The sequence below is a fragment of the Meles meles genome, chromosome 8, assembly GCF_922984935.1.
Source record: "Meles meles chromosome 8, mMelMel3.1 paternal haplotype, whole genome shotgun sequence".
Classification (NCBI taxonomy): Eukaryota; Metazoa; Chordata; class Mammalia; order Carnivora; family Mustelidae; genus Meles; species Meles meles.
Window position 1 is genome coordinate 21649042 of NC_060073.1, and position 287676 is coordinate 21936717.

The following is a 287676-nucleotide window of genomic DNA, read 5'->3' on the forward strand; positions in this document are numbered from 1 at the left end:
AGGCGCTCTTCCAAGCGGCTTCAACCTCCAGCACGCCGATCCAAAGCTTGAAAACCCCAACACTGTGGAAACTCCTTGTGACTAGCAAAAAAAGACTCTTGCAGCCCTTGGAGGATGGAAATGGATCTAGTCAGTTTGGAGGCAGGAGGTGAGAGGCCTTGGCGAGAATGGGGAACACCCTTGGGAGGTGACCAAAGGCTAGTGTCCATTGCAGGAAGACCGCTGTGCCCAGAGAGAAGGGCTCCTTCCAGAGTGCGTCAGGGCAGCTCAGGACTCCAGCTCCGACCTCCAGTCGAGGAAACAGACTCGCTGTTCAAACTGACAGTAATAACGTGGGGCCAGCTCCCATCTGGCTTCGAGAAGGGCTTATTGAATGAGCACGCAGGCCAAGCAGTCTGCTAAGTTGGGAAGAACATGATTAATGAGGCATAGCCCTGTCTTTGTAGAGCTCACGAGGACTAATATATTCTGACCTCCTCTGTGAGTTTCTGCAAATATTATCCTCTTTAATCTCAAAACCGCCTTAAGAAGAGGCATGAGGAAAGGAGTTCAGAGAAGTGGAAGAGCTGCCCCGAGTCACCCAGCGGGCCGGGGGCAGACGTGGGCCTCTGAGCAGACACAGGGCTCCTCGCTCACACCACAGTATCTAGAGGCATCCCACTCCCAGCCTGGCTCTCACATTGTACTTTCCCCCCAATCGTCTCTCCTGTGTCCCCAAAAATCACATCTAGGCATGTTCTGTGATAAGAGGTCTGAAGGGAAAGCTAATTCTCTGTCTCCACTTTCCCAGAACGGGTGCTACCGCCACTAGCCTCGAGGACTTGAACCAGCCCCTCCCAGAGGACACACCGAGTGTCTCTCACTCAGACCCCACAGGGGCCCTGCTTAGGCCTAGCTCAGAGCCCCCCGGGCCACCGCTGCCATCAAGCACGCAAATCAAACCCAACCCTGACCCAAAACCACAGTGATTTTCTGAACCTTGAAATGAACACAAACCTTCCCAGTTTCCAGAAACTCAAACCCACTTGAAGGTTCACACCTTCTAAAGGCAAAGCCAGCCAACAAACAAAAAACATCCAGACAGATTCAAGCCTAAACATTAGCTCCCAGAAGAGTGTCAGGCCAAACCCCATGCCCGCAAACTTCCGGTCATGGTTTTGAGTCTTTGAACGTCAGAAGGAGGGTCCTGAGGAGTCAGACTAAACAGGGACTGAGGGGCAGGGCCAGAGAGAAGGGAGCCCCGGTGGGGCAAGGCGCAAAAACAAGGCCTCTCTCAGCCTTGAGGGTCTGTGGTAGAGACTTCCCTTATCTGTGGAAAAAAATGAGGTGGGTCCTTCCCCCAGGGAAGGGAGGGAGGGAGCAGAGAAGTCAGCAAAGAGGGCTGTCGGTGAGGAGGCGTCTTTCTGGCCGGGCATGGGCTCACCTCACCAAGAAGCCACCATCTTGCAACCCCCACTCCCTGTCATCCCAAGCAACAAAGGGAAGAGAGGCGAGGGTTTTGGTAGCAGGAAGCTTCGAGGGCCCCACCTTGAGGACTCTTGTCGCAACTGGTCTGCCATCCATGACTGGGGAAATAGCCCTTGGGCAGGCAGGTGAGGGCATGGACTTAAGAAATGGAGGAGGCTGGCCAGTCAGTACTATGGACCGGACTCCCGGGAGGCTTTTCCAGCCATGGAGGCTTTCCCAGCCATGTCCTGCCCTGTGGGGACAGGCACAGAGCAGTGGAAGGGAGACAGAAGGGTCTTTGCATTGCAGAAGCTCAGAGGCAGGGAGAGGAGGCCTGGGGCACACAGAAGTCACCAGGTGCAGAAATCACCAAGACTTTTCCCAAAAATGCGGTGCCTACACCTGGCCAGCAGCTTGAGTCCATGCTTGACAGCTGTGTGTCCCTCCCTGTGCCCCGAGCAGGGGGCTTTCTCAGGGCTATCCCCTTGCATGGGGAACCAGGCTGCTTCCTCAGTCTGGGACTGAGTGGGGAGGCTGGAGCTGAGCAGGAGGGAGGCCCAGGGGGCTCAGAGGCCACTGAAGGATGAGCTCCAGGGCAGTGAGGGGAGGCGAACGACACCCACTTCCACAGTGGCTAGCGGGTAAAGGAAAGGGGGAATTAAACCCACAAAGGTCCAGACAGGGGGTGGAACTGGCGGTCTTGACATCCGAACACTCTGCCAACTTAGGTCCCCTCGGTCCAGGCTCAGCCGTGGCCCAAGGGTAAAGAGCCATTCTGCTGGGGAGATGACCTTCTGGAAAGTTCCTGGCAGAAAGTAGGCGGTATAGGGCAAGCCACTGGGAGTCAGAACGGGCCAAGTTCGAGCCTTCACTTTCCTCCTGTGTGGTTTGTGCAAGTCCCTCAACCTCTCGGTGACTCAGAGGCACCCGTCTGTAAAATGGGGTAATTATCCATGGTAATCCTGGACGAAATGAGCTCACGCTTAGAAGGTGGCAACACCTAGTAGGTGCTCTAAGGCTTGGAGTTCACTCCTGGAGGCGTTGGCTGCCCCCGCTGCCACAGAGACTCTGCTTCCCGAAGCGCCTGCCCCCCCCACAAGAGCCCAGCGGTCCCCTGGGGCACAGGCTCGGAGCCCGGACCAGTCAGCCTCAGCCAGTGCCCGAGTCGGGTCTAAGGAGGGCACTCACCCAGCCACCAGTGGAGGCGTGTTGAGCCCCTCCACGGAAAAACTTGGATGGGCTGGAAAATCCCAACTACAGTTACATTTTCAAACCTTCTCACAATCCAAATGTCAACACCAATCGAAACAATATGTTTATTTGCAACCTTCCTGCCAGGCCGGATTAATTTCTACAGGCTCAAAGCCCATTTTGGAACTGTAATGTCTCAATTTTACAGATGAGAGGAGGGAGGAAAATACAGCCAAATCCATCTTTGCCTTCTCGATTGGGGAAGTGCTAGGGAAGGAGAGCATCAGGGCGGGGTTTGCGGGGTTGGCCCTGTCCGCTCCCCCCCCCCTCCGCCCCCCCCTCCCCCCCGGGGGGCCGGAAGATCCTGTCGCAGCACCTGGGGCGCGGCCCTTCTGGTCTCAACCTTGCAGCTTCCTTCTCCCAGGCCCGGCCAGGTCACCAATTTCTCTGCTTGATGGGGGTCTGGCAGGGTGGCAGGTGGGTGGGGACAGTTGGCTGGGGTCAGGAAGACGAAAGCAAAATCGAAGGATGAAATATCGCTGAGCCCCAGGGTTCACGTGGGCCCCAGATGATCTGGGTCCTGGTGTGTGGCTTTGTAATAAGGAGAAGAATGTCTTGAGCCCAGACATCGGGCCCCACTGGCAGAGGACCCGGCCCTGCCTCAGACATCCTGGCATGTGCTAGGCATTATGTGGGGACATCGCACCGTCTGGAATGCTCACAGCAGCTTGGCAAAGTGGGCACTGCTGTTGTGCCCATTTTTCTGATGAGAACACTGAGGCTTGTCCAAGATCTCTAGCAGGCATGTGGCAGAGTCAGAGTTGGAGGCTGGTCTGTCCAGAGATCATGCCCTTTCCAGCCCTGGAGGCGAAAGACTAGAAGGGAGTTCCCCCCGGGGAACGCTGGCTGTTGGGTGGCTTTTGAGCTCTCCTGCCTCGCAGCTCCACGAACAAGCAGCTCCCCCCAGGACGAGAGCCAAGCAGGCAGGACAGATGGGACGCTGAGTGTTGTTCACTATTGTCCAGGACACTAGTCTCTCCTTAACATCCAACTCCACCAGGCTGAAAGGTAAGTTTGGTCTAACATCCCCTCCACAAAACTCAGATTCTAAGGCCATTGTGAGAAATACGTGAAGTCCCATCTGGGGAAGGGCTGGGACCGCCTCCGACTGCAAGGGCTACCCTGTCAGAGTTCCTGTCCACCCTTCCAGAAACCTCCCTTGCTTTCCCATCTCTTGTTTGAGCTGGTGTCCTAGGCAGCGATTCGTATGTCTGGAGCCCTCACCGGGTCAGGTAAGGGACTTGGCCCCCAGGAGGCCCTCAGAAAAATCGACCCAAAGGCGTGAGTTGAGAATGAAAGTCCGCTACCACCGTGAAGAAGGTGCCATTACTGCCCCCATTTTAGAGATGAGGAACCTGAGGCTCGGGAAGACACACTGACCCACCCCAGGTCCCAAGACCGGTAAACAACGGTACCTGGTTCATGGCCCGGGTCTGCCTGATTCCGGAACTGGATTCAGAGGCGGGAACGGTCAGGACCCAGCCCCTGGACATCTGCTCCCCTTGTTCCTGCAGGAACCAGACCGGGCTTCACATGAAACCCAGCCAGAAAGCTGGAGAGCCGAGCGGGCCCACCGCCTCACATCCCATAGGCGCATGCAGAGGGGCCCCCTGACAGGTCCTAAGGACCCCAGGCCATGGGACTCAGGCTCTCGGATTCACTTCACATGGGTCTTACCCTCATTCCCCGATGGAATGAGGCCCCCCTCAGGCTCGGCCGGCAGAGGGAAGAGGTTTCCTTCCCCATGACGGTGGAGGGCTGTGGAGGGAGCAAGAGAAACAATAGGGAAGGCTGGAAAGCTCATGTAGTGCAGCCCCAGAAACCGTACCCTGGTTGGATTACCTGTCCAGGGGCCCGCAAGGAGTCCTGGAGCCCCCCGGCAGAGTCAAATGCCTCAGCAACAGAGTAGTGGATCCCAGCAAACGCGGGGTGGGGGGGTGCTCCGTGGAGCCCCCATGATGAGAGTCCCGGGCCCCCCTGCCAGGACATCAGCCCTCTTAGGACACATTTACACGAGAGGACCAGGGTCCACACATTCCTTCCCTCACTGACTTGGGCACACTCCCCTTTCCTTCGTTTCTAGAATTATAAACAGCGTGAGCTAAAGGAGACGAAAAGAAAAAGAAAATCCACTCAGGATCCCTCCTTTTAGAGAGGACCGCTGTCACTACGTTGCTAGACATGATTCCAGATTACTTTCAGTGCGCGTTTGTCTGTTTGTCTTAAAACGGGGATCATACTGCTCGAAGCTTGGTTTCTCACCTCTCTCTCCCCTTTAGAGCGTGTAAAATGCTCGTGTGTGCCCACACGCTTCCCCAGCACATTTCTGGAAGAAGAATATGCAAGAAAGCAGAAAGGGGGACCACAGATCTAGAACGGGAGAGAAAGCGACTTCGAATCTCACATATTGTGATTTAATGAGCACCTCCGAAGTGTCTATGACGTGCCTGACCCTGTTCTTCTGAGCGCTGCACAAATACTAAGCCATTTCACAGACTTTAAAAATACTTCTGTAGAGTTTCGCTTCTTACCAGGTGTGTTACTTTCATCATTAAAAATGAGTTTAAATTCTGAAACTTAGTGAACTAGTGAGTGCCTCTCCACGTCAAATAATATCCATCAAATCAGACCTGTTTATGTACAATTTCGACTTGCCAGTGACAGTTTTCTAACGGGCGGTGTCCTGGACCAAGGCCCTTTCAATGACCAGCCCCGAGATGGAGAAGACCAGACTTTCCAGCATCCTTGAAAAGGAACAAAAGCAGAGAGGAAGGCTATCCCCACCCACGGGAGGCCACGTCTGTGCATGCTTTATAAACAGAAACCCTTCTCTGTCCTTGCGCCAAACCAGGTAGCAGACACAAAGCCAGACCAGCCACATTACAGAGCTTCAAACCAAAGTGACTCAAATTCTAATTTTTTTTTTTTAAAACCAAATGTCAATGGAACCAAAGCTATTTCCCTGAAAGCACAAAGAGCTGCTCAAAGTGGGACCAGGCCTCTGTATTTTTCTTAGTATTTCAATTAAACTGTTCCTTAAATCTTGGAGAAGATCTATTTCAAGGCCGTGTGCTTTTTCAGCTTTAAGGACACTGCGGGGTTTCACTCACACAGGTTGGGCTCAAAGTTCAGACGTGGAAAGGCCTGGGTTCTGGGTGCCCTTAAATGGGTTCGTAACCATTCTGAGCACCAGAGTCCAGCTCCTTAGGGCTGTTGTAGGACTGAACAGCCCTCGGAAGAGGGTCCCCAGGAAGTGGTGACCTCAGAGGGGGCTTCGCCCCTTTGGTGAAGTCCCAGGTCATTCTGAGACTAAGCCACAGACCTGGCCAGCGTAGCTGGGGGCATCCCAAAGTCCTGTCCCCGAGGCCTCTTCAAAGCCCTTCAGAAGCCTGGGCTCAGACCCTAGGCACTGCTGCCCCATTCTAGGCCCTAAAGGTCACAGGAGTGGGAGGAAAAACAGCACCTGCCATCCCCAGCTGTCCCTCCGTCTGAGATCACACCCACCAGCCTCAGGCTGCCCATTGCCAATCACAGACCTGAGTTGACATCAGCCCCGGAGACACCTCCCCCGGTGGGAAAGGGGGCCCCGCGTGACAAAATGGAGCCTGGGGCTTGGCCTGGAGACCACAGATAGATGCCCAACTCCCATGCACATTCTCACACACTCCCCCGTGCACAGGCAGAGGGACCATCTCTGTCCATGGATTACTGCGCTGTCCCAATTTTGCACACACACACCCCCATCCCTCACCAGGAGAAGGAAGGAAAGGGGGTTGAAAGTCGGTGCTCTGATACCCCTGAACTCCCCTACAGGGAAGTGGTCCAGACCTTCCAGGTGGGAACAGACGCTTCTAAGCTGGACACAGTTCCCAAAACACGCCCAGGAGGCCCCATGAGAGAATCCAACACCGGGGCATGGAGCCCACTAAGAAGTTCAAGACTGTCAGCCTCTCCTGGAGCCTCCCCAGCCAAGGGCTTGGGCAAAAGGTGCTTATTTTTAACAGGCTCACTAATATCACGGGCCTCTGCCCAGCCCAGGAAGGCCTCTCAGCAGAGACTTTCCCTGGGGGCAAGTCTATGTCCTATGCCCCTAGAAGGGACAACCAAGTCAAAATCTAGGCCTGGCTGTCTGCTTGGAGGGGAAAAAAAATAGTGCCACAAAGTAAGGCAGCCCCACGGCCCCCTGCACCCCACCTCTCTCGCTCCTAGAAACCAAGCTCTCTGTGTGTTCCTGATCCGTGCCCGGACTTGCTGGCAATTAGACGTCAACACATGAGCTGACCTCAAGTCAGATCTGTCTCCGCAGTCTAGCAGGGAGAGAAGGGGTCAGGGCCGGGGTCCAGTCTCAGGCACCAGGTTCCATCTCCTGGAACTATTGTGACAGCTCAGGAAAGGGTTTTTACCTGAAACACGGTCCCCGTCCTCAGGAAAGACTTTGATCACTGGAAACTCCCAGTGAAAACCCTCCTCATGTACCCAGGAGTCTCCATGTCCCCATCAAGCCATAGGAGACAGGCCCTCCAAGGAAGTTTCCGGAACTCAGAGTGCTCCCACAGAGCCCTGACTGTGACTGAGTCCCAGGGAAGCCCGGTCTGCAATTGCTGAAGGCCGCAGTCCGGGTCCCGCGGTAACACCATCCCCAGTCCCCAGTCCCCACCCCCACCCAGCCGAGCTCAGCCTGCAAATACTTTGAATTCTTCCAAATTAGAAGGGCCAGTCCCCATTTTGACCAAAATGCAATTTAAGACTAAAATCCCCCCAGTCTCAGGGAGGCACCCACCCCCCACCCCGGGCCCCTTGGAAGCTCTGCGACAGCTCTGTCTGGCTGCTCTCTTAGCGGCTTCAGTGTGCTGGGGGTGATTAGAGTGGCCCATGAGGGATAATAACAATAATCTGGAAAAACGAATGCTACCTGGATGTAGCTTACCGACCTGTAATTTAGGGTTGTGGATTTCTGGGCGAGGCAAACACAAAGAGTGTCGCTTGGGCCTTGCCATTAATCTTCACAGCAGATGTGAGTTTTGTTGCTGAACATGAATGAGAAAAAAAAAGGGGGGGGGGACTTCCCTATCGGGCCGGGTCTGCTCTAAAATGCATACACAATTCATAATGATGCATTTGATTAATGGTAAATGAGCATGGAATTCTGAGGGCCAACCCATGTGACGGTCACATTAGCACCAGATGAAGCTGTCGTGTGGGTGATGTGACAAAAATCCAAGAGCGGGCCACTCTGCGACCGAGAGACCAGGGCCGCGTGGCGGATGGAGACCAAATTTTCTGAGATTTCTTTCTTTCTTTCTTTTTTTCTTTGTCAAGGGGGGAAGGCAGAAGATGAATGAAGGAAGAAAGAAACACGATTCCAATTTGCATTCCGAAGTTGCTGGTTAGAATGGAAAGGGGAGAGTCCAGTGTACAAGTTTGGATTTCTTTACATCTCCGAGCTCCAGGGGTGAGCTCAGAAAGCCAAAGGGGACCAGAGTGGGAAGGGGGTGTCTAGTGATTCTCTGATAAGCTCGGTTATTACTGATGGTCTGGAAAGCCATTTAAAAAAAAAAAAAAAAAAGAAGGACGGAGCTCTTAAAAGCAGTCAGGCATTGCCAGCGGTGCTGAGAACCAGGGTCTGGGGGCCGCAGAGCAGCAGGCAGGCCCAGCACAGCGCCTGCGGTCAGTCGGACGGATGGTCGGTCTGTCGGTGGGTCAGTCGGCATTTCAAACGCCCGTGCTTTGCTGGGTGTGGAATGTCTCCAGCTCCAGCCCCGGCAAGTCTTATTGAAAACATTATCTTTTCCATCAATAATACCTCGAAGTTCTTTATTAGCAAACTCCCTGGCAAAAGCTGACATATTTACAGCACGCAGTAAACTTTACGTATCTACAACAATATTAGAGGAGAGAGAGAGAAAGGCCCCACTCAGTGACCACAACAAATCATTCAGACTTAAAATGATCAAGTGGGAGGCTAATTGTCCCAAAGAGAAGGACTCCTGACGACTCCCATCCCGTCCGGCGGCGAGGCGAGCGTTCACAAAGATGAAAAAAGCATGTTTGAGGATTGGAAACATAAGAATACATATTTAAAAAAAAAAAAAAAGGAAAGAAAAGAAAATCCAACTGATATCACCATCTAGGCTGAGAGAGAAACCTGATCTTGAATGGAATGGTTAACATTTGGGGCTGTTTGGAAAGAATTGCTCCAAGCTGTTTTTGCTCAAAATGTATAGATTTAAGGTAAGACGCTCTGTGTAGGTCCTAACCACTCTGGAAACAAGTCCCCCATTACTTTGCATCTGACAAAGGTAGGGACGAATTTTGCTTTCCCTTTCTTTAAACTGGGTAGCTTCGCTGGTTTTAACTTGGAAGCACGCTAGAAAAATATTTACTTGTCTTCCTCTTTTTATCACTCTGCCAACGTGTTCTCCTGTAAGGATGGTGTTTTTCTCTCAGCTCTCTTCACTCCTTTTCCTCTTGCATTCTGGCCAGTGAAGCGTCGGCCCAGGGCCCTGACTCTCTCTCAGCCCATGCTCCCCTAGAGAAAGTATGCCGCCTTTATGGGAATTCATGGAAAGGAAAATTATAGACATTTATACATATACACATATATATGTATACGTGTGTGTGTGTGTATAATGAAATCTCAAGGTTCCCAATGGAGGGCACTAGAGGGATAGAGACCCCCAGTCTCCAAAACAGTGCCTAGCCACAGAGAAAATGATTTGTTTTGATGAAAATCGGAATAGATGCATATTTATTTGGGAGGAATCCCATCAATGGTCTTCTGGGAAGTGTTTGATTTTTAGCTATTATTTGGCAAATCCAGAAAGGGAATTGGGTTTTCATCTGAAGCTTCTGCTTCTAGCCTTGTTGTTAAATGAGCCTCTCTTCCCCTTTGAATGTTGCATTAAACCATTTCAAGGAAGAAAGAAAAGGAAAGAAAAAAAAAGGAGAAGAGAAAATTTCCAACTCGGAAAAAGCATAAATATTTCTTCCGAAGAAAATAACAAAGATATCTCAGGGAAGAAGTGAAAATAATTGTGTTAGAGAAGGGCAATTTTTTAAAAGGTCTTGGGACTCTGCATTTGAACAGAAAGACTTTGGAAACTTACATTAATGACTGGCTTCCCTGGGGCCGTTCCTTTGCGGGGACTCTGTTTCTCCTGCCAGTGTTTGCAAACTCCTCTTCAAAACAAATACCTAATTTTCTAACTTCACAAAAGGGTCTTCACACCCCTTCACCATTTACAAAAACTCAACTAAAAGAAAATAGAAGAGCGGGCATACTGAAACCAGCAAACATATCTTCAGGTGAAAACATCTGATAAAGAAATGTATATTAAGAGTCCTATTTTAAAGGCAGTGGTCGGTGCAGATGAAAATGCAAATGGGTGACAATAAAATGTCACCAGATTCTTATACTTTCGCTGTACAGAATGTCATCAAAGTCACCCTGCATGTTAACATGGTTTTTATATATCTTTTGTATGCGGCATCCATTTAATTTTTATCAACAATGACAGTCCCAATCTCCAAATATTTGTGTCAGGGGCAGGAAAGGGAGACGCACCCAAAAATATCCTCAAAATTATATACTGATGTCAACACCACTCTTTTAAAGCTGTTATGTTTTTGTGGTTTTTCTTTTGTAAAAACATCTCTTCCCCCGGGGCTTTTGGTCCATACCGTATCTATAGATGAGATTTTTTTTTTTTCTTCCTTGCAGTCATGGGGACCATAGCCTCTGGCTGCTCCGACAGTCATATCTTTTAATTTGTTCTTTCAACCTCGAAGAAGCCATACTATTCCTTTTTCGCTTGGTCTGTGCTGGAAATGAATTCCGCAATTTGCAGAGTCTTCGGCATCCCTTATCCCGTAACAATACAAGATGTGGAAAATGTGCTTAAGATTGAAAATCGCATTTTCAAAATCCAAGCGTTTCTTTTTCTAGACTTTTGCTAAAGCGGCTTATTGTACAAATCCAGGTACTGCTTAAATATCTCTAGGGGTTAAAAAAAAAAAAGAGCGTGATGTAGTATTTATTATATTTCATTAGATAAACCTCAAAAGAGTAAACATTTTCTCCCCTCGATTCACCCACTGCCTGTTTCAGATTTTAATGCAATGATATGTTTTTTCAGGATCTTGAATATTTATATTTCAGAACTTAAATATCTTTATTTAAACCATACAGTCTCAATCTCCAAAACCCTGGATTTTTAATATTTTGGCGACTGAAATTTGGCATGTTCGAAGGTTTGCTTCTCTGCAGAAGTCTCTTGTTATCCAAAGTAGAAAAACAAACGAGGGGCAGATTATAAACTGCCCAACTGCTGGCTGCTTGCATGGCTAAAAGCACCCAGCCAACCCCGTTTACGTTCTGCCCTGGGGACAACGACTTTCTTAATAATAAATAGGGAAAATGTAAAATGTTTTCTTTAAATTAAAAATCGAAACGAATTGTTTTAATGAATATCTCTGGTTATGAGGGAAAAGCATGCCTTCGTGTGTACACTTTCTGAAGAAAAATTTCCTGTGTGGTTTTCCCTGCGAGATCAAAAGGAACTAATTAACTTTTCTATAAGGTAAACAAAACTTTAACTTGAAATATCCCCATGAAGTATGTGGGAAGTGAGCTTTTGTGTGAGTGAAAGCAAGAGGGAGGGAGGGAGGGAAGGAGGGAGGAGGGAGTTGGATTTAATTTTATATTTGAAATTGTCTCATGCTCAGAAGGTATTGGAAACCCAGCGTTGTCCAAGAGTCAGCCTTCCTTTTATTCCCCCATTACCAAAATGATATTTAAATCAAAGGCTGAAATGTTGCCAAGTTCAAATTCCCTGAAAGATTAATAGGGCATTGTTCTGTTCATAGAAAATTGGTTCTTCTTAGAGCCCCTTTAAGAGGAACTGGGTGTGTGAAGGAACATGGGGAAAGAGTGTGGGAAAAGAAGGATCTGGAAAACGGGCCGTGGCCTGAGTGGGAGGGTGGCATGGGGAGAGTATCTTTAAGAGCACAGACAACCCCCCCCCCCCCCCCCCCGCCGCTCCATCCCCAACCAGAAGTCACCGGGGTCAAGGGGAGCCGCCCCAGCTGGAGCCCCCTTTCCCCAAGACTGGGCTCACTTTCTCATGTTTCGGGGACAAACAAGAGCAGGAAGCAGCTCCGAGGGGACCAGGAGGGTCTTCAGGGCTGTGCCCCCTCTGGGTGCTGACCCCTGCGCTGACAGACGAGAGGGGCCCCTCTGGCCCCTCCCAGGAAGAGCAGCTGCAACCAGGGACTGAGCCCCTCCCAGGACAAAGAGTCCTTGGCCAGCTTCGGGCGAGCGGCCCAGGGCCTGGGCCCCCTGGCCTGGCCTCCTCTTTGCCCTTGCCAGCATTGAGACAGGCGGCCCGCCCAAAGGACAGAGAATGCAGGAGGCAGCCTGTGCAGGAAGAAAGGGCTCCTTGCTGGAGGGCTCAGCAAGGACCCTGGGCACCTCCATTGTCTGTTCTCGGCCTCAGAATCCACAAAGCAGAGCCGTAGGGGACTCACATCACATCTCCCCACACACACACCCCTCTGCTCATCAGCCCCTCCATCGCCCTTTATGGTTGCTTTGTGGATGATGAGACCAACTGTAACAGCTAACATTCATTCAGAGCTTACCCGGTGCCAGGCTCAGAGCAGAGTGCTTTACTGGAAAGTTCACAGCAAATATAGGAGGTGGGCAAGACTACGCCTGTGGAGCAGATGAGGAAACAGAGGAACAGAGAGCTAAAGTGACTTGCCTTGGGGCACCCAGCAACTCACACACAAAGTCACTGAGCCACAAAGCTTAGCGGGATTTGGTTGTGACCGAGCCCCATGCCCCCCACCCCCACACCATAACCCCAGCTTAGTGGCCAGGATTTAGGCAAACAGCTGGGTTCTGTTATGATAGGAAGGGTCCTTGACCAGGCTCTTTGCTTGGACTCTTGGTCATGAAGCTGAGATTGGAAGAAGCAGGTGTGAACTCCAGGGACCACCCGCCAGGGACATTCGTGCCCCACCCCGGTGGCAGAAGCTCCATCCGTCTGGCTCAGTCCATAAGCGTGTATCGATTGTGTCATTGGTGACGAGGGACCCATCTGAAGTCCTTTATTCATTTATCCAGCACTTAAATCTGCAAACCATTTCCTTTCGTGCCAACTGGTGGGGACTCGAGACCACCCCTACAAACCATCCAGGGAGCTCTCTTGAGACGACAAAGAATGGGGGACTTCTTGGGGAGGGGGCACATCACCAGAAGCCTGTGTGGCCTCTGATGTAGCACTTGGAAGAGGCCAGAACCAGCATCCTTCCTAATGGCATACCAGAGGGGGGAAAAAAAAAACCCAAGTTTGAATACCCCAAGTGTATCCTTTTTCCCTCTGGAAAATAACTAAATTCTCATGGAAGAAAAAAAAGGGTCTCCTCTGCCTGGATTCAGTAGCAACACCAGCAGCGATTTTCCCTGAGAGCCAGTACAGAAGTCGAGTCAGCCCACCACGGCCACATCCTAGCTGTGTGACCTCGAGCAAGTTGCTTTCCATCTCTGAACTTCCGTCTCCTCATCTGTTAAATAAAACTCACTCCAGCTACCTAGAATGAGTTAAAGTATGTTTGGTCCCTAGGGGTCAGTCTTTGCGGGGGCGGGGGGGGGGGGCTTAAAGAAACAATTCCCTTTCCTATCCCCCACCTCACCTGGAAATAATCTCTATCCCCACACTGGCCTCCTGGACCTAAAATGGGGGAGCTGCTGCATCCCTAAAGCAGGGGTCTGCTCCGAGGAGGGTGTGTACACACAAGCCTCAATCCACCGTCCATCTGCCCGCCCCCCTGCCCGACAAGCTCCTTCTCTTCTCTAAACTCCCTGTGTTCCCAGCATTTCTTTCAGGGCCTCGCAGGGTACAGGACCCCATCCTGGCACCCATGCGACCCAACAGCCCCCTTTGGAGTCTAGCAGAGACAGTGCAGGATGGATGAATCCTTCCGCTATGAGAGGGAGGACTAGAGCACAGACCTCCCCGCTACCCCCCCACCTCCCCCTACTCCCCACCCTCCTCCCGTGAGCTCTGACTCTGACATGTCAACATGTCGACATGACACGTCATCTGCGTCGTAGTGCGAGGAGGAGGTGGGGGCTTGTGGAGCACGTAGGAGGCCTCAGAAGTGGAGGCTGGTGATGGGGAGCACTCGGGCCCCCACTGTCCAGGAGCTGACACTCAGGGTGGGAGGCAGAGGCAGGTGGCTGTACACCCCAGAGACTTCTCAGGTGTTTCCTTCCGTGTCCCCAGTGAAACAGAGACAGCCCAGGTATGAGTGACCTGAAGGTCAAGCCTGACTCTGCTGTCCACAGAGGGAACCAAAGACCTCCCTACCTTACCCTCCCTCTGCCCAGCGCTGCCTTCTCTCCAGCTGGGGTGCCCGTGTCCACGTCCAAATGTGGCATGTTCCCCAGACAGGGAATTTGGAGTGTACTGTTCTTTCGCGAAAGCGCTCCCACTCCCTGCACCTGGAGTTTGGTTGGCTTCTGGTATAATCAGCTATGTGCATATATGACTTATGGACAAATGCATATTCCTCTCTATCTGCACACACACACACACACACACACACACACACACACTGCATCGAGTGAACACTGAATAAATATTTGCTGCATGGGCTTGCCGAAGACATATATGTGTACGCATCCGTTGTGAGTAATATATGCATCCAATACGCATAAAGAGATAGACACATATGGTTTTATACACAAGGTTAGAGATCAGTTTATAGGACTGTATATACATCCATAACTCTATTTCCAGTTGGCATCAGGCAGTTGGCTGGCATCGGGTATAAACGAGCTGTTCATTCATTTGGGACAAGCATGTAATCTGTGTGTGCACAGAGTGAAAAATGCGACTGGTTGCAGGGGTTTTTTTTCCCCCTTTTTTCTTCCAAATGTTGAATATACAACTTGTGATATTTTCAATAGAGCTTACAGAAGTATCACGTTTTAGCCTAATTGTTAACTTGGAATTTCCAAAATTAACCATAAAAAATAACATGGGGCCGTCAGTCCCTCCCGAAGCCACTGGAGAGCCCAGCTCTGAAGAATTGCTCCATTTAACCACACTGGAGTCAGATTCCACGGCTGTTTACTGAGCCGCTCTGGGCTTGTATACAGTGTTCCATTTAATCCTCACGACACCCTCTGAACGAGGGTTTATCCGCACTGGAAGGGCGCTTACCGAGGCCTGGAGAGGCTGGTGACCTACACACGGTGACCCCGCTCGTGAGTGATGGGGCTCGGTTACCCCTTCCCCCGGGCTGCTGTACACCTTCCCCCAGCCTGACCTCACCTTTGCCAGTCACATCGGCAAGGCCCCCTTTCCAAACCAGGCTGCGTTCGCAAATTCTGAGTGGACGTGAAATTGAAGGAGACACCGTTTAACCGGTTTGGCTTGAATTCAAACCAGGTCTTTCCAGAACTAGGCCCAAGTCTTCCACCTGCCAGGTAGAGGGGAGCAGCGGCACCCTCTGGCCAATGCTCCCGTTTCCCTCCGAGTCAAGGTTAGACACAAGCAAGAGGATGACAAGGAGATAGCCTTTCTTGAAAGTGTGGCCCAGTCGCCATGGGGGACATTTACGTGGGTCCAAGCTCTGGGGGGCGGGAGGTCAGTGAGGGAGTGGGCGTGAGGGTAGGCGGAGGACTTCCTGCCTCTACCACAGGCTCCAGTAGACTGACAGCCACTGGCCACTGGAGGGGCCCATTCAACTGTTGCTCTAACTATCCGTGGTGGTTTCACATGGGTTAATAGTAGCCATACTAGTGATGGGGAGTGGGTGTTCTGGAGGCTGACCGCTGGAGTCTGACTCCCGGACCTGACCCTCACTAGATAGGTGACTTTCAACTTGTTAGCTAACCTCTCTTTGCCTCAGTTCCTTTTCCTGTAGAATGGGCATAACAGTAGTATCTACCCCGTACTGTGGAGAAAACTCAACCACTGCCTCCGCGTGGAACGCCCTGCTGTGGGAGTAGGTGCCATAACGCCCTCATGGCCGCCGCCAGCATCGCGATGGCCATCACTGTCACGTAATGGTCGTGAGTGCTGGAGACTGACCGCAGCATGACCCGCGAATGGGATAGATATTCCGGTTCACGGAGTCACCATGGTTTCCAGAGGCGGAACTACTTTTGCAGGATGGGATTTTGTATGGCACCAATGTAACACACTCAGTCCCGACACCAGGGGTCCCTGCCCTGCCCCCATGAGCTATGGGACTGGGACGAGTTCGCTGACCTCTGGGGGCCTCGGTTTCCCCATCTGTTGAGTGGTCTCCTCCCTTCCCAGGCCGCGGTGTGGAAGGAAGGCGAGTGTCTGCCCCTGTCGGCCCCGGAGCCTCTTCCCCTCACGTCCCTTGCCTGCATGTTCGATTCCTCCTGTGGGAAACGGGGTGATAATTCATCCCCCACAGGGTGGCCAGAAAGAGTCAAGAGACAGTGAGCGTCGGAGGGCCCGGCTCATAGTGAAGATGACAAGTGACGTGGGTGTGGTTACTCAGGACCACCTCACCTTCTGAGGTAAACGTGTGGAACTAAAGGTCACAGCCTCTAGGGCCGGGAATGTCAGAGTGATGGAGGCACTGCCACACAGGCTGCCTTCACCTCGGCCCCTAGTGCCCTCCAGTCTGCCATGCTTGTCCCAGGGGGGTCGGGGCAGAGCACCATATGGGGAGTTTCAGGCCCCGGACCAGGCACTATGGACAAGCCTGGGGCTTGGTCTCTGGAAGGCCCAGAGGGGAAGTCGGGGGGAGGATGAGGAAGCAGGCCTCTAAGGGGGGAGTGCTCATAAATTCATTGGCGAGTAATTTATGGCAACCAAGTGTAACACCTAATACCTGCCAGTGTGAGAGGTTAATGGGGAAGGTTAAGGGGCACAGGCCGGATGATTTATGGGCCTGGCCAGGGGCTTTCATCCTGACCAAGGCTCCAGGGGCCCCGCCCAGAGGAGAGGCCAGGGGAGGGAGCAGGCCAGCTCCAGCCAGTGGGGTGGGGAGGGCACTGGGGCAGAAGGAGGGTCTGAGGAGAAGTGGGATAGAAGAGGGGGAGCGTCTAGAAAAAGGGCAGGGAGGAGGACGGCGCGAGGTGCCCGTCACACACACCCCTGCAAGGCAGTGGTGATGGAAGCTGTTGCTCGGAGACCCCAGAGGCTTGTCTTGCCTGTGACCTTCACGTGGTGGGTTCCAGAAAAGTCTGCGTGCACCAGTGTGGCCAGGAAAACAGAGTGGAACCAGCGCGTTCCATGATGTAAACTGGGGAATGATTTATGTGTGCGGAGAATAAGGCAGTTGACAATTAACTTCATCAACATAGAGCCACAGTCTGGAGCCAAGACAGGCCCGATGGCTCCGCCACTTTACGGAGAACTGGAGCTCTTGGTTCTGCCCCCCCCCCCCCCCCCCGGCTGTAAGTGGCAGTCGTGATGCCTACTGCCAAGGACATTTCTACACATTCCACAGCTAACCCGGCACCGTAGCTGACCTGGAGCAGGCAAGGGGCAAGAGTCCAGGCTCAGGGGACACACAGAGTGATGGCAGCTGCCTGAGCCATCAGTCACACACACCCCCCCTCCCCCCGCCCGGGAGAGCCATCACAGGGCCGCTGGGCAAGCTCCCGGGCTGGACCCTACCTGCATATGAACACACACATATACAAACGTGTGCACACACAGAACACACCTGCCTAGACCCCTTAACTCTCGAAAGCCAAGCCAGCTCCTAGCCCCTCTAGACACAGAACCGCAATCAAAGAACATCGGCCAGCATCCCAAACTAACTTGAAATTCCATTAAAATGTTTACTACAGACTCACAAGAACGGGGAGACCCTGTTCATAAGGCGTAGCACCAGAGCCATCTGAAAGTCTCTCGCTCTCCCCTCACCTCCCAGGGCTCCTGGACCTGGCAGCTTCCCGCCCCACCTCCCTTCTCTCCTGCCTGCGGAGTCTCAAAACCTCATTCTCCCACTCCTAGCCTGTCTGTGCTCTTCCCACTTCCCACGTCTTTGCAGCCTTTCCCAGGGAAATGCGGCCACTTTTTCTGGCTCCTCTGCCCCTCCTTCTTGCTCCACAATTCTTCGGATCCATGGTTGGGGGGGGGGTCAAGAAGCTGGGAATACTCAGGCCTTAGTATTTTATGCACACGCACGCATACACGCACACAGTCTTATGCGTCTCCTTGATAGAGGGTCCATCACCCTCTGCCAATACCTGGCCTTAAGGGCGTCCATACCATGTCTTTGGTTAGAGCCCTCATGCCTTCCTTTTGCCCACCTGGCATCTAGGCTGCAGTACAAATTTGGGGGAGAAGAACCAAGTGCGGCATCCCAAACCCTGACCCGGGTTCTACTTTGCTCTTTCCTGTCTCTGTGCGCCCCGAGAGGGCACTCAGTTTCCCTCGGAGGCCATGTGCCTCCAAGGCAAGATGTGCACGGCCTTCCTGGATTCAAGATCCAGACTTGAACGCCAGCTCCGCCACTCCCTCGCTGTGCGTCTTTTGGCAAGTGGTCAACCTCTCTGAGCTGTGATTTCTTCACTATAGAATAGTGTATCATGATGACAACCTGAACTGTGCTGTGAAAACTAAAGACAACAAGATATTGTAGGATTGTGAATATTAATATTTGGGAAATGTTTCTTCAAACACAAGGGAAATAAGTTTTCATTTTGGACAAGGCCTCCTGTTTCCAACAGAATTTTCACCTTAAGGGAAGACAGGTGGGCAAGTTAAGGCAATGTAAGGTACAGATTTCAGTCTAATATTCCAGAGTTGGAATCTCTGTTCTGTCCTTCCTGAGTATATGCCCTTTGTCAAGGCTCCAGGCCAACCCTCTGCCTCATTTGTCTGATCTGTAAAATGAAGAGAGCCATAGGACTTTCTATAAGATCACTCTGCAGAGTATCCACTCAGACAAAAAGTAAAATATTGAAATATTTACTGAGCACCTGTTCAGTGCCAAGCACTTCTCCAGGCCCCGGAGTATGAAAAATTTATAAGGTTCCTGGCATCATCATGGGGGAGACAGACGGTAGACAGGTAAACAAATAAATGAGCCAGATAATGACGGTCAGTGGTACTTGCTGGGAAGAATTCAAGCAAGGTAAGTGATGGAGAGTCCTGGGGGACGTGAACTTGCATCACGGGCCCCAGAAGACAAAATCTCTGGAACAAGCTGTGAATTGGGTCTGACTCCTCATAGGTGCTCAATAAATGATACTAACCACTGATGATTGTTACTGTAGGTCTGAATCACAGCTTGAGCAGGAAGGGCGTCTGGGAGCTGACAGAAACTCACCGGAAAGAGCAGGTCTTGCTGCCCCCATTTGGCAAGGGAGAGATGTGTGAGCGATGGCCCAGCTGGGGCCACGGCCTGACTTGCTCCAGCTGCCACTGTGCTTCCGGAAGTTTCTGCACCATCTCCTCCTCCAGCCCCCATCAGGCTTTCATTTCCTCAGGCAAAGGCTGAGCGCCAGCACCGTGCTGCCAACCTGGACGGCGCACCAGAGGCCGGGACCATTTGCCGCAGGTTTCACAGGGTGTAAAGTGCTCGGCACCCATTAAAGCTAGAGCGGTTACAGGCTGGGGGCTAAGATCCTGCCTAAAAGGCTCAGAAACACTTCAGAAAGAGCCAAAGATTTCCAACGCTTTGGGAAAAGCCCTGATCTCAGGCTTTGCCCTGGAACTGTTTATCTCAGCTTTTAAAAGTCGTGGGCCAGGCTGAGAGTTTTGTCAAAAGGAAAACTGGGGTTGGGGGGCACCTGGGTGGCTCAGTTGGTGAAGGGTCCGACTGTTGATGTGAGCTCCAGTTATGATCTCGGGGTCCTGGGATCGAGCATCACAGCCAGCCTCTGCACTCAGCCACTCAGCGAGCAATCTGCTTCTCTCTCTGTCCCTCCACATGCATGTTCTCTTTCTCTCGAAATAAAGAAAGAAAGAAAATCTTTAAAAAAAAAAAAAAAGAGGAACAACGGAGCCAGGATGAGTGGGGCATCTCCCTGAGAGCTCCCCAGTGTGGGCAATGCAGCTCCCGCTAGTCTGTCCACCCATGGCAGCTAACGGAGGCGCCCCTAGCAGCAGGTACAAGGTATCCACTAATCACCTACTTAGGGAAAGGGAGGAAAGAAAAAACACTTAGAAAGTGCCCATGACCCGTTATGGACCACACCTTCCCATCATCTCCTTTCGTCCTCAGAGCAATGCATCAAGGCCAACTTTATCATCCTCCTTTATCAGATAGGAAAACAAAGACCCAGGTGTGCCTGGGTAGCTCAGTCGGTTAAGTGTCTGCCTTCAGCTTATGGTCATGATCCCAGAGTCCTGGAATAGAGCCCCGCATCGGGTTCCCTGGTCAGAGGGACGTCTTCTTTTCCCTCTCCCTCTGCTCCTGCCCCTTGTTTGTGCTCTCTCGCACTCTCACACTCTCTCTCAAATAAATAAATAAATAAATACTTTAAAAAAAAAAAAGGAAAACAGAGGCCCAGAGAGGTTAAGTAACTCACCAGAGGTTGACCAGTGAACATATGGCAGAGGCAGGATTGAAACCCTTGAAGAAAGAACTGTTTTCCTCTGCAGAGAAAGTGAAGTAAAGCAGCTTGGAAGAGACTATGCCTCCCTTCTGGGGAGGGGGGGTGGGGTAGAGGAAGGGGAGGAGGAAGAGGACCCCTGCCCAACCAGCCAGCTGTGCCCAGACACCCAGGAGTGGCAGGTAGACAGCCAGCTCCTCTTCAGTCCCAAACAATGAGGACAGAACCCTTACCATTGCCAAACACTTCCCAGAACTTTCTCGAACCATCTTCTCTCCTCCTCCCCAGGACCCAATTACAGAAGTTATTGCCAGTTGATCGATGAGAAAACTGAGGGCTGATGTGACACCGCCCCAGTCATCCGGGCTCCAGTGTCTGACCCGCTCTCTCCACATGTGACTCACCCCCTGAACCGTGCGCTGTGTTAAGTGTCAGCCTCCGAGCGCGCGGCCCTCTGCCATTCACAAACAGGTTTTCCATTCATTATCTCCACTGACAATTTGAGCACGCCTCGGGGATGGGGCATATGCCCCAAACCCAGGCTTTGCCCAGTGGCCCCGTGGGAAGACAAGCAGCGGGGGCCGTGAGGTGCTGAGAAGGAGAGGCTTGTGGCAGGAGAGCCCGGGGAAGGCCCCACAGCCAAGGCGTGATGCGGCTCAGCCTTCATCAGCCATCAGGTGTCCTGGGGCCCCTGAGCCTTAACCTCCAGGAAGCAGTCACCACAGCTTTGACAGTTTGGAATGGCACCTCCCCCTCCCTTTCCACCTGGAGGCCAAGGAAGGGACTAGAAGGCCTAACTGACCTCTCTTCTGACCTGTGTCCCGGGCACAAGACAGTTGGAAGACAGCAATTTGGAACAAAAAGGGGGCCATGAGCTGGTTTCCATATGATGCTGAACTGTCCAGATCCCTTTTTAAAGTAGAAAGTAATTAACCACTCCCCAGACAGCTGCTCTCGTCGAGGTGGCTCAGATGTAATGAAAGAGAATTCTCCAGTCAGCACCGCTAAGTTCATGTGTTCATTCATTCCTTCAGCATTTTTGCCTGACCCTGTTCCAGCCAAAGATTATATTACAGGTGATAAGTGGATAGAATGAATACTCTTCAGGGGAAGGGCCCATAACTCCAGTAGAAAGAGGGTGTGGGGAAAATTCCAGAAGACTGAGGCTTCTGTGCCTCCAGAAGCTGCAAGCAGGGAAGAGAGACGAGCATTTCAGACAGAACACATGGCATGGGCAAAGGAGACATTCCAGAAAACCCTCTGGGGACCCAGATTGGCTGGACCCAGCCAGGGTCTCACCCCAGCTCTCCCTGGAGCTAAGGCCCCTGGTACTTCCTGATAAAAGTGTCATGATTTCCCTCCTTCCTTTCCAAGTGTCAGCTGCCCAATTTGTGGGGATTTTATTAAAAACACACAGTTAATGGCTAGGAAAGAGGAGGCAAGTCTGCCTTCTCTCTCTCTCCCCACCCTGAGCCCCTACTCTGGCTGGAATGTTGCCATCAAAATAAACATTAAATACGAAATGTTAGAGCTGAGTTATGACTTTTGAGGGTGCTGGGAGAAAAATTTATAGCAACATTACAGTGTTTTGTTAGAAATCTCTTAATGCACCCAAATGGGAAGGTGTGTGTGTTTTTTATTAAAATGTTACACTCTATAAATCCGATCTGCAGGAAGGACACAGGTGGCGACCCAGGGACTCAGCTGAGGGAGCTGTCACTTCTATCTTTGGGGCCCGTCCTGTTCCCTAGCCCTGGGAATAGCTCTCCCCAGCCCTGATTCCCCTCCATGCTGCTCCCCTTCCCTGGGAAGGGGGGGAAGAAAAAAAAAAAACTTGTTTCTTCAGTCCCCACCCCAGGAAAAGCCACAAAGGAGTGTGAAGATCTTTTTGAGACTTCCCTCAGGGTCTGACTAAAAGTTGCAATTTTCTTAAAAGGCCTCTCTGAGCCACAGAGCCCCTACAGGGTCTTTATGAAGTTTGTCTGACAGGGCAAAATTTCCTGTTGGTCCATTTTCGCAAATTTGGATTCTGGCTGATGCTGCAGTTTTCAAGGGCTTCTTTGTAAAAAGGCAACCAATTCCTGTCTCAAGCCTTCTGTTCTGGAATGTTCTCCCTCAAAAGGGTAGATGATATCAAGGGGGCAGAATGGTGGGCCCGTTTTCTCCTTTTAACCATATATGGGTTCTCCCTTCCTTAAGGAAAACTGTGGACCCAGGCGTGGTATCTTTTCCCTTTACCTTCCTAACAGAGACATCTGAGGATTCCTTTGTGACTTGAAATTGGAGGCTCCTAGTCTGAACAGGAGTCTGGGAGCCCCTGAAGTTGCATTTGGGTGTAGGTACCCGTACTGGGTGAAATGGAAGCCTCCAGAAGATATCTCCAGGTCCTAACTCCTGGTAGCTGTGAGTGTGACCATACTGGAGGTGTTTGAGATAATCCTGGATTAATGAGAAGTGTCCTTATGAGACCGAGAAGAGGTTATGTGAAGACAGAGGCAGAGATGAGAGTCTCAAAGCCACAGGGACCCTGGAGCCACCCACCTGGAGCTGGAAGAGGCAAGGAAGGATCCTCCCCAGAACATGACTCTCGTAATTCGTTGATTTCAGATGTCACCTCCAGAGCTGTGACAGAATAAATTTCTGTTCTTACAAGGCACTGAGTCTGTGGTCATTTGTTACGACAGCCCTAGAAAACCAGTGCAACCTCTATCCGCATCTCTCTAGAATGAGTGTCCTTTGCTTTCATCTGATTACCAAAGTGGCTCCGCCCAAATTTCACGATTGTGAAATGTTTGTAGAAATTATACATGCGGTGCCCTCGCCCCTGCGGAATGAGGATGGTACTTATAATCTGGAAGAGCAGGACATCAAACACCTGCTACCTGGGCCTGGTTCCCCAGTGCCCTGTCTCATAATCCCTTCCCTACGCACCTCTCTCTCTCTCTCTCTCTCTCTCTCTCTCACGCACACAGACACACAGACACACACAAACACACACACACTGGTTCCCTGGGTTCTGAGAAAGCGCCCTAACCCCACCTCTCCTGGGCTCTCCAGTTCTCTGAGATCAACCTTGCAAATCATTTGAGAAGCTGAGTTCCTTTGAAAGGCATTGAAAAGGAAGTTGTAAAGGTATTGAGTCCCGGCATCTAGCTTGTCCGCCTACTCCCAGCTCCATTCTGGGGACAGAGCTGAAAAAAAGAAAATAGGTCCTCTCACGGTGACAAAAACTTCTGGAGCTAGACAGAGGCGGTGGTTGTACAAGATTTTGAACGCACACTGTTCACTTTAAAATGGCTAATGTAAAAAATTTAAATTTAAATTTAAAGTTCACTTTAAAATGGCTAATGTAAAAAAATTAATAAGATGGCTAATTTTATGTTATATGAATTTCACCTTTAAGGAAAAAAGAGGAGCCGCGCCTGGGTGGCTCAGTGGGTTAAAGCCTCTGCCTTCAGCTCAGGTCATGATCCCAGGGTCCTGGGATCGAGCCCCGCTCGGGCTCTCTGCTCAGCAGAGAGCCTGCTTCCTACTCTCTCTCTCCCTGCCTCTCTGCCTACTTGTGATCTCTGTCAAATAAATAAATAAAATCTTTTTTAAAAAAAGGAAAAGAAACAAAGAGGAAAGTAGGCATCAATTTCTACTCCAGGTGCAATAATTAGCAAAGCTCACTTTGTTCCCCACCTTTAGCCCACAGAAACAGAAACCATTCAGTTGGTTTGTCAAGGGAAAAGGTGAGTCCTGTGAACTATTAATTTAAAGGAGACAAATCCTGAAAGGACTTGGCTGGCGATGCTTGGGGACCAGAAGAGCCACTGAAGGGCGAGTCGTGTGACCCCGGGACCGGGAGAGGATGAAGAACTCCAGGAACATGGCAACCAGGTAACCTGAACTTGACTGCACACTAGGTCATGGTGAATGAAAGAACTGTGCGTTCCCCCAAGCCGGGCAAATCCTGCAACTGTCCCAAATATGGATAAGAACTGAAGCGGAGTGAGCGCCGAGCCATGTGCTCCCTTCCCTAGGAAACAGCAATACCCACCACACTTCACAGCTGGGGACACTGAGGCACGGAGAGAAGTGAGCGGTCCAAGATCGCGCATCCGCAAGCCCGTCGGGGATTAGCAACCAGTTTTGCCTGGCTCTAGAGCCCGCGCGTTTGCAACTCAACTCCAACCTGGAAACGAATTCAAGTTAGAGAAAGTAGCCAGAAGCTTCGGCGCCCCTGAGGATGGCAAAGCAGCTGCGGGAAAACGGGCGGAGAGAGGAAGGTCGAAGCTCGGCGTCTAAGGCCCCACAGCGCGTCACTGCGCAGACTCAGCGAGGGCCCGGGGGCCAAAGACTGACCCGCCGCCAGCTCTGCAGGGCTTGCGGTTCGCTACGTATCTCCGGCGGGCGCTCCTCTTTGCGGCCCCGCTCTGCCTCCTTCAGGCTCCAGTCCCTGGGCGAGGACCCAGGCACACTGCGTTGCGGGGATCCGCAGAGGCGCGTGGGGCCTGAACCCGTACCCAAGACCCTCAGGGAAAGTGCGACCCCCTCGGGGCCTCGCCCCTGTCCGCTGATGGCTGCACTCCGCTGATGGCTGCATGTACACAGCGCGAGGCTCTTGATTTGTTGTCTTTTAGCCCTGTCGCCTTCCTTTTCGGTTTTCCAAGTCCGGGGCGACAGGAGCCGTAGGTTCCCCTTAAGGCTAGGGCCTTTAACTCGGCGGTCAAGGCCCCTGATTCCCCCTCCCGGCCCCCCACCCCTAGACCGGGGGAGGAGAGGTCGACTGGAGGAGAAGTATCCCCAGTTTGTCCGCAGCTGCGCGCTCTGGACCGGCTGGGACGTGCGGGGGGGTGGGGGGGGGCATTCCCGGCGAGGCCAGCTGTGCGCCCACAGGTCCCCAGGAGGGAAAGACCGCAGGCAGGGTGGGAGAGAGGGGGCCCAGGTCAGGCAGGTGTCCTCAGATACAAGCCGCGGGATGGAGGGGGTAGGGAAGTTGGGAGGCAGCTGGTGAGAGCAGGAGGCAGGAGAAATAGAATAACCACCGCCACTTACTAAGCGCCTACTATGTGCCAGGCAGCGTGCCAAACTGTAGCTGTCTCCCCTTCTTTCTCTGGTTTCAGGGGTTGCTCCAGTACTTCTCTCCGGCATTCTCCATGGCCCTCCCCTCCCCTCCCCCTAACCCTCCCCCCTCCTCCCTGCCAATCACAAGCCTCCGGATTAGGCGGATCAGAATGCGCGCTCTGGCTGCCTCTTTGGACAGGTGCGAGGGCCCGGATCCCTCCCCCGGAGGCAGGCGGCGAGAGGCTGGCGGTCAGGCATGGGGTGCCGGCGAGGGATGCAAACACCAGGACTGACCCCCCCCAACCCCCCGCTAAGGTGAAGCGGTGGTCCTGCCGAGGCTGCCGCCGCCGACAAAGCTATGGGGCTGGGAGCCCAAAGCACAGAGCTGGAGGGTCAGCCTGACCTCTTGCGGGCAAGGTGACTTTGGGCAAGGGGCGTAACCTTTGTGGGCTTCCGTTTCCCTAGCTTGTAAATAGGGATTTACCCCCTACCTCACGGAACGGTGGGGGGGGGGCTTACAGTGAGAGCCAAGGGAGGGAAGGAGCTGCTGCTTGACTGGCAAGGTGGGGTGGGCTGGGAACTGGAGGGCAGCAGCTACCCTCCTCCCCTAAAACCTCCCCTCCCCAACACACACACACACACACACACACACACACACCCCCAACCGCTGGCACCCACTGCAGTAAGGACTCTGGAAGCGATGAGTTCCTTTGGCCTTTTCCTTCCTGGTGCTTTGAGAAGACCCTGACTGATCATAGAGGATGAATATGACCCATTTCCCCAAAAGTGGAGGGACAGAAACTCCACATGGCCATTTCTGGTTCTGTAAGGCTTGGCTATGACCCTAAAATAGCAGAGTCTCCAGTATGGAAAGGAGGCAGTTACTGCCGCCATTACTAGAAAATACCTTAACTGAGAGTGATCTCATTTACTCCTTATAGCTCTCCCGTGAAGTGGGTACTGTCAACATCCCTGTTTTACGGAGGAGGAAGCAGAGATGACGAAGGCAGTTGCTTAGCCGATATTACACATTTTCTGCCCAAAAGGGGCAGAACTGGGATTCAAACTCGAATCTAAAGCTGGGTTCTCACTGGATCCCTGGGTGGCTCAGTCGTTAAGCGTCTGCCTTTAGCTCAGGTACTGATCCCAGGGTCCTGAGTTCGAGCCCCATATCAGGCTCCCTGCTCAGTGGAGAGCCTGTTTCCCCCTCTCCCACTCCCCCTGCTTGTGTTCCCTCTCTCACTCTGTCTGTCAAATAAATGAATAAAATCTTTAAAAATTATATAAAGCTGGGTTCTGGACCACTAATGGAATTGCTGCCAGGGTACCTTGCTGCCTTCTCCCTTTCCCTCCCCGCGGAAGAGACCTCCCCATTGCCACAGGCAGACTCTGCAGCCCAGCTCTGTCCCGGAGAGAATCCAGAAGCCATCTCCCACCATCCATGAGGATAACATTGGGAGAAGTGGGACGTGTTGGAATTGGAGTCAACGCAGTTGCCAAGGGCTGTCCACAAACTCTTGGGGTCTGGGGGAGGGGGCAAGCAGACAAATGAAACCCTAGAGAAGAACTCTGGAGGCCAGGGCCCTGGAAGTTGGGGGAGGCAAAGAAAAAGAGTTAGGGGCTGTGCCCCCCCACCCCGTGATGGGAGCAGAGTGAGGCCTGGGCATGAGGGAGTGTGGCTGTGCCAGTGGGTTTTGGGGATGGTGGGGAGCTGAGGGGAAATGGGGGTGGCCCAGAGCTGAACTCAAGGATCCCTAAAGGAGGAGAATCAGTCCTTTCCTGCCCCCATAAAAGCCTGCCCCTTTGCCTTTCCCGGTTCCAGCTTGGTTGTCTGGGTGATGGGTGGGGAAGACCACCCTCACTAGATTAGATGGGAGCTGGAGAGTGGTCCCAGGAGGGGCATGTGGGCCTCTCCATTGCAGAGTGAAAGGTGCTTAGGGAGGAAAGGGGTGAAGTGCAGGTCTGAGAGACAGAGAGGACTTTGGGGAAAGCCTTGCTCTTCCCAAGGGGCCAGCTCTGCCCAGACTAGTGGAGTTTAAACTTTCTGGGGTTAGGGACTCCTCCGAGACGCTGCTGAAAGTTTTGAACCCTCTCTCCAGAGTCAGGAACACATTGACAGTGTAAGGGTGGCCTCGGATCCTTCTGGCCATCAACACTTCTTTCCCTCCATTGCTGAAACCTCCATCCTCCCATCAGAGAAATGGGTGCAACGTTCCTAGTGCTTCCCGGGAACTCAGGGTGAGGAGGGCAGATCCTCTCCTCCCTGCAAGCCGTCAAGAAGCCTCGATTCTGTCCACAAGCTGTCTCAGGACCCCAGGGTATGGGGGAAGGGGGTGTGTTTGGGTTCTCCATCTTCCCACAGCCAGTCTTTTCCAGCCACATCTTGGTACTTTAAGAACTGCCTTCCAGGAGAGAAAGGATGGGGGAAAAAACAAAGGACAGGGGGCTTTAATCCAAACACCTGGCTGGGGGGTTGGCTAATGACATTTGAGAGGTATTTGTAAGATTTAAATTGTCCATGTCCTCTTGGGTTGTAACACATATTCAGGGGTGCTCCCGCTGGGACCCCAAAGGAGCCTTCCGGTTCTAACAAGGTCCCCTTCGGAGTGGGGATGAAGGAGGTCTCCCACCTCCCCCAGAGAGTGCAGATCCGCCTCTCAGGAACTTTGAGACCATGTTTTCCCTGGCCTGCCAGACCCCAGTTGGCCCAGCTCTAGTCCTGGGAGCTCTCTCCAGGCGTTCTTGCGAGGGGAGGGCAGGGAAGTGGGCTGCATCGCTGGGACTGCGCCTTCAGATGGGAACCCCAGCCCTGCGCAGAGAAGTGGAGGTGCCAGGGGCGCGGGGAGCGCATCTGGGAGGGCAAATGTGTGCATCCCCGCGGGCGCGGGCGGCGGGGCTCCAACTCTCCTGCTTTGTACTACTTTGGCCCCCAAGACAGAACATGTGTGAGCGTCGTGGAGGACTCTAGCACGCCTCGCTTACCGGGCCCCTTGGGAGCTCTCACCAATCGCAGATTAATGCAGGAAGATAAGCCTCTGAATGCAGGCTTCCTTCTGACCCCCTTGCTCTCTGACCTTATTAAACATAGTGCAGGAGGCGGAGGAGGTAGTTGCCCTGGAAGGGCTCTCCCAGCGCCCAATTCCTGAGCGTTCGCCCCGGGGATTGATGTGGGCGCTGGTGCACGGGAAAAGGCGAAGCACAGAAACTCAGGGTGTAGGGCTGGGCAGGGAGGAAGGGCAGGCTGGGACCTGGTACCACGCCCCTAAGACTAGGTCCTCCCTCGAGCTCAAAGCTCTTAGGCGACCCCACTCCTTCCGCAGGGCAGCTGGGCGCACTTGGGCATGAACCTGCAGTGTCCTGCGCCCCCCACCCCTCACCGCAGCCTCGGAGAGCCTGGAGAACCTCGGTGAGGCAAGGCCACCCTCCCCGCCTCCTTCCGACAGGGGGTGAGGCTGGCCAGAGGGCAGTGCCAGTGGGGGAACTGAGCCACAGGTGCCTGGGGTGTCTGCATTTCGAAGAGTGCGGCGGGGTCTGGGAGGCTGGATTCTGCTGGGTCCCCGCATGTGGCCAGGGCTGGCCCCACTCACTGTTATCACGTACTCTCAGCACCTGAGAAGCGAAAGCCTCTCTGAGTGCCCTGCATGCCAGGGGGACAGGGAACCATTCGACCCGCAGGTCCCCAGAGATCTCTGAGAACCAAACATGCTTACAGAGATCTCTGACAACGCAAAGTGATCAGGGGCAAGGCATAAAGGTTAGATCTCCTGAGTCAGAATCCCAAGTCCTCTGCTTTGCTCATGGCGCTAAGCAACTGCTTCACTTCTCTGGGCTAGGATGTTTTAATCAGTGTAAAAATAAGAATAATAGTACCACCATGGGGCTATTGTGAGGACTGCAAAGATCTCAGTGTGCAGGAACTTACTTGTAACAATTGTCCAATACCTTGTTGCTAGTATGTTATTTCCAGAGTGTGAGACTTGTGCACAGGGCTCTGCAGGGCAGGGAGGGGGGCTGTGCAAAATATGTAAGATTTCTGCCTCCCCAGTTTATATCCGGACTCTTCCTGCCCATTTCGCAGGTGTCCAAAATGGCCCTTCATCAGCCTCAAACTTCTGAGAAGTCTTTGTTGCCTCCTGCCCTTTACAGAGGGGCAACTGGGAGCCAAGTAATCCGCACTCACGCTGAGGGGGGTAAAATCCCCATTTTACTCACACTGCAAGTCGAGGCTTGGGGCAGTCCAGAGAAGTCCTCTAGAAGATAAACCAATCTGCTCCCCACCCCGCCCCACCCCACCCAGTCACCCCCACTCCTGGGGCTAGAGCACCCAGGCCCTGAGCTCCACTGTTCCTCCAGTAGGGGCAGGAATGCAATGGAGAGAGTTCAGACCAAAAGGGATGGCTCCCGATCTGTCCTCTCTTTTGAAAGAAAAGTGTGTCTGCTGTGCCTTTCTACCCAGCTCAGTCCTACATGCCTGATCCCCAGAGTTCCAGCTCTGGACTACAGGGACTGGGGAGTGACTCCCCGCCCCCCGCCCCAGGGCTGGAACATGCGCCCCTGCTCTTCATTCCTTCGTTCGTTCATTTATTCACTCCTTCAGCCACTCATTCAACAGATATCACTGAGCAGCACCCTGTGCCAGGCACTGTACTTCCTACTGGGGGGACAGTAGCCATGAACTCACATTCTAATAGAAAACAAACAATAAACCAAGTAGATCAACAGACGTGAAAATAATGTCAGATCAGCATAGATACTACGGGAAAAAAAATAAACAGGCAGGCAGATGGGACCAAGCAGTACCTACAGTAGTGAAGGAAGGTGTCCCATAGGAGGTGAACTGGGCACTTGGCCTTGACAAAGAAAGGCTTTTCATTGGCACTTCCCTTTCCCCAGCTGTGTGGGGAGCCCTTAAAGGGGAAAGCAGCTTCCAGCCCTCAGAGGAGGAATTGTGAACGGAAGAAATAGGGGGACAGCAGTGCTGTGCCTGGCAGGGGGTTCAGGGTTCAGGACCTAAATCAGGGGGACCCTGCTGACCCCCACTCTTCCTGGTACTTAGTGAAGGAACAGGAAGTACGGAGATTGGAAATCCGAGGCTGGGGCCAAAACCTGGCTTCAGTGTCCTTGGAGTTGCCAGAGGGCTGGTAACTTACCTACGCCGGGAAGTGCAGGGAAGTGCGTGGGAGTGGCTTGGCTTTCAGGAATGGATGCAGGGATGGTGGAGGGATGGAGGGATGCAGGGAGGGATGGATGGATGGTCTGCTGGATGAACAAATGATTGGACACACACAAACAGAAATAACCAGCTACAATCATTAGTATTCTCTCCTGAAAGATGCATTCTTGGGGAAGGCACTTGGGAGAGGGGCTCATTGATGGTTTTCATGAGGCAAACATCAAACCCACCACGTTCTCTCACCGGGGTCACGGGCAAACCCACACACAGGCTCGCACTTCCTCACTTGCAGGCAAGTGCTCACTGTTTCTGAGTGCACCCATAAGATACAGTGTCGAAAGGGAGAATTCTGGCTCTCAGGATAGTTCCAAGAATTCAGGACCTCAGTGCATCAGAGGGGTTCCAGCCGAAAGGCATCAAAGGCTGTGCCCACTTGGGTTTGAAATTCCCCCAGGTAGCTGGGGAAAGGCTGAATACTGTGGCACTAAAGAAACAGGTAATGAAAGTGAGAGTGGGTAGGCAGTGAGTGGCAGGACTTAGAGAGAGCTTTCTGGGGAATATTGCGTACTTGCAACTACACCTGTCTTGTACCCATGCATTCTGATGCTCCTGGTCTCCCCCCTCATGCCCAGACCTGGAACTGGAGGGGTGGGGGAGAAGTAGAGGGTCCGCTGCCCCCACGGGGTTGTTTGTGGGCAGCTTCTGTGTGCATGGAATGGAGAGCCAGCTCCCTTGGCACTCCTCCGCCAAGCTCATCCCTAAGCCTGTGGACCACATGCCGTTTTCGTTCATTCATTCAACACATATTTTATGAGGACTTATCATGTGTCAAGTTCTGAAGTGAACAATACAGGCCCCGCCCCTGTTCTGAGAGAACTCTCCATTCTTGGGCAGTCCCTGAGAGGTCACAGACTCTTAATTTTGTCACTTAATTTCTGAAAAGGGAGAGGAATAAAGGAAACCAAAGACCATTGGACTAGTCCAGCAAGGGACAGTGGATAGAAACCTGGGTCCAACAACTCCAGCTTTAATATTTTATTTCACAAATATTTCTGGGGCATCAAGCATGGCAGTCACTGTCCTCTAGGAACCTCTGACTAGCGAGGTCAGGATTCACACTGACCTGAGCACAAGACAAAAACGGTGTCCGAGATAAAGACTCAGCCAAAGGGAGCCCCAGATCCCACTGGGAGATATGGGAAGGCTTTCTGGAGAAAGGGACCCTAGCTGGACCCCAAATCGTTAACAAGATAAAAGCGCAGGAATGAGATTGGAGAATTCCAGGTAGAAGAAACCGCTAGGCTACTAGGCTGCGGTGCACAGGCAGAACTTGGCAGGCTCTGAGAACTGAAAGAAGTCGGCTGGACTGGAGTATTTGGGATGTGGGGAGGCTCATTCTCTTTTTACTCTCTGAGGTTGGGAAATGCGATGGTTTCTTGGAGTTTCAGTCTAGCCATCTGCAAAACGGTAGGACAAGGTGAGTGATGTCACATTGTTGGGAGGTAGTAAGGGGAATGTCCTGTGGATGGCTTCTGTCACAATAGGTCCTCAAAAAATAGAAGATGACTTCTATCTGCATGGCTTGGGTCTGCGGGCCAGAGAGCTTGGATCCCATGGGCCACGGGGGAGGGGTTCAGACCTGTGCACCCCGGCCTAGGTTTTCGGAATATCTTTATTAACGAGCACTTCAAGGTAAGCCGCGATGGAAACCAGATGTGGGATCCAGCAGTCGGCGGCAGAGCAAGCAACAGAGATACCCAGGGAGTGGGGTAGGGGTGAGGATTAACCCGGTTGAGGTTGGGGGTAGAAGAGCGACCCCCCAGGTATTTTTTCTTTGGGAGACCTTAGGTGCAGAAGATTGATTTCTGACCCACATCCCTGGGTTCATGGTACTCAGGAGCTCTCTCCTTTTAGTTTGCCCCTTCACCTCTCACCCCACCCCCACCCCCCCCTTTGAGGTAAGTCCTCAACCCATGGACTTTCCCTGCAGTTTGTCAAAAGCTGCTCGAAGTGGTCTCCTTCGAAGTGAGTCATTCCCCAGTGGGAGACCCGTTTCCTCTGCTCTGCTCTTTGCATTTTCGCTGTCCCCAATGCCATCCCAGAACCGTGGAGGGACTAGCCCCAGCACCGGTTCCAAGGCGGTCCCCCGCCCGGTGACCATACTTCTCTCTGAGCCCTGGTTTGTTCATCTAAAATTGGGGACCCCAACCTCCACCCAGTTGTCAACAGTTGTTGTGAGACAGCGCAATTGAAAACCAACCCCGGGGAAAAGGCTAGACGCACCCTAAAATGCTCTCTTGCTCTGGTTGGTCCCAGCGCCCGGGGGCGCACACTGTCTAGGGAAACCACAACTCATGGGCTCCAAGCCGTGGGTTTTACAGATGGAGACAGTGAGTCTAGAGAGAGAAGAGGCTGCCTCACCTTTAGCTCAAGCCATGAGCAGGTGACAGAGCAATGATGATGGGAGGGGGCTCAGCCAGCAGGTCTCCAAACTCCTGGCTCCAAACTCCAGGACCAAAAATCCCCTGGCCTGGGTACAGAGGGGAGGAGAGCGCAGCTAGCTCTGTCCCAGTGCGGGAGGGAGGAGACCAAGCTCTAAGGCTTCTGTAACCTGGGCCATCAAGGGTGTCTCTAGTGTTTGACAGCACACAGTCCCCTCCACACCCTGCCCCAGCGCCCGTGTAGGGGAGGAAAATAGTTAATTGGACAGGAGAGTTGCCTAGCACTGGACTACCAGTGGCCCCCAGCGTGTGTGCTAATTTCGTAGAGGGATGGAGAATGGGGAAGAGGGGTTTGAAGCAGAGAAAAAGGCACCCCTGGGAAGGCCCAAAGTTGTGCCGACAAATTTAAAGGTCAGTGTCCCAAGGACGCGGCCCCACGGGGAGGCTAGCGACCCTTCTGACTCTGAAAGTGAAAACCTGTTAGGTGTTTTTTGTTTCTTTTCTTTTCTCTTTTCTTCTCTCTCCCTCATTTTCCCCCCTTCTTTTAATCTGTCACTAGAGTTTTGCCTCCCCCCTGCCCTAGGCCAAAGCTGGGACCTGCCAATTCTCAACCTAGTCTCCGCAGTCCTAGGATCGGGTCACCTCTCCCACCAGGCCTAGAATCGGAAAGGCCCTCGGGCGCCTCCGGGTTTAATCCCAAGCGAGCGGGTTAGTAGCATCTCCCTAAGAGAGAGGGAGGGAGGAGCAGGGGGTGTTCGGAGAGTAGGGAGGAGGGGTGGGAAGCAGGAGAGAAGGAAGGAGAGAGTTCAGGGGAGAAAAAATTCACTCTCTCTCTCTTCTCACCCCCACTTGAAAATCTTAAGAGAGTTTGGGAGAGCTGGTCAACTTTCCGAAACATCTGAATCTTTTTACAGCCTCCGTTCTTTCCCTGGGCCAGCTGTGGGGAGGGAGAAGGAAGAGAGAGGAGGAGGAGGGAGGAGAGAGACAGAGAGACAGAGGGAGAGAGAGAGAGACGAGAGGCGCGCGCGAGAGAGACGTGCAGGGAGGAGGGAGAGCTAGCAGGCCGGCGCGGAGCGCAAGGCCACCGCCTCTTCGCCTCTCCAAACTCCCGGCCAAGGCGCGCGGTGGCGTCCTCGCGCTCTCGCTCGCGCCCCCGCCCGTCGCCCGCGCAGGCCAGGCATGAATGCTGAGACTTGTGTCTCTTACTGCGAGTCGCCGGCTGCTGCCATGGACGCCTACTACAGCCCGGTGTCGCAGAGCCGGGAGGGCTCCTCGCCTTTTAGAGCATACCCCGGCGGCGATAAGTTCGGCACAACTTTCCTCTCGGCCGCCGCCAAAGGGCAGGGATTCGGAGACGCCAAGAGCCGGGCCCGCTACGGCGCGGGGCAGCAGGACCTGGCGGCACCCCTGGAGAGCGGCGCCGGGGCGCGGGGCTCCTTTAACAAGTTCCAGCCGCAGCCCCAGCCGCCGGCCCCGCAGCAGCCGCCGCAGCCGCAGCCGCAGCCGCAGCCGCCCGCGCAGCAACCGCATCTCTACTTGCAGCGCGGCGCTTGCAAGACTCCCCCGGACGGCAGCCTCAAACTCCAGGAAGGCAGCGGCGGCCACAACGCGGCCTTGCAGGTCCCCTGCTACGGTGAGTGCACGTGCGGGGTGCTCGGGGCCGGAGCGCCCGGGGCCGGAGCTTCGGAGCCCTGGAAACCCGCTGGGCTGGCGGGAGGCCGGGCTCGGTGGGCCGGGGAGGCGCGGGGCCGAGTGGCGGGGGGCTCGGGGACGTTAGACGGGAACCGGGTGTTCCGAGGGCACCGTGGGATCCGTCCTGCCACCTCCATCTCCCCACGCCGAGGGCTCGGAGTGGTTTGGGTTGTTAAACCCGAGCCGGAGTTTGTTTGTCCCGGTCTTCGCCGGTTCCCCAGACCGCTCTTTTTGCGCGGCTCGCGGGGCCGCCTCTGAAGCGGATGCTTCGTCCGGCCAGCAGCGGCAGCGGCCCGGCGCTCGGGCGCGGGGGCTCCAGGGCTCCGGGGCTGCCGTGGCCTCGTTCCCCGCAGGCCTGGAGGCTCCCCAGGCGGCACTGCAGGTGGGAAGCGTCGCAGGTGCCGAGCCCGCCGGGAGCCGGGAGCGCAGTCGGCTGAGCGCGCCGGGGATGCGGTGGAACAGGGACGCCCCACCGGTGCGGGGCCGCAGACGCCCGGAGCCATCGAAGACCGGAGTTCGCGCCCCGACACACCCCCCCCCCCCCCACAAGCCTGGCTCCCACGGGAAGAGAGGCAGGCCGGCTGCGTTCGGGGCGGGTCTCCTCCGGGGGACCTGGGAGGCAGCTGGCCTCGGAACAATGGTTTAGGACCAACCCGCAAGAAGGCAGGGAGTTGCCGAGTTCAGGGCCGCGCAATGCTGGGGGAAGAGGGAAGCTTCTGTGTCCCGATTTGGGCCCACAGGGAACCTGAGGCCTAAATGACCTCCAAGCCCCCTTGAGCTCCCAGGCAGGAGGCAGGCCTGGGCCCCCAGAGCTTAGCAACCGCGATGGAAGAAAGGGCAGCCTGAGGCCAGAGCAGCTCAGAAGCCTAGGCCTCCTTGCCTTGCCCACTGAATCTGGATTGACAAGCTCCAAGCTGGCATAGAGAGCAACCCAGAGGGGAGGGAAAATCTTCTCTGGGCTAGGAGCCCTGGATACACACACTCCCTGAGGCCTTGGCCTTGGGGGGGGGGGGCCTGGAGATGAGCTGGTCCTGACACAGCAATGGCTTTGGCTTCACTGGTCCAAGCTGGAGGGAGAGACACCAGGACTGGGGACAGACAAGGGACATGGTGGAGGCCTCCGTGGCTAGAATTGCCTTAGGAAAACGGCCCATGGCAGACACTTCCCTACATTCCAGCTAGCTCTCCAGAGGCTCAGAGCCGGTTCATTAGGAGGTCGTTGACACAAACATTTGCACAATCATACACCTGACTACACACAACCTCTTCCTGGTGAGCCAACGTAGTCACTCACTAAACACACTCACTCGTGGGGCCTCACACACAGTCACACATTCCCAAACCCACAGGACAGGACTGAGAGCAGATTGAGAAACATCCAGTGGCCTTTCCCCACTTCCTTCACCTTTCCTCTCCACCTTCCTGCTGGAAAGACATCAGCCACTCAACTCAGATCACACACATTCATGGCTCCGCACAGGTGCTCCTTCCCCACTCGGCAGTAAGAAGTTGTCAGCCCCCGTCAGCCCGCCCCTGCCTGCCAGGGCTCCCTCCTCGAGGCCTCACCCAGGCCCTTCCTGGTCCGTGTCACCCGGACTACTAGGTGAGAGCAAGTCTCAGGCTGGGGGACCGGTGGAGATCCACTGTGCAAAGCCAGGGGCCTCATAGGCTTTCTCTCCCACTATACCAGAGGCTTCTGAAGACGAAGAGACATACAAGAAGAGGTCCCAAACTGCTTCCATCCTTTCCTTTGGCAGATGTCTTCAGGTGGTGTGGGTGGGGGGAGAGGAAAGGGCTGGCCCCCTCTGGACACCCTCTCAGAGCCCTGCTGGGCCCCTGCTCAGCAGCCTGGCCCTTCCTCTAACTTGCATCAGCCTGTTAAGCAAGGGACTCCTCGAAAGCCCTTTTCCTCAGAGAGATTACTGCATCAGTGGGTGGTAAGGCCCCCCCACCCCAAGCCAAGAAAGCAAAAGTCTAGTCTCCTCCAGGTTTCCACCAAAAGCCTGTGTGCAGTTGGGAACATGCGGTCACTCAATTCTGAGGACAGGACAGGCCCCTGCTGCTGCTCTGGGCAAAGCCATAAGCTGCAGATCGGGACAAAAGGTGGCCCAGAATCAGCCACAGGACCACCACTCCCCGGAGGCCTGAGATGGAGGCTCGGCTTAGGGCAAAGCCGCAAACAACAGACAGCTCTGTTTATTCTCCTAGTAACCCAACTCCCCTGGCCAGGAGATTTCTGGCCCTTAAAGAAAGATTAGGCACATGAAGTCCAAGCTGAGAAACCAAGGCATGAAGAGGTTAGGCTGTGCCCTTTACAGAAGGAGCTGGGCGGCAGTCCCCTGGACGCGGCTCTGTAGGCGGCCAGCAAGCAGGGAAACTGAGGCACACCCGGGTAGCTCTTCTCTCTCACACTGGGGAGTGTGGACTCAAAAGGTAGTAAATGGGGTTCAAAGAAAAAGCCATGGGATGGTCCCAGGAGCTCAGGGAAAGGCCAAAGCAGACCAGGCCTCAGCCAGAGGCTCCTTGGTGGCTGCTGGCTGGCTGAGCCCAGGTAACTTGGACCTTGCAAACCTCCCTCCGGGCTCTTTTGGTCCCGGGGCTGGAAGCTCCGTTCTCCTTTGGCAGTACTGCACCGGATGGGAGGCGAGGCTTCAGAGACCTTCTCTGGGACCTCAGCCCCAGGAGCCACTGCCCGCGGCGTCCAAGTGCCCCTGGGTGCGGAAGAGCCAGCCTGGGGGGCTGCGCCAGGGCCACGCCGAGAGGGCGTGAGGCGGAGAAGCCGCCTCCAGTCCCCGCGGCGTCTTTCTCCCGCTTGGAGCTGAGGAAAGCAGAGGTGAGAAGTCCTCTCAGTCTGCAGGCGTCCCTACCCCTTCCTGGGCCTCCGTTTCCCTCTCTGTACTAAAAGGGCCATGAGCTAGCCTACTCCGCAGTCCCCTCCGGGTGCCGGGGATAACTGGGAGTTTACGAACGTGCCCCCGCGGGTTCGCGCGTGCCGCAATCCCCGCCTCGCCGGGCTGCGGGGCGCACTTCGGCTTTCCGAAGCCCTTGCTGGTCCCGGGCCCGAGGGCCCTAGACACGCAGGTTGGAGAGCCAGCCGACGTTTCTCCGCGGTGCAGAGAGCCTCCTCCTCGCCAGAGTGAGGTCTCCCGTGCCTCGCCCCCAACTCCAGGGCGCTACCCCGAGCCCCCGCCGCAGCTGCCCGAGACCTCTGCCATGCGCCCCGGGAAACTTCGGGGAGCAGCCCTGCTCCATCCTCTTTCGCTTTCGATTCGGTGCACGCAGGTTTTCGTTGCTAGCCACTGACTACCTTGCCATCCACGCGCCCCTCTCCCCGCTGCAAAAGAAGCGCTCACAGCTCAGAGGTCGGTAGACGCGGGGCCAGGCCTGAGACCCCTGGGGCGCCGCCGAGGGGCTGGTCCTGATTTGTCGAATTAGACGCAGTGTTTGAATGCTAAGGGTATTTATTTCCCCCGCTTCGACACAATATGCACACCACGAAACGTGTAAACTCCGCCCGGGTCCTATTCGAAGTTAAAGAACCCGCGTGTGGTTTTGTGTAAGAGAAACCCAAAACAAGACGGGGAGAATCGGACAGGCAAGAAGCAGTCAAGAGGCCATGGGTGATTGTAGGATGATGAGAGAAAACTCCAGCCAGGGAGCTGGGCCGTTGCGGACTCCGATCAATTTTGGAGGAGACGGCAGAGAAGGAAAATGCTTTTAATGCTGTACTTTGTTAATTTCTAGAGCCGTCAGCGTTCTTGAGCCATTGGCCTAAACACGGATGACCTTAAATAAAAACAAAAAAACCAAAGGCCTGGATTAGAGGTTTAGTATTTTAAATCAATCGATTTGCACAGTTTTCTTTATTATAATTTATGTACAGCGCAGTGCACAGCTAAGTGGAAAGTTCGAAGAACTGTTCTGTGTGTGTACACTGGGACAGCTACCAGCGGGATCACCATACAGGCACGTATATGTCCCTGAAAATCTGGGGAGGGGTATTTTTTTGGTGAGTTGTTTCAAGAAAATTTCAGAAGAGACTTCAGAGAGTTGGGGTCCCCACCCCCGTTGGTGACGGTGGTGTTTCTGGAGTAGGGTGACCTTGTACACCCAGTCATTTGCACCACCGGGACTGGAAAACCAGAAACCTCGCAGCAACAGCGGGGCGGTCCCGGACTCGCCGAAGCCCCGGGCTGTTCAGGCTGCGAAAAGCGACCGCAGCCGAGGTAGGAAAACAAGCTAAAACACCGTGCATTACATTTCACCAAAGTCCCTAAGGACTTTCGTTTTGGAGAACAGTTGGGCACACTTTTCCGGGGATGTTCCTTCCTCTGGGCCGCAGCCCCTTTCCTCCTTCCTGCAGCTCTGTGCGCCGCTTTGTTTTGGTGGAAAATTGAAATGCGAAATGGAAATACGGTGGCCTTTGTAGCAGTGGGCGTGCGGGGAGTCTGGCGTCCCGCGCACTCAGCGTGGGTGCGGGTTTCCCCTCTGGCTGGTGCGCCCGAAGCAGCAGGCGGGGAAAACTGCCCGGAGTGCGGGACGCTCCAGGGGCTGGGATCCCGCTGAAACCGGGCTTGGTGGTGCTCAGTTTGCTCCAAGGAAAGGGGAGTAGGGAAGAGGGGCTGCAACACGGTGCTAGGCTAGAGAGAGCTCCCTGCGCCCGAAACCTGCACCTTGGACACCGCACCCCAGCCCCCAATCCCCACCTAGGCCCGGGCACTGTTTTGGGTGGGGCAGTGAGAGCCTGGTTTGCCTCTGGTCGCAGCCTGCCAGGCGCTATCTGGCCATGTGCTCCCGAAGCTACCGGGTTCCCCGGGTTTTGCTGATGTGACAAGGCGGGCCATCAGAAACCAAGACAGCTCCATGCTGATACTGCTCAGTGAATTCAGAGTTTAGGACGCCGCCGGGTCCCCATGCTCAGGGATCCTGGGCACCGCACACCTTTGTTGGGTCCGGATTAGACGAGTGAGAAGACGCCTTCTTCCAAACAGTGCTGTTTTGCGGAAAGAAGACGCACCTCTCTCCAGCCAGCAAGCCCTCCCAGCTGCAGGCTGGGGCTTCTCTAAGTTCACAGTTACTTGTGGCCCCCAGGGACCTCCCCCCCACCCCCCTGCTGGAGGCCCCCCAGCCTTCTCAGGTCTACAAATGTGCACAAATGTCACACCCCCACCTCCTTGCAAAAATTCTCCTTCCTCACCTGGCACTGGGGGGGGGGATGGGGGGACAAGGTAGCCTGGGTCAGCAAGTGCTCTGTCGCCTGACAGCTCTTCTCCCCTAAAAGGCTGACTCCATGGTTGGATAGAAGCCTGGGGACCCCAGAGCCTCCCACCCACCCTTCCTCCACCCCAGGGCCAGGGGCATTCCAAGGCCTCGCCAAAGACCTCTTCTCTACCCCCATCCCACCCCGCAGGCACCGCCAGCACCAAGGAGAAGAGGAAGGGGTGGAAAGGGAGCTGAGGCTTGGCTGAGGGGAGGTTCTGGGGAGCCAAGCGCTGGGGACTAGGGTGGCCATGTTGAGCAGCGGGCGGTTTCAGATTTTAGCTCCAGAGGCACATGGAAGGGTCAGCACGGAGCTCCACTGCATCCGAAATGCCTTTTTGGAGAGAGTTTTACTGGGAAATACTAGCAGGGTGTGTGTGTGTGTGTGTGTGTGTGTGTGTGTGTGTGTGAGAAAGACAGAGAGAGAGAGAGAGACTGAGGCGCCACTAGCAGGGTGTGTGTGTGTGTGTGTGTGTGTGTGTGTGTGTGTGTGTGTGAAAGACAGAGAGAGAGAGAGAGAGACTGAGGCGCCACCACACGCCAAGTACCTGTCTTTCCGGGCCACCGAGAGCGAGAGCTGCACGTGTTTAAGTACGTAGGAGCTGCTGGGCGCCCGCACTGCGGCGCATTCCAGAAAGAGCGAGAGCTGCGCCCGCCCTTCGTTGGATTCTTAAAAGCAGATTGCCTTAGCGCGGGCTCTCCGTCCAAACGGGGGCCCGCGGAGCGTGGGCGTCTGCCGCAAGGCCCTTGCGGATGGGCTGCGGACGACCCAGGCCGGGGCAGAGCCGCTGGCTCTCCGCGCGCTCCGAGGGCCCTGGCGAAGATTGAGAGGCTGCGTGCGGGAGGTTTGGGTGAGGACACTGAAGTCCCGCGTGGCGCACGTGTGGGGCAGGGCCCACACGCCAGTGTGGATCACAGCAGGTCTCCACCGCGGGGTTCTCTACTTCCTGCGTGGCCTTGGGAACATGGCCTGTCCCCTCTGGGTCTGAACTTGCAAAATGCGGGAGTTTGGACAATTCCCAAAGTCTCTCCAGGGATTTTTAGGATGGTACCAGTCTGGATTCACCTTCACCCCGTTTCCCTGGCCTCCCCCCAAGCTGGGGCTTACCTACATTTCTCTCCAGGAGAAATTGGATAGAGCGGACAGGAAAGTCTTCCCTAGAAGCAGAAACAGGTCTTGGGGTTTCCTGAGGTGAACTAAGGGGGTACAGGGACAACGTGGGCAGCCGTTCCAGGAGAAGTGGGCCAGTGGCCCTAGAGGGCCTGTGTTAATGCAGGTTCTAGACTCCAGACTTAGACTTAACCATGGAGAGGAGCCAACTCTGGAGAGTCTTGGTGCCCACCGATGACCAGGCTCTGGGCTGAGGCCTGGGGTTCCTGGCCCCTGTAGTCGACTCATGTCCCCCGTCTCCGCTCAGGGTACCTATGTCCACACTTACTGAACCAGACTTCCTCCTAGGAGAACAGAGTGCTTGCGGGCTATTCTACAGCTTAGGTCCTTCCGGATAGAGATCCGTGGGCATAACAAATATTTACTGGTCAGTAGAAGGCTGAATGGAGAACCGATGTTTCGTTCAGAGTGTTGCTTGAGCATGCATATGGGGGTTTTTATGGGCACGAGCGCAGCATGAACCCCGCGGGCATGTGTCCTGCCATGCTCACTGGGTCTGGGTCCTGCTGTCCTAATGTGTTTCCGGGTGTGGCCGTGGGTGCTAACTGGTGTGCACTCCTGCGTGAAAGACACACTTGCACCTGTTGTACCCCATGTAGGGGAACTGCGTGCCTATTAGGGGAGCACCTGTACCAGTTAGGGGCACCCTGGGGCCTCCTGTGGCAGGCAGAGCCTCTGCCGCCAGAGCACTTGTGGGGAGACCATGACTAAGCATCCGTGCTTCACAGCCTGTGGCCTTCCCAGCCACGGGTCCCAGCTGCCCAGGAAAGCTGCCAGAGTGAGTGGCAGTCCCCACCTGGAGCCCTAGAGTGTTCCGGCAGCCCTGGCCGGGTCCACCCAGCCCACCCACACCACAGAGAAGTCTCTTCCAACCCTCAGCTCTCCAGTATACCCTCTGTCCTGTGGAGCTCATTGCGGAAGAGAAACCATTGTGGGTGCTGTCTCTAGGCACGTTGCAGAACCCATTGAGCAGATGAGTAAGCTGAGACCCAGGGAGAAATGGAGCCCTGCAGCCAGGTTAGTGGGAAGGTAGAATGCACAACTGGTTTTTCCTCCTTCCGCAGCTGGGGGTGGGGGAAGTAAGGATTGGGGGAACATCTGCTGGGCTCACCCAGTCTCCTCCTTTGCTGTAACCCCGCCAGCAAGTCACGCACACTCTCTGGTTGTGCCAAATAGGGCAGGTGTTTGTAGCCCCACTCCCCTGAGACAAAAGGCGGACTCTACCCAGGGAGCCTGGGGATTCAAGGCAACAGTCGAGTATGGGGTTGGAGGGAGGGTCCCCCGTGGGATTGCAGGGACTCATCCCACCCATGACTTGGCTGGGACCCCTAATCTCTGCCAGGCTCCTAGGACAAGTCTCCTTCCCTGAGTGGTGGAAACCATGCAGATGCATCCCTGAGGGACTTAGCTGAGGCCACATGACCGATCTCTTCTCTGGGATGGCCACTGGTCAGGCCCGGGGCATTCGTCATGTCCAGGAGCCTAGCTTCTCCCCCACCACACACCATGGATCACAGTGTCAGGGTGGGTGTCCCACCTAATGTTGGGAGAGACGCCAGATGTCTGCTGGCTCAAATGTCCAGTTTCACAGACAGAGGGACGGAGATGCTGGCTCTACTCATTCATCACTCACCAGACTTTGTCTGTCACCGTGCCAGGCCTTGTAGGGGATTCTGAGAAGCACAGGGCACGGCCCCTGCCTTCAGGTCTGGAGTGTAAGAAAGATCAGTAACTGGGCAAGTCCAGTTCCCTGGGGCTGGTACTGGGATGGGGAAGCCGGGACTCAGGCTGTGGGGCGTGCCTGGCAGGAAGGGCCGTGCTGGGGTTGGCAGCTCATCAGAAGCCCCCTCCCCCACTCCCAGGTGAGCCTAACCTCACCCAGGAAGGAGACGGCTCAGAGAGGGTGGGGGGAGTGGGAAGTTGCCACCTGCTTGCTGGATCTTCTCTGGTACCTGAACAGCCCAAGGCAGCTTCTTCCCGTCCTCTGTTTCTCCCTCCAGGCCTTCTCTGCAGAGCAAGAGATCTGGGTTCAAGTCTTGACTTTGCCGCAGAAATGTGCCCCCTGTCTCTAGGGCTCCACTCAATCTTCTCAGTGTGTAAATTGAGGCCCTCTGGGCTTGTCCTGCCTTTGCGGGAGGAGAGTGGGCAGGTTGTAAGGGTGCAGAGACGTAGTGTGCCTGCAGGGCAAGTTCTCTGCCAGGAAAGGATGAGACGCTCCACCCCCTCAAGCATCCACCCTTGAGGGCACTAGGGTATGGCCAACTATGGCAAGGAGGTGGGGATTCTGATCAGGTTTCAGATTGAGGATGGAGACTCCCAGGCTCCCCCAGGTGTATGGGCTCCTCAGTGTCCATGGATCTCCCTGGCGGACTCTACAGCCCCACCATCCAACGACATGGGCTCCCGTCTGGCTCAGGTCCCCACTGGGGCCTCGGTCTCCCATCTGTAAACCCCCCACATGGCACTAGGTGATTCCTGAAGGCCTGGGGTTCTGTGCTGTCCCAGGCCCAGGATCCAGGCGCCAGGAGAGAGTGGTTGGTCTCTCCGGGATCCTTGGGAGGCCTCTGGGCCCCACCACTCTGACTGATGCATTGTACTGAAGGGGAAGGTGAGTCTGACCCACAGAAGCAGCCAGTCTGGCGTGCCTGGCCTGGCTCCCTGCCTCAGTTTTCCCATCTGCAGGATAGGGACAGTAATGCAATGAGTCTGGTGGAGTGTGAGGCGAAAGGGGGTTTAAGTTGGCAAGGCAAACCCCCTGTGCCACTGATTCCGTGTGTCAGCCGCATTTACCCACCCCTGCGGGTACACCCAGCAGTGTACCAGATGTCAAGGGCAATTTCATTGAATCTCAGTCTCTGGCCCATGACATAGATCCTCCTGCCATCCTACTTCAAGGAGGTGAACAGAGTCAGAGAGCTCAAATACACGCCCTAGGTAGGACTACTGGGAAGGGAGAAGGTAAGTGCTTGATGGCCCAAGGCCCTGAGAGCCTGAAAGGCATTCTTTTGTAGGAGGAGCCTAACGAGAGACTTGAGGCCACCCTGCTCCTGAGCCTGGAAGACGGGGTTTTACAAATATGGCCCCCAAAGAGCGCTTCCCTTCTCCGCATCTGGGGATGCTGTGGGTGGGGAGGTCAAGGGTGGGCTCGGTGCCCGAGAGGTCAGAGTTCTAGACTTGACCCTGTGACCCTGGCCACAGCTTCTTCACCCCCTGCAGTGTCCTGCTGAGCTGAGGTGAGAAGGGGGGGAGCAGGCATGACCCGGGGCCTCAAACTGGTATGAGGGATTTCGCCTTGAGTTTCCAGAGGCCCCAGGAACATGCCAGAAACTCTGCTCAGGGCAGGGTGGAGCTGACGACCATGGAGGGACGAATAAAGGGAAATCTTGCCAAATCTCTCTTCTTTCCCCCTTTCTTTGAACGCAGGCCTCTTGCACCCTGTTGGGAAACTGTTTATCCTGTGGGGCTCCCTGTGGAGCGTGGGGGGTGGGAGCAGAGAGGTCTTGGGTAGCCCCATTTTGTGTGAGCCTTGAGTCCTCTTGGACTCTGCCGTTGAAGGAACACCCCTTTGCCCCACTGTTTCCCCTTGGCTACAAACCAGGTTCCAGCTGCCACATCCAGGGCCAGCTCCAGTGAGATGAGTAACCTCCCTCCCCACCCCACTCTCCTCCTGCTAGGTCCCTCCTACCTGTGGCTCCATCCCCCACCTGCTCCCTTCTGGGCCCCTTGTCCTCTCCTGCTGTCCTCCTGGCAGGGCCACCTGAGAGCTGCTGCTCTTCATGCCTGAGTACCTCATCTACTCAGCCCTATCCCTGGGGTTCAGAGACACCCCCCCCCCCACACACACACATACAGGAGATGTAGCCTCTCTGCTCTGGAAAGGATGCTGTCTGGAGCTCAGAGCCCAGGCAGGAAGATCTATTTAGTCCTGAGCCTCTCGGTGTAGTCAGCACTTGGAGAGGGGAGGGTGGTGGCCATGATGACAGTGGGCCAGACACCATGGGGGGTGGGAGAGAGGGAGAGCTCCCTCCTCCCTCTTTGTAGAATGAATTGGGTGCTGCTACAGACTTCTTCTGCCCCCAAACCAGCCCCCACAGGCTCGAGCCCCATGTCAGGGAGGTGTGCAGCATTTGGCGTGAGTGAGTTGATCCCTAACCTCACGGAGCTGGATGTGCAGAAGCCACAGTCCCCAGGGAAAGTTCAAATGGACTGGGGCTTTGTGGATACGGACATTTGAAGTGGACTTCGGAGGCTGAAGAGAAGCTCCCACTGAAGGAGCTGGAAAGGGCACTCTTGACTCAGAAAACAGCAGGAATCAGGGCTTAGAGTTGGGAAAGTACCTGCAGTGTTTGGGAAAGAGTCTGTGGTGTGCAGGGTGCCCCGCTGGACACAGGCAAGATGGGGCAAGATGGGACCCAAGCCATGGCAGGAGCAAAGCCCAACTCGAGGTTGGCTTTCTGCTGAAGGATTTGGACTGGAGAGAAGCCCCTGGAGGACTCTGAGCATTGTGAGAGGCCATTGTGAGATCCCAAGCTGAGTGTTCTTCGTGCTACTCAGAGGGCCTTTTTAAAAATTCAAAATCTCTTGTTTAATTAGGGATAGTTTTTTTACTATGTTAAAAATGTAAAGTTTACCATTTTGATCATTTTAAGTGAACCATTTGGTGAGGACACGGTGTTTCCTGGAAGGGGGCTCACACAGCAGCTGTCCTCTTGCGTCTGGTCCACTGTTGATCTGCTTTGAAAAAATGTGGATTCAAGTCTGTTGCCCATTTTGGGGGTCGGGTTGCTTGTCTGTTGTTGAACTGTAGGAGCTCTTTATATATTCTGGATAATAACCCCTCATCAGACACATGACTCTCAAGTATTTTCTCTTATTCCGTGGGTTGTCACTCCCTCTCTGGATCATGCCCTTTTGATGCACAGTAGATTTTAATTTTGATGAAATCCAGTTTATCAATTTTTGTCTTTTTTTCTCTGTGCTTTCGACGTCACAACCACAAAATCATCGCTAACCTGCATGTCACGACGAATTTCCCCTGTGTTTTCCTCTAAGACCTTTACGCTTTTCCCTCTTAAGATGAGGTCCATTCTGAGCAAGGTTCCAACTCTTTATTTCTTTGCATTTAGATACCCAGTTTTCCCAGCATCCTTTGTTGGAAAGGATGCCTTCTCTGTTGAATGGTCTTGTCACCTTTGCTGAAAATCAGTTGGCCATATGTTTGAGAGTCTATTTCTAGGCTCTCTCTTCTATTCCATTGGTTTGTCTCCCTGCCCCGGGCATGGCCTTCTGAGGTGAAGTCCAGAATCCCAGAATATGGGAAACCTCAAAAGTCATCCTGTCCATCCCCTTGCCTCCAGACTAATGATGAAGCAGCCAAAGAGATTCAGCCCAGGGACACATTTGTTTTCCAGGAACCAGAGCTGGTAAGAAGGGGTGGAGGGCAGAGCCATTGGCGAGAGTGCCAGAATTATAACCTTGGCCTCTGGCCACTTCTGAGAGGCCAAAATTGGGACCTCTTCTTTCAGTAAGGTGCTCCTAGTGCCCCCTCCTGGTGGAGCAGGGAGGAACTCCAGGAGGGAAGCTCCCATCCACCCCAAACCAGCTCAACGCTGTTTCCTCTGCCCCTTGACTATTCTCTGTTTGATTCCTCTGAGAGGCTCTTGCCACCACCTGCGTCCACCCCGGCCATCCCCAGTGCTGTGCCATGAACAGAGCCTGGGGCTGAGGCCAGATTAGACATGATTCTGCACCCCCCTCCCCGTCCGTAGTTGACCAGGAGGAGGGAGCTTTATAACGGTGGCCGTCACTGTTGGGAGAGGGGGCCCTCTTGTACTTCTCACCTTGCGGTCCCTCAGCCCCAGGATTAAACAGACACCTGCTTGAGCCTGGTCCCCCAGCTGCCTTCCCAGAGACAAGGAACAGGTGTGCTCTCTAGCATTCTTGGAATCTTACATAATTGTGTTTGCCCCCCACCTGCATGAGGTTCACAGGCAGCCTGAAGCTTTAGATGCCCTTGGTTTGGGGGGGGCGGGGTCTCCCGGGCCAGGACCTGGAAACAAATGTCAGCCCGTGCACCTGAGGGGCCTCAGGCAACCTGGCTGACCTCTCTGCCTCAACCTCTTCATCTATAAAATGAGGCTAAGAATAGTATCTGCCTTTAGGGTATCCAGAGAATTAAATAAGCTAATACAGGTAAAGAGTTTAGAACAGTCCTTGGAACAGAGTAAGTGCTCAGTAAGTATGAGCTGTTATTGGCAGGATTTCACTGGAACCCTGGCTACGTCAGGCTGGTCAGAAACTTTGACGGGCCCTTACGGTTGACTTGGATACACCAAATTGGAACATGGACAAAGGATAACAGAATGTACACCGGGTGGTTGACAAAATCCTTTGAAATATGGATGAGTGACACAAGGGGTGGGGTCTGGCCATTGGCCTTAGCATGGGGCATCAAGGGTCAAGGAGGGAGAAGGAGGGCACCCCCAGACCCCTCGGAACCTACAGCCCACATCTCCCCAAGCTGCCCTACCTCCCACCCAGGCATCTTGACCTGGGGCATAACTTTCTTTCTTCCCATCTGAAAGACATCCGACCGCATCCGACCTGAAGGTCCCCAAGGGCGGGCTTGGTGTATGTTCATCCCTGCATGGACTCAGGGTGGGGCACAGAGAATGTCCCACTCGGGGCCTATCAGGGAGGTGCTGCACCCACACTGGGCCCCAGTACACCCGTCTGCAATGAGGGGAGTTGGTGGTAAGCATCACCCATGGGCCAAGCCTGCCCTGCGATCTTGCACTCAAATCCCTCAAGAGGGATTAGGACTCCTAATTTACAGATAAAGAGCCCAGATCCCCTGAAATCAAAGGGCTTTGCTCTACTCCACTCCTCTGCCCTTCAGGTCAATGCTCCTGGCCTTGGTGACCTCATGATGGTGTGGCCGCCAGACACGATCAAGCATGTGGGAGAGCTTAGTGAATTGGGGAGACAGATTTGGGGGCAGAAAATCTGGGGGCAGATTTTCAGTATATAGCACACCGTCTTCCCCTCACCACTGCAGTGATGACCACAGATGTGGACCGCACAGACCCCATCTCCCTCCTACTTCCAGAGTTCTCCTCAGAACCAGGCCAGCCTGACCCGAGCTGAAGTCAGACCCGTAACCGACTGAGCCACCCAGGTGCCCCCATACCACGCATTTTAAGGCAGAGAATTGTTTGAAAACTTCTCTCAGTCCAAATGAGCAGAAGTCAATGAAAGAACCATTCCCCAACCAACACATAAATGTTAGGATATTGAGGGTTATTTATACTTACCTACTTGTATGTGATGGGCATAACACTTGGAACTTACCTACTCCAAATTCCAGCCACTTAGATGGAAGCCCTAGCCAATAGCTTAGATACAAGCATGTTCTAGAAATTTGGTAATTTTAACCATCCATAAAGATGGAATTTCTTAAAGCTGAGATTGAATAATCTTACCATCTTCATCCATCTCAGAAAACTCTTAACTGGCAGCCTTACAATGACTTCAGCCATGATTTTTCTCTTCTCATCCAAGAGGAGAAGAGTCTTCTGGCTTTTTCAGCATACAAATGATTCTTTAGGTCTGAACAAACACATTCAGAGAAAGAGAACGCTTGATTTTGGTGAAAGAAGAAATTCTCTGCAAACCCAAATGGTCCTTCCACAGGCTGAGACGTTCAGTAATTTAACAAGATTAGTTCAGTGTGGGTGCCTGGGTGGCCTACTTGGTTAAGCAACTGCTTTCAGCTCAGGTCATGATTCTGGAGTCCCGGCATCGAGTCCCTCATCGGGCTCCCTGCTCAGTAGGGAGTCTGCTTCTCCCTCTGACCCTCTCGCCTCTCATACTCTCTCTCTCAAGTAAATAAATAAATAAACTCTTAAAAAAAAAAAAAAGATTAGTTCAGTGCAACAGTATTTGCTGGGGGAGCAGTGAGGGAAAGGGAACAGGGCAAGACCTCACCCCTGCCTCTGGTGAGGGTCCCGTCCAATGACGGAGGCTGCCCATCTCCTCTTGCAATGCTGTGTGATGAGTGATTTAGTTCGTAGGGGCCATTAGGGAAACTCAAAGGAGGGTGTGGCAGGGGATCCACAAGGAGGAGGTCCCACCAGCCTGGGAAGGTGACAGAAGGAGCCCGGAACTGGCCCTGAATCAGCGAGCTTAGTTTCTCCATGACAGCAGCAAGTGGCACATTTCTGGAATGGCCCCTCTTGCCACTGCCCACCCCGGATGCCTTTCCGATGATACAGCGGGTCGAAGGCACTAGATGTTCCCACTGAGAAATTCTTGAGCAATTAAACGTTGGGGTGCCAGCAGAGGCCAGATGTCGCCAAGAGTGTCCGTGGAAGCGAGGATTTTTTAAGTCGTTCACGGTGGACCTGAACTTGGTCATCAGTGCAGTGATTAAAATTACCATTCTCCTTTCACAGCTGTGCCTTCACATTGCAGTGTGCCTTACGCTAAAATGTATTTATGGAAGGGTTAAAACACTAGAAGTTTTAAGTAAATATAAGACAAAATAAATTTAACATGTCGTTTTTACAGCGGTTTCAAGTGTCTCAGCCCACGGACAGTCTTTTCTATAAATGTGAATTTATCAGGAGACGGTCGCAGCTGGAGCGTCTTTGCTTTGCTCCTGCAAGTGTCCTGGCCTAACTCGGCCCCAAATAACAATTGTATCGATTTCTGCTGCAGGACTTGCACTGAGAAGGACAAACTGTCTCGGACAGGGGTCTGCAGGCTTGTACCCTGCTTCTTTCCAAACTCACACCCATTTAGGGATGCGGACCATAGTGGTCAGACTTTCCAGAGGAGGCGGCACCTAGAGGCCAACTCACACCATTCGGCGACAGAACTATGGGTGGTTTGGGAGCCCTCCCTGTAACCTTTCGACTCCCTCCGTTTCCTGGATCGGGAAAACCGACATTTACCCAAAGTGCTAGCAAAGCACGGCGTCAACAGACCTCTCCAATCAGACTGTTGCCTCAAATCCCCTCCTGTATAGAGATCTGGACTGGCCCCTAAAAATATCCCACCTACCCCCACTGAGGCTGGCCTAGATGCCCCTGTCCTGTCCAGCGCCCTGCACCGTAGCCAGTCTCCCTCATGCCTGTGGGCCTTTGAAGGAAGGGGTCTTTGTATTTCCACCACCGAAAACTTGGTATGCACAAAGCTGGTGCTCCAGAAATGCTGCTGAATGAATGAATGAATGAATGAATGAATGAATGAGTGAATGAAGAATGAATGAATGAATGAAGAGTGCATGAGTGAAGCAAATAAGTGGCAGAATCAGAAATCAAGTCCGTTGGACTCCAAAGATTTCTCATTCATTTCATTTCACCGAGTGCAGGATTTAAGCTTCTCAGCCTGGTCTGCCTTGGGTCTGAAAGTGCTATTTCGTGTCTCCGTGGGGGTGGGGGTGCTGGGGATGCAGGTTTTCTCCCTGTTACAGAGGAGGAATGGAGCTCAGAGGGGTTCTGTGGGAGATGTTTAGGGACAAGCCCAAGGCTGTATAGTTGGCGGAGGTGGAGAGGGACAATGTGCAGGTGACCACAGGGCTGGTTTGAAATCAGGAGACCATGATGTTCCACTGGCAGGTTGTGTGAAGGCTCAGGGCCTCCTCTTGCTCCCTGTAAGGAGGAGGGTGGCCCAGTGTGGTCCCTGAGCTCGGGGGTTTCTTGCTGTGGGGAAGGGAGAGTTTGGGAGGCCACATCTGCCTCTCTGGCAGCAGGCCTGGCCCTGGGTGGGTCCCCTTTCCCTTGGAAGGTGCCTGGATCTGGGGCACGTGGGTGGCTCAGTCAGTTCAACGTCTGCCTTCAGCTCAGGTCATGATCCCGAGGTGCTGGGATCGAGTCCCACATCAGGCTCCCTGCTCAGTGGGGAGCCTACTTCCCCCTCTCCTCTGCTGCTTCTCTCTGTCAATTAACATACAAAATCTTAAAAAAATAATAATAATGCCAGGATCTCCTCCAGCCACGGGAGGCCAAACTGGAGGTTGATACCTGGGCTGGGCCTGGAAGGAAGGAGCTGGGAAACTTCCAGTCTCCTTGAGGAGCTGCTAACGGGGGCGTGGGTTCTGACTAAAGTCAAGACCCCCACCCAGTGTGGCAAACATCAGGACGCGATGTTGCAATGTTCGGTCATAAGTGGACTTTCCATGAACTAGGGGATGGGTTGGTACTGCTCAGAGAGATTATGCAATTGTTTTGATTATTGTCCCCAACCCTGGGGGGGGCTCCTCCCTGGTCATTAAGACCTGCCTAGTCTGGAGAGTTGGAAGTGTCCTGTTTTACCATGAAATGTAACATGTCTTGCCAAGACTTCTTTGGTTTTCAATACTCAGTTCAAGGCCACGCTGTCATGAAGCCTCCCCTGACCTTTTCAAGTAGAACTGACCTCTGCTCCTTATGGGCCTCTCTGTGCCCAGGACACAGTGAGTGCTCCTGCCCCTTGGGCTCCGGGACAACTGGTCACTGTTACCTGTCTGTCCCCTTCATAAGGTCACGACCCAGGGGGAAGGGCTCCATGAACGCACACCTGAGTGAACCAAGGGATGAGGGCATGAACAGACGCAAACAAAGACACAGTATCAAGAGAGGACAAGAGAAGGAATCTGGGGTGTAGGCTGGGAGGTGGAGGGGACCTAGCCCTGGACAGAGTGAGCCGAAGCCAGGACAAAGGCCCTAAGGGACACGGGCTAGGGGACTTTCTTTGCTTTTTTCAATTTTTTTATTGTGATAAGATATAACATAAAATTGACCATCTTAAAACTATTTTTAATTGAAGTATAATTAACATATTAACTATTTTTCAGTGGTATTAAACATATTAGTAATGTTGTACAGTTATCCTTGCCATCTATCTCCAGAGCGCTTCTCATCTTGTAAAAGCAAAGCTCCGTACCCCCTAACTACTAACTTCCCATCCCCCTCCCAGCCCCTGGCCACCACCATCTACTTTCTGTCTCTGTGCACTTGACCCCTCTAGGTACCTGGGATGCGGGGAAGCTTTTCTGTGACTGGCTTTTTTTCACTTACCAGCCTGTCCTCATGTTTCCTCCATGTTGTAGCACAGGTCAGAATTTCCTTCCTTTTTTAAGGCTGAATAATATTCCATCACACAGAGAGACCACTCTTTGCTTATCCACTCATCTGCTATTTATTGGTTTGCTCCCACCTGTTAGCGCCTTCAGTGCTTTTCTTATCATTCTTTTTTTTTTTTTTTGGATGCAAGGAAGCCTCCCTCCTTCATACCACTTTAAAGAAAACTGAAATTATAAGAGCTTCAAAAAATAAAGTATCTCTTTTACTTTTAAGTCCCAATGGTAGCTTGACCCCCGCTAACAAAATATGCTTCCTACAGGTCTTAGAAATGCTGCTAGAAAAATCACCTGCTCCAACCAGGTCACCTGTCACTTCTGAGGAAGTAAGGGTTTTCAGAGGGCTGGGGAGGTAGGGTTCGTCCCCAGAGCTGGCATCTGCCTTGGGATTTTGCTGTGGGCATGCAGGCCCATGAGTGAAGGCCGTGGATGGCAGCGGTCTCTCACGACGCTCCTGCACACACCCTGTTCACGTCACTACTGACGCCGCCTACAGAGTGGGGATTCCTGCGTGAGGTGATTTCTTCCCATTCATGTCCCCACAATTTTTTTTTCTTGTAACCATAATCTTTTTTAATTTATGTAAAAACATTTTAAATGCGGGTATAATTAGCATACAACATGATATCAGTTCTGGGTATACAACATAATGGTTTGATAATTGGATATGTTCAGAAATGATCCCCACACTAAGCCTTGCAACCGTCTGTCACCTCCCATAGTTACCGTAAGTTTTTTTTTTCTTGGGATGAGAACTTCTGAGATCTACTCTCTTAGCAGCTGTCAAATATACGGTACGGCACTATCCACATACTTCTTTTTTAAAGTTCTGTTTTTTTTTTTTAATTTGGGCACGGTTTCCGACATAGAGAAAAGTTACAAGCAGAGGACAAGGAACCCCCAGATCCCCAGATTGCACCAAGTCCCCAAATGTTGACATCTTGCCGCATTTGTGTTCTTGTCAATCCCTCTTGCAGGCTCCCGGGGTGTTCGCACGTGTGCTGATGTAGAAACATACACACATATGTGTTGTGTCCTTGGCACTGATTAAGAGGGAGCTGCACTCGCATACCGCCTTCCTCTGAGTCCTTCAGTATTTAGCTGAGAATGAGCACAAAACAAGACTTAGTGCTGGGGAGAGAATTAATGGGGGGCAAGCTGGAGGGTGGGGAGACCCCAAATCGAGGTCCCGAGAAAAGGCATGGGTCCCCCTTGGAGGGCCCAGTTGTTCGAGAGAGTTCTATGAGGGCCGGTGCTGAAGGTGGGAGGCGCTGGGACCCTGTAGAAGCAGCTGCGGGAAGTGGCTTTCTGGGACTCTGGGTCTTGCTCCTTTGTCTTGACCCTGTCTCCTAGCTGCCCCATCCGCCCCCGCAGAGAAAATGCCCCAGGCTGGGGGTTTGAACCGGAGCTCTGCCTCCTACCATTTCCTCCTGCTGGCCTCAGTGTCCCAGCCCATTGCACACTGCCACAGCCGTGATGAGCTTCCTGGGCCTGGGGTCAAGCCCAAGGCCCTGTCACTGGCTTTTAGTGACAGTTCCTTCCTCAGTCCTGGGAAGCGCCCCCCCACCAATCCTCTGGGCCAGAGGAAGACGACCCCCCAATCCAACCCCTGTGGGAAGAACAGGGAGGGCTTCTGTGTGGGGGGAGAGCGAAGATAGAGGGGCCGCAGCCCCTGCTTCTGCCGAACCCTCCCCCCCCCCACCCGACTTAGAAGATCCCACAGAGATCTGCCAGAGCCATGGAAAACACCACTGGGGGTGCTGGGGTGCGGGGGGGTGGGCGCGGCTGTATGGCTCCTTCACAAGCAGCTGGAGAACCCAAGATTCCACAGGGTCTTCACAAAAGACAACTTGGGGAAATAAATTGCCCTCGGTTGCTGGTGACATTCAACGAGTCCTTGCTCTCTGAGCCTCAGTTTACCCACCTGTGGAGTGAGGATTCTCAGGAGAGCCACCACATGGGAATTTTGAGGGGGTTGAATCAATCAAGAATGTGAAAAGCCCCAGAACCGGTAGAGGAATGAACTCTGTGGGGAAAGGACGGAGACCCATGTCATTCATCTCTGTGTCCCTGGGGGAGCTAGGACAGTGGCAGACGCACAGTAGGGCTGGATAGCTGTTTGGCTGGCAAACCCTCCCAGGTCGGGCCTTGGTCTTCAAGGAGACTTCTAGAAACCTCATCAAGGCCTGGGGCCCTGGGGCCCATCTTCCACCCTGAGGAACTTCACTGGGACTGCAGTGCCTCCTGGTGGCAAGATGAGCAACTGCAGCCTTGAGCCTGGCCAGCAGGGAGTGGGGGCTCTAGAACCTTGAAGGACGCAGGAGACTGAGGAGCTTGCCTTGTGGTTGAGCATTGTGTACATCCCAGGGCCTGGTGACTCCTCCTCAGTTGTGACTTCCCACAGGGACTCCTTCATAACCCCTTCCCCCGTCCCTGGCAGGGAGCCAGGTAACACGTGTTGAATGAGGACACAGAGAAGCCGAGTTCTGTGCATGACCATAGAGGCAGCAAGGCTGCCTGTGGTCCTTCACGCCCTGCCGCGTGGCTAGGTGGGCTCCTGAGTCCGCTCTCCCACCTCTCTACCGCAGCCAACCCACCCATACAGCAGTGTGCACCAAGGGACCCGGGCCCTCCTGGATCTGGAGCCCAGCCTTGTGGCTGGGTCCCTCCCCTGCAGGGGCTCTGGGTCATGCCCAGCAGGACATACAGAGCTCCCAAAGGCAGAAGGAGGCAGGTCCCCCTCGGGCCCCAGCGATGCATTAGGGACGCACTGCCCTGAACCGCTCACACTCGAGTGGGGAACAGACCCCATCACAAGCACTTGAAAGCAAAGAATTCAACATTTAAGACCTAAGTCCAGCCCTGGGGTCAGGGAAAGAGAAGGGGTCATCCTGGCCCTGAACCTTGGGAGTCCACTAAAAGCAATCCACGGAAGAAGGAACGTAACAAATGAAAGATTCAACTTCGCTGGTAATAAAAATATAAATTCAAACAAGATCTCACTTTCGTTTATCACACTGGCAGAGATAGTTTAACATGCCAGGACACCCCTCATCCTGAAGCAGGCGGGCACGCCGGTAGCCGAGGGGAGAGTCACGGCTCTGGAAGGCAGTTTGACCCTGTTGATGGGAGACCTTCAAATGTGAACACGATCCGATCCAGTCGTTCTGGTTCTTGGAGCTCCTTCTAATGGGATCACCGTGATGTAGGAAGGATTTAACGACGAGGATGTTCATCGCGGACCCGTTATCCTTGAAACAATCAGAAACCCGGGTGTCCAGCAGTAGGGGACTGGCTAGACAGAGTTTGTCCCTGTGGTGGAATCACATGCAGCCAATTCAAACGGTGTGATGGAAGAATCGAGAACAGCATGGAAAGATGTCCTGGAGAGAGTGTTAGGCTTAAAAAAAAGTGTACGAAGAAGCGTGTCTGCATGGGTGTGCTTATGTGTGTGTGTTATGGTTTCCATCTCTAGGCGTATCTTCACTTAGCTGATTGATTTTTAAGCATTTTTCCACGTGGGAACTTGGATAATTATTATATTCGTGTGACGCTCTGGGGGAATGAAAGGACTCACCATGGGACTAGAAGGGACTAGAAGCGAGGTGGAGGGTGAGAGAAAATATGAGTCTACGAGGCAGGGAGGGGTCAGACTTGCCTGGGGAATCATGAATGTCACAGTAAGCCTGATTGGTAGGGTTGGCAGATTTTGGGGAAAACAAGACAAAACAAAACAAAAACCTAACAATAAACCCCGAATGCTCAGTTAAATTTGAATTTCAAATAAACAATGAATAATTTTTACTGTCAGTATTTCCCATGCAATCTCTAGGACATACTTATACTAAAAATTAGTCGTCGTTTCTCTGAAATTCTAACTTAACTGAGCACCCTGTAGTTCACCTGGCAATCCCAGCGAGAGCTCTGGGAACCAGTGAAAGCCTTTAGAGTACGTTGCAGTACAATCAGATGTGTGTGTCTGGTTGTATTTGAGGGTGGTGGGCCTGAAGGCAGAGAAACCTTTTAGGAGGTGAACATAAGCCTATAGTCTGGAAGTCTCCAGAGCCCAAGAGAATGCGAAATCCTACAGGGCCCAGTTTGTGAGGACAGCGGCCAATCCCCACCACAAAAGGGCCTTTCTCTGAAGCATCCCTATCCTTCCTCCACCGCACCCCTACTGGTGCTCATCTCCCACCCCCCAAAACTTCACAGCAGAGTTCAGTCATCTTTTGGGATTCTAATCCCTGCTTTCAAATAGTATTTTATATAATGATAAAAGCAATTCTTGTTCATGGTAAGACAAATAGAAAAGTAATTCAGACCAGAAAAAAAAAAAAAGGAACAAAAATCAACCCATATACCTATATTCCCACCTCTAGAAACTTCTAGAATTTTCTAAGGACAGATATTCCACCCCTTCTGAATTTTTATAAAGTTGAGATTTATTTACGACAACCCGAACATCCTTCCAGATGCTAAAACACTTTTCTTTTATATTAGTCTCATTCATTTGTTCATCAAGTGTTTATTGAATACCTACTGCATGCCAGCCACGATAGTAGGTGTTAGACAGGGGCACACAAAGCAAATATATTCAGATATACTCTCCGTTTTATGGAAGGCAGAGAGACATAATAAACAAAAGGGAAAAAATCTCCAATAAATACATAATAATGTGTGTGCAAAGCCAAGAAAGAAACAGTTTGCAGAATAAAGAATATCAGGAAGGATCTTCTATTTATGGAAATAGAATCCTTTATTTAACCAGTCTCCTATTACTGGATATTTTGGTTCTTTTTGGTTTTTCTGTATAATGATGACATGATGAACTTTCTCTCTAGCAAATTCTTCGTGCCCAACCATAAAGATTCCTTTAGGATAAATTCCTGGAAGTGGAATTTCTGGGTGGAGACATACAAACTTTTTATTAGTTTTTCTGTAACATATGAAAACACAGTTTTGTATTTTCTCTACAGTTTATGTGTCTTTCATTTTTAAAATAATGTGCTGCAAAATTAAAATTGGGGGGGGGTGGTGTATAGTTTTATGAATCTTAACACATCCCCGTGCAGATTCACGTCCTCACACACCAGCCCTCTCTGGTCCAGACCTCCCCCTCCCCAGCCCCTGGCAACCAGTGATCTGCTCTCAGTCCTCCTGCTTCTGTCTTTCCCAGGATGTCCCGGGATAAATAAGCAGAGTCATACATATGTAAATTTTGAGTCTGGCCTCTTTTACAGATGGTAATGCTGCTTTTGAGAGTAATTCCAGCCAGTGACTGTGTAATAGCTCATTCCTTTTATCTCTGAGTCTCTAGCCCTTCACGTGGTGGTTCCAGTTCCCTTATTCATTCACCTGTAAGAGGACCTTTGGGTTGTTTCCAGTGTGGGGTGATTCTGACCAAAGCCGCGATAAGCATTTGCATGCAGGTTCGGTGAACGTCAGTCCTCACATCTTCTGGGCCAACGCCTCGCAGTGGCATCGCTCGGTCACGTGGGGAGTGTGGGTTTAATTATAGAACTGTTTTCCCAGCCAACGACGTGGGAGACTTTCCGTGGCTCCATGTCCTCGTCATCACCTGGTGCCACCTGGGGTTTCACTTCCGTGGCAGTCGGTGCGTGGGGCTGTCTCACAGGACTCGTACTTTGCATTTCCGGGCTGGATAATCCGTCCAGCGTATTTTCATGCTTTTTTGCTGCCTGTAGGTCCTTTCGGGAGAGGTGTCTATTTACATATTTTGCCCACTTTTTTTTTTCTCCTTTCATACTACTGTTAACTATGCCCCATCCTTTATTCAGAGGTCACTAGTTGTGTCCCTGCTGTCCTTTCACTGCTCCAGGAGACAATCCAACACACCGCATGTGGCCCGCGGGTGTTCTTAGTCTCCCGGGCTCTGTGACAGCGCCTCCGACTTCCTGTTTCAAGAGGCATGTTCGGAGCTGGTGTGGGTGAGCAGGGGTGCCCATGTCACCTGTGGGGGCCACCCTGAGCACCCGAGCTTCCACCTCCGGCTCTCCCCTGCAGATCGGCAGGTCCCTGAGGGTGGGGACCTGGTCTGCCTCCACTGGGTGAGACCGCTGAAATGTCCCCCCAGTTCCTGCTACCCCTTTGGCGTTAGCTAGTGGGCCTGGACCTAAACCAGGGATGTCCAGGCTGAGCTCTGCACGGAGCCGGAGCAGAGAGTCCCGGGGCAGAGGAGGTGGGTCCAGGACGTGATCAATGGCTCACCTTTCACCTTCGCCCCTGCCCCCACATGACTGTTTGGACAGCAGTGGGGTTTTTAGTCGGTGCCCTTTAAATAGCATGAAAGGGCCTCACGCTGGCCTGTTTTGTTTAAGAAGATTACATCGGGCCCTGTGCACTCTGCCACAGGGGTGTGTGAGGCCGACTCACCCGGGAACAGAGGGAGCGGCGTGTCCCCCACAAAGCAGATGTTTGGAGGGAAATAGATGTAATCAAAACCATGGAGGATACAATTACTCAGACCCCTTAGACGTATACCCCGCATGCATGGGCCTGTGCACAACTACACACACACACACACACACACACACACACTTCCCATGTCCGTACTCAGCTATGTGTATCTGTAAAGTCACCCTCGCTTGCATAAATCCCCAGACACAGCCTCACACACCCTGCTCGTGGGCCTGCACTCAGACTGTCTGCAGGCAACCACACACATGTTCCGCACACCCATTCACAGCTGCAGGCTTGTGTCCTGTGCCCGAGGGTGCGCGTCTGTGCACAGGGGAAGAATGAGCACACAGAGGCCTCCCGCACCCTCCTCGCTTCAGAAGGGCATCCTCTTGAAATCACAGCCATGAAAAAAAAAAAAAAAATCACAGTCACCCTCGGAAACCTCTCCAGGGCTTTCGTATCAAAAAAAAAAAAGTTTAGACTAGGTTAGAGTGACGTCATTGGGTTGAAGCAGGACAGCAAAAAAGGGGAACGGAAAGAAGAAAGGTTTTCCATCTCTTGTATTTCTCGGAGTTCAGGCAGAGGTTGGAGGCCTTCTGTGGCTCCTGATGCGGAATGTACCTTCAAGCCAAATGCTTCTACTTCATCAGAAGTGGTTGGTGGAGACATTGACCTAGGGTCATCTGAAGGGCAAGCCAACCATCACGGCCGCCATCGCAGGCAGACCTTTGGAGGGGCAACCATTGGTCACCCTGGGTGTTTTACGTACACACATTGCTTGATTCCTCTGGGTCGTCTGCGGTTTATAGCCACCTCAAGACATTCCACTGGGAAGCAGCAGATTGGGATGACCTTGCCCTGGGCCCCTGAGACAGGGACAGAGCCCCCCTCCACGCTGTGGGCGGGGCATCCACATGGCGCCAGTCCAGAGTCCAGTAGGAAGGGGGGGCAGCCAGAGCTGCAGGCGGGTGGTCTGGCCCAGGGGGCTCTGCTGTTGCTCAGCCCCGTGCAGCACAGTGCTCTCGTCCCTGAAGAGGGCTGGCCCAGAAGCAGGGAAAGCGGGAGGGTCTCCCGGTGGACTTCTCTCCACCGTGGCGTCATGGTGGGTATGGAGCTGGCCCCCAGCAGATCTCGGACTGGGTTCCCTGGACGTTTACGTTCTAGAGCCCCTTCCTTAAATCCCATCCCTTTGCTTCTCCGTCTGCTGCCCTGATGCTCTGTGTTTTCCCGCCGGCCGCACATGGGCACATGCTCCGCCGGCCGCGTTCGTCCTCCTCCGTCTCGTCTCCTCTTGTGGCTCCTGCTGCCAGCTGCTCACGGAGGCGCTCACGAATGCAAGCCCCTTTCTCCCGTGTCCTACGCACTTGTCTCCTCCTCGTGTAGCAGGATGAACTGGTTCACTCGTGGGTTCAACAAGCACCTTCTGCCGGTGGCTTTCCACGGCCGGCACACAGTAGGCACACAAAGGTAGCTGCACAGACTCAGCAGTGTTTGCTCGTTAGAAATGGTCTACTTACTCTCCGGCAACTTCTGACTGCACGTCTGCCATCTGCCCCATCCTGGGCGAAGCCCAGGATCTGTGACGTGAGGTTCCAACTGTCGGGGAACTGATGTGCTAGAGGAAGGAATGGACACTTGGGGCTTGATTGCATACTGGTCAGAAACACGGGCAGTGATGGGAGAGGCTGAGCAGAGGCCAAAGGGGTCTGTAGGGTTGTCGCAGTCTGGGAGGACTTCCTGGAGGAGCTGGTGCTTGACGGGATCTTGCAGGTCAGCTGGAAAGGAGGCCATTCCAGGCAGGTGACCAGAGGTGCAGGTGAGGGAGGCCAAGGAAGTCAGTGGGAACCTTTGGTGAAGAGTATTTGAGCCCAAGTGGTGGGCTCCTCTGGTTCCAATGGCTGTCTTGTTGAGGAGGGCACTGCAGGGCGAGCGGGATCCTGACCCAGCACCCAGGCCCTGGGCCACCCACCTGATTCTTCACCCAGCTCCTCAGGATTGTTCGGTTGGAGAGCAAACTGCTGGCTTTGCCCAGGCCCCAGCCCCATCATGCAGCCCGTCCCTGGCAGCCCCCCGTGTCAGTCTTGTTAAACTTGGGGCCAGCAGTGGGAACCCCAGCTGTTTAGACAGGAGGACAGAAGGCTCTGGGAGGTGTGGCGCCCGTCTCGGGGAAGGCCCGGGAGAGCCGGAGCCAAGACCAGTGAGCCAAACTTCTAAGAGACAGACATAGGCCGGAGCTGAGGATGAATGGCCCGGGTGTCCTGATGGTAGTGAGCTCTCTGTCCCCACAGCCCGTGTGGCCCCGCTTGCTGGAGAAGCTGCAGGGTGGAAGGGATTTGACATAGATCACCCCCATCCTGCCCCAAGTCTGGGATTCTTGGGGGTGGGCCATGGGACCTTGGGACACTGTTCTTTGGCATCTAAAGTAGAGACCCAGGGGCGCCTGGGTGGCTCAGTGGGTTAAGCCGCTGCCTTCAGCTCAGGTCATGATCTCAGGTCCTGGGATCGAGTCCCACATCGGGCTCTCTGCTCAGCAGGGAGCCTGCTTCCCTCTCTCTGCCTGCCTCTCTATCTACCTGTGATCTCTCTCTGTCAAATAAATGAATAAAATCTTAAAAAAAAAAAATACTAGGAAGTATTTTAAAGTAGAGACCCAGCCTCCCGATTTAAAGCAAAACGATCAACAGTGAAGACCGAGGTGGGAAGGCTCTCCTCCCTCTTCCTTGAGGACCTGGAAGTATCAGTTTGCCAGAATTCCTTCCATCTCTAAGGCTTTCCTGTTGGCCAGCATTTGCCTGGACCCAGACTGGCCCCCACTCTGCTCTCCTCTTCTTGCCACGCCTGATCCTCAGGAAAGGCCCAGTGGTGACAAAGGCAGGAGGGACACTCCGCTGGGCCGAGGCTGTGGCACAGCCTTGCCTGCTCCCCCCACTCCAGATGGGGTACGGCAGCTCCAGCTGCCGATGAGACTCTGGGGTGTGAGAAGAGTCATCTGCGTTCACAGGCAGACCATGGTAGAGCTGGGCCCAATGACCTTCCAGCTCGGTCTGGTGGTCTTTGCACACCCCATGCTGTCTCTCCATTTCTCCCCGACTTGCTCGGTCTCAGTCAGTGGCTGGAGGTTTGAGAACCTGGGTTCTTACTTCTCACCCTAGAAGACTGGACGTTCTGCTGCCCCCCAGCCGGCTAAGCCTAGAACGGGGTCAACACTGAGGGGTTTCCCTCGTCGTCCTCAGAGGCCTCCTACCCCCAGGAGGAGCAAAGCAGGACTCCTTGATTATGTGAGGCCCCTGCCTTCCTCTGCTCCTACCCCTCTCTCCCTGGGAAGAGGCCCCAAGCCCACAGGGTAGGAGGAGAAGACGGGGGCTAGAAGCCGTGCTTTGTCACTAATTAGCACGCATTGCCTGCTCTCTCTGGTGTGAGTTTACCCCCAGTTAAAACTCAGAGCTTGGGCTGGTCCCTACAACCCTCAGTCTTCTAGCACGGAGCTCCCCATGCAGCCCATTCCCTGTTGCTGTGCGGGGTGGTCCCAACTCCAGGCCAGATGCCAGAGGACACTTGAAAGGTCTGTGGGGTCATGGGATGGGGCCTGGAGATCGGTGTGGGGGCAGGAGGGGCAGGGGTTGCCCCCCAGTCTGGCCTCCAGGAAATTGCATAACAGAGATGTTTATTTTTGGTGAGGCTGGGTGGGATTTCTTTTCTTAAAAAAAAACCCAAAACATAAAACTTGTTTGTCTGCCAGCAAGATAAATATCTTCGCTGAAAGCTCTTGGCCCGGCTGCCAGCTGCAGTTTGCATAATGTTGTCACCGCAGCCGTGGCGGTCTGCGTGTGCCCGGGCTCACGTGGGTGTCCTGCGTGATGCCTGGGGGCTGCCGCCCTCCCTGTGGCATCAGCGCCGCCAGGGGCCCCCTCGAATGGCCTCCCGACGCTGCGGGCGGGTCGGCTCCAAGCACTCACCTCTACCCCCTTCATCGGGGCCTCGGAGAGAGGGATGGGGATGACAGGCAGCTGTCCCTCGCCCCTTCCCAGCATTAAGAGAGCCACCAGGGCACAGGGGAAGCTGGGAGGAGAGCCTCTCTAAAGCCTCAGCCCCCGGGATGCAGACGGAGTCGGGAGACCTGAGCCAGCGGCATCATCCTGACACTCCATGCCCACCGCGTGGACCTGCTCCCAGAAGAGGTGCTCGCACCAAACACGCGTGCGTGCGACCGTCAGAGCTTGTACGTGACAGGCCTTCTCCAGTGCTCCCTGGAGGCCTTATTGTAATCAGAGCTGGCGTGGGACCCTCATCCCACGGGCCGGGATGGGTGGCGCAGCAGAGAAGGGCTCCCACCGGCCTCCGGACACCAGGCCAGCACCTACACCTGTTCCTGCACCCAGATGCTCTGGGCAGGGCCCGCCTGCTGGGAAGACTTCTCCGGGGCCAGAGTCCTCTGCAGCTCGGAAGTCCATACTGGAACTGGGGATACACCGATAGGGACAGAAACCCACGTAGCCCACATAGGCGCTGTGCTAAGGGCTTTGCCTGTTGGCCTCCTTAACCCCATAGTACCCCAGGAGGAAGAGCCTACATGTATCTTCATCCCTATTTTACAGAGGGGGAAACTGAGGCACAAAGAAGTTAAGTGAACAGTCCCAAGTTTGCGGCTGGAGCAAGGTACATGTGGGAGTAGTACCCTCCATAGGCTCCGGAATCCACACTCTAACCTTCACTCTGAGGCAAGCGTGTCTGCCCAGGGTGCTAACTGGGCCATTTGGACGTGGACAAGTTACTCCCTGCCCGACAACCCCCCCGCCCCCCCCCCCCCCAGCTGGCCTCTACCACCTCATCCCTGACCTCCATAGAGCTACTGGTCCTGCCCAGCTCTGGGCATCTACAAATCACCCAGTGGAGCCCCATCCTGGCAGATGTGGTGGCTGGGGGCCCAGGTCTGAGCTTAGTATGACTCTAGTGGGGCCCACACGTCAGCATCCTGGGGATGCAGGTGCCGCCCAGCTTCCCTAGTAGATGCGCCACTAGCCTCGAGTGGGCAGAACCCTGCGTGGACAGTAGGTGAAACCAGTGAAGGACGAGGGCGTGACTCCTCATGCTGGATTCTTCGAGCTGGGGATTCTTCTCTGCAACTTCTACTGAGCCCAGACAGGACCAGGCCTGGAGAGGAAGGGCATTCTTGTCTGTCTCGACACCGGCCTTCTTCCTGCCCCTGCCCTGCCCTGTTGGGCCAGACATGGCTGCTGAATTAGCCCTCCCTTCCCCGGAGGTCTGAGGCACTGGGTCAGCATTCCCCAGGCCCAAAGCAGAAGTTCTGGCAAAGGGTGTCCTTCTATATGGAGGAGCCCAGAGTCGGTGGGAGCAGGGATTAAAGGTCCAAGAGATCAGATTGGCTGATCCGGAGTCATATAATGTTGGTGCTAAAAGAGGTCCCTTCTGAGATGATGGCAAAGTGGCTCAGAGAGGGAAACAGACTCTCCCAAGGTCACACAGCATGTTAATGGCAAGTCAGGATTAGAACCAGGAACTCCTACCCTTGCATCCAGTGTGATGCTGACAGGGGAATGGCAGGGGAGGGCTCTCCCTGTCCCTCCCTCCTCTCTTGCTTGGTTCGGTCATTGGTTTCTGACCTTGTTTCTTCCCCCTCAGCCAAAGAGAGCTCCCTGGGTGAGCCAGAGTTGCCGCCTGACTCTGACACCGTGGGGATGGACAGCAGCTACCTCAGTGTGAAGGAGGCTGGAGTGAAGGGGCCCCAGGACCGGGCCAGTACCGACCTCCCCAGCCCGCTGGAGAAGGCCGACTCTGAGAGCAACAAGGGCAAGAAGCGGAGGAACCGAACGACCTTCACTAGCTACCAGCTGGAAGAGCTGGAGAAGGTCTTCCAGAAGACCCACTACCCCGACGTGTATGCCCGGGAGCAGCTGGCCATGAGGACAGACCTCACCGAGGCCCGCGTGCAGGTCAGTGAGGGCACCTGGGGAGAGATTGGGAAAGCAGGGCTTGCCCCGGGGCTGGTGGGCAAAGCTGGGACCACCCGACTGTCCCTCAACCACACCAGGGCTTTCTTTACTCCTTTACCCCAGTCCAAGGACAGCCTGCCCCTTACACCACTGCTTATCAGGGTTTTTTCCACCTGATTATCAGGCTTCTTGCTCTGGCGGGAGCAGGTGCAGAAGACTGTTAGCTGTATTTCTGGGCTCTGTGTGGTGTGAGTGTCCAGGCCATTTCACAAAGGAGAAGATGACTGGGCTCTACCTTTGAAGGCTTATCTCTTAGGAAGGAAAGAGGATAAACCTAGAAACATCTATAGCAGTCCAACGGGCAGAAACAGAGAACAACCAGGCTCTTCTCTCTGCCCAGGATGGCTGTCTCCTTCTCCATCTTTTGACTCCCAAATCAATATACCTCCTTTGTGAAGTCTTCCTGACCACAGGAGCTAAAGCTGTAGCCCCCTACCACCATCCAGCCACCAAAACACCCAACCCAACCCAACCCAACATAACCCAAACCAACACAGCCAACCCAACACAACCTAACACAACCCAACCCAACACAACATAACCCAAACCAACACAGCCAATCCAACACAACGCAATAGAAGCCAAACAACACAGTCAACCAGACCCAACATGGCTCAACACAACCCAATAGAACCCAACCCAACGCAGTTGGCCAGACCAACACAGCCCAACACAACCCAAACAACACAGTTAACCCAACCCAGCACAGCTTAACACAATGCAACAAGACCCAACCTAACACGACATAACCCAAATCAACACAGCCAACTCAATGCAACCCAACACAACCCAAATACCACAGTCAACCCTACTTGACATGGTTCAGCACAACCCAACAGAACCCAACACAACACAACCCAGACCAACACATTCAAAACAACCCAACTCAACCCAAATCAACATAACACAAGACAAGCAAATCAGGTCACCTTCAACCACACTGTCCTATTTTTTTCTTCTTTATAGAATTTATGACTGGCTTAAATTATTTTATGTTTGTCTCCTGTCACTATAATGTGAGTTCCTTGAAAACAGGTACTGTCTGATTGTTCATCACTGTATTCCTACCAATTAGAGAAGGCTGAACTCAGAGCAGCGAGGGCAAAAAATAAATATTTGTAGACTGGTGGACCTCCTTTGTCCAGAGAGGCGTGTCCTCTCTCCTCGCATGAAGTTACAGCAAGAAAAGAAGCAGAGAGGAAGCAAAGAGGAAGCAAAGACCTCTGAGTACCCAAAGCACAGGAGACAAAATCCATGCACTAAAGCTCAGGCTTCAGCTTCACACAAATAAATGTCACGCTCCGTCCACTTTTCTACCCAGAGCGTGTTAGAAATGGCAAATGCGGTGTTGTCACATAGTGGTTTTTTTCCTCCTCCAATGGGCTGAGGAAGTCAGTAGCTTGACGGCAAAGAGCAGTTCTTGTTTTTTTGTTGTTTATTTTGTTTTGTTTTGTTTTGTCTTGTTTTAAAGCAGCAGCTCAGCTGGGCTAGGCTCGGTGCAGAAGTGGGTTCAGGGCAAGACAGAGCCTTCTGCTATCTGCAGGCCCCAAGGGCGCCCCCTGCCGCCTCAGTTCACTAAGAAACCTTCAGCAGAGCATTTCCTAGGGCATCGGTAAAAGGTTCCTCGGTCCCAACCATGCTCTGCGTAACAAGGCTGAGCATCTGTGACATTGTCCAGAAATGATTTCAGAATGGACCTTGTGAGAAGGACCAGCCGTCACCATAACTATGCAGCCATCCAGAAACTGCGGGTACCCAGAGTGAAGAGTCGGGTTGTTTGGCCACAAGTTCCCGGGGTCTGGCTGCCTGTCTTATTCCTACCCAGTGCCTGGCGAATGGTTGGGGACGGAAGGCAGGGCATCTGAGGCTGTCCTGTCATTCCAGAAGTGTCACACACCGACTCTCTTATTTGCATCTGGATAGACTGCCATGAGACCTTACGGGCCTCGGAGTCTGGACAGAAACTCCAGAACCTGGCCTCGGCCTAGCCTGTGGATTGGGAGGAACTAAAGGAGCTGGTGGAGAAGGGGGAGGCCAGTTATGGGAAGTTCCTGTGGGCACCGTGTTCATGTGGGTTTGACTGGTCCATTCTCTGCACGGTGTGTGTGTGTGTGTGTGTGTGTGTGTGTGTGTGTGTGGGCGTGCACACGTGCGCACGTGTGTTCCTTACAAGTGGATGGGAGCGCCCGAGAGTTGAATTCACTTAGTAACAAAAGAAGGACAGCTCTTCTCGGACAAACCATGGAAATGACACTGGGCCGTAGAGAACGTTTTTCAGGTGCCATCACACGGCCAAAGCCGAGTGTTCCTTCTGCGTGTGCACACACACTCATTTATGCCTACTTTCAAAACAGAGTCGAAGCAGCTACGATTACAGATTTATTAATGTCACCTAAAAACAAGAACAATGTCATGAAATAGGCAGGTAATTAGGTCAGACATCGAGGCTAAGAATCACGGCTGCCACTGAGCACAAATTTCAACCCTGAGCTTCCTGGCAGCCAAGGCAGAAAGGGAAATGCTGATGTGTTGCATATCTTCTCATCTAAGGGGAGGAGCATAGGAATATAGAATGTTAGTGCTGGAAAGGATCATCGATCTGGTCCTCCTCTGGTTTGATAATAAGTTGGAAGAGGCCCGCAGGTGGGACGTGATCACCTGTGGTCAGGTGACTCTGGAACAGTGACTCCGTGGCAGGGCTGAGACTAGAATCCAGGACTCCTGAGCTCCAGCCCAGTGTTTCTTTTACTTTAGTTGGCTCTGCCAGGACATGGGCCATATTGTTCTGAGACTTTTCTTTGTATACAGGCAGCAGGGTGGGTGGGACCTCCATGTGCGTCAGACCTCTGGCTCGAGCCTGGCAGTGCCCTGAGGTTTGGGGGGAGTGGCGGTAGAACCCCCCGCCTGCCACCGCTGGGTTTGTTCAGGGCCCTTACTCAGCTGGTGGGAAGCCAGGTGCCTGGCATAGAGTGGCGCTGGGGACAGGGAGGGGGGTAGGCGGCTCCAAGATGAACCTTTCCTGGGAAGAAGCTCCGGGTTTGGCCCTGCTCCAGGGGCTGCAGGGGCCTCTCTCTGCTGTCTGGGATTCCGATCTCCGCAGCTGGTGTCTGAAGACAATAAGACAGAGGCCTCCCCGCCCTGGGCCACCCCGCCCTGGCCCCAGATGGGCTGCGGTTACTGAAGCCCCCGCCAAGACGGTTGGTTCCTTAGGGAGAAGCCTGTGCTGAGCAGGCCCAGGCCAGGGTGGGCCGGGAGCGGGGTGGTCCTGGGGCGCGACATGCAGACTGGAAGGCTGGACCTCGTGGTCCCCTCTCTGCCCTAGGGCTGTCCTGTGGAGACAGGCTGGCGCTGCAGAGCCCTGAGGCACAGAGCATCTGTGGAGAGCTCTCAGAGTGCCGGGCTCCAGGAGCCAGAGCTGGAAGGCTGGCCGCGCCTGATCTCCAGGCCCTCCACCGTGAGCTCGGAGGAGTCCTGAGGATGCCCGGCCGCCACCCAGGCTGGGGGGCTTGAGGCTTGAGGCTGCAGAGCCCCAGGGCTCGCTCAGCAGAAGAGTCCCAGCCCTGCCCAGTAACAGGGCCCAGGGCTGCAGGCAAGCGGGGTGGGCTTGGGTGTTTGTGCGGCCCCTCAGCCTTGCCTCCCGCCTCCCGAAGTCTCTGGGTCTTTAACCCTCCCGTACATCCCTGGGCCTGGCCCTCCTCCACTCCCATCCCAAAGACAGCACCATCTCTGCCGTTGTTCCCCGGCTCCTCAGCTGTCTTCCCAGATAACCCAGCACCCCCACTGCCACTCCCCCACGCTCACTCCAGCCCCCACATTCCATCTCTCCCCACTCCGCTCCTCCTCCCACTTCTGGGACCGGCTGCCTCCCTCCCCGTGCAGTGCCCCCCAGCCTGTCCAGAGCCTGCCAGATACCTCCACTGGCACCCCTCCACCTGCCGTTCCCGGCAACCCCCCCCCCCCAGTGGCGGCCACGGACACTTTTCCTTACCTTTTCCCCCCCAGCCCCCAAGAAAGAATGGAGCCATATATCTTGATGCCTCCAGTGGGCTTCTCCCCTCCCCCTGGCTTCCCCCCCAACAAACCCTGGGAGGCTGAGGAAGGAGCGGAAAGACGGAGCTAAGCCTGCAGGAAATTAAACATGAAATGAAAACAAGCTCCTCTGATTCAGTCTCTCATCCTGGCCCCTGCCCCCCCATTCCAGGCCACTGATAAAGGGGGATCCCGTTTCAGCAGCGCAGAGAGGAGACCTGATCTGCCCTTGGCTCTCAGCGGGAGGCCTGGGCCTGGACCCCAGGAGCCCCTGGAGGCAAAGGGGCCCAGGAGGCTCTGGAGTAGAGGCTGATGCGTCTCCTACACCAGCCTCAAGACAGGGAGGCAGGATGGCCCTCAAAGCAATGCCAGCCCGTGTGTGTGTGTGTGCGTGTGTGCGTGTGTGTGTGTGTGACACACACAAACCGAGGTGCGGGCCCCACACTCGCTCCCTGCCCCCAACCTCCCCACACTCACATGAGTCATGCACACCCCAGCTTCTTTTCCGTTTAGCAAAAGAGAGCAAGAAAGGTCAGGAGCTATAAATAAGCAAGAGCCGAGTACTTTTCAGAACTCTCTGACAGCATTTCTCAGCTCTCACCTGCTGTTCTGTGAGGCGCCACTGCTGTGAGGACATTAGTACAGATATTGGCCCCATTTTCCAGATGCAGAAACTGAGGCCAGCGACAATGCCCATGCGGGAATGGGCGCTTGGTGGGGCAGCTACGCTAGAAGCCAGGAGGGGCTGAGCAGGCTCTGGGCTGCGGTGCGGGAGCCCTCCTGCCTCTGGCCTGGCTCCTTCTCCCTCCTCTGAGGACATCCTCGGTGCCCCCAGCAAGGCTGCCAGCGGGCCGCCTGTGGGGGGCCGTTGGGGTGTGCCCACTTGTGCCCGAGGCTGTTGGCAGGGACGTGTCCTGTCCAGCTGACAGAAACCTCCCTCTGGGCATCTCCGAGGCCTGCCTTTGACCCAACCTGAAGCCATCTGGGGTCTGGAAGCTGATCCCTCCCCTCCTCACACCCTCTCCCACCTGTCCTGCCCCAGATCCCAAGTCTCGGGGCTGGGCTAATAGGCCCCAAGCCCAGCTCTTGCCCATGAAGCCTGGGAAAGCTCTCAGCCCATCGGAAGTGTTCCTGCGAAGGACCCACTAGCCCACCCCCACCCATCAGAGACCACCCTCCCCACCAAGGCCCCACTCCAGCCAACACCCCACCAGCCCCCGCTCAGGGACAGGTGGGTTTTCCCTCCTCCTCCGAGTCAGGCCACCCTCTGCATGAGACTTCGCAGTGGCCACCTTTAGTGACCACACCAAGAGCCAACTGCTTGGCTGGGCATCAAGGCCCTCCACAGTCTGACCTCTGCGTCCACGGGTCTCTCTCTCCTGCCACCTGCCAGCTGGGCAGCATGGCCTCCTGCAGTCTCCTGAGCGTGCCCTGCTGTGTCTACACTAGGACACAGCCCCAGGCCTCTCCTCCACAAAGCCGTTCCTGATGGCCTCTGCTGCCCAGCTGAACCCCTGTTCTCCACAAGCCCTTCAGCACAGAGGGCCCGAGGGGGGACACTTTCCAACATGAAGGCAGCAGGGAGGCTTCAGCTAGGTAGGAATGCGGGTTCTGGGCCACCGGACAGGCCCCAAGGAACCACGGAGCTGGTGGAAAATTATGGCCAGACTGTGTGGGTGTCTGTGTGCGTGTGTATGAGCGTCTAGAGAAGGGTTTTCTAGAGCAGCCGTCACACCTTTTGTCAGGTTCCCCTCAGGAGTCCGTGTCCTGAGGCAGGTCAGGCCGTGCTGGGCTGGAGTTGGTTAGATGACCCTGAGGAGGACCAGTGACGTGACGCATGGGTGTGACACTTGTCCACTCTGGATTCTGCAGCTCGGAATGATGGAGTCTGGCTCAAGATCACACTGTGGGTAGTTGGGGGGAAGCTTGCCTTCCCCACACTCAGCACGGATTATTCTAGATTGTGAGCTTTGAGGCAGAAGCCTGAGGCAGATCCTTCCCTGCAGCCGCACGGCCCAGACCTGGCGCTGAGACAGCTGCGGGGCTCCAGGGAATGACGGGTACTGCCCGAGCCCCAGAAAACCGCTCTGTCCTGTAGGTCTGGTTCCAGAACCGGAGGGCCAAGTGGAGGAAGAGGGAGCGTTTCGGACAGATGCAGCAGGTTCGAACCCACTTCTCCGCTGCCTACGAGCTGCCCCTCCTCACCCGGGCGGAGAACTATGCCCAGGTAAGTGCCAGCCCCGGGCTCCGGGAGTGGGCATCTCAGAGGAGGGCCTCAGATGGGACTCATCAAGCCGGGCGCAGATGTGGGCCTGTTCACCCCAGAATGTGGGAGGCCTGGGCCGTTCCTGCCTACCTCACGTGCTGGCTCGGGCTTGGCTGGGCGTTAGGGATGGGCAGGCCGGGACGGAGTGGGTGACTTTCTCCTCTGCCTCATTGCCCCTTCTGCTGCGGGCATCGGAAGCGAGTCAGGGTGCCGACCAAGGCCTCCAGGCCAGTGGGAGCCGCTCGGAGCATCTCCCGGGACAGCCAAGTCCAGAGAGCTGGGGGGCTTGAGCAGGGCTGTGGTGAACGCGGAGGTCTGAGTCCTGAGCGGGGCTGTCCTCCGGCCCCAGACCTTTCTCGCTTCAGACAAGCCAGGAGCTCTAAGCCTCCGTTTCTTCTGAAAATTGGACACGATGAAAGTACCACCCCAGCCCTTTCGTGAGGCTGTGGAGAGGCGAAATGAGACAACACAGAAGCACTCCGGGCGCTAGAGAGCCGGATAAAGGGCGCTGTGCGCCCGCAGCTTTGCTGGCGGCTGTGTCGCGTCCCGTCCTCCCGACTGTCCCCTGCGATCAGCCTGTCTCCCCTCTAGTGCTGGTGGGGTCTCCCGGGCAATGCAGGGGTGAGAGGGAGTGTGAGCAGTGGCCGACGCTGGGGCACCTGCGGAGATGTCTTTCCGGCCGGGTGCACTCATCACAGCCCACAGCCTGCCCGGCAGAGGGGACTGTTCCCTCCCTCAGGCCTCTTGGTGGCCATGGCAGCCAGCCCGGCCCCACCCAGCAGGGAGCTGGTGGCAGTGGCGCAGGCCTTCCTGTTTCCTTCAAGACCCCCTGTCCCGGAGCCCTGCTCGCCCCCCACCCCGCCTCTGGACGCCCCTCCCCGCCCTCCACCAGCTCTGCCCCTCCCCCTGCCAGGATTCATGTGGCAGGGGGCAGGGGTCAGGCCTGGGGTGAGGCTGAGGAATGTGGGGTGCCGCGCGCGCGCACACACACACACACACACACAGGCCTCGGCCTCAGCTCCTGCTGCACACTTTCATCTCTCCCTGCTTTCTTGGAGAACGGGCCCCTGGCTTGACTCCTGGGTCTGGATTTCCCCTGCCTGAGCTCCTGGGTCTGGATTTCCCCTGCCTGAGCTCCCTGCTGGAGCGGAGGCAGGGGTCGGGGGCAGGGGGGAGAGGACCAAGACAGGGCCGGCTCCTCCCTCCCACCTGCAGCACCACATTTCACACACCTCTTGGCGGAGGGGAAGGGAAAGGCCCCTGATTGCCCATCGCTCCAGCCAGGAGCAATGTGGTCAGGCCAGTGGGCTGGTGGTTCTTGTTGCCATGACAATGCCCCATGGGACTTGGGGGCCAAGCTCCCCCCTTCATTCCACTTTTGAGTGCCTTCCCTGACTAGACTACAAACATGGGCAGGGAGGAGAGCAGGCCAGCAGAAGTCGCTTGAGGGTCCCCTGTAGCCCACGCACAGGGCTGAGAGGGCTTGTCTCCTCTGGTCCTACTCAGCCTGTTCCCACCCCCTGCAGCCCAGATCTGCCTCCAGTTCACCCCCGCGTGCTGCCTGAGCACCTCTCACACACACGCACACACACACGCATGTGTGCACACACACACACACCCTGGCCTGTGGGCACCCGGCCTGGCTCTATCCATCCATGCACGGGCACTCACCACGTCCTGAGGCAGCCCCTTCCTTCCTAAGTAAGTTCTGGAGCCTCGAGCATACAGCACTTGGAAGCTCAGCCACTGGTCTGGACACCGGGGAGAGGAGGCCCCACCGCCCAGCTCTGCCCCCCGCCATGCCACAGCCTGCCAGCCCGGAGCCCACGTTCCCAACACCAGAGCCCTCTGAGTTCGGGTCGGCTCCCGTTTCTCAGGTACCTGGGATGCCCCAGGCCTAGCGAGGAGTCACAGGGGAGGGGACAGTCGCTGACCTCCAGGGGCCATGGAGGGAGAGACAAAGCTGGCCACTGCATCTCAAATTCGGAAGTCAGCTGGCTGAGGTGGGAGCTGCCCTCAGCGGCTTGGCCGTGCCCTAAAGGCAGCCCTGTGACTGGACCCTTGACCAAGTGTGAAGTTCAGTCCCGAAAACCACTTCTGTCTGCGGGGAGCAGAGGAGCTGAAGCACAAAACCCGAGCCCTTCCAGGTCCGCATGGCTGTCAAGGTTTTGAGAGGCTCCTGGGTAAACACCCAAGCATGATTTCGTCAAACGATGGACTTGTGAGCAGGGCGAGGTCATCGGGGGGTGCGTGGCAGCGCCCCTCCCCCGCCACGTGCCCGCCACCCCCACCCCTGCCCCTAAGCCCAGCCGGCCTGTGACCGCTCTCCCTTCCCTCTCCCCAGATTCAGAACCCGTCCTGGATCGCCAACAATGGGGCTGCCTCACCAGTGCCGGCCTGTGTGGTCCCCTGCGACCCAGTTCCCGCCTGCATGTCCCCTCACACCCACCCCCCTGGCTCCGGGGCCAGCGGCGTCACCGACTTCCTGAGCGTCTCCGGGGCTGGCAGTCACGTGGGCCAGACACACATGGGAGGCCTGTTCGGAGCGGCGGGCCTCAGCCCGGGCCTCAACGGCTATGAGCTCAACGGCGAGCCGGACCGCAAGACGTCGAGCATCGCGGCCCTGCGCATGAAGGCCAAGGAGCACAGTGCGGCCATCTCCTGGGCCACATGACAGGGCACCTCTTGGCCTGTCCCCACGCCCTTCCCCCCCTCGGGGCACTGGCCACGCCCACGCTTCCCGGGCCCCCAGCCTCCCATTCGACTGTCCTCTTAGGAACCTGGCCTGGGCCAGGGGCCTGGCCCTCAGCACTTTCAGCCACCCCGAGTGTGAGGCCCCGTGGACCGCTGGGAGGGAGGGGGCAGCAGGTCCCACCTGCCTGGGCCCCGAGGTCGAGCCCCTGCTCCTGGCCGGAGGCAGTGGAGGAAGCCAGGTGCCCGAGTTTTGCAGCTTTGCGTCCACTATAAGCTGAAGACCCTTTCTCCCCACCCCTGCTCCCCTGCCCTGCCCGATTTGAGGGTTGAGTCAAAGCTAGGTTCCCATCCAGACCGAGCAACAGCCACGTGCAGTCACGTCCGTCCTTCCTCTGCTGTGTGGTCCCCTGGTCACTGGGCCGGTGAGTTTGTCTGAAGTCCGGAGTCCTGTTCCTCAGGGTCCTGCAGAGTCGCCCTCCTGCCGCGCCCATCCCCCTTGCTCCTCTCAAAGCTCTGACCCCCTGGGCCCAACGCGCCCACCTCACCTCCACCCACCCTGGCTGTCCCCTGTGCTGGACCCACCTGGAGGGCTGGACAGAACAGGAGAGGAGCTGAAGAATCCTGCTGGCACCCAGCAGTGTTGGCCTCTGGGAGCATGGACAGTCCCCGAGGGGGCAGACTCTGTATCTCGGTGAACTCTGCAAGGGGCGGACCCAGACCACCCACAGTACCCACGGTGCTGGAAGGAGAAAAGCTTCTAGAGAGAGGAAGGGCTGCAAGGAGGTGTCCGGGAAGGGACCGGGGCTCAGGCACTTACGTCCGCTCTCCTGACCGCCCGACGCCCCACAACCTGCAGGCGACTGTTCCAGAAGGCAGGTCTGGGCAGCTTTGTTTTCTAGCCAGCCAGGCCCCTCCTGGAGGACCTGGAGACGCCTGCCCCTTCCCCCACCCATTCTGGTTGCTTGCCAGGGCTGCTGAGCAGTGTCCTGGCGTGGAAGGACTTAAACCTCGGAACACAGAGTGGGGCCTGGAGTCATGTTGGCAGAGGGGGTCAAGAGCAGCGTGCTGAATTAGCTAAAGGATGTGTGCTCACGCCCAGCCTCTCGGTCCCCACACTGCCTCAGGCTGCCTGTCCCCTGTCAGCCATCCCTGGAGCAGCACCCTACCTGGCCAGAGTCCCCCACAGTGGGTGGGGACCCCATGTTCTACCAGGCGAGGGCAGAGAGGGCCTGCTCTTGTACTTCGTACCTAGGGAACCCGAAATATCAGCCCCTCCCTCTCACCAGCCTCTAGAAGGGCTGGTGGGCGCCTCTCCTCTGGGTCACTTGCTCTGTCCTGGATGTGGGAGGCAGGATGCCGTCCAGAAGCCGTCTCCCTACCCGCGGGAAGGTGCTTCCTTCTGGGGAGGAACTCCACACCTGCCTGACTGGAGACGAGCTCGAGTTTTGGTACCAGATTCAGCTGTCACCTAAGCTTGTGGTACCCAGTCCCTGTCCTCTGAGGCCACCCTTTAGAGCCCAAGAGTCCCTTCCAGTGGGAAGCCCCTGGGGACAAGTCCTCACCTTTCCTACCTTCTACCTTGATCCTGTCCGGGAGGAGGGTTAAGTCCAGCGGGCTTGGGGGCCTGTACACAGGACAGCCTCTTGGCTTGGGTAGAGGGTGAGATCTTCTCCCCTCGAGCTGCTCGAGGCTTAAAAGGAATCACAGTCCCTGCCTCTGCCTTGTGCTCTCATCTGCCATGGAAACGGGCCTGGGGAAGGATCTAGTTTTGGCCTCCCTTGGTAAGAGTCAGACCTCTTTGTGAACCACAGCTCTAACACTGATCTTCTAGAAGCGATCTGGGACATGAAGTTAAATGTTGGTTTTAAATGATCCATGTAGTTGAGGATACTGGAATGACTCTTAGGGAGCCTTTTCCAGTTCTGAGGTTCACTGAAATAACTCAGGCTCCCCAAATCTAGGAAGGGAAAGGGAGAAACACTTAAGGCTGGGAATCATTCCCTGTCTTTCCCTTAAGGGCTCCAGTGGCTGGCAAGGACAAGGGAGGAACCCTCATCTTACCATGTTCTCACCCAGGAGGGGATCTGCACAGAGGGATGGAGAACTGAGAGATCCCCAGAGGAGGGGGGGAGGGGGCTCTAGGCAGATTCTTCTGGAAGGCGCCCCTGGTGCTCAATCCTTCTATCTGACTGCTTTCTGGCTGAGCTAGACCAAAGTCAGACAAATTTCAACCAAAAAGCTCAAGAAGAAAAAGCCTCTAATAGAGGGAAGCCCTGTGGTTCTGGCTGCCCTTCCCACCCACACAGCCAAGTATTTATGATTAAAATGTCCGTGTGAAATGTGCCTGTTCACCTCCCCACAGGTAGCTCCCTGCCCCAGGCCCCCCAGGGCCGGCCCACTGCTCCGAGAATCATAGGACCTGGAGCTGAGAGGGACATAAAGACCCTTTACTTAGTGTACTCCCTTCCCAACGGAGAGGAGAAGGTCCCAGCCACGGTGGGGGAGGGCCGAGGTGGGGTAACTGTCCTGGGGAGCAGGGCACACGCGTGGCCTTAGCCCGCAGGGGGCAGCGCGGCCTCCCCCAGCCTCTCTGTTCCCTGCTGGCCGTCCTCCCTCTCCTCAGCCTTCCCTCTGCTGCCTTCCCAGTGGGCTGCGAGGCCCAGACCTCCCAGGGCAGGAGGCGGCCCCGCGGCAGCCCCCGCCAGGACTCCGCGAGCTTGGGGGGACCCTCGGGGGCTGGCTTGCTGGCTTCCTCGGGCACGAGGGCTCAGGCAGGCGGGCACAGAGGAGCGCCAGCCAGCTCTGGGGGCCACCACAAAGCACATAAGCTGCAGGGGTGAGGCTCCCTTTGGCTCAGGGCCTCAGGTCTCATAGAGCCAGAGATGCGAACCCGAGGCGGCCTCCTCGATGCTGAGGGGGCATCTGGGCCTCCATAGGAACAGGCCCAGGCAGCCGGGGCTTGACACGAAGGTGCTGCTACGGCCCTCAGTGGCCCTCTTGGCTCCCGGGGGGCGCGGGAGAAGCGAGCTCTGGGGGCACACGGCAAGGATTGTCCCCGCATCCTCGATGGCACTGGGGGGACACGGACTTCGTAACCTTTCTTGAATCCTTTCAACTATACTTGATTCTCGGCTCTCGCTACCACGCCTCCAGCTCGGGCAAGCAAGGTGGCAGGGTGGGTTCGAAGACACTGCGGGGGGGGCGGTCAGCAGCCCCGAGGTGGGTGCCCAGCGGCAATGGCCACATGGGACCCAGCTCCAGGGTCCCCTGCCCGCCCTCTTTTTGGCGGGGTAGCCAAGAGGAGCTTGTCCGCGAAAGCTACCTTGTGTCTCACTCAGGCAGCCGTTCTCTCTGGGCCGGGTTGAGGGGACACCGTCAAGTAGGACACTCCGGGGTCTGCTTGATGGCCCTGTCAGGGCCAAAGGCAAACAGGACTAGCTGGGGGACGATGGTCGCCAGGCTGGCCCCCAGGATAAGCATCAAGAGAAAAATGAGAAGACCACGAGAGCCCTACTTCCAAAGTCACAACAACCCTGCTCCCCCTCGCCAAGGCGGCTGCAGGGAGGAAAGGTCTTCTGGCCAGGCAAGCATGACCTAGTCCCGCCCTCCCCTGCTCCCCTTCACTCACACACATAGAGCTAGGCCTTTATACTACTGATTTTGAGGGACAGTGTTCAATGCCTAATGATCTGTTTGGATGTGCAGTGGTGGAAAAGAGAGCTGAGTGCTCCAAGGAACGGGAACCTCGGCCAACACTGACTGTTCTCATTGTAAGATATTTTAACCCTGTATAAACGCAACTTTTCCTTTAGCTTAATGGCCTGGGGTGGAATATTAAAAAATATATATTAAAGATACATTAAAAATTCAGAAAAAAATGTTTAAAAAAATGAGGTCAGTTCCATAAAGTTTTACTGCCTTATAGCACCATGTAACGACATTATAGCAAACTATTAAAAGAATCATTTCTTGCCTTTTAAAGTAAGTTATTGCACTTACATCTTTTTGAGGAGGGGAGGAATATCGACGAGAAGGGGAGTAGGGCCTAGGCTTGGGGCCGAAAGGCTCGGGTGGCAAGAGCTGGGCGTTCTGGTGCACCCTTCACTGGGCACAGCCCACACTGTGTGTTCGGTCGGTGTTTGCAATAAACTCCTTCTCCTTCCTCCTCTCAACTGGGACCTGTCTGTTTTGTTCCTGACTTGTGACAGATGAAATGTGATCAGAGGGGCCTCTGAAATCTCACATTAATTGAAGTCGGCAAAAAATACTAACAGTGCCCTTTTGAACTGCTGACACAGTACAGAATGGATTACCAGGGCTAGATTAACAACAGGTGGCCAGGGCTCCTGCACAGAGAGGGGGCGCTTGGCCTGCAAGGGTCGGGGACAGCCCCCCTTCCTCTCAGTGGACCTGCCTGCACAGCAGGCAAGCTGGGAGGGAGGACATTGGGTGGGGGACGGGGCCCCGAGTCTGCTTCTCAGGCAGCAGAAAGGGCCACCCCCCCACCCCTTGCCACCCAAGGTCGTGGCTTGGGTGTGTGGAGCACTGCCCATGAGCCGAGGTCCTCACAGCAGCCCAGCCAGTCCCTTGGTCCCTGAGCACCACTCTGTATCTCCAGGGGCCGTTCTGAAAGCAGAGAGAGCTGGGATGTGGAGGTCCAGGACCGGGGAGACTGGCTGCTTGGCCCAGAGCACAGGATAGGCCTCCAGGAGAGGCAGGTCCCACTCCTGGCAGTAGGCAGGTCCCTACTCCTTAGTGGCTGAGGGAGCTTGCAGGAGATGTAGCCAGATGATTTTTGTTAAAGCAAAGTTCTAGAAGCACCTTATGGAACATGGAGGACCCAGGTTCTGCTGTAGAATAAGGGCTTCCTTGCTTTCCAACTCGAAGGTGACTCACAGAAGAGGCTGTTGGCCTCTGAGGGATGATGGTGTGGAGAGGGGAGTCAGCTCTAACGTCGGAGTGGGCAACAAGCCCGTCCCTGACCAGTTCGCTAGTGTGGGGGAGGACTCCATGTGTAGCCTTTGTATGCCGACGCGGCACAGTGGCGTCAAGGACAACGATCATCTCGCAGAGAAAGACCTCCCCCTCTGGGCACCAGCTGCGCGGCTACCATGAAGGCTCCTCCCATCCTCTCTTCTCGGCTTTTTAAGTGTGGCTTTCTTGGAGCCATAGCTCAGATTTGCTACTGGGGTGAGTGCGGTCAGCATAGACCCAACCGGGTTTTAGGTTGGCCTGGGCTGGGCATTTGTTTTTAAGGGAGACACTTAAAGAAGACGCCCATCGCCTCTTCAGGCTCGCGGTCAGGGTGGCGTCCCCAGTCACTGTTGAGTCGTCGGGCAGGAACTGAAGCAGAGAGGGAAACACCATGTGCACGCAGTACTGTCTGCCTCGTGGCCCCGAGCACTCCAGCCTCCCAGAGTCCAGGTTGTGCTAGGCCTAAGCGCCGGTGGCTGGACAGGGGCCCTGTCCCCGGGACCCGCACCTTTAAGGAGAGTCTCTGCGAGGGCGAGGCCAGCAGACCTCCCTGGACAGGACTGTGGCTCAGCCCTCCTGGACCACTCATTGCCCCTAGACCCTCTGCGGCCTTTCACTTGGCCACATTCCTGGCCGAGCCATCTGTTTAGAGCGCCCGCACCCGCCCCCCAGCCACAGGCACCAGGAGATCTCCTGTTAGTTCCCTAAGGCTTCCTCCAAACGGCGACACCCCCTGAAGCTCTTCCCTAAGTCCAGGCCCCCACCCCTCCCTGCACCCGACGTCAGCCGTCGGCCCCTCTGTGCCTCTGCAGAGCTGTTTCTAACGCTGTTTCAGCACGTAATCCGTTCAGCACGTTGTCTGTGTACCTGCCTGACTGCCCCACGTGCCCGAAAGGCTCCGAGGAGAGACAGGCTCGTTCTATTCACATCTGGATGTCTTGGGAAAGACTCTCTGGTCCATGAGGGGAAGGGGAAGGTCAGAGAAGGGATTCAGGTAGAGAGAGCTGGAAGCTGGCTCAGGTCACCAGGGATCAGCCAGGAAAGAACTCAAGAGAGAACTCAAGAGCCTCCACCGGGCCGTGGGTCTTGTCCACCCTGTTCCTCCAGGGGTCAAGGGCACTCGAGATCGCCAAAGCCAAGACAGGAAGCCCAGCCTCTTTGTTTAGTGCTCCTGGGGTTGAGGCAGCACAAGGCCGGTTCCCCAGGATGGCCATGACCCAGGGTGCTCCTCTCAGACCTCTTCTGCTGAGTCTGGGGCTCAAACCCTACTTTCTCCAAGTTGTCCCTAGACAGTCCTCATGCCCCTGGGCCCTCCACATTGCCATCTGCCTTGGGGCGGTCCTCACACAGCCCCCCTGCCAATCTGGCAGCAACTCGTCCTGCCTTTAGTCCCTCACCAGCCCCACTGCCCCAGGTCTTGCTACAGGAAACAGGGCTGCCCTCAGGGCGTTGGGAACTGGCCCCTCTGGGCCTGTTGATCAGCAGAAACAACCGCCTCCGCCGCCCGCCCCCCCCCCCAGTGTAGCTGCCTGGGAGTGGCCTTCCCCCACAATGGGCTCAGCTGCCCAGGAACAATAGGGCCTCCACAAGCAGTCCGCTCCCCAAAATAGGGCCACTGCAGACCATCTCCATGCTCAGAAGTGAGAAGACGCATGCCAGTCCCAGAGACAATGGGGTGTGAGAGTTGACATTTTCCCAGGAATTCTGTGATTCCAAACAGATTCTTTTCCCCAGCTCTACACAGACCAACAGGCTTGAGGAAGGCATACTTCCGAAAAGGGGCTTCAGCTTATGACCGTGTGCATGCCATGTGTTAAGGTGTTGCCTTAAGTCATCGGGAGCAAACCCGCTGCGGGGCCTGCACGAGGCGTCTCCCGGCCCGGGTCAGGACCCATGCACAGCTGCACGGAGGCTGTTTCTGCCCCTCCCGCCAGCTCCTCGGGGGTGTCCCCAGCCCCCTCCCCACCCCGTCTCCGTCCTCTACCTACAGTGGACCTCTGTGATGTCCAGGCCCCATGAGAAAATCAGGAGCTCCTGTTGCTGTGATGTGAAGGCCCAGCGCTAGCGCGGAGAGAGAAGGAAGAGAAGGTGTGCGCCCGTGAGCTGGCAGGACAAGGGAAGGGAGGAGAGCTGTCGGTGGCCAGTGAAGGACGAAGCACAAAGTGGCCCGGATCTTCTCTCGAAGGCAGGTGTGGACGGCAAGCTCCACTGAGATCGGGCCACCTGTTAGCTCAGTCCCCACAAGCCACCTCCGACTTTCCATTGCTTCATCTGTAAAATGGGGACAGCCAGCTCTCTCGCGCTTCTCTCCCCAGGCAGTTACGACGTCCAAAAGCAGGACAGCATTTGAAACGAGTCTGGAGCTCACTGAAGAGGCAGGAGAAATCATGCACTCCAGTGTCCCAGAAGGCGCCGCACTGGGAAGCCCCGAGGACCCCCGGCCTTGTACTTCTGGGACTGAAAAGGGGGTGCCGGCCAGCGATCTGGTGGGAGCAGCATAGGCGTGTGCTCGGGCCACCAGGACAAGACACCCACACATGGAGCGGCGTAAACGATGGTTATTTTCTCACGGTTCTGGAGGTGAGAAGCCCACGGATCAAGGCGTTGGCAGATTCGGTTTCCAGCGAGGCTTCGCTTCCTGGCTTGAAGCCGGTCACTTTGTCCCTGTGTGCTCCCACAGCTTTGTCTCTGTGCTCCTGCAGGAGTTCTGGTGTCTCCTCCTCTTCTTAGGAAGCGTCCCCCCACCACACCCTCACTTAGCCTTTATTACCTCCTTATAGGCCTTGTGTCCCAACCCAGTCACACTGGGGGAATTAGGGCTTCTGTCCATGGGCTTTGCAGGGGGACACAGGAGGGGACTCGCAGAAGCAGACATGCAATGCTCTTCCCCGTTCTCGTGTCCCAGAGGCTCTCAGCAGGTCCTAGCAAGCTCCCAAACAGACCCCGGCGGCGTCTGGACTCCGTGCCTTGTCATTTCCTTCCTGGGCCACCATAAAGTGGTCTGTGCCATTCCTAGTCCCTCCTGCTTCCCCATCCCATCGCCAATGCTGATACCAGAGCGGCTACCAACGACTATCTCTGATCATATCTCAGTGAGCGTCTGGGAAGCCTCTGCATAGCCTACACAGACAGCTCAGCTCTTTCATTTAGGCCTAAACTCCTGTCCGGCCTCATCTTTTCTAACACCCCAGCCTGGACTCAGAGTTCCTGCAAATCCAAGACTTTACCCTTTGCCATCTTTCTAAAAATCATTTTATGTGATCATGTTGTGTCCTGGTTGGGTGGGATTAACCCCACCCACTGTCTCCCCCACCCCAGTCCCCTCCAGGAGCCACCAGTGTGTTCTCTACGGTTCAGAGTCTGTTTTTTGGTTTGCCTCTCTTCCCCCTCCCCCTTTGCTCATCTGTTTCTTAAATTCCACCTATGAGTGAAATCATATAGTATTTGTCTTTCTCTGGCTTATTTCGCTAGCATTATACTCTCTAGCTCCATCCATTTGTTGCAAATGGCAAGACTTCACTCATTTCTATGGCTGAGTGATATCCCATTATGTATAAATACCACCTCTTCTTTGTCCATTCCTCAGTCAGCGGACACTTGGGTTGCTTCCGTAGTTTGATTACTGTAGATAATGCTGCAATAAACACAGGGCTGCATGTATCCCTTTGAAATAGTGTTCGTATTTGTGGGGTAAATACCTAGTCGTGCCATTCCTTGATCACAGGGCAGTTTTATTTTTAATTTCTTGAGGAACCTCCATGCTGTTTTCTGTAGTGGCTGCACCAGTTTGCATTCCCACCAACAGTGCAAGAGGTTCCTTTTTCTCCACATTCTCGCCAACACTTGTTTCTTAGGTCGTTGATTTTAGCCATTCTGACAGGCATGAGACGGTATCTTATTGCAGTTTTGATTTCCCTGATGATGAGTGATACTGGGCATCTTTTCATGGGTCTGTTGTCCAATTGGATGTCTTCTTTGGAGAAATGTCTGTTCATGTCTTCTGCACATTGTTTAATTGGATTATTTGTATTTTGGGTGTTAAGTTTGATAAGTTCTAGTATCTTGGATACTAGTCCTTTATCTGATACGTCATTTGCAAATATCGTCTGCCAATCGATAGTACCTTTTGGTTTTGTTGTTTCTTTTGCTGTGCAGAAGCTTTTTATTTTGATGTGGTCCCAATAGGGTTTTTTTTTTTTCTTTTTTTCTTTTTGCTTTTATTTCCCTTAGCTCAGGTGACTTTATCTAGAAAACTGTTGCTATGACCAATGTCAGAGAGATTACTGCCTATACTCTCTTCTAGGATTTTTATGGTTTCAGGTCTCACATTTAGGTCTTCAATCCATCTGGAGTTTATTTTTGTGTATGGTGTAAGAAATCAGCCCAGTTTCATTCTTTAGCACATGGCTGTCCAGCTTTTCCAACATCATTTTTGAAGAGACTGGACTGTCTTTTTCCTCTTGTATATTCTTTCCTCCCTTGTCAAAGATTAATTGACCATATGATTGTGGATTTATTTCAGGGTTTTCTATTCTGTTCCATTGATCTATGAGTTTAACTTTGTGCCAGTACTATACTGTTTTGATTACTACAGCTTTTTCAAGATTGCTTTAGGGGCACCTGGATGGCTTTGTGGTAAGCATCTGCCTTTGGCTCAGGTCATGAACCCAGGGTCCAGATCGAGCCCCGTGTTAGGCTCCCTGCTCAGCGGGGAGTCTGTTTCTCCCTCTCCCTGTGCCCCTCCCCTCACTAATGCTCTTAAGCACACACACTCTCTTTCTCAAATAAAATCTTTAAAAAAAATAATATTGCTTTGGATATTAGAGGTCTTTTTTGGTTCCATACAAATTTTAGGATTATTTGTTCTAGTTCTATGAGAAGTACTATTGGTATTTTGATAGGGAGTGCATTAAATCTGTAGATTGTTTCAGGTAGTATGGACATGTCAACGATATTAATTCTTCCAATCCATGAGCGTACAACATCAGTCCATTTTTTGTATCTTCTTCAATTCCTTTCACTAATGTCTTATAGTTTTCAGTATGTGGGTCTCTCACTTTCCTGGATAAATTAATTCCTAGGTATTTTATTGGTTTTGGTACAATTATAAACGGGACCATATTCTTAATTTCATCTTCTGCCGCTTCATTATTAGTGTGCCGGTATGCAACAGGTTTCTGTACATCGATTTTGTATCCTGCAATTTTACTGAACTCACGTATCAGTTCTAGTAGTCTTCTAGCAGAGTCTTTACGGTATTCTATATATGGTGTCATGTCATCTGCAAATAGTGGAAGTTTTATTCCTTCCTTACCAATTTGGATGCCTTTATGTCTTCATGCTGTCTGAGTGCTGTGCCTAGGACTTGCAGTACTATGTTGAATAAAGAGGGTGAGATTGGATATTCTTGTCTTGTTCCTGACCTTAGGGGAAAAGCTCTCAGGTTTTCACCATTGAGTGTGATGTTGGCTATGGGTTTTTCATCTAAGGCTTTTATGGCGTTGAGATATGTTCCCTTTACACCTGCTTTGCAGAGGGCTTTTACCATGAATGGATGTTGTGTTTTGTCAAATGCTTTTTCTGCATCTATTGAAATGATCATATGGTTTTTATCCTCTTCTGACATATCACATTAATGGCAAACACTGAACCCCCACCTTGCATCGTGGGAATAAGTCCTACTTGATCATGATGTATGGTTCTTTTATACATGGTATTGTTGGATTCAGTTCACTAATATTTTGTTGAAGATTTTTGTATCGCACTTCCCGTCTCCTTGTTTTCTCACTCTCCTCAGGTCAAAGTGCCTGCCCCAACGTCTCAACACGCCCCTGTCACTTAGTGCCCACCTCCACCTATTAATTCTGCAGAACCACCTCAAATGCCACCTTCTTCCCCAAGGCAGAAGTGATCACACACACTGTTCCTTCCATGGCGGGGAATGTGCCCAACCCACCCTTAATTACGCACTTATATGATATGTATTTAGTAATTCCATTATAAGCTCCTCGAAGGTGGAAATGGTATATTCTTCACCTGTTGGTCGTAGCACCTGAAAAAAAGCATCATAGCAAGCATCTGATATTAGCTGGATGGCTGGCAAGTCGGCATTCCACCTCAAGAACGTATCAGAAAACACTAAATTAAAGCAATGGAACTGGAGGCTGCTTAGATCCTGAGGCCCTAAGAAAACGTCCAAGTGAAGACGAGAAAGGGATCCCAGTCCACGACAAAACCATGGAGCTGTAAAAGGTGACAGTATTTCATCACCACTTAAAAAATTATCTTTTTTTAAACAATTATTTTTTTAGATTTTATTTATTTATTTGACAGACAGAGATCACAAGTAGGCAAAAAGGCCGGCACAGAGAGGGGAGGAAGGAGGCTCCCCACAGAGCAGAGAGCCGGATGTGGGGCTCGATCCCAGGACCCTGGGATCACGGCCTGAGCCGAAGGCAGAGGCTTTAACCCACTGAGCCACCCAGGTACCCCCAAAATAATCTGTATTGAGGTATAATTTACATAATAAATTTTAAGTGTAGATTCAGATGAGTTTGAACAAATATATGTACACACACGTAACCATCACCATATTCCTCTGATACCAAAGTTTCCCTGTGACTCATCCCAGTAAATCCCCAGCCTTAGGCAACCACTGTTCTAATCTATCTCTCTAGATGAGTTTTACCTGTTGTAAAGCTTCATTAAAATTATATGTGTATGTGTATGTGTGTGTGTGTGTATGAATACACACTGTATGTATGTACAATATGTACTCATTTGTGTCCAGCTTTTGTTCACCTATTTTGGAAAATCACCCATGTTGTGTGTCTCAGTAGTTTGTTATTTTTATTGCTTATATGTTATTCATTGTATGAGTATACCACAAGTTGTCTATCCACTTATCTTTTGAACCTTGGAGTTGTTTCCAGTTTTCAGCTATTCTGAACAAAGCTGCTATGGACATCTGTGTGCATATGTTTTCTATGTTTCTTTAAAACATATATTATGTTTCTTTAAAACATATATTATGGAGCACCTGGGTAGCTCAGTTGTTAAGCGTCTACCTTTGGCTCAGGTCATGATCCCAGGGTCCTGGGATCGAGCCCCACAACAAGCTCTCCGCTCAGCAGGAAACCTGGTTCTCCCTATTCCACTCCTCCTGCTTGTGTTCCCCCTCTTGCTGTGTCTCTGTCAAATATATAAATAAAACCTTAAAAAAATTAAAAAACATACATAATGTAAATTGTACCTATTTATTCCTTTCCTAATTTTAAAAAAAAGTTTATGTAAGATTGGTATTATTTCTTCCTTAATTGATAGAATTTGCCAGTAAAACTAAGTGGGTTTTCCTTTGAGGTAAGTTTTAAATTGTGGGTTTGATTGCTTTAACAGATACAAGATCATTCAGATTTTCTATTTCTTCTTGAGGCAGTTTTATCCCTTTGTGTCTTTCATGGATTGCGTACATTTCACCCACGTGGCAGAGTTTATCAGTTTAAAGTTGTTCATATGTATTCCCCTTTTAATATTTTTAGAATCTGTCCTCATTTTGATTCCTGATACTGGTAATTTATAACTTCTTTTTTTCTTTGGACACACTTCCTGACTGATTTTTTTTTTCAAAGAACCAGTTTTTTTTTAATTTTTAATCATTTTTTAAAAATTTGTTTCTCTCCATTCTTTTCCATTTTCCATTTATTTCCACTCTTCTTTCTTCTACTTTGGACTTAATTTTTTCTTCTTTTTCAAGTTCCTTAAGGGTAGTTTCTGAAGTTTAGATAATTGATTTTAGTTCTTTTTTATTTTACTTTTTTTAAAAAGATTTCTTTTATTTATTTGACAGAGAGATCACAAGTAGGCAGAGTGGCAGATAAAGAGAGAGGGGGAAGCAGGCTCCCTGCTGAGCAGAGAGTCCGAAGTAGGGGTCTATCCCAAGACCCTGAGCCGAAGGCAGAGGCTTAACACACTGAAGCACCCAGGCACCCCTAATTTTCATCTTTAAAAAAAAAGATTTTATTTATTTGAGAGAGACAGAGATAGCGATGAGATAGCAAGAGAGAGCATAAGTGTGGGGGGGGGGAGGGATAAGCAAGCTCCCTGCTGGGACCCTGGGATCACAACCTGAGCTGAAGGCAGACACTTAACTTAAAGTTTTATTTATTTAAGTCACCTCTACACCCAGCATGGGGCTTGAACTCACCACCCCGAGACCAGGAGTCACATGCTCTTCCAATGAACCAGCCAGGTAACCTCATTTGAGTTCTTTTCTAACATAAGCACTTCAAGCTATAGATCTCTTAATACTCTATCCCACGCTGTGATACACTGTGTTTTCATTTAGCCCCAAATATTTCTAATTTCCTTTTGTCTTTATGAACCCATGCATTATTTAGAAATACATTAAACCCCACCTATTGGGGACTTCAACAAATATGTTATTAATTTAATTCCATTGTGAACAGAAAACATAGTTTTTGTTTTGGTTTCCTCAAAAATTACTGAGAGGAATTTTATGGTGTGATGCATTTGTGGTGCACGTTGCATGTATACTTGAGGAAAATGTGTATTCAAAAAAAAAAAATGTGTATTCAGTTATTAGTGAATGAAGTGTTCTATAACTGTCAATTAAGCCAAGACAGTTGATAGTATTATTCAAGTCATCTGTATCTTTCTGACTTTTCTATCAACTTGTTCTATCAGTTACTAAGAGAGTGGGGTGCCTGGATGGCTCAGTTAGTTAAGCATCTATCTTTGGCTCAGGTCATGATCTCAGGGTCCAGGATCAAGCCCCACATCAGGCTCGCTGCTCAGTGGGAAGTCTGCTTCTCCCTCAACCTATCCCCACTCCCACTGGTTTGTGCTCTAATAAATAGATAAAATCTTTTTTAAATTACTAAGAGAAGAATGTTAAAACATCCAAATGTAATTGTAGATTTTCTTATTCACTTTCAGTTGTTAGCTTTTGCTTTAAATATTTTGAAGCATCATTACTCAGTGCCTAATTTGGGAATACTTGTTTTGTCTTTTTGATGAATTGATTCCTTTCTCATATGAAACATTCCTTTCTCCCTAGCAACATCCCCGTTTTGAAGTTAATTTTGCCCCTTATTGATATAATCATCCCCACTTTATGATTCACAATTGTGTAGTACACTCTACCTGTATTTTATAGTGTTTTCCTTATAGATAGCATTTAATTGCTCTTGCTGTTTAATTCAGAATAATCTCTACCCTTTACCTAGAATGTTTAGACCATTTATATTTAATGCACTTACTGATATATTTGGGTTTAAGTCTACTCTATTTGTTTTATTTGTCCTGTCTTTGTTTACGTTATTCTTTTTCTGTCTTTTTGATTCATATATTTCTGGTATTCCACCAATATTGGCCCATTAGCTATGCCTCTTATAAAGGTTTTTAGTATAAAAACCTCTATAAATATTAGGGAAGGCCTAGTAATCAGGTGCTAGTCCATTTCTCTTCTCAATCTATACTGATTCTCTGAGCAATCTCATCTAGTCTAGGGGTTTTAATTCACATCTGTATATTCAGTCCTAACTTTTCCCCTGAGCTCTAGATATCTAAGTGGTTAAATGATATTCCCACTTAGATGTCCAAAAGGTATCTCAAACTTAGCATGCCTGAAGTAAGGCACTTGATTTTCACTCTCGACACTTGACTGCTTTCATCCCTTCAGTCGACATATTCCAGGTAATGGTACCATTCACTCTGTTATTCAGGACAAAAACCTAGGAGGGGGCTATGAATCCTCCCTTGTTTTCTCCTACATTCATCAAGAAGTCCAGTAAGACTGTATTCCCAGTATAACTTCTTACTACCTCTGCTACTACTGTCCAAATCTAACTAAGCCACCATCTCTCACTTGGGCTCCCTAAAACAGCCTTGTAAGTGATGTCCTTTCCTTAATTCTTGCTCCATGTAGCCTATTCACCACATACTAGCTGAAATGATCTTTTAGAAAAATACATTCAGATATCACTGCTTTGCTTAAAACCTTCCAGTGTCTTCCCATCACACACAATAAAAATCTAGAATCCTTTTGGCCTACATGGCCCGCAATTTGGCTCTGGCCTACTTTTCTGGTGTGATCTCTACCATGCTCTCCACACTAAATACACGGCGTTCTTGCTGTTCTTAAAACAAGCTGAGCTTCCTCCTGCCCGAGGGCCTTTGTGCTAGCTGTTCCCCCTGCCTGGTACCCTCATGGTTCACTCCTTCTCAACATTTACATCTGTGCTTAAATGTCACTCTGACCAACCCATCTAAGACCTCCTCGTGCCCCAGCCATGGTCACCCTTACTCTGCTTTATTTTCTTCACAACATTTATTGCCATTTGAAATTATATTCATTTACTTGTTTCGGTTGTCTTCCTTTTTAGAATGTAATTTTTTGGGTGAAAGTAGGCATTTTGTTCTGATCCATGTAGCATCCTCACATGAACAGTACCTGGTATACAATAAGTGCTCAATCAGTAGACTTGACTGGATGAATCCATCACATCAGGCTTCTTATTTTTTAAAGGAAAAGAACCTTTAGGAGTCAGTAGACTAAAAACATCTGAGTGAAAATTTACTGTTTCTTGGTCCCTTCTCTGAAAGTGAATTAAATCTCATTGTCAGGCACAATTCTCTTCGTTAACAGACTTCAGGTTCAGGTTGTGTCTACAGGAAGATCTCTCTACTGACTTGCCAGGCTCATCCTTCCTGAGTAGCTGATGCTCTACAATCCAAGTTCTGATAGACAAGGCTGTGTCCTGGCCATAGTCTCACCAGGTACCTGTGATGTGGTGTCAAGCCCTGAAGGAGGCAGAAATCACTCCTCAGGAAGTCCTAAATCAGAACATTTCCTAGTTCTCAGACCGCGACACAGCCTGTAATACACTGCACTGGGCTGTGAGATGTTTCCTTTCTATTCCAGACACTTGTCCCTAAGTCAACCTCTCCACTGAGATGCCGTAGCCATGGGACTAAATGGAGCATCAATCTGATATTCATGGATATTCATTCATCTTTATAACTTCTGAAGAAAAGCCAAGACACTACTGGCAACTGGAAGATGCTGTGAGAAGAGAGGTTTAAAAATCCCTTGCATCTCCCAAGAACTGGGGAAGATGGAGTTGATGGAATTCTCATTTGGCCAAGTTGCCAATATATTGAACCAAACTGGTGACAAGAACAAAGCTGTTACAGGAGAAGTTATTGGGACTATATCCAGAGAACAAGAATAGAGACTGGGCACAGGGTAGGCAGAAGGGAGGGGATGAAGGTAAACCCTTCAGGGTCTACGGGAGAAAGACTATTGGAAATCCTATAGGAGCTGCTGCCACCAATGCACAATTTTTGTTAATTACCTCAATTGTGGCTGTTATCCCCTTAATGAGAAACACAACTTTACTTCTAAGCAGGCACTGAGGCTGGCAGAAAGCTGAAACCTGAAAATCAGCAGATACACGGCTGCATACAGACCTTACTCTTGAAATTAAGCCACATCCAAAACACAGGGGGTAGGACTCCAAATAGCTTCAGACAGCAGCCAGCCATGCAGGGCCCTCACCAGGCACCGGATGGACGCTCTCTGGACTCGTCAAGAGGCCCAGATCCCAAGTGCTCATTTCAATAACATAAGAAAATAAACATGGGGCTTATTTATAGCACAGGAAAGGGACTGGGGCAAAAGAACCACTCATTTGGTAATCCGCCCTGACGGGGCCAGATAGGATCCAGACCCCCAAGCTCTCTGGTAACAGGGCGAGCAGAAATAGGGGCCGGAAGAGGGCTGGCTGCCAGCATCACCAGGTACAACCTTGTAAAGGCCCTGGTTAAGAGAAGGAGAAAAGATCTCATACCCATACATCATTCCATCTCACCATCTTGGGTCCAAGTGCTCTTGCTACGTCCAGTTTCTGGTTGAAGAAACTAAGGCATGGGAGAGGACTCTCTCGAGGCCAAGGCAGGCTCAGGATTCAACTCAAGGGATGGTGCTGTGAGAAGAGGAAACGAAAACATCCTTGCATCTTCTGGGCACCGGAGAAAACAGTGTTAACAGATTCTTCACTTATAGCTGGGGCTAAAAAGTATGTGCAGAGTCCTTGGCCACTGACGTGTTCCCAGCATCTCACACAGCTCATGGGTCCGGCACAGAGTCGAGCAATTGTGTTCTGATGAATGAATGATTAGAAAAACCGAACAACTGCATAAATGTTCTCTTACCTCACCTGGATTAATAAGGAGCTGGCTGTCCTTTGGCTGTGATTACCAGAAAACCAGACACTCCTTGAGTTTATTCTTGGGCAGAAGTGCTCATGATAGAAGTTGGTGGCTATAAATAAAAGTCCAAGTAGGTATATTCTGAAGGGAAGCCGCTTACGGTGGCCTCCATAAGGAAACACTCTATATGGAGTGGCTGGGGGTTTGGTCTAAGACATATGGACTCCAGTCCCTGCTCTGCTGAGAGCTTGCAGGCAAGATGGAGCTTTGCTGAGAAACCTCTAGCAGACAGCTGCCTCATAGCTCTCAGGAGCCACGCACGCATCCTTCCCTTTGTCCTCTGCCTGACAGCTCTGAACCCTTCAGCAGGACTGGGAAGAAATGCAGTCATTGGGAGCAGAATCAAGGAGACAACTCTACCCCTGAAAACACTGGAAATTTGGGGAAACAAAAGTCCAGGCACAGATGCTGGTGACTCAACTGTTTCTTGAAAACGAGAGAGGCCTGAGAGGTTGGGAGAGGGGGCCCCAACTCTGCCCATCTCCCCTGTAACGTCAGCATGAGTGAGCCTGACGTGAAAAAGCCATGGCACAAAGCTGCCTGTGCGGACCCACACCCTGTCCCCAGGAACCTGGAAGTCACGGAGCCTGAGATGGAAATCCCTGCTGACCCATCCGTCTGACAGTGACAAATGTGGATGAGAGGTGTGGGTCGGGCTCAGAATGCGCCCACCCTAAAGACAGGGGAAAACCTCCACATTGCAAGTAGGGTCCTGCCAGGAGGTCAATGAAACCTGTTCACAGGCCGTCAGATGATGCTTGGTTGGCACAATGGGGCCACAAGCTGTCCCTGATCATACTCAGAAGATGGTGAGTGCCCAACACTGGCCTCAGACAGGGGCCCCAGGGCTTAGAAGGGAGCAGAGCTGAGGTGAGTAGACAGGCCCCCGGTTTCATGTACCTGCAGGCCCTGCGGCAGGCTCAGGTTGCTTCCAGAGTCTTCCTGAATGGCAGCTGCTCTCTAGGATGGCGAGCAGCCCTGCCAGAATGGCTCCTTGGGAAGTGGCTGAGAGGCTGGGGGCCAATTTCACCCTGTCCCCCCGCCTCTCCGTGCCAGGGTGGCTTCGGGAGTGGCCTGCTGTGGCTTCTGCCACTGCCACAGGCTACCTGGGCCACGCGAGATGGGAGAGGGAGCCTACCCCCAAAGAAGCTAATGGCCCCGAAGCAAAGGAGACCCACCAGGCTCAGGATGGGAGGCTGATGGGAGACCGCTGTCAGCCCAAACCTCTCCCAGTGGGGCTCCAACGGGACCCTCTCACTGGCTAGCCATGAAATGTCGCCAGACCTGAGCCACTTCCCAAGCAGCCTCTGCCTTCAGCTACTTGTTACTTCTTCCGTCAAAGGGTCTTGACTTTTACCCGGGCAATCACACCTTCAGAGCCTGTGGCTAGCAACCCGCATCTTTCAGTGGGAGGGACACTCCAGCCAGAGACCACCATCCCAGGCAGCCACCGGGTCACAGGGTGATTGGCAGCTCCTTCAACGAATGACAGCAAAGAGGCAGCCTGCCCCTTCTGGCTCCCAGTCCCAGACAGCACATGCCAGGAGGGTGCTCAGTTCTTCCCAAAGGCAGTGGAGAAACTAGCCTGGAAAACCACAAGCTGGCAGCATGGCTGGAAAGACGGAAGGCTCTGGCGGAGGAGCCAGGTGGTTGGAGCCCTGAACTTCGTGACATTGAGTATGGAGAAGAGACGGGATCTCATCATTAGGGGGAAAAGAACCAGAGACTCTGAGAACAGAAGTTGTTATTTTCCTCTTCAATTTTCCTAGAGAGGCAGGGACGTGCCTAAACACGTGTGAGGCTTGCTACAATACACGAGATAAGGCTATTAAGAGCTACGTAATATTAACCAGCAAAAAAGGGTTTCCAACCTGCATTCCAAGTGGGCTCATCCCAGTTAGGTCCCTGGGGGCAAAGGCAAGTGACTCAGTGCACATCTAGGCCTGAGCCAGCCCCAGCTCAGGTTCCTCTTCTGTGCAGGCCAGCAAGATGCAATTTCTTAAAAAAAGATTTCTTAATCTAAAACCAGCTGTTGTCTGCTCTAGGCCAGCACATGACATGTTAATTAGCGTTATTGTTCCGCTTCTGAAACCAGGCTCTGTGGCATCCCAAGGGCAGATGATCTCGGCCCAAGCTTTTGGGTGAGGCTTGCTGTGAGCAGCTCAGGGACACACGGGGAAGGGGACGGCGTCCCCAGCCCCCTCAGAATCCATGAAGCCTGACCACTGGCTGTACCCTCACCCCAGGTTTCTCCTTGTGGCCCACACTACCTGCCCGCTCATGAGATGGAAACATTGAAGTTTCAAGTGCCTGGGATATAATACTCGGTAACAGAAATCGTTCCATGCTACATTGCCAGATCAAACCTACAATATTTCTAGGAGTAGTGAGGTTCCTTGCATGGAGTTTTCATGCCCCGAGAAGTCGAGTGACTCCCCTAAGAAGGTGACAAAGTCACACCAACACAGCCCCCTGGGGCTCCTGATCATCTTGGATCGAAGTATTCCTCTTCCAAAACCAAAAGGCTAATGAAGTTTTAAAAAAGGAAAGAGAAAACCTTTACCCTCAGAGAGGGAGGCCTGGATTACAAGGCAGCCACTAAGGCGGTGGACCCAGTGACATGTCACCAGGGACATGAAAAAGAGCAGAAAACCTGAAGGGGCGAGGCTGAGGGGACGACACGCGTACAGCATTGGCGCCGTCCTTGGCCGCCCACAAGGATTTCAATGGGAGGGCCAGCCCCTCCACCCACCCTGAATCCTGGGAAGCAAGTTAGGGAACCCCAGCAAGGGCAGCAGTACTCACCGTCTGTGACAACACAATGCCCCTTCTCTTGGTTTCCATCCTAGCATCCCCACAATTACAAATACGAGATTACACGCCTTCCCACGTCCCCTACTGGTGGGAATGTAGTTATTCAAATCCACAGTATGTCTTGGGCACCAGTGTTTGAATGCAACGCATCAGACAAATCACAGCTTCCATGTCTGCACCTGCAAGGTGAACGGACGGGAGAGGGCAGCGTCTCGCCCTCCCACCAGAACAGTCCAGTGCTCTCTCTCCTCCCTGCGAGAGAAGATGAAACTCTTGTGCTTCCCCCTTTCGGTTCGGCTGCTTCTTGAAGTTTCCTTTGCCCTCTCGAAGTCCATGGGAAGACATGTGAAGTGACTCTTGTTCAAACTATAGGTTTCAAAGCTATAGCTGGGTAACTCTGCACCTTCGTGTCACTCAAGAGAACAATGGGTGGTGGGTGAGTGACTTCGATGGGCACACAGCTAGGTTTCGGTAATTACAACCATATTCCAAGCAAATTGTCATGTATTCTGTGTTCTGGGGACATATGTTATGGCTAAAGCCCAAACTGTGGCTAATCTTAATATTAGAGCCAGAGAAATCTGTTTCGAATCCATAACATCTAACATTTGCCAGAGTAGATTTGTTCATCAGCGGGGCTTAAAGAGTTATAATTCACACATGTGCAATATTACTAAATGCTGAAATTGAACGATTTAAATATCCCGGCAACTATTGAAAAGCGGTTGTTAGAGCAGCATTTAACATTAGCCAGAACCTCCCTGACTAACGTTCAGTTTACACCAAAAGAATGAGGGAAATTTTGGCATCCCCTTGGGGCGGGGGTCACAGCTCCCTTGACATGTACCACAGGGCACCAGCGAGAGCAGTTCGGGGTACGGCTTTGGAGGCTGTTTTCCCTGAGAAGACCTATAAACACTGACTGGATCGAATCAAGAAGCAAACAGATTCCTCTGGAGGCTTTGGGAGGCATCTTCTCTCAGAAGGATTACAGTTTGGGGATCTTCTACTTGACGCGCACGGCCCTGGATGCTCCTTCTGGCTACATACCCCTCCCAGACATAGACGGTAGACTGGAGGTAACCAGAAGATGGAGTTAACTAAACACAAAAAAGGAACGTTCCTGGGATTCCCAATAATCAACATTTCAGACATAGTATAAAAAGGAATAAAAAATTATTTTAATCATCCCAAAAAGCCAAACCAAAGAGGAATGGTTCATGGAACTTACAGGATCCCAATCCAGCACTGGGGCTCTGCCCATGCGTGGGCCCAGTGCCCCCGGTCCCGGGGCAGATGTCAAATCCCATGAAGATGTCGGGATTTTGCACCAAGTTCTTGGTTTGGCTTTTCCGCCTAAAAACCTCACTGATCTGAAATAGTTGAAGGTGAGATATGGGTGCGATTTACATTGAGTCCCCACATCTAACATGGCCGGTAGGTTTGTCTTCTCTGCAGTCTTAGGGTCCATGATGCCTCCTCCCAGACTGTCTTATTGGAACTGCAAACAAGGGGAGCCCGAGCTGCATTTAAACCCAGACATGCCACAAAGGCTTCCATTTGGCATTTTCAACAAGAACCAACCCATCGGAGGTCATAGGAAACACTAGAACCGGGCACGCACCATTCAAGGTGCTTCGACACTCTCTTCAGGTTCCGGTTCTTGAGGAAGCAGACTGGGTGTGCCAGCCCAGCATGTCAGTCAGAGATCCCCCACACTCTGGTAGCGGAGCGCCGGGGTGTCTGTGTTCTCCCCTGTCCAAGCTTAATGTTCAGACCTCCGCCAGGCCCGTTTCATAAGCTGCCGATGTTGGGAAAGCTCTTCAGTTTCTCCGGAAAGTCGTCTTTGTACAGGACAGGGTCAGCCCGGTGCTCCACCACCTTAAGAGGCATGGTCCCAAAGACGGACGCGAACTTGTTGATGCACTCAGACCTGAGGGGGTTGGGGAGAGGAGGCAGGTGATGGATGAGTGGGCAAGGAGTGAGGAAAACGGAGAAAATATCTAAGAGGCTGACAGATGAGAGCAAAACACGTACTACTCCGTATCAACACAAGAAATCCCAGGCTCTTACAAAAGGGTGGGCAGGTGTGGACAGTGATCTGGGGGGACCGTGACTATTGTTCAGGGGAGAAAGTGAACAGGGGGTGCTGTCTGGAGGCCACAGGCCTGCAGAGGTCAGAGTATCTTTTCCCTTCCCCCTCAAATTCCAGTCATTCTTCCCCCTCAGTACAGGCAGGCCTCAAACCAAGGTGGATTCGCTGCCAATAATTCTTAACCCCCTGCATGCCAGCTGAAGAGAAGGCTGCATCTGAGCTCCAGCTTCCTGACATTGAAAAGGCCGAGGGGAGGACCTTACACCCGGAGCAGTGGAAGGCAGAAGATAACACGTGGGGAACCTCACCTCCAAACATTAAACCCTTCACTCACTGGACCAGCATTTCAGGAGCGCAATCCCGGAACTGCCAGCCAGCGGAGAGCTGCTGTCCGTGCCCGCCGTTCCCAAGCCAGAGCGAGCAGTGCCATCGGGCTCCATGACGGAATTGCCCGGCAGCTCTGCGGGCGGGGAGACAGCAGTGTCCTTCCCTCCATCCCACCCCTGGAGCCTGGGAGCAACCTCCTCGGGGCTGAGCAGGCCAGGCACACTGGCGGGAAATGGTTCTGGTCACTCAGGCCAACTGAGGGTGACAGCTGGGAGGACGCATCCTGACCCGAGGGGAGAAACAAGCCCGTGGACGTGGCTTCAACCTCCAGGATGGATTTCGGAAAGGTCAGTACTGTCTCCCCTCAAGCCAGGCCCAGGCACCTGAGAGCTACGATAAGAACAAACCCATCAGGCAGGACCATTTACCCAAGAGGGGCTGAATTTCAAGACACAGACCAGAAGTCTCTTCCATCCTGGGGTGCCTGGATGGCTCAGTGGGTTGAAGCCTCTGGCTTCGGCTCAGGTCATGGTCTCAGGGTCCTGGGATCGAGCCCTGCATCGGGCTCTCTGCTCAGCGGGGAGCCTGCTTCCTCCTCTCTCTGCCTGCCTCTCTGCCTACTTGTAATCTCTATCAAATAAATAAATAAAATCTTTAAAAAAAAAAAGAAGTCTCTTCCATCATGAGGTATCAGGAGCCTTGTATCAAATTATTTTCATCTACAAGTGTTTGAGTCTTTGGAGCTTTAGGAAGAAACCAGTTCATAAGCAGCCAGGAGTCAGTTCTTTCCTCTCGGTCATTACGTTTCTAAAACGTGTTACCATTCCATTCGGAGCTCTTCTGGCTACCACGACCGTGTCCACCACCGTAAGTCAACAGCGAAGAGGTCTCAGAGGCTCCGGGCTGTGCTACAAGCGCGCTACGAAGATGAGGAACCCCCTCCATCATGCCAACAACCCTACGGTTATTCCCATTTTACGCTGGGAAGACTGAGATATGGAGAGGCTGAGTAACACCTCCAAAGGTCAACTAACAGTAAGAGGCAGAGCCAAAGCCAGGCAGTCTAGCTCCTGAGACTAAAAAATCTCAGTGATGAGCTGATACGAATTTATTTGTGAATAAAATTCCGAGTCCAAGTGGAGGGTCTGGAAATGAACTGCTGAGCACCTATTATGTGCCGGAAAATTTACAAATGTCATTTCACTGATTCATTGAAGCAGGCCCCTTGGTAGCCCCAAGGGCTGGTTTACAAGAGCTTCCTGTTAGGGGATGAGCAGTTAAAGCTGAGGCCCGAGGCCCCAGAGCTGGCAAGCGCTGGAGCTGGGTCTCTAATGCGGGTCCACACAGGCAAGTACTGGAGCTGGGTCTCTAACACAGGTCTACATAGGCAAGAGAGACTGTGCTTTCCCTCACACTACCGTAACTCACAGGTAACGACCTTCCCTCCTGCTGGCAGTCCCGTGAGACTCAGGAGATGGGCGTCTGAGGGGATCCCCGGGAAAGGCCGAGGCGTCTTTGCAAAGGGGTGCTGAGCAAGCACAGTGACTTCCCTCTCCTCCAAGCATAGGGTCAAGGCCGTGGCAGACAAAGTCAGTCTCTCCAAGGTCTTACTCTTGGCAGCCCTTCTGCCTATAAACATGGACGGATTCTTCCAGTTTCCAGCCATCATGCCTGTGGACTCTGGCCAGCCAAGGCCAGCCGTGCCCGGCATAGGGACCAGTGAGTTTGTATTAAAGAAGAGCCATGGTTCTTGGCAGAGGACAGCGGCTCCACAGCCCGCTGGAGAGCACCGAGGACAATGTCTGCTCTGTAACCAGATCTGCCAACAGGGCCGGGCCACAGGCAAGAGGCCACTGGGGCGCAGGCCAGCTGACTTGCTGACAGCTGCCCCTGGCTAACCCAGGCCTAGTGAGTGCTTCTTTCTCTTCACACAGCCTGCACCGGAGAAGCCGTGGGCCACGGAGTGGTAAAGGTCCCTAACTCCCCTGCCAGGTACTAAGAGTAGTTCCCTACTTTCTTCTCACACAGGGGCTCTGGGTTGAGCTGCAGGCTGGGGCAGGTGGTGAGGCTGGCCACTTGCCAGTGGCTCACCTGAGCTGTCCTGTCAGCGGTCCAGTCAGTCAATGCTCCCGGGGTTGGTTTTCTAATCTAGTACGAGTGGACTAAGAACCACTGTCTTCCTCTGATGTGCTGGAAGCGTCTGCGGGAGAAGGACTCCCGGTTTTCTGTTTTCCTTGTAAACACATCCAATTACCTAAAGTAACCTGGAGCCCTGGGGACAAATGCCGGGGAAACTAGGAAGGAGATGGATGTGGCCCGGCACCAGGTTACAGGCTTTCCAGTGTTATTACCGCAATCATCTCCAGGACAAAACACAGTGTTTGGTACAAATATGCTCAATAGGGATTTGTTATTCCATGAATGGACATTGTAATTTGACAGGTATTAATATACCTATTTTAGGAGATGAAAAGGCTGGAATTCAGGATAAGGCAAATCAGTTTTGTTAAGTCAGACAGCTACTAAGTGGCAAACCCATAATTTGAACAAAGATGGGCCTGAATCAAAATACAATGCTCTTTCTTCAGATCACCGCTGTCTGCCATATTGCCTTACCTTGGTGGAACGACTGGTCAAAATGGACAGTTACAAAGACTTTTGCTTTTCTGGTTCTTCAAGAATTAACAGCAGATCCTGGAAATGGATGCTGGGTAGTAAAAGCTATGTTCCTACACAACCGAGATTTCTGCTCCGAGACCCCAAATATAAGAATAAATAAGCTTATTAAACCATAAAACCTAACACAAGTCATAACTTGCAGAGTGGTTAACTTCTTTTGCTGTTTTGTGCAAACTGCGAATTCTGCAAAGGAAACTATTAAAAAAAAAAAAAACCAACAAATGAACAATTCTACAGTTGTAACTCCATCTCCTGGTCTACCCAGGATGGCTTAAATCATGCCTTCCTCCCTCCCGACCTAAGTGCCTCATTTAATAATTTAGTGATTCAATCTTTAATCCAAATAGTTTTGCTCCCAGTTTCTGATTTCAAGATTGATTTCCTCTGTTCCCTATCGAATTTCTCAAAAGGGTACTCTACATTCACTAACTCCACTTCCCCAAACAGACTCACACACCATAACCCTTAAGCCCCATCACTTTATGGCATTATTTTTTTTAAAGTCACCACTGAGCATTTAACTCAAAGCCCTTTCCCAGGCCGCATGTTGCGTGCTCCTCCCTTGCTTCTGTGCACCGCAGACCCTGCTTCTCTCCTGCCTTCTCTTCAGTTATTCTTTCTGTCTCCTAAATGGTTTCTCAAGATTCTGCTCTTGCCTTTTCTCCAGTCAATGGCCGTCTCTGGGCAGATGTCTTTCCAGTATCTACCCTTGTTTTCATCATCTTCCTGAAGCTCCAGCTGCACGTTTCCAGGTGTTCTCTATCCGCATCTGCACACACAGAGGGCAAGACCCCCCGATCTTTCCCCCCCTTACCGCTCTCCGACCCGCGTGATTCCAATCTCTGCCTGCCTCATGACTTACACCGCTCAAGGTGCAACCATCCACACTCGTCCACACTCCTTCCTCGTGAACTGGAGTCTCCTCCTAACTGTATCATTCACACCGCGGACGGCACTACCATTCTTCCTAACTTGAGATCTAAGCTCCCTCTGTCAACTCCTTCCCTATAACCTCTAGTTTTAGCATATCTTCCTTTGGGGAAACACACAAACCCATGTCTCATAATTTAATCCATCCCTTCCTCTCCGCACTCAACTTAGTTCAAGCTTTCCAAATGTGCTTTCTTCAATTTCTTCACCTTCATTCCATTTTGGGCACTACTTCCAAAAGAATCTCAAAACAACACTTTGATCACGCTGCCCTGTTCAAACACCTTCAGGGGCATATTGGAGCCTGAAGAACAAGTTCAGACTCCTTCACTGGGCACTCCTTTAGGGCCAGGCAGCATCAGGCCAGAGTTCTACAGCCTAGCCAGCCCGGACCCAAACTGCTTGCCAGGTACACCTTCATCCTGCTCACTGAAACCTTTAGTCACCCGGTCTCCCCTGCCTGGGATCCCCTCTTTTTGCTTGGTGATCCTAGTGATCTCTGAAGGCTGACTTCAGGGGTCACCTTTTACAACATTATTCCTAGTAATCAACCTAGCAAGAAGTCGCTTCTCTTTCCTCTGATCATTGGTAACACTCTGAGTCTCCCTCACGGCACTTACCACGTGAAGCTTTGGACCGTTACACACATGTGTGTGCATGCATTGATATTTATTGTGGTTAATTATAAACTCTGACAGCATCTGATTCAAGCCTCATAACATCTGGGCAATCGCCTATTCTATTTTCAAAAGTCTCTTTCCAAGAGAAGCCCCCACATCCCTCAGTTACTTTCTGCAGTGTTTAATAATAATTCTATCTAACCTAAATCTCTCTCGTTGCATGTTAAATCTCTTTATATTTGTTATCGCAGGGGTGCTAGAGGAGTTGTTTAACCTTAGCGTGAACCGCAAGGCCACCATCAGGCTAACTTTCACCCTAAATTCCTACCTAATACCTTAGAACTTCGCCATTTTAACTCAACCTAATCAATTACCCACTTGCTTAATGCTATGAATTCTCCCAAACATAAAGAATGGAGGTAGGTTTAATAATAATTTAATGTAGTCCAATATAACTATAATTGGGGTCTCTACTAGATGAGCTATGACAGTTAATGTCACTGCCCTTGACTGTGTAATTCCTATGATACCGTGACAGACAGTTCCCAAATCACATAATATATGATTTTGCATTGACAGCTAATAAAAGTCACGTCTTTTGGGTAAGATATTTATATATGAAAGAGTAAAGGATTCTTTAGAGGGTAAGAATAAGAAATAAGAAGGAGGAAAGACTCATAGAAGAATCTAGACCAAGTGAAACAACTTTTTGTACCAGAAAATCCTCCAGGCTTTAAGGACTTGAACGTGGCTGAGATCCTAGAAATGGATGCTCCAAGAAGATCCAATAAGCCTGTGGAAACCTGACTCAGTATCTTATTCTGTAAGGACCACTCTAACACTCTCTGAGTGCTTGACCACAGTGCCGCTGGATGTCCGAGCTTGCTGTCTCATTTAGGAGCTGCCTTCTGGGAGAATTACGTTCGATTAGGGAGATGCCAAGATTGAGGACCTTTGGGTTACAAGTGAGAAGGATGAGGCCTACTCCAAGATTAAAACAGTCCTGTGGGAAGACATACACCTCCCATTTGTTTTACGCTCACTTACAAGGTTCAGTATCACATTCCACGCAAAGTGTCCTTGTTCAGTAACCGACCAAATTGAAATAATAGGAGTATCTCAGGGCTGCCTTGCTTCTCTCTCTCTTTCTCTCTCTGTAATGCAAAGAGCTCTGCTTTCAATTCTGTTCTTGGTAGGTGTTTTGGTCAGCAAATGTAAATTGTCTCTGGGTCTGGTTTAATTCTTCCTTATCAAACCTTTACTGTCACAAGGAGGTACTATCTTGCAAAACAATCTAGTACTTTCTTGGAATTAACTAGCTTCCAGTCAAATGACTGTGGACAGTTAACGGCTTCGTCCACATGGAGAACCCGACTCCTGGAGCTTAAGGCCAGCTATATTTTTAAGACCCTTCCAGCCATTACAAATTGAGTGAGGAGCATTCCAAATTAATTCTTTGGGTGACCTGGGCTTGAACTAACCCAATTCCCACAGTGCCAAAGGAGGTGACTATGGCTACCAGCTGCTGTCCTTATATCTCCAGCAAGTCCCATAAACAGGCCCAAAGCAGGAAATGGGGATCAGAGGCTAGGGCAGACTTCTGGTTAGAGGCTCACTCACCTCTCCACCATGTGTGTCTGGTCAAGTGAAAGCCCGTCAATGGCTGTACACTCAGGACACTTGAATTTCTTTCGTGGAGTTACCTGCCAGGGAAGGACACAAATACGCCTGGTTGTCAGTGCCAAGGACAAGAAAATCATGCTTGTGACACACTGTGCGTGCTTCTGCTCTGTAAGCCGAGCTCCCTGCTCCCTCCACATGCGCACACGCGCCCGTCGTGGGCACGCGCATGTGCACGCGCACACACACACACACACATACACACACACACACCTCACCGTTCCTCCATTCAATTCTGTCTGGCTTGGCCAACAGCAGAACTCACAAGGGCCCAATAAAAAAGGCTTGGAGGGCTTTTGCCTTCTGTAACTGGAAAGAAGTGGTGATGACAAGCTCCTTAATTCCTGTTTAATGACTGTTTTCTCACTGCCAAGGTCCTTGTATAAACACCATTTGTTCTTGCAGCCATAAGGGCGATGAAATACAGCTTCCCATAACTTTCACCGTAACCTTAGTTCCAACAGGCACTCATTCTCCTTCTTGCAGCTAAAGGCAAGCGCTATGAGCAGCGCCATGCTCTTGAAGATGCCAGGTTATTTTGCAATTCCCTCCGATCAGGAAAAAAATCCAATGATCCCCTCACCATCTGAATTCTTCTCCCTGCCTCTCCCTCCTGTGCTCCCGAACCTTCAACAGCTAATGATTTTCTTAGCAAACCCAGGGAGACTATTATCCTAACCTAGTGAAGCTAAGTAAACAGTAGTGAGACGGGGGTTGGGGGAAGGAGAGAAGCACACAGATGGCAGAATGACTTCACAGAGTAAGCAGGCACAGCTAAAAATATCTTTAAGCACATCAAAAAGCAATTCTGGAGATAAGAGGGGTTCCTTTAAAATTAGTTTTGTGATTTACATGCTTTTTCTTGCGGTGAGTGCTGACGGCGTCAGAGGGCTGGGGGTGGGGAAGGCCCGGACCAGGGTCACAGAGCACAGATGGGGACTCTTCCTCTTTCGTCAGTCACTTTGGTTTAATCCAGCTTCTCCCATCAACTCATAGCGTGAACAATCACGGGGGATGCCATACCACACTTCCAGTGTAAGTACAGGAATCTGGCCTAGAAGCATTGCCCACTTTTCTATGGAATTCTAATCCAGAAGGAAACAAGGTCAGGACAATTCCACTCATAAAAAAGATGTAAATTCTCTTTGTATCTGGGGATCTGGATTGAGCAAAATCTATGTTTCAGGAATAGACACCCGTCTATTACAGATACAGAGATCCCCGTGTGATCCTTATGTACTCTCAGCTTTTAATTTGTTATGGGAAAGGTAGTTTCAAAAACACTGGTGACTGGTATTTAAGAACAGTATTTAGAAAAGCTACAGTTGTAACTGGATAAGGTGTATTATCTTCTCAATGTCTTTAAAAATAAAACTCAGCCACCTTAAGAGAGATGTAAGTTGCATTCTTTAACTAACAGATCTAGATTCCAAACCAGATTTGAGAATACAATTGAAGGTTTTTAAAAACATGATTGGTAGACTGACCATCCCAGCCTTTATCTCTAATACTGGATATTAAAAACTGTAACAAAGAAACCATATAGGGGCGCCTGGGTGGCTCAGTTGGTTAAGCAACTGCCTTTGGCGCAGGTCGTGACCCCGGAATCCTGGGATTCCTGCCTCTGGCTCCTTGCACAGCAGGGAGCCAGCTTCTCCTCCTACTCCCCCTGCTTGTGTACCCTCTCTGCTGTCTCCTCTGTCAAATAAATGAATAAAAAATATTAAAAAATAAAGAAACCACATAAAAAAGAAAACATGTTTAAATTCCCAAAGCCTAGCTTTAATGTTATAATGTGATTGCATCAATCGCAGAATCTGAAAGCTAGAATGAGCTTGAAGTTCACGTAATCCAAAGCTTCATTTACATTTACGAGAACGTCTCAGGCTCAGAGAAACAAAAACTTGCACGAGATCACCAAGTTGGTGGCATCGCTGGACCGGGATGCCTTACCTTGATGACAGCTTTCCCTGTGACGTTAGCCACCAGGAAATTCATGGCAATGTCTTCACAGTTCATATGAGCGTCCACCCAGTTCTTGATGTCGCCAGGCATTTTGTAGGTATACAGGTAATTAAAATACTATCAGGTGAGACAAAAAGAAGAAAGAGTGAAACACCAGTGCCCCGTGTTAACAGTCAACGGACAATTTAATCACAGCATGGGGACAAGCTTTCTGTTGTAAGATTAATTACAAGGCTGTAAGAAGTATTAGAATGCTTTTGGTCAGATGACCAAGAATCTTTCACACTGTCATTCTTTTAAAAATCACCTATTGTAAGCAGAGGAGAGACAGAGAGTGAAGCCCTTGTAGGATGCAGGCCTTTTGGACTCATATATCATATGCTTAATAAATAAAATATCAGCCAGAGATACACTACACACTGATCTCTACTTGGTTCTTCTCCTGGAGCCACAGCGCTCAATCCCGGGCTCTACGTTCTGCCCACAGACTGCAAACAGAAACAGAGAGAAACTCCCGGTGCACTGACCTGCAAAGGTGTGTGCTTTTTAAAGTAAAATACAAAATGAGGCAATTCTGGTTTTTTTTTTCAAAGATTTGTTTATTTTAGAGAGATTGTGTGTGTGTGCACGCGCGTGCGTGCAAGGAGGGGGAGGGACTGAGGGAGAGGGAGAGGGACAAGCAAGGCTTGGAGCAGAGCTGAGTGTGGAGCCTGATGCATAGCTTGAAGCCAGGACCCCGAGATCATGACCCAAGCCGAAATCAAGAGTCGGACGCTCAACCCATCGAGCCCCAAAATAAGGTAGTTCTGAAGCTGCCACAGTTCTGAAGCTCTACATGTATGAGATAGGGCAGAAATTCATTGGTCGGGGCGGGGGGGACAGTGTACAAGTGAATGATCATAAACTCCACGAAATTATAAGCCTCACTTTACTTATTTAATTATTGCTAAGAACAAAACCCATTTCTGGACTGAGAACACTGAAAAACACACAGTAGGGCTGAGAAAGCAACAGGCCATCACTGTCCCAGAGCTCTGCTCCTTGAACGGCCCCGGGGTGGCCAGAGATGTGGAGGACACTCCAACAGCAGCCGCTTGGGCCGCTGCTGACGATGGAGCAGGTATCATGGTTCAAGTCAACCCCACACTCCCAGCGGTGCTCTACCTTCAACCTGAATATTCTAAAGTCCCAAGCATCCTCTTTCAACCTCTCCCTAATAAAAAAGTCAAAAACGTGAAGGGACAATTCTCAGAAGAAATACAAAAGACATAAAAGGAATCTCAACCACAGTAGTGCAATCAGAGTGAAAACAGTAAGATCCTTTTTCACCTACCAAAACAGCTCAGTCTCATTTTCCCTTTCTACATATTTCATGCAAGTGGGGGTTATAGTAAGATAGTTTTATATTTTGTTGGTGGGAGGATAAACTGGGGCAAACAATACTGAAAACAACAGACATATATATATCTTAAAACCTCCCCCAAACGTTCATTCCCTTTGCTGTAATTCTACTTATAGAAATCTATCATAACGATCACACGTATAAACAGTTGTGAAAAAGGATACTAATTGCTATTAAAGCATTAGCTATTAAGCATTATCTAAAATTGCCCAAGAAATCTGAGGCTATCTAAATATCCAGTACTAGAAGAATAGTTACACATAATTTATGGGTATTAGTACAGTAGCATATTAGCAATTGTGTGATGAAGGAATGCTGATGTTAAAAAACTCATAATATATGCAAAAATCAAGCTAATGAGGATATTTACAACTGTCTATGTGAGTAAGTCAATAAAAGGCAAACTGGAGAAAACATCTATATACTAACGATGGTTATCTCTAAGGGATAGGATTACAAGTGACTTTCATGTATGTGTGCATCTTTTCTTATATGATGACATTTGTTATGAATTTTCCATATTTTCTATTATGAGCATGCAGTATTTGTATAATAAGAAAAATAACTTAAAAAAAAAATCATACAACATAGCCTCTCTTTCTTCCTTTTTTAACTGACGTGGAGTTGACACGACAGCGTGGCATCTGGAGGCCCTGCGAGGAGGGCATTTTTCCTGAACTCAGCAGAAATTCAACTGGGCCACACAGAACTAGCGTCGTGCGTGCCGGGTTGTCACCTCAGACCCACTTGCCCAGCCTGCCCCCCAACTTACCTTGTGATAAAAAGCTGCCCCCGTGAGCACCATGGACACCTCATTGGTCCACTCAGACTCGTACTTCCACTTACTCATCTCGTGGTCCCAGAGGTGCAGACGACCCGGGTAACCCACCAGACGGTCAGGAAACTCCCGCCAGACCTGAGGGAGAAACACATCCAGTTCAGACAGCGACCAAACCCAGTGCTGCATCACCCAAATGGTACAGACGGACTCCCACAGCCAGATCCTCACCAGCTAAGGTTGGATGGGCTTCTGAAGAGGTCTTCAGAAGGGGCTATTCTACCAATATTCGAAGGTATATGTGGGCTCTAATTTCCTCCAAATCCTCCTACCATTACTGGGCAATTTCAAGTCATGTAGTAATAACTCACTTATTTGGAGCAAAGTAGGGAATCGCCTAACAAATGAGGAAGGAAACAGGTGCCATTCTTAATGCGTGCACCCATGAAGAACACATGGACCCCTATAACTCCTCCGTCCTCATGTATTTTTTTTTTTTTTTTGAAGATTTTATTCATTAGAGAGAGAGAACAAGTCCACAAATGGGGCTGTAGGGGCAACGGGACAGGGAGAAGGAGACTCCCGTTGAGCAGGGAGCCTGACTAGGGGCTAGATCCCAGAATGCTGGGATCATGACCTGAGCCAAAGGGCAGACGCTCAACAGACTGTCCTCATTTATAGTAAATCTGGTGGTTCTGAAAACTTCCTGTTTGTAAAGATTTATTTATCTATTTTTTAGAAAGTGAGGGAATGAGCAAGCGGTGGGGAGGGGCAGAGGGGAAGTCTTAAACTCAATACCCAGAGCATCGCCCCATGTGAGGCTCGATTTCATGACCCTGAGATCATGACCTGAGCTGAAACCAAGAGTCAGATGCTTCACTGACTATACCACCCAGGTGCCCCGAAAGTCTGTTCTAAAAAAAAAAAGGTTTTAAAACCCTAATTCCCAGGGCGCCTGGGTGGCTCAGTGGGTTAAAGCCTCTGCCTTCAGCTCAGGTCATGATCTCAGTGTCCTGGGATCCAGCCCCACATTGGGCTCTCGGCGGGGAGCCTGCTTCCCTCCTCTCTCTCTCTGCCTGCCTCTCTGCCTGGTTGTGATCTCTGTCTGTCAAATAAATAAATAAAATCTTAAAACAAACAAACAAACAAAAAACCCTAATTCCCTGGAGCACACAGCCATGCTTACGACCTTTTAGAAGTCTCGCCCTCACGTATAGAAAACACATCTCATTCTATAATCTGTAACATACTGGAAACAAAAGCTTGATCTCCTTATTTGGGAAGGATCTTAGATACAGTTTTATGAAACAGAATCTGGTATACTGAGGGCTGGTTACTTCCAGTATCTTTCCTTGTGTATTTCTGTATAAGTCAGTCTAACTTTAGTTGAGGAAGTTCGTGCCATTAAAGAGTACTGACAACTTAGCAGCTGTTCACGGTACCACTTCTCAGCAAGCAGGATTCTTCATCCTTTACGGGGCCTCTGAATAACAGAGCTCCCGAGGGTCCAGTCCTGTGCCCTAGTCTCCTCTTTAAACAAGCTGAGTCATTTCAACTAGTTTCAATCACTTTTAAATACCTCCTCTAATCTACTGACCTCTGAATCGGTTTGGCCTAGAGCGTTCCTGAGAAAACCAACTACTTAATATCTTCAACGGGATAAACAATGGGCATCTCAAACTTAACATGTCCAACACATAACTCTTGAGTCCTTATCCCCGGAGAAGCCGTTCTCTCAATCGTCTCCATCTCACCAAATCATCTACCCAACTGCCCCAGCCAAAAAGCTACAAGTCAGTCTTTATTCCCTCCTTTCCTTCTTCCTCACACCCCATCCATCAGCAGGTCCTGCTGGCTCGACTTCTGACCACCTCTGGCCAATTCTCCCACCCCTCTCTCTAACTCAAACCACCATCATCCCTCACCTAGACTGTTGTTAACAGGCCTCTAACTCATGTCCTTGCTTCCACTCTCGCCCTTCCAAACCATTATTTACACAGTGTCTCTAACAGGACTATTCTTAATAGAATATCAGAGAACAGATGGTCCCTAACTGACAATAGTTCAACTTACGGTTTTTCAACTTTACGATGGTAAAAAAGCAATATGCGTTCAGTAGAACGCTACTTCTAATTTTCGAATTTGAATTTGGGTCTTTTCCTGGGCCATCTCTCATGATGCGGGGCACCGGCAGTGAGCAGCAGCTCTGAGTCAGCCCTGCGATCACCAGGGTCAATGATCAGTACACTTAAAACCATCCTCTACTCAAACAACTCCTGTTTTTTGCTCTCAGGATTCAATAAATTACTTTATTATTATAAAGTACTTTATATTACTTTATTATTATGAGCACTTTATTATTTATTTATAATACTTTATTATTATACTTTATTATTTAATAATACTTTATATATAAATACTTCATTTTTATTATTGAAATACTTTACTACTTAAATAAATTTTTTATTTAAATAAATACTTTATTATTTACTTTATAGTAAAGTAATACTTTATTATTATAAACTAGGCTTTGTGTTAGATGATTTTGCCTAACTATAGGCTAATGTAAGTGTTCTGAGCATTTTTTTTTTTAAACATTTTCTTTATTTTAGAGACAGAGAGAGCGCACAAGCAGGGTGGGGAGCAGAGGAAGAGGGACAAGCAGACTCCACACAGAGCTGGACCTGGGGCTTTATCTCACAACCCTGAGATCATGACCTGAGCCAAAATCAAGAGTCAGATGCTTAACTGACTGGGCTACCCAGGCGCCCTAATTCACAACAGTTTTATGCGGTGACCCTCTGCAAAGCTGAGAAAGATCTGTTTGATGGTAACTCAACCAACAGGCTATATCCTATTTTTTCTGTGTATATATATAAATACATACATAAGTATTTTAAATTAATGTTTTCTTCGGCACGTATTTACCCACACATATATGTCGCATGGTCATACGCTGCGGCATCTGGGGGCTTCCCCAGTGCCCACATGTCACTAAGCCGGGAACCATGCACCGTGGCTTTCCCCAGGGCAGAGGTGGTGTACAAACCCCCCGCCCCCTTTTGTAGTTTGCTAAGGATACTCTAACAAAGTCACCACACCAGGTGGCTTAAAACGGCAGAAACCCAGAACTCTGAAATGAAGGTGTGGGCAGGGCCACACTCCCTCTGACACCTCTCGGGCCATGGTCCTTCCTTGCTGCTCTCAGGCTCCGGTGGCTGGCTGTCCGTCGTGGGCATTCCTTGGCTTGCGGATGCATCACTCCTAACCTCTGTCTTCATGCGGCCTTCCTCCCTCTGTGCATGTGTCTGCACCTGTGGCCACATTTCTCCTTTTCATGAGGATACCAGTCCAAGTGGATTAGGACCCACCCTAATGATGTCATTTTAACTCCGTTACCTCTAAAGAGATCCTATTTCCAAATAAGGTTACTCAGGGTGAGGATTTCGACATAAGTTTTTAGGGGGAACACTTCAACCAACACCCCCCAAAATCTTTAAGAACTATTCCACCCCTGAAAAGACACAAAAAATGGGTTCCCGCTGACCAAGAATAAGAGCCAAAGTCCTCAGCATATGCTAAAGGGCCCAGCCACTCTCCCACCTCTCCCCTTGCCACGTTCTCCCACACTTCTGTGGCCTTTCTGCTCTGGAATCATGAGCCCTCATCTCTTTCTTCTGCCTGGAACGTTGTCCCAGCTCTCCAGAAAGCTAGTTCTCGTTCATCCGTCAAGTCTCTGCTCAAATGTCACCTACTCTCGAGAGGACTTTTCAGACTTTCCTACCCAAAGTAAACACTGTCTCCCTCCCAGCCTTTCCTCATCCCATGCCTTCACCCCAGGCTTTCCTTCACCAAACGTTCATTTTTTGGAATTGTTTTGGTTATTTATTGTTTCCTGACCTAGCGCCTATTTTCTTCCCGCAGAACTGGATCTCCGCGAAGACAGAGCTCTGTCTGATTCCCTGTGGTTTCCCAGGCACAAGGAGCAGTGCCCGCGCAGGACAGCGTTCCATTTACACTCACAGAATGCACAGGTGGGCACGACCTCAGCAGGCCAAAAAGTTGAGACTAAAAGAAGGGACTGTGAAGCTCCTTTCTCTTTCCCTCACAGGCAGAGCCAGTGTTCTCCTTAATTCAGAAAGGAAGTCTGCGACAGTCCTGATCAACAGTTACCATCAATAATAATGTGATATCCTTTGCACGTGAAGATCACAGTCATAATTCACCATGGCTAAAGCACATGTTTTAAACTGCTTTTCCAGAAGGGGGTAAGTGGTATTCGCTGAGTCATTACACTGTCCTCCCCAGTCCTCCTGTGATCATCCACATGCTTTTATGGGATATCCAACCCGGGTCTTGAGCGTAGTCTGGGGTTTCCTTTGTGTGAGCCTGGTGCACCTACCAGGCCTCTGAAACCCACAGCCTTGGCCTCATTAACACCATGTTGTACCCAACAGAGTTAATCAGCCGCAGCCGCCATCGTACTAGCTGCAGACAAACGAAGCCGTGTCAGACATTTCCTCAGATGTGTGAGGCTGCTGCTGTGCTCCTGCTTTGGGGCTTGGATTTCAGCAGATTAGAATAATAGGAACTATTCCGGCTTTATAGAGCCCAGGGCAACAACACAGTCCCTGAGCCGTGGCTTCTGTTCGGTGCGCAGCCCGGACGCGCTCCCATACGGGCGCTGGCAGTTTCCTTCTGTCAGCAGCAAGCACCTGCCTGCTCGAGTGGCACCAGTACCATGGTAGGGACCAGTGGTTCCCTTCCGTGGACTTACAGGGGTTCTGAAAGGCTCCAAGCGCAGGTCACTGGGCCACCCATGGGGGATGGGCGCGGTGGGGGAAGGGCTGGGTGGGCCAGGGAGGGACAAGTTCAGTCTGTCCCCTGCGAGCCAGAATCCGCCTTTTCCTCCACCCCGTGGCTACTTTGAGTCTACACAGCTCTCCAATCCATGCACTGTCCCTAGGGTCCTTCTTTTCAAGCTCCCGTTTGCAGCCATCCTAATAACACTGGCTCCGTGTCAGGGTCAAATGCGGTTAGGATTTCAATCTTCTTCCTGTTAGCCGAAGCCACTTATCAGACTTCTCTCCACAGGGACTTAACTGGGTGACACTGGGTCACCGAGTGCTGAACTACGCCGTTCTGAAAGCATCCGAGGTGTTCTGAATTTCAGACTCCTCTGGAGCCGTCAGTGAGCACTGTACCTCACGCGGGGCCTCCCTGCCCTTGACTTACTCCAGGCAGCTGGATACAATCAAGATAGCATCCTTGTCACTTCATCTATAACTCCCCAGCTGACTATGGGATCAAAACGGAGTGGAGCCGAGCAGGACAGGCCCTCTCTAATCGAGCCCCAGTGCAGCACGAAGGCGATTATGTAGACAGTAAAGCGTCCTCCCAGCCAGAAGAGCGAGAACTCAAATTCCACCCCCTCTCCCTGTGATGGCCCACCTCCCGCTCTAGGTCAGCTCTTTTCCTTTTACCTTAGGGAAATGCTCTGGGGTCAGCCTTTTGTCATTACTCACAGATGCCTTTATATATTCGAGGTGCGGGGCACCTGAAACTTCACATTCTAGCCCCGGAGCTCTGGTAACAGTGCTCCACTGGCCACGCCCGGGTCACGGCGCCATCACTCAACTGTTTGCCTGCACTACTCAAGTCGTCCGCACACACCGTCCTCACGCAGTTTCAGTCACGCACGACTCTGCAGAGTCTCTAGTGCAGCTCCAGGCCCTGGTTAGGGGCTCAGCAATAACTGAATGGCTCTTCCATTCCGGGCTATTTCCACGTGACTACTCAAGCGGAGATTGTAGCAACATAATAGCACGCTCTGACTGCTTTCTGCCACTCGAATGTTTACAACCTTGGTGCTAACCACTTAGGGACATTTGCTCTCCTCTGCACTTCCAGCCACGCTCGCTGGGCTCTTTGCCGAGTAATCTATTCTTGCTCTCTCTCTCTCCTCTTCAACTTCCGGAGGTCTTTTGTGGCTTCCCCTTGTTAGCTGGTTAGACTAGGGTCTTCCACCTTTGTTTCAAAGCCACAGCACAGCCCAGATGACATGCTACGAGGGCATGTACCATGAGCTCCTGGTGAGGCGGACACCCCAGAGCCAGCTCTGCCCTCGAGGAGTCGTGCAAGCCACTTGTCAGATGGCTTTCGCCATCTGCAAAAGAGGGGTTGGATTACGTGCCCTCTAATGTCCTTTTAGGACAGAAATCTTTGTATCTTTTTTCCTTACTAACATATTCCCATAGAAACGAACTCATCGACTGAGATCAGTGGCAAGTTTCTAGAGTACACGGCCTGCATTATTTAACTTTGGCTTACAATGCCATACACATACGGGTACCCAATAAATGTTCTTGCAAAGAGGCTAGCTAATGCATTCGACCTAAGTCAGCTTGGAGAGTGCATTTTAAACGCAGGGTGTGTGCTAACCATAGTCAGATTCAGGAAACGGACCAGGGAGGGGCGAAGGGGGAAGGTGTAGCAACAGGTGGTGCCCATCTGGGATACACAATTATGAAATCACGGGTCAGCTTTAGGAGAAAAGTAACTCTCTGAAGTGGCTGCTATAGTCATCACACTTTCAAAGGCATGGTTCCACAGGGATATTGCTACTGGGTAAGAGGGTTACCATATGTACCAGGAATCAGGAGCCCAGAGACAGACCAAGAAGTAGTGAGGGAAATAAGGGGAATATAGATTCAAGGCACATCAAACCGGGCTGGGGTCTCCCGCCTCTTCTTGCACACGACCTCAGGGTTCCGTCAATACCTTGCCATCAAAGTAGAACAGAACTCGAGGAGCCAACCCAAACCCCGTGGTCACATGTCTGGGCCAGCGGGGGCAGAGCAAGGATCCCAATTCCAACTTGCAACAGTCTTTGAATCAGTGGCCCTTCTTCCCTCAGGCTTGTCTTGCCTGCTGCCCAGATGGGAAGGGGCTAGCTGGCTACATTCCAGTTCCACACTCGTTTCCACGGAGGAGCCCGTTATCAGATTCACTCTCAGGCCTCTGGGAACAGAGCTCACCTTTTATATTTGGCATTTCCTGAAACTAAGTGGAATGGAGGGCTTCAGCCTGATTGGCTCCATTTTCAGCTCATGCTTTTCATCACACTGGTGGCTGGTAGTTTTGGTCAAGGGGGTGCTTTGCAAAAAGCCGAAGAGCCTCTGTCCACGCCTGGGACACAATTAAATGCTAATGCTAGACATCTAGAGCAAGGGAGCCCTGAAGTTGTCACCCCGAGTTCCCTAATGCTGATTGGTTTTGACATACATGTACATGCTGTGCTAAGTATTAAGATTTACCTGTTAGATCACTTCAGTCTGCCTGAGAGACTTTTCCAACCCAAAGCAGCGGTCTGCTTAAAATAAGCCAAGCAGGAAAGCCAGGATCATGGGAAGGCTTCTGGGATTTGGGTAGAAATCCCATGTGCCCCAGTTTGGCTGAAGGTTAGTGTCTTGGTTCTGGGAGACACAAGCTCTCCATTCCTTTCAATTTCTTTCTTCAGGCTTAGGGCAGTGAGGAGGCAAGAGAAACAGGCTGGGGTTGGTCAGGCTTAGCGGAGGAATGTGTGCTGTCAAAATCTTCATAATTTGGAAGACACTGCCAGAGAAGGTGGCTCTAAACCATTCTCCTCTTCCTTATTTGCCCCAGCTCACCAGATGGCACAGCCCGGTGCCTTCCGTGGGCGGAAAGGAGAAGATTCACACTTCGCCAGTCTGAGCTGCTGACCCCTACCCACACGACCTCAGAGATTTGCAGCTAAGACCACTTGGAAGACAAAGCTCGTTCAGTCCAGCTCCCGTGCGGTACAGGCGAGAAGCCAGAGCAGGAGAGGAAGTGGCTCTCCCAATAACACACGGTTAGTTGAAGCTTAAGGTCGGGCCTGACTCCCAGACTGGGCATCTATCCGTGAAGTCACAGGATTCCCCACTCCTCTGAGTCTCAAAGAACCTCATCTCCCCAAGCTTAGTCCCTCCCTTGGGAGACAGTCAGGTGATAGTGTGTGAAATCACAGTGTCCGTGTTCGTCACTGGTGCTACTGCAGACATGGGAAGAGTCACACGCGCACACCACCCAAGCTGAGAGTAGAAAGGGGAAGGGAGAGGAGGTGGGGACACCCACAAAACCCTTGTTCCCCCCGGTACTTGTCTTCTAAAAGCTGAAGGCTCTCCAGGAATGTGGTTCGCATTTAGCAAAGAAAGCCACATGCTCACACCATTAAAAGGAGCCCCTGTCAGTTGTGGAACAGGCCAGTGGGATCCCACACAGGACGTCCACGGGCCCACTGGAGCCCTGTAATCTGTGAGGCTCCAGCAGAGAAGGAAATGCAAGCAAAACGCTCCTGAATGAAAAATTAAACTCCACTACTATTTTTCACGAGGCAATGAATCCCCTGAGAGATAATAACAAAGGGAAGGAGAGACGTGAGTTTGAGGCAACGGGAGGAGGAAGGGACGGGTCAGGACTCGGTCGTGGGTTTTCTAATCTCGCACTCCTTAGGACCCACTAAACATGAAATCATTTTTATTTCCACAACCTCAACTCTGAGGAGGGGGATACTATTTCTAAGTGGCCTCAGGGAATTGTTCAATGAAGTTAAAAGAAGAATAGTGATCATAAGTCAAATGGCTACTCTCTTTAAATCCCACACGAGTGAAAACAGAGATTTTAGTTTTTATACAAAACCGTTACTGAGCCTTCAGAATTTCCAGTTGATTTTGGTGAGGCTCCATTTAAAGGACTGGGGACCAAAGATCTGAGCTCTGTCCAGCGAGGGGAGAAACTCTCTTTACTTCGAGTCACTGCCCTGGCTGAGTTCCACCACTTGCAATCAGGGATGCTACCACAAAATGGCCAAAACCCCGTTTTCTTCTCACTGTGCAAAGGGAAGACATGCCATTGACCATTAAACTCTGTAACCCTGGCTGAAACATCAATGTAGCTCCAAAATGATTCTGTAATGGGTTCATTCAGCCTAATGCCCTCCCAATAAGTCTGCTTAAACCCCACAATGTCCTGGTGGGGAAATCAAGCAGTTGAGGGACTCTTTCAAATTATTTATTTATATCCCACACATTTCCAAAAAATGACTTGGGGTGGCTTACAATAAAAGGCAAAAACTAGAATAAAATCCAAACCATCAAAGGAAGGATTCCTCAATGGCATTTTCCCCCCCAAATACAGAGCTGTTCATCCACCTTAAAAATATCAAGCCTAGTAACAAGTTTTGGAAAGGCAATCCAACAGCAAGCTAAAATCATAAAGTTTGGGGATGGAGAGATTTGAATATTCCTATTTATTAATTCATTTATACATCATTCATTCATGTATCGACTCACAGATACCTACTGAGCCACCACTATTTTTTTTCATGAAAGATTTTGAGGTAACTGCAAATTCAAAAGCAGTTGTAAGAAATAAATGAGATCTCATGTTCTCTTCAGCCAGTTTCCCCCGATGACAACATCTCGCAAACTAGAGCGTGATATCACATGATATTGCCATTGACACAGTTAAGATACAGAGCGTCCCCGTCACCAAGAGGCTCCCTGCTGCTGATCTCTAACCCTCCCCTCCATTCACTGGCAACCACTAACGTATTCTCCATTTCTGTAATTTTATAATTTCAAGAAGGCTATATAAATGGAATTGCACAGTATGTGACCTTTTGAGATTGGCTTTTTTCACTCAGCATAATTTTTTAAAATTATTTTACTTATTCTGAGAGAGAGAGAGAGAGAGAGAGAGAGAGCATACAAACACACATGGTGGGAGGGACGGAGGGAAAGAGAGAATCTCAAGCAGACTCCACACTGAGCGTGGAGTCTGATGTGGGGCCTGATCTCATGACCCTGAGATCATGCCGGGGAGTGAAGTCAAGATTTGGACACTTAACTGACTGAGCCACCCAGATGTCCCTCACTCAGCATAATTTTTAGGGACTGTCTTACACACTTCAAAGAGTGAATACAAAACCAAAGCAGATATCTTGTTACCAAGGAGCTTCCCATTTAGAAAAGCTAATGTCACAAGCATAAAAAGCTAGAGATGAAAGAAAGCGAGGATATAGTTGGAAAAGCACAAAAAAAGAGTTACGAGGACTAAGATTACTTCTAGGCTGGGGTGGGAAAGCAGGAAATAAGAAAAAAGCTTTATGGATTTCATTTGAAGAAAACAAAGTTAAATTACAAAGTGAGGGTTGAGATTCCCACTGCCCCCAACAAGGTAAGTAATTAGTACAAAATTACCCTTTGCTATGTGTTTGGCAGGCCAGCGAGTAGATGAACCCTGCTTGGATCCCCCCGCTGAATACAGAATACGGAATCACTTAACTTTGAACAACTCCTTCTAATCCTACTCACAGAAACTGTATGTAAGAAAATTCAATGTCTGAACACATTAAGTTCACTCATTCAATAAATACTTCCCGAGCGTCCACTCTGTGTCCAGCACTAGGCACAGAGGAGTCTGCAGGGCAGACACAACCCTGCCTGAATGCTGCTCTAAGTCAGGGGAGCTTTTCCACCAGCCCCAGAGATCTAGGCCGTGGGTGTAATTAGTGGCCTGGCTGTCCGAAATGACCAGAATGTCAACATGAGAGCAGGACCTCTGCCGCAGCCCTCAGCTCTTCAATCCAACTCAAAGGCTGATGGGAAGCTAGAAATTAAGGTTGCCCACTCCTGATCTAAACCAGTCAACAGACAGTAGCAAACAAACTGCAATCACGATTAACGTGAACCCCAGGCACCAATTTTCGAGCACCAAGCAGTAGATATGACATAAGAGGAGAGCTGTAAACATCATTCAGCCTGGTCCACCATGCTTTCCAAAGACGCACTGTTCCCAGTCACGACCGTTCCAGAGTCAGCGGACCACTCTGATCCTTCACACTTTCTTCTTAGTCTTCCAAAACGTGCATCTGCTTTTTAACGTCGCAGCCATCAACAATCACTGCCTCAAACTCGTGATCCTGCAAGCCATTTTACAACTGGCAATGAAGGATGCAGCTTCACACTGGGGAACAACCTAGAATGTTCTCTGGAAAGCGACAGACGCTCTCCTGAGAGTTGCTGCTGGGGCTTTCACTTGCCCTGGCCCCAGGCCAAGTCCTACCCATACACCTCCTTGAAGCAATTCTATCAAAATCAAGGCAGATAAGCAGCCCATGCAAGACAAAGTCCCCATATCCCCAAATTGTAAGCCGATGCTGAGGCTCTGAATTCCTGCAGCAGCCAAAGCCTGTCATCAATCCCAAGGAGACAACAGGCAGCTTTTGGAACAAGAACCCTCAAACATATGGATCCTTTCAGGTTAGAATATCTTTGCAGCTATCTCCTTTGGAACAGGGGGAGGGAAAGTATGCATTCTTTAAACCATCAAGTGTACCAACACCTCTTTAAAATAACTATCCCACATTATAAGCATTAGTTCTTGAAGCATGGAGCTACAAAGCCAGGAGGGCCAGACCCGGCTGAAGACAGGAGAGATGTGGGGCACAGTGGGGAGCACGCAGGGCCAGGAGGAGAAAGGGCAGGGGGGCACCAGCAATGCCCAGCACAAGTAAGTGCTTGTGGAAAACACACTGAAACCCACTCACCTGACTTGCCCGGGATGCAAGTCTGCCCAGAGGAGCCACCGGGCGATGGTAAGATGCACCAGCAGGAAGCCGGCGCCCTCCTCTTCGGGACAGGGAGCATCCGCCGTTTCATTAAAGGCTAGGTAAATAAATTCTGAGCTTGTAATTGTAATTGGCTCAGTGGGGAAGAAAAAAGTGTCACTCTATTGTAATTCCCAGCTGGGCACTTTTTTAAACGCTCAGATGTTGCTTCAATGTTCAGCATACATATTCGATTTCCTTCCCTTAATATTTGTTTGACTTATTCTCCAGCAGGGACTGGGTGCTTTCGAAAGGCTCTGAGAGGTCAAACTTCAGCGTGGCTCCTCTCAGCACCTCCGTGGGCTCCTGGCCGTGCTGGCGGGTCCTCTTTCAGCTCCTGCTGCAGTGGCTGCCCGAGGCGCGGCCTCCCCGACTCCCGGGGGCCCCGGGTGCAAATCAGTGCAAGCTGGAGATAGGACAGACCTAACATACGCCTCGGTTTTCCTCCACACTGAACACAGGGAGCCCGCGGCAATGAGGAACACCTCAGGGAGAGAACGAGAGAGAGAGAGAGAGAGAGAGAGAGCGCCGCTCACCTCTGACCACAGTCCTCCCCATATCTCCTAGAGGGAGGCTCTGACTGTACCTTCTGGGCAGGGACACTCACCGGAATGAGCCGTTTGGCCCACACCTCTTCTGAAGGCAACAGTTTCTACAATGCTCATTCTGTGGGTACCTAAGAAAACTGAAAAATGGAAGTAAAGACAGAAAGACATCTTTTTCAATATTCAATAGTGTATGGATATTGCGGGCAGGCTCCGGAAAGGTACCATCACTCACTCAGATATAATACCCAAGGTTCAAAGAGCTTACAGCCATCTACTTCTCCAGATACTTAATGAGGAGGGCACAACGCAAGTCCTAAGAAACACGTAAATCTAAAAAGCTCAGCTTTGGCAAAACGGGTCTAGGTACACTGGAAAGCTTTAATGTCAGACTCAGCACAAATGCTGACCCAGAACAGCTCTGGCAAGGTTTGGCTTTGTGCATGCCAAAAATGGGCTCAGCCACTGTGAATCCTAGTGAAGGGGGCCATGTGGACAGCCCATCCTTCAGAGAAGAGAAAGAAATGCTAGAATCTCTTAGTCACTCACTAGGTCAGACTCTGCGAAGGCTCAAGGATCTGAGTCAGTCAAGAGGTCAAAAAATGGAAATCTCTGGTACTGGTTCTTTCTGGAGGCCGAGACACTTCCACTAATTAGATTATCCACCCACTCCAGAGATGGCCCTTACATTTAGAGCTCTCATTTAGGGATGCTCACTTTTTTTTTTTTTTTTTTTTTTTTTTTAGGGATGCTCACTTTTTATTAGTCCTGGCTATGGAAGAACTGAGTTGCTTTGTGCCTTGGGTGAACCCAAAGGGTAAGCCTGCCCGAGAGCCCATGGCACGATGAGACCGAGTTCCATGTACCATCAAGAAAAACTTCTCTGAACATAGCCTTTGGATTCCCAACAAACCTGAGCAGATCTTCCGCTGTAGGACCTGGCTTACATCTAGGGAGGAAAGCAATTCATTTCCTATCAGAAGGATCATAGCCACGAGGCCTGCGAGAGTCCATCTTTAGACCCAGTCCAACACTTGTTCTACATGTTTGCTCCCAGACCCAGCCTCTGTGGCACTTGCACTGGCAGAAGGCTGGGAGAGACATGAACAGGACAGAGAGAGCCCTTTTTTTTTGTTGTTGTTGTTGTTGTTTTTTTTGTTTGTTTGTTTGTTTTTTTTAGTTATCTGCTGGCTTTTAGAAGAGGTGATTGGGAAGTCTAGTCCATGATAGGCTGTTTTCACCTCTTGGCTCCTCTAGCGAGGAGAGAAAAAGTGGGATACTAGACTTGAATCACAGACATTATCATCTCTCCGCTCTCCCTTGATGAGTACATAGGTATCTCTAAATTCTATTAACTCTGGAATTCTCCAATTAGTCCAGCTCCCTCGTCACAAATTAAATGTAAGCTATGGGTAAGCTGGTCTTTTCCTTCTCTTTGGTTCTTGAATCCATTTGAATATGAAGTCTATTGACTTTCCACCTCTACCCTACTTGGCTTTCCCTGTCTTCAGCGTCTGTTGTTTCAAGTTCACTTTCTACATACATACACCTTTCTACAAACCTATATCTTTTTACTGCTGTAAGCTTTTCAGCTGGTCCTATACTGCCTGACCAACCTAGCTTCCACTGTTAACCCAAACACAGCTTCCGCCGTCCTCCATCTGCTTTTCACTGCCCCGTGCGACCACACACACCAAGCTCATTCTTCTGTTCGTACTTTCCCTCCTGGTTCTTCCTCTACCAGGAGAACGCACTTGGAAATGGTTTTACATTCTCCAGGAAAAAAAGTGGGATATTCTATGTGATTTTGCTTGCCATGATTCATTGAAAGTATATACTGGCCCTAACTTAGTGAAGTTGTGAACAAAATAATATAAATTCTCATAATTTATTAGTATCCAAGAGGTTCAGCCGGCGTCTGCCACCTATAGGAAACCCAGGCAGTAAAAGGAAGGCATCAGCCTTTTGTGCGCCTAACAACACGCAGTCGCTCTAAGCCAATTCCCATCCCCACGTGAAGCTCTGACTTTATAACCGGTACTATTAGCCAAGAGCGTTCCACATCTCTCAGGTGAAAAACGTTCAACACTTAAGTGCTACTAATAATTTTTATGGTTGGAAATGAGGATCAAAGTATGAAAGGAAAAATAAATTCACGGGTTCATACACTCAGCCAAGTCCGCCTGGCTCATTTTCTGCCACATGTTTCAAACTCTTTAAGGCGGGGGAGGGGAGGAGGAACAAGTTGCATTTTATTTCCCAGCTCTTTAGTTTTGAAGTAAAAGCAGACAGACTTAAAAAAAAAAAAATCAAACACTCAAGTAACACTATACTTGGCTACTGCTCCCCCAGGAGTTCCTTGCAAATGAGTATCAAGAACTCAATAGATACTTTCCTGGTAAAATACATAAACAGATAAATAAATTATCCCAGGCTGAAAAGAATTTCCACATCTGGTAGCTCACTAGAGCTTGTCAAACAAGTCAGAAACACGCAGGGCCAGAGAAGAGCATTCTTCAGCTCCTGATTTCAGGGCTGGAGAGGGAACGTAACATCTCCCAAACCCTCTGCCTTCCAACAGGGAATACGACCCATATAAACAGGCTAACGACCCCTGTGTTTTCTTCCAATTAAATAAATAATGATCCCCAGTATTAGCTCTCGAATCTAAATGTCTGTGGGCTCAAATCACAGCCACTGGAAGGCAGAAGGTCTCTCCTCTGTGGCCTGGCCTTTCATCCCCAGGCACTTGCTGCTGTGTCCCTTCAGAAGGACAGACAATGTCCATTTCATACCTTAAAGAAGTAACTGTGCCCCCTGCACTGCGGTTTCCTAAGCAATAAAGCATCAAGTGACAGGATGATCTCGGAGGTCCCTTCACATTCTGACACCGTGTTTCTGAGCAGAGAGCCCGATGCGGGACTCGATCCCAGGACCCTGAGATCACGACCCGAGCCGAAGGCAGCGGATTAACCCACTGAGCCACCCAGGCGCCCCTGACACCGTGTTTCTTTCCCACACCGTGAACGGTCACCAGGCCCACAGTGATCCCGGTCCTCTCAGCCCGTCTACAGGCCTCAGGAGACACGACTAACGTCACCTAGCTGAGCTCTAGTAAACCACCTTCTCGCAAGGGGTTCTCGAGTCCACCTCTCTTACCTCATACACGAGGCGCACGTGAGGGAAGCATGCAGTCTGCGAGCTCCCTTTGGTCTCTGCTCTATGTTCCTTAAGCAGGCCCTAGAGCCCATCACTTTCAAATGGTCTCTGGACGCCGATGCTTCCATCCCTCTAACGAAAGCGCTGCCTTACTACGCCCTCACGTCTGGGACAACCGCGTTGGAGCTCTGCGCCCGAGTACATGTTAGGCCTCTGAAGACTCAACAGCTGAACCACGACCCAAACAGGCCCGGGCTCACCGTCCTCTCTGCTCTGGCGGTCCTCCATTAAAGGAATGGCTGTGCTCCCCCTTCGATTCCTGACGTGCTGCTGCCCATGGCCTCCCTGCAGCCTCACGATGCGATCCTGTCATGTTTCACAGGGAAGTGAAGGAAACTGCCACGTCATAGGCACAGAAGTTTGCCACTTTTTCACATGGAACAGTCGCCTACCGTTACCCCTCAGATTCATTACCCCCGAAGGGATTTCGGGAAGTCATCTGCTCAATTCTTCCGTCTCCTGGCAGCACTAGTAAAACCGCTCTAGATACTGGGACGACTGCTGGCTCCCTCTTTCTGAAAAATTCCCAGAAGAAGGGATACTTCTGTCTCTCCAGATTCCTTCAAAAAAGTCTTTGGAGCCACAGTGAGAAAGGTCTGTTGCATCGTTTCTCTTTGGTTCTCACATATTAAATATTTAAGCTATTTTTTAAAATTTAAATGAAGATAATGAATTTACCACAGAAATGACAAAGGCCTAGGGAGGGGGGGGAGCAGAAATAACAGAAGAAACGGACATGCCTATTTTGGAGAAGAAGGAGCAGGGGGACATGTTGATTACATTCAAATTAAAAGTTCAACTACAGAGAACAAACTGGTGGTGACCGGAGAGGAGGGGGCTGGGGCTGGGGGCAGGGGGAGATAGGTGATGGGGATTAAGGAGTGCCGGGTATTTTATGGAAGTGTGGAACGACTGAGTATACTACACACCTGAAAATAATATTTCACTGTGTGTTAACTAAATGGAATTAAAATAAAACTTTTAAAATTTTTAAAGTAAATTAAAAGTGCCAAGATAACTAAATGTATCTAGATGACCTCTCGAGATCATTAAATCTGTAACGCAGAATGTAAACTTTTTAGGTGCACACAGAAGATTTACCAAAATGGACCTTTTCACTGGATCATAGAGTCAGTAAATTTCAAAACAATGAAGCCATATGGATTACCAGGGTAGAATCAAATCAGAAATAAAAAAAAAAAGATAACTTTAAAAACTGGCAAAAATAAGCAATATACTTTTATATAACTATGGGTCAAAGAAGATATTACAATGGAAATTAGAAAATATTTTAAACTTAAGGATAACGAAAATATGACAAATCAAGACTTGGGAATACACCGAAAGCTGTAATTACCAAGAAATTTACAGCTTTAAATGCATACACTGGAAAAATAAATATTGAGATCAGTGCTCTAAACCATTAAGTTGAAAGACTAGGAAAATAATGGCAACTCGAACTCATGAACGCAGAGGAAGAAACTAATCAGGAAAAGTTAATGAAGGACCAAGCAAACAGACAATAACGAAAAATCAGCAAGATCATAGGCTGACTCTCTGCAAAGATTACGGCACTGCTATGCCTCTAACAGCACTGACCAAGACACAGAGAGAAAACAACACGGCCAATACCAGGAGTGAAAAAGAGACCATCATTCCAGATCCTCTAGACCTGAAACAACAGGAGGATAATATCCTGACTGACTTTATAGCAATACATTTTATAGCTCAAATGAAATGAAGAGAGTCCCTGAAAAACCCAAGTTCTCAAAATGAACACAAGAAGAAAGAGGAAGTCTGAATAGTGCTGGAGCCATTAAAGACACTGACTGGGTCTGTGAGGAATGTGCTAGAGTGCTGGCGGAGAGCAAAGAGAACACAGAATGGACGGGCAAGAGGAAAGTTAGAAATTACATCAACTCTGGTCTCACCCCGGGGGACAGGCGCAGAGACTGTAGCAGTCTCTTCTGACTCAAGCAGACTCAAGCATCTTCTCCTTGCCCTGCGTGCCTGCCATCTGCTGTGTGCTGTGTGTGTGTATCAATTTATATATCTCTTGATATATGCATTCCTGTCACAACTTCTTCAGTTTACGCAATGTACATAAATTTATACAATTTACTCTTTGGATATCTGTGGTTTCTTTATTTTCTTGAATCTGTGAATGCAATGTCCTTTGCCAAATTTTTGAAGTTTTCAGCATTATTTCTTCAAGTATTTTTTCAGCACTTTTTCACTTCTCCTTCCCAGACTCTGATGACACAAATGTATCTTTTGTGATTGCCCCACAGATTCTTGAGACTGTTCATTTTTTTTCCCCAATCTACTTTCTCTCTGTTGTTTGGATTGGATTATTTCTATCGATTCATCCTCAAGTTCATTAATTCTTTCCCATTATCTCCATGCACCCACTGAGCCCATCAGTAAATTTTAAATTTCGTTTTCTATAATTTTCAGTTCTGTAATTTCCAGCTGGTTGTCCTTTGTATATGTTTCTTTGCTGAGACTTTCTATTTTCCATTTGTTTCAATGGTGCTCATTAATTGCCTATCAGAGGATCTTTTCGGATTGTGGTTTTAAGACCCTTGTCAAATAATTCCAGCATCTGCGTCATCTTGGTGTTGGCATCTGTGGTTTTTTTCTCACAAAACTGCAATTTTCCTGATTTTTGGTATGACGAGTAATTTTGGATTGTATCTTGAACATTTGAATATTACATTTGAATAACATGAGACTCTGTTCCTTTTAAATTTCCCTATTTGAGCAGGGAGTTTAGGTTCAAAATATATGTCCTGACCCACCTTTGTGGGCTGTGGACTGAATAACAATTCAGTTTTCAAAGACTTGATAGTGCTCTTCTGGTCTACCCACCTTGTGTGGTACCCGGAGGCTAATTTTTGAAACCTGGTTGGTATTCTACACCAACATTTTCTTATTTCTCAAAGGTTTTGCTGTGTTGATTCTACTCAGTTCCATCCATGGGCTGCTTTGAGAGGAGAGGCCAGAGTGCCCCCCAGGACTTCAACATGCATTTAAATAATCCCGTTCTCAGCTCACTCTCACTCTGGGAAGGGATGAGGCTGACTTGCTGCAGGCTGGGATGGTGGACAGAACACCTGCTCTACAGTCTCTGCACCCGCCTCTTGGCTAATGCTCATGTGGTACAGGGCATGGACAGTGGAGAGGGGAACACAGAAAGAGTCTCTGCTCCTGTTCATGCAGGGGGAGGATGGCCAGCAGGGCTCTGCACGACAACCTCCACAGACACAGCACCTACTTGGCAGTGCTATGAATGGCTTTTTTCATGGCATCTGCATGGAGCTGAGTGGATAAAGTCAAAAGGGCTGCATCACAGGGCTGCCCTCTTCCCAGTCCTCTGGCAAGAGAAAGTGGGTTTTTCTTGTTGTTGTTGTTGTTTTGTTTGTTTACATCTGTTATGTTTTTCTCTTTATGTTATGGCCTTCCTAGCACTGAGGCTGGGGTTATACAGTAGGATGGTTAGGAGGGAAGACAGGGAGAAAACAGAGGAAGGGAAGGAGCCAAGGAAACTCATTGCTGGGGCATCCCTCAAGCCCTGAGGGCTCTTGCCAGCCTGACTTCTTTCTCCAGGAACAGGGTAAAATGTGCTTATGCAATCTCATCCAGAATTGGAAGTCTATCATTCATTCACTAAGTTATAGAATACTCAAGTAGACTTGTAACTAAAGAAGGACTTGGTAATTACCCAGAAATTTGATATGAACATTGGGACTTTGTGTCTCCCATTTTGGGGGAAAGAATGAGAGGTCTTCCTATGTGTGAAGGGCAGATCATCTTCTTAGTGAAAGAGTAAGGTTGTTATTATTGCTGTAAGGAAGTTCAAACATGTGTAGAAGGGTGTGCATGGACACTGAGTAAGTAAAGGCGGGTAGGTTGTGCTAGTTAGTAAGCTGTTGTCTTGAAGCCCCAACTCCTCCTAAATTCTGTTTTGTGATCCTGGGGCTGAGACTGCAAATATCTCATTTTTGCCAGGTTCTGTCAATAGGGGACACCAGGGAGAGAATGGAGAACTGGAGAAATGCAGAAGGTAATTACTTCCCAGCTTGCCTGCTTTTTCCGGCAGTGTGGCATTTCACCCCAACAGGAGGTGGTTCTAGGTTCTTCCAGCATGCCAGAACCAGTCTCATCTGGACCCTCAGAACTACTAGCAGAAACTAACCAGTGGCCCCCTACAAAGGTCTAAGGCCCACTGCTGGGAAAGAAGAAGGACTCTCTTCTAAGCCTGTACGTTCTAATGGCCCCAGCCACTTCCCTCCTTTCCTTTATTCCTTGAGTCCTGGATTTATCTTCTCTTCATACTTTCAGGGTTCCTTTTTGCTCTCAAGCTGTCTGATACCTTGTATTAGAAAATTTCATATATTAAATCCACTATATTGGAACAATTTTTTTGGACTCTATTTTCCTGACTGATACGGATTCTTGTTTGTGAATATTAGAATAACAAAGAAAATGTTCAGGTGTTTTTATCTTCACCACAGAGAGATTTCAACAATTGGGTTTGAGTGGTACACAGCTAATAATAAGAATAGTTAAAAAATGATTATTATAATTCTATGTAATTGGTTTTCTCTGTGAGCTCAGTTATATAATGACATTTTTATAAGTGACGTGGTACAGTGAAAATACCACTAAAATGAATTTAAGCCCCATTAGTGTCACCTGCTAACTGGATGGCACTGGGCACGTCACTTTTGGGCTTCATATGGCTTATGGATAGGCCTCACCTGTAACTAAAAGTGAGCAAGACAGAGTATCTCTAATTTTCTTTCCAATCTAAAACTATCACTTTATTCTCAAGAAATCACCAGTAAAACCACCTGGGCCTGGAATTTTCTTTATAGGAAGATTTTGATAACCTCAGTTTTTTAAATAGAAAATTATATAATTCTATTCAATTTTATGCTAAGTTATAATTTTCAAAAGAATTCTTACTCATGTAAATTTTAATAATATTCTCATTATTCTTTTAATGTCTGTAGGATCTATAATAGCAATCCTTCTTTAATTCCTTTTTATTTGCAACAATGATAATTAATGTTCTCTTTTTTTGAGTGTTCTGGCTAGGGGGCTTATCAGTTTTGTTAATCTTTCCCAAAGGTCAAAAATTTTTTTTAATTAATTTATTTATTTTCAGCATAACAGTACTCATTGTTTTTACACCACACCCAGTGCTCCATGCAATACGTGCCCTCTCTATTACCCTCCACCTGGTCAAAGGTCAATTTTTGGATCTGTTAATTTTCTCTGTTTTCTACTTCACTGACTTTCTTAGCATTTATCTTTGTTCTTTTCTTCTACTTGCTTTGGGTATAATTTATTCTTCTTTTTCTAAGTCCTTAGAGGAGAACAAACTTTAGGTGATTGCTTTTAGACCTTTCTTCTTTCCTAATACAAGCATTTAATGCTGTAAGTTTCCTCTAAGAACCACTTTAGTTGCATCCCACAATTTTTTCAGCTTTGAAATGCACTTAAAATAAAACCACCAATTTTAAGTATGTTTTGACAACTGTACAGAGTCATAAAACTACCATCACAATCATAGACTAGAACATTTCCACTGTCTGAGAAGTTCCTTTCTATTCTTCTGTTGTCAATCCCACACCCTACTCCTGGCAATATAGTTCCTCCTACTCTAGAATTTCATATACATGGACACACACAAGAAGTACTCTTTTGTATCTGCCTTCATTCACTTGGCATAATGATTTTGGATTTTTCCATGTTGCTCCATATATCAGTAGTTCATTTCTCTTTCTTGCTGAGTAGTATTCCATTGCATACATATTCCACAATTTATTCTTCCATTTGCCAGCATATATATACAGTTCTGGATCTTATGAATAAGGCTATGAATAATGAGTACAAGTCTCTGTGTAAAGTTGTACACTTTAACTTCTTTTGGAAGCTGCATCATATGAAAAGTAGATGTTTAGCTTCATGAGAAACTGAATTGATTTCCAAATCAGTTGTACCATTTCACATTTTTACCAATAACATACAAGAATTCTAGTGGGTCCACAGCTTTATCAACACGTGGTACTGTCAGTTTTTTAGATTTTATTTAGTCATTCTAGGGGGTATGTCTTGGTAACTTTTTGTGCTTTTATTTTAGAATTGCCCTAATGACTATGATGTGGTGAATTTTTTCATACGTCACTTTATCTCTACATATCTTGGTGAAGTAACTGCTCAAATCTTTTACCCATTTTTAAAAAATTAACTTCTTTGTTTTCTTCTTACTCAGTTGTGAGAGTTCTTTATATATTTTGGATACAAGTTTTGTTTTGTTTTGTTTTTTAAGATTTATTTATTTGAGAGAGAGAGAGAGAGCAAGGGAAGGGGCAAAGGGAGAAAATCTCAAACAGATTCCCCACTGAGCAAGGAACCCCACATGGGGCTCAATCCCAGGACCCTGAGATCATGACCTCAGCTGGAACTAAGAGCTAGACACTCAAGCAACTAACCCAGGCAGGCAGCCCAGATAAAAGTTCTTTATCACATATATGTTCTGAAAATATTTTTCCCAAAAAAGTGTCTTTGCAAATATTGTTAATTTTGAAGAAGTTCAACTTATCTATTCTTTTATAAGTCATCTACTTGTTTCCTATTTCAGTAACATTGCTTAGCCTAGACACACTACGGTTTTCTCCTCTGTTTTCTTCAAGAAGTTTTTAAATTTCCATTCTTAAGACTAGTTAAACTTTTATATACAGTGTGAGGTGAGGGTCATGATTTTTTTTTCTTCGACATAAGGATATCACATCGTTCCAGCATCACTTAGTGAAAAAGGCTGTCCCATCTCTACTGAACAGACTTGGGTCCTTTGTTGAAAAGCAGTTGACCGTACATGTGTGTTCTATTTCTGGACTCTTTATTCTGTCTCGTTGATGTATATGTCTAAGTTGACAACAATACCACAGTGTCTTGATTACTGCAGCTTTACAGTAATTCTTAAAATAAGGGAGTCCTGAAACTTTGCTCTGTTTTCCCAAAATTGCTTTGGCTATTTTTCAGGTTCACTGTGTTTCCATTTCAATTTTAGAACAAGCTCGTCAACTTCAATTAAATTGAAAAAAAGCCTTCTGGGATTTGGAGTGGGACTGCTCCGAATCTACAGAAGAATATGGGGAGCACTCACACCTTCCTCACAGTTAAGTCTCTGGATGGATTCATATGCTACATCTTTCCATTATGCAGTTGCTTTCCAATTTCTCTCTGCAACATTTTGTGGTTTTCATTGAACATATATGGCACCCATTTCATTCCATTTTTCAAGCATTTCATTTTTTATATGCTTTTGCATGAAGATAATTTTTTATAGCTTTTTGGAAATAAAGCTGACATACAATAAACTGAATCTATTTACAATGCATACTTTTATATGTTTTGACATCTGTATATACCAGTAAAGTCATCATTCCGGTTAAGAAAATGAACATATCCATTTCCCCTACAAGTTTTTCTTTCGCCCCTTTGTTATTCTTCCCTCTCGCCCTTCACAGCTTCACCCTCCCTACTCCTATGCCAGGCAACCACTGATCTTTCAATCACTAAACATTAGTTTGCATTTCTAGAATTTTATGTAAATGGAATCATAAAATATGTTTTATCTTGCTTCAGTCACTCAGCATAATTATTTTTAAATACATACATGTTGTTGTATGTCTCCACAGCTCATTCATTATTTATTACTGAGTAGTATTCTATTGTATAGATTTATTTATTTATTTGACAGAGAGATCACAAGTAGGCAGAGAGGCAGGTTGGGGGGGGGGGAGAAGCAGGCCCCCTGCTGAGCAGAGAGCCCTATGCAGGGCTCGATCCCAGGACCCTGAGATGACCTGAGCCGAAGGCAGAGGCTTAACCCGCTGAGCCACCCAGGCGCCCCTCTATTGTATAGACAGACCAGGATTATTTATTTAAATCTGATAGATACTGAGTGTTTTTCCTCCAGTTTCCAGCTACTACAAATAAAAACTGCTACGAATATTGGTGTACAAGTATATGTGTATCCATACGCTCTTACTTCTCCTGGGTAAATCTCTATGAGAAGAATGGTAGGGTCACACGGCAGATGTATGCTTAACATTTTAAACTCTAAACTATTTTCTAAAATTGCTGGATCCAAATTATAGATCACAGGAAAGCAGAAGGCAGACAGGCCAGAATAACTTGTTTCATATCTTTCACATGCATGCTGGTAATGAAGATTTGTTTATTTATCAAATATTACTGAGTAACCACTAAAAGGAATGAATGGGGTTGGGCACAGAGGATAGAGCCACGAACAAGCCATGGTTCCTGCCCCTGCAGGCTTACATTCTAGAAGAAAAGCAGACACTAAACAATATACTTCACAATTAATTATGTGCTTACAAGAGCTACAGAGTGCTCTGAACCTAACCTAGTCGAGGGACTCTCTGAAAGCTTCTTTGAGATAGCGACGTTCAAGGAGAACACTGAAGAATGAATAGCAATTCACAAGATAGATATAATCCCAACACATTTGCTAAACACAGTAAAGTGTCTGTGGACACTCCCTGAGGACATAAATTTTTGTTAACAGATTTATTTATTCACCTAATCAGTCAAGCTTGCTCCCAATCTCCATATGAAATAATCCTAGGCTCTGGCATAAAAAACAGGATTCGGGAACACCATTATCTTCTGTCTTCTGACTCAACACAAAAGTGGGTACCCTCTCTAGAGCAGAAATGTCCCCTGTGAAGAACGGAAACAACAAACCACCTTCTACCATGAACCAGGGTAGACTCATGAGGGAATCACGAGACCGAGCCTAGCAGGCGCCATCGTAGCAGCCGCTGATGGGGCGTCGTGTAAAGTGCAAAGCACACTGCCCGCCGCGCAGGAGAGGCAGCTCCTGAGTTTTCCTTCTCTGCGGGAGGCACCGTGTAATGTTCTCATGTACATGATGACCTAATGCAGTCACGACCGTGACTGCCATTTCATGTACAAGTACACTACCATCCAGAAAGATTAAATAACCTGTCCTTGGTCATTTACGGGTCAGTGAAACGGCAGAAATTTGGGCCCGGAAGCTTTCCAACTTTGTCCATTATATTAATTACTATGCAAGAAATAACTTTTACAAAATTACCCTAAAGCACCAACAGCAGGGATGCCTGAGAAACCTTAACATCAAGATAATTCCATGAGAGACGACTGATATGCTCGTGGCTCTTCCTGGGAGTTTTATGAACCTGTGGTCTCTGATAGGGTAAAACCTTCTGGGCTGAGAGTACAGTGTAGACACAATGGGATCTCCATTCCAACTCTTCCACTCATTAGCTGTGTGACTGCACCTAACCTTGTTTCATCTTAGTGAAGCATGAGAAAAAATAATCACGTTGCAGGTTTGGGAGAAGATCATAAACCATGTCTGTAAATGTCCAGAACATTCACTGGAATATGGAGGGCAGTTATGAAAGTTTTCCTTCTGTGGCATCTTGGGAAGATTTCGATTAATGGGGAAAATGAGGCGTTTTCCTGCCCGCCACTCCTCTGATACACGGTTACTTCCTTTGAGGTGACGTGGAATCAAACACAGATCATCAGAGGAAAGAGGGGAAGAGGCCTGAGACAAACCCAAGACTGACAGAAATCCCAGGTTTCAATACACGTGAGCTCTCATGATCTCATTTCAAGGTCGAAAGGAATACACTCATTAGGCTACCTTTCTTTCACTAGATTTCGATTAGCCCAACTGAAAACACTGAAGAGGGAGCACTCTGTGTGCCTCGGCTACATCGTTCCCAATGTTCCCATTTTCCACTTCCCTTTTGCCACAAAAATAAACATGTAAGTATGGTCTGAATTCACTATATGCAAGAAAGAGAGAAAACACTGGCAGAAGCAGTGGTCTTTCTGCCAAGAGCTGGCTAGAGAAACAAGTGGGTAATTTGCTTTTTTAAAAAATGGGAATAAGAGTGCTAAAAGTCATCTAATGTCCTAGATGTGATCATGTAAAAGACATCTCTGTGAACGAGAATAACCCGGAAAGATGATACATACTTTATTAGCCACTCACACCTCTCACTGGCCAGTAACTACAGCAACCAAGTGTGTTGCACGTCTGGCTCTTCTACAACAATTTCTTTCACACTCAAATGGGGCTGCATAAAAAAGCACCATTTTTAACTTAAGGGTTAGAAAATAAACTTCTCTTTTTTTCTAAGATTTGTTTATTTGAGAGAGAGAAGAAGAGCGCCCAGGGGGAGGGGCAAAGGGAGAGGGAAGACTCTTCCAGCAGGCACCCAACTGAGCACAGAGCCCAATGCAGGGCTCGATCCCATGACCCTGAGATCATGACCTGAGCGGAAACCAAGAGCTGGACGCTCAACCGACAAAGTTACCCAGGCGCCCCAGAAAATAAATTTCTGTAATAAATATAAGAATACACAATCCATATTCATTTAATAAAGTCTGAGTACAAATGGCTTCATCTAATACAATTTCATGACTTCTTAGAACCTTAAATTCAGCAAACTCTGCGTCAGAGAGAAAAGACAGCTGCCTCCCTCTCACGGGCAGGACGAGGGCAGGAGACAGATCTCACCACTTTCCCTGTGCCGGCTGTGGCTAACTGAGGCCAGCTCTCTCACTCGGGTCCAATGTCACTGGCACCCCCCCCAACCCCTCCCCACCCCACCCCCAGCCGCAGGCCTCTGCCTGCCGCCACCATGCGTCTCCGGGCATCCTCCCTGATGGAGCTCATCAATTCCGATCACTTTTCACCAGGCCTCGGCTCTGGCACTTTCCCCTGGGGAGACCTTTACTGGTCTCCATACTTAACCCCTGAACCCAGCGTAATCCATCAGCTGCACAGAATGAACGGTGAGAGAGAATGTTTCTCCCCAAAGACAGGCCGCCAGCCTCTCCACTTAAACCTGGGAAAGCAGCCGTCCACAGGGTCTGCTTTCTGCGTGTCACGTCGCCAGCCTGTGGGCTCACGGACGTTATCGCGCTGCGCCCAGCTGCTCCAGGCCGGGACGCGCTCCTCAAGGGGACAATATTAAGTGCTTGTCTGTCACAAGCTAGAGATGCTCTTTCGAAAACATGCCTGGACTCTCCTTGGGAGCTCCCCCAACGGGCGGAAGCTCGTTCCCCCAAAGTTTTAAGGGACAGCTTCACAGCACACGCCCCTGCCCCGCTTTTAGACTCCGCAGAGCTTGCGGGATTATGACCTTAGAGACTGAAGCAGAACACTCCGGATCAGGAAGGACCGGCGACACTGGGCAAGAAGCAGCGGCTGTGAGCACGGACGGCTGAAGTACCCCTACCTCATAGCCAAACTGCAGCTCATCCGACGTGAGCATGATGATGTCGTCGTCGATGGCCAGCACCGCCTCCGTCTCGATTTCGTCGTAGGGGAAGAAGCGGTTACTCAGCTTGTTTTCGGCCGTCCTCACGACTTTCAGTGGGACCCGGATTTTGGGCCAGAGAGAATCTGGGGCGGGAAAGACAGGCATGGGTGACTCCTCAAAGGGGTAAAAGCACCATCACACGAGACGGAACTTACTTCCGCGGCTGCCATCAAACCTCTACGTACAACCGTTGGAGGGCGAGTCCTCACAAAAGCACTGTTACAAAAACCTGAAGTATTTCTGTCCTCTCCAGGTCCTTTCAACACTTCTAATTCTCAATACTGTCTTAACCAGAGGCACGAATGGCTTCAACTCACAACTGAGAGACGGAGAAGCCAAAAGGACTTGCCCAAGATCGCAACAACGAGGGATGGAGTCCACACTATCCCAGCGTCAGGCCCACAGTGTCGTGTCAGAGCTCGGCCACCTCCCCAAACTACCTTCAGTGAGGGACACCGCAGCTCAAGGCATGCCTCTGCCCTGCTGGCAGATACAAAGCACGTATGTGTTCTAGATGTCTGCCCGTGTGCCCCCTCCCCCATGCAATCGCCAACAGACACCAAGCTGCTCAAATCCACCCTGCGAAAACAGTTTTCCTGAACAACGTAGGTTTCTTAACTTAGCACGTTATCCCCTGGACAGCCCCTTCCCTCTGATCCACTGGGTTTGGTTTCTCATCCTGAACAATTTACAGAGTAAATATCAAGTTTCTAGGTCTAATTATGTGGGATTTTCTGGTATACTGAAGAAACACCAACCCATGACTTGCCTTACATTTCTTTCCCATTCTACTTTGAAATGACTGAAGCGATTCAACCACAGGTTCCTTATTTTAAAATGTTGCATTTAGCATAGCATGAAATTAGTACCTCTTTGGTGCACTACCCTTGTCCATAGACCTCAGGGCTCTTTACAGAGGGTCCTTTGTTCTTCACACAACATTTGTCAAATGACAAAAGGAAAGCTAGGTATCAGACTGCTTCCAAAAAGCCCATCGTGTAATTGTGGAAAGATCTAGCATGTGTGAGTCTTGAAGCCCCAAATGCCTGTGGCCACTCCAAGGTCATCATACTGAAGACAAGGATGGCAACGGGGGGTCAGAAGGGAAAAGGCTGTCTGTACTGCCCGCAGATGAAATACCTTCCTTCTGTATGTTGTACAGTGTGTCCGTGGGACACGTTATGGGGACACCAGCAGGGTCCTGGAAGAAGCCTGTGTATGTGCAGGCCCTGTAATTAGGGAAGACATTCAGTCTTAAATAAGCACAGAGCCTAGGGGCGCCTGGGTGGTTCAGTGGTTTAAGTCTCTGCCTTCCGCTCAGGTCATGATCTCAGGGTCCTGGGATCGAGCCCCGCATCGGGCTCTCTGCTCGGTGGGGAGCCTGTTTCTCCCTCTCTCTCTGCCTGCCTCTCTGCCTACTTGTGACCTCTCTGTCAAATAAATAAATAAAATATTAAAAAAAAAAAAATAAGCACAGAGCCTAAAAAAAGCAGTCAACTCCAAAAGAAGCATGTTTGGGAAAAAGAATGGAACTGAACACCAAAGAAATGATCCTAGGGGCCTCTGCCTCTTAATCAATAACAGTAGTTAATTATAGTTTCATCCCTGGCCCAGAAGCACATAATCAATAAAGAGCTTTGGAATAAACGGATGGGAACAGGACTTGAGAGAGTGAAGACCTGCGTCCCACGTTACCTGTGGGGTGTCAGCAAGTCCTTCTCACTGTCTTCTAAGAATAAGTGGGGGAGGGAGGACACCTTTACTAAGCAACAGTATATGCCACACACTTCATAGACGCAATGTTATCCAATCCTCCCGAAAACCCCCGCGGCAGAAATTATTTACAAAGCAGCAGTTACAAGGCTCAGAGAGATTAAGTAATTTCACAGGGGTTACAGAGCTACTAAGTGATAAGGTAAATGACTGAATCTAAGTCTCTGTAGCATCAAAGACCAAACAGAACACGTACCATCTACTGCAGTATGAAAACCTCATGCTTCTCAAGATTTGGGATAAAATAATGAAACTCAATGTGTGTTCTCCAACCATCATCCTTATCCTTGTTGGCTTTCTGCTCCCTCTTCCAGATAAATTAAACCCTTGCCATAAAAGTACTGTCCAAATCCTTATGAAATATGAATTGTAATATCTAAAATAGCTCTATCTACTAGACCACCCGTTCTCAAAATTTTGGTATCTGGATTTCTATATTCTCTTAAAATTGTTGAGAATTATGGAGGGCACGTATTGCGTGGAGCACTGGGTGTGGTGCATAAACAATGAATTTTGGAACACTGAAAAAAAATTAAATTTAATTTAAAAAGATTGTTGAGAACCCCAAAGAAGCTTTCTGTGGGAAACACACACACACACACACACACACTATTAGTATAAGGGATTAAAACTGAGGAAATTTTAAAACAGAAGAATACACAAGCCCACATCCCACTAGCCATTTACCCATGTTATGCAGCCTCAGAAAAACTCCTCTGTCCTCTTGCGAAAGAATAAAGAAAGGGAAATGGAAGTGACTTGGAATTACTATGAAAATAATTTCAACCTCACACATCCCCTGAAAGGCTCTCATGGATGTCCAGGGGCCCCTGGACCACACTCTGAAAGGCGTTGTGTTCCGATTTGAAAGACTTTGTGTTCCGATTTGGGTATTTAGGTAAGATGGGGAAAGTTCAAACAAGTTGGAAAGGAGTTTGGGAGGAATTCCAAGGACAGTACAGGTACTTGAACCCAGGATTTCTACAGAACGTTTAAGGAGACTAACGGTGCCAGTTGTCCATGCATTGCCTCCCAGAGTCCACATCACCCTTCACTGCCCGGTTTCTCATGCTGGAACTAGATTCTGTAAACATTTCCCCTCTGCCCACCAGCTTGATGTTAGGCTCTGTCAATAGAGGGTTCTGGAGGGACACTTCGGAAGGAAGGGGGCTTTTCTTTCTGGTTCGGGTGCGCCTCTTTAACTTGTTGCTCCTTCTGTACTTGACCAGAAGATAGGCATGCAGGGGCACTTCCCTCCAGCAAGCTACGTGGCATCCCTGGGGACAGCTCTGCGACAGGTTCTACAGACACCTCCAAGAGCAGCTCGGCTGAGGTCCTCCCCGTGGGTGGTTCCCAGGGAGCTTCACCAAAGCCCGCCATTTCCCAGCAAGTTCAAGAACATACCCCAGTGGTTTCCCGTTGAATTCTATGGGTACTGAAGAGGTCGGGAAGTTTCTTGTTTGCCAGACTTGGCCTGTGGCACCTCAGCAAACCTCACCATGCAGTAGGCTACAGTCACGTGCTAGCCAACAAAGTCTGAGTCTCAGAGCTAGCTGGGGAAGGGACTCTCCCAAATTTGTTTCCTGCTTTCTTTACAGTTTTTACCCCTAGACACCAATTATCTGTTACTAGTTAATCATTCTTTATATTAAACTTCTCCTATTCAAGTTACTGTGTGGTTTCTCTCTCTTACCTGGGTCTTGACTAATACACAGGGTATCAGGAGGGCTATCAGATGAAAGGGGAACTATTCTCTCCAACTCTAAAGTTAGAACCATGGCCAACGGCTGGGTGAAAGTTACAGGGCAGCCAACTTAGACTCCAAATAGGTAAGAATCTTCTGATGGGGGGGGGGCACAGGGCTGGCTCGGTCAGAGAAGCATGCGACTCTTGATCTCAGAGTCATGAGTTCGAGCCCCACACTGGGTTTAGAGATAAAATAAATCAAGTGGGGTGACTGGGTGGCTCAGTGTCTTGAGTGTCTGACTCTTGATTTGGCTCTGGTCATGATCTCAGGGTTCCAGGATCAAGCACAGGCTCCATGCTCAGTGCAGAGTCTGCTTGAGGATTCTCTCTCTCTCTCTCTCTCCCCCTCTGCCCTCAACCCTGCTTGTGCATACATTCTCCTTCTCTCTCAAATAAATAAACTTTTAAAAATAAATACACTTAAAAAAGAATCTTCTGATGGAAAAACTGAGATAGAATGAAAGGATGAACTGCCTTGAGCAATGAAATGCGTGCTTTTACTTGAAATGTACTATTAGGTCAGATTTCTACCTGACATCGAATGAGAGACCAAACAAGATGCCTCTGAGGTCCAGGATTTTGTGAGGCAGTCATCTATCAGAAAGAACAGTCTTCGGGAAGACCTCTGAATCTCAGGCGTAGTCCTTCCCAGCCACGGTGTCTTGAACAAGTCAGTCACTTTCAACCTGTTCCTTCCATTGTGAAGACAGAATAATGACTCTGCCCTCCCACGGCTGACTGTGAGGATGAACAGGAATGCCCCGAGCAGCAGAGCACCTGGCGCACAGGAGACATCCACTCACTGTGAGCCCGGCCTTCCTCTGAACGTTTGTGTCTACCTACAGAATCAAAGGACTTCTTCCGAGCCTTTGGTGTAAGGGTGGCAAAGTGGGCTATGTAGACCTGGCACATTACTCTGGCAATCCAGTGGCATGGCCCCAGCTTGCACCTTCCGTATCCACTTTTAGATCACCAGGACCCCTGCCAATAACCCTCCAGAACGGAGATAATGGAGCGCACAAATGAGACAAAAAGAACATGGAACCTTGTCCATGCTATTCTCACAAAGTAACAAACAACTCCTCCTTTTGCAATACGTACAGAAAACAGGCTGGCTGCCTTGGTTAAGAATGAATCACTACCGTGGATGGGATTTAGACTTTGACTTTGGCGTGTGGGTACAGCATGCTCTGCCCACAGACGGCTTTCCACAACTGTCACCTAGCTATCCGAAGAATTCCTCGAGACAATATCCACAGAGAACTAACTTGCCCTTGCCCTGTAAAGTCTTTCATGGACAAGTTTGAAGGAATGATGAAGGTCAAAGAGGATGACATGGGGCGAAGATGGACATGGGACTGCCCGTCCCTGTTCTGAGTTAGGCCCGTGTAGCCAAAAGTCAGCCAGGGCAGAAGCCGTCTCCACCTCCACGGCCAGCTGTCTAGGCACTGTCGTCACAATACAGGCCTCTAAAGAGAACTCCCAGTTTTTTGTTTTCACATTTTCAAATAAAATAGGCCTCCAAGAAAGGGAACTACCATTCTCTCGGGCTTCCACATGCCTTCTGTGTAGGAAAGAAATTAAAAATATGCATTATAATTACTCTCTGCCTTAAAGTAGGTAATTCTGATATGGGACGCTGAATGTTTAAAAAATTAGGACAGAAGCATGAGAAAAATGTGGGTGAGAAAAAAAAAGAACATTTCTCCTCCTTTCCATTAGTATTTTCAAAAGAACAGAGTTACTGTCCTGTCTCTCTTTGAGCCCCCGACAAGGACCTAGTTCTTCTATATACGCCCGAATCAGAGAACGGACAAAGTGTGATGCTTTCTTACTGTTGAGGGGTAATCTAAGTGGGTACAGTGGGCCTTACTGCAAGGGACACGAGCTTCGGATCCATGGAGACCTGTGCTCATTTCTGGCTCTACACTTGCAGTTTTCCAACTCAGGCAAATTACACAACTAATCTGAGTTTCATTTTTGTAAAATGGATTTTGTTTTACATTTTGTAAAACTAGAAACCTTGCAGGTTTGCCAGAAGGACGAGATAATACTCAGCACAACTCCTGTTCGTGGGATTTAAAAGGTGTTTAATACACACCTATAAAAACAGCGTACCATTTTCATCTTCATAAATGGGTTCTTTTAAGTCTTATGGACCTCACTTCTCTCCTGACAGCCTGTAGAGGTGTACACAGGAGGCTATGAGGTGGCCCCTTGGGATGAAGAAGGACACAGTTCATAGCCAGAGACTTTCGGGCTCTAATTCCATTGCTGAGGCCAAACGGGTCTCTTTTTTCCTTACTCCTTCTAAATTCTAAGTGAAACTCTAAATTCTAAATGAGTTCAAAGAAAGACAGTGTGGCCTTGTACCTTATGTCTCATCCTGTGAATCTGTGGCGGGCAAAATAAAACTGTCACCTTCCATCCACACAAAGCAGTCTGAAAAACAGGGGTTTCTTAAACACATTGCTGAATTTATGAAAAACAAACAGCTGAGCCAGGTGACCTGATAACTTCACAGTCAGGAACTTCAGTCTAGCTCGAAGGAGAAAAAGAACTCCTTGTGTTCAGGATTTTTTAAAAATGTGTATTGATTAACGGTTTTCTCCATGCTGGATGCCAAGAAAGATGCGAGCAAAGAGAATTTCTCCGCCAACTTGGCAAAGATACTATAAAATGATGAGGACGACTGAAGATGACCCCAAGCCCATCCTGGCAATCTCTGTCACAAATACAACCACAGACCAATGAAATAAATGGTCAGATTACCTCTGTACCAACCTCGAGCTCACTTCAGGAATGCTCGGGCTGCTTGGTGTAGAGTGGGTCCACGTGACCGTAATTCCCCACAGTCCCTGAATTCGGCTCAAAAGCAAGGTGGCTGTGGCTTTTACTTCTCTGTTGCCTCCTCTGGGATGACCATCGTGACTCACTCGGCCTATCCCCTCCTGCCTGCTAACAACTAGGAAAGTCATAGTCTGAAGCCGGGGAGCTCCTGAGGTCAATTCAAATTTAACACTGAAATCAGCTAAAACAGAAGGGTGAGTTAAACCTATCTGAAACGTACAATGTAATCGCTTCCTTCACAGGGAGGCCAGGGGCCAAGCCAAACAACCTCTATATCCATCAAGTTTGGAAATTGAAGAGTTGGGGAGTAGGAAGGCAGTGGCTTGCCTTTTTTTTCTGACAGAGCTCAAAACCAATGTGACGAAAACTCACTGGAAATTTCTATTGCCTACTCTAAGTATTTACTTAAAGTTCAAACCCAGCAATTTAGACTTAAATGTAACCAAAAAGAAAAAAGTATTTGGTTGGAGAGTGAAAAAAAAAAAAAAAAAAAGGCGATGGGGGCGGGGGGAGGATTTCTGCCTGCATTAACCCTCCCAGCAGCAGACATGTTCACCACAATATTTATTTTAGTAAATGTAGAGAAAGTGAAAAACATCACTTTTGCCTCTAGTATTTCAAAGCCTTGGACTTACTTTTTAAAAAATATATACACTACTAATGCCATACGTACAGATTCAGATGGCTTTGCTGGCATGAAGGCCAGAGCTGACAGCCCCATTTACCAACTGAACAAACACCCCACAGAAGATTAAACATGGTTTGTGCTCTCCCCAAACAACCACCCCGCCAGAGCCTGAGCGGAGACCTAAAAACCACTGCTGGAAAAAAAAGCTGGTTCAGTCTCTAAACGTGTCAAAACTGGGGCCTCGTCACTTGAGGGCTCACTTTCCTCCCTAGAGCCAAAAATATTTCAAAAATAAACTAAGCTCCTGGTCATAAAATTAACCGCTACATCTTAGCAGGGTCTACCAAAAATTAAAACTGAACACCCAGCTCCAAAACCGAGGTTTGCGTTCGTGCTTCCTGTCACCCCCGTGTCAGCGCTTCGACCAAGAAGGCAGGCAGAAAACGATTGCTCCCTTCTTAGCTGTCTCCGATGATACCTTCCCAAAAGAAGGGACTTGAATTCACAATAAACGAATCACCTGAAGTCCAATGTGGCCAGCCAGGGTTCATAAGGCAGGAGAGGCCCCTTCTGCATGTAGCTCTGCCCTCTGGGCAGGTGGGGCGCTGATGGGCTCCCTCGGAAAGCGGGCGACCTCTGTGTGCGGGATTCGACGCACAAGTGGGAATGCAGCACAATGCAGTGGCCTATTCCAGATCCCAGGAGGGCCACACAGCCTTCCTTCTCAAAATGTGACTCATCCTTTATAAGCGAGAGACCAATGAGCAGCACCAAGCTGTCTGATCCACTTCCCTCTGGGCAAGACATGGGCCGTGGCCCTCTCCGTGGCCCTCCCCGTGGCCCTCTCCATGGCCCTCCCTCGCACAGCTCCTGTTTATCTCTGCCTTTCCTTTCCTTCCTGTCCACTTCGTCCTTCTCCCCTGCTTCTTTTTTCCTTCTACCCCTTTCTTTCTCCTTTTTTAAGAGTCAAATAAATGAAACAAACAAACAAAAATCCAGGAAACTAGATGTTGGAGAGAAACAAACTTGGCATGAAAAGACAGTTAATGAGAAAAAGCACTGCTTTCTGGAGTGTAAAACAGGGCCTTCATTTAAAGTAACTACTTTGTTTACTTAAACGATGGCTCCCTGAATAGAGAAAAAGTGTATGATTCTCTCAAGAGAACAAAAATCCCACTAAGGAAGATTTCTTAAATATCTCGGGAGGAACTAAAGAATTTTCTTGGGGCAAATTCTGATTTGCCTAACAGACAGCAAATGTTCTTCTTGCAGCCTAAACTAGAGATCTACTACTGGTAGTTTCCAAAGTAGACTATCCCGACTTCAGCATTACCAATTAAACGGGAATAGCCATAAAAAGTGCAGATACTACTGTCAGGCAATAAACTAGACCTTATCGGTGACAGTGGTGCACATTACAAACTTCAAACTCATTCCTTGCTCTAATCCATCAGAAACTTCCTGGCTTTAATAGGCTATAAAGGGCAGGAGCTTTGAAGTCCCTGGGATTAGGATCAGTAATAGACAGACTGAATGAGAAACTAAATGCAGGTGGAACATACTCTATGCGTCCTGAACGAAAAACAAATCCAATTAATCAAACAGTCCTCAGCCCGAGCTGCCAGCACCAGCCAGCAGCGCACAGGGGTGGCCAAGGCAAGGGACAAAGCGATTAAGGATGGACCAATGGGAACCTGAGTGAGCACTCACTTTAAGGAACTGATTCGAAGCCTGAAGAGGGCATGCTCTGCTGACTTTCCCAATGGAAAGTGAAGCCATCCTTTTTTTTCTTCTTTCCTGAAGCGAAGTGCAGTATCAGAGCCCAGATAAGGAAGGAGAAAACTAATGCCTTTTAAACTGAGTTTTCATGTAAACAATCAGCAGAGATGGCTGAGGGAAGCTGAGCTCTGTTTTCCCAAGGCTGCTGGCCTTTGATCCCGCTGATTCCTAAGCTCTCAAACACTTGTGGCTACAGTGCATGCCATGGGCTTGGGGTTAAATGGGCCACCCCAGAACAAGAATGAGATGACTGAGAAAACTGGGGTCACGCTGCCTTTGTTGTTGACAAAGCAGGACAACTCGTTTAAACCTAAGCACGCAAATCATTTGGCCATCCAAAAACTAATCCAGCTGAGAGTTGTGCTAACACCCAAACCAGGCTTTTCCTGAACATACCATTTCCCACTCTTCTTACCTTCTGGGGGGTTTTTATTCTGGTTATTCCAAACGACCAGCAGCTTGGATAGACTGGGCACCTTGGACACCTCGGTGATGACCCGGAAGAGGCTCTCCACTCGGTCATAGGTGAGGACGATGGCGGTGAAACCTTGCGACTGGGGCGGGATCAGAGGGAGGAAGAGTGGGTTGCTCACGCTGCTCCACTTCTGCAAGGCAACAGGTTCATGTGGATCAGCGAAGGAGCCAGTCACCCTGGGGCTGATCTCTTTTGCAATGTTGCCCATAAATCAGGACGTGGGAGATTTGGTGGTTTTAACATGACCAACCCAAGCGCTAAAGCAACTATTCCGTCTTCTCTTCCCCAAGACTTCTGTTGACTCTCTTTAATTAACTTGAGCTCTGAGGTCACCCAAGTAGGAGCAGAGAATTTTTGTAGCTGAGAAGAGATATCTAGTTAAACACAGCAGATTAAACAAGTACATGGAGTTCCTCTCTCCTCAAGCCAACTCAAGGGACAGTAGATACAAAGTACAAGGACAATGACAGTGAAACGAGAGAAGACACAATAGGGGATGAGCAGTATCTACGGGCTTCAGAAAGACTAGGAGGGACCAGAGAAGTGGTAACAGAACAGGAGAATGAGGGCAAAAAGCTACGTAACCACACAGAGGAGCCAACAAAGGAACCAAGTCCAAACCGTTGAACCCCACAAAGGCTCAGAAATCAGCTCAGCAGGAACCTGGGGTAAGAGGAGGGGCAGGGTTGAAAACGGGAAGACCGGTTAAAACTATGTATAAGGAGCAAAAAAGACTCAGATCCACAAACCTCTGCTTCACCCAGCCACTCAGCCAGAAAACTCCTCTTGCTGCCCACCCCTACAGGAGGGGGGAGGCCTATTCTCTGAGGAACTGAAGTTCTGGGCATGGAAACATGGCCACAGCAGAGAGGAAAGCACTGGTCAAAGTCTATCTTGGGAACGATGAGCCACCTGGCCTTCTTCCCCTCCAAGTCCCCAGACACTGGCAGCCACGGGCCTAGATTCCCCTCCACCATTGGACAGTGGCGCCCTAAGTGCAGGAGGCTTGCCCTTGCACCCACAGCTGCCTTCCAGTCGGGTTTTCAGTGCTTCCCTGGTAGTCATGAACAGATCTTAGAATCACAGTCGTCTCAAGGACATCTTCAGCATAATGACAGAAACCAAACGAACAAATAGAAAAACAGGACTCAGAGGAAACAAGAGATAACAGAAGAAGAAGAAGGAAATTAAAACAACATCAACGACAAATTATATTCTCAGGAAGAAAATTTTATCCATGAAATAAGAATAAACTGCTATTTTTATTTTAAAAGATCTATCAAAGAATAGGAAAGAACTCTTGGACATTAAAAATAGGATAGCTTAATTTAAAAAAAAAAAAGCAGGATTAAAAGAAAAAGGTAATCTATTCCAGTCTCATGAACAAAAAGGCAAAGATAAAAAACAGCTCAGAGAAGATGAGAAAATCCAGGAGGTCCAACATCCACCTAATAGGAGGTTCTGAAAAAGAAAACAGAATACAGAAGAAACAAGACTATCAAAGAAATTAAATAAATTCTTGGGACAAAAGATAGAAATGACATGAATTTTCAGAGTGGAAGGGCCCAATAAGTAATTAGCACATTGAGTCTGGAAAAAAAAAGAAAAAGACAAAAAGCAAAACAATAGAAAACCTATCAAGGCACATCATTTCTGACACTGTGAATAAAGAGCGTGAATATACAAAATGCCTAAATCTAGGTGATGAGTTCTAGGTGTGAGTTCACTGTACATTCTTGCAACTTCTCTGTAAGTTCAAAATGTTCTCAAAATCAGGTTTAAAAAGTAATGAAGGAAATTCAGTTTCTTTGCTATCATTAAAACATTAAGTACATTTCAATGCGGTGATACAAGCAAAAATGTTTTTGTACTGATAATAAGATTGTTAAAACATTTTCATATTTTTAAACAGCTTTTTTGAGATATAATTAAATGGTTTTGGTATATTATGTAAATTTTTTAAAACTGTGGTAAAATATAATGTGAAACTTGCATTTTACCATTTTTAAGTATACAGTTCAGTGGTGTGAACTACCTTCACATTTCTATATTATTATGTGAAAAACCCGGGACCGAACTTCATCTCTGCTAGAAGGTGGCTGGACACGAAACATCCTACTGTTATTCTGGCCGCTTAGTCTCCCGTCCTCTAGAATTCCCAAGGTCCCCCATCAGCCTCACCCTTATCACTGACGGACACCCATCACCACATAGAGGACAACAGCTGTTTGCCAGATGTAACAGTGTGGGACAGGAAATGTACACAAACACATGGAATACACATGGGATGGGAACTCAAAGAGACTGAATGGGATTCCAGGAGTCCTAATGTAATCAGGATATTAAAGCCAAAATGTCCACAACAGGCCATAATTAGATTTCACAGCCGTGAGACACCGTAAGAAAGGCAGACTTTGTTTCCGTGACCTCACGCTTTGACTTTAAGCCGCAGTGTCAGGACCGTACCTAGATTTTAGCACTGGTACCCTAGCATCTCATCACATTGGTAGGAACCCCTTTTAGTTATCTGCCCCAAAGCTTATTTCTCATACCTTCCTGACCTTTATGGAAACGAAGTCAGTAAGCAGCCCCGCGCTTCAGTCACAGTTAACCCCGAAAGTGCAGTCTCTCTGCCGTCACCATCCCAGCCCGCTCATTCACTCCTCCCCACACAGTACTCTCTGATGCTTGAAAAACACCATTTTAAATGAAAAAGACACAAAAGCCGAGTTTCCAAGGTGCTGTAATGTGTGTGAAAGCTTTACTGAGCACCTAAGTGTCAGGCCCCAGGCGCTACATGTCATATCTCATCTGAGCCGCACAACCACCCCAAGCCAGATACGGTTATTCTCGTTTTACAGAAGATCAAACCATAGGCTTAAACACAGTGAATGATGCCTAATCACTTGCTTCACCAGTCAAAAAAGGAAAGGGAGGAAGAAAGTCAGAAAGGAAGGGAGGGAAGAGAAAATGATGTGATGATGTTCAAGGTCTGGCTTCCGAACACCATGGTGGAGGTCCATGGCCCACCCTTGCGCCCTCCTACGCTGAGTCCCAGGTAGGCACCGCCATTTTGTAAACTCTGGAAACTGGAACTGTGGGGAACGCCAGAGTTTATTACTTCTAACTCTTCTCTGAGACAAAAATGCTGGAAGTTCCTTATTCTTGATAATCATATGTGGGCCAACAAGCAAAAGACTGCCCCAAACAATGACTTCAGAAGGTACGTGGAATAAAACTCCCCGAATATATAACACTGACACAAAGGAAACACATAAATTAAAAAAGGTAAATATGCCTCTAACGCAGAAGGAAAAACTATTAAAACTCCAACAAAATGGGGTCTGTTCTTCGTGAGAAATGGGGAATGCCAACACACTTGAATGCCTGTATGACATTGAAAGGAGAGGAAAGTTCCCTGAGAGATGCGAAGCTTGGTTTCAGAAAATGAATCCCTTGGAATTTCAACGGAGGCACCCCCTGAAGGGCATCACAGCTCTGATTTCAAGGCACGGCCAGGAGAAGGAACCAGAGTCTCTGGCAAGATGACCGATCTGTTCTCATCCTGTTTGCCAGCTTCGTCCGGGATTCCGATGACTGTGGAAGGGAAGGAGGGGAGGTAGGAACGGGCGGGTGGGAGGCAGACAGTTACTTGTCTTGGTGCTCAGGTTTTCCACACTCCTCACTTGCATACCAGATAGGGCATGAAAACTGGGGAAACAGAAAAGGCAGCATCAAGGGGAGACAGAGGAGGCAAAGGAGCATAACAAGGTCTGAAATACCAACACCTCCCATAAAAGACAGACGTTGAGATGAACACAGACGTAACACAGAAGCCGCTGAGCATCTGTTTCCTAGGACACAGGCCTGGTGCTCGACTGCAGGATGTGCCGACGGGGTGGAGGCAAATGACTTCAAACAGTGAGTCGGCACATTTGGGGTCAGTTTGGGAATCACGTGTCCTTAACATAATTTCAGGATCTTTTGCTTACCAGCTGTGTGACCTGGGCAAAATACTTAACCTCTCTTGTACCTCAGTGCCCATAACTACGATAATTAACTACTACTTTTCCAGATATGAGATATAATAATGATAATAATTTCTAATAATGTTAATTCACATTTCTTAATTATTATTTCTTAACAAGCCAGAAGTTGTTCATAAAAGTAAACAGTTAGTAGATGGGAAAGTACTTCATACTACAAGCACGTCTGGTAAATGGTCGCCCACGGCTGATCCTGTAGGAGTAATCATTTCTCTGGGCTTTACTTGCCACGGTTCCTAAAAGTGGGAGGGCAACCATGAGGTCTCTTCCAGCAACAAGTTTCAATGACTTGTTGACTTATATCATGACTTGACCTTATCATGCTTCAGGGTCCTAGTTTATCTGGATTCTCTACCTCTATTTCCTCTCCAAATACACTGTTTTTATTTTCACAGTTTCCTCTTTTCCTTCCTGTTCTACATATTTTATCTGGAGAGCTCCAAGGCAGCAAGAGCTGTAACTGTTAAACAGCTTGTACCTAGCCAGTGCCTAGCACCACTCAATAAAAATCTGTTCAAGAATGGGTAAGTTAAACCCCAATGACCCAGGTCATGCTCTTTCTGTCCTCTTTATGTATGGATGTGAACAGGTGAGGTACACTCAAATAAGGGATGTCATGAGTTCTGAACGTAATTTCTAACTTAGTTCACTCATTTTAAAGCACTTACCGAGAACCTCAGTGGGCCAACTGAAGAAGGGCAGGATGGGGATAGTCCACAGAGAGCTTGCGTTTAGACCCTGCCATGTACTAGTTCTGTGACGTGTAAAGCTCCTCCTGCGTTGATTTCCTCATCTGCAAAACGGGGACCATGATGGTACCCGTCTCCCAGGACAATGTGACAAATGAGATCAGCCCATGAGCAATGAGCACTCAGCCCAGAGCCCCATGAACCGTACTTTAAACCAAACACAAAATCGTCCAGCTCTCTCCATTCGTATTCTTCTCGCCTGCCAAAACACCGGCGTCTCCAATTCAACAATCACCCCTACCGATCGTATTTCTGGTGCATTTCCTGAGCTCATACTATTCCCCTGGAAGAGTCTCATGGATGCTGAGACAAACACAGCCTTCCCCCTCAACAAGCTCGTCATCTGGTGGGGTGGACAGCTCAGTGAGATAACCAGCCCGACACAGGTATTCCAGTCCTGTGGGAACGTAAAGGTCTACAGGGCGGCCTCGGCCCCCCTGGAGGAGATGAGGAGGGCCCGCTGCGCCGGTCCAGCATAAGCTGACGAGTGCTGGCGAACCGAGTGAGCGGTCTTGCTAAGACCCGTTCACCAGACCCAGAGAGAAGGAAGGAGAGCGGAAATGAGAAGGACCAGCCAGGCAGGCCAAGGCCACAGAGTGAAAAGCCTTGAATGGGGGAAGGTTTTGTAAGTCACGTGATTAGCTTTCCGTGGATTTCTTTGGTAACTTTCTTTTCCCCAGCATTGTTTTTCCAATAAGTGAAAGCGGCTAACTTTACGTTCTATTTCAAAAGGTCAGAAAGAGGAAATGCTGATCTGCAGCTAGGTTTCTGTGCCAATTGCTTGTCCCCTCCTCCAACATAATCCCATTTGCCTTTGGAGCACAGTGATAGCGTGGAGAAAGGCAGCTTTAATTGGGGTATGCGCCTTCACACAGACACTCCACTCCACTGGGGTAAGGTCAACAAACTAACCCCCAGAGAAAAAAACTTAGCGGAGAAGGACATTTCAGAAACAGCATTTAGTCACCTCTGAAATACCTTTAAGAGCTACCCCCTGCTGGCTGACCAAAGAGAGTGTCTACAGTCTGGGACCTCTTGACCCCACTTTCTGCAGGAAATCAAGCAAATTTAAACCTCCATAATTTACTCAAGACTCTGACTTCTGCCAGGGAAAAGGCAAACAATGCTGGCAATTAACTCCGTTGCCTGATTAGATCTCCATCGTGGCAAGACAGGGCATGAAACCAGGCACCTCGTGCTGGTGACCTGAAAAAAAGGCAAAACCCACTTATTATAGCTGCACTGTCTGCATCTTGGCTATCGATACCACTCTCAAACCTACACAGTGCAACTGTTCACTCAAAGACGGGAGGAGAAGTATGCATCATTCTGCCAGAATACTGGCAGTTGGCCAAAATACCTTGTCCATCTCTCACCCATCCTCCCGAACTTCACTTCTCACTCCCACAACAGATAGTCACTATAGAAGCTTCAGTAAGAAATCCAGATTGTTCAACTGCAGTCACATAAAAGCAATCCACAGTAGCTACGACAACTGCCAGGTCACAATCCCAGCTTTCGTATTGCTTATTCTGGAAAGCTCTGGTGAATGAGCGAGCAGTAAGCGAACTAAGCAGTGAGAGAAAGTCGTGGGTTTGGGTTTCAAGATGCCTCAAAGAAAAGCCCTGGGAGGCTAGGTGTAAAGTCAACTTGCAGGGCAAAGGGGTTCCCTCCTTCAAGAAAGAAACACAAACTAGGTGTGCCTTTTGCAATCTCACACAAAGAAAGTTGTCTGGACCCTTCTTACAATCTTGCTTCCCCCCCCCCCCTTTTTTTTTCGGTTGAAAGGTCACAGTAGCCCTATATGAGCTTAACCAAAACCATTCTAGCCAAGGTCACCTACCATGCAGACAGTGGAGGAAGATAGGAAGCAAATGGCCTTTGCTAAGCATCCTGAAATGTTCTTGCTGAACTACTCGAGGATTATAAAATCAAGAGTGAGGAAAACCACATTCCATTACCAACTAAAGGGCTCTTTCAACCTAAACCAACCAAATTCCAGACAGAAGAACTCAACCTTGAGGAAGGATGGTTCAAAATTTAATTCCTATTACGTACCATATCAGAGATTTTTTAAAAAATGTCACCATGTATAAATTCATGTGACAAGAAGAGCACTCAGCATACCAGAATGAACCCACATTTCATTTAACGGAAGGTGTCAGAGCAGAAAAGTGAGAATTCAGAGGAGAAAGGAAGGCAGGAGAGGACAGGCTTGATATACAGAAGCTTTTGAGTCCCTGGTAATGAGGAGCCTTACCTATCCCTACCTTGATAGAAAGGGCAGCTTTCCTGCTTGTTTTGAAGTTATCAGCCCCTACCTCAATGTGGTTTCAATTATGAATTACCAGACTAAAAGGGGGGAAAAGCTTTGATTTATTCTTTTTTGCTCCAATTATGCATGATGTGTTTCCACTGAAGATTTTGAAAAGTATTTCATCATGCCTCTCATCCTGAAGTGGTCAAAGGGCAAAACCAAAAGGAGTTAACCCTTCCATTTCTCCTCAAGGTTCAAACAGACTCCCTACCCATGGATCCGGGGCAGGGCCTCTGAAGCAAACCAAGCCAGGAAAGGGTTAAGCATCAGCATCATATTACTAACGTGCATAAGGGTGGTGTCCCCTGTCCAAAATGGTGAGATGATATTTATGTTAATGGTTACTGGGAGATTTGAAAGGGGCAATCAGTATCGTGGCCCACGTTACCTTAACCATTAAGCCTCTACGGCCCCAACTACTGGCAGCACACACTCCACTGGGCCTGCACGGCCTTTGGAAACCGGAGAAGCACAGAGACCCAAGGCCCGTCTTCAAGCAGGCGCTCTTAGCTCAAGGGAGAAAAGATTCGGCAACAAGTCTGAAGTCTACTCGTTGCGTTCTATCTTTAACTCATTCCACCCATAAAAAAGAAGCGGTTCTCCACAAAAACAAGGATAACACCAATAGCTAAATTTCACTGACTTCCCACTAAACAGACACAGGACAGATGAAGAAAATCAAAGGCTAGAAATCCCCTTCGTGCTGCGGATTAAATAAGGGAGATAGTAAGTTATCAACTTAGAATTCCTGTAACTCCCTTAGAGTAATTTGTTCATAAATCCATTTTCTATATGGTGGAACTGGAATGAGTCTAACCACATCTGGGTGCACCAGGAAAACAGGGACTGTGACTCGCTGACATCCAAAGAAGTTGAGCCAGAGACATAACTGAGGGTCACAGGAGTATGGCGCAAGTGATTTCTACCATTCATCTGCCTTTTTCTTCTAGGTAAGTTTAAGGACTTCTCTTTTTCTTTAGCGTACCTCAGTTTCATTATGATGATCCTGCTTGTGGTTTCTAGGTCTTGCCGAATCTGAGGTCTGGTATCATTCAACAGTTCTGGAAAGTTCTCAGCTACTGCCCTTTCAAAGCGCCACTTTCCTCTCTCTCTCTCCTCCTCCTCCTCCTACTGGAACTGATTAGACCTTGTTCCTCCGTTCTCCACATCACTTCACTCTTCTATCTCTTTGAGCTGCATCTGAACAATTTCTTTGAATCCAACAATCTAACCCAATCCAATAATCAAAGTCCTTGAAGGTGTGTTTCTGCTGGTTCTCATTCATGATGTCTCCTCATTTCTGTACGGTCTTCTGGGTTTTAACTGTGAGCTGCTCATTTCCTTAGATACTTTATTTGTAAGAATTATATGAGACCCAGATTGAAGACGAACTATTCAAGAGAGGGTCTGTGTCTACTTCTGCTGCTTCCTATCAATTCAGGGCCACTTCTAAGGAAACTCTCCTCAGAAGGCTTATTTGGACCACACAGTTGTATGAATTTGGACCAGAAACCATGTGAAGGTGGCTTCTCACTGTAGTTATCAGCAGCAGGACCACTACAAAGCTATTTCTCTTTACCCTTTCAGTAAATATCTAGTCTTTTAGTTTCCTGGCTTCTCCAGGAAGTTCTTTTTTTTGAGTCCCCAACTCACACAGGCCACAGGCTTTCCATCCCGCTCCCGTGTCCCACTCTCTACAGCAAAAGCTCCAGGTCATCAAACTGCGAAACTCTCCATGGCTAAAGCTGACTCTGGCTCCTACTCACCTGCCAGGAGACCTGGTTTCACTTTGTTTTCTGACTCACTCACTTTGTGAGTCAACAAATACCTTATTTTCATGCCCGCTTGGCTAAGGGCTAACGCTGCTCCGTAATACTTCATTCAGTACGTTAGCCATTCAGTCAGGAAGATCATTAAGCATGTCTAGTCCATCACAAAGCCAGTGACAGAAGTCTTTCTCTAGTAACACTGTCGGCCTAATTATTTGCTGTTGTGTGTCCTGTTTAACTGGGGTGCCAAGTTTGTGAGCAAGACAGAAACACGAACATACGGCAACACCTTCTAATAGATGGAATGATGGACTTCCGGCTCCACGTCCTCTTTTATGAGATCAAATGACGGGGAGATGGCTCTTCAGTAAGCCACACTTTCTTTACCTGTAAGAATGGAGCTAACAGAATATTCACTCTTGGGGTCTTAAGTACTGAGCAATGGAAAATACACGATAGAGCCTATCTGGAAATGGAAACAAATATAAGACCGCTGTCCTATGAATTTCAACTTACCTGCTTTCAAAATTTGTTTCCATGTGATAAAGCCTTATGTTAACAACACTTTTCTGTTTATGGTGCTACACCACTTCCAAAATCCTTCCGCATATGTTATTTCATTAGGCTCTCATAATAATCCTGCAAAGTGAGTAAAAGCCCCATTTCTCAGATAAGGATAACAAATTTCAAAGCACAAGGTCAAGTTAATAGATGGCTTTGAACCCCAAGGTTTGATTCCAAAATGTCCTTTCAGTGGTCTTGATTAGTCCTTGGTAATCAGCCACTATGCTGTACTCTTCTCTTGAAGCAGTTATTAACCCTAAACCCGTCCTACAGATGAGCGGAGTGCTACAAAGAGAGATTCCATAAGCAACCTCAAGTCACTGGGCTCATCACCAGGAGAAAAGGGATAAAAATGTGCAGTTCAGGAATTTCTGAGCTCTAGTTAGCTTACTGGAGACTCACAGGTTAAATCCATCTGAATGCCTCTCTGAAAATTCCAGCTATTATCTGAGTTTCAGCTACTTAAATTTTTCCTTTATATACCACTGAAATTCACATTTGGCTAAATGCCTACCCTCTTCTGCAAAGCCAAACTACTGTCAAGAAGAGCAGGAAGGGTTGCCACTGATTGCTTTTCAGGTAGTAGAGGAAAAAGTTGACATTTCATCTTCCTCTTGGTTGGAAAGGAAGCCAATCATTTATAAGAACCCTCGTCTGGCCGCGGCTTCCATCAGTGGGATGGACAGAAGCCAGTTAAGTGGCTCAACATAAGCCATATTAAAAGAATTTGGAATGAGGAAAGAGTGGGTTCCATATGCTGATGCTTTTAATAATTCATGAGTTCTATCAGTCTGCAAGTAATAAATTTCACTAAACATGTCTACAGTAAGATAGTTTTAAGATACTGTTAATCAATTAAGCGGGTGAATACAAAAAAGTAGGGGCAAAAGTAACACATCGTTGATTTTTATTGGTTCCTAATTCGATATATTAAAAATAACAGCTCAGCTGCTTGATAGGTCAAAAGATTTATTTATTTATTTTTAAAGATTTTATTTTTATTTATTTGACAGAGAGAGATCACAAGTAGGCAGAGAGGCAGGCAGAGAGAGAGAGAGGAGGAAGCAGGCTCCCGGCTGAGCAGAGAGCCCGATGCAGGACTCGATCCCAGGACCCTGAGATCATGACCTGAGCTGAAGGCAGCGGCTTAAACCACTGAGCCACCCAGGCGCCCAAAAGATTTATTTTTAGGACCTGGTCTTTAAACGCATAACCATCATCCCTGGATCTGTTACTTAAAACTCTGTAAACTACTGTAAACTTACAGTAAAACTACTGTAAACTCTTAAAAGTTACACTTTAATGAAAAAACTAGTGATTTATTTGATTCAAATAAACAAGGCTGATCTATAAACTGAAGTGTTCAAGAATGTCAATGGTGCTGAAACTACCACTTCTCATGAGAGGTAATACACATTTCTGATTTCATCAGACTCTCCTATAGTTGGAATATTCTGACAGTTGGAAAGAGAGTTTCATTCTCTGGCCCAGACATAAAAATGTTTGCTGGCCAGCCACGGTATGGAAGAAGACTTCACCAGCTTGGTAAACAGAAACTCCTGAAAAAGATGAAGTTACAGCTTATGGCATCTCAGCACAAAACACCAACACGGGTACGACCAAGAAAACCAAACCTTTTGTGTGGTCCAGAGCTGAGAGGAGTACACCACCACCATTCAAGCTGATACAATGTGGAAAGAACAACCTCTAAAATGTAGTCATTTCTGAATTCTTAATTTCCCTAGAATTCCAGTAAGGCATATGCTTTGTCTACTCTGTCTTATCTCTGCTTCCTCCTGCAAAAAAGGAAAGGCATGAACCTACAAGGGCAAAAGGAGACAAAAGTGGACAAGAATTCAACACATCTTGGGAGGTGAAACAGATGACGTTTCTTGCTATCCAACACAGAGAAATGTAGGATGAAATGTAACAAAACTTCTGAATAAAGAGCTGAGGCCAGGGGACATGGGAACTCCCAGGCACCAAAGATGAAAAGAAACCACAATCATGAGCTGAACACACGGGAGGGACTGGCACTGTGGAACCCTGAGGAAGGCAGAGGTCGTTTGCCCTTGGTGCCACACGGGTTTAAGGTCCATACCAGAAGAGAGGGACAATGGCTTTGGGCACAGCACGTGAGGGAACTAGAAGTGGGACATACACACAAAGGCAGAATCCTTCAGTGAGAAGGTGGTCCAGAATGTCATCCCTCATAGATGGAGGCAATAAAAAACACTTATCTTTTTCAACCTGAGTTTGAGTTAGGGTGCTTCCAATGGAGACCAGCCCTAACAGAGGTTTGGGGTTTAAACAAAATCTCCGTCTGTAGTATGGAAACCTCCTATGAGAAATTAATGTTAAAAAGTGATTTATCTCTTGGATAACTTTGGAACACCCAGCAGAAGCCAAAACAAACAAAGGAACAAGAACGAGCAAACCCTCTGGAGTAACACCCCCTTGCCCAGGTGGCAAAAATTACCACAGGAAACCTTACTGAAGATGAACTCACATCCCAAAATTATAAAACACATAAGGAAACAAAGCAACAAGAGCAACAGGCAGTAGAGAAACAACAGGAATAGACCTTACAAGAAATTTAAAAATGGATCACAGGAAAAGATCAAATATCTCAAATCATTATAAAAGGATGAATTTTAAAATACACAGTTTTTAAAAAGACACTATGAAAAAAAAACCAGGCAGACAGATCTGAAAAATAATTAAACTGTTTCTAAAAATAACCACTGAAATTTAAATCTCAATGGATAGGTGAAAAAGAAATCAGTCACAGCTGAAGAGAAGAGCAAAATTGATGTGAAACGATTATCCAGCGTGCAGAACAGAAAGATAAAAATGTGGGAAACATGAGGGAAGAAAAACCTGAGAGACACAACAACAGGATGAAGGAGGTCTGACATACATTCAACAGGAAAAGGAAAGATTTGTGAAAATGACAGATAATATTCGAAGAGAAAACAATGGAGAATTTTCCAAAACTGATTAAAGACATGAACTCTCAGGTCAAAGACAAAATAATCATTCTCGAAAGCAGATAGAAAGTGGGAATTACAGCTGTTCAGCAACCATTACAAAAGCTGATTTGCGTGAGAAATCAGCAGAGGCGACAACCAGCCAGGCCAAGTTTGAGAAGGAGCAGGGCATGTACATGGTCTCGAAGCATTTCCCCATTTGAGATGATGCATTTGAGACATGTAATTTTTGTGATATTCCAGTCAAAAAGGCATAATTTGAATTTCAACAATTTTCAATGGAATGCATAAATTGATACAAAAGCATGAGACAGACCCAAATCAAGAGATGTCGAGAGACATCTTACAAAATAATTAACATGTTCTCTTAAACAGTGTCAGAGTTGTGCAAGGCAAAGACTGAGAAGTTGTTGTAGAGTAAGGAGACATGACAACTGGTGTAACGCGGGTCTGGCATTTTTTTTTTTTTTTTTTTTTTTGCTATAATGGACATTAGGATAATTGGCAAAATCTACATAAGGTCTATAGATTAAATAATATTATATCAATGCTTATTTCAGATAACTTTGATAACTGTACTATAATTCTTTATGAGAAGTATTTAGGAGTAAAGGTGTGTCAGATCTGCAACTTTCAAATGGCTTAGGAGAAAAATAAATAAATATAAATGTATACACATACACAGAGAGAGAAAAGAATAAAGGGAATATAGTAAAACATTAACATTTGACAAATACCGTATAGCATCTACAGAAAGTCTCTGTACTATTTTTGAAACTTCCAGTTTGAAATTATGTCAAAATAAAAAACAGAGAATTTTAGGGCTGTTTAAGCAAACAAACAAAAGGCAGAGCAACATAAAGTACCAAAAGAAACAAACAAACAAACAAAAAGCTAAGCTTTTCAAGGATGACTAGAAGACTCAGAGATTGAAGGACTGGAGGGACTAGGAGAGCCTGGGTGGCTGTTGGTTAAGTGTCTGACTAGGCTCAGGTCACGATCTCAGGGTCCTGGGATCGAGCTCCATGTTGGGCTCCACACTCAGTGTGGAGCCTGCTTCTCCCTCTCCCTCTGCTCCTCCCCACCCTCGTGTGTTTTCTCTTTCTGTCAAATACATAAATAAAATCTTATGTGGAACATAAGGAATAGCATGGAGAGCATTAGAAAAAGGAAGGGAAAATGAAGGGTGGGGGGAATCAAAGGAGGAGACAAACCATGACAGACTACGGACTCCGGGAAACTGAAGGTTTTAGAGGAAAGGGTAATGGGGAGATGGATGAGCCTGGTGGTGGGTATCAAGGAGGGCACGGATTGCATGGAGCACTGGGTGTTATACGCAAACAATGAATCATGGAACACTACACCAAAAACTAATGATGTACAGTATGGTGAGAAACAAAAAAAAAGAGAGAGAGAGAGACAAAATAAAATAAAAGAAATTGGAGATAACAGGTGTCCCAGAAAAAGGGACTCTGAAAACAGAAATAAAGAACATTGGTTCCAAGATCCCTTAAGCTGACAGGCACAGGCAAGCCAGCCCTCTGCCTGTCCTCCTGTCCCCCCTGTCACCTGAGCAGGAGAAGGGAAGTTTATTCCCCGGAGAAAATGAACTAGAGGGACTCCATAGATAACCAAGCCATGGAAAGCACGGTGAGGCAGCACATGGAATACAGTGGATTAAGTGATCATGTATAAATGAAGAATGAGAACATGTCCCCTCCTCCCCCATTCAGCTCCTCAGGTGCTTGCAACCCAGATATTACCCATGTTCCTCCAGTCCCAGAGGCAGACAGATTACTCTCTGGACCAATGAACCAATCCAACGGAGACAGCCCATGAACAGTGACATCTGGGTAAACGACTGGGTCCCCATCCTCTTAACTGACGTAAAGCTCACCAGTTGACAAGCCTTACAGAGAACTCCCAATCAGTTTTCAGCATCACACTTTTAAGTAAGACTGCTGAAAGCATCAGGTATTTGAAGAAAGTTGCCAATATGAAAGAGAAAATGAACTGAAGAAGGAATCCAGAGGAAACAAACAATATAAGGAGCTAAAGAAAAATAAAAACAAAATCACAGTATCTTCAGAGAGAGAGAAAAAGAGTACCATAGTCTTACAATAAGAATAGGAAGCTATAGGGGCACCTGGGTGGCTCAGTCGGTTAAGCATCTGCCTTCAGCTCAGGTCATGATCCCAAGGTCCTGGGATCAAGCCCTGCATCAGGCTCCCTGCTCAGTGGGGAACCTGCTTCTCCCTCTCCTTCTGCCTGCCACGCCCCCTGATTGTGCTCCCTCTCTGTCAAATAAATAAATAAAATCTTAAAAAAAAAAAAAAAGAATAGGAAGCTATAAGAAAAGATCAATTAGAAATCAAGAAAAAAGGGTACATGGGGGCTTAGTGGGTTAAGCATCCTACTTCTGATTTCAGCTCAGATCATGACCTCAGGCTCCTGGGATTGAGCCCTGAATTGGGCTCCATGCTTAGCAGGGAGTCCCACTTGAGGATTCTCTCTCTCCCTCCTCTCTGTCCCTCCCCTGCTTGCACATGCTCACTCTCTCTCTCAAATAAATAAATAAATCTTTTTAAAAAAAAGAAATCAAGAAATACTTAGAAATTGAAAGTAGACAAAATTTCTAAAATCAAAAGAAAGGTAGAACATAAAATTGAGAAAATTCCTAAGAAACTCAAACAAAAAGATTACTGAAATAAAAAGAGATGATAAATAGAACAGAAATAATAAGGAAAATAAGGTTCAACCTAACACATTCATCATTTAGGTAACAGAAGTTCCATAAAGAGAAAAAAGAGAAAACATGGGAAGGAAAGAATAAAAGATATAAAACATGAAAATTTCTCAGAATTGGAGAAGAATTTCCAGCTTAAGAGGGCCTAAATTAGTATCCACTGAGCAAAAAAAACACTCATACCAAGGCACATCATAAAATTTCAGGACACAGAATTTCCCAAGAAGATAAAAATGTCACGTAAAAGAATCAAGAATGGGGCGCCTGGGTGGCTCAGTCATTAAGCATCTGCCATTGGCTCAGGTCATGATCCTAGGGTCCTGGGATCAAGTCCCACATTGGGCTCCCTGCTCAGTGGGAAGCCTGCTTCTCTCTCTGCCATTCTCCCTGCCTGTGTTCCCTCTTTCTCTCTCTCTGTCAAATAAATTTTTTAAATCTTTTAAAAAAAGAGGGGGGATCAGGATTGACATCTCACTTTTGGAAATTAAAATGGGAAACTTCGAGGTCAATGGAGCCATGCTTTCAAATTCCTGAACCAGAAGTCTACACTAGTCCAATTATTACTCAAATGTGAAATAAACACATTTTCAGACATGAAGATTTGTCTCCCCATTGTCCCTTTCTCCAGAAGCTGTTGTAAAAAATAAACCAAAGAGGAAAATATTACACCTTGGAAACAAGGAATTTAACAAAGGAGAGAAAAAAAAGGAATTCCCAGAATCACAGTGAAGTGAAAATTTATGATGACCATGCATAGGAGACCCAGAGAGCAATCAATCCAGACTGGAGCTTAAGATGAATCGCTATAGGAGAAAAGGGAGGGAGGGAGAGAGAGAAAGCGAAGATAAAGAAAGAGGAAGGCAAATCCTATAGTTCACCTGTGCTTGACCATTTACTCTTTTGTTGGAGAACCAAGTAAAAATCAATTAGTGACAGGAACGTGGGAAACTAAGAGGAAAAAAAGGTAGTTATTAACTCCCTGGAAAATAGAAAGTTGTACAGGAAAAAAAAGGCATAATCATGGTTTAGCACTTTATTCAGCTAAAACACTGTATTTATACAGCCCTAATAATAATGCACACAATAAATACAGCTTTAATGAGAAATAGTGATACAGCCCTACTGGAAAGTTGGGAGAAATGAAATGTGTAAAGAAAGACGAGAACAAGAGACAAATTGCTGACCCAAAGGAAATAAAAAGATAATGTGTATGACAGAGAAATTGAAAAAAAAAAATAGCACCCTCAGCATTTGATGGGGAGATAGGAAGATAAATCCCAGAGGAAAGCTAAAAGAATTGAAACCAGTTGCCCCTTGGGAACAGGCCTCAATTTTAGACATAGGTTTTATTTATTTATTTTTTAAAGATTTTATTTATTTATTTGACAGAGAGAGAGATCACAAGTAGGCAGAGAGGCAGGCAGAGAGAGAGGAGGAAGCAGGCTCCCTGCAGAGCAGAGAGCCCGATGCGGGGCTCGATCCCAGGACCCTGGGATCATGACCTGAGCCGAAAGCAGAGGCTTTAACCCACTGAGCCACTCAGGTGCCCCAGACATAGGTTTTATTTTACCACTTGAATTTTTGAACCTTACATGTGTTAAGCTCACAATTTTTAAAAATGTAAAAGTAAGAAATATAACTGAGATTAAAAAAAAAAGAGAGAACCATGGGGCGCCTGGGTGGCTCAGTGGGTTAAGCCTCTGCCTTCAGCTCAGGTCATGATTGATCTCAGGGTCCTGGGATCAAGCCCCGCATTGGGCTCTCTGCTCAGCGGGGAGCCTGCTTCCCCCCCACCCCTCTGCCTGCCTCTCTGCCTACTTGTGATCTCTGTCTGTCAAATAAATAAATAAAATCTTAAAAAAAAAAAGAGAGAGAGAACCAAAAATCAAGAATCCACCTCTGGTTAGAGCAATGGTTCTACTCTGCACCAATCCATTTATTAGAATACACCCAAATACTCATTAGTTGGGAGGCACGTAACTACCCTAGGATATTAGAAATGAAAACACAACGAACGCAGAGTACTAACCACTATACGATCACGGCCTAGAAATGAAAACAAACTTCATTATCCTGATGTTATAACACCCAGCAGCTATATTTTCTTGGTACTTCTGCTACCGAGTCATGTAAGCAGACATGAAGAGAATTAAGTGGCCCCCCAAAAAGGAGAAAGGGAGTATGTGCTCCTAAGTGATGGCTGGGGCACGCGCCAAGGATGACTGTGCCAAAACACTCAGTATGCTCTTCAGCCCGCTGCCAGATCAAGCTTCCGCAAGACTTCAGAAACCTATTCTATTCACTGCTCTCCTACCAGCTGTATGACCTAGAGAAGCAGTCAGGTGTTGACTGAGGAAAGCCAGAGCCATAAAGCTCGCCTCTATGGGAGCCCTGGAGGTGAGACCGCATCGGGGAAACCAAGCGTGCTCACTCACCCTCCGCCTCCCCCGCAGCAGCCGTGCAGGGGTGCAGGGGTGTGTCCCACAGGTGTACAAGTTCCCGGGAGGAAGAATGTAGGGTGTTGGTCCAAAAGCTCTAAGTGACACAGTCACCTCAGCCACACCTCCAGGCTCGTCTCTTTGCTCTCCTTGCACATCCTCCCCCTCTGGGCCTGGCTTGTGACCTGGCCTTTTCCATTTTCCAGCTGACCATCAGAGTCAGCCAAGTTCTTTGCTTGGGGGCCCAGATCAAGCTCTTTGGATCTTCCTGCATCTCCCCAGCCACCGACCTGACTCAGCTTTCTTTACTCCCTGGCTACTGACGATCTCAGCCTTTTGGGCTTGTTTCCACAGAGCAGTCCAGTGGCAAAGTCTACACAAGGCAAGGGCTGGAATTCGTGGCCGTGTACCAGAGCCCTTTTGTGACTGAGATCCTACAAACTGGATACTTCTAAAAACAAGCCTTCAAAGAGCTTACATGTATGTACTTAAAATGCAAGCTTAACTTTCTAAATTCCATACATACTTTAGTCATATCTAGGCAGTGGGAGGAAGAAGGGGAGAATCAGCCAAGAAGGCCTGCTGGGGGCAGGGTAGGCTTTCAAACGCCAGAGAAACATTCCACAACCTGGAAGTTAAAGGGCACAGAGTGGAGTTAAACAGACTGTTCGCATGCTATCTCCTCAGCCCGGAGCCCTCTCCCATGTACTTGAACTGGCGCTTCTTCAGCCTGTGGACTGACTGACCGCTTGGCAGTGCTCACCGCTGCATGATACTCTCAGCTGCTTGTACGACCCCAATACTGGTGAGTGGGGGCTGCCGCCTGGACATCTCAGTGCAGCCAGCCTGGAGTACTTCATGTGGCGAGACAGATGCCCTTGGAGCAACCCAGGTTGGGGGTCCAAAAGGGAAATGGACAGGAGGAAAGGGAGCGCTTTCTCTGGTGGGTAAGTTAGGACACACACAGTGAATCAATCCCACATCAAAGTATGGTCCCTGGCCCAGCGGCACTAACACAATCCGGAAGCTTGCTAGAAATGCAAATTCCAGGACCCCACCCAGGCCTACTCAATCCGTGTTTTAACAAGCTTTCCAGGAGATTCTGATGCGTCCTAAGTATGCACTCACCTCCCTCAGAACTTAACGGGGACTAAGGGCAAACTCTGCCACCTGGGACCCACAGCTCTGATTACCCCTGCTCCTCACGGCTGCACGAGCCCTTCAAGTGCCCGGATGCACACTCCCAGCAAGCCCTTACGGAGGCCAGCGTGTGAGGCTCCTAGAAGCCCAGCTAAGGATACACTCCTCATCTGAGGTCTCGCTCACAACAAGTCACCTCTCTGGCTAGATTTCACAGGAATAAGTTCTTACTTTCCAACCTCTTTCTTCCACAGGGTACGATAATCCATTTTAAGTCACTTCCCCATTTTCCTCATCAATTTTTGTCAAAGGTCAGGGGATCCCTGCTTTCTATCTCTCCTTTCTGCTCTGGGTCCAGTATGGTCAATGCAGAAGTGGGAAAAATCTGCAGTCTCTTCATTAGTGTTATCGAGGATAGCAAATCGGAAAAAATACTAGGTGGTATCCATCAAAAGGGACTGGGTAAATAAAGTTATGACATATTGATAAGATAGGGTACAATCTTTCAAATCATATCGTAGGAACACGATCAGGGAATATATTCTACTCTCCAATGTGATTTTAGAGCTATATTATACTGAGTTTAAAAAAAAAAAAACTGTCAGTAAGAGGATATGGTTTTGGTGGCACATATCAGAAACCAAAAATTTACAGTTCTTGGCCTACTGCGTCCCCATATCACACTGAATGCTCACTTGCCTCCATCTCTGTCCTCCAGATGTGCTCACATTTGGCAGAGAACCAGAGGTAAGACAAGAGAGGGTGTCTGAGCGGCTCCCCCACTCCATGAGCGATGCCCAGATGGGAGGAGGAACCTGCCACAGGCGCGACCAGACATGACACGAATGTTAGAAGTGATACAGGTGTGGAGTATTTGGGGAGATGATAGTTTTGCTGATATCTGCAAAAAAAGGAGAAAAATCAAAGCATGGAGAGACCAAAAAGGCAGTGAAATACAGGCACTCTCACCCTAAGGAACTAAGAAAATTAATCGGTAAAAGCAAACTCGCTGTCGCCGCATAGGGAACCTTAACTTGCTGAGAAATTCCTTCCAAAGACAAGAATCAAAACAAAGGGCCGACCTCTCCAAACTAGACAGATCTGCTGCCTCACAGTTATACTCAAGAATTATTTTGCCAACCTTTTCAAGTTCTGAGAATGTGACACAATGTGGTTAATGTCACCTGCCTCCTAGCTGGCTAGCGATAGAAACGCCAAGTGCCACTGGTGACACAAACACTTGGTTTCTGCAAGTCCTTGCTCTCTTCAGAATCTACACACACACGGTGGTCCTTTTTTTTTTTTTTTAAACATTAAACCAAGGCAACAGCATTTGGCAAAATCAGACTCTTGTGCCCTCACCCCTTCCTCTCTGCTCTGAGCAAGTGGAGGACATGATGGGCTGGAGGCCCTAAACAGTGTAGCTCTGGAAACACCAGACTATCCCTTGATTTACTGACTCAGATCCACATCTACTCCCACCTCAGGGGGTCTGATATTGTAAATTTGATGGAATCTGGAAGGGAGACTCCCCTGCAGGTTGGGCTCATAGTAATCACATCGACAGTAGGTTAAATATTTCCAAAGGGGAGGGGAAAAGTTAACTACAAATAAATCAGCACTACTCAGTCCTCCTGTCAGTTGCCTTCGCTGAAGATGCAGAAATGTACAACCCGCTGCTTTAAATCAGGGCACTCAGCACCTGAGCTCCTAGAAACGTGGTGAGCACTAAATTAGCCTGAAAAGAACACTTCAAGAAGTTAGATAAGAACAACTTTTCCATTTGCATATCCACATTTCAGCTTTTTATACTTCCGTTCTTTCCCAAACTGACAGTCCAGCCCTTTGACCGCTCTGTCCCTCATTAAAACACATCTATTTCAGGGGCGCCTGGGTGGCTCAGTGGTTTAAGTCTCTGCCTTCGGCTCAGGTCATGATCTCAGGGTCCTGGGACTGAGCCCCGCATCGGGCTCTCTGCTCGGTGGGGAGCCTGTTTCTCCCTCTCTCTCTGCCTGCTTCTCTGCCTACTTGTGACCTCTCTCTCTGTCAAATAAATTAAAAACACACACACACACACACACACATCTATTTCAAGGCTACAAATTTTTATGTACTCTTTTCTCCTGGCCCATAGTCTTATGAAAGACAGAGAACCAAAATTCCAACCACTTATTCTTATTAGACTCTTTCCACATCTTTTGGCTAGGTCATGGCCATCCCATGTGTAAGCATTCTGCAGAGGAACAGAGGTAGCACTCTTCATCTCCAGCTTATTCCATATACTTGGAGTAGTGGAAATGTTTCAGCCCAGAGGAGGAAGCTCAAAAGCTCCTATAAAACTCCATAAGCAATTCAAGATAATCAGATGACCAGAAGGTAGAAGGTAGTGAGTACTCAGTAAATACCTACCAAATAAATAAATGCCTACAACAAACTAAAATTTCAATATGACCAATAAAATACAAATAGGATTTGTAACTGCACTCCAGGAGAAACTGATGGAGATATCGACCTTCCACTTGAAACACACACACATAAGACCATTTTTTACCCAGCAGATGAACACAAACTCAAATACTTAGGGTTAGCTGAAGGCATGGAGAGACCAAGTAACTAAAATGTTATTGGGAGAACTATAAACTGGTAGAGTATTTTCAAAGGGCAATTTACTAGTATCTATTAATATTCAAAATATGTGTATTTCTCAGCTGAAATTAATAACACTCAAAATGTGTATATTTTTCAGCTGGAATTAATTCTATAGATATATTCCTATATTTATGAAAACACAGAATATATGTCTTTCGTATTACTATTTGAAAATAGAAAAAAATGAAAGCAATCTAAATTTCTATTAGTAACAGATCTGTTATGTAAGACAGACCTCAACAATGGAATCCTTTCTAGCCATCCTTACCACTGAAGGACACTCTACAGAATGAAGTGGAAGTTAAGTCCAAGATCTAGCCTACGAAAGTAAAACGGCAAGGTGCAGAATACCATGTGTAACAAAATCTCAACCGTACTCCAAAATTATATACTTATGCTTATATATGAATAGAAACATTCTGGAAGGTTACCTCCAGTAACAGATTCAAGGGAGGAGATGGACAGAAGAAAAAGTCCCCTTAAGCACAATAAAAAGGTGTTTCTTTTTGTTGTACTGGATTTTACCACATGCGTACATTGACTTCCTCTCAGGACAACCCATTTCAGGAAGTGTCCTGGCCCCTCCCAGTGAGGGTGCCACCTTCCCGCTGTGCCCCCTGGCACTCTGGACACCACTCTATTCCAGAACATCGCATACTACGTGGTCTACTCACTGACTTCACACATTAGTGGAGAGCTCCTCTGAGGCGAGGGACTTGGCTGCTTTTTCTACTTGCCCAGCTCCTAGTGGGTTGCCTGACACACAGTCACCCCTTAGTTAGGACAGGAGAGTGGAAAGGAGGATCCCATACAAAGATTAACCAAGCAGCTAAATACATTTGATTGAGAGAAGGTGGGATCAGGAGACCAGAAGGGCTGGCCAGAAAGACAGCACGGACTAGAATGAAGAATGGATTCAAGTCTAGCTCGCTCCCCTGAAAGCCTTGAGGCGTGTGAACGAGACTGGAAGGTACCTACAAAGCAGAACCACCAGGCCCAGAGCTGTAGGCACTTTCCGTGAGAAAGAGGGTGTGGCCACTGCCACAGTCCCTCAAGGCCACAAGGGCCTTATGACTCCTTCAAGCAAGGAGGAAGCCCTGAGAGCAACTTCCGACCATCCCAGCTCTCTGCTGGAAACACCCGGGGGCCTCAGCCGGTCTGGAGCAAGTGTGGACTGTGGCCATCCATAAGGCCTTGAGATCACTTCTGTGGATTACTTTCCTCCCACGGTGATGGCAGCGATCACTGAAATCATCTATGTGAACACTGAGCACAGTCCCTGGCTGAGCCGAAGCTCTCAGAATATAAGCTATTATTATCAACTGCTTAAAGAATCTTTTCAAGAATTCTAAGCATTACAACTGCAGAAGTCATCAGGAAGGGTCTGATTTCCAACAAGAGCCAGGCCGCCCCATTTATCTCTGCAATAAATAAGCTTACTGTCTTCCCAAGCATGTTCAAAACAAGCCGGAAGCTGCTGCTCCTGTGTTTCTTACTTGTGTTATCATTTCAAAACCGAGCTGACTTTGTCAGCTAGCACAGGCTCATCTCAGAAAGCCAGTATTTAAATAAACTTTACACAGCACGGTTCTCCTGCCCCGTCCTGACACCTGGACCACGGCTGCCACGGTCAGCACCAGGATTCACTCACCACAGCGGGCGGGTCATTCCATTCTTCATAGGAGAGGGCAGCATAGGGATAGATGCGGTCGTTGATGATCTGCAGAGTGGCCAGGGCGATGGCTTTGATCGACTGGAAGTACGCTTCCCAGAACCACCGTGCCTGGAAAGGAAACGACATGTGCTCAGTGAGCAAGCGAGACACTTGGAAGTGGAAGAACTCAGTGCCCTCTCAGACGCAACTCTGGGTCTGGGTAATTCCGTTATTCCCGCAGGGAGGGAGCCGACAGCAAATGCTCCCTGCTGCTCCCGCCAGCTGCAGGAGAAGAGCGCATTTATCAAACACAGCCAAAACAGTGTGAGCAAATGAAACGCACCCTGGATTCAATCTGGGTAAAAGAGAAACTGTGTCTTGATGAAAATAATCAACGTCACACCAGAGCAAGTTATAGTCCTTTTTTTGGTCTATACACCAAGTGCATAAATCTTAAGTGTACAATTCAAGAAATGTTTAGGTATGTACATATGTACATACTCTTATAACCACCACCAAGATAAAGATACCAAACATGCCAGCACCCCCAGAAGATTCTCTTCTGCTTCCCAGGCACTTTCCCAATCATCCAAGAGTAATCATCATTCTCATTTCTATCGTGCCTGCTACCGAATGTCATACAAGCGGAACCAAAACTGTATTTACTCCTTTGCGGCTGACTTCTTTCGTCTACACTTGCTACGTTTGAGTCAGGTTTTGGTGTCAAGGTCATGCTGGCATCTTAAAATGAGTTGAAAAATGTTCCTTCCTTTTCTATCCCCTGAGAAATTTTAGGAAAGGCTGGCATTCCTTCTTTCTTGAAAGGTTTAGAAGTATTCACCTAAAAGCCATCTGGGTTAGGTGCTTTTTGGTGTGTGAAGGTTTTTGAAGCCTGGATTAATTTTCTTTTGCAGACACAGGATTAAACATATTTTAATAAGCGTGTCGGTTTCAAAAGTATGATTTTCAAGGAATGTGTTCATTTCATCTACACAGTTAAATGTACTGGGCTCAACATGTGCTAATATCTACTCAGGTCCTGTGGAATACGTAGTCATATAACTCTTTTCATTCCTAATAGTAATAATCTGTATATTTTCTTTGTATTTGCTCTAACCAAAGATTTATCAACTTTACTAATCTCTTCCAAAAAAAAAAAAAAAACCAATGCTTGGTTTTGTTGATTTTCTTTATTGTACATTTTTTTTTCCTATCTTGTTCCTTTCTGTTCTTACATTTATTTCCTTTCTTCTATTTTGGGGGACTTTAATCCATCTGGCATTTGATTTCTTGAGACTGACATTTAGATTATGAATTTTAATCTTTCTTCATTTCTAATGTATGTTTAAAGCTACAAATTGGCCTCTATGCACTATTTTAAATGTGTCCTACACAATCACGTATCATTTTCATTATAACCTAGGTAAAACAATTTTCTAGAAGTATACTGTTTGATTTCCAAACATTTCAGGATTTTCTCTTTATCTTTGTTGCTGACTTCTACTTTGGCTGCACTATGGTCAGAGACCACGTGTTATTTCAAAACTTGGCCCTTTATTCCTGACTACATTTGAGCTTTTCTCTGTCTTCGTCTTGCAGCAGGTCCACTGTGATATACTTAGGTGTGGCTCTTTGGATTTATCCCACTGAGGACTGTCGAGCCTCTTCACTTCGTGGTTTGACGTCTTTCACTGTTTTTAGAAAACTCTCAGCCAGTATTTCTTTTTTTTTTTTTTTCCATTTTATTTATTTTTCAGCCAGTATTTCTTTAAATATTGGTTCTGTCACACTCTCTTCTCCTAGGACTCTAGATATACATACAGAAATGTTTTCACCATGCCCCATATGTCTCTTAATCTCTTTTCTGCACTGCCATCTGGGTATATTTTCTACTAATTTTTCTCCTGGCCCAATAATCCTCTATCTTGTGTGTGTGCATATGCGTGTGCATGTCTGTGTGCGTGTGCCCGCACGCATCTAAACAGCAGTCTAGACCTGCACATTGACTTCTCAACTTTGTTCATATATTTTTAGTCACAAAATTTCTTTCTATCCATCTATTTATTTGTCAGAGAGAGAGAGAGCACAAGCAGGGGAGCAAAAGGCAGAGGGAGAGGGAGAAGTAGGTTCCCCACTGAGCAGGGAGCCCAATGCGGGGCTCAATCCCAGGACCCCGGGATCATGAACTGAGACAAGGGCAGACGCTTAACTGACTGAGCTACCCAGGTACCTCACAAAATTTCTACTTGACTTATTAAAAAGAAGATTTCCTATCTTTGTTAAAATTCCCTTATTTTATTAAGCATAGCTCCTGACTGAAAACCTTAATATCTGAATCAGCTGTGGGTCTCTTTCTACTATCTGTATTTACTCTTCATTTTGGTCATTTGGTTTCCATTCCTACAATACCTCTTAATTTTCTTTGGTCACCAGACACTTTATATTAAATACTATAAAGGTTCTGTATATACAAAATTATTTTCCTCCTAAGTGTAACATTCTTCTGGAAGACACAGAGAATGCAGTCAGACCACTTTAATCCTATCAGTGGCTGGTGTTAAGCTTTGTTAGGACCAACTTTTTACTGCTTTCCCTTACTCTTGTAGTGTGGACTTTTGGGGCCCTCAGACAAAGCCTCGGGTGTCTACCAGGACCCCTCTATCGCGGCAGGCCCTGAACACCAAACTCCCTCTCACCAGCACTATATATGGTTGCTAGAATGTTTGCACAGCTTGTCAGGCTCCCAGCTGCTGCTTTCTGCAGGGAGTCGTGGAGTCTTATTCTGATCCCGTGCACCTCAGGAGCTGGCAAACACTTCAAGGGAAGACTGCATGCCCAGTTTTTGCTTACTTCCCTATGGTTCCCATCTTCCTGGATTTTGTCATTCAAATCCTGGATACTTTGGGGTAGCCCCTAATTTCAACCCCTCAGCCCTATGAAATTGCTACTTTCCACTAGGGCTCCAGATGCCCAGACTGTGAATTAGAAAGTGCCTGCAGGGGAAAGGCCAAAGGAAACAAGCAGCTCAGCCTGCTTTCCTTCTCAGGAGCCACAGTCCCTTAAGCACTGACTGCCCAGACAGCTCTCGAATGCCTCTATATTATCTATTTTAATAAGCTTTTATCCTTTTTTTCCCCCGGCTGGAGAGTTACTCTAATACTAGCTACTCTGTCATAGCCCAATACAGTCTTTTGAAAGAAGACAGTCTCTTATCCAAGCGGAGTTTGGATTCAGTCCCCAAGAAAGCAAGATGTTGGTCTCGGTGACCTGTCTGTCCAGCTTCATTCTGACCTGCGATTCCACTCAATCAGCATCTATGAGGATTTCTGCAAGGGAGCGAACATGTGAAAAACAGAACATGAGAAGTTCAAAATATAACCAAAAGAGGTGGAGGAAAAAGATATTTTCTAGTTTACACCTGCCAACGGATTCCCAGGCAAGTCCTCCATTCATGAGGGAAAGCCTGGGATGATGCCCGCTGAGGTGTGTGATGACTACTTTCTCCACTAAGGTAAGAAAGAAGCAAAGCCTCACAACGAGGGTTTCTCCTACTCAATGAAAAGCTGACCCAGATTTAGCTACCAAGGGCATCTGGCTGATACCATCCTGTAGTGTGCCATCTGGGTATGGCCCGGTGGCTGGCTGCCTGCCACGGCTTCTTAGAAATACTCCACTCACTCCAATCTCACCCCTGCTCAGTCATGTTGCTGCTGTCCTGCCCATCATCTAGACAAAATAGTGACATTTTATGAGACCTGAAAGAATCTATCTTCCCTGTGAAACCTTTACTGATCGCCCCAAACACCAACAATCTCTCCTTACCAGGAAATCCCACAGCACTGACACCCTTTACTTTATAGGTTATTCTGCACATACTGTTCTAGAACAGTTTTCTTGTTATTTCAGATGACCACTTTTCTCTCTTCCAGCTAGACTGCGAGTTTCCTGGATGTGGAAACTGGCTTTTTTTTTTTTTTTTTAATTATTAACATCCTCGTAGATGTTAGGATGACCTGCGCAGATTTATTTCTGCATGCACGGTCTCATTTGCCCTTTAAAACCAGCCTGTCGCTTACCTGGGGCAGTTCCATTTTCTGTGCAAGGGAACCAAGATGCAATGATGTTAAGTGGCCCGGTCACAGCTCAAACCAAGGATCTTTCCCTCTCCATTCCAGAATACAGGGAGTACCAACCACACTCCAGTTTAGGAAAGGGTCCTTCCTTAAGAAACTAAAAAGGTGTGAAAGTTCACTAAGAAGCATGAGCCCACACATAAACACACATATCTTAAATAGTTACCCCTTCTCTACCCACATGGGTCCATCATATGTTCTTTTATTTTAAATCACATTCAAATGAAGCCACATTCAAACTTAAGCATTCCAAAACTTTATGTTCACACTTAGTCACAATGGAGACAGCAGCCTTTGGGATTTACAGGTAACAATGACTGGTAACAAATCCACCTCGCACACCGGCCAGAGGCACAACTATAGGACAACGCTTCTAATTTAAGATATCTCAAGTCATCTCGCCCTGTCCACCAAATTGCAATTCACGCAGCAAGGAAGCAACTTTGCCAATAACCGTGGCTCAGGTCTCTCTGCCTGCAGACAAGTGAACTTCTCAGGCTTAATTATTTCTTCGGGACCTCCTAACACTGTGTAGTCTTTAGAAGGCACTCGAACTCACAGCCCTTCCAGGACGCAGTATCAGCCACCCGCTGGCAGAGAGGAAGGAGTGTTGAGCTATGTTGTCAATGCACAAAAGCAGCGCTGTTCCCATCCAGTAAGCAAATGCGTATTATGTTTTGATTTCCTTTCTGCCCCCTATGATATGGGCTACATTATCGCTTCCTGAAGAGGTAAATGAGGTGTCTTCGGCAGGTCTGCAAATTCCTCAGTCACTTACCTTGTGGAACTTGCACGACTAAAGAGTTAAGTCACAGATGCGTTGGTCATACCAACATAAACTTGACCAGAGTGTCTAACCTTTCTTCATTAAACATACGCCACCATAATTTTATAAAACATGCAGATTTCAAAGCACAAGAACCACCAAGTTCTTAACGCTTTCAATCGTGACAATTATAAAGCTCCTAGAGATCAAGAATTGGGCCAACTCAAAGCTACCATAAGCAAACAGGTGTTTCAAATTAAAACTACTACCTCAGTTTATACATCAGTTATATACGATTAATTTCTTTGGTTTTTCAGTAACATAAAGCCCAACAGGATGAGCAGTAACAAGTGTTTAAAGAAAGCCAGTGCAGTGTTGTAGAAGGCTCTGAGCGTCTGGCACAGTTCAAATTCTGCAACCTCTGTGTCTGGTCAGTCTGCAAGATGGAGAGCACACCACCTATCTCGTGAGGCCACAGACAGTCAGAGAAGTTTATAGAGCTCTTCCCACAGCACCAGGGCAGCACAGACAGTCCGAAAATGTTAGCTCTGTCCTCAGTACTTACCTCCACCCTGAACCCTCAGGGTCGTTGTTGCTTACATTAGAGTACATTCAACACAGCTTTGGGGTAAGAATGGAGGGAGGTGAAGAGGAGAGACAGAATGGGACTGCAAAGTTGTACCCCATTCCTCTCAGTCCTTGAAGACAGCAAAGAAATCCAACCGGTAAGAGAAGAGAGTTAGAAATAATAAAAACACATCAAATGGGAGTGACAAGACTTTTTGTACTGAAAAGTACAAGAACCAGTAACATGTCCCTTCTAGCTTAATCTCCAAGCTGCCAAAGGAGAGGACAGTACTTCTCCAGAAACTGGGAGAGTAGGAACACATCTGGTTTTGCTCACCGCAAACTCCCAGCCTTTGGCACAGGGCCTGTCAGAGAGGAGGCAGTCAAAACACTTGCTGAAAGAATGAATCCACCTAACACCACTCCCTCACAGGCACGAGGCCGCAGAGGCAGCACAGGCATCTCATGGAAATTTCCGAATATTCTAAGGACCAACCCATCATTTAATAATAATGATCCTGGGGCACCTCAGTGGCTCAGCGGGTTAAGCCTCCGCCTTCAACACAGGTCAGGATCTCAGGGTCCTGGGATCAAGCCCCACATCGGGTTCACTGCTCGACAGGGAGCCTGCTTCATCCTCTCTCTCTGCCTACTTGTGATCTCTGTCTGTCAAATAAATAAATCTTAAAAAGAAATAATAATGATCCTATCTTGTATACAGAATTGTAAAAGGTGCGAGATGGGGGACACAGATTTGAGGAAAAGAAGACAAATCTATCCCTAGGGGGAACAGCAAAGCAGAAATAGGACTAAGACTGTCCCTCACATTATGTTTAGTACAGACTAGGTAGAGACTAGGTATAGACTATGAGGGAGATAAACAGTTCCTAAAACTACCCTAGGTTGTTTGTTACCTAGCAATGATCAGGATATCAAACGGTATAAAGCTCACATATAAGAATGTACATGACCCCAGCGTCATCCAGGAGCATCTTCATCCCAAAAGAACAACACTGGCTCTCCCATGCCCTCGCAGCAACCAGTCAACTTTGCCCTGCCCTGGGCAGGGCATCCTCCCCGGATGGGACCTGCATCAACGGCCTCGTTTTCGCCTATGAAAGGAGTTTTGTTACGCAGACACACACACACAGAGCGAACAGTAAACCAGTCAGTTATGCTTCTGTCCCGAATTCCGACTGGTAATTCCGTCCAAACACCTGACAGTACCGTGTACCCGCAGGTTCAGTACTTGCTTCAATATTGCCCTATTTCCCTGTCCCCCAACCCACTGGCCGGTCACAACATAAAGCATCTGCTTCTGCTTGGGAGCCAAAAGCCACAAGAGAACGGGGACCCCACCGTAACAATGACAGAAAGCCACCAGCGAACTTACTAGCATCATAACTGTATTAGGCCCATCAGAGAGCTGTGGTCATGGGGCAATCAGGGGGCCCGAATTTCAAAGGGTGACAAGCTCCTCTAGGAGCGATGGGACAAATTATTCCGGCTTTGGAAGCTCACAGAAGGTAGAGGTGCTACAGTAAAAGCAGTCAAAGAAAACAACATTTTTCAGAATTAATGAATTCTTAAAACTGAGTGTGGGCTAGCAGGATCGTTTGGAAGCTCTAGACAGAGGGAAGTCTGCATTCCCTTGCAAGCTCTTTTCCCCTGGGCGTCCTTTTCCTTTTCCTTTCTTTCTTTCTTTTTTTTTTTAAGATTTTATTTATTTGTTTGAGAGCGAGAGAAAGCAAGAAAAAGGGGGAGGGTCAGAGAGAGAACAGACCCCCTACTGAGCAGGGAGCCTGATGTGGGACTTGACCCTGGGACTCCAAGATCATGACCTGAACTGAAGGCAGATGCTTAACCAACTGAGCCACCCAGGCACCCCATCTCCTGGACGTTCTTGAGAAAGTCCAGGGCAGGGAAGGAAATCAAAGAGAGGCAACCTCAGCAGCACACAGGTGGGTACACTCTGCCTATCCCTTGGACACTTTTTTCATCCAAAGCAAAGCCTTAAACTCCTGAGGGAAAAGCAGAAAACCCTCCCATCCATGAGATGCAGACACCGCAAGTACTGGGTGTGGGAGATGGGTGGAAAGGCAGCCTGGCCCTGGGGACGGGGAGGAGCCCTTCCAGCTCTCCTCAGACCACCACTGAGGGAGCGGCCAAAGCAACAGCCTCTGCCCCTACAAGAGGGGCAGGAAACTCTTTCCAACCCAAGACCCCTTCCAAGTAAGGGAGAGAAGAGAGCTGCCACAGGGAGAAGCAGAACCAGAGAAGCCCCACCTCCAAGGGCCCAGTAAGCAGGCCTACCCACGACTGACACTGGCCCCTGGGAGGGGAGATCCCCGCCATCCCCACCATGAACCAGACAGTGGTAGTCCGTCGCTGAGGGCAAGAGGCCTCCTGTGTGGCACAGGCAAGGCAGGGCCTGCTGGGAGCGGAGGGTGAGGCTGAACTCTGAGGAAATCCTTTGGACCCTGGCCCCACACGGAGCACAAGGCAGCGGCTGAAGTCTGAGGTGTGCGGAAGGTGAGCCAGGCAACAGAAAACCCAAACCCGGCTGGCTACACATTAGGCCAGTCAACCTCACACCCATTTCTGCATGTGACATTCACTTTGGGGTGGTTTTCTATACGGAATATCTATCCTTCAACCAAAAGTTACCAGAAACAAAAAAATAAGTGAAAACAATCCCTTGTCATAATATAAAGCTGTCAACAGAACCAGACCAAAGACAACCAAGCTGTTGGAACCATTAGACAGGGGCTTTAAGATAACTACAATTAATGTGTTGAAGAATCTCCGGTGAAGAAGGTAGACACTTGCGTCAACAGTACGCGATACTCAACAGACGGATGGAAACTCTAAGAAACCATCAGATGATATGCCAGAAATATAAACATGGTATCACAAATGAAGAATTCCCTCAACTGGCTTATCAGCACTAGCAGAGGAAAGAAACAACTTGAAATGGAAAATTATCCAAACTGAAATGCCCAGAAGAAAAGGAGCAAAAGAAAACAGAGATCCAAGATGTGGGATGGCATCAAATGTTCTGACGTGCCTGTAACTGGAGACCCAGAAGATGGGGCGGAAATCAAGTCAACAGGTATATTTAAAGAAGTAAGGGCTAAGAATCTTCCAAAATCACTGAAAAATAACAAAACGGCGACTCAAGAAGCTCAGAGAACCAAGACATTAATAAGGCATTCACCTTCTCCGTCAACAAATTAAAGGAATGGCCCTCCCATTAAAGTACTTCTGCGTCGGAGCACCAGGGAGATCTGGGACGTTCCCCTTTACCACACAAGAGTCCATGGAACCATTTATTTCAGGAGCAGGCCCAGAAGATATTTCCGTACCTCAGGGACTAATCTCTCAAAGCTGTGTCTGAAGATCAATCTGAAAACTTCCAAAGGGATTCCAAGTCTTTGCAAACACACGTACCAAGGCTCATTATGTCCTCATCTGTTTGCTCTGACAAAACGGCTTCCCTAGCCTCCTGGGCAGCACGCTCCAGGTTACGCTGGTTCGCTCCCTCACTACCTTGCTGGAAAGGGGACAGGGCCAAAGCAGGGGGCTCAATGCCCTCGCTGGACCTCATCACAGCCAGGAGGCGGCAGAGACGGGCTCAGGTCATCTCCACCTGACAGCTGTAAAAACTCAGTGGTTATGTCAAATTATAATCCAAGCATCCTAACTTCTAATTGAGAATTACTGTAAACTTGCTGGGTGCGTCTTTTTCTTTGTCTCACTCCATTTTTCTAAAGGTAAGAGTTACATGAAAAAACATCAACCGAATGGCTGAGAGGCACTTCTTAGGGACTGAAGGCTTTTCTAGAGTAGAATAAGGTCAAAAACATGTGATACACCGTTACTCAACAATTGAACAAACAATAATAAGTAGAATTTATTTTTTTTAATAAAAAAAATTTCTGAAGCAAAAAAAGGTTACTACACCTAGGATTTATCAGCACTCCATTTTTTCCCTTTGATTAAAATACTCATTTTGTTAATTTCACCGCATTTAGAATACCTTGCAACAGAAAACACGAGAGTGTTTCTCACGCCCTTGTTCGTGAGCTACTTTATTTGCCCTCTCCAGATGCATCCTCCGCCTCAAAGTCCAACACCTCTGGGGCACTCTTCCACCAACCGGTGAAGCTTCCCAGTCCCATCCCGTCAGTTCCCAGCACCCGGCACTGTAGGAGCCCACATCTGTCACACTCACTGGAATTTTATACAAAATCACAGCCCTCTGCAGCAGAGACCATTTGGCAGTGTTTTGGTAGGTGTCGATCTTTTTTTGTTTCATTACCATGCAAAGTGGTAACTGTTTTGTTTTGTTTTGTTTTGTTTTTTAATTTTATCCTGAAATATGGTGAGGCTTCGAGAAACAATGATAGCACAGAGAGGGTTCCCGAACATCCCTCACACAGCATCCCTGACTGCTACCAAACGTCACCGTCACCATGGTACAATGACCAAAACAAAGAAGTTCACACGTAGTTAATTCCATTTACTAAACGAGAGACTTCTTTGTAGGTTTCCCCAGTCCTCCCCTAAGGTCCTTTTCCTGCTCCAGGATCGAGTCCGAGGGACTGCACTGCCTTTAGTTGTCATGTCTCCTTAGTTTCTCCCAATCTGAGACCGTTTTTCAGTATTTTCTGGTCTTTCACGACCTGGACACTTTTGAACAGGACTGGTCAGGTATTTTTCAGAATGTCCCTTGTTCTGGGTTGGTCTGACATTTTCTAATCATGAGACTGAGGTTATGGATTTGGGGATACTCCGGAGGTGATATGGCCCTCTCTCCACATCATTATCAGGGCACATATGTTATCAACATGACATATTATGGGGAAGTGAACCCCGATCACCTGGGGGGGGGTGTCTGCCGGCTTCCCCATTGTAAAGTTACCATCCATTCCATGTTCTCTTGGTTAGGAGGAAGTCACTATGTTTGGTCTGTATTCCCAAGGAAGATAATTAAGCTCTACCTCCTAGAGGTAAAAATTCTTTTTAGTATTCTTTGAAAAGATTAAAAACTATAAAAGTGTATTCACCCAGTATTACTTCCTTTTTTTTTAGCCTAGTTTAGAGACATGTGGTGTGGCATTCTATCACAATCCTTAAATCCATGGGGATTTGTGGCTTGTGGAAATATTAAAGCATTTTCTTTCCCCATTAATAATTTCACTAAATAAAAAAACTGACATTTGCCTTAAATGTTAAGTGGATGCCCCATCATATATCTTACCTACTTAAAAGAGAAAAAAGCACGTAGCCACTTTTTATTAATAAGCTCAGAGATGAATCTACTAAGCCCTCAAATATTTCTAAATTTCAATTGCTTCTAGTCTCATATTTAACTTTACTCTGATGTGCACACAGAATTACTAGTCAAAAACCAAGCACCTAATTTGATCATGTAAAAAAAATGAAACAAAGAAAACTAACAGAAGTAATTAATACGAAAAAAGAAAGGAATTTCAAAAGAAATCCAAAAGCTTTCCATAGATTGGTTACTAGGAAAGGTCTAGACAATCAGCTAAAAACCTACAGAGCTAGTCATCAAGTTCACTAAAGTAACCAGCTACAAAATAATTTTTTTAATAAATAAATAAGTAAAACAAAAGCCCGAACTGTTCAACTTCAGCAATACTCAGCGAGACGTTAGGCCCATGAGCTCGTGGCAGGGCCCTTCCCATTACCCCAGCTTCTCACAGTACAGATGATCCTCAGTCCTCGTGATGGAAAATGACTGCCCCCCCCCAATATCCATTACCTTTCTCATTTTTGCTAACAAAATCAACTTAAAAATACTAAATAGTCCAGCCTTTTTTGCAATAATGCAAATAATGTGCGCTTTCCTAAATAAAAAGGTAAAGTCTTGCTACAACAAGCCTTCTGGTTTTTTTCCCTTGGCTCTCCCTCTCCTGCTTACCTGGGATGCAAACAGCCTGGCTGGGATTAAAGCCGATGTGTTGTTAAGAGAAGAAAAAGTGAGCATGCTGAAGGTGACAGAGCGGAAAGACAGAAAGAAACCTGTTTCCCTGATGGCATCGCTGAATCACTACTCTCGCCCGGGGACAACCAACTCCTGGGTGTCTTTTAATGTAAGACATGTAAACCCTGATTTCCTTAAGCAGTTGTTAGTGGAGCTCTCTTTTACATTTTTCTAAATATCCTCCTGGTACTGTCTTCTTCCATGAAGCGCACAATACAGATTTCATTACCTTAAATATAAAAGCAGTAATTATTTGCAGATGATAGGATTTTGTATCTTTAAAAATCAAGACATTCAGCTAGAAATCTGCAAAGTAATTACAAAGTCTAGGAAAATAAATAATTATGAAATAAACAGAATAAAAGCAGTAGTCTGATTCCACCTCTAGCTAGGTTATAGAAGATCAGAAAAGACCACCACCTATATCGCAATCAGAAAACACTTGACAAAGCAAAAATCTGAATTTTGATTAGAGCCAAATCATCTGTATTCTATAACCTTGTTAAATTCACCTACTAGCACAGTAGTTTGTAGATTACTTTGGCTTTTCTGGGTATACCACAACGTCATTTCCAAATGAAGACATGTTAACTTTTTCTTTTCTAATTTTTATGCCTTTTATTTATTTTCCTTTTGCACTGCCCAGGATCTTCAGTAGAATACTGAATACGAATGGTAAGAGGGAGCCTCCTTGACATGATCCCAATCGTAGGGGAAAACATTCAATATTTAATCAGGAAGTAATATGTTAGATGTAGGTCTTTCATAAATATCCTTCATCAAACTGAAGAAGTTCCTTTCTACTCCTTGTTTAGCTGAGAGTTCTTCACAAGCACAGTAGCTGAATTTTATCAAATTATTTTTTTTCTATATTTAGAAGATGACCAGATGGGTTTTCTTCTTCATTTTGTTAACATGGTAAATTACACTGATTAATTTTTTTTTTTTTAGTGTCAAACCAACTTTATATTCCTGATTTCACATAGTCATGACCTAGTATCCCTTTTTTATAGACTGCCAGATTCAATTTTACTATTTTGTTTAGGATATGTGCATCTAGGTGAATGTGGGATAGCTGCCTGACACCAATAGTTATAAGAAGCACCATTATTTTATATAACGCAAGGAAAAAAAAGCTCTCAAGATATGGCACAACAGTAAAATGATATCAATTTTAATACAATTCTGACATCGGAGATTTTAAAAATGTGAAAAAATATGGGATTGAGAATCAGTTAAATGTGGCATATACTTTTTCACTTGACCCTCCCAACAAGCCTATCATTAACATATCTTCAGTTTATAGACAAGAAGACAAGGCTCGGAAAGATTAACGGTAACTTGTCTGTGGTCACAAAGCTTTTAACTGACAGATCCAGAACTCAAAACCACTTCATCTAACTCTGAAGTCCGTATTCTTTTCATCATGGTACTGACAAAACCACAGACTGCCTCAAAGGATAAATCCAGAAATGCAACTAGGCTTTGAATCGGGCGAGGTTTAACCTGTTAAGGCTTCTCTCCAATGCAAGTTTCTCCGAATGTCATTAACTAAACAGCACATGATTCTCAATCACCAAGGCAGTATCGTTAGTAATACCACATGTTCAGATTAAGCGAGAGAGGCCTCGTATATTTAAGAATGACTAAATGATTCCAAAATGGATGAAAGCAAGAGGTCTCCCAGGGAAACTAGGGATTGTGCTGCGTAATTAGTGACATTATCAGCTGGAGGACGGCCCACACCTTAAGGCTCTGTTCTGTAGCACCAACTTCAATAAATGTAGTAGAGAGAGTACTAGAGTGGGAACAGATCTGACTCTAATTTGGCCTTCTGCCATTAAATAGTAAATAAATGCTGTCAAGGCATTTAAAATTTCCAGATCTCAATTTTCATACCTTATAATTGAGACAGGATTGCATGATGCTTATAGCTCTTTCACACTCGAAATTCAGAGAGATGGAAATTCTAAAAAAGAACTGAAAAGAAATGCTGGACAATCTTTCAAAAGTCCCGTATCAGAAATGAAGAATGCTTATGACGGGATCATCAGTGTGGGATGGACAGGGCTGAGGAAAGGATAGCTGACCTTGAGGATATGACCAAAAACAAAAAAACAAAAACAAAAACCAGAACAGACTATCCAAGGACTATGGGACAACCATAAAAGGCGTAACATATACACAATATAAATACCAGGAGAAAAAAGAAAGGAAAAGAAGCGATACTTAAAGCAATAATGACCAATTTCTCCCAAACTAATGTCAGACACCAAACCACAGATCCAGGAAGCTCAGAAAACACCAAGCAGGATAAAGACCAAAAATACTGCACCTGTTTATAGAATACTAAAACTTCAGAAAATCAAATATTTTTAAAAATCCTGGAAGAGGGGAAAAACAACAACACTGTGCCTCTAGAGGAACACAGGGAACAATTACATCCAACTTCTCCTCAGAAATATTCAAAGTGAAAAAAACTCCGCTGAGCTAGAATTCTATACTCTGAATAATTATCCTTCAAAGTGGTTTCAAAAAATTTAAAATTTCTTAGACAGACGAAAGCTGAGGGAATTTATTGTCTGTAGTCCTGCCTTACAAGAAATGTTAAAAGAAGTTCTTCAGAGAGAAGGAAAAATGATACGGGTCAGAAACCTAGATCTACATAAAGGAAGAGTATCAGAGAAGAAATAAGTGAAAGTAATATAAAAACTTTTATGTTCCTTATTATTTTGTTTCTTGTATAAAACTTACTATCTTTAATTCATCTAACAATTTGTTCAAAATAGTAATAGCAACAAATGCATTCCATTACATATACTTATGTATAAACAAAATGACAGCAATGATACAAGGGACAAGAGGCAGGAATTAAAATTGTTAACAGAATTAGCACAGTCTCCTTGACTTAAGGTAGTTTGACTATGATTTTTTTGACTTTACAGTGGTGTGAAAGCACCATGCATTCAGTAGAAACCATCCTCTGAATTTTGACTTGGATCTTCTTCTCCCAGGTTAGCAATATGCAATGTGACACTCGCGTGATGCCGGGCAACAGCAAGCCCCCAGCTCCCATCAGCCGTGCGATCATGAGGATAAACAACCGGTACACTTATAACCATTCTGTTTTTCACTTTCACTACAGGATTCACCAAATTACATCAAACACTCAACACTTTAATATAAAATACACTTTGTATTATGTGATTCTGCCCCACTGGAGGCCAACGCTCTGAGCACGGTGAGGATGGGCTAGGCTGAACTATGATGTTCAGTAGCGTAAGTGTATAAAATGCATTTTCGACTTAACAGTACTCTCAGATTACAGTGGGTTTACAGGACATATCCTCCACTGTAAGTCAAGGAAGATGTGTACTTTCACTATCTATGAAGCAGGAAAGTGTTAAATGAAAGTGAACTTGGATTTGATGTAAATGTATAGTACAATCTCGAGGGTAACTGCTAAAAATGTTTTAAAAAACTAAGTGCAACTGATATGCTAAGAAAGTAGAGAAAATGCAATCATGTAAATACTCCATTAAAACCAGAAAAGACATGAAGAGTGTGGAAGTCTGGGGTGCCTGGGTGGCTCAGTCTGTTAAGTGGCCAATTCTTGATTTGGCTCAGGTCATGGTCTCCAGGTCCTGGGATTAATAAGCCCAGCGTCCGGCTCCACACTCAGCAGGGAGTCTGCTTGAAGCTTCTTTCTCTCCCTCTCCTTCCACCTCGGCCCCCTCCTCATGCACTCTCCCTCTCTCTCTCTTATTCTCTCTCTCAAATAAGTAAACAAATCTTTTTTTTTTTTTGAAGTATGGAAGTCAGAATTAGGAACAAGGAATAAGGGCAACAAACAGAAAATAGTAATCAATAAGGTCAATATGAATCTAACTACATCAACAATCACTATAAATGTTAATGGTCTGAGTATAACAATTAAAAGACAGATTGCCAGAGTAGGTCAAAAACAAAATCCAACTGTTTGTGTCTACAAGAAAGCCACTTTATATATAAAGACACATAAACAGGGCACCTGGGTGGCTCAGTCACTTAAACGTCTGACTTTTGATTTGGGCGCAAGTCATGATCTCTGGGTTTTGGGATCAAGGCCCATGTCAGGCTGGGCACTAGGCATGGAACTTGCTTAAAATTCTCTACCCCCTTCCCCCTTTGCCCCACCCCCTCCACTCACATGCACCTCTCTCTCGCTCTTAAAAAAAAAATAATAATAATAATAAAATAAAGACACATAAAAGTGTAAGGATGGAGGAAAATACACCATGGTACCACTAATCCAAAGACAGTGGGAAGAGCTGTATTAATTTCAGAGCGAGTAGAATTCAGAGCAAGGAATTAGATAAAGAGGGCATTACACAATGATAAAGGGGTCAATCCTCCAAGAAGACAACAATCCTTCCTTAACGTGCATGCACTGAACAAAAGATCGTCAAAACATGTGAGGCAAGAAGTGACAGAACTTCACGGAGAAACAGATGAATCCACTGTTACAGCTGGAGACTTTAACACCCTCTGTCAGAAATGGACAGGTGCAGAAGACAGAAAACCAGTAAGGGCACAGCTGAACTTCACAGCCGCGGGTAACTGACAGCGGAAGGCTACTTGCCCCAACAGCAGCAGACTGCGTGTTCTTCTCAAGCTCACACGGAACATTCACCTGGACAGACCATATTCTTGGGCATAAAACATACCTTAACAAATCTAAAAGAAAAATGTGCGCTCTTACCCCACCACGGAGTTAAATTAGATAAAGTAACACAGTGGGTACACGCCATTATACACCGGTCAAAGCCCTCAGAATGTACAGCACCAAGAACGAACCCTCACGAACAACTGACTCTGAATGATAACGCAACGTAGGCGCGACCCTGAGGGCCGGACCACTGCGGTCCGGAGAGCCCACGCGCGGGAGCCTGCACATCTCCCCACATTCTGCTCCATTCTCCCGTCAACCTAAAACTGCTCTAAAAAATAAAATTAGTTGAAAAAAATCCTTCCAGTTTCCTCTCCTCTTCGAAACTGTACTAGGCCATTCTTTTCTAATTCATCTGACGATGTTTACACAGAAGTCAGCATGGAGTCTCTGCCCCACTGTTTATCGAGGGAAAAACCTTATCTTCCCAGTTAGACTAAAAACTCTTTGATGGTGGGCCTACAATTTGAAGCAAAATTTAGTAGCCCCCCACCCACGGACAAGCATTCAAGAAATTAGCCCATAAACCCTCCAGACTTAGGGGGCTCTCATCGCTTCTTCACACTGGTATCCTACAGGAGGGACCAAGTGTCCTGGACAATTGGGACAGATAAAGGGCATAGAATACCATTCACCACGTCACAACTCCTTTTCCCCAACAGCAGCAACAAAGCACAACTAGGCTTGGCTTAACCAGCAGGGTTAACCAGAAGACCAGCTGAGAATCATTTTATCTTATTTTATTTATTTATTTTTTAAAGATTTTATTTATTTCTTTGTCAGAGAGAGAGAGTGAGCACAGGCAGACAGAGTGGCAGGCAGAGACAGAGAGAGAAGCAGGCTCCCCGCCCAGCACAGAGCCCGATGTGGGACTCGATCCCAAGACGCTGGGATCATGACCTGAGCCAAAGGCAGCCGCTTAACCAACTGAGCCACCCAGGCATCCCTGAGAATCATTTTAAATGAGGCTACTGTCCCGCACAGGATTTCAGGTATCGTACCCTTGTGAACAAATTTTGGCTCTTTTAGGATCTCATGCAGAGCCCACTCATTCTTGCTGGGAATTAATCTCAATTTTATTTTCACCTGATCCCACATTCTCAGTCTTCTAAAAATAACATTAGGGTTTGTTATTGTTTTGTCATCCAAAGTAGGTTTGTTGCTTTGTCTTGTTTAAAACACTCTCTACCCAGTTGGCGCATAGATAGTAAATAGGGGGAAAAAATCACCTTAATATTAAGAAATACAGTCATGAAACTCTGCCAAACCAAATGGACCCTTTTTTCTCTTTCTCACCCTTCTCAGAGCTTTGAAAACTTGCTCACAACCTGTCCCCTCAGCGGGCTGCGGAGGTCTTCCTCCTTTAAATCTAGCTTTCTCCACTCCGAGCGTTTCTGTGACCCATCTCTAACCGTAATCCCACCCTCCAGGCCTGGAGACGGAGGAGGCCTCTGTAAGGGCTCCAAGCCATGGCTCCCAGCACGTTCCCAAGAGCTTCTGAAGGACAGCAGAGGCAGCCCCCAGCCCTGGGTGAATACTTGAATACACAACTTCCCCTTCACAGAGCTGACTTCTAAAAGTTCTGGATCTCATTCTTACATCCAAAATTCGGAGCCACTCACCAGAAGGCCAGGAAATCATGCAAGGACACGCACCAGTACTCAAACCCTAGGAGCGCAGCAGTGCTCGCCGGAGAACCCCCAGAGGCCTGTACACAAAGGCATCAATCCCTGGAAGCGTGGGTTCCCTGCTGCTCATCCCCAGCCTCTGCATTTACAATAACAGGCAGTGACTAGAGACTGAGAACACAGTTAGCTCCCCTTGTCGCAACAGTTAGATGGAAAACAGAAAACAAAGACATGGAGAAACGGAACTAGAAGCCTCCATCGATACAAGGATGTCCCAAAGGACACACTTCTTGGTGTAAAGGGCAAATGCCCCCAGGAAAAAGGGTGAGAAAAGTGAACTGAACGCTGCCCACTGATTTTGTGTCCGATATTGCTGACCTCAGCTGGCGCTCAGCCCCACGTCACCACCTAACACATCCCCCCATGCAGCAAGGTCAGCCCCGCGCAGGTGGGGAGTTTCACCTGTTCTGTCCACTGCTGCGTCCCCAGCACTCTGAACTGTGCCTCGGCCAAAGCAGAAGCTCAGAAATATTTGTCGATGAAACCGGTACTTACTACACACAGGGCACTATTTGCAGTGCTTCCTCTAGATTAATGTATTTAATCCCCACAACTCAAGGGCATCATCCCAATTTTACAGATGAGAACAGGAGCCACTGAGACTTCACGGGGGTTTACTGGTCCCACTCCCTGATTTCACTCAAGGAAGACTGGAGCACGCACTGAGCTACTTATGAAAGGAGTCAAGCCACAACCTCAAGATCCCTACCCCTCCATGATGCTCAACTTTTCCAGAAGCCTCCCTCTCCCTCTCCCTCTCTCCTCTCAACTTTTCCAGAAACCAGCTTACATGCTTTTTGCCAATTTACGAGAGGCATTTAAACTCTGACCCAATACAGCGGCAAGAACGGTTATAAGTCTATCCTGAGTGATGCTGGAAGACAACTCTGAGGGTAACTGTAGGAACACGAAGTTTCCCCAACAACATTTAGGCAGTAGCTGTCTAGACAACCTGATGCCCGCCTTCACCTTGCGTCACTATAACACAGCCAAGGGTTAGTCCTTACTAGAGATTATAAAAACAGAGGATAACATGGAGAGCTCTGAAGGCAAGTGACTTACTCAAAGTCACACGTCAGTGGAAAGGACAGGACAAAGGTAGACGCACACAACTACCGCCCCACCACCTCTCCTGCCGACTGTTGGGACCAGATGTGCTGTGCCTTTCTCCAAGGCTGATGCTCAGCTCACAATTGCCCTGAGAGCTACTTTCTCTGGAGGTTGGGGGAGGGGGTCCCCACATCACCTGAAAAGTAGCCTAGCTGCTCAGAAGAAGCAAATGATGTCATTAAAGAGACGCATCATCTCTCAGGTCCCAAAATAGAAGATGTTAAATGCACCAAAAAGGTCGACAAATTTGCTACAGGAAAACAATGCAGAGTACAAGGGCAAAAAAGCAAAAGTCTGTAAAATCCAGACATCTCCTTCCTCCCTGGCCTAGCCCACTGGAAATAAATGCACTTAGTATGGTTTGCCTTAAAGGGATGTGGTAGCAGCACATGAATCAACAGAGCAAACTTCTGAACAGCTTATTTACATGCTTTACAAAAGATAAACCTAGAGGCTTGGTGTCTCCGTAGTTTTCTGAACAACATGTGCTCTAGTTATTAGCCAAGGAGAATCCAATGCTCTGATAAACATACAAATGATGTAGTTAAAGGCCATGAACCTCTCTCGGCTAAGGAGACAAGGTTTCTATCATTAAAAACAAAAGTGAAAAAACCATTATCCAGCCAATACCTTCTTGATTACAATTCCTCACTAAACTAACAGACCATCCACCTGACCCCGAAGCTAGGCTGTGCACGTGCAAGCTGAGCTGGAGGGGGTGTTGATCCGATGATGTATTTGGGTGAGGTGACCAACAGCAGGCAGGGACGGTTATGAGGATAAATTAACAATCTCTCTTGAGGGACAGGAATCCGTTATTTTCATACACCTGTTTCTTCTGCCATACTCTGTTCTTCGTGCCCCCAAATCAACCACCTTGAGTGACACAGGTTTTATTAAAAATGAAGAATCACTTTTAGCACAACTAAGAGGTTTTCTGCATTATTAAATCTTTTTCAAATTCTCTAGCATTTTTAAAGTCCGGAAATTCTCAACCTAGCACATAATCCTGCACTTTTAACCTTTCCATTCTATAGCTAAAACGTGAATTGCGATACTCAAATTTTCAATGAAAAAAAAAAAAACAATCTCACCGCTAAGACTCTTTCCACTGACATAGCAAAACAAAATAAAAACCAAGCTTTTACAGGGCTTAATTTTAATAATATCCTTGTCACCCCGTTGTGATGAAAGAGCACGATCTAAGTCCTGCCTCACTGACGGTGGTGGCCAGGGAACAGGTTCTCTGCAAATGGGAAGCGGAGCCCAACAGGCCGCTTCCTCACGTCCTAGGGTGCAGTGGGACGAGGCTGATGTGCACGTGGCCCCCAAAGCTGGTTACGCTTCACCCTTACACTTCCCCCCTTCAACACTCCTACCTGGTCAGGAGCTGAGAATGGGATTAGAAGAAAACCATCTCCGAAGTAGATTTACACTGAGGAGCGAAACCCAATTCAACGGAGACAATTCCAGGACAACTACTGACTGGGGCTCTTGGACCCGACATAGACACCAAGGGACAGAACTATGTCCCCTCAAAATGCCTAGAGGGACAACATATAAAGCAGCAGCCAGAGAGCAGACATCCGCAAGCCAGGGAAAGGAATCAGAAGAAAACCACCTTGGTGACACCTTTATCTTAGACTTCTAGCCTCTGGAATTGTGCGAAAATCCTTTTCTGTGGCATAGGCCACCCAGTCTGGGGTGTTCTGTCACAGCAGCTATGGCAAACTAACACAGACATTAACAGATACTACACACCTTCCCCTGAGGACTGCCAGCTGCCCCAGAGCGGATGCCATGGCTCACACGGCTCTGAACCATGTATGGATCTTACCCAACACGGGCATGTTATACATATTTCACATTATTATAATAGTTCAAAGGAGGCTTTAAACAAAGAAAATTAGAGCTTTGTAAATAAACTTCATACTTTCCAATCACATGCCACAAATTCTTCCCAATCTCAAATCTGCCACATCCGCTGTGTAAGCTCACGCTGTCTATTAGCTTCCAAGGTTTGCCTGCCCCCTTTATTAAAATGAGAAGAATAACAGCTACCTCATCAGATTTTCAGAAGGAAGCTCCTAATACAGTGCCAAACACACAGGTGGTAACAAAAATGCTCCCCTTCCCTTTGCCAACTGGGAAACGTAAGCTCATGACCACACCTGTGACCACAGAACAAGAGAGTGGTAAAATCAGGCTTGGGTCTTCCAACGCCTAAGTACCTGCTGAATACCCAGTCTTCGCTCTGAGGCAGAAAAAGACCTTGCCAGCGTGTCTTTTCTGCGAAAGATTATCAGTAATATTCTATTTGAATTCTAGAAAAGCAGGGGACCTCAAGAGAGATGATTTGCTCCTTTCCTAGGCTAAAGGCATCATGAATAGAAGAGACACTTTCTACTCAATATTCTTAGAATGAGAAGTTTGATTTCTTGCCGAAGAAGCTATATTAAAATCATCTAATATCCATGGGTCTCTGGATTTGCTTAATACCAAAGCTTTTACTCCTGTTCCTCAGACAAGAAGCCAACCAGATGTGAGAGGATGACCCACACTCTTTCTACGTCTCCTTGCCAGATCTAGTTTCCCCAGTGGGTTGCCTGGGATCAAGAAGACACTGGAAAGTGTAGCTGAGCCATCTCACAGTAGGGCTCCTGAGATCTGGCAGCAAAGACTGAACATCTGAGCCCTGTGACACTTGTACTATGCCATCTTCAACGTTAATTATGATCCCAGACACCAAAGATGGCTTGATTTGCATGTTTTAGCGCAATTTAAAAGAAAAATTCTTTCAAAATAAATGCTACTTGGAGCAAGTCGGAAGAAAAAGGAGTAAAAGAGCTTGAAGGTAGGGGAAGGCTTTGTGACTACTTGTAGGGAATGCTTGAATGTTATGATCTCCTATCCTATGGGACACAAGAAGGGATCTGGGAAGAAAAAGGGGTAGTCTGAGTTGTGTTTCTTGACATATGACAGACAGCTCCTGAAATAGAAAGCCATAGGTTTCAAGTCTCAGGGGTATCACCTTCAAATATATCAATGTTCTAAGGGTGGATCAGTTTTCCCAACTGCTGATGCCTGCTGTGAGGAGAGATCCCAAGCAAAACACAAGCCTCTGACTGGGAGCCTTTGAGGTGGCAGGAGCCATGAGGAGTTCAAAGGCAAGGCCGGCCAGAGGCTTGTACCTCCAAGAGCCACAGGGGTGAAAGGTTACTAAAGCAGGAGCCACTGACCAATAAAACTGTGCTTGGTCAAACCTTCTCGACAAAGAGACTAGAGATTCATTTCTGCCGTGCCAAGTTTTCTGAGCTACCCAAGTCTCCGAATCCCACTATTTCCTAGGTCAGATCAGGAAGCTTCTTTAGTGATCGGTAGCTCACCAGCTCTCTCTCCCCACTGCTTCCATAAAATAGTTGAAAGGTAGACTGGAAAACTTTAATCAAGCTCTGTCACCAAAAATAAATAAGGAGCGGACTTATACAGGAGTCTGCCAGAGGTGAGATTTCCCTGTTTGCTATGCTAAAACCAGGGGAATGTGGGTGTAAGTTTGTTGGATTAGAGAAGGCAAATGTAAAACAAGCCTCACTCCAACCAAGCACGTTGGAAAGGCCTGCCCCCACCATGTCAAGTACGACACACAAAAACACAGTAGGCGAAGGGAACAAGAGGACAGACGTGAAGGCTTACTTCAGGGCGATGATCTCTCCTCTGTCCTGTTCCCCACACAGTGACAATCCAACTAGAGAACACTAAGGAGATCTTCTTTGGCGGGTTCTTCTTTCTTGGCTGTGGATACTAACTCAACAGACAGGTCACATGTGAGCCCTTCCACTGCGCCTACATATTCCCAGAAAAAGAGAAATTGAGAAGCGTGTGGGTCCAGTGCTTTTATCACTGTTCCCTCTGACCGGGGCACAAGTCCTCTATCAGCTGCTGGCTGCTAGAAAGCTCCATCTTCTGATTAAGGATTATCAAGCCAAGCGCTCCTGTTGACCCTGAATGGAAACCCCAATGTTCATCCTCTAAACTGGGACTCTGAACAGACAGGAAGCTTGAAGTTGCTCCACTTGCTACATCTATGGTTCTCGGTTTTTCCTCCTGCCCCTTCTCACCTGAAGGATGCTATACACCCAAGAGTAAGAGCAGCATCACACAGCAGGGACTCTCGAGAGGAATCCATATCCCTGTTCCCCACCCCGCCACCACCCCATGGCAGAAAGCAGGTAGGAAGTCAGTGTGAGTGAGGGGTATGTGAATAGGGAGTTCAGATCCTTCCCTCGCCTCAGCACAAAATGACTCTGGTAGCTGATGAGACATTTCAAGTCTGTCTACACTGTAGTTCCCAATCTGCAGGTTACACCAGAAAGATTTCCAAAGATTATGCTTGCCGGTGCATCATACTCAAAGTTACCTACAACTTGCTAGGCAGAGATTTGGGGAATTCAGATCTGGGGTTACTTGAGGCTCTAGGGAAGCCACTCAGGTCCCCTGCTCCCTACACACCGCCTCACAACCCTGAGTCTGAGTGAGTGTGTTACTCAGACGTGTCGCCAAAAATGCCAAAATGCCTTACTCACTGCTAAACTCAACCCTGAGTCTGCAGTTTAGACAAAAAGAAACACTCAAAGACCTTTGATGCCTATATAAGATCAACAAGACCTGCTCAAATTAACCTGAAAGTTAAAAACACCCCAATACACATAGGTACTTCAAATAACTGAAATATTTTAATGAAAAGTATTAGAATCTGAAAGACTATATAAATCAACTGCTGTCTTATTAAAGTCCTTATCAAAATGGGAAGTACGCATTTAAATATAACAAATCAGTCTTTTTTTTTTTTAATCTGACGGAGATCACAAGTATGCAGAGAGGCAGGTGAGGAGGAAGCAGGCTCCCCACTGAGCAGAGAGCCTGATGTGGGGCTCTATCCTAGGACCTGAGCCAAAGACAGGCACTTAACCGACTGAGCCACCCAGGCGCCCCTAAAAAATTAGTCTTAAGTTACAAGGACAGAGACAGTCATATTGCCAGAAATGATTCACACAGACTCCATCTGTACCAACCCTGATCTGATTCAGCATGCAATCAATATACGTGACCATAGTCTTACAACGATCTTCCTAAGAACATCATGGGATTATAAGATTAATTGTGCTATTACAAAGCCAAAAACTAGCCAGGCCAAAAATCATCATACGACTAAATCCTTTCAACATTCACAATGCTGAGGGAGACAGAATATCTCTATACATAATATATAATAATCTACATTAATATTTATAAATATAGACAGAAATCCTATGGATCACTTGAACCCTTACTGAAGAACTGAATAGAGTGAATTCTTTACCAAACATAACAACACTTGATGATTGACAGGTTATTGTTTTGTAAACAAACGGAGATATTTTTGTAAGTATGTAACAAATTTACAGAAGCCGCACTGGGTTTCCTGTAATGAGCAATTATTTCTCAAAAATGCTTCACAAATAGTCCCACTCTCTGGGAAAGCAGCCCCAAAGAGTCGGGCAATTCTTATATAGGCTGCAAATTAATATTTAACACTTTTATTAGAGAGGCCATTTCTTGAAATAATGTCCCATACTGGGGACTCATTACAAGGGATTAACCCATGTTACTCTAGAGACAGCTCTCCAACCAATGTCCAAAGAGGAAACCCACCATCCCATCATGAAAAGGAACTGTTCATGATCGCATATTTACAGAGTATTTCCAATATACTCAAGTTATTTTTTTTTTTTAAAGATTTTATTTATTTATTTGACAGAGAGAGAGGTCACAAGTAGGCAGAGAGGCAGGCAGAGAGAGAGGAGGAAGCAGGCTCCCTGCAGAGCAGAGAGCCCGATGCGGGGCTCGATCCCAGGACCCTGAGATCATGACCTGAGCCGAAGGCAGCGGCTTAATCCACTGAGCCACCCAGGCGCCCTCAAGTTATTTTTATGTAACTTAGTTTTCATAACTTAAATGTTTGCAGTGAGTTTGTTAAAATTACACCATAAACAATAATACCCAGTTTGTTAAACGTCTTAACGGATTACCAGATATCAGTTTGGTCCCCCAAAGATGTACAAAAAAGTAGTTCTATCGCTTTGGAGTTTGGGGCACTTTATTTAGTTTTATTGCTCGTTTGGTTTTTATACCTAATTACTCTCCCCACAGGAGCTACATGAGCAATAAAACAAACCAGTATATTTTTATTGTTCGCTCAATGAAAATCATTAATCCTAGATCAACAGCCATATAATCTGACTTACTACAAAAATTCCTTGCTTTTTCCTCAACCTCAAGTTAAACGGCTATTTTAAATTGAACACACTTGCAAAACTGCTCATGTCCAAAACTCTCTGAAAAGGGAAAAATAATGAGTTTGGTGCCAAAAGGGTACACAGCACTTAAAAATACATAGCCAGCGGGTTTTGCTTATCTCTACTGATGTCTTCCTAGAGGCTTCAGTTAGGAGAAGAGCAAGCCGGCAGACAGCACATCCTTGTCAGCACATTGGCATATCCCAACCACTCTGGAAATCAAGGCTGGAAAACTGAAAGGAAGAGGGCAGGGATGCACTTTTCAAAACGCCTGGAAAAACATTCTGGTCAGGAGATGCCAGAGATTTCGAAGCTCCCATCAAGCTGCTGGCCTCGATCCAGGTAATGGTTTTTCCTTCCCCTCAGCTGTCTGCTACAGAGTTTTCCAGCAAAGAAAGAAAGGAAAAGTGGAGGGAAGAGGGAGGAGCAGCTTCCAGTCCAGTACTCTGTAAGTGAGAGGGTAAAAAGGGTCAGGCATCGAAGGCTGACATTTATAGAGGGCCTGGCGTTTCCATGAAGCACTCTGGGAGGATTACTGGGGGTTAGCAATCTGGTCTAAAAGGGAAGGCAAAGCAGACTGACTGATGAGCGTCCCTTTAAATTTGATAAGTGAGGCTGTGCGCAAAGATGCGGCAAGCCGGAGCGGGTGCAGACATGCGAGTGGAGGGCCAGCCGGTCAGGCAGACTTTAGAAAAACAGGTACATGCCACGCCTGGCTCCCCTAGCCCTTCGGGGCTGCCCAACTCGCTTGCCGAAGCCTGAAAGCACAAACTGCCAGTGGAATGGCGCTTTCTAACTGAGGGATAAAAATAAAAGCCCTTGGAGGATCTTCCCTTGCCTAACCCTACTGCCCTGCTTCCACCAAGAAAGTGACTCACTGGGCCAATGGCAGGGTTCTGGACCTGCACAGGTTAAAGATCTCGCTAGTCTCCGACCTTGGAATCACACGGCCACACCACCCAATCCCTCCTGCCTGGCATTTTTCTTCAATTTGAATATCAGAAGTTTCGCACGAAGGCCTGAGCTCCTGGACTCGGCAGAAAGACCCATATAGCTGTCAGCAAACTGATAAGAACTTTAAAATGACTCCGCGGGGCCTCTTTATAAAGAAGAGCCAAAGAAGCCCATAAAGAAACAGGGCAGGGGCCACGGAAACCAGCCGCTCACACTGGTTTAACGTGGCATTAAAATGAGCTACAGATTTATGGCAGTGTTTTAGCCCCTGGCCCAAATCATCTGGGGGATGAAGCTCTCGTCCCCACTCTCCAGCGGGATTTTAAATCTGGAATGGAGCTGGCCAGAAAGGAATGGGGGGAGGAAGACAGAGGCAGCAGGAGGAGGAGAAGAAAAAGGAAGAGGAAGAGAGTACCGGGAAAATCATACAACAAAACTGAGTCTCTTTTCGGTGGGATGGGAACAACAGTTATTTCTAAGAGCTATCTGGCCAGTCCTCTTAAATGCTCATAAAAATTCTCTTTTAGTTCTTACCCAGTAAACTCAAGTTCCTCAACCATTTACCACCCAAGCATCAAAAAGTTCATTTCTTTTTTTAATTTTTCAGTTCAAAAAATGAATAAAATCATCATTTGGCAGAGAACACATTTGAAGAGGGGGGAAAAAGTCTTGGTACAAAAATGCTTTCTCACTGGAAAGAAGAAAAGTAGTATTTTATCCAAATGTGCCAATGAATTTTTTTTTAAGGCCAGCTAGAGAACCACTGATTTTAATCAGCCATTCTGATCCCAACAGAAAAACAGAGAGGTGAACCGCCTTCCATGCCAAGATGTAGAAAGTATACCAGATCCACAGGAATAAATTCTGTTTCAAGTTTCCAAGCCCAGAAGCCAATGCATAATACATCCACGTTGGTAACTCACTGTGGTTCCTTAAGACCAAACTCCATACTGGAAGGTTCTTTCCAATATTCAAACCCAAACCCAGGCAGAGCAACGGAGCAGGCAGACCAGAACCCAGCTTTCATGATTTGATGTAATCAAATCAGCTGCTTCACAGTATCAGTAGCCCCAGGTCTGAGGTAAGAAAAGGGAATTTTCAACGAGTTAAGGAACTGGCCCATGGTCCAGGGTTAGGATTTGAGGAACACTTTAGGATTTGAATTCAGGTCTCTCCAACTAGGAGACCCATGTGATTGTCACTATCAACGTTTTTCAAACTTTCTGGACTGGAACCCATGCTACGAAATGAATATATTTTATACTGAGCTTATGACTCATCTACATATGTAACTGAAATAGAGGTTTCTGGAAGTATTAATCTTTACTGGATGATATGCTGATATTTTCTTTTCTCTTATATTTCACTAAAAATAAATAAATAAAATGCCACTCATCACCCAGTGAATTGACTTCATGATCTAACTAATGAACCATGACCTTTGGTCTAGAAAATACTGTAGTACCCAATGCCTAGGTTCCCCCACCCTGACCCGAAACTGTCAGACTGGGAGTGAGGAGACCTGGGATCCAGTCAGGCTTAACCCTGGCCCTAACACTTCATTCTCAAGATCACCCAGACTTCGGACGCCTGGGTGGCTCAGTCGGTTAAGAATCTGCCTTTGGCTCAAATCATAATCCCAGAGTCCTGGGATCGAGTCCTGCCCACTTCTCCCTCTGCCTGCACTCCCCCTGCTCATGCACACACAGGTGCTCTCTCTTTCTCAAATAAATAAAAACCTTAAAAAAAAAGTCACCTGAACTCTAGAGTTTACATGTCATTTATAAGAGGTAAGGGCTGAACAGTTTCGATGGTCTCTTCTTTGATTTTGTTTCTCAATCTCTTTAGTGAATACTGCTTTCCGCTTCCATCAACCATCATTTCACTACTCTTGTCACTGACCTTCCCTGCCTTCTACTTCTCTACAAAGTTCTTGGCCGCTGCTATTCCAAGGCCTTGCTCGTTGTGCTCCACCCTACCTGCCGAGTCTTTCTCACAGAAGCCACTGCCGGGTGGAGGTCACTATCCTCCCAGAGCATCCCGTCTTCCTATCCGAGACTAGCCAGCCGTGAAGATTCCCTTCACCTCCCATCTACTCCTGACTCTCCACAGCACAACTGAGTGACAGCACTTCTGGCCTTCTAGTGGGTATATCACTGAAGGAACTCTCCCCAGCAGCCCCAGAACCTTTATTAAAGACAGGACCTGTGTCATGTCCCTGCTTTTGAAAAAAAAACCTCCCTCAATCTGCCTGGGAATAGAGCAGGTGCCTAATATGTATTTATATTTGATGGGTTTGCATTATGAAATGAAAGATGCGAATTCTCCTAAATTTGGAGCATATTTAGGTGGACTACTCTAGGAAATGCCACTGAACTAATTAAAGCTGGGACCATGATAAGATAAGTGAGCATTTCCAGACCAGGTTCCACACACGGCTCGCTTCTGTTTGCCCGTGGACAAGGTGTGCCAGGGTTGCCAAGGAAAGCAGCTTTATGGTCTCTCCATCTGGACTGTGAGGATTTAAATCTCAGAAGTTCTACAAAATAACTGCAAATCAGCGCAAACCTTAAAGACGGGAGAATTTATTTACAGGCCCTAGTGCACTATAAATTTGAGACAGTTCTATTAAAATGCTTTTCTTGGCTTCCCATCAGATACTTGGCAAAAGTCTTTTTCCAATAAGGTTCTTAATACCAAAGTTGGGGAAGGAAGAAAAAAAGTGAAACACATTAAAAAAATGCTCTTCCTTAAGAGTTCCAATTAAATGAGCATTTTATCCTGCTTTAAACAATGTACATTAACCAATCTCTTTTGCAATACGGATTTACATAATCAGGAATTTATATAATCAGGAAAACTCCAACACAGAGAATCCAGTACTATTGAAAAGAAATTATGAAATTCATATCCCATAAAGCGACCCTGCTCAGTCCCACGGCTCTCCTTCAGGCCAAAGAGACCAGCTTTGTGTCAGAACCATGCTTGTCTGTTTCACAGGAAGAACTGCGGGGATCTGGTCAATGCAATGTTTAAGGGCAACCGACCCAGTACGAAAGGGCAAGGACGAAAGCAGATATTGGGAAACAGCTTGGAGTGACTTGTTGGGGCCAAAGAGTGGGGGAGAAAAGGAGGCAGAGAATATCTGACATTTTTTAAAAAGTCATCAGAGTTCAGTTGAAGTATGTTAAAAAAAAATTCAGTTTCACAGGTGGGGGGATAAAAAAATGACAGACCTTACAATATTGATTCTGGAAATTAGAAGTGAAATATTTTCCATATTCTTCATAATATATTTCCAGGGATGCATCCAGCCAGCCTGAAATGTCTCAAGCGACCGTTTTGAGAAGACTATCCAATAATCAGTCATCTTGAATTATTGGCAAGTTCATCTAATTTTTTTTTTTTTTTTTTTTTTGCCTCTATCCAGGCCACACAGCTCTGTGATTTGAATAAAGTTGTGGGCAGCTAAAAAGAGCGTGCTCCCTGTCTGTCCCTCACATGGTGTGCGGTCTTGGGAGGGTTACTTTACATGCCTCTATCCTCAGCGTCCTCGCGTGAAAACGTTCAGACTGCCCGTCTGCCCGCCTATCTCACTGCTCTGGTTAAATGGTTTGCTCGTAAACCCGTGTGCTCAGGGTGAGGGAGGGAGGGGCAAGTGCACATGGACTGTCGGTGGACAGGACAGACAAGCCACCCGCACGGGAAACCTTCAGAGAACAGGGCTGCCGACGTTTCTAGACATCTGAGAGTTTACACCTTTCACTGAATCATGAAACATTTTTTTAGAAATACATTTTTTTTTCATTTTTACTAAGTTTTTAATATTAATTCCAGTAGAGTTAACATGCAATGTTAAATTAGTTTCAGGTGTACGATAACAGTTATTCAAGAATTCTATACATGACTCTGCTCATCACCGTAAGAGTACTTAATCCCCATCACCTATTCCCCCATCCCCCCACCCACGTCCACTCTGGTGACCATCAGTTTGTTCTCTGTATTTAAGAGTCTGAAAAACAAACATTTTGGACAGACTTTATAAAAACTTTATAAAGTATATTATTTTAAGAGCCACCATTTAAAAATGTGTGTGCGCGCGCTCGTGTTTGTATATACGCGCTAAACAAAATTTGAACTTTCACTTAAAGATTCAAGGGCATCACCAAGAATAGCAGTTTCTGTACTTTCTCAATTTTAAGACACCCCATCAATAACAGCTTTAGGGGAAAAAAAAGAAACCATACTCAATGTTCAAACTGATGGCAAGTCTCTTTTCGATGTCAGAAATCCAAAACATGAAAAACAAACAAACATGTACTTTTCTGAATCAAGGAAATCTGCCGTCTCACACTGATGCACCAGGACGCAGTGAAGCCTGAAAAGGCGTCAGCCATATATCCGATGTACGGAGAGTTTAATTTCTGAAACAGCTTTTCCATCTTCGCTGTTCACGCCAGACTGGCAGAGGACCCATCTCAGAGACCCTTCCATATAGTCTTTCTGCCCTTCCAATTTGTGACTTCTAACTGTGACTATGAAAACTGGGTAAGTCACCGCGTTGAAATCATATAATTTCAGAATTTTAAAATAAATTCATAATTTTAAAATAAAATACAAGCCTTGTTTTGGGGGCTGTCCCACGGACAAAGTGCATGACCTCTGGTGTGCACACACACGTGCATGGCTGTGAGTTCTGTTCTGCCCTTTCCTTTATCACAGCGAGGCCTCACCATCGTCCTGGTCGGTGAGGGTGCCACATGCCTGGGGCTTTGGTTTCTTAAATAGAAGTGTTTTGTCTTTTTCCTAATCAGCCAATTATATCTTCCAGTACTTCTCAGCAGCACAAATATTCAGTCCGCTTAACAGGAAAGTATGAAGACAAACTGAGATGGGTCAGTGTAAAAGAATGAAAAGAAACTGGTATTTTAACTCACCCAAGCTTAAAGGCCAGGGAGAAGACAAGATGCTGACTATTTCTGCCACCTCAAAGGCTCCCAGTCAATTGAGTACAAAGAAGAGTTCAAAGGCAAGGCAGGCTCCTGACTTCCACCTCCTAGTGTGGCTGAGGTTAGAGGTCACTGCTGTTGGAGCCACTGACCAATAAAAGAATGTTTGGAAACTCCACTCGACAGATAAACCGCGGATCCATTTACGCCTTCCTCCCTATGCACACAAACATTTCCAACTCTGCAGTCCTGTGTCTACCCAGCCTTCCAAGATCCTAGATTGCTTTCTTTTCCACTGTCATTCAAGAGAGACTGGGGATATGAATGTTCCTGCTCACTACAGAAAAACAGTCACTTGCATACTTCTTCCTGTCTTCCAATGTAAGAAAGGTGGTTGCTAGGCCTCTGCACCTTCAAGGCCTACCTCAAATGCCACCACCTCCCCAGCAAAGCTGTCCCTGATAACTTTGGCCCATAAGTTCTTCCTTCCGTTTCAGATCCCTAATGTACTTTGGAAAATGTGCACCACTTTCTCAACTTTCTCTAGGCTTATATCCACACATCACCAAGATGACAATTAGGCCTTTGTGAGTGGGGATCACAGATTTATTACTATCTCCCACCATTTCCCCTTGAAAAAACAACACTTAATTAGGGCTTCACGAAGTTAACTAGTTAATTTAGCTCATGGGATGATAAAAGGCCAACTGCTGCTTTGGCTTTATCTGTTACAATTCTCACCCTCTACTAATTGATGGAACTGGTTTCTAATTTACCCACAAAGAAAACCTATAAGCCTCCCCTAGCTTGTCCAATACCCTCGTCAGCTTTCAGGAGTAGATAACGGACTTTCTCTAGGCTCTAGCCTTGTCCTTAACTTTATGGTTGCTTCAACATCACATCTAAAGTCATGAGACAAATTTACTTACTCGCCCTTGTCAGGCAAAGTGTCTCTCCTTTGGTTCATCCTAATGCCAAGTCATGATGAAGACTTTCACCACGGTCCCCACCAGCCACCCTGCCACCTCCCTCGTCCAGAGCTCTGAGCTGCAAAATGTCACTGTAATATTTCCATCACCGAGATCGCAGCCCCGCTCCACTGGGGTCAATTCAGACACAGAGCTCCGTCTACCTACAGACAGCAAAAATCCTGTGCTCAGCATTACTTCTTCCTCGTCTGAAAGAAATGGTCTCTGGAGACGGACTATGAGGACAATGCCAGTCAGAAGCACCTTAGGATTTCTCGGAAACATTACGCGGTGCAAAGGAAAATGAGTCACTTAAAAGTGGATGGAGACCTCTGCTGGCTGCAACTGTCCCTGCAGCTTCTTGAACTCGGTAGCAGCTGCGGAGCAAGACATTCAGACTGTGTGGCTCAGGCTCAGCTTGTTCTGACCTATCTATCAACCAGGGGCTCCAAGGCATCAATCACGGATACAACAGGATTTCCCTAAAGTTTATGCCCGTCTTACAAAAAGATCCAAACTGGACCTCCCTAAAGAGAATTCACTAAGGTGTAAAAACTTTCCAGAACCAAGTGTGTCCTGTTTTTTCAGCCACTCCGTGCCACTCCTGTGCCACGGTCACATTAAATCGATGAAGAGTAAACAGAGGGCAAAATGACAAGCAAATTCTGCAAAGGGTCCTAGAGAACAAAAGAACTCTCTCTAATCTTAGATGAGGCCTTCACTGTCGCTAGGATGGTGGTTCCCGATCAAAGCAATGTTGTCCCACACCGACAGTTAACAGTATCTAGAGACTTTTTTGGACCTTGGGAAAGGGATATACTATTGGCATCTAGTAGCTGAACCTGGTCATCCTTATACCTCTCTGGGAATTAGTTCAACCAGATAATCTCACTTTTGGTTGAGATCAGTCCAGTCTAGAAGTCGGAGATTGGGAGAAGAAAAGAGGCTGTTCTGGGCTCACAGAATATTCAGGGGAAGGGGAGCTCCATGGGACACTGCAGTGGAGTGCTTCAGAAGGTCTGAAAGCAGCAGAGAAGAAGGACATGAGAAAACCGAAGGAAGACTTGGAAAAGGAGGCAGGCAAGTGCCCAGACTGCCCTTGTCCAAGGTGACCCAACGTGAGGCACTCACCACCTGAGGAACTGACTGGCTCTCGGGCCTAGAGGCGTGCAGCAGAGATAGACACTCGGCCATTCATGCTGTCAAGGACGGTGATATTCTTGCTCAGGACAAGAGGCTCAGAGACTTTTTATATAGCTGAATGGAACATGAGAGAGGATCTCGCCATATCATCAATCCACCATTTCATAGAGGTGGCAATGAAAGCCCGGTGAGCTCTGGTGACTTATCACTGTGGTATAATTCACAGGGACAGAGCCAGAGCTCATATCCAACCCTTTTGACTCCAAGTATATCTCTTTGAACCCAAATAACCTCAAAGTACTCTATTTTTAATGACCTCTATCCATTCCATCTCAGCAGTTCTAAGATTCGGAGCCCAGACTCAGAAACGCCCAGCTGTGCATGCCTCAAGACCTGTGGTTCCCCACCCGTCTCTGTGCGACAATGGCATTCCACAAGCTGGCCAGGGGAGCTTGGCTCCAAAAACCCAATGAGTCTTCTTCCCAGCAGGATGGTTCTGGGTTTCTACTTGGCCTTGTCAGATTGGAATCTTAAGATGGTATCTGATTTGGCAGATGACTCTCTTCTTGGTTACGTTAATAGATCATGATGCCGTAAAAGATAAACCCAGAGCTCAGACACCAGACCCATTCTTCTGTGAAAAGGAACAGTTTCTCCTACACAACTTGTAAGAACTGTAGGTTGAGATGAAGAATCTAGAGATCTCCAGACGGATTTTCTAAATTGAAACTCAGATTAAGACCGGTGGTCAAGTAATAACTGAGAAGCCCAAACACTTAAAATGAACATGAACAGCTCTGAAAAAAACAGGGGAGGCTAAAATCCACTGTGGCTTGGTTTGTTTTGTTTTGAAAATTTTATTTATTTAGAGAGAGAAAGCGCACACACAGAGGGAAAGGGAGAGACAACAGAGAAAGAGGGAGAAGCAGACTCCCTGCTGAGCAGGGAGTCAGAAGCGGGGCTCGATCCCAGGACTCAGGGATCATGACCTGAGGCAAAGTCAGGCACTGAACCAAATGAGCCACCCAGAGGCCCCTGTAATTTGCTTTCCTATCACAACACCAACACGTGTTACAGATGAGGTCACTGAGGTCCAGGGAAGGCGAGTCCTTGGCCACAGGCAGAGTGGGTGCCCAGCCGAGATGGCACGGGCCAGGCAGTCTGAGCAGCACCAGCACGGGGGACGTGGCTGTCTCCGTGGTTTAGTCATAAACAGGGCAGACTCAATAGATCCGCTAATTTCCCCTGCCTCCTAAAACCCTAAAATGACGATGACGACAAATTTTTTAAAATGAAGGCACGCTCACTCTAAGCTCTAGAAGATGGGAGATGAGCGGAAGCAACCACATGTGGAAGCCGAGGAGCAGCACAAGGCGCGGTGGCTGGTTCTCCAGGCCCACGCAGCCGCTGAGGAAAATCAGTGCAGAAAAACCCGAGGTCACCTGCGGTGGAATCCCAAGAGGGGCAAAGATGAGGGACTTAGTGCAGAGACCCCTCCAACCCTCTCTCCTGCTCATCTCCTACAAGGGTAATCTTGACAAGAATAAAAAGCTTAAGAATCTACTAAACAGAAAAGAAACAAGCACAGTACCAATCTGGGGTAGTCTTTTCAATTTTTTTTTTAAACTTACTTGACATTTCAGCCCAACTAAATTTCTTTCGGGAAAGAGAAAAGAAAGAGAAGCAGGACTATCCAGGGTCCCGAGTGGCACGCTGCAGACCGTGGACAGCAGGCCAGGGGAAGGGGCATCAGGAGGTGGAAGAGAAACCGGACAGTGAGGCAGGGGTGTGTCACTGCTCTGGGGGACGGGGAGCACCGCTTGGCGAGGGAGGCCGCCGGGATCGGGAAGCTCGCCCGCTGATGGGACAACATTCTCCTGCTCAGCAGCTACTCAGAAGCATCACCCTGAAATGTCCCCACTTCCTGGGCTGCCGTAGTCACAACTATCACCTGCTGTGAGAACGACCATCTAAACAGGTTCAGTTTTGCATCTGGCACACGCTGCTACACTATGACCCCAAAACATAAAAACAGAGGCTCCCCCTAGGGAGCGCTTGCATCTCCGACAGTTACTCTCGCAAACCTCATCCAACGTGACTCACCTGAGCCCATTTTCCTCTCCTCAGGACGGTGGGTCGATCAGGCGGCGGCAATGACCCCACTTACACATTTGGCTCTGTCCACGCGTACCCCCACGGGGCAGGCCACCCTCCGGACCACCCACGTCACCCCCCAGCAGGGCTGCCCGGCCTCTTACCTGCCGCTGCATTTCTTCAATTTGTCTTCGGGGGATGCCCTGCAAGATGCCGTACACGTCGGACAGTTTTTCTTCCGGCACAACCACAGATGCTCTGGGGATGACAGCAGGACAGTCACATACACACCCTCTGCACAAGGTCCCCTGCAGATCCGACCGCCTCATTATCCAGAGCAGGAAACTACGCCACACCTTCCCTCATCCCGCATTCCCTCTGCAGAGGGCTGGAGGGCTCGTCCTCCACCGTCTCCTCCGGCCCACCTTCTCGACAGTGTTCTCTCGCCTGCTGCGTGTCCTCACCTCCCTCCCCACCACCTGTGCGTTCCAGCCACACTGGGGCCCTTCCGGATGCTTCCACAAACCATGCTCTGCATGCCCTGGGGTCTGTGGGTGTGCACGTCCTCCTCCCTGGTTGTACTCTTTTCCTTCCCTGCCTGCTCTGAACAAACCAGGACTTCTGTCATTTAGCTACCCACTCGAGGCCACTCTCGGCGCCCATTTATGGAGCCGCTATCATGTGCCAGTGCTGCGATTACAATAGCGACCAAATCGGACAAAGGCCGGCGCTGAGCACCACAAGAACACCTTGGGGGCACATTCTAGGCAGACGGCCCTGAGGAAGCAGCGTGCTGGGAATGTTCAGGCAACAGCACCGAGGCTGGCATTGGCTGGAGTAACGAAGATGGAGAAAACCAGGAGGTAAACGGGAGGGCGGGGCGCAGCAAGCACACAGGGCCTTGGAGGCTGTGGTGAGGACGTGGCTTTCACTGAGAGAGAACGCCGGTCTTAGGCAGAGCTGGCATGACCTTATTCAGTGCCAGTGGGATCATTTTGCCCAAAGTGTTAGAAAAAACTGCAGAAAGCAGGAGCAGAACAGCTGGACACGGTCGCAAAATCCAGTGGGAGCACTGGGGAAAGCGGTGAGGACAGCGCCACCAGCAGGACTAGCCACAGCTCAGACACGCGGGTGAGGGAGACAGAGGCCTCAGTGATCACCCACCCGTCAGGGCATTTTGCAGAGTTTCCCATTTTCTTTGTACCAATTAACTTGTTATAGTCTGAAAGCCGCGCCCCAGCAAGACTAGTCTGTTAGGATGGAAACCACGCCTGATCCACCCCAGCACCCCTGAGCACCTGGTCCATGGTCCCGCACACACAGCTGGCACTTAGTAAATATCTGCTAAGTAAGTCTACGACGTCTACCTACAGATGGGAAAACTGAGGCTCAAAGGACGGAAGAAACAAAAGAAATGATCTGGCAAGATCACAAAGCTAGCCAGTGAGAGAGCTGGCTACCTGAAACCCGACCTTCTGGCTCCAAATCCAGAGTCCTTCCAAAACTTACACATAATTACAACGACCCAAGCCGGTCTGGATTCTCACAGGAGTATTTTTCCAGCCTCAGCTCAGGGTCACTGCCTCCATGAAGCCCTCACCAGCTCCACTGCTGGCAATGGTGTGTGCCTCCTTCTCGAGATTCTCCTCCTACCCCACCCAGCCCGGCTGCCTCTATAGTCAGCCATTGCTGGTTTATCTGTCCATCTTCCACCATTAGGCGAGGGGCTTCCTGGAGGCAAGGTCTGACCTTGACCATCTTTGTATTCCCATACCTAACACAGCACCCCACAAGTAAAGGGCCCTCAACAAATGTCTTCACAGACGCTCAAATGATTGGAAGTGGCTCAGCACGCCCCTAGGGTAAAGAAAACTATACAGCCTCATCCTTTAGGCAGAATGAGCCTCTGTCCGGGCTTCCGCCCCTGTGCAGGCATCTACCACAGCATTCATCATACATTATTAGAATGCTTGGTTTGTCCCTGCAAGATCCCAGTCTCTTTAACAGCAGAGACTGCGTTATTCACAGAAGACTTTCCGATAACCATGAGATGAATGGAGGTACAGAAGAATGAATGCTATTTGCATTATTCAAACAGGTATGGTGATCAGACAAGAACAGAAATATCAGAATAGATGGGAGAGGAGAAGATAAGTATCCGAGGCAAAGTCAAGCCTCACAGGTACTCACAAAGGGAGCTAATTTTCAACCATCTTTAACCTCCCAAGTCCTAGAGCAATGAAACAACGTGAGACCAGAGGGTTCTTCTGTCCCTTACAGCAGTGGCAGCCCTAACCAAGCGGGGCCCACATGTGTCCATCCGCGCGTGGGCAGGTCTCTAAGCTCTCACGCACGTGGCGGCCCGCCCCCCTCCAGCTAGTAACATTAGGCAAGCTCTGCAGGGTCTCTAGGGCAGTGCTCGCCACTGTGGCTACAAATCACACCCACGGAGCTTTGAGGTGCAGCATTCCTGAGGGGGAGGCCCAAGAATTTTTTTAAAGTCCTTCCCGTGGGCAGACTGTGCAGGTACAGTGGAGAACCACTGCTCTTGGCCAAGGTTGCTGAATGTCTTTGGTAAAATGCCAGATAGTATGTATTTTAGGCTTTGTGGGCCATATCTTCTCCATCACAACCACTCACCTCTGTCACTGCAGCACAGAAATGGCCGGGAGATAATTTGTGAGTCAGTGGGTGTGACTGTGTTTCAATAAAACTTTATTTACAAAACCTGGCAGGTTCCCATATTTGGCCCCAAGGCCTCAGTTCGTGAACCTCTGCTCTAGGCCAACAGACTAACTCTTCCAACGGAAAATACAGCAAAACAATCTACAGAAGCAGCTCTTCAACCTCGGTACGCAGTACAACTACCCAGGGGGCTTTCCAAATCTAATACACACAGAACCATTGGTATAAAAAGTTTATTAGAAGGTAACACTCACCTCTTCCAGTCTAGAACTTCAGAGAAAGGCAAAATATAGGAGTCTGCAACGATGACTGGGACACAGCCGGCGCGTAAAACGTCACTCAGTGCTGCCTGGCCTAGCCGAGCGCCACGAAGAACCACACAGAACGTGGCCTCCTGCAGGAACGCAAGCAGAGGTGGGGGGTCACACACCAGTTTCGCTGACGCACTCGGATCACCGCAGACCCCACAGTTCTCCTGAGGGCTGAAGCCAAGCACTACCGAGACATCCTGACGGGAAATGTGAAAGGATGAAAGCTCACACCTGGGGAACTTGGAAAGCTTAACTGGCCGCGGTGCTTGGTATTTTCACTCTTCTGTGTCACCTAATGCTGCTACTGGTGGCATCTGAAATGTCCAGAACCAACATCCCAGCCTTTCTCTGGGAACTCAATAATGTGACCTTCCTCCGTTGGGTTCCTTCCAGCCCTAGTCTACTAGGCAAACAAACTGTGGCATGGGGGCTGACCTCGGCCCACCCCATAGCAGAATTATTTGTCTGGGCATTTCAGGCTTTCTAGAAGACCCCCTAGAGGGAAGCTATCAACTCTCATCTTTCTACTTCTCGTGGCTTCGAGCAGTGTGCTCTGTACATAGCAGATACTCATGTCATGAATGCGGTGCCTCTGAAAACATACAGATGCGTCCCTCTTAGAACAGTAAATCAAACAGAAAGCAAAGTCTCCAAAAACTGCTTCTCCCCTCCCTCCCTCAAGCCGAGTTAATGTGGGGAACATTTCAGAAAATGACAGACGTACAGGAGAACAAATGGTTGCAAGAGGTAAGCCAGAATAAGAAACGACCCTCTCTCTAACGCTCAGTTTCTCCCAGTGTTTGCCTCCTCGGGAGGAAGAAAAAATATTAAAAACAAACAAACAAAAAACCAACCAAACAAACAAAAAACCACTGTTTCATCTTTACGGCCAGAGAAAAGGAAAGGTCAGAAAAAAAGAACTCAGAACTCCTCTGGGCACACACGAGAGAGCAGCAGGGGCCAAGGAAGAGAATCGGTCATGGCGCCTAGGGGTGCAGGTGGACAGCTCGGCCTGCCCGGAGGAGTCGGCATCCAGATGTGGACACACGTGCTGATAACCATTTTTCCTGTCTAGACAAAGGTTACTATAAATACTCCTGCTCGCATCACCACTGTTATCAGTCAGACATTCCACAGGAGATGCAGCATTTTCTAAGAGAAAGTATTTTAACAATCTCAGCACGGCCCAGTTCTCTTTGGAGATGGGGGGAACAAAAAGGATCACACCAGCTCCTTGCTATTTCTCCTTGAACTATTTTAAATATTTCAGGGAACAAAACTCACTTTCTCCTTTCCTCGCCCCCCTGCCCCTGGAATGTCAAGCATCCTGCTTATGCTTAAAATATCCCCCAAAGGACTACTCTTCCCCGGGCATATGGAAACAGTGGCATGGCCACGACTCAGGCAAAGGACATGCTACCAGTAGGAAGGACATGGCGAGGGTCACAAAATACCAACAGACAAAACAGTGACAAAAAATGAAAACCTTCCGTTCCCAGGAAAAGCGGACTACGGCCTTGTGGGCCTGCACATTGGAAGATACAGGCTGCCCCCTTCGAGAAGGCGATCTCTCTGGACGGGCTTACAAATACGGGGGTAAAAGTGAAATACGGTTGCCCACTCTGGCCACATGACTTCTCCCCAAGCCCACAGCGGTTGCAGCTCTGGAGGGCATGAGAATCTGACAGGGACCAGGAGCACTCAGAGGCCAGGCAGCTCTGCACACACAGCAGGCCAGCCACTGCTACTCCTCAGGGCCCGCGTGGCTGCCAGGGAGCCGGGCTACGTCCTCCTCATCCCTGGGGTGGATGCCCTGGCAGCGCGGGGAGAACAAGGCCTTCTGCTGGGGCGTGCTGCTTCGGGAAGAGCTCTCTCCCGGGCGGACGGACGCTCACCTGCAGCACCTGGGGGTACTCGTAGACCTGGTGCTCGCGGCAGCGCCTGCGCACCCAGGGGACGCCTTCTGACAGGTTGGTGCACTTGTCCAGCACTAGCACCGACTCCGCGTGTTTGGCCTGCAGGGCTTCCAGGTCTTCTCTGTACTCGGCGTGGACAGCCATCTGAGAGGACAGTAGGAAGTACCGCCGGGGACTGCAGGAGAGCAAGAAGCGTGACTGGAACGTTGCCACCGGCCCGCCGGTCAGGATACGACACACTCGGACATTCGACTTAGGGCAAGAAGTGGGTTCTCAGGGGTCTTCACAGGTCTCGATTTTCTAGGCAATCGCACTCTGCAGCATTGCTCAGTATAGACAGTTATTATACACCATGAGAACGTGCCGTCATGAAGATCTGACTGGGGAGAAGTTCTTCAGGTTTTGAGGAAATGCTTATAATATGCCAAGCTCGGAGAGCAAGCAAGAAATCCGTGTGTGTGTGTGTGTGTGTGGAAAAAGAGAAGCTGAATGGCTGACTATTTGGAAGAAACACCAACGTGTTACCATGAGTCATGGCTGAGGTATCTAACGTGAAAAGGAACTGAGAGCTGGCTGCATCCGTCAGATCCGAAGAGAGGGGAACAATGGGCAGCACCAGGGGTAAAACCTGAAGAGGTGAAGGACTGCTTCCGGCTGCCGAATGGCCTCCTTGGGCTACGGAGGTGCTGCAGGAAAGACAGCCCCCATCCCCTAGGCCACCCGCACACAGAAGACTGAATTGGTGTTGAGAACAACGAGTGGAGAAAACCATCTTCACCAAAGGAGGGAACCAGTCTTAACATCTGGGTGGCAAGGATGTCTAAAAGAAAATAGAGTGAAGAAAGGATTTCCATGGGTCTACTGCCATTGAGATCTTCACAACAGACAAACACACGAACACAATTTAGTAAGCCAGAAGTTGAGGGGGAGTTCTGGGGGAGACCAGATGGTAAGGAACTCTCTCCTGGAAGGCAAGATTCCCAGAGGGCAGAGAGGTTACAGAGCATAAACACTACATAGGTTGAGGAACCAGTAGCATTCACCATCAAAGAAATGAATAATATAAAGCAGGTTCCAGGAAGAAGTGAAACACCCATCAGACCTTGAAGCAGTCCTCACATGAATCTACCCCCAACTGGTCTGAACCAGGGAAAGTTCTGGGGGGCAGTACCTCTCACAGACAATACCATCAGACAAGCGGATATGAGTCTGCACATAAGAAAGGACCAAAACCTATACTCTATGACTCCATCTCTCTCTCTTCCTTTTTTCCTTTTTTTCTTGCGCTGGGAGAAAGGAACAGTAATTTTTTTTAAGTTTCTTATACTTATTTGGAGGTTGTAGCTGAAGAACACCTTACCCATACATCCACAGCTGAAGAACAACCATTCTCTGACTGAAAAGGTCATCACGGTTTACTCAGCACTGAGCTTCAGGTCCCAAACACACAAAGCAGTGAGTGGAGAAGGGGAATGTTCCCCTTTCCAGCCTGCTCGTCTACAGAAACTCCAGAAAACACAGGAAGACACCCCACAGCCAGATGGCCTTCAAACCCTCAGAACCCTTTCTTCTGGTAATTTCTTTAAGCTGCTGAACTACAAGCAAAAGGTACTTCCCCGGGGCGCCTGGGTGGCTCAGTGGTTTAGGCCGCTGCCTTCGGCTCAGGTCATGATCTCAGGGTCCTGGGATCGAGTCCCACATCGGGCTCTCTGCTTGGCAGGGAGCCTGCTTCCCTCTCACTCTCTCTGCCTGCCTCTCTGCCTACTTGTATCTCTCTCTGTCAAATAAACAAAATCTTTGAAGAAAAAAAAAAAAAAAAGGTACTTCCCCCATCACAGTTAAGAAAGAAAGGGACTGGCACATTCCCTAAATCCTTGCTATCTAACAGCTATCTAAATTAAACTAAAATTCAGTTCCTCTGTCAGACCAGCCACATTTCAAATTCTCAATGGCCATATGTGGCTAGGGGACGCCTAATAGCAGAAATACAGATCGTTTCCCATCACAGAAAGGTCTGCTTGATAGAGCTACCCTTGATGGTCATTCAGACCCCAAAGACGGGGAAAGGTAAATGGAGATAGGAAAGACATGAAGTAGAACCCATCAGGGAGTCAGTCTGGATCAGCTGCGCAGACTGGTTCCTCTCATCCTGCACAATTTCCCCCTAAGTTATGATTTATTGAACAATATGCTGAATATTTACATCTAAAAGTAGTCCTTCTAGACACTGAAACAGACTCTTGGATTCTATTCCCTGAGCCTCAGCAATGTTTCTCTTGTAAAGCATTAATTCACAGAGGGATGCTGTGGTAATGGGAAGATCACACGTAAGAGCACTTGCAGGTCACCTTGAAGTGAATACCATCTCCCTTCAAAGTATTTCTGCAATCAAACTGGTCTGTTTAAACAAAAGAAAGCCTTAAGGCAAACTCACAAGACAAACAGGGTTTAAAACCACCTTACCAATGAAAGCTATTTGGAAATGAAGTAGACTGGGTTTTTTAAAATTTCAAATCAGAAAACTTCTCATTAACAAGTTATAATGAAATCAGCCATGCATCAAGTTAGGGCTGAACGACCTTAAAGGTCTTTCCAATTCCTAAGACACTGGTTCTGTGATGGATCTCATGGAGCACTGGTATTTGCTGGGTGTCTCTGGAGACTTTCTCTTTAAGTAGAGCTGCTAGCATAAAACTGGCAATGCTCTACACCGTCTAGAATAAGAACACACATGCCAGTACCCTGTGTAGGGGCCTATTTAGCCAGAGCAGCTCCATCCTGACCCTGCCCCACCCCCAATCAGGGAACTTACTTAAAAACAAGTCCGGGAAACCAGTCTCAAGTAACAAAGCCCAAATCCAAGGGTGGGTCAGGCCAGGTGGAAGTATCCAATCCGTGGGGGTTGCATACTGTCTCCTAGCTACCAAGGAGTATGGCCCCGCCCCTTGGGTGCCCTTTGGGCACCAATTCTGACCAAGGTGATAGGCTAGTTCAAATACGTACTATAGGGTAATCTGTAATTCAACTGGCCATTTATGTGTGACCTAGCAGGACTGTGCAGCTTTCTCTGTGCTACAATCTCATGGCCAGGCCCAACCACATGGCCTTTGCCCTTAAAAGCTGGTCTGTAAAGAAGAGAAAGGTCGCCTATTTGCAAGAGATGGCCCTGGCGGGTCAGTTTGATTCTCCATGCTTGGCGAGAAATAATGCTTTGCTTGACCTTTGCTTTGTATCAGTCTCGCTCCTTTGACCATGGACCCATTATTGGGGAACCCAATATCAGGAGGATGTCCCTATAGAAGGGCGCAGAGGATTGGAGTTCTAGAAAGAAAACAGTCATACTACAGGAGTGGGTGGGGCGAGAAATGGCCCAGCCAGAGTGCTGAAGCATTTCTAGGGTGAAGGCGTCTACTTGGGAAAGAGCTGGGAGGTGGCCCAATGCAGGGTATGAGAGCCCTGAAAGGGTACCCGAGGTTTCGGCACTGGGGGCAGGGGTAAAAGGAGCCATGGCAACCCAGGGGGACGCTGGAGAACAAGTGAGGTTAGGAGGGCATGTGGGAATCCCAGGACAGAGTGTTAGAGCCTGGACTGGCTGAGAAGGGTGCTGTGTGGTGCGGAGGGTGAGAGCAACGGTACCAGCACCCTAGTGTGGGGTGCTGGAAACCCAGAAGGCAGCGGAGGGTAAGTCTTGGGGCAAGTGGGGAAAATACAGCAGTGGGAGCACAAAGTGGGGGAGTCAGAGTCTGAGGGGAGATGCAGGCAGGGGCGGCAGGGTTGGTTGCGTACAAGAGGGCTGAGCAAATCAGTAGATATATTGAGGATAAATGAGAGCCAGATTGCTCCCTGTCGGAGAACAGAGCTACAAACAGGCAAAGGGCGGAGACCAGGACGTTCTGGTGCTGGATGGATCTGCAGATGGTGACATGAACTCACGGTTTTCAGTGTACACAGACAATATCAAGACTCTCCATCCACCCAGATACAGAGAGAAATACCGATGTTCAAGGCGCTCCTGGGGAAAGAAGGCCTCCAGCTGAGTCCCGCTGGTGAGAAACAAAGTTCTAGTTCAGACACTCGGCCGCCAGGATCCCTGGATCCCGACTCTACCGTTACTCTGTGTTCAGCATGACTGTGCAGGTGTGCACAGGAGTCTAAAAACGGCTCCCCCGGCTCGCACGCTCGTTCTCCCTGACCTGACAGATGGCTGACGGAGTGTGCCCATTTTAGTTTTAAGCAAACAAAGCTGTAAGGTGAATTTGTTTTTCTTTTAAGGGCTAAAATTACTAGCTAGGACTTTCATGTTTCCTCCCAGCTGCGCTGAAACCTAAGTTTAAGTAAAATCATGCTGAGAACTTGAAGTCTCCCTCAATAGCAACAGTGGTGAACTCCCGATTTGGTTCCTTTTAGAGAGACAATGACAAGAATTCCAGCTGAGCCCGGCGCAGCTGTGAGAAGAAGCTATCAATAGCAACAATCCTCAGCTTCCCATTGAAAAAAGATTGGGAGAGATTTAAAATAAAAATAAAAACAAAGCTCTCACTACTCTAAGAGCCCTCAAGAGATGTGGGAATTCCCTCAAAAAGCAGCTCTCACAAACAGCCACAAATCCAAAGGCCCAGCCAGAAGGTGACCCACACTGCCTCCTCCCAAGTGCCTGGAAAGCACAAGGAGTCTGGAGTCTGCCTTTGCCCTTTTTTCCCCTTTCTTCTTCTTTTTTACTTTCTGAGAGAAGGGCATGTGGTTTATAAAAGAAACACCAGGGCGCCTAGGTGGCTCAGTGGGTTAAGCCTCTGCCTTCCGCTCAGGTCATGATCTCAGGGTCATGGGATCCAGTCCCGCATCCGGCTCTCTGCTCAGCAGGGAGCCTGCTTCCCTCTCTGTCTCTGCCTCCCTCTCTGTCTCTTCCCTCCCAGCCCTGCCTCTCTGCCTACTTGTGATCTCTGTCTGCCAACTAAATAAATAAAATCTTAAAAAAGAAAAAAAAAAAAAAAACATCACAACCTCAGGGCCGAACTGCAAGCTGGAGGGAAGCAGAGTGTGGGTCCAGCCAGTAGCAGAAATCCACTGACCCACCAGCAGAGGGACGCGGGCGCCCCAGGCAGTCCCTCACCACCCGCCCCCTCTCTACAGATTTACTGGTCTTCCGCCCAGTTACTGCATGGAGAACTTCAGAGCCTGAGACTTCCCGTGATCTAGTTAGAGATCTTAATTTCAGTCTAATGATACATAAAAACTAGGGAGATTAAGTTACTAAGAAAATGCCACCACCACGGCAGTTTCAATCTTTGGAAGAAATCGCCTGAAAATAATTTTTACTGTTCAGAGGCAGTTTGTTCTCCTGTTTTAACTGAATCTTTCCTTTTCAGTGGGTATTTTCCCTACATCACATCTGAAGGGAAGGAATAGTCCTAAAGCGATTAGCCTTAGCGAGAGTTGGATTATACTAGAGATTAGATAAGAAAGAGACTAGAGTTCAAGCAGTCTTCCGACAGAAACGCCCAGAGGCCACCAAGCTGAAGGGAGGCCCTGACCCTCCCCTGCTCCCTCAAAGCCTGACCTGGGCTTCCTCCACCCCAACCTCCTGTCAGGGGGACCCAGCAGTTCTCTGATGCACCCTGGGTACTGCTGAGGTTTTGGGGCTCCCCTGGCCTCCACCCTTTAGATGTCAGGAGCCTTCCATGCAAAACAGCGCTAGCACAGCAGGTCCGACTGCTCTCGTCTGCAAGGCTGGCTCTCGGCTGGTGTATGGGAACTTCAGTTTTAGGGGAGCTCCTACCCTCCCCAGAACTAGTAAGAGTGGCTGCTGTGCCCAAACCGTCTGTACAAACAATATGGTTTATGTTGAACATTCTCTTTCCTTCTGAAAATCTGAAACGTTAGTACACGCCAAGCAGAGACTGTGCGTGTGATTAGTTCCTGATGAAAACTGGGGGCGCAGAGTCTCTGATGAGTGCCCTGGTGAGCAACAGTCCATACACACTGTCACCACTCGTTGCTGAGGGAGTTAAACACATCCCGGGTGACTGTGTGACGCCACTAGGAGAGGACCTTGATGCCTGCACCCAGTTTCCTTGGACTCCATCCCGTGTACCTTGTCCCTTTGCTGACTATGCGTTGTCCCCTTGTGCTTTAATAGATCATAGCCATGAGTGGGACTATATGCTAAGTCCTGAGCTTCTTGGCAGATCACTGAAACTGGAGGTGGTCTCGGGGACCCCTGACACACACACCCCCAAACTCACTACAGTCTGTATATTGCCAAATATCCCTAGGGAGACAAAAATCAACCCCTTCCCCTGTTGAGAACCACCAGCCTAGCAATGCTTGGTCCTAACAGGCCTTCAATAAAGGTTTGATCTGAACTTCAGTGAACTTAAACAATTTTCAGAACAACTTCAGGGGGGAAAAAAGCAAAAGGTTCAAAGACAACTTTCAAAAATCACACAACTGACTTAAATTTAAGTACATGTTCACAGAAGGAGCAAGTAGAGAAATAAAATCTTTTTTCTAAGTTCAACTGACTTTTCCCGACCATTGTAGTTTTATAATATCTACTATAATGTATTTATATTATAATATCTATTATATCTAGTGCTCCGTAAATATGCCAAACTAAGATCCTAGATATGCGACAGAAACTTGTACTTCCCCAAAGGGTACCAGCTGGGCTCACTCAAACAGGTCACCCTTTCTCATTACAGAAAGCTAGTCTCAAAACAGCACTGGGGCTAAAATTAACAAGTCAGGAACCAAGTGTTGGCGAAGATGCAGAGAAAGGGGACCTGTCTTACACTGCTTGTGGGAATGCAAGCTGGGGCAGCCACTCTGGAAAACAGTATGGAGGTTCTTCAAAAAGTTAACAAGAGAACTACCGTACAACCCAGCAATTACACTACTAGGTATTTTATCCAAAGGATACAAAAATACTGATTTGAAGGGGCCCGTGTACCCCAATGTTTCTAGCAACAATGTCCACAACAGCCAAACTATAGAAAGAGGCCAGATGTCCATCAACAGATGAATAGATAAAGAAGATGTGGTATAGATATACAATGAAATACTATGCAGCCATTAAAAATTGAAATCTTGCCATTTGCAATGGCATGGAGGGAACTAGAGTGTATTACACTGAGAAAAGTAAATCAATCAGAGAAAGAAAATTATATGATCTTACTCATATGTGGAATTTAAGAAACAAAACAAGGGAGCACAGGGGAAGGGAGAGAGAAATAAAACAAGATGAAATCAGAGAGGGAGATAAACCATAAGAGACTCAACTATAGGAAACAAACTTGCTGGAAGAGAAGGCGTTAGGGGGATGGGGAAACTGGGTGATGGGCATTAAGAAGGGCACGTGATGTAATGAGCACTGGGTGTTATATGCAACTGATGAATCACTGATCTCTACCTCTGAACCTAATAATATATGTTAATTAACTGAATTTAAATTTAAAATTTTTAATTAAGAAAAACACAGTATTGAACTATATCTTTTTCTCCAGTGTCTTCTGTAAGAATTATTTTGTATTTTCATCTTGATGATGATCAAAAGAAAATCAGTACAGGCATATTTTTGTTCATATTTAATGATAATACTGCTTAAAGTTTTTCAACGTCCAAGTTTGTATTTAGTGGGCTAATGGGAAGAGAGGAAGACTTAAAATGTAAATCATGTACAATGATAGCACAGTAAAATGCTAACTGTAGTACCTACGTGATGGGTATACAAATATTCACTGTACTGTCAAATTTTTTAAACACTGCTGTCTGGCTTTAAGATCTTTATAATTTACATTATAATTTTATAAACTTATAAATTATAATTTTATAAATTTTATAATTTTTATAGTGAAATGGGGAAAAAAATCTGTATCAGATGAAGATAAATGATGTCACAATATGCTAAAGGGAAGCACCCTAGTCACTCAAACATAAAAAGTGGTAGAAAGAAGTACATCATCACTCCACAGGCAAACAGCATAGGCATGCCAAACCCCCAAAACCACAATTAATTCTATATTCACCTTAAAAGACACAATCCAGTTTCAAAGAAAAAGCCTCAACTATCATATTGTTAATGTGAATATTATTAGTTTTGTACATTTCTTTGCATTTAATTTGTAAATCTGTTTTAATTCTGAAGTCATATAAGCACCAAGAGTTTAAATTGTTTTTTACCTGTACTTACTCAAGTTGCATTATTTAAAAAGTAGTCAAAATTCAAGGGACCTTAAATAGACCAAAATTCAAGGGACCTTGAATAGACCAAAATCTTAAAAAAAGAACAAAATTAGAGGACTCACATTACCAATTTAAAAACTTATTACAAAGCTACAGTAATCAAGATAGTGTGGTACTGGCATAAGGACAAACACACAGACCAATGGAACAAAATTGGGAGTCCAGAAATAAGCCTAAATACCTATGGTCAGTTGATTTCTAACATGAATGTTAAGATCATCCAACAGAAAAAGAACAGTCTTTTCACCAAGTGTTGTTAAGACAACTAGATATCCAAAGGTAAAAGAAGGAAGTTAGACTCCTACCTCACACCACATGCAAAAATTAACTCAAAACAGGGGTACCTGGGTGGCTCAGTCGGTTAAGTATCTGACTATTGGTTTCGGCTCAGGTCATGATCTCCTGGGTCCTGAGCTCAGGCCCCACACGGGGCTCTGTGCTCAGCAGGGAGTCTGAAGATTCTCTTCTCCCTCTGCCCCTCCCCTGACTCCTGCTCTCTCTCGCTTTTTCTAAAAGAAATAAGTAAATCTTTTTTAAAAAATAACTCAAAACAGAGCAAAAACCAAAATCTAAGAGCTAAAATTAAAGCATTCGGAGAAGAAACCACAGATTTAAATTTTGTGATCTTAGATTGATCAAGGATTTCTTATTTATGACACTCAAAGTACAAGGAAAAATAGGATAAATAGGTAAATAGAAAGGAAAAATAGATAAATCAGACTTCATCAAAAGGAGAAACCTTTGTGCATCAAAGGACACCATCAAGATAGTGAAAAGACAACCTAGAGGATGGGAGAAACTATTTGCAAATCATACAACTGGTAAGCATCTAGTAAGTAAAATACATAAAGAATTCTTATGACTCAACAAAACCAAAACCCAATATTTAAAAAAAAAAAAGTAGATGATAAATAACCAAAGTAACCTGAAAAAGAAAAACAAAACTGAAGGCATCACAATTCCAGATTTCAAGCTCTATTACAAAGCAGTAGTAATTAAGACTGTATGGTACAGGCAAAAAAAAAAAAAAAACAGACACATAATCAATGGAACAGAATAGAAAACCCAGAAATGGACCCACAACTTTATGGCCAACTCATCCTTGACTAAGCAGAAAAGAGTATCCAATGCAAAAGATAGTCTCTTCAACAAATGGTGCTGGGAAAACTGGACAGCAACATGTAGAAGAATGAAACTGGACTGCTTTCTTACACCACACACACAAATAAATTCAAAATGGATTGAAGACCTAAATGTGAGACAGGAATCCACCAAAATCCTAGAGGAGAACACAGGGAGCAACCTCTTCAACCTTGGCCATAGCAACTTCTTACTGGACACGTCCTTGGAGGTAAGGGAAAGATAAACAAACACTTCCCCAAAGAAGACAAAGAAATGGCTAACTCTCTCTCTCCCCTCTCCCTAAAATAAATAAATAAATCTTTAAAAAATAAATACTCCTACTGGAGTAATATTCTTTTTTTTTTTTAAAGATTTTTATTCATTTATTTGACAGAGAGAGAGATTGAGATCACAAGTGGGCAGAGAGGCAAGCAGAGAGAGAGGGGGAAGCAGGCTCCCCGCTGAGCAGAGAGCCTGATGTGGGACTCCATCCCAGGACCCTGAGATCAGGACCTGAGCCGAAGGCAGAGGCTTTAACCCACTAAGCCACCCAGGCGCCCCATGGAGTAATATTCTTTAAAAGAGTAAATTTTATGGTGAATGAATATATCTCAATTTAAAAAATAACAAATCAAATCAATTCTGGAAGTCCACTAACAGAAAAAGCCAGAAAGCAGATCTAGGCAATAAGTTCATGAACTGTCCATCTCTCTTAGTACTTGCCTAACAACAAAAAAAATGTTTCAATCTCACCTTATGTAAATAACAAAATCTGTTACATCTAAAGTAGGTTTCAGAATTTGTTACCAGGCTACACAGCAGGAGACACATACACAGGAGAGAAATGTCTTCACTTTGGAAAAGTTCTCTTATTTCTCCAAGAACCCATAAAGGCTTCTTTTTTAAAAAAAAAAGATTTTATTTATTTATTTGACAGGGAGAGATACAGCAAGAGAGGGAACACAAGCAGGGGGAGTGAGAGAGGCAGAAGCAGGCTTCCACTGAGCAGGGAGCCGGATACAGGGCTCCATCCCAGGACTCTGGGATCATGACCTGAGCCAAAGGCAGACACTTAATGACTGAGCCACCCAGGCGCCCCCCCCCCCCCCCCCCCCCCCCGCCAAAGGCTTCTAAGGGGAAGTCTTGGATGCTTGCAAACTATTTCCTTAAGACTCATTTCTGAGACCAAATGCTGTGTGTGGATTTTTAAATCTCACCTTGTATGATCTTTCTAGTGTGGCAATATGCAAATCAGTCACCTTCATACGTAAGCACACGGCACACAAGAGTACCATCATCATCACCACATCTGTTTAAAGCTTACTGAGATTCTCACCATGAATTAGCGCGATTTCAAACAGACTACATCAAAAAAAGGCTAGACAAGATGCCCTGCACACCCAAGCTGCCAGCCCTTTTCACTTATTCACTCACATGTCAACAATACATGTGACAACATGTGACAGGCACTGCCAACATGGCAGTTAAAAAACAGACCTGGGGGCACCTGGGTGGCTCAGTCGGTTAAGTGTCTGCCTTTGGCTCAGGTCGTGATCCCAGTGCCCTGAGATCGAGCCCTGCACCGGGTCTCTGCTCAGCAGGAAGCCTGCTTCTTCCTCTTCCGTCCATACTCAAGCTCACTCTCTCTCAATTTAATAAATAAAATCTTTAAAAAACAAAAAACAAAAAACCAGACCTGGCACTAGCCTTACTGCAAAATCCAAAATCCCAAGCAAAGAGGCTGTGAGCAAGTCATTACACCGTGGCCCAGTGACTGGTACAGTAGGAGAAGTGGAAGCTGCTATGGGGGTATAACGCAGAAGAACCACTCCGGGGCTTAGCAAAGTCCCCCTAGAGTGAGAAGTACTCAAGTTCAAACCTAAAGGACAAGTAGGTCATCAGTCTGATGAAAATGAGGAAGAAGACTTCCAGACCACGGAAAGATTTTACAGCCCAAAAAAAACCCGAGAGAGCAATGCTCTTTCTAAAAACTAAAAGTGGAGTAGGGGAAAAGCTAGAGATGGAAAGAATGGTCACGTGCCAGTGGGTCTTGAAAGACATTTTAAGGGGTCTGGGCTTTATCCGAAGGGAAGTGGGTAATCAGTAAAACCCGGTTGTGGGAGCAGCAAGACTAGAGCAAGGAAATCAAACAGGGAGCTGTTTCCAGGATCCAAGGGAGAGATGACAGTAAGCTGGTGTCAGGCAGGGGCAGAAGAGATGGAGAAGAAGGCAGATCTGAGAAGTATTTAGGAGGGACAATCAAAAGGAAGTGAGGGAGAGGAAGGAGTTAAGGACATCCCAGGGATTCCAGATCTGGAAAGCTGGGTAGCCAGCACCATCCCCTCACTGAACCAGAGAAAACTGAAGGAGAAACTGGGGTGGGATGGGGTCGGGCGGGGGGGGAGGTGAGGTGGGGAAGACGGCAGACTCCAAGCCCCAGGCCTGTAACCGAGGCTTCGGCTCTGGACACCGACAGCACAGCCCTCGTCGGCACCTTATAGTGCACCTGGTTGGCGGGATGTCCCTTACCCTGGTCCTTTCTCCGGAAGGTCCACCTCTGCCGACAGCGGACTGTACACGGGAATGCTGACATCGTAGCCTTGCCGGTAAGTCCACGTAGAAAAGCCACCACCGGCCAACAGAGCCCTGAAAGCAAAGGGTTTTGTCAAACAATGAGAAAGAAAGGTCTTCATTTTGAGAAGCTCCAAAGGAAGGGAGAGGAGTACCCGGGTCTGTAATAATACCAACAGAGGCCTGCTTCCTGTCTCCTGTCTCTGAAGACATCGCGCTCTGTGTTTCACACCCAACACCTCCCGGACATCAGCTGCATGCGGTCCCTGAGTTGGCAGCCTTCTTCTGGGGCCTAAGCGGTCTTCCCTTCTTTTCCATTTTTTTAAAAACACATCACAGCCCAGAGGCCACCCTGTGAACAGCCCCTCTGCTACCTTATTCAGACCCCATTCAGTTCTTCCCCAAGTCCCACCCCACTCTGCAACGCTCACACCAGCGGGAACAGACGACAGGTCGGCATGGGAAGCCCGGCTGGGGCAGTCGCTCCCTGACCCTCTGGCCTGAATCTCAGGCGACAGTGGTCACAGAAAGCAGGGGTGACAGCAAAACATCTCATCCAGTGCTGCGCACGCCTCCTCCCGACCCCCCGCCCTGGGCAGGTCTCTCCCGTGTCGTCCAAGGGCTGTCCCCCAGCTCTCGCCTCCACTGCAGCTCCTCAGTCCCCGCGCAGGAAGCAGGAACCCAGGATCGGACCCTTAGTGCCTCGCCTGCACTTTGCATGCACAGCTTTATTCTCCTCAATCGGAAAGCTGTGAACACACTGCTTTAATTGGAGCCAGCAAGTAATACAGTGACACTTCATCAGAGAAAGGAAGCAGATGGAGATCACTCCAATTTTTACTGTTATTCTGTCCCCAGGGTCCCAGATCCATCAAAATCACTTACTGGGGCTGAGTTTTGCCAGTTCCACACATCGTACAGTCTGAGCCAAAACGTCTGAACTGAGAAACCACATTTTTTGCAATATTGATTGCTACCAATCCTCTCCCTGCCCTGTTGACAACCTCCATGCCATTTGAACATGACCAGTTTAAGTTCAAAGATTTTCCAACCACCCCTGGAAATCCCAATCTGTTTGTTTAAGCTCTCTGAAACCAAGAACTGGTTAGTGAGGTAATGTGCAGGCTAAAGACCTCTCCAGCTGCCAGTCTCCTCTGTAAAACTTAGTGACTCTCCTTAGTACCAGCATACGGTCTGATTTTTCCTGATTAGCATTCAGCAATCAATCCATCCACCACCAACTTGGGCCGATTCCATGACAGCAAGCAGACTGCAGGGGAACCCGTGACCTCTGTGCAAAGAAACAATCACAGATCCAATATACAGGCACCAAGCCGCCCCCGTGAGCCAGGGTGGGGGGTGACGAGGCAATTACACCCATAGCCACAGAGCAGAGGGGAGCGCACATGGGGCAAGAAAGGAAGCAGGTGCGTATCACACCACCTTGTACTGTAATTCTGTCCCTGGGGCCCCAACTTTACTCTGTTCCTGGAAAGCAGGGTGGGGGTTATGCACCAGGAGGAGGAAAGCATGCAAATGGAAGCAGGTCTTGTGTCACAGATCAACACTCAAGATCTCTACTTACAACCTCGGCAAGAGCCGGGACTGTAATTAGCTAAAAAGACCTCACACCAGCCCCGCTACTGGCAAGACTTGGACTTCAAGTCCCTGTATCTTCTTCTGCCAATGACTCCATAACATGCTAACGGAGACAACAGTGTGAGCTTCCCTTGCTCTACAGAGCACGTGTTTTGCGTTGAGTGAAAAGTGCCTTTCTGAAAAGCACATTTTGTTTTCCTATTATGTATCCCCAAATCAGAGATCAGCTCCAAAGCTGCAAGAGACTGAACAGAAAACTTGCAGCTAAAAAAAGCATTAATCTGATCATCAGACTTATGCCAGGTCAAGTGTTATGTCACTCGAAGTGTCCTCCGCATGTTGCCGGCCTTCTTGACCCTAGGACATGTCCTCTGTCACGGAGGCCTCTGCACGGCCTCACGCACTCCACCATCCCTGCTCTGGGCTGTCCTCAGTTGTTCTCCCAGTCCTCCTCCCATCTGAGTGTCCACAGCGCCTAAGCACAGCTTGTCTGTAAGCTCATCCTTTGCTTTCTTTTGAACCATGCATGTAATCAGGCCGGCAAACTCCTCAAATGCAAAGCTTCAAATTTCGCAAAAAAAAAAAAAAAGCTAACCAATTCTATTAGTCTTCCTTATTTGTTTACTGAATCAAACAAATAGAAAAAAATATGTATGAGACAGGTAAATCTAAACAGTGGCTAGATATTTGGGGATATCAGATTCCTATTTTTTTCATGAAATTTGATTTCAATCAGTGATTCAAAATTTGATTTCAATCAGTGATTCAAAATTCACAAAATTTTGTGAAAATAGCAGTATAATTATATTTTTTAAAAATCCCTTATTGCAGGGGAGGCAAACCATAAGAGACTATGGACTCTGAAAAACAACCTGAGGGTTTTGAAGGGGTGGGGGTGGGAGGTTGGGGGAACCAGGCGGTGGGTAATAGGGAGGGCACGTATTGCAAGGAGCACTGGGTCCCTTATCGCAGAGAGATTCAAATGGAAATATTTACAGGTGTAATGATATAATACCTGTGATTTGCTTCTAGATAACCTGGTGGGGGATGGGTAGGAGTACAAATGAGCGGAGACCAGCCCTGAGTTGATAAGTACCAAGGTCGGACAGAGAGACAAGGGTTCACCTTACTAATCTCTTCTTTTACACCCGTTCGAAATTCTCCATAACAAGTTAAATAAAACTCACATGAAGTAGAAATCTGTGAGAGATATGTACAAAGAAACAATAACAAAAATTGGCATAATAATATTGCAGAACATATAGGAGAAAACAAAGATTGGTAAAATAAGGCACTGAAGAGGTATAATTTGCTCCCACTTAAAATGGGTGTGCGCGCACACGTGTGTATATGTGTATATACTACAGACATATGCACACACATATTTATACATGTTTGTGTATAAATCCATGGAAAAAAGGCTAGAAAAATACATAGTATTTGAGGACAGTAATGACTTTTCAGTAAGGAATGAAAATAGAGGAGGATTTGAAGCATATGTTTATATTTTACTCTTTATATGCTCGTACATTGTTGCAATCTTGTACAAAGAAAGTATACACGTATCATGTGTAGGATTTTTAAAAATTGGAAGGGAAGTAAAAATAGATTTAAGTAGCACAAAAGATATATATGCTGAGCAGACATTTCCTTCTGTCCTGACCGTTTCATGTCCCCGAGTAAAATCATCCTCAAGCAATCAGACTTCAGCAGACCCTTGAAGCAGTCTAATCTGGCCTGCCTGCTTTCTAATTTCCAAATAATCCGACAGACAGCTCTTGCTAAAACCGTTCTGTCCTCATGGTTCTTGCCTCCTTTGAATCCAGGAACAAGGACAAAAGATACAAAAAAGGATAAAAAAAAATCTACTCTTCCCTCCAACCAGAAGACCACCTAGGTTTCAAAACGAAATTTCCCACATGCACAGACAAAGGAGGACTGCACAGTGATTCATTACTTGCCATAGTATTGCCTATAATCACTTACAAAAATACATGCACAGGGAAAAAGATTTAACCTTCCTGATCCTTAACACCTAACCACTAGCCAGAACTCAAACTTCTGCCTGAGTACTTGACACGTTCCCACAGAGAAATGAAACCCCATTTAACACGTGCACTTGATAAAAATAAAATCCTTCTCCCATGCAAATACATATACCAAAATGTCAGCAAAAAGTGAAATGTCCCAAACAGAAATAAGCCCTTCTCAAAATAAACCCAGAACAGCAGGTGAAGACACGACATTCCTAACAGCTTTTTCTTCCCTTCTCTGTTCCCTGAAGTATTTCACTTCCCCAGAGCAACCAAATCCATAAAACAGTAGCCCAATCAGGAACGTTGGGGCTGCTAGGGCTCACCTTGTGTTTGGCTGGTTTCTATAGAATTTGTGTGGCCCAACTGCCCTCTATTGGCCAAGATGCTTTCTACACCGAAGGTGGGGTGGGGGGTGCAGGGGCGGGGAGCACCTGGAGTGCAGGTCTCTTCTAGTGATAATTGTATTTCCAGACACAAACACAACACTGACCCTACATAATTACTTAAGGCAAAGAGGGCTTGGATTTAATCTTGCAGGGAAAAGTAGTACCAAGTGTAGATTTTCATAAATGATGGTGTCAGCCTTTGTGGGCTGAGAACACCACGGGCCTCAAGCTACTCTGTAACCAGTAACACGGATTTTAAGAGTGAAACATCAACTGTAATAAAATGACTTGTGAGTGAGTTCTGATGTCAGCTTACAACACTGCTGTACCCTGAGTATCGCCCGGGACCCCCATCTTCGGCCTCACTCTTCTGCTCTCCTCAAAGCCTTGAACCCAGTACTAGGAGAGGAACCGCACTCCACTCCTGTGCCTCCTGGAAAGCCTCAGGCCCAAGCAGTTCAGTCGATGTTGAAAAGGGCTGGTAAACAGAGTGAGCAGACTCGGAATCATAATCCTGGGATCCCAATCACGGCACACCCCACGTGCTGCTTGGAAGGTTTTGTTAGGAAGAGAGGAAGGAAAGAAGGGAGTGGGGGCCAGGAGAGAAGGGAAGGGAGGATGGAGGGAAGGACCCTACTGACCGAGGCAATGTCGAGTAAATGAACCAGAGTGCCCTCATTCCCCCAACATGACAGGCTGTGGGTGTCACTGCCACACCTCCGCGTCCCCTTCCTACAGCAAGCTATGGCTCTACTTTTCGCAAATGCTCCCAAATTTGGACAGAGCCGACACAAGGCTCAAAGTGGGCCTTGTGGGTGGGGTGCTGCACTAAGGAGAGCAAAACCCAGACCGAAAAAAAAAGATTTTTTAAAACACTGCGCTATAACATAAGTTCTAGCTGGTGCTCCCCAACAGAGTAAAGCAGGTCCAGTCTCACCACTTCTTCGTCTCAAGGAGGGAAATGCCTAGAACATTTTAACAAACAATTCTGACTGCACAGTCTATCCCACTAGGCTTAGACACAGGACTTCCCATCAAAGAAAGGGTCTTGCATTTCCTTAATCCTCAGAACCCCATCACAGCGACAACCTCAAATACACTCACCTGTCTCTGGGGACATCCAGAGCCGTGTTGTAATCTGGGGGACCTCCAGGCAGCATGTTGAATAGCAGGTGGTTTGTACCTCGATCCCACCTAGTAAGAAATGAAACATGGGTGGGAATTCACCATCAACCGTGAAGAAACAGAAACAAGAGTCAGTTACTGGAAGACAAGCCACAAGTATCCCCAACCCTAAACAGGGCCACTTCTCAGGGCTGCAAAGAGAATTCCTAGAAATCTCAAGAGTACACCAGGAACTAGCCTGGCTCCTGGAAAGAAAAAACAGGTGGATATGTCCTTGGAGCTTGGCCACTACAGGCATGCCTGGGACAATGACAACCTGAAAACGATCTGAATGTTCACCACTTGGTTAAAGAAACAAAAAAGGAATACAGAAGGCTGCCTGAGTACATCACAGAACATGTGTAAAATGGAAGGCTGTACAATCCTTAAAATTACATAGTAAACTAATATGAAATTATCTGGAAATATATTTGTAACATATTAGGAAAAAAGGCAGCCCAAGAGCAGAGAGTGTGTGATTCCACTTCTAACAAAACATATACACACACGTGCAAACGCATCTATGTCATACAAAAATGCATATATACATGCGTATATTTTATAAAACAAAAATGGCTGGGAAGCAACATCATTAAGGCAGCAACATGGAACGAATCTTACATGCTTCTTCTTGCTTACTTGTATTTTCAGACTTTTTACAGTGAACATGTAGTCTTACGTAAGTCATAAGGGGTGGGGGGAGATTTCAATGGAACAGGAAAGCTATGGGAAGATGAGCCATCCTTAGATTTTAAACTCTAAGACGGTGGGAGCCCCCAGCAAAAGTGAGGATGTCAAAGCGCTTTTCAGCGGTACAGAGGCGAGGGGCTTCCAGCCCTGGCTTCATGCTTCAAGCCGGTCACGCACACCCAGGCCCTCCCACGAGGAAAGAGACAGCAGCTGGAGGCCAGCTCTCAAGGAGAATCATGTCCTCTGCCCATCCTTCCCCTGAGCTCCCCGAAGACCCTGGCTCCCGTGCGAATGTGCTACGTACCTAGAGAGCTGGGCCAGCGCCTGAGCAGTCTCCTTAATGCGGAGCGTGTTCTGGTTAAGCACGTCGATGGACGGGACAAACAGGCAGGCCCGGCTGATGTCATCGGTATAGTAGTCACTGTCGGAGATGGCCGTGAGCAGTTCGTTGTACTCCCGGGAGATGGTGTTGCTGACTGGGACACCAGAGTCATCCACATACTTCTTCAGAGAGTAGATATACACCTTGATTTTGTTCTTGGGGTTGAATCCACAGCGGTAGACATCAAAACACGTGTGCATTCTGCAGCTGAGATCGCCGCGCTCGGGGAGGGGGCTACCGGCTGGCAGCCTGACCACGGGCACGTCGCGGACACTGCGCTTCTCCACGTTCCAGTCACTGGAGGACTCGATGGAATGGGGCCAGAACTGAAACACGCCGGTGGCAATGAGGCCCAGCAGGACGACGGAAAAGAGGGTGATGTAGTAGATTCGGTGCTTGGTCTTCATTCTTGGGATGAGGGCAGGACCCCGGATATTGTACTTGACTGACGCACACATAATGACACAGACAGCCTCTTCCTCCCACTCCTGGTTCCGGGGGACAGACACAAGAAAAATGAATCAGTTAGGGGAGCGAGCCACCCCTGAAAGGACTGTTTGATTTTCAGCATACCTACTTCTTTCCCTGAAGCGGTTTGAGGAATAATGAAAAGGGATTTTTGACCTTTCTTGTATATACAAATATATATTCATGTATTAAATGTGCGCTATATGCCATGTTTTGTATTTAATACTGTACATACTCAATACAAATATTGATAAGTGTGACTATATCCTATAAATATGTATTAGATGAAAGCATAGGTCATAAATGTGTGGGGCCTAGGAAGACGGGCGCTGACCAAAGCAGAAAATCAAAAGTAGAATAAAGGTAATTGTTTTGTTTTTAAACCCGTGCCTAACGTATGGGGCGCCTGGGTGGCTCAGCCGGTTGAGCTTCTGACTCTTGGTTTCGGCTCAGGTCATGATCTCAGGGTAGTGGGATCGAGCTTCACGGGCTCCACATTCAGCAAGAAGCCTGCTGGAGATTCTCCCCCGACTCTCTAAACAAATAAAAATCTTTAAAACAAACAAAACAACAAAAAAAAAACCACTTGCCTAACATAAACTGATGCTTCCACTAGACAAACTGACTTTTGGTGATTCTAAAATCTGTCTGCGTTCACTTATTCAGTCAACCCTGTGAGGAGCGAGCACCGACCATGCACACTATGCAAGAGACAAGGCAGAGAGCGAAGACTCCATCTTCCAGGAACATTTTTCTACTGAAGGAGGTAAGACAAAGCTATGGCAAAATGCAAAATGGAAAAATATCACTAGGAAAGTATCAGTAAGGTGCCAAGGACTATTGGTCTAGATAACTCTGTGATCTTTAAATAAAATACAGTGATGTTTCATAATAGAGATGACAACTGACACATTCAGATGGAAGGAAGGAAGGAAGAAAAGCTCAGGGAGACAGGGAGGGAGGGGAAGGTAGGTCAATGTGGTGGATGAGTTTCCAAAGACTGACGCCAACAATTCGTCACATCTTTGAATGCACGCCACCTGTCTAATAAGGTAGACTCTAGTTCTCTTCCCCCTGAATCTGGGCTGGCCTTGAGACTTGCTCTAACCGGAAGAATGTGGCAGAAATGACACTCTCGGGCTTTTGAGCTCAGGCCTTAAGAGACCTGTAGCTGCTGCTTTTGTCCTCTGGGAACCCGGCTGCCGTGCCATCAGGAGGCTGGGCCCCCAGCTGACAGTAACCTCAGGGAGGTCCCAAAAGAAAATGAAGAAAACACACACGAACCATCCCCAGGAAGAATCCTGGGCAAATCCATGGTAGTTATTGTTGTGAGGTCACTGGATTTGGGGTTGGGTTGTATCCGGCAATACCTGAATGGAACAGCCAATAAGCATCCCTGACCGATATAAAGAAGCTTCTTAGTCCTCCTCTCCAAATACGGACTTTCCCTGTAGACCACAGCTTCAGACCCTTACCAAACAAGCCTCTCCACTGCATGCCCAGATACCATGTGGGGAGGGCAGAGCCGTGGGAGAGTCCCACGTGTCACAGACTTGCCATGTCACTGCAGTAAGCTGCTTTCAGCAAGCCACATGTCAAAGTCCCAGCCTATAAAACAAACGGTCCCATTCTACTCGCTGGTCTTTCAGAAAAGCTATTAATAAAAAGGGAAATAACTGAAAAGTTCACAAACCATCTTCAAGGTTAGCAACCATGCTTATCTGGCTAAATGGCGCTCTCCCCCATCACTGCCCACACTGCCTAGGTGACAGGATACTGCCGAGCCTTGAACGCTGCAACTGCACCAGCTTTGGAGGCAAAATGTAAACAGTCATGAAAGATTTCAGCTTGTACCTCTTGCACCCATCAGCTGGAACATAAGAAATTTGTTTTCCACAGACTAATGCATGAAGGTGCATACATTTTTAAGTTTAAACATTATCATCTTTGGGGAACCCTACATCAACCATTCACATATGCTCATTGATTCCAGGACAGAAATATGGGCATGAGAGCCATTTCCTTATTTTTTTTTTAAGATTTTATTTATTTATTTGACAGGGAGAGATCACAAGTAGGCAGAGAGGCAGGCAGAGAGGGAGGGGGAAGCAGGCTTCTCACTGAGCAGAGAGCCCGATGCGGGGCTCGATCCCAGGACCCTGAGACCATGACCTGAGTCGAAGGCAGAGGTTTAACCCACTGAGCCACCCAGGTGCCCCGAGAGCCATTTCCCTTTTTCTGTCTTTCTAACAACCAGCCTGCCCCCCCACCAGTAGCTTTCTTGGCACGCTCTGTGTCTCTGTGGGAGCTAAAAGATAGGAAGCCTCAGGACAAATGCACGCAAAGAGCTGCCCACTCCATGGCGAGTTTGAACCCCGCAACAGGCTCTCCAGGTCCCTTTATCCCCTGGATCAGTGGTTCTCACACCCAAAGGGCAAATATCACAGAGGCAGCTTGTTAAACCGGAGTCCTTGGCCCCGGTGCGGGAGGTGTGTCCTAGCCCCTCTAGAAGAGAGTCACAGATGCAGGCATTTTAGCAGGCTCCTCAGTGTTTATTTTGAGCCATCCTCTTTGAAATATTGACTGAAATTAGACAAACTACCTTTTAACACAGTGGCTTTCACACTTTTTTTTTTTTAAACTAAAACCTACACGAAGAAATACATTTTATACTGTGACCCAATACAGACACAAGTGTGTGCGTTTGTATTTTAAATAACAGTTTCCCAGGGGCCCCTGGGTGGCTCACTTGGTTGGGCAGCTAGCTGACTCTTGATTTCAGCAGGGTCATGGTCTCAGGGTCCTGAGATGGAGCCCATGGCTGGCTCTGTGCTCAGCGAGGAGTCTGCTTCAGGATCCACTCTCTCCCTCTGCCCCTCCCCACTCGCATGCGCGCACTCGCTGTCTCTCTCTAAAGTAAATAACTACATCTTTTTTTTTTTTAATGTTAATTAAAAATAAAAGCTTCAGAAAACAATGTTTAACCTTAATATACAGTACTAGCCACAAAACATGTAACAAACACGGTATTTTTCTATTCTGTTATTCTACTGTGTTTTAAAAATGCTGGCCTTACCTACTAGATGAATTTTATCACCCAATAATGGGTGACCCACAGTTTGGAAAAAAAAAACTGATTTCATATATAACAAAACTGGGATTAATGGAAGAAAAATAGAATCTACAGGGGAGCTTACAAATGTTCATGAGTTACAGGCTACGAAAAACACACTACCACAACAAAATAAATCCAAATAGAAGGAAATAAGTAATAAACAAAAACCACAGTAATTAACTAATTAAAAAAACAGAAAGGATCAACAGGGCTAAAAATTGCTTTTCAAAGATTTTTTTTTAAAGATTTATTTTAGAGAGAGTGTACACGTACACAAGGGGTAGAGCAGAGGGAGGGAGTCACAAGCAGACTCAGTGTTGAGCATGGAGCCCAATGGGTTTGGCTTGATCTCACAACCCGAGATCGACCTGAGCTGAAAGCAAGAGTCAGACGCTTAACCAATCGCACCACCCAGGCACCCTTAAGAGTTGCCTTTTCAAAAAGGCAAATACAACTGACATTTGATATAATTCTGGTAGCATTAATCAAGATTAAGGGGGGAAAGCACAAATAAATATCTAAAATGAAAAGGGAAACATAACTCTAAATTCTGCCTGTATTTAAAAGATAACGTCAATGAACTTACACCAGTATATTTGAAAACAAACCTGAATAGCTGTTTAACATCAAAGAAACTGAATCAAAACTTTAAAAATCTTCCTATAAAGAAAATTCCAGGCCCAGAAGTTCAACGGCACACTCAAGAAATAAATCCAATTTTACACAAATTATTTCTAAGACCAGAAAAAAAAAAGGTAAAACACTCCCCAGCTTCTGTCAGGAGGCTAGTATAAAACCTTAATACCAAAATCCTACACGGGTGGTTCTCAGAGTACCTCGGACGACTTCAGGAGGTCCCCCTGATCCTTTCAAAGGCTCTGAACTGTTTTCCTAACAACATGGACAGGACTTTTTCACTTTCATTTTCGAGGCCATGTGATGCATGTTACAGCAAAGACTGACTACAGAAGTAGATAAGGGAATCCAGCTGTCTTCTGGTAAGTTTTTCCTAATGTAATGAAAGGGACCAATTCACAGATTCAAGATGCTCATGTCCAAGCAGAATATGCACCAAAAAACAAACAAACAAAACAAAAACACCACCTAGATATGTAAAAGTAAAACAATTAAAAAGAAAGCTAAAGAAAAATGTTAAAAGCAGCCACAGGGGAGAAAAAAATCTATCCAAGGTCAATTAAAAAATTACATATAACAGGCAAAACTATAAAATAGAAGAGAGATCTCTAAGACATCTGGGCAGACAATCATTTCTAAAACAAAATACCAGATATGGAAACCACAAAAAGGTAAAATGATAAATTCTGTGTTACAGTTAAGAACTTCTGTTCATCAAAAAACCCCACACGGAAGTAAAAAGACAATCGATAAGCTAGGTAGACCTGCAATCCGTGTAATCGGCAAGGACTAACAACATGAATAAAGACTGCCTCCAAAACAACAAAAACAAAGAACAATGAAACAAACAAAAAAGAGAAAACTGGACAGAAGACTTAAATAGGAATTTCACAGTCAAGGACATAAAATCGGCAGAGCAACATCTGAAAACAACATTAGGCTCATCAATGCTCTGTAAACGTGTAACCACAATGAGACCCGGTCTACCCGCCGACACAAGAAAACGGAAGAGTCCGACACCACCAGTGTGGGCAGGGCCGGGAGCCACCGGCCTCCGCTGGTAGAGTCCCCAGTGGTCAGCAGAAGGGCTGGCAAAAGGAGGAGCTGATGTCCCTATGTTAGAGTCCCAGGCATCACACTGAGCTTCCTACTTGCCATAGTAGGAAGCTCAGTGTGTCCCCCTGTCCCCCCCGCAAAAAAGAACTAGAGGCAAGGATGGAGGCGCAGGGAGTTTCCTTACTTGGGAGGTGATCTCAGACAGCCGGAGTAACCAACAAGGAGAGAGAGACACGGAACCAGGGACAGCCAGTCAGGAGGGCGACAGGGGCTCTAAGGAGTCCTAGGAACTCTTGAAGGGACCACAAGAACTGGACCTTGTCCCTCAGAAGGATGAGAGGCTAAGGCACGGATCTCCCAGCTCCTGCACACTATTGCTCGAGGTGGTCTGGGACTGCCGTCAGCTCATACTCTGTGTCAACCCCCTCAAAGGTCTGGATCTTATCCTGCCCCCGATGTGCCGTTAGTCTGATAAAGAGCGGCTGCTGCTGAGGAAGGACTGGGTGAACGGCTGCTCATACTTGAAGGGACGCTGCAAAGTCCTCTTCAGAGAGACGCAGCCTCCCTCTCGATCCATGGGATATGGGTCTGAGCTCCACTCTGAAAACTGGGGATGAACCATGATTCTTCCATTGCAACAGCTGACATCAGCCTTCCACTTGCCCAACCTTGGTTGGTTTGGTTTTTTTCTTCTGGTTGCACAAGTCAAGCAATGCCTTCGTTAGCCGCCCGCTACCCTGCCCTTAAGGATACCGTACCCTGTTAACATCCCTGTGGATCAAACACGGCTGCAAGTTGGGCTTTACTGGCCGTTGTGGGGATCGCGTGGGGACCACGCTGCTGACGGTCTGCGCCACTCCAGCCTCTGCTATTACAGAATCCTCTCACACTCAAGGATACTTGGGAACCCAGTTCCACAATCAGATCTGAAGTCAGTTCTGGCCTACGGGGGATGGCCCACATGGAGCTTCTCAAAGATGCTGGCCTCCAATGGGCACTCCATGTTAATTCCAGAATTAAAGGAGTGAGCCCTCCGGGGAACAATGGGCAGGTGCACGTCTCTGGCCTCAAATAAGAAATGTATTTCAAATCTCCACCTCCCTATACCTCTGACCTTCTGCAACACTCTCCTAAGACACTTCTGGCATCCCACTCCCTGCAGGCCAGGCACTACTGACATCTCGAGCCAGATCGTCCTTTTCTGTGGGGAGCCAGAAAGAACCCCCAGTTCTGACAATCAAAACTGCATCCAGACATTGCCAAAAATCCCCCGGGGAGGCCAAATCACCCCTACCTGAGAATCAGTGGTAGAGATCATGGCCATGTCCGAGTTCCAAGGAATCTGTCCAGCAGCAGACTAAGACTGGCTCAAGCTGCTCTTGCAAGATCATTACATCCCGAACCCTGAGTGAATGGTCGCAAAGTGACACGGCCTCTCCCAAGTAGCTTCATGGGCCACCACTACCCCACTCTTCACCCAGCACCCTCCAGAGTCACTCACGCATGTGTGCCCCCAGCTCCTGCTGGTTCCTGGGAGCCAGGTCCTGCAACTCTTCCCGTACAAAAGCTCTTTGTCCGGGAGCAGGGACTGTATGTCCCTATTTGGCAATGGGGAGGAAGGCACAGATCTTTTCCTTTTTTTTGAGGGCGCAGATCTTAAGAGGTTAAGTCCCATCCTGCAAGACAACAGCCTAGGGCAAGGTCTCTGCACTGGGTCCAGGAAAGGAGAGGCAGATACTTCCACTGGCCCCAGGGAGCTAAGGAAACCTGGGAGTTCAGAGTTCTCCGTGCTTCCCCCAAACACCTCCAGCTCAGGTCTCACCCCTGACTTTAGCGGAGGCCACCTGCCAAGGCTGTGCATTCAGCCTCCTCGGCAGTTCTGCCATAATTATAATTACATTCTGGGCCTGATTTTCAGCAGCCCGGCCTCTGGCCGTAGGAGATGCTGGCACAGAGCCTTCTGTTACTCACAGTGTGTCCTGGGTTGACAGCTGGCTGATCTGAGCATGACCTTACCTCAAGGCCAGAAGAAAGCTGACAAGAGACAGCCAGCTCCATCTGCCTTACCACTACCACTGTCCACATCCTGCCCACGCGCTAGAGCTCTAGTTTTCCCCTCCACCTGAATCACATCCCACCCACCGCTGGTGAGAGCCGTTCAGCCGGGATGCTGGAGAGTACCAGGGGTCATCAACAGCCACAGACAGGTCCTTGCTGCCATCTGAGGCTAAGGGAGTCCAGGCTTACAAAACTATTCTCAGGGTCGGCTTTCTAGAGCCACTTCTAGTACCAACTGTCTTAGTTGATGTGCTACCAAACCAAGGAAAAAGCCACTGGAAAGCAGGGAGCTTGCAGGAGATGAGTCCAGAGAGCCAGAGTGAGGGACGAAGAAGAGAAGTCAGGGAAGACTGGAAAGCCATGAGGGTTACCATACCGACCTGGGGAGTGCGGTTCAGTCCTCTGCAGAACTATGGAGAACACACCTCAGAACTGTCCCTTTGAAAGCTAGGGAACGACGGCATCCGTGCACTGAAGGCCATCCCCTACTGGTTGAGGGCTATCCCAGATGTAAACTTCCATTTCTGAGATATGCCTACACAGCCTAAGCAAGCTCCCGTGAGTCTTTGCCCAAGAGCTGAGAGATATGTTGAGAACATGAGGTGAAGTAAAACTATTTAAAAATGAGGGGAAAAACACCTGGGTGGCTCAGTTGGTGGAACGTCCAACTCTTGGTTTCAGCTCAGGTCATGAGCTCACGGCTGTAGAGCTCTGCACTCAGCAGGAAGTCTGCTTGGGATTCTCTCTCCCCCTCCCTCTGCCCCTTCCCACTGCTCGCACTCTCTCTTCCTCTCTCTCTCTCATAAATCCTTAAAAAAAAATCTTAAAAAAAAAGGGGAAAAGCCTTAACAGAAAAAGGAAAGCAAAGGATGAGAGATGAGGGGGGAAAGCCCCTTACTGAGCGGTGCTTTAGAGATAAAGAACCTTCTTGGTGAGCATCCTCGAACCTTTCACATACCTCAGCCCAACATCTGCTGTGTTACATTATTAAGTATTTGCAAATCTGTCTCTTCTACTGGTCGTCACGTTTTTGGAGTCAATTTTCACATACTGAAGCACAGAAAGATGTGTATCTCCAAAACCATTATCCAAGAAAACAGGGCATAATCTTCCCACCCAAAGAGGACACTCGCTGATCTGAAGGGGCCCGTGCACTCCAATGTTTATAGCAGCAATGTCCACAATAGCCAAACTGTGGGAAGAGCCCAGATGTCCATCAGGGCAACAGACGAATGGATAAAGAAGATGTGATATATAGATACACACACACACACACACACACACACACAATGGAGTATTATGCAGACATCAGAAAAGAATGGAATCTTGCCATTTGCAATGACATGGAAGGAACTAGAGGCTATTATGCAAAATGAAATAAGAAAATCAGAGAAAAACAATTTATTATATGATCTCACTGATCTGAGGAATTTGAGAAACAAGACAGAGGAGGGTAAAATGAAACAAGATAAAACCAGAGAGGAAGACAAACCATAGAAGACTCTTGATCTCAGGAAACAAACTTGAGGATTGCTGGAATGGAGGAGGGGTGGGAAGGATGGGGTGGCTGGGTGATGGACACTGAGGAGGGTATGTGCTATGGTAAGTGCTGTGAATCATGTAAGACTGATGAATCACAGACCTGTAACCCTGAAACAAATAATACATTATATATTAAAAAAAAAAAACAAAAAAACCAAAGCGGACACTCGTGCTACCACCACCACATTCAAAGACCCTGACAGTGAGCTTCTTGGAAGAGAACTGAAAGGAGTCTTCTACTAATTAACATTCCGCATAACACCATAACCTATATGAAACAAGAATTTCACAGCAAAGCCCTACAAACTTAACCTTGAAACACATCAAACCTGTCCCTGCAAAACACTGGAATCATCTGGCTAGCTGTCAAACACTGAGTCACTGGAAATATCTTTTAACTCCTCTCTACGGTCAGGATGAGACACATTTTCTGTTCCTCGAGTTATTTATTCCGAAAATGTGCCTGAAAAACCTCTCCTCGGTGCTCCCGGCTATATCCGATCCATTTAGTCCCATGCTTTGAGTCACAATTTGGTCTTAACCCTTTTAGAAAAGCCCTCACAACTGAATTCCTAGGGCCGCTCCGATACTGGAACTTAACCCCACCGCGCCTGAAAAGGAGGGAACCAAATATTAGCAAAAGCCGGAAGATCCGCGATTCAGCACCTCACCTAATAAGGTTCTTTATAATTAAAGTTAAATGCGGGCTAACTGTCCCTAAAAATGCTTTCCAATGGGAAAAGATAAACCGTTTCTTTGATTGTGGGAATTACACTACAACTAATAAGTAAGGTATACTGAGGACTTACTAGAGGCATCTGTTTTAAGCACTTTGTGTTAACTTATTCAATCTTTTAACAGTGCCATGGGACAAGCTTATTATCCTCATTCTCCAGACAGGGTAAGAGCAAGGGGAAGGCAAAGTAACTTGCACAATGTTACAAAACTAGAAAACGTCAAGGCTAGGATTTGGAGGATGGCATCTGACTCTGGAGCCAGTCCTACTAACCTCCAAGCCTCCCCCCAATTACCTATAAAAGCGTAAACTAGATTTAACTTTTTCACTCCTCAATTAGCAAAGGCAGCATAACTTGAGGAACCCAAATCTATCCATTCGTACCAGACCATGCAAACAAGACACTTAAGTCAGCGGAAGTGAGGAATGCTGGAAACCGAGTCATATATTACCACGAAGAGCCTTTGAGCCCTGAAATTTACAAACCAGTCCAGTGCAAGTCCTTAGAGCGCTCAACTGCCTTCGAAGAATTAAAACGGACATATTTCTATTTCGAGGCATCTTCAGACCAGTAGTAAGTCAAGGACCCTCCTCTAGAGTAGCAGTACCCAGTAAGTCACACCCAGCAATCATCTGAGTCTCAAAACTGGTCTGGTCTGGTAAATGCCTCTAGGCTTTGAATCGATGCCCAAAGCCAGGGCACTTGGCCAGGGCACCCTGGCCTCCTTCCCCACCCAGTCTTTTCTCTGCGCTGGGGGAGCCCCAAGCCCGCCCTGGCATCCTGCGCAGCACGGGCTGCCACAGGCCACGGGCAGCGGGAAGGCAGAGGTCCCAGCACAGGGTGGGCCCTGCGGGAAAGGCAGCTGCGGGGTCCACGGAAAGGAAAGGAGCGGGCGGGTGTGGGCGTGGGCAAGGGAGACAGGTGGGCAGCAAAGCGCGGGGCGGGCCAGGGGACCAGGCGGTGCGGGCATCCAAGCGCTCCCACAGCTGGAGACGTCGCGAGCGGCCCCGACGGGCATGGGGTTGCTCCTCGCCATCCTCAGGCCTCCGCGCGGCCCGCGCTTCCCGGCGGCCGGGCCCGACTCCGCCGCGGTCCCGGAGGCCCTTCCTCGCCGCACTTACCTCGGCCACGGTTGCCTCCCGCTCGGCCCCGCGCTCGGTCACCGGGGCATGCCGCAGGGCGCGGGCCACGGCCGCCCGGGAGGGATCGCGCCGACTCTCCGGCCGCCACCCCAGGCGCCGGGTCTACGCGAGATAGCCGGGAGAGCAGAGCCAGCAACCGGGCTCGGTGGCGTCTGACACCGAGCGCACTGCGCATGCGGGAGCGGCCGGGCCCGCGCCCCCTGCTGGACAGGAGGAGTCAGGGCACCGCGTAAGGTTTCTGCCAGGCAAGCGCGCGTAGCTCAGGCTCCGCCCTGAAACTCGCGCGGAGATCTGCAGCCTCCTTCAGAACTAAAGAACCTTTAGGTCCAAACAGGGAGGCAACATGCTTCACTTATGAAGCTCACACAAATGCAGACGTTTTATTACAGTGAGCAGTGGTGAGCGTGCGGCGTTCCTGGAGGGCAGTTTGGCTACAGCCGTCAAATGTGAAATGCCCTCAACCTTCCCCCACCAAGACGTTTAAACTACACCAAGGAGGGTAGCCTGCGGATATTTCAACAGCGTTTACCAAAAATACTCATTACAGCGTTGTTCCAAATAACAGCTAAAAACTGGAAACAAGCAAAATAAAATGTGGAAAAATTTATAATAATCAAAATAAATTATGACTAAAGTGGAATCACGTGAGAATGCATATCTATGTCGGTATGGAAATACCTCGAAGGTTTGCGAATATGGAAGCATGCTCTAAAACTGAGTCAGTATGGTCCCTTTTCCACAAACTCATGTATAAGCGGAAACAGGAGAGAGAAAAAAATACATGCAGAAGTTTACCTTCAAGCGTATGAATAATGTTCTTTTCTGGAGGGAATCCAAGAAGCAATGAACAGTTTTGGAGGAATAACGGTGAAGATAGAAATGGGGGAAAGAGATCTTTGTATTTTGTTTCTTTCTGTACGATTTATGACCTAGCTTTATACATGCATAGTAAAGCCCCTGTCATAAGGCATAAGTGGAGCTAAAAATTTCAATCAAAAATGCAGAATGCTGGAATTGGGAGGTTGATGAGATGACCGCAAAGAGCCTGAGCGGTTTACAGGTAACTCTCTGCAGAAGCCGAATCCGTTCCGGGCCCAGCTATCCCATAGCGCCATCTGGTGGAAGTTGTCGCTTACAGCTTAAATAATGGGAGTGATTCTGTGTCTGGGAACTGGGGCTTCCCCAGCAAGTGATTCAAGGAATATTCTTATGAGTTAATGCCTGCTTGCTACTGATCCAGGGATATTGGGATGAGAATATTCTTGAGATCGGAAACCCACATTTTGCTTCTCCACGTCCAAGAGAGCATTTCCGTGCCCTCCAAATCCATATGTCCCTAAAACAATAGGAAATTTACCCCAATGTAAAATTGTATTTTACAATACATTTACTATAATATGTAACATATATTCATATAATATATATTTATAATATATTTTATATATATCATATTAAACATATTTTATAGATTTATAAATATATATGAATATATATTTGTATATAAATTATATATAATATATTACTATATATTATTACAATATTTCTATTTATATATAAAATATAAATATTTATTTATAAATATATAACATATATAATATTTACATATAAATATGAATTTATGTATAAATAATATATTTCTAATAATATAATATAATATTAATGTAAATAAGATAAAATAAATATAAATATAATTAAATATAAATAAGTTTATATTATTTATATATAAATATATATTTATACATATAAATTATATGAATTATTATATATGTAAATATATTGATATATTATTTTATATGAATTAAATAAATTATAAAAATATAAATAAAAAAATATATAAAATCATATATATAAATCTTTCCATTAATCACTCATTTGCTCATTAAATGAGGACTTTCTGTGTTAAAGACCTGTGTTAGCCACCGCCTCCAAGGAACCTGTCTTATTTACTTTTTAAAACGCTAGACCTATATAGTGCCTGGCACACAAGTAAGGGCTCTATGAATATGAATAAAGGGTGCCCAGATACCGGGAGGAGCTACGTAGAAAGAGGACAAACGCACAAGTAAGATCAGGCAAAGCGGAGGGTGAAAAGTAGCGTGCAAGAATGTAAACAAAGGGCTGTGGGGTTCAAAAGATAAAGCAATCACATCCAGTCCCGAAGATGTGGGAAGACTGCACACCACAGTTAATATCTTGGCCGGTCCTGGAGAACAGTTGGGATTTGGGGCAGGTAGAGAAGTGAATAGGGCATTCCAGGCCAAGAAAAAGCCAGGAGCAAAAGCACAGATGAGAAGCAGGGGATGTAAAGAAGGAGAAGCCATCAGAAAGACCAAGGGCTTTTTCAAGCCAGTCTAACTAGAGCGACGCGGCTCCATTGCTACATGCAAGGGATCCGCCGTAAGTTAGCACAGAGCCGGGACGTAGAGGCTACAGAGACGCTGAAGCAGCTGAGGATGGCTGGGGCGTGGAGCAGAGCAGGGAAGGAAACGAGAAGCCAGGACCCACAGTCTCTGAGAAGGTAAGAAAGTTCAGAGGTTCATGGTTAAAAGAGGAGAGGCTGGGGCGCCTGGGTGGTTCAGTGGGTTAAAGCCTCTGCCTTCGGCTGGGGTCATGATCCCAGGGTCCTGGGATTGAGCCCCACCTCGGGCTCTCTGCTCTGCAGGGAGCCTGCTTCCTCCTCTCTCTCTCTGCCTGCCTCTCTGCCTAGTTATGATTTCTCTCTGTCAAATAAATAAAATATTTTTTAAAAATAAAAATAAAAAAAATAAAAGAGGAGAGGCTGTAGAAAGATGTTTCGTTACTCACGATGAAGATACAGGGGGAAAAAGAAAATAGAGACAGCCCCGATCCCCACCTACCCACAGGGTCCTGGAAAAGCAGAAGAGGAAGTTAGACAAGGCCTGGCTTTCCAGGAAAAGAGCATCATGGGAGAAAGCAATGTTACAGGCAGGCGGAATCAGTAGCATCCCAGATTTACCACTTCCTTTAAATGATGGCGGTTTGCAAGCATGGAGAAAGGTATAATCTCCAAGGGAAAAGATTCCGCGAAAGAATCATTATGCTGGGGCGCCTGGGTGGCTCAGTGGATTAAGCCGCTGCCTTCGGCTCAGGTCATGATCTCAGGGTCCTGGGATCGAGCCCTGCATCAGGCTCTCTGCTCCGTGGGGAGCCTGCTTCCTCCTCTCTCTCTGCCTGCCTCTCTGCCTACTTGTGATCTCTCTCTGTCAAATAAATAAATAAAATCTTAAAAAAAAAAAAAAAAAAGAATCATTATGCTGGCTCGGCTTCAACAACACTGGCAGGTAGCCTGGAGAACTAGAAAACAGCTATCCAGCCCAGATCAAATATAATGAACACTCCGTCTGATGGGTAGCTGAGCTCACGAAAAAAGTAAAGATACAGAGGCTAGAAACGAAGCTACGGTGAGAAATTGAGTGTTAAAGCAACAGTGAGGGTGTGCAAGGTGGGGAGTGGTTCCCGAGAGGCTCATGGAAAGCCAGGATACTGAGGGGGAGTCTGGAGAACCGACTTGACGTCAATAACAACAAACCAAAAAACTGTGCATCCTGCCCAGAGAGTGGAGAAACACCAGGTTTAACATCAGGTTTCACAACAATGTGGGATTTGAATTTATACCTACCAGCATGGTCCAGAAAGTTCCAAGCCTAGAGAGTAATACAAGGTATTACCAACCCAGGTTGGTCGCACCGGAAGAAGGACACATGAACCCCTCTCACCTCCACCCCCAGATGGAGGGTCACACCTCCACACAGCCTGCCCAGGATCCTAGCAGATGAAACCCAAGCCAACGTAAGCTCACGATCTGAAATGAGCACATGATAAATGAGCCAGTCAGAGGAAACTACAAACAGCACACATCTTACCCCCAAGAACCACAGATCATTGGATTGTGAGAAATAAATATAAAACAAGTAAGTTTATGGTACGCGAAGACTTGAAAGATGGAATGTCAACACGAGAAAGAAACAAGATGATATTTTCTGAAAAGACCGAGGAAATTGAAAAAGCACTAAACATAAAAATCAGGGACTCGATGCCTAAGTAAAACAGTAGATGAGACACAGCTGGCAAGATGAGATCAGCTGGCAAGATCTGAACAGATTACCCAGAATTCAGATTGAGCAGAAAACAAAGAGATGGACGATGATGCTGAAAGAGAGGGAGGATGGAGGAGGAAAGGCTAGCGTATATCCCGTAGGAGGGAATAGAGAGAATGAAGAAGCAGTATCCAGGGAGATAGTAGCTGAGAGTAGCTGTAACAGGTGGACAGTAAGACTGACACCTGACTTTTCAACAAGAATGAAAACAAAACACAGAAGGTCTAAGATCATCCTTAAGAAGGCCAAGACAAGCCAGTAGTCAATGTACAATTGTACACTCGGTGAAGCCATCTTTCAAGAATGAGAAATAGACATTTTCAGACAAATACAAATAGAAAGAATTTACTATCCATAAACCTTTCCTAACAATTTCTGAAAGATGTACTTCAGGGGAAAAGAAGGTTTGAACCAGAAGAAAGGACTGAGATGAGGTACGAAAGGGAAACAATGAAACTGATAAATTCATGGGTAAATCAAAACAAATACCAACTAAAACAGTAAAAACAACAATAAACAGTGACTGTACCAAACCATAAAAATAAACATGACAAATTTGGAGATTTAAAACGAAACGTTTATCCCCATGTTCCCTGAAGCATTATTTACAATAGCCAAGATATGGAAACATCCATTAATAGATGAGTGGATAAAGAAAAGGGGGTATGTATACATACAGTGGAATATTTCTTATAACAAGTTTTTTTTTTAAGATTTATTTATTTATTTGCGGTGACTTTGTGGCTCGGTTGGTTAAACATCTGCCTTCAGCTCAGGTCATGATCTCAGGGTCCTGGGATCGAGCCCCGAATCAGGCTCTCCCTGCTCAGCAGGGAACCTGCTTCTCCCTCTCTCATTCCCCCTACTTGTGCTCTCTCTCTGTCAAGTAAATAAATAAAATAGTAAGTAAGTAAATAAATAAATAAATAAATAAAATCTTAAAGAAAAAATATTTATTTATTTTAGAAACCGTGAGAGAGCAGGGGGGAGGGGCAGAGGGAGAAAGAGAATCTTAAGCAGGTTCCACACCCAGTGCAGAGCCCTACCCCAGGGCTCGATCTCCTGACCCTGAGATCATGACCTGAGCCCAGATCAAGAGTCAGATACTTAACCAACTGCGCCACTCAGGCGCCCCCACACCATGGAATATATTCAGCCATAACAAGGAATGAAATCTTGCCACTTGGGACAAATGGATGGACCTCAAGGACATCATGCTAAGTAAGTCACACAGAGAAAGACAAATACTGGGTGATCTCGCTTATATTAGAATCTAAAAACAAAAACAAATAAACAAATTTCAGAAAAATAAGCATACGGATACAGGGGACAGATTGGTGGTTGCTGGAGGTAGGGGTGGGAGGTGAGAGAAATGGGTGAAAGGTAAAAAAATATAAATAAGTTGGAAGAATTCTGCAGTGAATACCCACATATCTACTACCATCTCTACTATACAATTAACATTTCGCGCTACTTATCACATATTGATCCAACCATTGTTGGCCCCTCCTTTTGCTGTAGTGCAGAATAAATTGCAGCTGTCAGTAGTTAACATCTGAATATTTTATCAAAGGCGTGCCATTAACTACAGATCAATATTTTGCAGTTCCTTTCTTCTAATGAGGTAAACATTTTGCATTTTTTCTTTATATCAGGGAAAAACAATGGCTATGGCAGGTGATGAGGAAAACAAAGACAGAAGAAAGGAGCAAAAATAATAATTTTCCCTTTATGCAAAAATCATAGCTCACATATAAGGAAAAAAACCCATTAAATTAGAAAGCAAATATACAATAGAAAACATTAACAAAAGTAATAGTTCATTGTAAAAAACTAATAAATCCAGAAAAATTGATAAAATCATTATAAAGCTGACTATTCATGACAAAAAAAAAAAAGCAGAACAGGGCAAAAGCTACAATATCAAGAATGAAAAAGCAGATATTACTACAAAGAGGGTGAAAAAGAGAAGAAGAATGTACCATTGATACCTAAAACGATGTCAATGAATCTCAAAACATTAAGTTGAACAAAATAGCCCAGACACAAAAGGGAAGAACTGCATGGCTCCTTTGATTGGGAAATTGCTGCATGGAGAGCAAAACCAGAACCACAGTTGCCTACGGGCAGACTCAGAACCTTGGAACCTTGGAACTCAGAACCCATACACAGATGGAGACATCAAAGTCATTGACTCTTACAACGAAGACATGTGCAGTTTGCTATTTGTAAACTTCACCTCCATGTTAAAAAATTAATAAAAGCCGTGTTCCAGCAGAAGTTCAAGAGATGCCTGAGACCAGTACTAGACCAAATGGTTGGTATCTGTAACTCTTCTTGGGATATAGCCTACATATTTTTTTAAACTCTTCCAAAGTCCTTTATTGAGCTGCAAGGCTGGGAGTTGCCCTTGGAGTGGTCGCAGTTCCAGCCCGGAGTCTCCAGGTCTCTGGTGGCCCTGCCCCCTCATTCCTGACTGGGACACGTGGGTTCCTCTGAGAGGCTACTTGCTTGGCTCCTTCAGGAATTCCCAACCCTCCTTGGAGTACTCGTGGGCCTTGGAGGGAGCCATCAACAGAGCTGCCGTCACCATTATGATGCCTGAATTCCAGGACTCACAGATGTGAAAGCTAAGCTTTGGAGGTGCTGGGAGCTGGGGTATCTTCAGAAGGATCTGCTCATGCGCATACTGGCTGAACTGGTCGGTGGCTGGGAGACTACCATTACCTCCCTGGCATTCTGAAGGACAGCCCAACTCTTGTCACTAGGGTGATGGAGTCCAAGGAAACACGACGTTAGGCATGAAACATCCTGTTGATAGTTGTGTCGCAATTATCATGTTATTAAAAATGTTAGCGTGAAAAGTAGAGGTCCTGTTTTGTCCAGTCTTCACCCAAACTGGGGTTGTCATGACTCTTCAAAGCAGTTTCTGGAGGAAGAAGGAACAAACAAACTGGCAAACAGCCTAGGCCTGAACTAAACCACTCGTGGACAGTGTCACAGGAGATGAACATAGAGCAGGAAGAGTTAAACGCTCTCAGGTCATTTCCGTGTTCCGGAGGAGGATGAAGAAAATGCTCAGAGTATGAATGTGAACGAGTTCAGAGTGTCTGGCAAAGCGCTCACTTGGAGAATATATAAAGAGCCCCTAGAAATGTGAGGCCTGACGAACATACATACAATTTTTTTTATATATATGGGGGAATAAGTGACTGAAATAAGATGAAAAGGAAGCACCAGAAACCATATTCTCTTTCCTGTCTCTGGAAGTGCTTGATGAGGAGGTGATGTGTGGAGCCTCTGGAGTTGTACTGAGACCCTGAGGAAGGAAGCTCCAAGGGGAAAAGTCAACGCACTAGGATGACAGACCAGATGAAGAGAACCGGGCCCCAAGCACCGCATTCTCCTGAGGGGCCGGATGACTGAGGGAAGAGGAGAGACATGAATGCTGAGGCATACCCTAGGGGTGTCTGCTCTGACCACCATGGCGCTGGGAGCTCGGAAGCCATCTTGCCACCCCCTGAATGGAGCATGTTTGAGAATGAAGGCAGAAGACAGAAGGCAGAGAGCGAGAGCACGCATCTGCTGGCATCATTTGAACTCCAGGCTAGAGCCCTGCCTGCAACATCTGTCCTTCCCCTTCCTACTTAATTCAATCAACCCACCCACCCTTTTGTTTAACTGAGACCTATATTTGCTGTTTTTAGTCATTTGTAAATTAGAATCTTCAGTAATAGAATAGCTTGGGGATTTTCACTGATGGAATAAAAGGGAACATATTATTTCCCTATGAAAAGCATTTCCTCCTGTAATTGACAAGGATAGAGTGTTCCTGCAAAGACTCACAGAAATCACTAGGCCAAGCCTCTGATCACCTTGGGGCCCAAACCTGGACCTGCATCTTGCGGCCGCTGGGAAAGCAGCGTGAGCTCAGGAAACACACGGTTGGGGGGGTGGTGGTGTTGACCTATAAGGTATACTCGGCTTTGCATGGTTCCCTGAGAGTCCTGGTGCAGGTAGCTATTCTGGGGAGCAACCTTAGGGAACGGTGAGATTGGAAGTCCAAGAGAACAAAGAAATCCTGTCCAGCGGCGTGGTAGAGCGCAGGCTCCTGCCCTGGGTGCCCGGCGCTCCACCCCAGGGGTCTCTATGAGGAGCCATGTGGCAGGTCACAATCTCTACTGCACAGCGGTCACCTGCACGCGGAGGTATTGCTCCGCGGCTTCCTGTGCCCCCGTGACCCAAAGATCGCCCTGGAAGGGTTAACTCCTCCTCGGCATTCCCAGTTCACATGTGCCCCGTGAGGCTGTCAGAGAAGCCTGGGACAGAAAGTGACATTCGGGCAGCCGGAGGGGGGGGGAGGAAGGGGGGCAGCAGGGGCAATGCTCACGCACAGCTGCCTGGCGGTCCTAAGGAGCAAAACAGAAACGTGAGCCCACGGGGGACCGGAGATGGGTATGCAATATGTCAGACCCAGACTCCGCAGAGGGATACATATGGAGCACGCCCCTTCCCCCAGCACCAGCCAGTGGGGCTCCTAGGCCGCCCCCACCCCTGCGACTGAAACAGAGGAGTTCCGTTCGGCCCGAACAGAGGGTCTGCCTCTGCTGGGAAGCCAGCTGGAATTCCCTCTAGAGAACTAGGAGTCTTTCTTTGGAGAATTCTGAACGGAATGTATCACAGGGGTCCTTCCTTGGGGAACCCTGAACCGAAAGAGCAGGGCCACACAGAGGTTTTTATGGCCGTTCTTACTCTGGCCTTACTCTGACCTGAAGGCTTCCCCGTGAGTCAACAAATCCCAGTAGCAAAGTTTCCGGGAAGTGGGAATAGAAAGGAGCGATAGCCAAAGGCACCGAATAGTCGTTGAAGGCGCTGAGGGTGACAACACGAAGCCTGGATCTCAGGACCGGAAAGGGCCAAGGCAGCCTGCCGGCCCCTGGTTTGGCAGGGTACGAACAGCACAGGATTCCAACCAAACCCACCCGACTTTGAATCCCGGCTCTGATGCGGTCTGGCTCCGTGACTTTGAGAATGTCATTCCAGCTCTCTGAGACTCATGGCCTCTTCTCCCAAGTGGAGGATAATAGTGTCGGCTTCCCTGGATTGTCAGAGTTAGAAACAGTGCACAGAAATTACCAGCACGGTGCCTGGCACATGGAAGGTATTCAAGGAAAGACAGGGGGAAGGAATGAATGGATGAAAGGCAGAAAGGCAGAGGAAAGCGAATCCTGTATCAAATATTCTGGGTTCCAGAAAGTACACCAACGGCCCCGACATTCTCTTAAAACAGAAGCAAGGAAAGAGACCACTTTTCTACCCCAGAGAAGAGTCCTCCACACACAGCTTTAATGTCGGTCCAGAAAATCCACTGGGGCTCCAAACTCAACCATCCTGAGGATGGCCCCAGTGGCCCCTTGCCTGCTTAGGATAGAAGGGTCAGCCTGGGTTCAAGTCCAGCCCTATGCTCCCCCCAGCAGTCATGGCTGGCTCACTCGGGTTTGAGATGTTTGGTAAAGGCAGTTCCTTGCCAGGAAGGAGGAGGCAGAGCAGCTCTTCCTGATCCCCCCGCCCCGCGTCTTGTCTGTCGCCGCCCAAAGGAGGCCTGTCCCAGGTCCCAGGTGTCCTGGGGGCCCACACACCCTCCCTGGGGAGAACAGTCGGAACATACAGAATCAACTCCTTCCTCCTGGGACTTGGGAACTATCGCTCCCGTTTATTTCTTGGGTAGGCTCTGTCTTCTATGCGCTGTTCTTCCGACTTGTTTCCCAGCAACAAAGGACAAAAGATGGTGTCATCAAAAGAAGGTACATGTTGTTTTCTTTTCACGTCCTCAGGGGGGCGAAGGCTTGTGGTCGGGAGCAGTCACGACTCCTCCATTCTGTAAATTATTCACAACACGGGGGAGACGAAGCATGAGAGACTGTGGACTCTGAGAAACAAACTGAGGGTTTGGGTGGGGGGAGGATTGGGTGAGCCTGGTGGTGGGTATTAAGGAAGGCACGTACTGCATGGAGCACTGGGTGTGGTGTATAAACAATGAATCTTGGAACACTGAAAAATGAAGTTTTTTAAAAAATTACTCACAACAGAGGCTCCTAGTTTCTTCCAGTTCTGTTTAATAGAGGGGGAGGGGCCGAGGCACAGTATGGCTGGAGGAGTCTATCCCATCCCCTGAGCGGGGCCTGGAATGGTTCTTCTTCGAGGGTGAGGTCACGTTGGGTTCCCTCCTGACAAATGGCCCATCCGCCATGGGTCTTCATAGCCCCAAACGGCTCAGATTGGCGGTGGCTGCCAGGCCCTGCTGTCGCCAGGCCCTGCTGTCACCAAGCGATGACCAGCTCACCTGTGCTGACTCCTTGGCTCCTGGGTCCGACAGGAAGAGGGCTCTTCTGCCACCCGGGATATGCCCTCCAGCACCTGCCGGACCCTCTGCATCCCTGGGAAGGAGAAGGAACAGCCCCTTGGCACTGGCGGCTGGGTGGGCAGGACGGGCAAGCTGAGGCCGCTGGAGCCACAGGGGGGACGAGAAGGGGGAGGGCAGACTGAAGGGTACGGCGAGGAGGGGAGGTCGCTTACCCAGGCGAAGCCGGTGGGCCTTGTCCGAGAAGACCAAGCGGAACCAGCCGGGCTCTTTACACTCAAAGGTCTGGCCACAGGACAGCAGCACCTTGTGGTCCAAAAAGCGGCGCCAAAGCAGCATTTCTGCCTTAAAGGTGGCCTCGGGCAGGAACTGGGAGGGTGGCAGGGGCTCAGGTGAGAGAGGAGACACCCCTGCCCCTCACCTGCCGGAGAGAGGCTTCCACTACTCTCCCCCCCAACCACCCATGCAGCCCCGCCTGTGTTACCTTCCTCAGGTCAACCCAGATGAAGAAGCCCGCCCCGCGGCTCAGGAAGGGGATGCCCAGGGCCCCGAGCTCTCCTGCCACGTAGGCGTGGGCAGCCTTGAGCCGGGCATGGTTCTCCGGTAAGTACACCTGGTTGATCCAGTCTGTTTGGGGGAAAAGAGAAGCCAACAAAGAAATCTCTCACCAACCCTCCACGCTGCCCCACGAGTCTGAATGCTGACAAGAGAAAGGCCACAGGCTGCCAAGACCCTTTCTCCAGCTGGTGGGTGGGGGCCCATGGGAATAGTCCATGTCCGGTAGAAAGCACTAGAAATCCAGATAGCTGCCCTCATAGCTGCCAGTCCTGCAGACGCAGGATCCCCCGGGGTGCAGATCCTAACGGAAGGCCCACTCAAACACAGAAGCTTCTGAGCCCCGGCGGCTGCCGTTCAGATCCAACCGGGCCCCTGACAAGAGGCGGGGCCTGGGGCAACTTCACCTCCCCATCCTCAGCTTTTTATTAACTTTCTTTGGTGTCCCATTTGATGAGGGTTTTCAATTGTTTTTAAACAATGTGATTTTTTTTTTTTTTCTGAGAGCGAGAGAAAATGAGAGCTATAGAGCGAGTGTGCAGACAGGGCAAAGGGAACGGGAGACAGAGAATCTCAAGCAGGTTCCACACCCAGCGCGGAGCCCAATGCGGGGCTTAAGCTCACAACCCTGAGATCGTGACTGGAGCTGAAACCAAGAGTTAGATGCTTAACCAATGGGGCCCCCCAGGCAACCCACCCCCTTTTGATGAGTTTTAACACAGGTATACATCTGTGGAACCCACCGCCTGCAGGCAAGACACCGAACAGTTCCCTGGCCCCAAAGAGCACCCTCGTGCTGTTCATAGTCCCAACACTCCCCTGCCCCCCACAACCACTGGTCTGTCGGTTCTCTGTCACCCCGATTTTGCCTTTTCTACAATGTCAAAGAAGTGGAGTCATACAGTCATGTCACCGTTGGAGACTGGCCTCCTTCACGCAGCACAATGCCCTTGAGCTTACTGTGTGTTGCCCTGGACCTCGGCGCGGAGCCCTATTCCACTGTGCAGAAGTGCCCCACTTTGTTCCCTCCTTCCCCCACGGAAGGATGCTTGGGGTGATTGTGAACAAAGCAGCTATAAATATTCACACGGTGGGTTTTGTGCGACCATGAGGATAAACAGCTAGGAGTGGAATTGTTGGGCCACGTGGTAAGTGTGAGTTTAACTCGGCAAGCAACTTGGCTCTCCAAAGTGGCCGAGCCACCTTCCGTTCCGCGAGCAGCGTGAGAGTTCCCCCTGCCCCACGTCCTCACCAGCATGTGATGGGGTCACTATCATCTTAAATTTTGGCTGTTCTAGCAGGTGTATAATCATTTCCACATCTATAAAATACCAGGGGAAAGGCAGGAAACATCTGCATCCTAGGATTCTGGGAAATAAGGTGGTGCAATGAGAACATCTAGCAGGGCTCACTACAAGGCGGCAATTATAGATCCCCTTTGCTACCTAGACCCACTAGCTGAGATCCTTGTAGGCAGAGATACTCCCGTTATAACCGTTTTCCCTTTGTTGCTTCTACTTTCTCTTTTTTCAAGCACTCACAGCTAATAATGATGAGTTCACGTTGACCAAGCACCTATGATACGCCAGGTGCTATCTGAATTGACAAATCGACAAATCACACGAACTGAGGTTCGGGGAAGTGAAGTAGTGTCCCACACAGCCACGAAGTGACGGAGTGGGCTATGAACCAGCCATGGCTCTGGGTTCTCGAACACCACCCCCCAACATTCTTCTCATGCAAGAGGCACCCATGATCCCTGGCCCATTCCCAACTGACTATAACCTCTCCACCCCCCATTCTCAAATGACCAGGCCCAGGCAGTCACCACGGTCCCGGAGCAGCTGTGCCATCTGGTACTGGACCAAACCACTGAGGCCATGATAGCGGCAGAGGGAAGCCACAGCAGTGGCCACGTCCCGGTTTTCCGTGTAGAGTGTGCCAAAGCGGAGCCCAGACATCCCAAAGTCCTGCAGAGAAAGGCACCCTGGGCAGTGGCCAGCCCTCCACCAAGGAAGCTGGTTCCACCCACCTCTCTGCCCTCCCACTGACACCCCCGAGGCCAGCCAGGAACCTACCTTGCTGGTCGCCCACATCACGTGGGTCCTCTGGGGGTCAGGCAGCCTGCAGAGAATACAGGTGGGGACAGAGGCAACACAGATCCACAAAGTTCACACACATTTGAATGAATTTAGTTCTGTGTCGTGTGAAGCCCTGGTTTTACCTCTTGAATCATCAATTCCTACACATCCTTTAGAGACAGGGTCAGCAAAATACAGCCTATAGGCCAAACCCGGCCCACAGCCTGTTTTTGTAAATAAAGCTTTATTGGAACACAGCCATGCTTTTTCATGTACATACTGTCTATAGCTGCTTTCGTGCCATATAGCAGAGTTGAGAGACCATAGGCCTGTAAAGCTTAAAATATTCACCATCTGATCCAAAAATACTTCCTGATCCCTGATCTAGAGCTCAGCTCAAGTTTACTTCCTCAAACGGACCTTCTCTGACCACCTCCCAGTAACCTGGGCCCACTGGGGACCCCAAGCAGATCCCCTCATGCCTCCCCAGACTTCTCCTTTTTTAGCACTTCTCACAGCCACAATCAAATGACTGTGTATTTCGCCACTAAAATGTTTTTTTTCTGGGGGCACCTGGCTGGCTCAGTCAGTTAAGCATCCAACTCCTGGTTGAGGCTTAGGTCATGATCTCAGTCGTGGGATTGAGCCCCACATCGGGCTCTGCCCCCAGCTCGAGTCTGCTTAAGACTCTCTCTCCCTCTCCCCCCTGCATGTATGGAGTCTTTCATTTATTTCAAATAAATGAAATCTTCAAAATGTTTTTTCTGGCTAGAAATAGAAGTTCCGCTTGAGAGGGGCCTACGTCTTTCTCAGTCACTGTTGTATCCCAGCACCAAGCAGGGTCTGGCACAGAGGACGTGACAAGTTGTTAATTTTCTGTGCCTCACTGTCCCACTCCATAAACAAACAGGAGTCACAACCGTGCGCTGGGCAGAGCCTCGTGAGGACCTGCTGAGGGAACCAATGGAAAGGACTTCACGGGGTCCAAAGTCCCGAACACATACCAGGAACTGTTAGAGTTTCTCAGTGCCGCATGTATAGAGTTTGCGGGTGATCTGGTCCAAGAGCCTCCAAAACTCTTTCAGCCCAGAATCTTGGTTCAGGCTAAATCTAATGAAAAAGCCCAAACAGCTAGACATGCTCGGCACGCGGCTGGGGCTGCAGAAGGATGGGCGGAGTGAGTGAGCGAGCGAGTGGACGGATGGATGCAGCTGAAGCAGCTCTGGAGATCAGCAGACAGCAAGGAGGCCAGCTCCACCCTCGCAGCCCCTCCACCCCCAGGAAGCCTACCGCCCAGCCCCTCCCTGGAGCTCTCAGAAATCCTGATGTAGCCCAGCCCTCCCATCTTCTCCTCACCGGGCCTGGGGGCAGTGGGATTAGATCAGTGGGATGGAAGGGAGTTGCCCTGGGACAGGTCCTGTCATGTGGGCTGGGCCACCAGGGGCCAGGAGACCCGGGGCTGGCAGAGCTGGCCCTGTGGCTATGGTAGGGCAGCCTCACCCTTCCAGGCTCAGGACACTGCGGTAGGCCTCCGGCTTCTCGAACACGGACAGCATGTAGACCTCATCCACCATCACGTGCAGCTCATGCCTGGAGGGGCAGGGCCGGGGAGGAGACGGCTTGGTCTGCAGGCCAAATAGGCCCCCACGGTGGGGAAGCAATGATTCAGAAACTCAGTGGACCATGGTCGAGCCCAGGGCTGCCAAACTTTGTTCCAGAGACACCTTCCCTGTGTCTAACATTTCACACAGGAAGCTCCGTACACAGATGACGGGCTTCTGAAGCACCTCGGAGGAGAGGCAAAGGCCTCGGGTATGTCCGCAAAAGAAGGGCCCAATGGAGTGCAAACCAGGTTTGTACAGACAGACCCAGATTCGAGTCTGGCTCCACTCCTCACTCAAGGGCTCGGCAACCTGGGGACCATGACCGTGCGATGACTAATAGGGTGACTGGGCGGACTGCAGGAGATACAGCACGTGAAGAGCTTAGCAGGGTACCTGGCCCCTGGGGGGCACGATGTAGGACAGCTGTTGTCCTAGAAAGAAAGAGGGAGAGAGAGCCCTAGCACCCCGCAAACCCTGCCCCCCACCCCAGTGCTGGGAAAGGGCAAAAGCGAGTGGGGGCCCAAGAGGAGTGAACAGGGTAAAAGAGCCCACACCAAGGCCCGCACCCGTAGCCTGATCTGCCAGGACGTTTTGTGGGGTGACTGCGAGGTGCCTCACCTCTTGGCAAATTCCAGGTAGTCCCGCAGCTCTCCTGGGGAGTAGATGTCGCCCAGAGGGTTGTGGGGGTTGATGAGGATGAGACCTTTGACCTTTACACCCTGAAAGCACCAGTGGGGCAGGAAACACTCAGCTCCTCCTGAAGGCCAGAGCCAGACGCACCCACTGAATGGGGCCAGCAGTTGGGCGGGATCCCAGGGACATGGGATGGGAACGTGTTCAGGACCCAGCGTGAAGCAGGTAAGGGCAGAGAATTACATATCTGCAGCAGATATCATCTGTGCAAACGTGTCAGCCAGGAAAGAAAACAGAGGCAGAGAACAAAGCCCAGAGGCAAGAGGCCCAAATGCCAGCGAAGGCTGCCTCTGTTGGCAGAACAACAGGCGGGGGTTTGCACTTTTAGAATTCCTACAGGAGGCATGAGGCACTGGCCATAGACTGGAAAGGAACCACGGGAGGAGTACCCCTCATCTCTGCTTTTCTTCAGAAGGTCCCCTCAAAGGGGGACGTGACCGGGGAATCAGGTCCTCGGATCACCAGGGAGACTGCTGAACGGCACACCACTAAGCTCCGCACTCGACCCCCTGACCAGTCAGTTGGAGCAGGGGTAGGGGTGTTCCCACGGGTCTCAGAATCTTTCTCTAGTGGGAAGACCCTGCACTGGCAGGCTTCTGATGGACCCCCATAATGGTTCCCTGGGGCCATCTGACACCCCAACCCCACCACGGAGTGTCAACCCCACGCCTAGGATGAGATCAGCCACCGGAAGTCTGTGCCCTGCCCAGACCCACCCCTCCCAGCCTTGGGTTTGATTTGACCCCCAGACCTCAGAATTGGCTCTCTGCAAGGCCATCTCCAGCTTCTCCACGGTGAGCTGGAACGGACGTGTGTCCAGCCCAGTGACCTGGAAAAAGAGGGAGAAAAGCCACTCACCCAGTTCAGTGATTCCCCCGAATCTGAGCTTCTGGGGCCTCTCCTAACAGTCATCTCTAGCCTCCTTGGAACAGTCTCTGAAAAAACGCCGGCAGGGTCCCTCCCCTCATTGCCGGCCATGCCATCACATCAGGGACACCTCAGCACTCTCAGTCGGGAAGAGGCCCCAGAGACCCTCTGATTGGGGTCCAAGAAGTTACACGCTGAGGTCTGCTCTGTCCCCTCCTCACACCACCATTTTGATGGAGTCTCCTTGTGGCTGCCCTTGGCTTCTACGCTGACCCAGAGATCTCAGAGCCGGGACCTGGGGAGCCCCAGGGAACCCAGGTATGGACCGCCATGGGCAACAGAGGGCTCTACCCTCCTTGCAGCTGTGACCCCAGCATGGACTCCCTCCCACGTCTGTCCTCAAACTCACTCTTACCTCACTTTCCAGATAGACACACACCAGCCGGACATTGCCGTAGAGATAGACATGCTGTGTGATGGCCCCATAGTAAGGCGCGGGGATCAGGAAAGCCTCTGAGGGAAGGAATGGTTCAGGGCCTGTCATTCTCCAGCCAGATCATCCCAGTCCCCCATCACCCAAGGCTCCACTCCACCTCCCCAGCCTTCCATGTCCTTGGGGGAACACCAGGGGTGCACTCCGTCTCTCAACTCCCAAGCTCTAACGCCTGGATCCACTGAGATGAGTCCCTTCTCCGATCATCAATAGCTGACATTTACTGAACACTTACTACGTGCTGGGAACTGGACAAGACGTGTATTTGTGTGTTAGTCTCATTTGGTCCTCACAGTAGCTCTGTGATGTCACTACTCATGTCACCCTCACTTTACCGATGAGGACACTGAGCCTCAGAGCGTCCCTCTGAAGCACCCCATGGGAACTGGCTCACTCCAAGGACAGACCAGGATCCAGGGAGTTGAAGCTGCGGGGTGATCTGGGCTCGACAGATGGACGAACGGGACAGCAGGCAGAACTGCCCAGAGAGAGTGTGTGTTCAGGATGAGCGGGTTCTCCCTCCCTGGGGACATTCAAACACAAGGCTGAGGCCATCTGGCGGGGAAGCACGTCATGTGAAACATTCTAGCTGTGAATGGGGGAGTGCTGATGATCTCCAAGGTCTACCCTGAGGCAGAGGCAGGCGTCCCTCCAGTTCTGAAGGGGATGCGCAGGCAAGCCGCCCTCCCTTCCCCCGGCCCACCCCGCTCACAGCTCTGGAAGGGGCAGCTTTGTCCTACATGTTCCCCAGCCCAGCCACGGGGAGTGGACTGGAAGGAAATGAGGGACCGGAGGGAGCCAAGGCACTGGCTGGCCAGAAACCCGGTGCAGGCTCTCTCTCACAACTCGCTCCAGGAAGCACAGACGCCCGTGAGGTGAGCACGTACACCTGAGCAGAAAGGTCATGAGCGGGTAGAGTTGAGGAAGGTCCAGAGAGAGGTTTGCAGATACAGAGCAGAGGAGGAGGGAACTGTCTACCCCCTTAAGAGGTGGAGAGTGTCACATTGACCCCGTTCTTGGCTGTTCGAGAACAGGTAGGAATCGCCTATCCTATCCTTGCGATGAATCTTCTTCTTATGGTTCAAATCCTGGGTCCTATCTCTGTGTGTGAATTTGACCAGTCACGTAAGCCCCTGTGCCCTAATGTCCTCATCCGGGACATGGGGATGGCACAGAACCCACCTCAGAGGCGAGAAGTGAGGATTAAACGGGCCTATGTGTAAAGCCTTAGGCCGGTGCCCGCAACATAACACGTGGTCAGTAATTATCACCCAGAATCCCTGTTAGCGAAGCAGGCATGAGCGGGCCTCTGTTCTGGTGACAATGAGCCCTGATCGGGACCTGCTCTCAGTCCCACTATGGCTCCTGAGGGATGCTGCTGGCTGCTTACTCACCAGCCATTCCAATTTTCTGGCTGAGGGAGCACCAGATTTCCCAGGAATGACCAGCAATAAGTCTGAGGAAGCAGGGCCTTCCGCCAGCCCCTGGGAGGAACCACGTTTGGTTGAAGTCAACCAAACTTATCCCGTCTGCCTGGGGCTACTCTGGGAATGGGTTTGTGCAGCGGTTCTGGCCACTAAGACATAAGGGGAGCTCCTCTGGGACTTTCTTTGGGAAAGAGTATCTCCCCTGCCCCCTCCCAATAAAACAAAGACACAGGCAAGGCACAATCTTTCCCCTTTCTCCCTGCTTTAGGACCCACTGACAGCCAGCTCATGAAAGGAAAAACCAAGGTCATCACAGAGACAAGCCCCGAACCCGCCCGGCATCACATTGACCTCCTCCAAAACTGTGGACGTCCAGGTATCCTGACCGGACATCCGGTCAATCTGCTTGTTAAGCCCCCTGCAGCCTCGTAGTTGGCTATGGCCAAAGGTGTTCTGACACAGGCCACAAAGACAGGCAACAGTGGGCACTGCAGGCATAGGGCAGCCCCCAAAGCTGAGCAGGCCATGGGTCACTTACCCCCTGCCTCACACAGCACGGTGGCCAGAGCAGAGAAGAGAGAGGCACAGCCATTCAGAACAACCACCTGCGGGTGACACATCCATGTTGACAAAGATGAGTATCCATCCAGGCGGGAGCAAGGGCCTACAGCTGTACCCAGGCTAGCGGGGGGGTGGGGGGGGGGAGGCCAGGTCCCAACTTGGTGCCCTCTGTGGCTCGGTCACAGCAAAGCCACCAGAGGAGGCCAAAGGCCTCTCCTGACTGACAGCCAAGTGCCTGTGTTTCTTATGCTTCTGGATCAACAGAACAAGAAGAGAGAGCTGGTCACTCAGAGAGTCTTGCCCGAAGGTACGGAGGCAAGGAGGGAGCACTAAACAAACTGGAGCAGAAACTGTAACCAAATGATGTCCTCGATATCTAGGATGAGGAAGACAAAGGGCAGGAGTACTCCTAATTCTACCTGGAAACAGCCCAAAATCGAGTGGAAGGCAGATCCCAAGCCCACCCTACCCCTGCCCAGTCAAAAGCCAGGGGAAGTGGGTAAAAGAACAGGGGAGAGCAGAGGAGGGGGTGACTCACATTGTCTGGTTTAAGGGGGTTGGGGCTCTTGCAGTAAAAAGACAGGAATCTGGCCACTTCCTCCCGGAGGCTAGAGATCAGACCAAGAGATGAGCAGTGTTTGCCAGAGGATCCCCAACCCACAGTCCATCCCAGAGCTCCCCCGGTCAATCTTCACACAGACGCCATCACCCTTCTCTGATTTCCCACACAGGCAGTGGGATCGGCGTGGCCTCCACGTCGCAGGGCCTACCAGTCCCCTGCCCCATCACTACCCACACATGGACACTTGCATTCTCTATAGATCTAGGACACCCGACCCACTTAATCCGCAGGCCTCAGGGATATGAAAAGTTAACACTCCACCTACACATAGATCTAGCTAATAACAGTAATGCTATCATAACGGTAACTATCGTCAGAGTCATAGTTGGACCATTTCCATCATGCAGGAGTTACGTGGGGGAATTTTACTCATTTAATCTTTGTAACAATCCTATGATGCTGTTATTATTCCCATTTTACAGACAAAGAAACTGAGGCTTGAAGGAGATAAGTCACTTGCTGGTAAGTGGCAGAGCCCACAGTCAAGGCAGCGGGCTATCTCCAGGGCCCACCATCCTCATTTACCAGGAACGAACACTTTGGAATCCAGTCCTGCTTGGTCACGAAACCCCTGGAACAGCAGCCGCCCCCAGCAAGTGCTCACTAAGTACCAGCTCCAATTAGCATTATTTAACTCACCCCATCAGACCAAGAGGAAAAATGCCCCCACCTGCAGCCCCCGAAGCTGATCCTGCTTCCTCTAAAACTAATGGGAGAGCGGGGAGAAGGACTCTACACCAGAAGGCCCTCCGCCTGCCTCAGACCCACGGAAGCAAGTGAGGGAGCTCCCAAGCTGTGGTGAGACCTGCAGAGGCCCTAGTACCCCACAAACACTCTGGGAAACCCCATGATCATCAGACCTCCAGGATGGCCCTCAGCCCAAGGCAGGCTTTCTCCACCTGCCATAGTCACATCCTGGGCAAGATAATTCTTTGTTGTGGGGGCTGGCCACTCCCCAGTAAATGCCCGAAGAGCCCCTTCCCAGCTGGAACAAGCAAAAGTGTCTCCAGATGTCCTAGATGTCCTATGTTCCCTGGGAGCAAGACCACCCCCGGGCTGGGAACCACTGGCCCATGGCAGCTACTTACAACAGATGTCCCCTCCAGTCGGGGTACTGCAGCAGGGACGGCTCCACCTGCAGCATGTCGCTCTGACTCAGCTGGGGACAAAGCAAAGGGCGGGGTTGAGCGCCATACACTCTCATGGTGCCCACCAGTGCGGCGCTTCCACCCACATCCACAAGGCCCCCACCTTGAAAGCCTGGGCTTGGTCTGCTCATCAGAGAAACGAGGGGAGAGGCGGCATGGGCACAGCCTTCGTCTGCCCATTTTGCAGAGGAGGAAACCGAGGCTCCAGAAAGTGAGGTGACTCAGCCAAGTTCATGGAGCTAGCAAGTAGCAGAGCCGAGAAAAAACCCAGACGATCTGACTCCTAATCCAGTGCTCTTTTTACAACACTGTCATCTAAAAACCCCAGAGGAGTGGGGGCACCTGGATGGCTCAGTCGGTTAATCATCTGACTCCTGATTTCCACTTGGGTCATGATCTCAGGGTTGTGAGATCAAGCCCCATGTCGGGCTCCCTGCTCAGCCAGGCGTCTGCTTGAGATTCTCTCTCTCTCTCTCCCCCTCTGCCCCTCCCTGTGTTTGCATGTGCACATGCTCTCTCTCAAATAAAGAAAGAAATCTTTTGAATAAATAAATACATAAATAACCCAGAGGGGTGGATTGGTAGAAGCAGTGATAGGAGGCCATGCTACTCAGCTGCTCCCTGGGGTGGCAGAAGGGGTCCCAGAATTGGGTGCCATCCCCTCGGTGTTGGCTCCAACTTCTAGAGGGACTCGGTCCATTATGTTCCCACAGGCTCCGCTCAACTTTACACTTTGGAAAGTGTGGCCGTTTCTACACCATCCCCACCCTGACCAGGCTCTGGGTCAGTAACTCCCAGGGCATCGCAGACACAACGTCAAGGAAAGCCATTAGTCTTAGGGAGTGGACCAAAAGAAGAAGGGCAGTCAGCCACTTGTATAGGACTCCAACCCTTCCCGTCTGTCCTGCCGCCCGGAGAGCTGCACCATCCAGTGGGAAGGCCATAGCCACGTGTGCCCCCAAGCACCTGGAATGCGTCTGGTCTGAACTGAGACCCACTGGATTTGAAAAACGTGATATGAAAACAGTATGTAACATATCTTAATTTTTTAGATTGATTACATGTTGAAATGGTCCTATTTTCAATATATGGAGATAAATAAAATACATTAATTACTAAGATGAATTTACCAGTTTCTTTTTACTTATCTAATAGAAAATTTTTAGTTATATACATGGCTCACATTTTACTTCTGTTGGACAATGCAGCAGGGAACTGGCTGGATAGGACAGGCATCTTGAGCCCCCTTCCTACACCCCTCTCCCCTTGGGTCTTGGATTTGGCACCCTCAGAAATAAGTTCCTTTGGGGTGTGCATCGCTCTCTACAATCCCAAACTTGGAGTCTGTGGCCCTGGGAGACACATCTATCAGGCATTTTCAGTGGTTTGCTAGAAATGGCTCACACCAGCTCAAGAAATCTGCTTATTACATTTCCAGGAATTTTACATGCTGTGTTTAAAAAAACAGCCATTAAAAAAATTAAATTATGTCAATGTATAAATAAGTAATTGCATTAAAAACAAACATAGTAACTAAAATATCACTGCTTCTGATTATGTTACTACATTTTGTTTAGATTTTATTTCTTTCTCAGAGAAAGAGCGAGCATATGCACAAGCAGGGGGAGCGGCAGGCAGAGGGAGAAGCAGACTCCCCGCTGAGCAGGAAGCCCAATGCGGGACTCAATCCCAGGACCCTGGGATCAGGAGCTGAGCAGAGGGCAGACGCTTAACCCACTGAGCCATCCAGGCGCCCCTATGTTACTACATGTTTATGTGTGTTCCTGAGGTTATTTCCATCTTTGTGTCGCATGGTGGGGACACTACAAACCTTTTTCCCAACTCTGTGTGCAAGGACATCACATCCGTGGCTTAAAATCAGCCGGGAGTATTTACACTATGAGAATAGGCAAAATCTACAAATCAGAGTCCTCCCTACCCCAGAGGCAGTTGTTAAATGCTGACCACACCCCACTGAGTGTCCCCTCACCACCGCCACCCTGCTGGGAGAGCAGGACCCAGCAGGAGGGACTGAGTATGGGAAGAGGTAAAGCAGGACCAGAATAGGGAAGTGACTGGCCCAAGATCACAGAGAAAGTTGTCCCTGAGGCAGATCTGGAACCGGGGTGAGCAGACTCTCAGGCCAGGGGTGCAGAGGCAAGGGGCAGACTCTGGTCAGGGAAGCCTTCGAGGAAGTCCAAGAGCAGACGGGCCCTGGGAGCTGCTGATGCCTCCCAGACATGTACGGGACTTACCCGTGTGGAGAGCAGGTCAAAGCAGAGTTTGTTTTCACTGGTGCCCAAATTAATGATGCCCTGGAGAGAGAGATACGGAGGCAGAGTGAGCATAGCCAAACGGTTCCAAAGGGAAGGCCTGAAATGCACACGGAGGCAGAAAAGCAAAGCTGGAGTGATCACACCCTCCCAAACCCCCTTCCTTAGCCTTGTTGAGCCCCACCTCCTCTCAGCAACCTGGTCCATCTTCCCATTTCTAAAGCTCTGTTCAAAGGCCATCTCCTCCAGGAAACCTCCCCAGAACCCCAGCTAGAAAGGATCTTTCCTTCTTCTGGAACACAAAACTCGTGATCTGTCCCCCTGTAGAGCACTGTTCACTCTCTGCCTCCAGGTCACAAAGACAGACGGACATGCTTTATATCCCCCACTGGATGGGAAGGTCCCTGAAGGGGATGCATGCCCGAGAAACCACCACTTAGTAGGACCTGATACATGTCTGTGGTACAAAACAAGGTACAACGTCAAGCAGTGCTCTGGGAAGACCAGGAACAAGGATATATGCGGAGCAGGAGGGGCTCCGGGGCTGGCAGAAATGGTCCCCTGGGAGACCGTGTGCAACCACACACCACCTTGATCCCATCCTATGAGGCACCCACTCATAGGAGCCATAGTGGGGAAGGCACAACTCAAGCCGCCCACAGAGTCCCCAGGGAGACTCATGCTCTCTAACCCCTGACCCCGAGGTATTGGGGCAATGAGGAAGGAGGCAGGATATGGAAGCCAAGCTTGAATGAGCCAATGTTCTGACCAATAAAAGGCAGGGCTCCTTCACTAGCTGAGGAACAGAGCAGTAGGCTCCTCTGCTCACAGCTAGTCTGTCTGCAAATCCTGTCGCTTCTACCTTCGATGAAATATGTGTCCAGGGGCACCTGGGTGGCTCAGTGGGTTAAGGCCTCTGCCTTCGGCTCAGGCCATGATCTCAGGGTCCTGGAATTGAGCCCCGCATTGGGCTCTCTGCTCAGCAGGGAACCTCACCCCGTCCCCCGCCACCTGCCTCTCTGCCTACTTGTGATCTCTGTCAAATAAATAAATACAACCTTTAAAAAAAAACAAACAAAAAAGAAATATGTGTACAGCCCAACCTCATCTCACCTCCACGGCTAAGACCGCTGTCGAGCCACCAGAGCTTCCTGTCTCCCTTCTTACGATGGCTTCCCTCCTTCCTTGCTGGCCTGCACTCACCCTGACCTCCACACAGCAGCCTAAGCCCCAGGCCTCTTCTGAAAGCCAAAATCAGATCATACTGCTCCTCCTCCCGACGCCTTCCACCGTGCTGTGTCCCAAACCAAAAGCCTGTCCGCGTCCCATGATGCCCCACAGTGTCTATCTCCAGGCCTCCAAGTGATCTTTCTGACCTCGTCCCCTGCCAGTCGCTGGGCTTCACTCCAGCCATTGTGGCCCCTGTACCGTCCCTTAAACTCATCAAGCACAGATTCACCCTGGAGCCTTCGCACCTGCTGTTCCCTCTGCCTGGAACATTTCCCACCCCAGGTATCTGCAGGGCTGGCTGGGATAGGCAGCCTCCAAGATGGCTCCCAGGGAGTGATCCCCACCTCCTGGTATCCACACCCTTGTATAATCCCTTCCCTGTGAGTGTGGGTCGGACCTACCGACCCACTTCTGACTAACAAGATATGCAGATGGGATATCTTGCAAGAATAGGTTATAAAGCCCCTGGCTTCCATCCTGGGTACTCATGGTGTCTCCTGCTCTCTCAGAGCACCTGCCCTGGGAAGCCAGCTGCCATATCACAAGGCAGTCTGTGGAGATTCCCATGTGATGAGGGACTGGAGCCTTCCAACACGCATGCCAACAAGCCTGGAAGCAATCCTCTCCCCAGCCCCCCACCATGTCAAGCCTAAGATGAGACCACAACCATGGCTTCAATGCCAGTTCACAGAAGATTCTGAGCCTGAGACACCCACCCAGAGCCTGAACCCCAGAAATTATGAAATGTGTCTGTTAAGCTGCTGAAATCTGAGGTAGTTTGTTACACAGCAACAGGTAACTAATATAATCCTTTGCTTTCCTCAGGTCTCCACTCGAATTGTCACCTCAGGAAAGTGGCCCTCTGTGACCACCTTACATAAAACAGCAACATCCCCCAGACCACCTCATCATTCTCTATCCTCTTCATTCTGCTTTATTTTCTCTATAGCACTTATTATCATTTTTTTTTTTTTTTGTCTGTTCCCCATCTGCCTCCCCTTCTAGAACAAAAACTCCACAAAGGCAGGGACTTTGCTTTTGCTCACAGTTGCAACCCCAGCATCTAGAACAACTTCTTGGTCAAGGTAGAGCATCCCACCCTGCAGTCTTCCCTTGGGCTCCAGTGGGCACAGGGGTCTCACTCACACTGGGGTTCTTATCCTCATCATACTCGTCCATGTGGTAGGTCCTGTAGCCCTCCTCTGCTGAGTCCCAGAACCACTTAATGACCCTTCCTCTAGAGGACAGGCAGGAGCTGTTGGAGGATAACAGGGCAGTGGGACCACTCGCTCCACAGTACTCTGGCAACTTCCGGTCTGGTTTTCTGGAGCATTCCCTTTCCAGATCATCCCCATAGTTACTGTCCAGATCCTGGGTGGAGGTTGGGCCCGGGCAGGTGGCAGGTGCCCTGGATTCCTTCTGAGGCAGAGTGAACATCTGCAAAAGGACAAGAGTATTCAGGGCCCAAATTCAGCATTCAGAAAAGAAGGGCTTTCACAGCAGCAGAAGTGAACTGGGAGTCCAGAGGTCCTTCCCATTCTTGGCTCCCCCTTCCCTCATGTTTATATATTCACCATTTCCTATGTCCCTTACTAGTCCTAACCGTATGTGCAACAGCTTCAGCAAGTAAATCCTGTTAAAGATCTATTCGGGCCAGGGACTGGGCTTGCTACTTTCATATGGGCTAACATATAGCTGCTTTCCCTTGTTTTACATTTATAGGACTTTTTCATTCTGCAGCCTGCGGAGTCACCAGCGTTCTTTTTCCATTCTTGCTGACCTCAATTTCAAAACACCAGGGGAAAATGTTCTGACTTAAGCAGAGAGAGCCGGGAGTCCCAGGGGTCTTGCGGGTGATTGCTGTCAACAGGGCTAAAGGGCCCGAGATTACTTGGTGGTGATCAGGCGTGGGGGGTGGGACGGAGGGACCAAGGGGAAGACGACTGAGGGTCTCCCAAGGGTAGACACCCTGCAGAGGTCCAGGGCCCGGCAAGCACAGGTGCCAGGAGAGGGTGGTCTCCTCCTAGCCCCGCGGCTGTGAGCGCCTCCGCTTTCCAAGCCAGCTTTGCCATCTGCGGAGGCGTGTAAAACCGTTCTTACAAACGGAAGAGTTACCGTAGCTAGGGCGCCTATAACTAATCCCGGCTCGTGGCTCAAGTTCGGTAAAATATGTTATCATCGCTCCTCGCCGAGTTCCCGGTGGGTCGGAGGCAAGCCCGCACACCCAGTGCCGGGGGACAGCCAGCGGCCCCGACCCCCGGGGCGCCCCCGCAGGTAAACACGGCTCCCCGAAGCACCCCTCCCCCGCTCCACGTGGGGGGCTCTCCCGGCGCTCACCTCGCTCCCCACCCCTGACAGCACAAGCCAGCGGCTGGGCGGCCCGGCGGGAGCAACCCCGGGCTGGAGCGCAGAGTCCCGGTTGCAGCCGCAGCGCCGCGGGGACCTCGGAGTTGCGCCGAGGGAGGGCCGAGGCCTCGGCAGGCGGCTGAGCCTCGCGAGACGAGACTTCTGAGGTTGGGGGACGAGGAAGTGTGCGCCGGCCAGGGACTGCGAGACGCAAGCGGGACTCCTGCCGGCGATCCCCAAGCCCGCGCGGAGAGAGGCCGCGCTCCGCTGCCGGGCAAAGCGCGATCGCAGCCCCGGGCCGCACAGGGGAGGCAGCACCAGCGCTGGGGAATCGGGCGCCCGGGTCGCTTCCGCCGCCCGGACCCGCCTCCGGCTTCCCGGACACCCAGGCGTGACCCGCATGCTGCAGGGTTCCCTGACCCTCCGGACCCCCACCACACCTCCGCCCCCACCCTTCCCGGTGCCGACACCATTCCGCGCACAGCAGAAGCCTAGTAGACCACCGCAGGGAAGAGTCGGGCCGCCGTTCCTGGTCTCCTCAGCTGGCAGCTGAGGACGCCTCCCTCTGCCTCCCAGGCCTCAGTTTTCCAATTTGGAAGCAGTTAGAGTCTCGGAGGTTACTTGGCAAACTTATGCCTTCTTGCACCCATAGAGAAGCCTTTCCGGTTAAAGCGAGGGCATCCTTAAAACATTGTTCCCCTGTGAGAGTTTTTAAACACCAGCGTTTGAAATTCCCCTCCTTTCGCTCCTTGGGACCTTTGTAGAACTCTTCCACCGACCCCTACGCGTCCTGGGGCATCTGCAGTGAGTTAGGCTACCCAGGCCCCAGCCTGCGCCTGAGCGTTGAGTAGAACAAATAAGCGGGATCCCTCAGGACAAGTATGGCTGGAAACCACTCCACTGCTTGTCTTCTCTTTGGCCTTGCCAGGAACATTGTGACATTAAGCAGCTCTCATGACTTTGTTGGTCCCCTGTGCAATGTTCTGTAAAACAAGTCAGTTCTCCCATTTAAGTCATATTCTATTTAATTCTGGTAAGAACTCTTATCGAATGTCTGTCTTGTGCCAGATCTCTGCAAAGTGCTGGGATACGGTGATAAGCAAAACAGTGGGCCAGTGGTTGATTGGGAAGGCCGACGTACAAATGGGAGGACTATTAAGAAAGAGATTACCAGTGCCATGGAAGCAAGCAGTTGGGAGATCCACCCCCAACCCCAAAGCATGCGTTGGCCCCACATGGGAAGTCCTACACACAATTGCTAGAAACTCAGGAAATGATGGCGGAGCTTGGAAGGGTAATTCCTAGTTAGCTAGTGAGAGGGTGGATTGTTGGAAACAAGGGCACCTTTGATAGGGGAAGGTCCCAGTCAGTCTGAAACATTAACATTCTCAGGAATTGAACTTAAATGGACACATTTTTTGGAAAGACACAAGTTACCAAAACTGACAAGAAACAGGAAATGTGAATCACCCAATATCTACAGAAATTAAGTTCATGAGTAAAATACCTCCCCATAAAGAAAATTCCAGTACAGATGGCTTTGTAAGTGAATTTTACCAACCATTTAAAATATTTTTAAAAAATTAACTTGACACAAACTTTCAGAAAGTGGAGGAACGAAGATTGCCAACATATTTATGAGGTCATGATTATTCTGATACCAAAACCAACCATGCATTACTAAAAAGAAAGTTATAGCACAATACTCAAGAAAATAGATGTAAAATTCTTAATATCAAACAAAATCAACAATATACACAAGGAGAATGCATCGTGACTTTATGCACCTTATTGCAGGAATAGGATCCTCCCTTAACATCTAAAAAGTTCAGTGTAATCTACCATATTAATACTTAAAGGAATTTTATCTTCTCTAGAGGTATAGATAAAAACATGACAAAAACAGAATCCTCATTCATGGAAAAAAAAACTCAGCAAACTAGGAATTGAAGGAACTCTTATCTGGGAAAGGGCAGTATGAAAAATACTTACAGTAACCTTGTACTTGAGGATAAGAGTTGGGTGCCTGGGTGGCTCAGTCGGTTAGGCATCTGACCTTGATTTCCACTCAGGTCATGATCTCAGGGTTGTGAGATCAGCTACTCGCTGGGCGTAGAGCCTGCTTGAGAATCTCTGTTCCCCTCTCCCTCTGGCTCCCTCCTCCTTCTTAGAAAAAAGAAAAGAAAAAAGATCAAGAGTGGCCTCAGTTCTGCTAAGATTGAGAACAAGAATGTCCTCCCTTACTATCTTTATTTGACATTGTACTGGAGGTTCTAGGCAATGCAATTAGAACAGAAAAATTATTGGGGCACCTGGGTGGCTCAGTCGGCTGAGCATCTGCCTTCAGCTCAGGTCATGATCCCGGGGTCTCGGGATGGAGCCCCATGTCAGGCTCCCTGCTTGGTAGGGAGTCTGCTTCTCCCTCTGCCCCATAACCAACTCGTGCTCTCTTTCTCTAATAAATGAATAAAATCTTACAAAAAAAGAAGTATTAGAAATATTAAAAAGGAAGAAGGAAAATCAGCTTTATTTATAATCAACATGATCATATACATTAAAAATTTAGAGAAATCTCCCTTTCCCCCTGCCATGCTACTAAGGCTAATAATGAGTTTAGCAAGGTCACAAGATACTGTCAGGAGAGGATTCTTCCTGGGTCTCTCATGTTTCTGTCTGTCTTACAAGGAGAGGCACTGACTGTCTTTGTTCTAGGCTCTCTTCAAGGAGGTACACACACACACACACACACACACGCTCACACACACACGTGTAGAGTGAACAGCATTGGATAATGTTATCTCTAGAGCAAAGGGTAGGTTTATTACTCAGTATGATAAAAATGTCTCCTTTGGGGCCAAAGTTCGGGTAGGCTTACTGTTCACTGGCCAAGAATCCTGTTCTTTAAGCTTGGGTTTCCTCTTCTGCAGGACACCCCACTTCATGTGCAGCCATCAGTGGGTCCTCTTCACGTTGCCTTCTAGGAAGCAGGGCTTGGGGAACCAGAAGCTGATTCTCTGATTCCACTGTGAGTAAGAAGCTGTCCTTTATCTCTGACCCAGAATTCTCGTGTCTTCTGCCAGCATCCTTGAAAGCTGTTTGTAAGTAGGGTAAAATCTCAGAGCCTTCAAAGCTCTTGATAGATACAAGATACAAAAATCAGTTGTTTCATACTAGCAACAAACAATTAGAAAATGAAGTTAGCAATACATTTAGCAGAATATAAAAAGCATCATATAGAGATAACAGGATGTGTGTAGGACAAAATGTGTGCTCTGAAATCCACAAAGACCTTGCCGAGTGAAATTAAAGACCTAAATAAATGAAAGGAGATTCCATGCTCATGGATAGGGAGATAGGAAGTTTTATCCACTCAACCATCCAAATCTTGAGTGGAAGACAAAATAGTCTATCCCTTCCATGTCTATCCCTTTCAAATGAGGACAGTGTCCTGACTGTCCTGACTGTCTATTAGCCCTCATTACAGATGTCCCAGGTCCCCCTCTGCTTCTCTTATTTCACATCATCATCTTCTCTCTGGTCCCATGGGCTCCCTCATTCATCCAGTGAATTCCTTGTGTCTATTAGCCTATTAGTCAATTTATAAAGAACACGATCTGTGACATATATAGATATAGATAGAGAGATAGATAAATAGATAGACAGACCCTAAAGAATCAGGATTTGCTGTAATGCCGCTTTTTGATTAAAAAAGAAAAGAAAAAGATTGTCATTGAAGTAATAAGAATGATCAAATCTGGACCGAAGAGCAGATGGTTACAAAGCCAAGTGACTCACCAAAGCCATCAGTTAGTGCTAAAAGCTCTTTTGTCATCTGTAAAATGTGGTAGACCATGCCCGGCCTGGAGCATAGCACGAGTCCTCCGACTGAAACGCAGATATGCCAGAGCTCTATAGACAAGCTCCCAGGTGGTCTGATCTGAATAGCTAAAAACACTAGAGATGAAAATGGAAAACGGAAGACCCCAGGCTCAGCCCTAGAGATTCATTTTAAAAGACTTTTGAGGGGCACCTTTACCCTACACTGCAGCCACGCCTGAGCACGGTGGGTGTGATCTTGTGGGATGCAATGTCCCATAGGATCCTGACATCTAGAATGCGCTTTGTCAATTAGGGATCTCTTTTTCCCTTCCTTCCTCATCTTCCCATGAAGATATTCTTCACATGCAACTTGCCTTAGAATTTCTGAGACTGAGCCTTAGAATTTAAAGGAAATACCCCTCCCCCCTCCCAAATCTCCCAGAATTGACACAAAAGAGTGTAAAGAAAGAAAACAAGCCTAGAATTTGAGAGAACATGAAATTTATTAGATGCAGACTACAAAAATAAAACCACCAAAATCAGGACCCAGCAAGCCCCCACCTCAACCCCCATAAAAACATTTCACACTCGCCTGTGATGGCTAGCAAAGACTAAAAAGATGCCAAGATTCCAAAGCGACAGATGCTCAGCTGGAAAAGGTTGATGATTGGGTCAGAGGAGCCCGTTGCTGGAGGAGCCCATGGTGGCTCAGTCACAGCACCAGGCCCAAACCCCTGCTTCTGGCCCAGTGGCCACCATCAGGGGGTCCCTGAGCAGGCGCCTGGCTGCAGCCTCTGGGCGGGAGGCCGACCGCTTACTCTCTCTGTGTGCTCTCCAGCTGCTTCATTCTCAGACGCTGCTTCTGCTCCTCCAGCACCTGGTAGAACCGGTGCATGGCTGGAGGGTCCAAACGGGGACAGAGACATGAAAATTTAGTGGGTTTGCAGGTGGGTCCCAGACATCCCCAGATCCTGGCAGACCCCCACAGAGTGCCTCGCTCAGGGATGCTGAAGTTCAGCCTCCCTTCTTGAGGATGGATTTCCGGCTCCACCGACTCTCATGAAGCTGCACTACCCCAGCATCTGCCTGCCGGACACCTTCAGCTCTTACATCAAATTCAGGAACCTGGCTCATGCCCTTGACCTCATCAGGTTTTCTATCTGCCTCTCTTTGCTCAGTCCATTCTCCAAAAGGTATTTCGGTGACATAAATGTTCTCTCGTTAACGGTTCTATTCCCAGAGATAGAACAGTATCCAGCATGTGGCAAGACGCAACAGAAAATTGGCAAAATGTAAGTCGGAGTCTCCATAACCTTCAGAGGAAAATCTGAACTCCACAGGAGAACATACAGGGACCCCCACGGTCCTCTACTGGTCTATCTTCCTGGCCATACACCACTAGTCCCAGAAGGGCAATGTACCACTTCTTTGTGGGTAGTCCCAAAGGCCCGCTCCGGGCAGGCACAGAACAGACACCCAAAGGGTGCAGTGTTCAAGGGCCTGTCAGTTCCTGTTTGCAAAGGAGGTCAAAGACACAAAAGTAGATGCTACAGCCAGGCTGGCGCTACAGGCTGTTAAAGGTCCCCAAAAAAGGGAAGACCTAGGAATTGGGCAATAGAAGAGTTGATGGGGCAACTTTGAAGGATGCCACGATCTTGAGGTCGGGACCACTCACCTTGTTTTAGCCGGAGAGGCTTATCTGCAAAGACAATGCGGAACCAGCCAGGCTCCTTACACGTGTAGGTCTTGCCACGGGACAACATCAGCTTGTTGTCCAGAAAGCGGTGATGCAGCAGCAGCTCTTCCTCAAAGGTGCACGGATCCAGGTACTAGGGAAGGCCGAAGGACAGAGCTGAGCTAAAGACGCATCAGGCAGCTCTGCCCCAGAATACCCGGGGCCTCGTTCCCACAGCTCACCACTTGCAAGTTGATCCAGATGTAGAGGCCAGAGCCACGGTTGAGAAAAGGGATCCCCAATGCCTTCAGCTTCTTAGTAATGTATCTGTGAGCTTTCTGCAGCCTGGAGCGGTAAGCGGGCAGGTACACTGTGTCAATCCATTCTGGATGGGTTGGGGGAAGAGAGATGTCAGGGCTCTGGTGGCAGAGATCTGCCAGCGGGAGCCTTATCAGATGCTCCCTCCTTGGGCTTTCTATCCAAGCCAGACTCTGGGTTCTTTCTGGGCTGAGAATAGCCATACCCAGCACACCTTCTCAGTAGGTCAGTAGGAATGTTCCACTTGGCTTTACACCCCTGACACAAAGAGTCAGAGTCCCCCAGAAGTGGGACAGATGCTGCTATTACCAACTGGGTGGATACTTGGAGCCTCACGCAGTGGACTTGGAGAAAATTAGATATGCTGGGGGTGGGGGGTTCCTTACCCAGTTGTTCTTAGCACTGGCGGCACATTAGAACCTCTTGGGGATCTTTTAAAAGTCCCAATGCTCAGCTTATACCTGCAGATCTAAACTGGAATCCTTGGGCTAGGGCCCACATATCAGCATTTAAGCTCCCCAGATATTTCCCATGTGCCCAAGGTGGAGAATTCGTGTCCAAGGGGCCAGGAACCTGGTTTCTGCCACATATCGAAGGGCCTGGCACCACGCATGGGGCCATCTGGTTGGACTTCTCCTAGCCACCCTCTTCCCCCTGCCAAAGCTGAAAGCAAATTGTTTCTAAACCAGATTATCAAATTACATTAATTTGTGTCATTATATCCCAGCTTTTAATTTAAACCCTCCAGCCTGGCATCTGCTCTGTTATAGGGAATTAAAGAAAGGGGGCCTTATCTAAGTTTGGGCGATGGCATTAAACGGATGGGGGTGGGAGGGGGAGGTTTCCTCTGAAGCCAGGATTCACTTGTGATCCATGGAAGAAACTGAATCCAGGTGCCATAGGTCTAGCCACACCAACTTGCCCAAATGGTAGCTCTCCTTCGGCCACCGTGGAAGATGAAATCTTCAAGGAATCGGGGCATTTTGGGGTCATCTTTGCCCGAAGCAAGCAGGGTATTGGGGAGAGAAAATTGACCTTAGCATAAGGACAGGTTTCTGTCTTTCAAGCCTTAGAGAACAATTTGCCTCTGCCCTTTCCAGGCAGAGCTCGAACTCCCAGGCAGCCAAACACAAAAGCCCATCTGTGTTTTAGACCTGCAGCTCCGCCTTCCCCCTCTGCCCCAGTGAACAAGCCTAGCTGCATCCCGCCCGCCTTCAAACTTCCTGTCCTGCTGCCATTAAACCCAAGACCTCGAACAGGTTCTCGGTGGACTAGAGGTATGTCAGGGGCCCAAGCAGACCCAGGAACTCCCCATGGCCATGATGCCTAGCCACGATCCCAGCCCAGGATGGGACTCATTACTTTGGTCCTGAAGCAGCCGGCACAGCTTGTACTGGACAATGCCAGAGATACCGTGGAGACAGCCAAAAGAGCCCACGGCAGAGGCCACCTCCTTGTTGTGCGTGTAAAGAACACCAAAGCGGAAGCCAGAGATGCCGAAATCCTAGAGGAAAAGAGGTAAGGGAAGGAGTACCTGGTTTGCCCGCCTCCTGGCCCCCTTTCCTTTTCTACCCAAAGACAGGAAGCTGGGGCTCACCTTACTGGTGCCCCAGATCACATGGGTCCTGTTGGGGTCAGGCAAACTGGAGAAGAGATGGTACAATCAAGGTTATGAAGAACTACTGAAAGGACGAAGACTTGGGGTCCATGAGGGCAAGAGAGGAAAATGGACTTGAGGTCCTGCCTAGAAATAAGAGCACCTGGGGCCCAAAGTTCAAGAACCAGTTGCCCCAGTTAACAGCCAGGGAGTGAGCAAAAGGTATCCTTGGGGAGCCAGATGGGACAGGTCCCGAGTGCCCACTGAATGAAGTCTGGGCCCCTTGGCCTGACTCATGGCCTTCCTGCAGCTGGTCCAAAGCCACCTTCCTGGCAATGAGCTCTTCACACACACATGGGCCACCCACCATTTCTAATGTGTGCTCACCTATTTCTAACTGCCCCACTTTGGGTAAAACTGTTCCTTCTGCCAGGCATGACCTTGGCCTTGCTTTAGCTGCTAGGATCCTATCTTAGGGCCACACGCTACCCTTAAGAAAGTGTCCTATTTCTCTTCTTTCTCTATGCACTACTCATCAAGAAATTCCTACCCTGACCGTCTGTGAGGTTTTATGTAGACAGGTGACAGTGCACTTTCTACCTTGCCTTCAAGTTATCTCATGCACAAAACAGCATTGCAAAAAGACACTTGGGAGGAAAGAGGATGGGTCGCACCCACACCCCGAAGACCTGGGTCCCTCCTTACTGCAAGGGTCGCCTCGAGCAGAGCTCGCTCTAACTTGTCCACGGTGAGCTGGAATGGACAGGGGTTTGCATCCGTGCCCTGGAAGACAGACACTGCCTGAGCACTGCCTACCTGAATGCTTCTAAGTCCCGGTCCCTCGCTCCTCTACACACCGCACAATCCCTCATACTCAGGGCTGCCGTCCCTCATGCCCTCCTTGCCCCAATTTCTCCATTCTCCCCCCACCGTCACTTTTAGGGGAGGAGATTGAGGTCCCCTACACCTTCCAAATGCCCTTGGGACGTTCCATTGCCTGGGGGGAGGGACTGAGTAGGGGAAGTGGCCCCATTCTGACCTCGCTGTCCAGGTGGACAGGAATCAGCTCAGCTTTCGAATACAGGTGGGAACTAAAGAAGAAGCCGCCATAGAAGGGGGTGGGGGTCAGAAAGGCCTCTGGAAGCACAAGGAGACAATGCCATCAGTCTGGGGGCTCTCGGTGGGAAACTGCCAGCCACCTCCCTCCCCAGACCAGTAGCAACACTACAGACAGAGAAGGTTAGTTTGGCAATCTCACCTATGTGGAACTTAATTTTTGGCCTCTGGCTCTATAAAGGTTACAGTCTTATAAACATTATTCGGGGAGCACTGGGGAAGGAGATGGGGAAGAATATTGCTAGGAATGGCTCGGAATCCAGGTTAAAAACCCAAACCAGCTTGCTAGCGGGTGGAGCCCTAGTCATCCAGCAAGTCTTCCCAGATCCTGTCCGAACATGAGAGGCTGAGGTCCGTGCCCAGAGAGGGCGCTCCTCTCTTCATGGCTCCGGCTGCCTGCCCCTGATGAGCTCCTGGGTTCTTTCCTTCCCCTTCCTTTGGCCTCATGGAGGAGTTAACCAAGGACATACTCCTTTGAGCAAAACTGGCCATCAGGGTAACTTCCTTCTACGGAGCCAGAGCTAAGATTGGAGACTCTCGCTTGGGTGTTGTCAGGAGGGAGACTGGGAACATATCCCTCGGCCTTATTTGATCTAAAATGAATTCACGCCATCACTTCTCAGCCTTTTGGCTAAGGTCAAGTGTAAAATGAATTCGCCCCTCCTTTTTTTTTTTTTTTTTTTTTTTTTGGCAAGGGAGATGGGAGTTAGGAAATCTAACTGCCCTAGGCTAGTTTACCAGGGCTCTCTGTACTGGAGTTGAGTCCAGAAGCCCAGCCAGTAATATACAGAGTTGGCTCCAATTCTCACTTTCTGAGGCACACCTCCTCGAGGACTGTCCCAGGTTTTCCTTCCATACAAAATGGGGACCCAAATCCGTCCCTCCTATGTGAAATAGTAGGAAGATGTTCGAATTGGCTAGAAGTTCCAGCACATTCGGGGAAAGGCCTTTGAGTCAAGATACCCTTCTTTCCCTAAGGTCCAGTGCCCGTGAGCTGCTATTTCCTGAGGGAAAGCAGAGTCCATTGACTTACCTCCTGGATCACACAGAACCATGGCCAGTGTGGAGAACACAGAGGAGCAGCCATTTAGAACAACTACCTGAAGATGCACAGAAGGCGAAGTCAAAAGCCAAACCCCATGTAAGAAGGTCTGACCCCTTCATCTCCCTCCCCTTAGGAGGGACAGGCAACAGGAACCTCCTCTTCCTCCAATGGGTCTCCTCCAGGACCCACTGGCCTTGGATCTGCCCTGGCCCTGAGGGTCTCTGCTGGTTCTAGAAAATGCAGAGAGTCCCCCAAGAATATACCCTCCACCAGGGTGGCAGTGAGGCTGGGAAACGGACTCACATTTTCCGGATCGAGCTGAGCAGGTGCCTTGCAATAGCAGGTCAGGAACCGGGCCACCTCCTCCCGCAGGCTGTGGGTAAACCCAGACAGACTTGGTGGCACCCAGGCCCGGGGGCCGTGCCTTAGTCAACATCTAGCCTACAGCCTTTTCCAAAGAGCAGGTCATCCAACCTCCTGTCACAGGGCTACCGACTGATGCTATCAGCTCTCCAAGTGATGTAGACAATAGGTGTGAGAGTTTGGACAAGAACTGAGGCCTTTTGAATTACAGGGCATTGCTATTTCTACTGCACCAGGATCCCTCCCGAGGAGGTTTCACTCTAGACATTTTCTAGAAGTTGTTACCCAAAGAAATAGGGAGGTAGCCAACCAAGAATCTGGCGCCATGGGTCCTTGCCTCCCTGAGAGCAGGTATCTTGGGCCATAAGACTTTAGATCTGGAAGTTACTTACAATGGCTGCCCAGACCAATCAGGATACTGCAGCAGGACATCCTCGATGACATTCATATCACTCTGACTCAACTGTTGACAAATAGAGCACGAGGACAGCCAGATCAGGGAAGACCAATAGGCCTCATCCTATCACTAGGATGCGTGTGGGTATTTGACCTACAACCTAGGGCCTTACAGAAGAGAATAGGGAAACATGTCACATGCCCCTTTATGAATGGAGGCCCCAATCCTCTCGTCATAGGTTACACAAAGAGAATTCACTGAGGACTGTTGTTGGACGACCTCCCCAACCCTACACTTGGGTCAGAGCTCCCTTGGCAGCCTACCCACCATAGACCCAGCCAGAGCACACCCCTAAACACAGTAAGCCAGGCAGTCAGATGTTTTATTCTACAAGCTTTTCCCCCCACTCCCTTCCTTAAACTAAGTCCCGTTCATATATCTACCACATGCTAAGAAAGATTCTAGAGGGGACTGGACCCGACAGTGGGTCCCGGCACAGCCCAAGACTTGGCTTACCCTTTCAGTTATCAGATCAAGACAGAGCTTATTCTCACTGAGGCCAAGGTTAATGAAGCCCTGGAGATGGAAGAAATTGATCAGTCCACTTGCCCTGCCCTATAGGGACCTCCTAGAACATTCTAGTAAGCACTCAGCTTAGATTATTTCAAATGGAAATCTCACTGCCCTGTGAGGCAGTTCACTCCATGTCTAACAACCTCAAGCGTCAGAAAACTTGTCACAGACTCAGAAATCGTACAGCTTGCAATTTCCCCCTTTAGAGCCGCACAGTGCTTCTACACCAGAGAGCAGTCTCTGAGTTCCTATTGTGTGCCAGACCCTAGACCAAGTGCCTCATGCAGTGCCCTTACTTCTCACAACTCCCGAGGAAAAGGTTCTATTATGATCCTCGCTTTAAAGAGAGCGAGGCTCGGAATGGTAGACTACCCCACTAGCCACAGGACTTTGGTGGTAGGCAGAACTCCATCCGCCTGACCCTAGGGCCCGTCCCATGCCCGTCTCTGCTACTTCCACTTCCGTGTTGCTGGAGGAGATAGGGTTCTTCAGAGTCCAGTGAGATGCTGGACTCAGCTGGTCCCCAGAGAAAGCAGATGGTCATTGACCACATATCACTTAGCTAGAAACAGAGATTAAATAGGACGAGGTCTGTCCTCCACCGTCTGGCTAGAAAGCTGCTGTGAACCTCTCCGGCTGGGAGCCTCTCATTGGCTCTCTAGCCTAACCTCCCCATCCTAACACCTCACAGTTCTCATCACATTACTCACGTACCCTAATCTAGTCCAGGAGCCTCATTTCCCCATCACTCCAAGCCCTTCCCACCGTAAAACTTCCACACCTGTAGTTCTTCTTACTTGAAAGACCGCGCCCCACCCCAGTTACCTCCATCACAGGACTGGCTGATTTGGCTTTTAATACACCTCAGACCACCCAAGCGGGCCTCCCCTTACTTCTCTCGGGTTATTATTAATGTTCCTTTCCCCAGAGGCGGACTACATTCAGCACTAGACTCCCTTTGGTGAGGGCAGGTTTGCTGAGCGCTGTGACCACAGTGACCACAGTGGCCCCTAGTGGCCAAGAGCAGGGACTGAGGGAAAGCTTGCAGAGGAGGGGCGGGGAGGACCCAGGCCGGGCTCTTAACTTTCCGGGCACTGTCACCTTGCTTCTGCCCCCATTATCTAATCTCTAAGATGATAATAGCATCTACTTCGTGGAGCTAGGGAGAGTGAGAGAGAGAGAGAGTGAGAGCCCAGGATTCTGTAAATCCTAGTGATCAGGGCCTTCAAGGAAACGTCTCCCCTGCCCCGCCGCCCCCCGCTCCCCTCCCCGCATCCTCACCAAGGTGTTCTCGTCCTCATGGTATTTATCTCCTTGGTACATCTTGTAGTCCCGGAAGCTGGACTGGTAGACGGCAGAGATGTCGATCCCACGGCTAGATAGGTGCCGGCTGACAAATGTCGCTTCAGGGTCATTCAGTTGGTAACCTGGCTGGGCAGGCTGCCTGGATGACTGGGCCCATTGCCATTGCCCACCTCCAGCATCCCCCTTCACATCCAGGGAAGGGCAGGACGGTTGGAGCCCCTGGCCACCTGTGGCCCCAGAGTGTAGGAGGTTGACCAACTGGTACATTAGGTTGCCCAGGAGGGCTCCCTGCTCCCCGGGGGCCTGATGAGGCCTCTCCTCCTCTGGCACCAGGTCCTGCTGCTGGTGCCTGGTGGCGAGCTGCTCCATATGCTTCTCGATGGCCTGCTTCAAGTGCAGCATCATCTCCATGGGCTGGGTGTGGACGCCCTGGTTTCCGAGACCCTGACCGCTCATCTGACCCCAGGGCAGATGGACGGCGTCTGATCGGTGACTCATGCTCTGGGTCTTCGTCTCGGCCTCAGCAGGCTGGCTGGAACCTGCAGAGAGAGGGAGAGACCGTGCAGTGCAGCAAAGGAGACTCTCTTCGACCCTCAGGTTCAGGTCTGATCTCAGACTTCCCATGGCCTCCTCTTCCTTCCATGCCTTGGGTACGGGCCCCTGTCCGTGCAGGAAGAATTAGCGACTCACTCAGGGGCACTGCTTAAGTGTCCCTGAGCCCAGATACTGGAACACTGTACTCAAATGACATTAAAATGTGTTCTGAGAAAAAGCATCAGGGCCCACTTTGAGAAAAAGGGGAAACTCAATAGGTAGGCTCTGGGGTCTCCACCCTGTGCCTCAATTAGAGCAATTCTTACTTTACTGGGTTCTAAGAAAAAGGGAGTTTGAAGACAGAAAGAGAGAGGGAAGGGGAGGGAGGGAGACAGAGAAGGAGGCACGGAGACAGAAAGAAAATAAAAAGCCTGAGTAAATTATTCTGCTAGACCAGATGTCAGTAAACTACTGCCCAAGGACCAGATCCAGCCACCTCTTCTTGCAAAGAAAGTTTTAATAGAAACACAGTCACATTTGCTTCTGTAGCACCCCTGGTTGCTTTTACACCACAACGGCACAGTGGAATAGGTGGGACACAGACCATATGGCTCACAACGTCTAAAATATTCATTATCTGGCCCTATATGGACAAAGTTTGCCATCCCTTACTCGAGAACATCAGCCCTTCTTTTTCTCTCTCTTTCCTAAGCTGGCCATACCAGATATTCAAAACTCAGTCCTTCCATTCCTTCCTTGTGTCATCTCCTTATAAATGCCTTCAACCTGCTCCCAGTGATGGCCACCTTAGACTATCATCCCTTCTAACCACGGGTGTGCTACGTGGTCCTTGAACTTCAGACTTTGCCAGAATCAGCTGGAGTACTTCTAAAGGACAGGGATGGAGAGGCCTCATTGCCAGACTCATTCTGTTGGTGTGGGCTGGGAATTTTCAGTTCTAACAAGTTCCTGAGACTCTACTTTGAGAACTTCTACGCATTTAAACCAAACTTTCCTCTGAAGAGAAGTCAAAATGATGGGGAGGACCGAAAAAACACCTTTTTAAAGTCTCAAAGAATCCAAATACTGGACACTCTGCCCAACGTCTTCCAACCATGTTCAATCAGCTCGTGAGAGCCTCAGAGCCAAGAGTAACTTCCCCCAGAGGACAATACTGTTCCAAGTTCAGGATCTCCCCGGCTCAGCCTTCATCACGATACTGTTAGCACCGTGCCTGGCACATATGTAACTAATAGGAAAGGCCCAACCACAGGGATGTTGCCAAGTCCATGAGGAGAGCAGCCACCACTAAGGACTTGGCTAGAGAAGATGGAACGATGACCAGATGCAGCCGCAGGACAAAGTCGTGCCAAGTCTTGACTTAGGGTGCCGACCTCTCATCAGCAGTCAGTGCTACGAAGAATTTCCCTCACCAGAATCAGGAACATGCATGCTGTTTAGAAAGGACTAGAACCAGCATAAACCCTCATGCCTAGACTCACCCTTTGTTCCACAAGCAAAAGCTCTATTCTGGCCCAAACTCCCTCCTTTAAAAGTAGGAAAGTCATTTGAATGGGGCTCTCCACCCTCCAGGCAAGGTCACACTGTCCTTCCAGATACAGACATCCCTCCAATATAGGAGGGTTCAACTTGTGATTTTTTTTTCCTTTACAATGGTGCAAAAATGATATGCATTCAATATAAACTGTACTTGGAATTTGGAATTTGAAGTTTTTCCTGGGCCAGGGATACACAGTACCACCCTCTCTCTCTCTCATGATGCTGGACACTAGCCGTGAGCTGCCGCTCCCAGTCAGCCCTGCGACCACGAAGGTCAACAACCATCTTGCAACTATCCTGGACCCGGACAACCCTTCTGCTTTTCACCTTCAGTGCAGTATTCAGTAAATTACAGGAGATATTCAACACTTTATTATAAAATAGACTGTTAGAGGACTTTTCCCCAGCGTAGGTTAATGTGAGTGTTCTAAGCATATTTAAGGTAGGTTGGGCTACGCTATGATGTTCAGGGGTTTAGGTGTGTTAATTAAATGCATTTTCAACTTGTAATGGGTTCATCATTACATAGCGCCTCATAAGTCAAAAGAGATCTATACTTGGAAAGCACAGAGGGGTAGTTAAGGGTCAAGAGGGATTCCTGTGGCTTTGCCTTCCAAAAAGTTGAGCCTATCGTCTCTGTTGGCCCTGAGGAGTGCTGGTGGGAAGGGCCACAATGGCAGACAAAATCTCTTTTCAATGGAAAAGAAGTTAGCAATGGGGGGATGGTGGGGAGGGGCGGGGGGCCTGCTTTCTTCCAGGGCTGGGCTCTCACATATTGAGGGTCTTGATCTGTGTCATCTTAATAACAAAAATCAAAGATCTCACAGCTCTGTAGCGTCCACTAGACCCGCACGTGGCCCCAGAATTTAAGCAATAATCCCAGTTCAGACTGGATTCGGGGCTGTCTTGGACTTCTTGCCCCGGGAGTCCTTGATGTTACCAAAGTTCCACAATTCTGCCCCATCTACCCAGCTCTCAGCTGGGGACTCTAGGACCAAAGAAAACAGCAATCAGGATGCTGCTTACGGAACAGGCTCATGGAACAACAAACAGGTGCCAAGGCAAATACTTGAAAGAAGTGTTGGCAACATGTATTTTCTAGTAAGGAAGTGAGAATGTGGCAAGGCCAGGAGGAAACCTGGCAGTTCAACCTCTGCCAAGATTTATCTTTTCTTTAGGAAAAGTCTATTGTGAAAGATATTGGCCCACAAAGGCAATAATGTCCCTAAATTGTCTGTGGTTTGGGTAAACCAACCCTTTCCTCAAGTCCTCTTGTATATACCCTTGGTTTCAGTATTCCCCAGCTTCCAGCCATCTACCTGTTAAGTCACACTCTGGGGCACCTTCTAGAACAGCTAGAAGCTGTGTCTCAGAACCAGCCCAGTGGATGGCAACAGCCCTCTATAAAGGCTGACAAACAGTAGAAGCCGCGAGGGGGTGAACATGGGAAATGAGCTAGGAGCAAGCTGGTCTCGGGTTTGTTGGCAATGCTAGCAAATGGGTATACCCTTTTGGGCAGGAAACTTTTGATGTCACTTTTCCTAGTACCCTACAAGCTTTTCCAGCTCTGTCTTGCCCTCCAACCTTCATTTACTTTGCCATATACCAGCCTCCCCTGCATCCCAGTCCTCTGACCTAATTCAGGTATGTCCTTCTTATTATGGTAAGTAGGATAAGGACTTTAGAGTCTCCTTTACGTGCTGGGGAAGCAAGGTTTTGGGAAAATAGAGCCACCCAACAACACAAGCGGCAAAACTAAAATCTCAGGTAAAAACAGCCTTGAAGATCCCAGGTTCTATTTTAGAGTTCCAGCTCAGCAATTGTAGCACGTGGCAAGAATTACCTCCCCTGTCTGGGCATCAGTTTCTCCATATGTAAGATAAAAAGATGCCTCAATTCAAGGTGAGAAAACTGAAGCTTAACGAAAATGAGTCACTTCCACGGTCCCACAGGAGAGCCAGGATTTTAAACCTCAGACCTCCCACTTGAGCCCAGAACTTCTGGGAATGAGAGTAAGATGGCTGAAAACCAGTCCTGGCATGGACAGCTGCTGGGCTTCATGACACCATGCCCAGGAGATCTCAATTTTTGGAGTTGGATTAACTTCATCCAACAAACTTGTCCTCTTGCATTGTTCGTGACTCCAATTCCCTGGGCAGAAGCTGATAAATACTCTGGAATTGGTTACCTTAGACTTGCATTTCTCAGAGGATCACTTTTCAAATACAGTGTCCAGAACACAAAATCCAGACATACGAGCAAACAGCATGAGGTGAGACCAGGACAGACAACAGAAAGACTGACTGGACTCCCGCTACTAAGAGGAGACTATAACATTATTGCTTTTCTCTGCAAGGAGATAAAAACCCAAGTCTGAAAATCAGCAGATTGGAAATTATTTTCTTCCAAATCTGTCCCTTTGATCATCAATTCTAGAGGTTAAAATGCAACGACCAAAAGTGAAAAGCCTCAGTGGAAGGGTTTATCATCATACTAGATCTAGGTAAAGAGAAAATTCGTAACCTGGAAGAAGAGCCTGAAGAAACTTTCTAGAATGTGACGTGGAAGATACAAAGGAAAGTTAAGAGAAGATATGAGAAAATCTAAAATATACATATACATATTCATTCGGAGTCCCAAAGGAAGAGAAAAATGGAGCAGAAGCAATCTGAATAAGATGTTTTATCAGTGCCAAATAATCAGACACCAAAGCATGGATTCAAGAAGCCCAACAAATGCAAATTAGAATAAAGAAATCTACATATATACATACATATATATGTATATATACATATATACATACATATATTTAGGATAATTATATATATATAATATATATATATAATCTACAAAAAGCAAACATCTCAAAAGCAGCCAAGAAAAAAAAGTTACCCTTAAAGGAATAATAGACCAGAAGCTAACTTAAGCCAACAGTGGAAACCTGAAACAATGAAATGTTATTTTCAATATATAGAAAGAAAATAGCTCCCAACCTAGAATCCCACAGCCATCAAAACATCAATGTTTCATTAGGCGGTACTAATTCCTCCCCCTAGAGGAACCGGGTTTGTGTGCAGGGTACCACTAATCCGCACAAGTAGGTTTGCCTTTAAAAACTTCAAGGCCGACTGAGTGAAAGAAACCAGACACAGTACATATTGTACAGTTCTACTTATAGAACAAGCAAAAGTAATCAAGAATGATAAAAATCAGAACAGTGGTTGCCCGGGGAGAGAGCTGGGAAACTGACTATAATGGGGTGCAGGGAACTTTCTGGGGAGATGACGTGATCTAGATCTCAACGAGGTGGTGGTGACATGGCCATCACCATTTGTCATAGTGGACACTTAGGAATTTTACTATATTTAGGAACTGGGTTTTTTAAATGCAGCTGTAGCTAATTGAAGACTGTTAGGCTATAAATAGCAAAGTGAAGTTTGTTTCCAATGCGAGCCCATGGAGTGGAAAGACCAGTATGGGGGCAGGTGCCAAGTACACGGGAGCATATTTACGTCATTATTTATAGTAGGAAAAAAAGAGAAAAAGAAGGATCGATTCTCAACAACAAAAAAAGGCACATATAGAGAATGTTGAAGTCTGGATGAAATGGATAATTGAGTTTAAAAATGCTGTTTAGTAATCCTAGTCCCAGATGAGAAAGTTGAAACGATTTACAGAGAAGTTATCGAAGAACTAGTTCTCTCAAAAAGTACCTGGCCCAGACATACTCATCAGAGACGCCAGGTATATTTAAAGGAGTACATTATTGCAGTGCTATTTAAACTATTCTAGAGAAAAACATCCTCATTCTATAATTAAATAATGGATCTGATAAATTTTATATGAAGAACTATGGCCCCATCTCCCCTATGATGAGATTATCAGTACTTGAAAGCGGAATAACTCTTAGCAAACAGAATCCAACAGCATCACAACATAACCTTACAACCAAACAGGATCATACGGATTACGGCAGGATGGGTCAATCCTAGGACATGAATTAACTTTTCATTAATAGATCGTAGAGGGATGAAAATCACTTGATCTGTAGACACTAAAAAGACATCTGACAAAAATCAGACACCCTTCTTGACTTAGACGATAGGATGAATAGGATGAATAGATACTTACACCTCTCAGCCAAAAAGCCAGCCTCCTACTCAATCGGGAAACTCTGAAAGGTTGGAACTCTTGGACAAAAGAAAAGGCCACCCGTTGTCACTGTTAAATATCTAACATGGTACCAGGGGTCTCAGGTGAGCGTATTAGACAAGGAAAGAAACTAGAGTTAGAACAAGGGAATTTGGGGGTCTGTTATCTCCAGATTACTACTCTCTGCCTGGAAGACACTAGACAATTGGCAGACAATCTACAAGGGAATTTAGTGTAGTTAGAGAATACAGGCCCAACTCCTGTTTCTGTAAATACAGGTTTATGGGACCACAGCCTGGATTGCTCATAAATGCCAACCAGACTTTGGCACTAGACACTAGACCAGTATTTTCAACCCCGGGTCACTTACCTAGTAAGTGAGCCCTAGCAACTGCCCAGCAGCCCCGGCCTCATGCAGCATTTAACCCTAACTTCTGGGAAGTAAGAATTATTCCCAGCCTTCAGATGGATCCACTAAGGGCATAATTTATTCCAGTCCACTGAATTCCACAAGGCCCTCCCCCAATATATCCAGAATAGGCGTGAACGGTGTAAGCTATTTGGGAAGACACAGAACCCTCTGAAACCCCAATATAATCAATGACAGCTGACCCTGATTGAGCACGGCCTTGAGCCAGGCTCTGGCCTTAAAACGACTGTTAGGAGAGTACCACCATTACCTTCACTTACAGATGAGAAAACAGAGGCCCCAAAGAAGGAGATGACTCACACAAAGTAGGATGGGAAAGGGGAGCTTTAACCCCAAATCTGCTAACCCTGGGCCCCAACTGCCCTCTTAACCATCCCTCCTCAAGGCCTCTTCCTGGAACCTGCATATACCTTCACAGCTTGGCGCTCAGTGGTAGGAATCCAGAAGCCCCCGAAGTCCATCGGTGGCCCTACCCCACCAGGGGATTAGGCGCCCCATCTGACGCCCCAGGCAATGTTTGGTCCAAAGCCCCTCTCCCGCTCCACGTTGCACGGCTCCCCTCTCCCCACTACCGCACATTTGCCTTGTCTCTGTTTCCACTTATTTCTTCTCCAGTCTAAAAGCCCTACTGTGCCCAATAAAACTATCCTTGACCAGCAGGGCTCAGAGACCTCTCCACCACCCTCCTCCTCTCAGTAAGCTTGCTCGTGGCTTTGGGCCCCCATGCTCTGCTTTTAAGTACAAGGTGGTTTCAAGGGCGATAATAAGATCCACCTTTTCCCTCCCAAGGGGATCTCCCCAGGCATTCCTTATGACCTAAAATGGCCTTTCTTTGCATCTTCACAGAGAAAGGCTCAGCCAACACCCATTCGTGGAAGAGCCGCGCACTGGAGCCATGGTTCTCAAACTCTGGAGCATTGGTACCCCGTGAAGAGCTATGAAAGAGCAGGAAGGAGGCTCTTGGAAGTAGGTTAAGGCCTGGGCCCAAGGAATAGCTCAAGGCTGCCGGGTGATTCAAGTACTACCAGCATTTGAGAACCACATCTCAATTAGAACAAATGAGCTCTAGCTTTCCCCATCTGTGGAGAGGCCATGATGGAGAGCTAGGGGAACCGAGTTAACCTAGGGCAGGAAGACAACTTGACAAAGACGCCAGGAATGACTGCCAGAAAGACTGGCCCCAATTCCCCAGCCTTACCTGACTGCATCGTCTCGCCAGGCCTTTCGGAACTACAGTGACTCCTGGTTAAAGGGGGAGATCAAGAAACCTACCTCCCAGAGGGTGATGCGAAGGCTGAATGAGAGGATACACACCAAAATGGTAGGGCAGGAAGAACCACCACGTAACTCTGTTTGGGCTTAATGCTTTCACACTGGGCAGCTCCTGTCCCGCTTCCCCTGAGGGTCAACAAACAGAAACAAGGCCAAAAGCAGCCTGTGGTCTGAAAACACCCTGCCTTGTGACTGTTCTCCAACTTTAGCGGGTATTTGTCTCATGCACAGATGCTAGGGCTCCACTAAGGGATGTCAACTCAGTAGGTGTGTGACTCGGCTCCATAGTCTACATTCTAAAGCAAACATGGCAGGTCGTGATGGACAGCTCTTGGAGAGATGCTGCCCTAGCCGACTCCACGGTGAGAGGAAGCATGAGCTGTGGGTGGGCACCTCATCCCAGAGGGCTGGGACCTCGCATATCCCCCAGCCTGGCCTGTGCTGATGGCCCATCCCTTCTGTCATTTATCTGTTCCTTCCCCATTCATTAAAACACAAAACTAAAGGACCGCCTGGGTGGCTCAGTGGGTTGAAGCCTCTGCCTTCAGCTCGGGTCATGATCCCAGGGTCCAGGGATTGAGCTGAGCCCCGAGTCGGGCTCTCTGCTCAGTGGGGAGCCTGCTTCCTCCTGTCTCTCTGCCTGCCTCTCTGCCTACTTGTGATCTCTGTCTGTCAAATAAATAAATAAAATCTTTAAAAACACACACACACACACACACACACACAAAACTAAAACCAATTCACTAGGTACCTATTATGTTCCCATATTGCGTGTATTACACCCTATGTTAGACTGTGCTAGACCCTAAGACTCTTAGAATGAAAGAAAAGGTCCTTGACCCCCAGGAGCCGCAGAATACCTCCCAGTGGAAAAGTCTGACCCCATCTTTCCTGGGCTCAAGATCCTCCCATGGTTCCCCTTCACCCCACAAGGATTATAAAGTCAAATATCTTCAGGGACAAAACAGTAACAAATGTGCAAAGCTGGCTTAAGGCACAGGGTAGACTGAGGAGGACATTGGCTAACTGCAGCGTGCATGACCTCCCACGGTGTATTCAAATTCATTTTTTTTAAGCACGCACTGAGAGCAAAATGGTTTGAGCAGACACTGTCAGCATCCCCGCCATCAATCTGCACCATCAGAATCTGAATTCCCTCCTGTGGCGTTATCAAACTCTAGAATAATCAATCACAGACTACCTTCCTAATCTCATTCCTTGCACACCACTCCCATGCCCCCTGCTTGCGACAAGCCCAAATGCTGGCCCTCCTTAACTTGCCCAGCACGCCATGACCTCTCATTCCCCCTTTGTACCTACTGTTCCCTGCATCCATGAGTCCTTTCACAGACTCATCTGGTCGGCAGACCTCGGCTTCTCCTTCAAGTCTACACATGCGTGTCACCTGCTCCAAGGAATCTTCCTCGATGACTCCCCAGACAGGTTGAAGGGCCCACGCCCTAGATCCCATGCACTTTCCCCAAACCGAGGGTAGAAAGCGCACAAGCCAAGCAGTTTCCCTCCGGGCCTTTGCTCCAGCTGGGCCCGCAATGGCCCTGCCCCCAATGCCCAGTGGGCTCACTCTCTCACCGCCTTGTCCCTGCTCAAACATCACCTTCTCCCAGAGGCCTACTATGACCACCAACTTCGTTCTACAACCCACAGCCTCCCTTACCACACCATGGTGCCTCCTCTCCCCATTCTATCTGCCATTTTTTTACAGCACTTTTCCCCTCCAAACGTACCATACACTTTATTATTCGTTATATGCATTGTTTCTTTTCAGTCCCCCTAAAACATAAACTCCGTGAAGGCAAAGGTGTTCAATTATTTTGTTTACTGATGTTTCTCAAATACAAAGAACTGTGCTTGGCCCTTAGGGAAGTAACATTTGTGGGTGAATGAGTGGATAGATGGTTGGATGTGTGGATGGACGGACGGACGGACAGATGGCTGAATACCCTAATGCAACTGTCTACGGTCTGGGTCCGCCTCTGCACTTAGCTTCTCAGGTTCTGCCATAGTTCCAAGGCATGGGGGCCGGGGAGCTGGTTCTTGGTTAGTGTCCATTCAAGAGTCTTGACAACTTACCAGTAAATGAGATGGGATTGAGGGAATCAATTAACTGTAGGCATCAGGGGAATGTTGACGGTGGAATGAAGACTTTCCCAGAGGAAAACCCTCATTTCCCACAACGTGGACATTGTGGGGCATCGCCCACAACTTGCCACAGCAGGAGCCCCTCTCCTGTGGCCCCCACTTCGACCACAACAGCTGTAACGAGGACCCACCAAGAGGGGGCGCTAAACCCTTATTTTCCTTCCTGGCACGGAACACAGGGCCGCCACCTCTACAGCTGCAGTGACGCTGGGGTGAGAGGAGAAGGGAAGGTGGGCGATGGGCCGTGCCCTCTGAGAGCTGCCAGGTGCCGTGCATGTAGTGTGCGCCGCGAAGATTGGGCACCGGGCACCTCAGGCACCGCGCTGGGGTGGGCCACACGACCCCTTCTAACCCACCGGCAGCCCTGGGCTCTAAGGCTCTCCTGGGGTTTCCAGGTTCCAAACAGGAACCCTGGGCTCAGAGAGGTGGGGTGCCCTGGCCAATGGCACAAGACTAGAAAACATCAGTGGTGGGATTAGAATCCAGATGGGGGGAGCCCTGTTGTTCCCTCTTTCCACTCCTCCTCCTCCGCCGCCAAAGCTCCTTTTGGCATCTCTGTTCCAGAAGCAAAAGCAAGAGTCTGAGTCCAGCATCTGACTTAGCCTAACTTAGAGGGCCCTGGGGCTCTCTTTCCAGGTTGGGAGAGCAAGGAGGAAGGCAGTGGGAGGTGGGGAAAGGCAGAGCTCCTCCCCCAAGGACCAGACCTAGCTGTCCCACCACCTCCCCGCTTGTTGATTTCAGTTCCCCAAGTTCTGAAGTAGCCACTTGGCCACACACAGATCCACTCCAGAGAGAGGAGCCTGGCAGGCACAGAAATGAGTGCAGGAGGGAGAGGATACTGCAAATGGTCCCCTGACCCATCTGAGAGAAAGACAGCCATGGAACGCAGTCTCAGAAAGTTTGAGAAGACTTTGGCCTGTGCACGCTTGTGGCCAGAACCCAGGAGTCTGTAATGAGAGGCTCTCTTTGCTGACATGAGTCCAGAGGCCCCCATTCTGGGCTTCCCAACAACCCAGTGAGGAAAGTGTCCTTGGTCTTGCCTTATAAATGGGGAAACTGAGGCCCAGCCAGGTTTCCTCAACTTTGTCCAACATGACTCCTCTTGAATTGGCCTGACTCCAGGCATGTCTAAATCCAGGCCTAGTGTGTTCTCTTCCCAGATTCCTGGACCACAGCACCTGTACCCTAATAGTCCTGGTAGGTTTGGCCCAGTCTCCAGGTTGTATGAGGTCACCTGGATTAGGGAAACTGAGGAGGAGGAATGCCATGATGTCTGGCCCATCCACCCCCTCTTCTTCTGGCAGGACCTGAGGCCAGTTCCCACATGGTTGCCTCCTGGGTCCTGTTCCCCAAATGGCACACCTCCACAAAGCCCCTCCGACTTCTCCAGCTCCTCCTCAAGACAACAATGACTGTCCCGGGTTCTGAGTAGCTGCCCACCTAGGGGTTCTGACCTTAGCACTCACACCTCACTGCATTGTGAATATCTCAAAGAGAGAAACTCTTTGCTTACACCTTTCTTTAGCCTATGGTGGCTGAGTATACAGTAGGTGTCAAGTAACTGCATTGTGTTTACTTGTTAATCGTTTACATGGGAAAACACAGCCAAAAAGCAGCTCTCTGTTTCTGAGGAGATTTTGACAAACAAGACAACAGGAAGGAGCAAATACACATTATTCATTCATTCAACAAATATTTATTGAGCAACTGCCAGGTGCTAGACACTCTCCTCGGTGCTGGTGACACAGAAGGCAACAGAGCAGATACGGCCCTCCCGGGTTTACCATCTACAGCAGGTGACAGAAAATGAACAACATATATCAATAAATCTAGTTGCTGACTCTAAGTGCTGCGAAGACCCAAGTTGGGGAGGGGATCCGGAGCGAGAGGGAATGCTATTTAGAGAGGGTAATTAGGCAAAACCCCACAGGGAGTGAGGGATCAATCCATGTGGATTTCTGGGAGAACAGTGTTCCAGGCAGAGGGTATGGCGAGTGCAAAGGCCCTGAGGCTATATTTAAGGGAAGGACCTCATAAGGTTTTGTGAACCTTGATAAGGATCTCGGGTTTTAATCTGAGCCTGATGGGAAGACAGCAGAGATCTTCCAGAGCTGGTCTGTGAGTCACTAACTGCCTTATGGAGCTGGCTGGGGGATCCCAAACCAGTAAGATACCTCCAGCTGCCTGAGATACACGTTCCTGGCTTGAATTCACTTGCTCTCATTGCTAGCTTGGAATACATTTGCTCCTTGAAAGCCCAAGATCTTCACCTAAAGCCCCCAGACAACATTCTCAACCAGAGGCTAGATCAGAATCACCCAGGAAGCTTTTCCCCAAAACCAGTGCCGAGTTCCACCTTTGCCTTGCTGACCCCGAGTCTCTGGGTGGGACCTGGGGATGAATGTCACTCACTAGGAACCACTGTCTAGGGGCGCCTGGGTGGCTCAGTGGGTTAAAGCCTCTGCCTACGGTTCAGGTCATGATCCCAGGGTCCTGGGAGCCTGCTTCCCTTCCTCTCTCTCTGCCTGCCTCTCTGCCTACTTGTGATCTCTGTCTGTCAAATAAACAAATAAAATCTTTAAAAAAAAAAAAAAAAAAGGAACCACTGTCTAAGAGAGGCTGTGGATGGTCCTCCAGGGGCCTCTATTCCCACCCCACACTTTACCTCCCTGTACCTTTGGTGGTAAAGGGATGCTCAAGACCACAGCTTTCATCAGAACCCCCAAAGACTGCGATTCACACGCCACGGCAAACAAAGCAGGCCTGCCAGGGAAAACACAATGAGAGCCCACAGGCCTGTGTGCTGCCTGCCCCCCTGGTCTTCCTGCTCTTTCCCTCCCGCCGCCCCCTCTCCTGCCAACGCCGTCCCCTCCAGCTTCTCCTCCTCCGGCTCCTGGCTTTGCCTACATTTCTTTGGATGGCAGCGTCCCCCTTCCTTCCAGCACTTACTACGCTGCCAGCGCTTAGAACCTCTTCCAACATGAATACGCTGTTCTCCCTGCCAGAGCTGTAGCTCAGTGAAGTCGGCCTCTTCTGGGCCCTTTCTGTTTGCTTTTCCCCAAGATATCCCTGCTCTGGCCGGCAAAGAGGAGTTTGTTCTGGCCGCCCTTTCCTCCCCCTGCCCGGGGCTCAGTTTCCCACCTCCGGCACAAAGAAAAGCGTTTTGTTTCATGTTCCAGTGACACTGTCTACTCATGTCACCCACACTTCAAAGTGGAAGGGGTCTCCTTCGAGATCCCAGGTCCTGGGAGGGAGACCGAGTGACCTGGGCCCCGGGTGTGCTGAGGGACAGCAGTGGGGTGACCGGGTGGCCTGGATCCCTGCGGGAGCTGGGAGGGGTAGTCTGGGCTTGGCAGACACTGAGCTCATCTGCTTGTGCTCTGGCCCAATTTGCTGTGATCCCCTGAGATGTCCCTTTCTCTAGAAGGGGTATGGTGGGGTGTGAGCTACACGGAGCTATTGTCAGGGGACCAGGGTTCAAGACCCAGCTCAGCCACCTCCACACCGCGTGACTGCAAGTTGTTAATAAGCATCTCTGGGCATCAGTTGCTCATCTGTGAAGACAGAAGGGAAGAGGGTTGAGAGGAATGAATATAAGTTTGAGCCTCCCCCCTTCCAAATTCTGTCCAGCTATCCACCAGACCGTTCTTCCCCCTGATTATTTCAATTTTCATTCTTTCAGTCCATGGCTACTGAGACCTACAGCACGCTGCTCGCCGCTCTCCTGAAATGGAAGCTATTACAAGGAATATTCCAGAGGGAGCCGACGCCTCCCGGCAGACCCAGGAGTCGGCCAGCTGAGCTTCCACAGGACTTTTCCTTCCAGTCACAACACGTGTGCAATATCCTTCCCACCGGGAAACTTCTTGGCAGGAAGTCCTCTTGTCCCCTGAGACGCCTGCCCTGGCTTGTGGAGCTGGGTCTCCCCCCATACCCAGATTCCCTGAAGCTGGTCCCTACCACCTCCCTTCTTCCTGGGAATTCTTGGACAGATAGAAGGCTCTGAAATCCTTTGTCTGCTAATTTCCCCTCAGGGCCAGAGAGGGCTCCTTCTACCCATCCCCCGCCCCCGCCAGCCCTTCAGAAAGCAGTTTCATCTTGTTCTAGTCACTGTTTATTGGGCACAGGTTTGAGGCACTTAGCGACGTTATCACGCCCCCTCCTCCACAGCCCTGGGCACCCGGTAACTCTGGTGGCCACGACAAATGCCCCCGTGTCAGCCCCTCCTGTGCCAGCTCTGGGCTTGGCCAAGCCATGTTCTCCAGCTCTTGGGACATTAGCCAGCATGGTACAAACGGGAACGTGACAAGTGCCCAGGCCCTGGGGCTCTTCCTCTTGGAAGACTTGCCTTAAAAGCCAGCCGCCATGCTGTGAGGAAGCTCA

General features: G+C 48.7%; 4 protein-coding genes across 4 annotated transcripts; 1 reads left to right on the plus strand and 3 right to left on the minus strand.

Annotated features, from left to right (window-relative positions):
- Positions 1-34102: 34102 nt before the first annotated feature.
- Positions 34103-73567, plus strand: ALX4 (ALX homeobox 4). The gene is made up of 4 exons (XM_046017697.1): positions 34103-34556; positions 64228-64538; positions 70726-70854; positions 73238-73567. Exons 1-4 carry the CDS (start codon positions 34103-34105, stop codon positions 73565-73567), a joined length of 1224 nt encoding a protein of 407 aa, XP_045873653.1.
- A 21253-nt stretch (positions 73568-94820) lies between these two features.
- On the minus strand, positions 94821-234753 carry EXT2 (exostosin glycosyltransferase 2). Its single transcript, XM_046015693.1, has 14 exons — positions 234578-234753; positions 223767-224332; positions 222713-222802; positions 217546-217662; positions 205633-205828; positions 203681-203820; positions 200906-200999; positions 165311-165442; positions 142192-142381; positions 132917-133083; positions 106137-106280; positions 103951-104079; positions 101938-102020; positions 94821-95599 (listed from the first exon to the last, which is right to left on the minus strand). Exons 2-14 carry the CDS (start codon positions 224300-224302, stop codon positions 95461-95463), a joined length of 2157 nt encoding a protein of 718 aa, XP_045871649.1. The 5' UTR covers positions 224303-224332; positions 234578-234753; the 3' UTR covers positions 94821-95460.
- A 9647-nt stretch (positions 234754-244400) lies between these two features.
- On the minus strand, positions 244401-261449 carry ACCS (1-aminocyclopropane-1-carboxylate synthase homolog (inactive)). Its single transcript, XM_046016736.1, has 16 exons — positions 260969-261449; positions 259778-260068; positions 257384-257443; positions 255069-255139; positions 253897-253966; positions 253336-253402; positions 251293-251390; positions 250762-250839; positions 249936-250036; positions 249214-249303; positions 247711-247756; positions 247461-247602; positions 245562-245704; positions 245293-245446; positions 244801-245153; positions 244401-244594 (listed from the first exon to the last, which is right to left on the minus strand). The coding sequence occupies exons 1-15, from the start codon at positions 261377-261379 to the stop codon at positions 245056-245058; spliced, it is 1920 nt and encodes a 639-aa protein (XP_045872692.1). The 5' UTR covers positions 261380-261449; the 3' UTR covers positions 244401-244594; positions 244801-245055.
- A 3886-nt stretch (positions 261450-265335) lies between these two features.
- Positions 265336-273844, minus strand: LOC123948667 (probable inactive 1-aminocyclopropane-1-carboxylate synthase-like protein 2). Its single transcript, XM_046015853.1, has 10 exons — positions 273162-273844; positions 271303-271373; positions 270851-270920; positions 270536-270602; positions 269426-269523; positions 269065-269169; positions 268152-268293; positions 266714-266856; positions 266472-266625; positions 265336-265693 (listed from the first exon to the last, which is right to left on the minus strand). Exons 1-10 carry the CDS (start codon positions 273807-273809, stop codon positions 265611-265613), a joined length of 1581 nt encoding a protein of 526 aa, XP_045871809.1. The 5' UTR covers positions 273810-273844; the 3' UTR covers positions 265336-265610.
- Positions 273845-287676: the final 13832 nt, after the last annotated feature.

Excerpts from the sequence above, each read along its gene's own strand:
- ACCS (XM_046016736.1), bottom strand. The coding sequence starts at position 261,379 with ATGCGGGTCACGCCTGGGTGTCCGGGAAGCCGGAGGCGGGTCCGGGCG. Across the intron at positions 245,705-247,460 it reads ACAGCTGCTCCGGGACCGTG|ACTGGATCAACCAGGTGTAC; the intron begins GTGACTGCCTGG and ends TCCCCCAAACAG. Across the intron at positions 245,447-245,561 it reads TCTGGGTTGACCTGAGGAAG|TTCCTGCCCGAGGCCACCTT; the intron begins GTAACACAGGCG and ends CCACCCTCCCAG.
- EXT2 (XM_046015693.1), bottom strand. The coding sequence starts at position 224,302 with ATGTGTGCGTCAGTCAAGTACAATATCCGGGGTCCTGCCCTCATCCCA. Across the intron at positions 142,382-165,310 it reads GGAATGACCCGCCCGCTGTG|AAGTGGAGCAGCGTGAGCAA; the intron begins GTGAGTGAATCC and ends GTTGCCTTGCAG. Across the intron at positions 102,021-103,950 it reads CAGGGAAAGCTGTCATCAAG|GTAACTCCACGAAAGAAATT; the intron begins GTAAGGCATCCC and ends CTTCCCTGGCAG.
- ALX4 (XM_046017697.1), top strand. The coding sequence starts at position 34,103 with ATGAATGCTGAGACTTGTGTCTCTTACTGCGAGTCGCCGGCTGCTGCC. Across the intron at positions 64,539-70,725 it reads TCACCGAGGCCCGCGTGCAG|GTCTGGTTCCAGAACCGGAG; the intron begins GTCAGTGAGGGC and ends TCTGTCCTGTAG. Across the intron at positions 70,855-73,237 it reads GGGCGGAGAACTATGCCCAG|ATTCAGAACCCGTCCTGGAT; the intron begins GTAAGTGCCAGC and ends CCCTCTCCCCAG.
- LOC123948667 (XM_046015853.1), bottom strand. The coding sequence starts at position 273,809 with ATGGGAAGTCTGAGATCAGACCTGAACCTGAGGGTCGAAGAGAGTCTC. Across the intron at positions 271,374-273,161 it reads ATGAGGACGAGAACACCTTG|TTGAGTCAGAGTGATATGAA; the intron begins GTGAGGATGCGG and ends ATTTGTCAACAG. Across the intron at positions 265,694-266,471 it reads GCCTCTCCGGCTAAAACAAG|CCATGCACCGGTTCTACCAG; the intron begins GTGAGTGGTCCC and ends TGGACCCTCCAG.